Genomic DNA, 288,358 nt, shown 5'->3' with positions numbered 1-288,358 from the left:
CATCCTGGAACTCAGAGAACCTTCCATCTTCTTCAACAACACTTCTGGTGGACCTCAGTGCAGGCAAATGCACGGGACTACGTCAAGGCTTGCACCATCTGCACCAGGGTTTAGACCTCCCATCTCCATACTCCTCTGTCCTCTGCCCACTCCTGGTTGCCCTTGGCATGGACACCATCCTCACCATTGTGGACCAATTCTCCAAGGCAGCACACTTTATGGCTCTGCTCAAGTTGCCATCCGCCCAGGAGACCTCCAACTTCCTAGTCCACCATGTGTTTTGACTGCATGGCATCTCATTGGACACCGTGCCGGACCGAAGACCCCAGTTCACATCTCAAGTCTGGAGGAACTGCTGCTCAACACTCGGGGCCTCAGTCAGTCTCTCACCCGAATTTCATCCCCAGACCAATGGCCCGGCAAAACAGCCTAATCAGGAACTTGAATCCACCCTTTGGTGTGTTATGTCCTCGCACACATCTTCCTGGAGCAATCAGCTGCAATGGGTGGAATACCAGCCCAATCTCGCATTTTTTTTGTGCTCCCGTGACGAAATAAGACAAATTTTCATAACATTTTCATAACCCTACTGCCACCCCCAACCCTAAACTTAACCATAACCTAATCCTACTCCTTCCCCCGACCCTAACCATAACCACCCCAACCCCCCCACTTCACTTTTAATTTTGTGCAGCCATCACAGAATGAATTAGAATGATTTTGTGCTGCCGTAATGAAAATAAGGCACTTTTTGTCACAATATCACAAACCAATAGCTGAATGTATATTTCATGCTGCTGAATCACGACTTGCCGTGAGACTGCATTGGGAATACACAGACAATTTGCAGGGGAGATCAGCAACTGGACTCTCACCATTTGAATGCTCTTTGGGTTATCAACCTGCTCTGTTTCCTGCTCAGGAAGCAGATCTTACAGTGCCTTCTGTACAGGTACACCTACAGCAGTGTTGACAGGTGTGGAGGACCACCCATTCCACTCTGCTCTGTACAAGGGAACGGACAGTTTGCCATGCAGACCGGCCACCAACCCGGTCCCCCAATACTAGCCGGGCCAGGAGGTGTGGCCAGGCTAGTTCCACTCAAGGCTGAAGTAAGGAAATTGGAGCTGAGGTATCTCCAGCCCTTCATGGTTGACCAAATCATCAGCCCATCAGACTCCGTCTGCCTCAGTCGCTATGGATTCATATGGTCTTCCATGTCTCGGCTAAAGCCTGTCCACACCAGTGCTCTGTGTCCTCCGGTTGATCCCCCTCCTCCAGTGGAGTTCATGGATGGTCGTCCGGCTCATGGATGACCATCCAGCGTGGTCTGTGCACCGGATTTTGGACGTGTGGCACCGGGGTCTGGATTTCCAGTATCTGGTGGACTGGGAGGGTTATGCTTCGGGAGGTGTGCTCCTGGATGTTGAGGAGATTCATTCTGGACCCCTCGCTTCTCCAGGACATCTCTCAGGCCCACTCAAGCCGACCTGGTAGGTCACCTGGGGGCTCACATTGAGGGGAGGGGGGTACTGTTGTGCTTTCTTGGTGTCTGCTTTGCTCCCCCTCCCTTTCTGTGTCTCCAGGCACTGCATCATGGAGCTGATTATCTCATCTGATTATCTCTGATTACAATCCACAACACCTGTTATTAACTCTCGTCCTGCCTCTCCATAATCAACAGAAACACAGCTTTACCTACGTGGTACCTGGCCGAAGTCCTTCTTTGTGAATGATGCTTTTGATTATCCCTTTGTGACTCAGTTTTATCTCCGTGTTTTGACTTTCTTGTGCCTCTAGCGTTCCTGCCTCCTGTCACCTCCATCTCAGCCACCTGGTCCTAGACTTATATCCACAAACCATCTGGTGCGGGAAATCGCTCCATCAGTTATTCTGGTCGAGTCACCATCTCCCTGCTCTGGTGTCTCTTTCAACACAGTTGTGCATTATCTCATTATTCTGTTCACACAATTAATTATTTGACTTAATTCTGTCTCTCTGCATTTTGGGTCCTAACCTGCTGCTTTGTTTTAACCACAACACTTTTACAAGTTCATATATTTAATATTTAATGTTCAACATCTCCAAAGTGCCACAATTCTATGAGTGTTTTCACAGATACGTGGTCTATTAGATAATAAACCGACCCTTTTATTTTTTTTTTAACTATATGGATTTGAATGACGTGCGATTCCACCAATCATGCTTGAACCCTCGTGCGCATGCGTGAGTTTTTTCACGCGTCGGTGACGTCATTTCCCTGTGGACAGGCCTTGAGTGAGATGTGGTCCCGCCCTCTCGGCTGAATTCCTTTGTTTCACACGCTGCTCAAGACGGCGCGCGTTGCTTTATCAACATTTTTTCTGGACCTGTGAGGAATATCCAAGTGGACACTATTTGAGAAATTAAGCTGGTTTTCGGTGAAAAGTTTAACGGCTGATGAGAGATTATGGGGTGTTTCTATCGGTGTAAGGACTTCCCACAGAGCAGGACGTCGTGCAGCGGTTCCAGGCGTCGTCGTCGGCCTGTTTCGACCTGAAAACATCCTAATTTAAGGCTTAATTTACCCAGGACATCGTGAGAGAACAGAGAAGATTCAGAAGAGGCCGACATGAGGACTTTATGCGTACATTCCACTGTTTAAGGACATTTTTTAATGAAAGATGTGCGCGCAAATTCGCCGAGTCGTTTCCGTGACGACTTGGCAAATCTGTGTGAGCCGCGACAGGAAAAACACCTCCGTGTTGAAAACCATTTGTAAAATTCAGGCGGCTTTTGATGGCTTTCAACAAGTGAGTAACTGAGAAATTGTTTAACAGCTTGGGCATGTTCCAACTTGCCCGTTAAGGTTTCCAGCGGAGGTGTTTTTCCTGTCGCGACCCCCCGCGGTCGGGTCCAGCCCGACATGTGACTCTGCCCGCACGTTCTTTCATTACAAAATGTCCGTTAACAATGGAATGTCCGAATAAACTCCTCATGCCGACTTCTTCTGAAACTTCTCTGTTCTCTGATGACTTACTGGGTCAACAGAGCCTGAAATGTGGAAGTTTTCAACTTGAAACGGTGAGACGCTGCCGCCTCAAAGCGCAGATCGCCGTCCTTACGGCGACACTACCAGACCAAAATCTCTCATCAGCCGTTAAAATTTTTACCGAAAACCAGCTGAATTTATCGAATGGTGTCCACTCAGTTGTGCCTTACACTTTTGAAAAAATTTTTATCAAACAAAGCAGCAGTCTCTGAGCCATTCCTAAACAATGAAAAAACGATGAGAGGGTGGGCCACTCCTCACTCAAAGACTGCCCACAGGAGAATGACATAACCGACAGGCATGAAAAAACTCTCGCATGCCCACGAGGGTTCAAGCATGTCTGATGTAATCACACGTGATTCAAATCCATATGGTTTTTGAATGGTTTTTGGTTGAATGGTTTTTTATACATTAAAATATTCTATAACTGTTTTTAAAAAAGCAGCATGGTGGCTTAGTGGTTAGCACTGTTGACTCATAGCGAGAAGGTCATGGGACCGATTCCCTCCTGTGGCCATTCCGTGTGGAGTTTGCATGTTCTCTCCTTTTTTGCGTGGATTCCCCCCAGGTGCTTACTCCTACATCCAAAGACATACAGGTTAGGTGGATTGAAAACTTGAAAACTTTAAATTATCCATACGTGTGGGTGTGAATGTGTTTGTTTGTCTATATGTGGCCCTGCGACAGACTGGCGTCCTGTCCAGGGTGTATCCTGCTTCACGCCCTGTGACTGCTGGGATAGTACAGTCTGCAATGAAAAGAAGTCAAAGTAAATGTAAAAATCCCCCAACCCCATTTTCCATACCATCCCAACATTTTCTGATTTGGAGTGGTGTACTTTATGTACAAAAATTGTGATTGTTCTGATTAATAAAACATATCCAGTGCATGCACTCGTGTGAATCTTTTTCACTCTCATCACTTAGTCATGTGAAAGTTTACCTCGACTACCCTCTCACCTTTAGCGTTCTCTAAGGATGCTTCTAAACTGATTAGATTTCCTGTCATGCAGGAAAACAGAGAAATGCAGCAGTGGAAAACTGCAGGTCAAAAGGATAGCGGTATGGAAATCACCAAAGAATGAGTAAAGTAATGAAAGTAGGCGGAGGATGAGGGTGGAGTGGAAGTTTTGGAAAATGAGCGACTGCACACTGTGTAGTACATAGGCCAGCCAGGGCCACAAATCAGCTTTTTTTTTTGCCCTCTTTGCATCTGCTCTGCACACTTTCTGTTGAAGAATTTGGGTCACCAAAACACATTCCACCGAATGAACATTCAAATGAGCTCCAGGAAAGCAAAAGACAGTGAGACGAATGGAAAGTAAAACACTTTAACTGCACACAACCGGTTCAATAATGGATAAAACAACAATGTGAATCATTGACAGAGGTGATTTTAAACTGGCGAAGTGACGCCTGATGCTGTGGTACATCTTGATCCTGAAATCTGGATGTGTGGCATTTTTAAACAGCTCATTCTGGTTCACAGGGTCTTACTTCAGAGTATTCACATGTGAGGGATTGGCCTTCATGATAGACGACATATTCCGTAAAATTATGTTTTTACTCCTTTAGAACAAGATTCAACAACGTGGTGATTTTTTTCCATGTGTGGGTTGCGTGGACGTTCTATACCAGGGGTGGCCAAGTTCGGTCCTCGAGAGCCACCTTCCTGACACTCGTAGTTGTCTCCCTGCTCCAACACAGCTGAATCCAATGAAAGACTCGTTAGCAGACTTTTAATGAGCCTGTTCTATACTAAGGTTGGTCTGTAGAGCAGGGGCTTCATGTACAAACACTTGCATGGATTTCCTACTGAAACATGGCTTATGCTAAAACCTAGAAACTGTTGTACGCATAAAAATATCCAGATGTAGCACATAGTGTGTACGCATGGATCCAAGCACTCTTTGTACACCCCAATCAACGTGGAATTGTGCATACATGCAGACGTACCAAACTCCTCCCTTTCCACACCCTTATTTAAATATGCATATTAATGTAAATAGGCCCTGCGAGCTGGAATTCCCCACTCTATCAGATCAGTCAACATGAACACAGAAAAGAAATTATACCGAGTGTGAGGTACAGATAATGGAAATTAAGTGGAGACACGCAGAGATAGCTTATTTGGTACCCTGTCAAACGGAATAAACATGAAATGTAAAAAAGTTACTGGGAGCGTGTGTGTGTGTGTGTGAGGCCGTAAACACTGTGGGCTCAGAGCAGTGCACACACACTTACAGTAAGTTAAAAAAAGGAGGTGCCCTGCAGCTGATAGTGTGTGAGATCCACAACTTTACACACGTATTTACTGCCAAACACTGAACACAGGGAGACAATCGGGGGCCTGTTAAGAAGCTCTGTAGCTGTAGTTTCACCATCAACAAACAAAACTTTAATAATAATAACAAAAAATGTATTTGAATGTGGGCAGCACGGTGGCTTAGTGGTTAGCACTGTTGCCTCACAGCGAGAAGGTCATGGGTTCATTTCCCGCCTGTGGCCTTTCTGTGTGGAGTTTGCATGTTCTCCCTGTGTTTGCGTGGGTTTCCTCCGGGTGCTCCGGTTTCCTCCCACATCCAAAGACATGCGGGTTAGGTGGATTGGAATATTTAAATTGTCCATAGATGTGCGAGTGGGTGTGAATGTGTTTGTTTGTCTGTTTGTGGCCCTGCAACAGACTGGTGCCCTGTCCTGGGTGTACCCCGCCTCACGCTCTATGACTGCTGGGATAGGCTCCGGCCCCCCACGACCCTTGATTGGACTAGGTGGTTGAAGATGAATGTGTGTGTGTGCGTGTGTGTGTATTTGAATGTGCACGTATCACAAACAATTACACAAATAAACTATTTACTCAGAATGCAGCCACCCATCGTGCACCATGCCAGCCTCTAGCCGGTTCCCAACCCAACCAAATGCATTTACACATCACATATGATTTGAAAATTCATGGAATGAAATTGTTTCCAATTAACAAAAAACAAATCCATCATGTGATGATGCCTTAATAGCAATATGTCAATAGCTCCGATTACATTAGGGAAACCGGCTCTCACTGCAAATTGCACTTTAATTTTGGAATGTGGTATACACTGATGACCTTGGGATGATTGTGTTTCACACAGCTGGCATGGCTCAGCTCAAGGATGACTGGCATGCTCCTGACAGACTGACCAGCTCCCACTGGAATGCCCCTGTTGCTGGGAACCCCACCATGGGCAGCACCTGTGTGGGCACAGACAACCCTTGGCTCTTCACCATATTGCGCTCTAGGCCAGCCGCACTTCTGTGTACAACTCCATCAGCACTGGCCTTGGTAATCACAATCGGCTTATGAGCCAATTATTGTAATTTGCAAGTAAATCCTCACGTTCCCTGAATACAAGCTCACCTCAGATTGCACCACGATCCTCTAACAACACTAACGCAGCCATTGTTAGTGCCATTTTCCTCATCACTTTGTGCATGTTTTTATATCCACCCATATAATTGCAAACATGTGGGTCTTAATTGTTCATTAGTGTGTCTCTGATGTGCACATCACTCTGATGACATCTTATTTTCACACTATTAACAGTTTCCCAGCATCACCTCTACATGTTGAAAGTGGACCAATAGCTGTAGAAACAGGCATACGCCAGCCAGGATTTTGACATAGCATACTTCCACAGTCATTTCACTTTTGATACATCTGAATGTTAACCTTTGGTCCCACCGAATAATAAAGTGATGAATAATGAGCCACATATGGATTTGTCAGGAATTTCAGTGATTATTCGAATAAAGAGCCACGTATGTGAACATTGAGCAAACAATTAAAAAACACTGCGAGTGAGTACGAGTGATTGCTTCAGCGCACAAAGCACAGCTCATCTGATTGATTATGAACGAGATATTAAATCTATCATAAACATACTTTTACAGGTGCTCATAAGAAGGAATGAACATGCAACTGTTTTACCAAGCTATTACAATATAAACATTACAAATAATTACCTTTTAGACTGCTCCAAATACGTTCTCCACCTCATGCAGCGCAGGAAAAAGAGAGAAAGAAACGCAGCAGCTGAAATGGTCCTCTGTGATTCCTGAAGCAATTAGAGGTGTTTTCAACAGCCAATCTCTGACAGAAAATGTTTAATGCACTACGAAATAATTATTTTATATACAGCATCCAGCGCACAAAGCAGGTGGGATTGTCACGATGAACTGCGCGAGAGGGCAGAGCCAAAATAGCCTGTCCAAAATCAGCTACCCTGTCCTCGTAGCCACGAGGTACTCAGATAATGGATTTTTAACAGCTTCGTCCTTACCACTAAGTTTCCTCTAAAATCCTTGTTTGTCCTCGTAGTACCTCATACACAAACTGCCCACGCTGTTGTTGTTTTCTTGAAATTAGCACCACACTCAGAGATGAGCCTCATTAGCCAAATATTCTGCCTCTAAAAGCCACTAAGAGCCACTATTCTTCCACGTTTGTTGAGTAACTGGATTTGTGCCAAAAAACATGCTATGTGGATCTTTATTCATTGTTCATTATTTGGTGGGACCAGTGCTTTAGTGTGGATAAGGCCAAGCCACGTTTTTGTGCATACGCAGCCTTTGTACATGAGGCCCCAGGAGTTGAACTGGATTTGTGCTTGGAAGGACATGTGCCAAATCCCAGTGTCAGTCTGAACTGAATCCACTTACGTATGGCATCAGATATGAAATACCAACTTTTAGAGTGGGTTTTGAGTCCCTGTATAGCATGTGTCCTTGGGCAACTCATATGCATCTTTCCAATTTACCCACCTATAAATGGGTACCAGCCTTGGCTGGGTATAGTGTCCCATCATCCCCATGGGCATCAGGGCCTGTAGTTAAAGTCTTACTTTTGTTGAAGTGGCAGGGAATGGGTCTTACACTCTGATGCAAAGTCAGTGTCATGGACAGAGATTACCCCATCCTGCCATTAGACAAATATTTGAAGTAGAAGTGTGTACTTTTTGAGTTTACTATCAAACACAGTAGAAATTCTGATTTTTACAGTGGTCTGAGTAAGCCAGTGTTGCACATGCTTGAGCACAAACTCGGAACACAGTAATCCTACTATGCCACATGGGATCTGTCAACAACTCTACAGCTGCACACGCACACTCACTCATCTTTTACCACTTATCCAAGGTCAGGTCACAGGGGCTGGAACCTGTATGGAGCGTGTTTGTGTAAACCTTCAATCACAGAGAAACTGGGGAGAGCTGACATTTGCTGTTTGGTATACTTATGTATTTTGGGTCAAGGATGAATGTTGTTAAAATGAAAATTTGACAGGACTAATATTTTTGGAGAAATAAGTTGTCATAATTCTTGTCTCTCAATTAGAAGCAATGCCAGGAGAACAACATCTGCACCTACCCGACAAGATTGAGCTCTAATACCACAGATTCCTGCAGGTGTACCCTCTCTGAGCTGTTTCACTACAATACTGCCCCATTGCAACATGGGTCTTGTTCACAAGTGGGGGAAAGATGGGCCGTGAGATTGACAGATGGATTGGAGCTGCATCTGAGGTCCTGTGGACATTTTATCAGACGCTCTGTGATGAAAGAACTAAACCAGAAGGCGACACTCTCAATTTACCAGTCAATTTATGGCCCTATTCTCACCTGTAGTCATACAGGTACAGATATAGATTCTTTATTGTCATTGTAACAGGTACAACAAAAGATAAGGTACAAGCCTTTCAGTGCAAATATAAACCTGAGTAAACCACACGCAGACTTTGGGTAATGACTGAAGGAACAATGTCATGGATACAAGTGGCATAAATAAGATTCCTCTATGTGGTATTTGGGCTTACACTCCAGGACAAGTTGAGAAGCTCGAATGTGCAGGAAGGAGTCAGAGTAGAGATGCTCCTTCTTTGCATCGAAAGGAGCCAACTGTGGTGGTTTGGGGATTTGTCTCCCTAGGCTGGCCTTCCAGGCATGTCCAACTTGGAGGAAGCCCCAAGGAAGATCCAGGACAAGCTGGAGGGATCGTATTTCCCAGCTGGCTTGGAAAAAACCTCATGATCCCCCAGGAAGTGTTAAGAGGATAGGGCTGAGCTGCTTGGTCTACGACCACCGTGACATGGAAGGAAAATTCTATAAAAGGACATGAAGTGTAACATACATAACTGTAATGGATGTCAGATTCAGGCAGACAACTCCGGTTTTATGGATATTTGTCTATCATGGGCATTGTCAGGCTGCACTGGGAAATGAGCTGCTACCCCCTCCCTCTTCAAAACTCACTGCCCTTTAAGGCCACCTCCACACACAATGATTTATCTGTCAACTCGGCTGTGATCTACAGGTCAGTGTGTTAGTGGGTCAGAGTGCACCAGTGGAGGGATGTTTGGGTGGATGAGTGGGTGCCATGCTGCCAACAAGCTGGTGACATCCTGTCATCAGTCTTTTTAAGACACTTGCAGAGCTTGTTGACAGATCCAACAGGGAGAACTTTGTTTAAGCGTTCTGTGTAACATCCACCCACACTCCCACTCTGATGCACTCTAACTTGCCCAGACTGAACTTTGACCCTGAGGTCATTGACCGTGAGACCCAGACAATCCACAGCAGGAAGGACACGTCTCTCAGTGAAATCAGGCAAAGAGATACTGATTCTGCAGACTCTTTGACGCTTGTGCAGAAGAGCCTCCAAACAAACACAATACTACCAGGATAGCAGCAGTTTGATCTTATTCAGTCTGTGCAACACAGCAGCAAGTTCCACTTTGCTTGTCTGCATTAGGTATGTATTTTTATAATCTAATTTTGCTCTGATAACGTGCTAAATAGTGTAATTAATTTTATGTAATAATGAAAAGAAACAACATTTGTGTGTAACATCCATTTCTGTTTCATGTTTGGCATGAAATGGAAAATTCCACTGCCAGAAGAGCTCAGAATTCCCAGTTGGGCAATTCTATGGCAACAGAATTACAGCAGCAAAATCTGGACATACTGCATCTAACGACTACAGATTAGGTCAGATTGTAATTCCGTTACCATAGAATTGCCCAGTTGTGATGTTTTGTTTATGACTGATGCAATGTATGAACAAATTTTGATGTTTTAAGGGAATGTCTTGTCCAACAAGTCATACTACGCACTACATATGATACAATACAATATGAAAACTTTATTCTCCACAACATGGAAATTTGGCCTTGGCTTCACCATAAAAAATATGTTATAAAATGCCATGCATCATCACAGCAAACAACAATAAAATACATAAAATAGCAGTTCATACATCTATACACTTTCCTAGGAAAAAAATTCAAACTTACAGGGCATAACCATTTGCTATAAACAATTTGGTAACCCCCATCAGATGTGATGGAAAATTAACCTTCAAAAAGAAAAATAAATGGATATCACAACTGGATTGGGTTATATGTATTACGGGACTAATACCCAAAAATCCCAGACTTTAATATTCATTCCAACATTGGTGTAAGTTTCGATGATGCACTACCTGATACCTGATCGCCCCTGAAGTCAATATCATTCAAATTCGTAATGCCAGCAAACAACTCCGGATATATCTCGATAACCCAAGACAGACAAAATCGCAACAACAGATCCCAATGAGCTGGATAAACCCACAACTGTTCCAGTATTCCATGCCGTCACCCAATTTCATTCTCCAACAAATACCCACAATCAGCTTAGCTGAACGATGCACAATTGTCAGACACCATCTATGCCTGCAAGGCACACTGCACACCAATGGTCAGTTGCAGCTCGGTGCCAAGTCCTGAAAACACAATAATGAACAATGGTCCCTTCTCCTGTGGAACATACATGACAAGGAAATCTGGAATGCTATCAACTGGCAAGGAAAGTTAGAAAATATAGGAACGGACTATAACACACCTTCATATAAAGAGTTCTGTCAACATTTCGTGAAGCTCCTAAATTTACAGACAGAGAAACAGATCACAGATTATATTCCGAGACAGTATGTGCATATACCGATCCTAAATGACCCAATAACAGTTGATGAAGTGAAGCATTAGAGAACTCAAGACCAACAAAGCCGCCAGTTTAGCTAGTATATCCCCAGGCATACTTAAACTCTTACCAAACACCTGGATAGATATATTCGTTGCAATCTACAACATGGTGTTTCTTTGATGCTGCTCCCTGAAATGGACTATGGTCAAACTTTTTACATTGATTAAAACGGGACCCAGTATTCATCCCGAAAACCACAGAGGAATAAGTATCATCACCACTCTTCTGAAAGTGTATGACAAAGTACTGAATAACAGATGAAAACAGTGGTACAAACCCTCCTTGAACAAGCTGGAGCCTAAGCAGGACGCAGCTGTGAGGAACAAATTTTAATCCTGAGGCTATTGATTGATGTTGCCAAGAAACCCAAACAAGAATTACACGTTGCCTTCATTGATTATAAAAAAAACTTATTATCATTTGGCCCAAGTAAACCTTCTGCGATACCTCAAAAAGAAAGGATGTGGCTCCATTTTCTTAAGGACATCCTCCATGACAACAACCAGAGTTATCAGGTCATCAGAATTGTCTACAACATCAGGAGTCAAACAAGGGAGAAGTACAAGTTGCACTTTATTTATGGCCTACATTGTTCAAACTATCCACGCAGTAAATAACACCGGTTAGGATGGATAGATCCCAGATATCCACTGCTTAATCTTAATGGCCCCTTCACACATAATGCAAACTTTGGACAGCTTTTGGACGAAAACGGTGAAACAGCGCAAAATAGTTCAAAATTAGCGCAGAAAACATCGTGCACGAATCATCATGCTGCAGGAACAGTGCCATGCGCAGCACATGGCAACGCTTATGTGGAAGAAAAAAATCAGCTGGTACATGTGGAACCACATCGCACAGCTTATGTGGAATAATTAAAAATAAAAAAAAACACCACCCGGGATGCAAATTCGCACCTTTCAAAACCTCTGATTCCCAGTCAGACTTTACCACCAGGCTACGGAGCTGTTCTTTTAAAGCTGCAGGAAGCTGCCATATATCAGAAAGGACATGGAAGCATTACAAAAAAAAAAAAAATTAAAATCCCACGGCATATAAAACATGGCATTTATCAAGCGAGCAATACAAATATGATCCATCTGTTCCTCTGGTGATGACCCATGGTCACAGACATACAGTCATGAAATGACATGAATGAGAAGCAGTGTGCTCTGATGTCCACATCTACTGTCAGTGCATCCAGTCAGCCGCCTGCGTGTTCTGCCCAACATGCATGTCTTATGGACGGTGCGCCACAGCACAGACACCATGTCATGTGGAACAGAGCTCACGTGGGTGACGTGACGGTCAGATCGCCCGCTGCGTATGCTGACCTGACGGACCGTTTCAACCTGGTGGGCTGTCAGTGTCCGGTCCGTGCACGCGCTCGCTTGCTGCAGCTTGTTGCAGCTTATTTATGTCCATGTAAATACAGCAATCAGACACATGCGCCTCATAGTGGACAGTTGTTAGTCCATAACTGTTCAAACACAGCAGATGTTGTGTAGCTGGAATGTCCAGAATGACAGATCACCACAGCTGCTTCTGTTGGAAGCCATGCCTTTTGTGACTGGAGCACACACACCCACGTGTCAGTGTGTGTATTTACACACTTGTGGGGAACTTAGACAAATTTCGCAGCAGTATGACAGTGATTGTCTGCAGTCTTTTGTCATGCGAGAGTGCGACTGGCCACACATTTTCTAAGTGCCACGTGAGCAGTGTTAAGCATGCATGCATGTCAACCGGAATTTGGCCGACACCTGCCGCGAAAGGGTGCGATGAGTTTGCGCAGCACACACTTTTTCTTTCAGGCACCTGTGTGTGCAAATAGTTGTAGCAACAGGTGTACGAGGCGTTAGAGGCAGGTACGACATTACACGGTTTGCACACGATTCCTGCATCATGCACACAAAGTGTGCACTTCGTCTAAACTTTGCACTATGTGTGAAGGGGCTCTTATGGATGATACCATCATCCTGGCTACCAGCTGTGGAAAACTGATTCAGAAATTGCAAGCCCTTAAAGAATGCACAGATAATATACATATGGAGATCCATCCAACAAAATGTAAGTACATCTCAGTAAACAGCAACTTTACAGACCCGCCAGTGGGAACTGTTAATCGGTTCTCCCCCTTGGATTTGCCAGATGTGAATTTTCTGAGCTCACAAGTGACTTCCACTCCTGTCTCCAGGCTGAAACACCAGACTTTAGTGATAGGGGAGTCTATCACCAACAAAGTCAGGTTACACATGCCAGCTGATATTAAATGTATTCCTGGGGCCAGAGCTCCCGACATTGCAACTCATCTTAGGGTGCTGACGCTGCAGAAGGGAAGACAGACGAAGGAACATGACATGAGATATAGTCACATAGTTATTCACTTTGGCACCAATGATATCAGGATGAAGCACTCAGAGGTCACAAAAATGGACATAGAGAGGACTTTTGACCTTGCCAGAAAGATGTGTCGGCATCGATTAATAGTCTCTGGTCCCCTCCCCTCCCGGGGTACTGATGGGCGTTTAGCAGGCTGACATCATTAAATAGGTGGCTGGTGCAGTTTTGTAGACAGCAAGGCTTTAGCTTTATTGATAACTGGCCTTCGTTCTGGGGCCGCCGTGGCTTGCTGATACCAGAGGGCCTCCACCCTACTGGGGAAGGCGCCGCCATTTTGTCTGCAAACATAGATAGAGCTCTACAGGGAGGGTAACATTAGGAAATTATAGCAGGCCATGGAGCAGGTGATTAGAGACCCTGCAAGGCTTATGACAAATGTGGGTGTGGAATCCATTAGCATAGCGGGAAATTTAGTGCAGAAAATCCACTATGGTGATAGTGCAGTTTATTTGCCAGGGAGGGAATTTCAACAAGTTGAGACTGTGGCCTGCTTCCATAGTCGTGTCCATAAAAATCATAGAGGGATATGCTTTCCAAACTTAATACCCATTACTATATTGGATGATGTTGAAATTGAGGATGGCCCAGTGGTTGTTCCAGCAATAGCAAAGATTTCATGTCTCCTACCTACAACGCGCATGGAATGTCTTAAACTCAAACCTATTTCTAGGCATCTTATATATGCTACTCTGGAACCACCCCTAAACCCAAACAGTTCAACTGTCAACCCCACTGAGGTCCTTAGACTGGGTCTCATTAACATAAGATCACTGTCCTCAAAATCATTGTTGAGCAATGATCTAATTATTGATCATCACTTAGATATGATTGGGCTATGTGAAACCTGGCTTAAACCTACAGCTGTCCTCCCCTTAAATGAGGCCTGCCCACCAGCATATACATTTAGTCACATCCCTCGTGATGCGAAGCAAGGCGGGGTTGTTGCTCTTATTTATAAATCTAGGTTTAGCTTATTAGCTGTGGGGGGGTTACAAATATCACTCATTTGAGCATCTGATTCTCCGCTCTGCTCAGGATATTACATATTGCGAAGGTCAGAAGAATAAAAATCAGTCGTATTACTTTGTCACTGTATATAGGCCTCCTGGACCATACTCTGAATTCTTAGATGAATTTGGTGCGTTCATCTCTAACTTGTCAACTAGTGTAGATAACATTCTGATCATTGGTGACTTTAACATTCATATAAATAAGCCTTCTGATCCCCTCTGCAAATCATTTATGGAAATTGTGGATGCATTAGGATTTTGGCAATGCACATTAGTGGAAATACCTTGGTTTTGGTTCTCGCATGTGGTATTGCTGTCACGAATATTGACATCATGCCTCTTACATCAGTGGTGTCTGATCACTCATTTATTAAGTTTACAGTTTCGCTGCCGTATTTAGTGGAACAACAACCTTATATATCTTTACGGTGATGCATCAACTCCTCAACTAAGACTGAACTCGAAGCTAGACTGCCTGATGTCTTAGCTTCACATTTGACAAATACCCAGTCAGTAGACAGACTTGTGGATAGTTTAAACTCAGTGCTCAAAACTACACTCGACATGATTGCACCACCTGTGTTAAAACTTGTATTTTCCAAAATAACTCAAAAAATATCAATATTTAAGCACATAAATGTATTGATGTTAAATATAAACTTGGGTATTGTGGACATTTTGATACCAAAATTAGGTCTCTATCTGTAACGGTTCTTGAGATACAGCCTATATGTAGTTTACATACATTCAAGGATGGCAATTTGGTTTGTGTCCTATTACGTTAAAAATATTGCAGTTAAGGCCCATAAATACATTGAAGTTGAATATAAACTTGTGCATTGTTGACATTTTGGCACCAAAAAAAATAGCTGTAGCTGTTACAGTTTTTGAGATATGGTATAAAAATACATCTACACTCGACAAAAATTGATGAAATTGAGCACTGTTATATTGAAAACTAAGTACCATTTCTGAAATGTTCATCTAAAGAAGGTAATAATAATCTTTTTGAGTCAATATTTCACTGGAATATGAACAGAGAAGTTAGTCATATATTATGTATAATAGAGTGGATGTCAATGCACAACCAGGGCACACTGGTGACACCACTGCTGTGTGGACAACCTGGAGAAAGCCTCAGTTCTCTCAGATACAGGTGCTTTTGTGATAAGGTTGCAACAAAGACAACTCATGTGCAGCCACAGTGTTTGCCACCACTTCGGCAGCTGCCAAGTTTCCTAGTCTGAGAGTTTACTTGCAAGTTCAGGAATGGAAAGGTGAAGATGAAGGTGACAACATGCCATTGCAAGAATGGGGATGGAAAGTTTCTGATCGTCAGGTTGTCCCAATCATGACTGACTTGCAAGCAGCACCAGATTCTCTTCTGCATGCTGTGAGATGTAACTGCAGTACTGACTGTAGTACACTGAGATGTACATGTCGCAAACTTAACTTAGAGTGCTCAGCAGCGTGTGGCAACTGCAGAGGGACAGGGTGTACAAATGCAGGCCAACTCAGTGATAACCAGGATGATGAGACTGAAATTTGAACAAGTAAAATTTCAATTGTCATGATGTACACAATACTGGTTTCACCTGAACTTTTATTATTATCATGCTTCATTGGTTTTACTGTAAAATTAGTGTGTGATTACATCTGTGTCATGAAAAAAGTTAGTGCAGCTGACAAGCACTAAGAATATTATTATTACATTCTTTAAATGAACATTTCAGAACAGTTACTTGGTTTCAGCATAACAATTTCACCATTTTTAGCCAAGTGTAGATGGCTTATGTGCTGTATCTCAAAAACTGTAAGAGCTACAGCCATTCTTTTGGTGCTAAAATGTCCACAATACACAAGTTTATATTCAACTTCAATACACTTCTGGGGCTTAACTGAAATATTTTTAACGTAATAGGACACAAACCAAATTGTCGTCCTTGAGTGTATGTAAAACTACAAATAGACTGTATCTCAAGAACCGTTACAGATAGAGACTTAATTCTGGTGTCAAAATGTCCACAATACCCAAGTTTATATTTAACATCAATACATTTATGTGCTTAAATATTCATATTTCTTGAGTTATTTGGGAAAAAACCAAATTTTTGCATGTTTTCGGGTGGCCATCTTGGATTTGGGAGTGTTCCCGATTTTTTATCTTTCTAGGCGTTTAGTATGTTTTATAAAACAGTTTCATGGTTCAAATGCCACCAAAATAATTTCTGTTGCAATTTGTTCTGGGTCAAACCATAAAATGACTGGACTAAGAGGTCTAGAACGGAAATGGCGTCGTTCAAAATTAGAAGTATTTCACCTTGCATGGCGTGATGCTATCTTAGACTATAAGCATGCATTATTGGCTACAAAGCGGACTTACTACTCTGATTTGATCAACAAAAACAAGCATAACTCAAAGTTCTTGTTCGACATGGTGGCAACACTTTTGCATGGACAACCACCTGTAGTTCGCTCTCCTTTTACAGCACAAGATATCCTGGATTACTTTGGGAAGAAAATAGAAGACATCAGGTTAAACATATCCCGGCATGCCTTAATCCAGCCACTACACCCTGCTATTGATGTGGGCGCCACTACTGAGGTATTACCTAGATTTACAGAATTTGACAGTATCTCACTAGGCATGCTGACAAAACTCGTAATGTCAACAAAAAGCACAACCTGTTTATGTGATCCTATACCAACAAAACTGTTTAAGGACCTGTGGCCCACTCTTGAACCGACTGCGCTGGAAATTATTAATCTTTCTTTAATGTCTGGATCTGTTCCTAAATGTTTCAAATCTGCAGTGATTAAACCATTACTTAAGAAACCTAATCTTGACCATAGTGTATTGACAAACTATCGGCTGATATCAAATCTATCATTTTTCTCTAAAATCCTGGAAAAAGTGGTGTCATGGCAGCTCGTAGACTATCTTACTGAGAATAATCTCTTTGAGCCACTACAGTCTGCTTTTAGAAAATATCATTCCACAGAGACGGCTCTCACTAAAGTGGTGAATGATCTTCTGCTTACAATGGATTCGGACACCACTACAGTTCTGTTGCTGTTAGATCTCAGTGCTGCATTTGATACAGTGGATCATCATATTCTAATTGATAGGCTGGAAAATCATTTTGGGATTACTGGGAGTGCCCTTGCATGGCTGACGTCATACTTGACTGTGTTTTGTACAGTAACACTACCTCTAACCTTAGTGACATGAAATTTGGGGTTCCACAGGGGTCTGTCTTAGGCCTCCTGCTTTTCTCCCTTTATATAGCACCCCTTGGGCACACATTGCGGCGTTTTGGGATTACCTTTACCCTAGTTTACACATAGACGGTTTTGTCGGCGGGCAGTACATAGACTGAAGTTCGCAGTAGTTCCAGCTGTTTTCGCGGTGGAAAGGGGCGGAACATTTCGTAGACTGAAGTTCACGGTAGTTCCGGCTGTTTTCGTGGTGGAAAGGGGCGGACCATTTCCCCGGCGTTTTGTCCGCCGTACTATTTGCAAATATGCGCTTGCGCCGCCGTTTTGTCTGCCTCTGTCGCCAGTTAAAATGCCCTTGAGGACGCCGATGTGGGCTCTATCGCCATTTCTTTCACTGCTATGCAGATGATACTCAGTTATTCATGCCGATAACTGCTGGTAATCTTGTTCACATAAAATCCTTAGAAGATTGCCTTGCAGCAGTGAGAAGTTGGATGTCTAGAAACTTCCTACTTTAAAGTCTGTTAAGACTGAAATGATGGTTCTTGGTCCTGTGAGACATCAGCATCAATTTGACCAGTTAACGCTCAGCCTCGGTTCGTGTGTCATACATCACACTGACAAAGTGAGGAACCTTGGGGTAATTTTTGATCCTTCATTGTCCTTTGGCCTCCACATTAGAAATATTACTAGCACTGCTTTCTTCCACCTGCGAAATATAGCGAAGATTCGTCCCATCCTGTCTATGGCTGATGCTGAGACCCTGATCCATGCATTTATCTCTTCTAGATTGGACTACTGCAATGTTCTATTTTCTGGTTTACTGTAGTCTAGCATTAGGGGTATCCAATTGGTTCAAAATGCTGCAGCCAGACTTTTGACACGAAGCAGAAAGTTTGACCACATTACACCCATTATGGCATCCCTTCACTGCCTTCCTGTCCCAGTGAGATCATATTTTAAGGTTCTGCTACTAACCTATAAAATTGTTCATGGACTGGCACCCTCCTACCTAGCTGACCTAATTAAACCTTACGTACCGGCCCGGGCTTTACGTTCTCAGGGTGCAGGACTACTTTGTGTCCCTAAGGTGAATAAGAGGTCTGCAGGTCACAGAGCTTTCTCTTATCGTGCCCCTGTTCTGTGGAATGATCTCCCTGCGTCAATAAAACAGTCAGATTCTATGGAGACTTTCAAGTCCAGACTTAAGACGCACTTATTTTCCCTTTCATATGGCTAGCATACTGGTACAGTTTTGTTTTACACTTTTTACTCTTTTATTCATTTTATTAGTAATTGGAGCGGGCCGCGGCCTCAACTTTACCTAAATTCTGATTCTTTTAGTGAAGTTTAGGGCTAGTGGCCAGCGATCACCTTAGTATTTCTCTGTTTTTCTTGTTGTTTAATGCTGACAAATTATACAGTATTTCTTGTCTTTCTGATGTCTGATTCTGTTTTTTCTCTCTGTTTAAGGTGCAGCTCCATCCAGAGATGGGAGCTGTATTCGTGTTGGCGATCCTCCTGTCCTGTGCGCCACTAGCATTTCTTGTATATTCGTCCGTGAATTGTTCTGTAATTTATGTCTGTATTATGGCCCAAGCAGAGGGTCACCCCTTTGAGTCTGGTCTGCTTGAGGTTTCTTCCTCAGAGGGAGTTGTTCCTTACCACTGTTGCTCTAGGGGTTGGTAAGGTTAGACCTTACCTGTGTGAAGCGCTTTGAGGCAACTCTGTTGTGATTTGGCGCTATATAAATGAAAATAAATTGAAAATTGAAAAATTGAAAAAACACGTCATATAACAGTACCCTAAAGCAGATGCTCAGAATCTGCGGAACTACGTGCAATGATATTGTGTACCTCAAGACATGAGTGAGTGAACTTTTTTAAACAAACTGATGTCTCACAAAGGAATGGAAAGGATTAAAATGTAATTATTCTTGGAGACCTCAATGCATCTAATCCATAGACCAGAAGCCATATGGGATAAAGAATACATCAGATTATCCAGATGATATCTTTACAATCTACCACCTTTACTGAGAACCTTCGTCAAACCGTGTCCACTTCAAGTAGCAGTACATGAATTACGTGCTAAACAATAAACCCGACCTTAACGCTGAACCCACTCCTCACCACTAGCTATCCTGAGGTACAGGAGCACAACCGTATCACCACCACTTGTCTCCGACTAGGAGCTCACGATCTTCGAATAGAGACGGGACGATGGTCACGCATCCCCCGTGAAAACCGACTATGTCAGTGTGATCAAGCGATCCGGACAGAGCAACATGTCACAGAACCACTCAGGAATATTCACGTCATTATAGGACATGTAAGTCAAAACAACCTTGGGGACTTTTTTAATCAAATTCTTAATTCTTCTTCTTCTTTGTCTTTCGGCTGTTCCCGTTAGGGGTCGCCACAGCAGATCAATCGTTTCCATCTCACCCTGTCCTCTGTATCTTCCTCTGTCACATCACAGATCCTGTCTGATCTCATCTGTCAACATGTCCATCACCACTGCAAACAAGAAAGGACTCAGAGCTGATCCTTGGTGTAATCCCACCTCCACCTTGAATGAGTCTGTCATTCCGACTGCGCATCTCACCGCTGTCACACTATTCTTGTACATGTCCTGCACTACCCTAACATACTTCTCTGCCACTCCAGACTTCCTCATACAATGCCACAACTCTTCTCTTGGCACCCTATCATAAGCTTTTTCTAAGTCCACAAACACACAATGTAACTCTTTCTGTCCTTCTCTGTACTTTTCCAACAGTATTCTCAGAGCAAACATTGCATCTGTAGTGCTCTTTCTCGGCATGAAACCATATTGCTGCTCACAGATCTTCACCTGTTTTCTAAGCCTAGCTTCTACTACTCTTTCCCATAACTTCATGCTGTGACTGATCAGCTTTATGCCTCTGTAGTTACTGCAGCTCTGCACATCACCCTTGTTCTTGAAAATAGGAACCAGCACACTTCGTCTCCACTCCTCAGGCATCCTCTCACTTTCCAAGATTTTATTAAACAATCTCGTTAGAAACTCTACTGCCATCTCTCCTAGACATTTCCATGCCTCCATTGGAATGTCATCTGGACCAACTGCCTTTCCACTCTTCATCCTCTTCATAGCAGCCCTCACTTCTTCCTTGCTAATCTCTTTTACTTCCTGATTTACTCTCACCACATCATCCAGCCTTTTCTCTCGCTCATTTTCTTTATTCATCAACTCTTCAAAATATTCCCTCCACCTTCTCAGCACACACTCCTCACTTGTCAGCACATTACCATGTGCATCTTTTACCACCCTAACCTGCTGCACATCCTTTCCAGCTCTGTCGCTTTGTCTGGCCAATCGGTACAAGTCCTTTTCTCCTTCCTTATTATTCAACTTCTTGTACAGCTCGCAATATGCCTTTTCCTTCGCTTTTGCCACTTCTCTTCTCGCCTTACGCCGCATCTTCTTGTACTCCTGTCTACTTTCTTCGTCTCTCCGACTATCCCAAAACTTTTTCGCCAACCTCTTTCTCCTTATGCTTTCCTGGACCTCTTCATTCCACCACCAAGTCTCCTTGTCTTCCTTCCACTGTCCAGATGTCATACCCAGTACTGCCCTAGCTGTCTCCCTCACCACATCTGCAGTACTTTTCCAGTTGTCCAAAATTGCTTCCCCTCCAACTAGTGCTTCTCTCACCTGCTCGCTAAATTTCACACAACAGTCTTCCTCCTTCAGCTTCCACCATCTGATCCTTTGTTGAGCTCTCACTCTCTTCTTCTTCTTTACCTCTAAAGTCATCCTACAAACAACCATCCTATGCTGTCTAGTGACACTCTCTCCTGCTACCACCTTACAGTCTGTGATTTCTTTTAGCTTGCATCTCCTATAAAGAATGTAGTCCACCTGTGTGCACCTTCCTCCACTCTTATATGTTACCCTGTGCTCTTCCCTTTTCTTAAAGTAGGTATTCACCACAGCCATTTCCATCCTTTTTGCAAAATCAACTACCATCTGTCCTTCCCCATTCCTATCCTTGATACCATATCTACCCATTACTTCCTCATCACCTCTGTTCCCTTCACCAACATGCCCATTGAAGTCTGCTCCTATCACCACTCTTTCATGCTTGGGCACACTCTCCACCACCTCACCTAACACACTCCAGAAATCTTCTTTCTCCTTCATCTCACAACCTACCTGTGGGGCATATGCACTGATGATATTCATCATCACCCCTTCAATTTCCAACTTCACACTCATCACCCTGTCAGACACTCACTTAACCTCCAACACACTTTTAACATACTCTTCCTTTAAAATGACCCCAACACCATTTCTCTTCCTGTCCTCACCATGGTACAACAACTTGTACCCACCGCCAATGCTCCTGCTCTTACTTCCCTTCCACTTGGTCTCTTGCACAAACAATATGTCTACCTTTCTCCTCTCCATCATATCAGCCAACTCTCTCCCTTTACCAGTCATACTACCAACATTCAAAGTCCCCACTCTCATTTCCACCCTTCTAGTTTTCTTCTTCTCCCACTGTTCAACAACAAGTACAAGTACAGTACTTAGGTATCTTCCCTCCTGAGCTAATTCGTTAATGAGGTAGGCACTACAGTAGTTGCTTGTGTTTAATGATCATAGATATTCTGTCCCTAAATAAGTGAACAATGAGAAACTGTGTTTATACTGTACATCTGTGTGCAGAGCAAACAAATGTCAATTTTCATTAAATTGTTTTTCATATAGCTTGAACATTTCACAGATCCCAGTTTCATCACCTTTACCCTTGAAAAGTTAAGAATAAATAGAATTTTCCCTTGAACAACACCACCAGACACATCTTACCCAGACTGACTTTTGACCTACAAGTTCAACATGCTTTCAAAATACAAAGTCATTTCCAGAAAAGGAATTTCACTTCACCACAGAATAAACACACAGTGTCAAAGGCTAACAAACTGATAGATGGGGGCACTGAACTGATCACTGAAGAAAAACCCAAACATCCCTAACAACAGCTTTTAAAGGAGTTTATGAGGATGTGTGTGTGTATGTGTGTGTGTAATTTGATGTACTTAATTCAAGTGGAATGTTAAAGCATTTTGATGTTTGGCAGTTCTTGTAGTGATTGTTCAAGGAGAATTTCAAAGGGTGTGTTGGGTTAAAAGTGCCATTTGTCCGGGGGGTATTTGCTGGGTGGGAACATGATCGTAGGAGCTGGTGAACATCAGGAGCCATTAAAGGGAGGTGAATAAAAACAGAGCACAGCTTCTGGACAGTATCATACCAGTCCAGGGTGGAGGAAGGGGAGCAAGAAAAGGTTGAACTGTAGCGGACTTATCTCACATTTCACATTCAGTTTCAACTTTGGCTACGAGTTAGAAGAGTTAGAAGAATTCAATTATATTTTGAAGACACGCGGATGAGGAACCACCCATCTGGAATTCAAAGTCAAACTCTCCAAGTCAGTGACACAATAAATTTCTCAAAATGTTGTAAAAGGTACAACCCCAATTCCAATGAAGTTGGGATGTTGTGTAAAATAAAATAAAATTAAAACAGAATAAAATGATTTATAAATCCTCTTCAACCTATATTCAATTAAATACACCACAAAGACAAGATATTTAATGTTCAAACTGATAAACTTTATTGTTTTTGTGCAAATATTTGCTCATTTTGAAATGGATGCCTGCAACACGTTTCAAAAAAGCTGGGACAGTGGTATGTTTACCACTGTGTTACATCACCTTTCCTTCTAACAGCATTCAGTAAGTGTGTGGGAACTGAGGACACTTATGATTGGGTATAAAAGGAGCATCCCCAAAAGTCTCAGCCATTCACAAGCAAAGATGGGGCGAGGATTACCACTTTGTGAACAACTTCATGAAAAAATAGTCCAACAGTTTAAGAACAATGTTTCTCAATGTTCAGTTGCAAGGAATTTAGGGATTCCATCATCTACAGTCCATAATAAAATCAGAAGATTCAGAGAATCTGGAGAACTTTCTACATGTAAGTGGCAAGGCTGAAAACTAACATTGAATTGCTGTGACCTTTGATCCCTCAGGCGGCACTGCATTAAAAACCAACATCATTGTGTAAAGGATCTTACCGCGTGGGCTCAGGAACACTTCAGAAAATCATTGTCAGTTAACACAGTTCGTCACTACATCTACAAGTGCAAGTTAAAACTCTACCATGCAAAGCGAAAGCCATACATCAAGAACATCCAGAAACGCCCCCGCCTTATGTTGGCCGAGCTCATTTGAAATGGACAGACGCAAAGTGGAAAAGTGTGCTGTGGTCTGATGAGTCCACATTTCAAATTGTTTTTGGAAATCATGGACGTCATGTCCTCCAGACAAAAGAGGAAAAAGACCATCCAGATTGTTACCAGCACTAAGTTCAAAAGCCAGCATCCATGATGGTATGGGGGTGTGGTAAGTTGTCTGGAATTGGAATTGGGCCTGTATGTCCAATCCATGCCGTTTCAGGAAAATGGGATCCAAAGGCACCTTAAAAAAACAGACTTTCACCAAACCCAAAGGGGCTGCCAACTGTTAGACTGTGAAGTTCAAAGGTCACACTCGAAGTGGTCGCTTCCAGGATGAAGACATCCGAACAGCTGGAGCCACTGACCTCCTCATCGTCCTCCTTCTCCTCTGGAGCTCAACACCACAGCGGTGCTTACACAATCAAAAAGTGACGGAGTGAGAACTGCACTTTGGCAACCACTGCTGACATTGCCACACTCTAATGGAGCGAAGAGGAAAGAATTAATAAAAAGATAATAATAAATAAAAGAATTAAATAAAATTAAATAAAATTTAAGTAATTCCCCCCCCACACACACACAAAATGAAGCATGGGGAAATAAATCACCTTCAGTTAACCATGAACTTTCAGTTATTCAGTCATCTATAATGTGTGTGTGTGTGTGTGTGTGTGTGTGTTTATATATATATATATATATATATATATATATATATATATATATATATATATATATATATATATATATATATATATATATATATAAGGACTTGACAAGCTCAGTAACAGACACCAGCATCATTAGACTTTGCACTTCCTGAAAATTCCACTGTCAGCATTTGAACAGAAACACAGATCACAGATCGTCTCCAGATGTCTAATTGCAAAGAGACATAAGTAGGACAACAAACGATAGACTCACAAAGTCAGGTTGGATCACATGAGATGCTCGTGGCTGTCTGTCTGCAGAGATTAAGAAAGAGATTGTTCACCCCATCATTCATATTAATAAGCACATTTGCAGAACATCTTGCACAATTTGAAATCTAGAGTTTATGCAACGGATGAGGAAGTGTGCTATTACTGGAAATTCTTTATGAAGTAGAAGGCCAGATCTCCACCAAGGGCAATGCACCTCTTTCCTACAATATGAGTTTCCATGCCTGTTCTCATCCACTACATTATGGAACTACCCTGAGACCTGGATGGCAAGGATGGTGATGGTCTAGTGGTTAAGGCGTCGGGATTGAGAACAGAAGATCCTCGGTTCCAATCCCAGCCTGACTAGAAAATCACTAAGGGCCCTTAGGGAAGGTCTTTAATCCCTTATTGCTCCTGGTGTGTAGTAAGTGCCTTGTATGGCAGCACATCGGGGTGAATGTACAGCATTATTTATTAAGCACTTTGAGCGTTTGACGGATGGCAAAGTGCTATATAAATGTGGTCCATTTACCATTTAACCTCCCAGGCAGACGTCCGGTCCATCATCTCCTCTCAGATGTCATCAATGTTGTTGGGTGAAATTTGGGCATCCCCTTGACCTTCTCTCCAAGTGCAGGGGTTGGCACCAGGTTGTCAACCTGTGTGTTGCACCATGGCCGGAGAAATGTGCCAAATGGCGAAAATGTCACAGGTAAAGTTCCATCACAAAGCAAGTGATATGCGTCATCTGAGTCTCCTTCAGTAACATTTGACACAGTCACTCTACTGGTACAAAAAGGATCCTCCAAAGAGACTTAGGACCAAAAACATCCAGCCATAGCCTTAGGTTGCTGGTGAGGGTTCAAGTTTCACAACCATACTGCCAGACGGATAAGGTATCAGTATCACCAAAAACCTCTGTTACGCAAACTCCTGTCTCCATAGATATAAGCACTACCTAGATATTATTAGTATAAATATGCTTGAATTCTTTTTTGTAACATTCCCAGAGAAAATGTCCAGGAAATGCTCCATCTCGCAATTTAAAATGAAGAAAAATTTCCTGCATCTGCTCCCAGATGTAATGTGTTCTTCTTTGGATCATGCTCCATCCTTCTAAGATGTTTTGTAAAAATCTGTCTGGTTGTTTTTGTGTAATCTTGCTGGCAGACAGACAAACAAAACAAACAAAGAAATGGTCATGAAAACATAACCTTTTGGACAGTGATAAGTAAAGTTTTTTTTCACTTCCAATAAAAAAACATGCTACCATAATTGGAGGAAGGGATGTTGCATAGTTCTACATCTGCATGGATGCCAACTTGCACGGGAGCAATTCGGTAACAGCTGCCTTGCAGTCTTATCATCACAGCTGTATGGGCAGGTGCATGTTATGGACAGCAAACGCAAGTGCATTTTATTGATGATATTTTGAATGCACAGAGATATCATGATGAGGTCCTGAAGCACATTGTTGTGCCATTCATCCAGCACATCACCTCATGTTGCAGCATGATCATGCACGGCCCCATGTTGCAAGGATCTGTGCACAATTCCTGGAAGCTGAAAACATCCCATTTCTTGCATGGCTAGCACACTCACCAGACATGTCACCCATTGAGCATGTTTGGAATGATCTGGATCAATGTATATGACAGCGTGTTCCATTTCCTGCCAATATCCAGCAACTTTGCACAGACAGTGAAGAGAAGTGGACCAACATTCCACAGGCCACAATCAACAACCTGATCAATTCTATGCAGTGGAGATGCATTGCACTGTGTGAGGCAAATGTTGGTCACACCAGATACTGACTGGTTTTCTGACCCCTCCAGACAACCCCCCCCCCCCCCCATAAAGTACAACTGCACCTTTCAGAGTGGCCTTTTATTGTGGCCAGCCTAAGGCACACCTGTGCAAAAATCATGATGTCTAATCATCATCTTGATGTGCCACACCTGGGAGGTGGGATGGATTATCTCAGCAAAGGAGAAGTGCTCACTAACACAGATTTAGACAGATTTGTGAACAATACTTGACAAAAATAGGTCTTTTGTGTATATAGAAAATGTTTTAGACCTTTGAGTTCAGCTCCTGAAAAATGGGAGCAAAAACAAAAGTGTTGCTTTTAGATTTTTTGTTCAGTGTCTATTTTTTCATAGATACGTGAAACTATCTTTATTTTTAGGATGACTCTCCTCAATATATGAGTTATTTTTGGCTACAAACTTTTCATTTGGAAAATAAACAAAACATTTATTAGAAATTTGACAGGTAATTAGAATTTAAAGCCTCACTTTGTTTCATTGTACTGCATACATGAGCTATGTGGATCTTTACAAGTGATGAAACGGCTCTTTCAGTCAGCTGAGTTCAGGGCCGAGCCCCCGATCAGTAAATCAACACTGCACGTTATTGCCTGTTTTGAACATGGTCAAAACAGGCGTTAGCTCAGTTGCACTCTGTATTGCACTCTAGGTGGCAGGATACAGGCTCAACACACCTCTGTGTCCAATTTTCGCACTAAGCATGGAAAGAATTAGTGAAAAATATCAAGAGTAAGGGATGCGTCCACCCAGTTTGGCCAGAGTTACATTGGGTTGCGTCACAACTTTCCCTAGCCATCCTGAATAAGCTCAGTTGGGGTTGATATGACTGGAATGCCACGAGATCTGGGAGACAAAAAAAACCCCTACTTTTCCTGACTTGTGCCACTGAATGGTATGCCTGCTCAGGAGGACTCTGCACTGAATGGACCCAATAAAGAGATGCTTGGGGAAATCGTCCGAGGTGCGTTGAGTTCTTGATGTGTTATGTGCCGAACTCAGCTAGGTGTGAGAGCAGCTTGACGCAGATTTAAGAATAAGCTATTCTTGTATTTTAAGGCTTTTTAAAAGCCTCCTCCCAAGGAACACATAACCACTTTTAAAAGAAACCAGTCAGCCAGAGAAAAACACATTGTCCTATGTCTAAAACAGATTAACCCAAGCAGCGCCGGGTACCGCAGCTAGTACTACATAAAGGGCTAATTCCGTCCGTCTGTCTGTCTGTTTGTCTCTAAACTCCCAAACTATAATATGTAGCCCTAAAAACTATATATATTCTGAATCCTCATGACATGGGGAACTAACTGGAACCATTGTTTTAAAAGTTGAACATAACAAAAAAATTAATGCTTTAATCTATTATCTTTATCTATTTATCTTTTATGGAATTACTGGGCAACCGGGTCTGCCCTGGTTGCCCAGGTCTATAGATCTATAGACCTTTAATAATGGAATTAATGGGCAACCAGGGCCATAAAAGATAAATAGACCCCCCCCATCCTGATGATGTCATCAAGAAAGCCTGAGTAAAGCAGTCAGAATTCTAATCCCCCCCAATCCTATTATCTATTTATCTTTTATGGTTACTGGGCAACCAATAATTTAATGCTTTCATGTATTCTCTTTATGAGATACATTTTATTGATCTCACAGTGGAGAAATTATGTTTACACTCCAGTTACCTCAGACAGCAATTAGTCCACAATTATTACTTGTTTACCGTAATAATGGCACACATCAGAATTAAAGACAGCACATACACATTTGACATTGTTTATGTGCACTAAATTTGAAGGTCCGTTATCCAAATTGAGGCAAGTGGGTGAAGGTCACGCAGCAACCCTGAGATGCGCCACCGTCAACTTGAGGGGAGGAACGGGGACCAGCAGCAGCTAAAACCACGCAACCCCCGCAGAAGATGGAAGGAGTGATGTGAGCAGAAGCAGGAGTGGGGGGTGTTTGATGGGGGTAGGAGGGGGCTGGGGGGAGTGAGTGGAGCATGCTTCAGTCCTATGAAAACAGTTTATTGTCTTTGTGAGTTGAGATAAGAAAGAGCCAAATGATCACCAAGGCTTGAAGACATTCCTCTGGAGGAAAACAGTCGGGCAATTTGTCCTTCAGGCTTGATAAGCATGACGTGTTGTGGTTTGAGCAGTGAAAAACAGTTTTAACAGCTTCACAAGAACAACCAAATCCCAATTATGAATTAAAAATATTCCCCGGCCTCCGAAATCTTCAACTTCAACTGCAAGGCATGCATCTGCTCCAAGATGTCATCCCATTTGCGTCAAAAGTCATTGCAGTCTGAGAATGCACTACCTTGCCAACCTCGTTAATCATGACGGACAAGCGAGGGGCCATGGTTCTTGATGCCGCCATCTTGCCAATTTTCCGGTAGATCAGGGCAGCACATAAGCCAGAAAGTACCAGCCCTGCTACCATAAGACCAAAAATGAATAAATCCTCGATGTCCTCAATGGAGAAAGGCACCAAGCATGCAATATGCCAAGACCCCAAGGAGTTGAGAACATAGCCCGTAGGATATGTTCCATTTGGGCAGGTAGGATTCTCCCGGTCATCACCTTCTTGTAGAAAAAATGGTGTCAGTAGCATTCAGAGACCAGCTGATCAGTTCCATGGTAAATCCAATAGTAGTCCAATAGATCCAGTATCCAATATAATTTGAGGAATTCACAATCTGGTGAAGTAGGTATGTGAAGGTTAAAGCAGAGAGCAGCGATAAGGGAGAGTGGAGGAGATGCCCTCGTTGGAGTCCCAAGCTGATTTATCTATTTCATTATGGTGTCACAAAGCCCAGGAGAACAAAGGCTCATTTGTCATAAAGTCATGTGACCGTTAACCCATCACAAAGGACATAAATGCACTTTACAAGTGTTTGTACAGTTGACAGCATCATTGTGACCATAGCAGCGAGCAGACAACAAAAATAATTTTGCACCTACAACAAATATTGAAACAGCATCACTACATATTTAAAACATCTAAGAACAGATACATTGGTCCTGACAAAAAAAATCTTTCCAATTCCCCAGGGACCTGATGCCAAGAAAACGATCATCTCTTGGCCCTACCACACCCGATGCCAAATGGACATGCCGGGAGCGTGATAATGAGACAATAGAATCTGCTGATCGCGGAAGACAGCAGGATCACCGCACTTACTTTGGGGAGTCCACCTCTTATAGTTCTGCTGGACAAACTTTAGCCCATTAAATATTATATAGACATCAGCATTACAAAAACAAATGTTGGGCAATCATTTTGATTAAAATGATTGGCATTTGGCTTATGTCTAAAACAGTTTAATGTGGGCAGCACCGGGTACCCCAGCTAGTAAAAGATAAATAGACTCCCCCCCTCCCCTGTGTCTGTCTCTCTCTCTGTCTGTCTATCTGTCTGTCCGGGATAAACTCCCAAACTATAATATGTAGCCCTAAAAACTATATATATATATATATATATATATATATATATATATATATATATATATATATATTCTGAATCCTCATGACATGAGGAACAAACTGGTACAATTTTTTTAAAGTTGAACGTAACAAAAAATTAATGCTTTAATCTATTCTCTTTATCTATTTATCTTTTATGGAATTACTGGGCAACCGGGTCATGCTGCCCTGGTTGCCCAAGTCTATAGATCTATAGACCTTTAATCATGCAATTACTGGGCAACCAGGGACATAAAAGATAAATAGACCCCCCCCCCCCGCCCATCCTGAGGATGTCATCAAGAAAGCCTGAGTACAAAAAGTATAAAGCGGTTAGAATTCTATTTCCACCCCCCCACCCCCAACCCTGAGGATGTCATCAAGAAAACCTGAGTAGAGTGGTCAGAATATTAATTACACCCCACCCCCCATTCCAGGGATGTCATCAAGAAAGCCTGAATACAAAAAGTATAAACGGTCAGAATTCTAATTTTGATGAAAGTTCCCCATGAGTATTCAAAATATATATAGTTTTTGGGCTACATATTATCGTTTGGGTGGGGTGGAATTATTATTGACCACTTTATACCAACCAATAATTGAATGCCTTAATCTATGCTCTTTATCTATTATCTATTACAGAATTCAGCTTTAATCATTATTGCTAGAAATCTTAGACAAAAAGAACTTTCACTTGAATTCTTTATGGTTACTGGACTAATGCTTTAATCTGTTCTCTTTGATTCTGTTCTCTATGATTCATTGATGTTTACATTTACTGTTACATATCTTTTGTGTGTAATTTTGTTATCAATTTGATTGCAAAACAAAGTCTGCATGAAGGACTTCAAATGTGTTTGTCTTTTAACCAAGTATTTCCACCCGAGTATTTCACACTCCCGGAAGTGCCGGGAGTGTGACAATGAGACAACAGAATCTGCTGATTCCCGAAGATAGCAGGATCGCCGCACTTAGTTTGGGGAGTCCACCTCTTATAGTTCTGCTAGACAAACTTTAGCCCATTAAATATTACATTTGTAAGACATCAGCATTACAAAAACAAATGTTGGGCAATTGTTTTGATTAAAATGACTGGCATTTGGCCTATGTCTAAAACAGGTTAACTCGGGCAGCGTCGGGTACCCCAGCTAGTGTGTGTGTGTGTATATGTATATATATATATATATATATATATATATATATATATATATATATATATGCTCTCAAATTGTTATGGTTGGGCTGATTTTATGTTTGCGGATCTTTTTTTTTTATTATTTTATTTTTGGGAAGTTGTGTGATCCACACAGGTGTATGTAATGTGCGGGTGTATATAATTAAAGCTGCCACCTTCTTGTGGTGGCTTTTTTTTATTGGTCAAAGAAAAACCTTTGGTTCGTTGTTTTTTCTCCTTCATTTTTTCAACCATCGACGCACATGCAGAACTGTATTTAAGGACTGTGTAACACAGGTGACCTGCAGCCTGATGCACGATGTGCACGAATGTGTTTTTTGGACCGCGTTTAAAAAGTTCTTCAACTTCAGAGCACGTCCTGCTGCTGCACTCAGCCCATACAGACGGAACCAAACAGCAGAAAGATCACAGACATCAACGTCTGCAGCAGCAGGCTGATAACAGCGATCCCTCACGTGGCCACTGATAAAATAATTGTATATCTCCATAAATTTGAAATCCTTCACGGTCGTTGTCTCCAAAATTTAATTCCTCACAATATCGCTTTCGATCCTCGGGATTAAGAGTTGATACGTAGTCTGAAGTCATCTTCCCGTGTGTTTTCTCATTGCATCTGCTTGGAGTCTGGAGTTTTATGCCTACCGTCTGTGTGTGCATGTGCAGGAAAGGCGGAAGTAAATAACAACAGCGATCCCTTCTATTTGTCTGTTCAACTACTCTCCAGCAGTCGTGCCCAGTGAGATACTGGTCTAACTGTGCAAAAAGGGGACTATTGAGGGAAGCCACCAAGACACACACAGCAGGTTTGACAGAATTACATTCTTCTCCATTTTGCATTTTGCATCACGTTACACAACATCACGGTTGATTGGAGCAGAGAAGAAAAAAAACCAAAAGCAGAACTGAAAGTTCAGCCACAGTTTGCCGGGAGCCTCAAGCCTAGATCTGAGCTGTTCCCTTTTATGAAAGTTTTTCTCTGTTCCACTCCACCATGATGCAAGTGGTGATGCAATAGGCTGTGTTTCTCCAAAGCACAATCGCTCCAGTCACCCACACAGTCTGTATGCCTGTAATTCCATCAGAGATATCATGTGTGTCTTTGTGGGTTCCCTCACTCTCCTTTTTGCATGGTCACCCACATGTGAGAACTGCCTACTCCACACAGATCTACCATGCAGTACCATACGGTTTGTATTTTTAATGAGTGATGTAAATGAAGGCCCAGACATATTCAGTGACTTGGAAATGTTCATGTATCCTTCCCCTGACTTATTTAAAGAAAACTGGCTGTAAAATTGATGGTTTATGTGTGTTATTCCAAAGAGAGCCATTACATATACAATCCACCATTTTTATTTAATTTATATCAAGTTTTTGAGATTTGCTTTCAGTTTGAGCTTAAGGAGCATAATTTTAGAAATTGTAACAGAGAAGACTTAATTAATGTGTTTGAAATGGCATTAACAAATTAAAATGTGAAAGCTCAACGGTGGGTGAATACTTTTACTAGGCATATGGTTGGAATGTGTCACACACAGGTGCATATTGTTCAAACAATGAGTTAAAAACTGTCAAATGCCACTCATGTGCATGAATTCACACACACTCACATGCCCACACGTGTGTGTGTGTGTGTGTGTGTGTGTGTGTGTGTGTGTGTGTGTGTGTGTGTGTGTGTGTGTGTGTGTGTGTGTGTGTGTGTGTGTGTGTGTGTGTGTGTGTGTGTGTGTGTGTGTGTGTGTGTGTGTGTGTGTGTGTTATGAATAGACCAAAAACCAGAATCCAGACCCAAAATGCAGGGAGTGTGGAATAAGCCAAATAACAGTTAATTGAGGAACAGCAGTTGATAAATGTGCATAAAGTCCGGGAAGGAGACGCCATGGTGGAGAGACACTGACTTGACCAGAATGTTTGCTGATGGTAAGTTCTTGAACCAGGCAGGTGATGAACCAGAATCAGGACCATTCGGACTCCACAGACCTGACAGGTGGTTGGAGAACTGGAGGCACAAGAAACAAGAGGTCAAAAATGTTGGACTGATCACAGAGAACATATGAGGAGATTTCACAGAGTTTAAACACAGAGGTCAGGTCCCACGCAGGCTAAGCTGAGTTTCTGCCAATTGTAGACAGGCAGCACCAGGGATTAAATACAGGTGACAGTGATTACTGGCAGGTATGAGGAATCAGCTCCGTGACGCAGTGCCTGGAAAAACAGGAAGGGAGGGGGAGCACTGCAGAGCAGAAATCCAGGCAGCACAACAGTACCCCTTCCCCCAATGGCAACCCCCAGACGAATTACCAGGCCAGCCCAGGTGGGCACAATAACAGTCTTGAATAAGGGAAGGGTCGAGGCAGAGGCCCCACAACACCCATGAGCAGTCCTCAGGGCCAAAACCCTCCTAGTCCACCAGATGATGGCAACTCTGACCCTGGCATCACATGTCCAGGATTCTGCGCACAGTCTAGGCTGGGTGGCCATCCACAAGCTGGGCGGGTGGAGGAGGATTGGCCGGACGGCACAGAGCACTAATGTGGACTGGCTTCAATTGGTAGACATGAAACACTGGATGAACGTCCACAGGATTAATAAGCCAGTTGATCACAAAGGGTCCAATGTACCAGGGCATCAACGTCCTGGTGTCCCACTTGAGCAGGACATCCTTGGCTGAGAGACATACTTCCTGGCCCGACTGGTACTGGGGGGGCCAAGTTTCAGTACAGGTCTGCATGGCACACTGTCTGGTGCCTCATCCGTAGCAGAGCAGAACAGCCGGCCTTCAACACCCATCGACACCACCATAGCTGAACTTGAACAGATGGCACCAAAAGTTCCGACTCTTGGGTTGGGAACCATGGTGGTTGATAACCCAAAGACCATTGAAATGGTGTAATCCAGTTCCAGAGCTCACCTGCGGGTTATGGGCATACTCCCCCCATGGCGGCTGAGTGCTCCAAGATGGCAAGTGTGAGGACGTGACACACCAGGATTCGAGCTTCTGATTAGCCCGTTCCACCTGGCCATTGGATTGGGGGTGGAATCTGGAGGACAGACTGACCAAGGCCCAAAGCGCCAAACAGAAGGTCCTCCAAACTTGAGTCATAAACTGGTGTCCTTGATCCGATACAATGTCCAGAGAGATGCCATGCAGCCGGAAAATGTGGGGGACTAGGAGGTCAGCAGTCTCCTGGGCTGATGGCAATTTCAGCAGGGCCACAAAGAGAACTGCTTTAGAGAATCTGTTAACTATTGTGAGAATGATAGTGTTACCATTGGAGATTGGGATTCCTGTGACAATTTCCAGAAAGATGGAGCAGGCAACAGATAGAGGAGTCCAGCAGGTTGTTGATGAGACATTTTAACCCTGGTGCAGATGGTGCAGGCCTCGATGTAGTCTTGCACATTTGCCTGGATTGAGGGCCACCAAAAGTGCTGTATGAGATGGATGGTTCTCTGGATCCCAGGATGACCCAGGAGGTTCTCCTATAGGATCAGAGTAACTCTTCTGGGCTTCATACGAGATGACCATGTCCATGTCCCAGGTGAGACCTCCAACAATCATTTGGCTGGGAAGAATGGTGTCTGAATCCGGGAAACTGTCCTGAGCAGCAAACTGGCATGATAGTGCATCTAGTTTGATGTTTTTGGAGCCTGGTCTGTATGTAATTAAGCAATTAAAATGTCCAAAAAAAACAATGCCTGGCCTGTCTGAAATTAAGACGGTTAGCTGTTTGAATGTAAGGCAAATTTTTGTGATTAGTCCACTCAAGAAAAGGAACAGACATACCTTCAAGCCAGTGTCCCACTCCTCCAGTGCCTCCTTCACAGCCAGAAATTCCACATTCCCCACATCATAATTGCACTCAGCCGGAGACAGACACTGGGAGAAAAAGGCACAGGGGTGTAGGAGTTGGTCACCCTCAGTCCACTGGGAGAGGATGGTCCCAATCCTGATGTTGGAGGCATCGACCTCCATGATGAACTGGCAATCGGGATTAGGCTGGATGCTCACGGGTGCTGTGGTGAACCATTGCTTGAGTGATTTTAAGGCCTCATTGGCTTCTGAGGACCAGCAAAAAGATGTGTTAGATGAGGTGAGGCTATGGAGTAGTGCAGCTACCTGATTGAAGTTTCGAATAAACTTAAGGTAGAAGTTGGCAAAAGCCAAAAATTGTTAAAGCTGTTTGACAGTTGTGGGAGTGGACCAGTCTGAAAAAGCACTGATTTTGGATGGATCTGGTTTGATCTGATTACACTGAAAAACAACGAAATGGATCACTGGTGAAAGACACATTTTTGTGCTTTGATGAACAGATGGCTTTCCAATAAGCAACTTAGCACTAACCAGATGTGGTGGACATGTTCTTGGAGATTTCTTGAGAAGATGAGGATATCATCGAAATAACCAATCACAAAGTGGTGGAGAATATCACGGAGGACATCCATAACCAAGGCTTGAAAAATGATGGGAGTATTGATGAGATCGAAGGGCATCACCGGGTATTCAAAGTGCCCCAATGGGGTGTTAAACGTGGTCTTCCACTCATCTCCCTCTGTCACCAAAACCAAATGGTAGGCATTACACAGATCAAGTTTTGTGAATAAGGACACCCTGTGTAGCAAATCGAACACAGAAGCCAGGAGGGAGAGTGGTTATTTATTACGGACTGTAATGCGTTCAATCTGTGGAAATCTATGCAGGGGAGTAACATCCCTTCCTTCTTCCTTACAAAAAAGAAACCTGCACCCAGGGGGTAAGATCATCGATTTCTATTTAATCCACTAGATGGCGGATGCAGCCTGTGAGCTGTTGCCACCAGTGGCCATTTTGCTTAGCGTTATTTTATTTCACGACATCAGGCATTAGATTAAGATTCGCTGACTTAAACTTGGGTTAAAGTGATGTGAAAATGCTGTGTTGTGCAGTGTTTGGGTGCAGCAACAAGCTGACAAAGGATTCTCAACTGGTTAAAAAATAAATAATAAAGTGATCTTTCATAAGTGTGTATTATATGTAATATAAATGATGTGGGGGAAATGACTAAAACTTCTGAATAAATGATTAAGTTTTTGTGTATTCTGTATTCTGTAAAGTAGTGACGTCAGTTTTACTGCCTGAATGCTTTGTCGTGTTAAATATCTTGTTGTGTGGGCCACCCGAAGAGGAGGTACTGCTGGCCAACGCCAGAGGGCGCCCTGCCTGTTGTCGGGTTTCAGGCACTAGAGGGCGCAATGGCCACCCCGGAGCCAGGACTGACAGCTGTCAGTAATTATCATCAGCTTCACTATAAGAGCCTGGAGGAGACACCACATCTCTGCCGAGATATCAGCTTACCTCACAGGTAAACTCTCAGCCGTTATTGTGCCGTTCGCACACTTTTCCTGTTTATAAGTCTGGCAGTTGTAACCTAGTATACTTGCAGCTTGGAGCTGGGTGGTGGAGATTGGAAGGAGTCGGCGTTTCCTACTCCTCCCTTATCATTTAAGTATACTATTGGTGCTGCACATACTTAGTGTTCCTGTTTCCTGGGAGTGGTGGATTATTCCTTCAGGAGGGACTGGTGACTTATTTTTGCTGACTGCTTACAGGGTGTCCACACACCCACCCTTAACCAGTTTTTGTTCCTGCCAGCAGTACCGGATCTGACAGCTGGAAGCAGAGGCCACCTGGGGACTCGGGACTTGGCGGCTTCGGTATACTGCAGGTCTTCGTTGGCGGCAGAACCTTGTGGGCCCCGGCTCTTCTCTGGATAGGCGTCTCCTACCCTCGGGCCTGCCCACACGTCACTTATTGTATCTTGTGATTGACTGTCTAAAAGCAGTATTCAACCTGTTGTGCACATTTGCCGCAATAAATTGTATTTATTGGATTATCTATTGACCGTTCATTTGTGCCCCCTGTTGTGGGTCCGTGCATTACACTTTCACCAACAGGATATTTCGGCCAACATCATGGATCCCGAGGGGCACAACCCACCCGTTGAACAGTAAATTGAGACGCAAGGTGCACAGGCTTCTGCAGGAGGAATAATGAGTGAGTTGCAGCAATTCTTGGCCGCCTTCACTGCTCGGTTGTATTTGGTAACCGAACAGAATGTACTATTCAATCGTAGGTTGGAGGCTCTCACCACACAGGTGGAAGCGCGTGCACAGGGCGCGGCTGCTGCTCCTCCTCCTACCGACCTGTTGCAGAACAGGGACCCTCCAGTGGTTGTTCAATGGAACCCCCCCCCCCCATCCCCTGAAGCATACATAAGTCCCCCGGAGCCATACGGAGGCTGTGTAGAGACGTGCGTGGACTTCTTAATGCAGTGCTCGCTCATCTTCGCTCAGTGTCCAGTAATGTACACGTCAGACTCCAGCAGGGTGGCTTATGTTGTCAATTTGCTTCGAGGTGAGGCACACGCCTGGGCTACAGCACTTTGGGAGCAGAATTCATGGCTCATAACAACATACACTGGGTTCGTACGGGGATTGAGACAAGTGTTTGATCACCCTAATCAAGGCGAATCTGCTTCCACTCTGCTGCTGTCCATTCGACAGGGGCGTCGGAGTGCTGCAGAGTATGCAGTCGACTTCCGTGTCGCGGCCGCGAGGGCCGGCTGGAATACGGTAGCACTCCACGCCGCCTTTGTAAATGGACTGTCTTCGGTCCTGAAGGAGCACCTGGTGGGTAGAGATGAGCCGCGGGATTTAGACGGGCTTATTGATTTAGTCATACGTTTAGACAACCGATTGGAAGAACGTCGACGGGAGTGAGATGAAGGACGTGGCCGGGCACGCGCCGCCCCTCTCCCTTCCCGGTCCAAAGCAGCCCCGCCTTCCCCATGCTCCAGAGCCAGAATGCTCCGTGTGACGACAGCTCCCCCTGCTGACGAAGCTATGGACATGAGCAGGGCCAAAATAAAATTAGAAAACAGACAGAGGAGGCTGGCCCGCGGAGAGTGCTTTTTCTGCGGCTCTAATGAGCATTTGCAGAAACAATGCCCCAAGCGGTTAAACACCAACGCTCACCCTTAGAGATTGGGCTAAGGGTGGGCCATAACACACACGCAGGTAATGCACGAAAATCTGCATGAATCCCAGTTGTGATCCTCTGTGGGGATTTAACCCTTCAAGCCCCAGCACTAATCGACACAGGGTCAGAAGGGAATCTGTTAGATAGCAGATGGGATAAAGAAGTAGGGCTCCCTCTAGTGGCCCTTCCTTCACCAGTGAGGGTACGGGCACTAGATGGCACCCTCCTTCCACTAATAACACACCAGACACAGCCCTTAACACTGGTTGTGTCTGGAAACCACAGGGAGGAGATCGTGTTCTTCGTAACACCTTCTACCTCCAGAGTTATTTTGGGCTATCCATGGATTAGTAAGCACAATCCCCGGATCGATTGGCCGTCTGGGGTTGTGGCTCAATGGAGCGAAACCTGCCACCGGGAGTGTTTAAGATCCTCGGTCCCACCCGGTGTGACTGCTAAAGAGGAGGTTCGAGTCCCTCCCAATCTCACGGCGGTGCCAGCTGAGTACCACGATCTTGCTGACGTTTTCAGCAAAGATCTGGCACTCACGCTTCCCCCGCATCGACCGTATGATTGTGCCACTGATTTGATCCCGGGCGCTGAGTTTCCATCCAGCAAACTGTACAACCTCTCACGCCCCGAGCGTGAATCGATGGAGACCTACATCCGGGACTCTTAAGCTGCCGGGTTGATCCGGAATGCTTCCTCCCCGTTAGGTGCTGGTTTCTTTTTTGTGGGCAAGAAGGATGGCGGACTCTGTCCATGCATTGATTTTAGAGGCCTGAACGAGATCACGGTTCGCAACCGATACCCGTTGCCTCTATTAGATTCAGTGTTCACGCCCCTGCATGGAGCCAAAATATTCACTAAACTGGATCTTAGGAATGCTTATCACCTGGTTCGGATCCGGAAGGGAGATGAATGGAAGACAGCATTTAACACCCTGTTAGGTCACTTTGAGTACCTGGTCATGCCGTTCGGCCTCACTAACACCCCCGCGACGTTCCAAGCATTGGTAAACGACGTCTTGCGGGATTTTCTGCATCGGTTCATCTTCGTATACCTAGACGATATCCTCATCTTCTCCCCAGATCCTGAGACTCATGTGCAGCATGTACGTCAGGTCCTGCAGTGGTTGTTGGAGAACCGGCTGTTTGTGAAGGGTGAGAAGTGCGAGTTCCACCATACTTCTTTGTCCTTCCTGGGGTTCATCATCTCCTCCAACTCCGTCGCCCCCGATCCGGCCAAGGTAGCGGTGGTGAGAGATTGGCCCCAACCGGCGAGCCGTAGGAAGCTGCAACAGTTCCTCGGCTTCGCTAATTTCTATCGGAGGTTTATCAAGGGCTATAGTCAGGTTGTTGGTCCCCTTACAGCCCTGACCTCCCCAAAAGTTCCCTTCACCTGGTCGGATCGGTGCGAAGCCGCGTTTAGGGAGTTGAAATGCTGGTTCTCTACTGCGCCAGTTCTGGTGCAGCCTGATCCTAGCCGCCAGTTTGTTGTGGAAGTAGATGCCTCTGACTCAGGGATAGGAGCCGTGCTGTCCCAGAGCGGGGAGTCCGATAAGGTTCTCCACCCCGTGCCTATTTCTCCCGCAGGTTGACCCCGGCAGAGCGGAATTATGACGTCGGCAATCAGGAGCTCCTGGCAGTGAAGGAGGCCCTGGAGGAGTGGAGACACTTGTTGGAGGGAGCTGTGGTCCCATTCACGGTTTTCACTGACCATCGGAACCTGGAGTATATTCGGACCGCTAAGCGTCTGAACCCCAGGCAAGCCCATTGGTCCCTATTTTTGGATGTTTTGACTTCAGGATCACCTATCGCCCCGGGACCAAGAACCAGCGGTCAGATGCACTGTCCCGGGTGCATGAAGAAGAAGTCAAAACGGAGCTGTCGGATCCACCAGAAAACATCATCCCGGAGTCCACTATCGTCACCACACTGACATGGGACGTGGAGAACATCGTCAGGGAGGCCCTGACACGTCACCCGGACCCCGGCGGTGGACCACCTAACCGTTTGTACGTCCCACCAGACGCTAGGACTGCAGTTTTGGACTTCTGTCATGGTTCTAAGCTCACCTGCCATCCAGGGGTGTGAAGGACCGTGGCAGTGGTCCGGCAGCGGTTCTGGTGGGCGTCTTTGGAAGCCGACGTCCAGGAGTATTTCCGGGCCTGTACCACCTGTGCCAGGGGCAAGGCAGTCCACCAACCAGAGAAGGGACTCCTCCAGCCGCTGCCAGTGCCTTGTCGCCCCTGGTCCCACATCGGCCTGGACTTCTTCACGGGTCTCCCTGTGTCCCAGGGAATGACAACCATCCTGATGATAGTGGACCGGTTCTCCAAGGCAGCCCACTTCATGGCCCTCCCGAAGCTCCCGACGGCCCAGGAGACTGCAGACCTCCTGGTCCACCACGTCATACGTCTGCATGGTATCCCTGCAAACATCATCTCGGATCGTGGTCCCCAGTTCTCCTCGCAAGTCTGGAGGAGTTTCTGTATGGAACTGGGGGCCACCGTGAGCCTTTCATCCGGGTACCACCCACAGACCAACGGACAAGCAGAGCGGGCTAATCAAGAGCTGGAACAGGCCCTACAGTGTATGACCTCCGCACACCCGACGGCCTGGAGTCAACATCTGGCCTGGATCAAGTACGCTCATAGCAGTCAAGTTTCATCAGCAACCAGCCTCTCCCCATTTGAAGCGTGTTTGGGGTACCAGCCCCCATTGTTTCCGGCTGTGGAGGGAGAGGTCTGCGTTCCCTCGGTCCAGGCCCACCTCAGGAGGTGCCGTCGGGTGTGGCGAACAGCCCACTCTGCCCTGCTGAAAGCCCGGACGAGGACAAAGAGCCATGCAGACCGCCGACACGCCCCGGCCCCGGAATATCAGCCCGGGCAGGAGGTCTGGCTGTCAACAAAGAACATTCCTCTCAACACGGAGTCACCCAAACTGATGGACAGGTATATTGGACCATTTAAGATCACCAAAATCATCAGTCCAGCCGCAGTGAAGCTGAAACTCCCAGCTTCACTGCGGCTCCATCCAGTTTTTCATGTCTCCAAAATCAAACCATACCACACCTCGGACCTTTGCACCCCCAGACCAGTGCCGCCTGCTGCCCGCATCATCGACGGCGAGCCTGCGTGGACAGTCCGCAGGCTCCTGGATGTTTGCCGAAGGGGTCGGGGTCTCCAGTATCTGGTGGACTGGGAGGGTTACGGACCTGAAGAACGCTCCTGGGTGAAGAGGAGCTTCATTCTGGATCCGGCCCTCCTGGCCGAGTTCTACCAGCGACACCCTGACAAGCCTGGTCGGGCACCAGGAGGCGCCCGTTGAAGGGGGGGTCCTGTTGTGTGGGCCGCCCAAAGAGGAGGTACTGCTGGCCAACGCCAGAGGGCGCCCTGCCTGTTGTCGGGTTTCAGGCACTAGAGGGTACAGTGGCCACCCAGGAGCCAGAACTGACAGCTGTCAGTAATTATCATCAGCTTCACTTGCAGCTTGGAGCTAGGTGGTGGAGAGTGGAAGGAGTCGACGTTTCCTACTCCTCCCTTATCATTTAAGTATACTATTGGTGCTGCACATACTTAGTGTTCCTGTTTCCTGGGAGTGGTGGATTATTCCTTCAGGAGGGACAGGTGACTTATTTTTGCTGACTGCTTACAGGGTGTCCACACACCCACCCTTAACCTGTTTTTGTTCCTGCCAGCAGTACCGGATCTGACAGCTGGAAGCAGAAGCCACCTGGGGACTCGGGACTTGGCGGCTTCGGTATACTGCAGGTCTTCGTTGGCGGCGGAACCTTGTGGGCCCCGGCTCTTCTCTGGATAAGCGTCTCTTACCCTCGGGCCTGCCCACACGTCACTTATTGTATCTTGTGACTGACTGTCTAAAAGCAGTATTCGACCTGTTGTGCACATTTGCCGTAATAAATTGTATTTATTGGATTATCTATTGACCGTTCATTTGCGCCCCCTGTTGTGGGTTCATGCATTACACCTTCCCCAACATATCTCACCATTCGTTTAGCTATTCAATTAGAAGCCTCACTTTCATAAGTCTCAGTTTATTCCTTTTTAATTAGCCTCTGGTTTTTTTTTCTTCACATCATGTTTTCTATCCTGAAATATTCTGGAAGAGCAAATTCATAGAATGGAAATGCTTTTTCTCTCAATTTCATGGGTCACATGACAGTCACTTTGACATTTACATTCTACTAATATAAGAATATACACAAATGAGATTAATTTTCTCAATGATATACTCCATATTCCAGGGTAGTCTTTTAGATTTCTTTCAGCTTGATCCAGAAATTATTGAATAATCTTACTTTCACCCTGGCTGGTGTGGCTGTTTCATTTTATTTATTTTATTTGATATTTTTGCTGAGAAGCGCTGCGTTAAAGTGGGTTAATATATTTAATATGATGCAAGCATGCGAAGCTCTTACTTTCACATCTGATTATTTCCCATCTTTAACTTCATAATAAAATTAATTAAGGCTCAGAGTAGTATCTCATGTCGTGGCAGACATAGTGTGTTTGACAAACTGATGGTATTATTTTCTGTTTTACTTCAGAACATCTGGACTGGGACTAACAAGTTCATATAAACAGTTTGATCCTCTTCTGTATTTGTTTTGACAAATAGTGGCTGTACAAATGTGGGACTGAGTTTGAATAAATGTAACAGCACAGTAATAGCATGAAAAATGTAGATTTATGGTGAAACTCTTGACAACATTGATCATGTCCACACTGATTTCTATTTATGTCTGATTGTCAGACACTAACCAAGATGGTGGCGCTCTATGAGCAGATAGCCCCAGTTCTCCATCTAGTGATTCAATAGCTATCTATGGGTAAGACGAGGGTCGGATAAGGCTGGCGGCCAGGGAGTCTTGGGTGTACTGCTCCATTGATTCTTGTTTCGACCGTGACAGTATGAAGATGCGACTGGATGGGAGGGATGCCCCAGGAAGCAAATCAATGGAGCAGTCTTAGGGCAGGTGGGGAGGCAGAGAGAGCATGTGGCTTTAGTGAAAACCTCACAGAGGTCACAATATTGTTCGGGAATTAACGAAAGATCAGGAGGAATGATTTTGGACTCTGTGATGCACTGAATTACAGGAGCAGAGGAAGAGAGACACCTGAGATGGCAGGTTTCACTCCACCGGGTGATTGCTCCGGTAGGCCAGTTGATAACTGGGTTGTGCAACGATTACCAGGGGTGGTCCAACACCAGTGATGGGGAGGATGTGAAAACAAAAAACTGGATGGACTCGCAGTGATTACCTGACACCACCAAGGTGACAGGTAACGGTCACGGAGGGATCAGAGGGGAAGATGCATGTTCTGTCCTTTGGCTTTTCTCACGCTGTCTTTCCTCAGTCTATTATCTGTTTTGATGGCTAGTGAAATTAACTGATCTAATGATTCCAGTTCGACCACGATCGCCAGTTCATCCATTGAGAGTTTCTGACAACCCATTAACAAAAATGCTCCACAATGCAGCTGCATTCCAACCAGACTCAGCAGCAAGAACCTGGAAGTTGACTGAATATTCAGTCATACCTCAGGTTTCCTGACGGAGTGATAATAATCTTTCCAAGATTGCCTGCCCCTGCACTGGATGATCGAAGACCATCCTGAACACCTGAATGAATTTGGAATGAGAAGTTAACACCGGGGATTGTTGGCTCTAGAGGGCCGTGTCCCAGGCTAGCCCCTCCCCTCAGAGTAAAATAACAAGGTCGGCTATTTTATGCTGATCTGAGGAATACGAGGTCTAATAGAAAAGTATCTGACCTTATTTTTTTCAAAAACCATATGGGTTTGAATTACGTGTGATTGCGTCAGACAAGCTTGAACCCTCGTGCACATGCGTGAGCTTTTCCACGCCTGTCGGTTGCGTCATTCACCTGTGAGCAGGATTTGAGTGAGGAGTGGTCCACCCCCTCAGTGGATTTTCATTGTCAGGAAATGGCGGAATGATTTGGGCTTTTTTTCCATCAGAATTCAAAAAATTTATCTGGCTTTCAGCGAAAATTTTACGGGCTTCACAGAGAATAAGGACTGTTACTACAGCTTTAAGGACGGCTTTAAGGACACTCGGCGTGCCGCGCTCCATGCCACCATCGAGAGCCACAAACCACCGGATCATTTCTAAATGGATGGCTATCTGGATCCATGACCATTGTGTGCACTTTCTCTGGTTATCACAAGAGCTGGACATCAACCATTTTCTGGCAGATTTCACTTTTAACAAGAGATTTTGTCATGGAAAGCCGAGCAGAGGCTTCGCGCGTCACAATAGATTCGCTACTGGAGCGAGACAAAACCACCTGCGTTTTGGTCTCACAGGACGGCTTTGAGATGGCGTTCAGACAGCTGTCGGTGGTTTTTCCATCGAGTGATTATCCGAGAAATTGTGGATGTGCCTGGACATGCCAGAACATGTCCCATGAAGCTTCATCACGGCATTGGTGTGCGCCATGCAGCACCGCCGCGACGCGCGAAGCCTCCGCTCCTCTTTCCATGACAAAAACTCCTGTAATAGTGGAATGTGCCATTCATTTCCAAACTGGACGCTGTGTTTTATCCGGGACGTCGTCTGACTAGCACAGGAATTGTGAAAAGACGTGGACATCAGCACTTTTTCGGCACATTGAGACAGACGTGCGGAGGAATTCCGCGCGTCGCGGCAGTGCCGCATGGCGCAAAGCAACGCCGTGATGAAGCCTCACGGGACATGTTCTGGCATGTCCAGGCACATCCACAATTTCTCGGATAATCACTCGATGGAAAAACCACCAACAGCTGTCTGAACGCCATCTCAAAACCGTCCTGTGAGACCAAAACAGAGGTGGTTTTGTCTCGCTCCAGTAGCTAATCCATCGTGATGCGCAAAGCCTCCGCTCGGCTTTCCATGACAAAATCTCTTGTTAAAAGTGAAATCTGCCAGAAAATGGTTGATGTCCAGCTCTTGTGATAACCAGAGAAAGTGCACACGACGGTCCCGGCTCCACAGAGCCATCCATTTAGAAATGATCCGGTGGTTTGTGGCTCTCGATGGCGGCACAGAGCGCGGTGCGCCGAGCGTCCTTAAAGCCATCCTTAAAGCTGTAGTAACAGTCCTTATTCTCTGTGAAGCCCGTAAAATTTTCACCGAAAGCCAGATAAATTTTTCTAATGGTTTCCAGCTGCCAGTCTCTAACAGTTTCTGAAAAAATTCTGATGGAAAAAAAAGCCCAAATCATTCCGCTATTTCCTGACAATGAAAATTTGCCAAGGAGGTGGACCACTCCTCACTCAAAGCCTGCTCACAGGCGAATGACGCCACCGACAGGCGCGGAAAAACTCACGCATGCGCACGAGGGTTCGAGCTTGTCTGACACAATCACACGTGATTCAAATCCATATGGTTTTTGAAAAAAATAATAAGGTCGGATACTTTTCTAATAGACCTCGTACATGTGTTTCTTTGAAAACACCAGGGAACACTGTAGTAAAAAGCAGGCGCAGGTTTCAACTGACCCACAATGTGGCTCAGGATGGCAAATAACAGGCTCAGGGAAATGCTGTACATGAGTAGGTGCAAGTATCGGGGCAGTGGATGCAACTGGTGTGGGGGTGAAATGGGTGTGGTCAACTGATCGCTGAGTGTGGAAAACTGAGAACATAGACTGGATGCCTGTGCCGTGAGGGCCTGTTGATCTGTGAGTGTCTGAAGTTGTTGCTGTTGTTGCCATGTGAGCTGAAGTCCATTCTGACTGGGTCTGCTCACGCTGGGCCTATTGTAGCCAGAAACTCCTGTTATGAATAGACCAAAAACCAGAGTTAGGAGCCAAAATGCAGGGAGTGTGGAAAAAGCCAAATAACATTTTATTGAGGAACAGCAATTGGTAAATGTGCATAAAGTCCGGGAAGGAGACGCCATGGTGGACAGACACTGAGTTGACCAGAATGTATGCTGATGGGAAGTTCTTGATCCAGGCGGGTGATGAAGCAGAACCAGGACCACTCGGACTCCACAGAGCTGACAAGTGGTTGAAGAACTGGAGGATCAAGAAACGAGAGGTCAGAAATGTTGGACTGATCGAACACAGGTGATGGTGATTAATGGCAGGTGTGAGGAATCAGCTCCGTGACGAAGTACTTGGAAAAACAGAAACTGAGGGGAAGCAGAGCAGAAATGCAGACAGCACAAAATATTTATTTACCTTTGTCAACATTTTAAAACACTGCAAGATTGAATTAAATTTTTAGCAGCCTCTCCCACAGTCATATATCGCCATTTACTCTCATGAATAAAAACAGGAATATCTCCTTAAAGACACTGTCCACCTCTAGTGTTTGTTAATCTCTGTGATGTAGCTTTGCCACAGTTAACTTTTCAATTAGCAGATTAGTGGTTACTAGTAAACTTTTAGGTTAGTTGTGACACCTACTGATTCTAAGTTAGCTCATTATGGCTATAAATCAGGCCAAGAAATGCAGTGTGATTATCAACATGCCATGTGCAGCATTTTAATAGACCCTAATGTGTCACGAAGAGAGCAACAAACAACCTGCCATCTGAATGTCATCTGGAAAACATTTTGCCCTTAAACTCATGTGGTGAAGAATCTGATTCTGATTTAGGAGACGAGAGAAGGAAAGCAAAGAAATGAAAGAAAGAGGAACTAAATGAGGGATGAAAACATACTGCTTTCAGCAATCACATTATGGATCACATTACCCTGTTTGGAGGAGAAGAAAAGCATTCTTGTAACAACTTTGGCCCCTTAAATAAGAGCATCTTTGGGGTTTTACCAAATAATGGACACCCTTGATAATCCTTAGTTTACTGACACCAGGTACTGATTAAATCAGTAGTGTACAAAGTATTCAAGAAAGGGCCAAGAAGCTGCAGGTTTTCTTTTCAGCCACTGACTTCAGCAGGTGATTTCACTGATTAACATCTGTTTGAGCAGATGGGATGAGTTAATCTGTGCACCCTCTTGGCCCTTTCTGGAATACTTTGGACACCACTGGAATAAACAGTGATTAAATTCAGGGCAGGAGAGTCACAGTCTGATATCCATCCATCCATCCATTTTCTTCCGCTTTATCCGGAGTCGGGTCGCAGGGGCAGCAACTCAAGCAAAGCCGCCCAGACCTCCCGATCCACACACACCTCCCCCAGTTCCTCCGGAGGAACCCCAAGGTGTTCCCAAACCAGCCAAGAGATGTAGTCCCTCCAGCATGTCCTGGGTCTTCCCCGGGGCCTCCTCCCAATGGGACGTGCCCGGAACACCTCTCCAGCGAGGCGTCCAGGAGGCACCCGGAAAAGATGCCTGAGCCACCTCAACTGACTCCTTTCAACATGGAGGAGCAGCGGCTCGACTCCAAGCTCCTCCCGAGTGACCGAGCTCCTCACCCTATCTCTAAAGGAGTGCCCAGCCACCCTGCAGAGGAAACTCATCTCGGCCGCTTGTACTCGCGATCTCGTTCTTTCGGTCATGAGCCAAATCTCATGACCATAGGTGAGGATCGGAACGTAGATCGATCGGTAAATCGAGAGCCTTGCCCCCCTACTCAGCTCTCTCTTCACCACAACGGTCCGATACAGCGACCACATCACTGCAGATGCTGCACCGATCCGTCTATCGATCTCACGCTCCATCCATCCCTCACTCGTGAACAAGACCCCGAGATACTTGAACTCCTCCACTTGAGGCAAGGACACTCCACCGACCTGAAGAGGGCAAAGCACCTTTTTCTGGTCGAGAACCATGGCCTCAGATTTGGAGGTGCTGATCTTCATCCCGGAAGCTTCACACTCAGCTGCAAACCACCCCAGTGCACGCTGAAGGTCCTGATTTGACAAAGCCAACAGAACCACATCGTCCGCAAACAGCAGAGACGAGATTCTGTGGTTCCCAAACCAGACCCCCTCTACACCCTGGCTGTGCCTAGAAATTCTGTCCATAAAAATAATGAACAGAACCGGTGACAAAGGGCAGCCCTGGCAGAGGCCAACGTGCACTGGAAACAGGTTTGACTTACTACCGGAAATGCGAACCAAGCTCCTGCTGCAGTCCTACAGGGACCGGATAGCCCTTAGCAAAGGACCCCAGACACCGTACTCCCGGAGCACCCCCCACAGGGTGCCCCGAGGGACACGGTCGGACGCCTTCTCCAGATCCACAAAACACATGTGGACTGGTTGGGCGAACTCCCATGAACCCTCGAGCACCCGATGGAGCATGTAGAGCTGGTCCAGTGTGCCGCAACCAGGATGAAAACCACACTGCTCCTCCTGAATCCGAGGTTCGACCATCGGTCGAATTCTCCTCTCCAGTACTCTGGAATAGACCTTACCGGGGAGGCTGAGGAGTGTGATCCCCCTATAGTTGGAACACACCCTCTGGTCCCCCTTCTTAAACAGAGGGACCACCACCCCGGTCTGCCAATCCAGAGGCACTGTCCCCGATCACCACGCGATGTTGCAGAGGCATGTCAGCCAAGACAGTCCCACAACATCCAAAGACTTAAGGTACTCAGGACGGATTTCATCCACCCCAGGAGCCTTGCCACCGAGGAGCTTTCTAACCACCTCAGTGACTACGGCCTGGTTAATGGATGAGTCCGCCTCTGAGTCCCCAGTCTCTGCTTCCTCTTCGGAAGACGTGACAATGGGATTGAGGAGATCCTCAAAGTATTCCTTCCACCGCCTGACAACATCTCCAGTCAGGGTCAACAGCTCCCCCCCACACAGTGCTGGTGGAGAGCTGCTCCCACCTCCTGAGGCATCAGACGGTTTGCCAGAATCTCTTCGAGCCTGACCGATAGTCCTCCTCCATGGCCTCCCTGAACTCCTCCCAGACCCGAGTTTTTGCCTCTACGACCACACGGGCTGCAGCACGCTTGGCCTGCCGGTACCTGTCAGCTGCCTCCGGGGTTCCACCTACCAACAAAGATAAGTAGGACTCCTTCTTCAGCTTGATGGCATCCCTTACTTCCGGCGTCCACCACCGGGTTCGGGGATTGCCGCCGCGACAGGCACCAGAGACCTTGTGACCACAACTATGAGCGGCTGCATCAACAATGGAGGTGGAGAACATGGTCCACTCGGACTCCATGTCTCCAACCTCCCCCGGGACCTGGGAGAAGCTATCCCGGGTGTGGGAGTTGAAGACCTCGCTGACAGAGGGTTCTGCCAGTATTTCCCAGCAGACCCTCACGATACGTTTGGGCCTGCCAGATCTGACCGGCTTCCTCCCCTCCCAGCGGATCCAACTCACCACCAGGTGGTGATCGGTCGACAGCTCTGCCCCTCTCTTCACTCGAGTGTCCGAGACACGTGGCTGAAGGTCAGATGATACAACTACAAAGTCGATCATCGACCTCCGGCTAAGGGTGTCCTGGTGCCACATGCACTTATGGACACCCTTGTGCTCGAACATGGTGTTTGTGATGGACAAACTGTGACTAGCACAGAAGTCCAACAACTGAACACCACTCGGGTTCAGATCGGGGACCCTCCAGGTCTCACTGTCGCTGCCCACGTGGGCATTGAAATCCCCCAGGAGAACAATGGAGTCCCCATTCAGAGCACTGTCTAGTACCCCTCCCAGGGACTCCAAGAAGGTCGGGTACTCTGCACTGCCACTCGGCCTGTACTCCGAGACAACGGTGAGAGACCTGTCCCTGACCCGAAGGCGTAGGGACGCGACCCTCTCGTTCACTGGAGTGAACTCCAACACATGGCGACTGAGCTGGGGAGCAATAAGCAATGCGATCCCAGCTCTCCGCCTCTCCCTGTGGGCAATGCCAGAAAAATGAAGCGTCCAGCCCCTCTCCAGGAGTTGGGTACCAGAGCCCAAGCTGTGCGTGGAGGTGAGCCCGACTATCTCTAGTCGGTATCTCTCAACCTCCCGCACAAGCTCAGGCTCCTTCCCCCCCAGCGAGGTGACATTCCACGTCCCATGGACCGGGCCGCCGGGCCACCTGCCCTCGACCGCCACCCAATCCTCTCTGCACCTGACCCCCATGGCCCCCTCTGCAGGTGGTGAACCCACAGGAGACAGTCTGATATCACATTGTAAATTCTGTTCCTTCGTGATCTTGGCCTCAGCAACATTTATATACAGTATGTCTTTTATTTTTAGTAGACCAAGTATCTCAGTGTGAAGCAGATGAGAGTCAACTCCCCTTGGATGGGATACCAATCTGACACAGGTTATTTCCCCTGCCAAGCCCAGTACCAATTTTCAGTTGAGTGGGCTGAGACATTGCCCATGAAGTGACCTGTCCAAGGACCTGTGAGATAAAATCTGTGCTAATTCCTTATTTTATGTTTGTTCAAGGGTTCAACATAAGAGTTAAGTTTCACCTCCATCACACATGTGCAAGTTTCAGATAAAGGGAGGGCTCCTCCTGTCTGTGGGGAACCAGTAAGATTAAAATTAAAACACACCCACTGTAACACCCACATTGTATCATGTAAAAGTGTTGTGCCAGTCATGTTTGTGGTCCTTCACAAGATGGAGTCCATCTGTGGGGACCCGGACCTGGTTTCAACGTGACTTTCAATAAATTCAAACTGAGAAATATAACAATTTTGTTCTTTGTAAGGGGCAGTATATTACATAAAGAACCGAGAGAAATTACAATTGGTGCCGTGACCAGGATGTAAATGTGTTCCTGGCAAATGACAGCGGACCATGCGATGTTTTACAACCAACAGAAAAAGGCGCCTTTATCGGGTAAACAGGAAACCTGTTATAATCGAATTTCTGCAATATTGACTACTGTAAAATTTATGTTGGTTATATGAAAGTAATGGTCTGCTTTTGAAATTTCTGTAGTTAACTTAGAGAGTTGTTGAAAGTCACGGTGGAAAATTGTTTCTTTTTCCTTCTTTTGTGATATTTGCGGTAATTTTATTAGTTGAAGAAAAGTCCTGCTGTGATTCATTGTCCAGCCAATGCTGAGGAGGAGGGCTTGAAGCAGGGGAGAGGAGAGTGCCCCTTGCCATAGTGTTGCTATGATGAGGGCCGAATTATCAAGGAGTGAATCGCCTTGGTAATAAGTCTCGACTATTTGTTATTTTTCATGATGTGGGGTGGCTTATGTTACATAGGGTCCCCTGATTATGTGAATTCTTCTGTTCAGTTCTGTGCAGTTTGGTTGGGACATAGGACAACAAGGTAAGGGTAAAGTTTGGGACAGAGTTTATTTACTAGTATTGTGTGTAGTCGGTTTATGATTGTTGTTCTAAGCGCTTCTTAGTATAATGCATGCAAAATTCCACTTGAGTAATGTTGTCTTGGATCCATGTTTATCTGTTTGTTTAAATGTAATGCTTATTTGTAAATAACCACAGACTTTGACTTTTTTGTTTTTGTTTTAACGTGGATGTTTGGGGGAAAATGGGGTCGTTGGCTTTTAAATGATGGTTGTTTGTTTGATTTAACATGGATCGCTGCTATGCATGGGTTGGTCTTTGTCTTGTCGATGAGGCTGATTTATGATCGGTGAAATGCTAACTGATTTGAAAATGAAAATGTGAATAAATTTGACCATACAAATTGACAAGCAACTATAATTTAGCGGGTAGGACCGTCGAGTCCATTTGTCAATTTTTAAATTTTAAAACTCTTTGAAAACTTAGTTAGCAGGGAACCATGTGGGCTAAGATAACCTAACCTAGCCTTCTTAAATTTTCACCCAAGATCACAGGGTGGCATGACTTGGTGTTTCGCGGACAGTACGCCGTACGGTTCAAAATGGTTAAAAGATGGTTCTTTCAAGTTTTATTATTACAAAACCAGTTCCAGTGAAGTTGGGGCATTGTGTAAAATGTAAATTAAAACAGAATACAATGATTTGCAAATCCTCTTCAACCTATATTCAATTGAATACACCACAAAGACAAGATATTTAATGTTCAAACTGATCAACTTTATTGTTTTTGTGCAAATATTTGCTCATTTTGAAATGGATGTTTCAAAAAAAGCTGGGACAGTGGTATGTTTACCACTGTGTTACATCACCTTTCCTTCTAACAACACTCAATAAGTGTTTGGGAACTGAAGACACTAATTGTTGAAGCTTTGTAGGTGGAATTCTTTCCCATTCTTGCTTGATGTATGACTTTAGTTGTTCAACAGACCGGGGTCTCCATTGTCGTATTTTGCGCTTAATAATGTGCCACATATTTTCAATGGGCGACACGTCTGGACTGCAGGCAGGCCAGTCTAGTACCCGCACTCTTTTACTACAAAGCATGGCACATGTGATGGTGCCATCACAGATGAGTAAGTTGCCCATACCATGAGCACTAACACCCCCCCATACCATCACAGATGCTGGCTTTTGAACTTTGCACTTTGCAGTCACATGATGGTCCCGCATCACCACAGCGTTCACTTTGGAATGATCTGGTCATTTCAGCATGTTGATGGCCGACCGGAGCGTGGCATGCTCTCCACCGTTGTGCGGACGTCTTTAAACTGGTTGTACCACTCCTTAATCCGAAAGCCGTCTGAATAATCCGAATGGTTTCCACCTGGCTGTCGCGCAGTTTCTGGCAAAATTTGATGCGGCGCTGCTCCAGTCGTTCTGTGTTTTTCCTTGAAATGAAAATCCGCCGAGCGCACAACACACATCCCACACAAAGGCTGCTTACCAGGAAATGACGCAATCAACAGGCGTGAAAAAGTTCAAGCATGCGCACGAGGGTTCAAGGTTGGCTCATGCAAGCACATGTGATTCAAATCCATCAGGTTTTTGCAAAAAATAAAAAGGTCCGATTATTTTCTAACAGACCTCATAAAATACATCAGCCAGGATCTTGGAGTATCATTGATACTTTAAAATTAGAATTACCTCCACACTCCTGTGTCCTAATAATAAGACACTTGCACAATGGTAAATTTAGCTGCGTTGGAACATGCTGCAGGCTTTTGTGATCCTCGTTATACCAACACCATTATTGATGTCACTAACCCTGCAGGGGATCATTTTACTGAGTACTTTGTTAATGTGGGTAAATATGAAATGAATTTAATTTTATCCCCTGCAGTGTGTTCCAATTATGATGAAAATACAATAAATGATTTTTGTTTTTGATGGCTATTGAATGAATAATTCATCAAAGTATAAACATACCCACGTGACAGTTTCACATCCTGTTCTAACTAGCTTTACATGGCAACAGTCGAAGAGTCATACGAGAATTCACAGTTCAAAAGTATTCGGACACATAGCTCAAAAGTATTTGGACAAATAATAGATATTGCATAATTAACCTTAGCTATTGATTACATGATTGATAAGCATTGATAAATGTCAATTATTATGTGCATATAGGATATATAGGCTATATATAGGATAGTTGTTGACTTCTGCAGGTCAGCCCCCACCACCCCCTCCCCCCTCTACATCAACGGAGCAGCGGTGGAGATCGTCTCCTCCATCAGGTATCTTGGAGTCCACCTCTCCAACACTCTCACCTGGCACACCACAGCTGTCATCAAGAAAGCCCACCAACGTCTCTATTTTTTGAGGAAATTGGGAAGGGCCGGACTGAACACTGAGGTCTTCAGGGCCTTCGACAGCTGTGCAGTGGAGAGTGTCCTGTCCTGCTGCCTCCCTGTGTGGTATGGTGGCTGCACAGTGGCGGAGAAGAAAGCGCTGCAGCACAGAGGACCATCAGATGCAGCTTAGCACCCATTGGGAACATCTACATCTCCAAATGTAGAGACAAAGCCACCTGCATCCTCCGAGACTCCACCCACCCTGCGCACAGTCTGTTCACACCCCTTCCCTCTGGAAGGAGGCTGTGCAGCATCTGGGCAAAAACATCCAGACTGAAAAACAGCTTCTACCCAAATGCTGTCAGACTGTTGAACAGTTCAACATCCACCACCAAACTGTGAACATTGCACTACCTGCACATTGTCACCTTCTTAATACTCTAACTCTGCTGCTGCTGCCGACCCTGTGCCTTGTATTTATATTCTATGGCCACAGGGGTGCGCATATTGTACATTGCAAAAGTTTATACAACAGGTTAGGTTAAAAAAAATTGTCCCCGATAACTACACCGAGACCTGGAGAAACTGCACTTCGTTCTGCCTGTAAGGGTCAATAAAAGTGGGTCTGAGTCTGATATATATCCTTCACCGGCCAAGGCTTGAGTGAAGAATATAAGACCCAAAACTGTTACAGTCAAACGTGAAGTACCACAAGATGAGAAAGTCAGAGTAAAAGCACTGAGAGAGTTAGGGGACAGGGGGAGAAGAAAAAGATCTAACTGGACGGGATAGAGGATGATATAATAGCAGTTAGTCCCCCTCGTTCTATGTCTATTTCTTGTAGGCTCAAGTGTGTTGGGAGGTCATTTATTTGACTATCCTTAAAAAATGGATTTAAGTTTAAGTACAAACACAATTTTCACTCTACCTGTAGATTTGTTTAACACTTAATTCTGTAAATTTGACATAGATAGCATAAAAATTCTGGAATATGGGGATGTTTTGCAGAAGAGTAGAAATGTGAGAAAACCAGTTTTGAAATTTCATATTTACATTGATTTACATGGTATTTTAATGTGTACTTTATTGGTTCAGGTTTGAATAAGACAGATTTTAGCCTGACACATTGTTTTTTGTTTTTTTTTGGTTCAGGTTTGAATAAGACAGATTTTAGCCTGACACATTCTGTTTTGTTTTTTTATTATTATTATTGGTTCAGGTTTGAATAAGACAGATTTTAGCCTGACACATTCTGTTTTTTATTATTATTATTATTATTATTATTATTATTATTATTATTATTATTATTATTATTATTATTGGTTCAGGTTTGAATAAGACAGATTTTAGCCTGACACATTCTGTTTTGTTTTTTTATTATTATTATTATTTTCAGGTTTGAATAAGACAGATTTTAGCCTGACACATTCTGTTTGTTTGTTTTTTTTGTTTGTTTGTTTGTTTTATTGATTCAGGTTTGAATAAGACAGATTTTAGCCTGACACATTCTGGTTTTTTTTTTGTTTGTTTGTTTGTTTGTTTTATTGGTTCAGGTTTGAATAAGACAGATTTTAGCCTGACACATTCAGTTTTTTTTTTTTGTTTGTTTGTTTGTTTGTTTGTTTGTTTGTTTTATTGGTTCAGGTTTGAATAAGACAGATTTTAGCCTGACACATTCAGTTTTTTTTTTTTGTTTGTTTGTTTGTTTGTTTGTTTGTTTTATTGGTTCAGGTTTGAATAAGACAGATTTTAGCCTGACACATTCTGTTTTTTATTATTATTATTATTATTATTATTATTATTATTATTATTATTATTGGTTCAAGGTTTGAATAAGACAGATTTTAGCCTGACACATTCTGTTTTGTTTTGTTTTGTTTTTTTTATTATTGGTTCAGGTTTGAATAAGACAGATTTTAGCCTGACACATTCTGTTTTTTGTTTTTTGGGGTTTTTTTTATTGGTTCAGGTTTGAATAAGACAGATTTTAGCCTGACACATTGTTTTTTTGTTTTTTTGTTTTTTTGGTTCAGGTTTGAATAAGACAGATTTTAGCCTGACACATTCTGTTTTGTTTTTTTATTATTATTATTGGTTCAGGTTTGAATAAGACAGATTTTAGCCTGACACATTCTGTTTTTTTATTATTATTATTATTATTATTATTATTATTATTGGTTCAGGTTTGAATAAGACAGATTTTAGCCTGACACATTCTGGGTTTTTTTGTTTGTTTGTTTGTTTTATTGGTTCAGGTTTGAATAAGACAGATTTTAGCCTGACACATTCTGTTTTTTTTATTATTATTATTATTATTATTATTGGTTCAGGTTTGAATAAGACAGATTTTAGCCTGACACATTCTGTTTTTTATTATTATTATTATTATTATTATTATTGGTTCAAGGTTTGAATAAGACAGATTTTAGCCTGACACATTCTGTTTTGTTTGTTTTTTTTATTATTGGTTCAGGTTTGAATAAGACAGATTTTAGCCTGACACATTCTGTTTTTTTTTTTTGTTTTTTTTTTTTTTGTTTTTTTTTGTGTGTTTTTTTGGTTCAGGTTTGAATAAGACAGATTTTAGCCTGACACATTCTGTTTTTTTTTTTGTTTTTTTTTTTGTTTTTTTATTGGTTCAGGTTTGAATAAGACAGATTTTAGCCTGACACATTCTGTTTTTTATTGGTTCAGGTTTGTATAAGACAGATTTTAGCCTGACACATTCTGTTTTTTTTTTATTGGTTCAGGTTTGAATAAGACAGATTTTAGCCTGACACATTCTATTTTTGACAGGCATTATTACGGTGGATCACATATTATATTTTTAAAAGAATGGTAGTTTTGGCCCATGTAACACTTTATGGACCCCCTTGTGAAAAGCGTGCCTATTATTCTGATTTGATCAATAAAACTGAAACTGTAGCTTTTCTCATTCATGGATGGCCACCTGTTATTCACTCTCCCTTTTCAGCACAGGACTTTTTGGACTATTTCAGGAAGATAACTGAGGATATTAGGTCACGCATATCTCAGCAGGCCTTGGTCCAACCACTGCATACTGCTATGGAGATGAATGGTCCCATTGAGGTGTTACCCAGATTTACAGATTTTGATGGTATCTCGCTAGGCATGCTGATGAAGCTTGTGACATCTACAAAAAGCACAAACTGCTTATTTGATCCCATACCAACAAAATTGTTTAAGGACCTGTGGCCTATTCTTGGGCCGACTGTGCTGGAAATTATAAATCTCTCATTAACTTCTGGATCTCTTCCTAAATGTTTCAAGTCTGCAGTGATTAAATCATTGCTTAAGAAATCCAATCTCGACCCTAGTGTATTGAAAAATTTTAGACTGATATCAAATCTATCATTTTGTTCTAAAATCCTGGAAAAAGTGGTTTTGCGACATCTTGTGGAGTACCTCATTGAGAATAATCTTTTTGAGCCATTGCAGTCTGCTTTTAGAAAATATCACTCCACAGAGACAGCACTTACTAAAGTTGTGAATGACCTTTTGCGAGCACTGACCTCGGATACCACTACAGTCTTGGTGCTGTTGGATCTTAGTGCTGCGTTTGATACTGTGGACCATCATATTTTACTCGACAGGCTGGAGAATAATTTTGGGATTATGGGAAATGCCCTTACATGGTTGACGTCATACCTGTCCAGTCGTTCTTACTGTGTGTTGTGCAATGGCACTTCTTCTGATCTTAGGGATATGAAGTTTGGGGTTCCGCAGGGATCCGTTTGAGGCCCCCTGCTTTTTTCCCTTTATGTAGCACCCCTTGGGAATATACTGCAGTGTTTTGGGATTGCCTTTCATTGCTATGCTGATGACACCCAATGGTACATGCCGATAACTGCTGGTAATCTCATTCACATAAAATCTTTGGAAGATTGCCTTGCATCAGTGAGAAGTTGAATGTCTAGTAACTTCCTACTTTTAAATTCTGATAAGACTGAAGTGATGGTTCTTGGTCCAGCGAGGTATTGGCATCAATTTAATCAGCTAGCGCTTAGCTTAGGTTCATGTGTTATACATCATACGGATAAAGTGAGGAATCTTGGGGTAATTTTTTATCCTATGTTGTCTTTTGACTTCCACATTAGAGATATTATGAGGACTGCTTTCTTCCTTTTGCGAAATATAGTGAAGATCTGTCCCATCAGTGGCGGTGCCAGGAAATTTTTGTTGGGGGGGCTGAGGGGGAGCTGGGGTAAAAGTTGGAGGAGCTCCACAAAATGTCATCGAAATAAACAATATATAGTAAATTGCTTTATAAATACCAAGGTATATGTTTTAGTCACCTGTGCTCCTCTAAACTGTGGTATCAATGCACACACATATCACTTAGAATGATTGTAAGTTCAGTAAACCTGCATAGGTATACAAACTGAATTCATTGAAATGGTGCTCAAGACAATGCATGGAATCAACTTTACACAAATTGTCTATATCAAAGATTAATTGCCAATTTAACACCGAGGTCATAACCATTCAATAAAAGTAAGTAAAAGATATAGCCTGAGAAACTTAGTTGTAAACAATATACAAAAAAGTGATTCTTTATGAAGTTTGTATACAATCTAGCCCAAGTTACGTGTAAGGCAAACAGCCAAAGAACATGTTACTTCAAAACTATGTGCCTGTTCTGGTGGTTGGCAGCAAATTTATCAGTGACAGCATCAACGTCCAGCTGATTTGCCCTCCTCGAGTTAACTGAAATGACATCAAGGTTGCTGGTAAGGTTGTTTCCACTGCTGTTCCTCAAGTATGTCTTGAGAAGCTTCAGACATGAGAAGCTCCTCTCACAAGCTGCTGAGGTGACGGGCAGGGCAACAGCAATGCAAACATTCTCAGTGCAAAACTGCAGTGGAGATCCACAAATATTTCATTCGCTGTTCACATTATTGGCAGAATTATTGGGGTGGCTGAGGGGGGCTTGGCTCATTATTGGGGGCACTGCCACTGCGTCCCATCCTGTCTCTATGGCTGATGTTGAGAAGTTGATTCATGCATTTGTCTCTAGATTGGACTATTGTAAGTAAGTCCCTTCAGCTGCTCCCTTGTTTGCACTCGGGGCCACCACAGCAAATCCAAGGTGGATCTGCATGTTGAATTGGCACAGGCTGGATGTCCTTCCTGACGCAACTCCACATTACATGGAGAAATGTGGCAGGGGTTGGATTTGAATCCGGAGCCTTCTGAACTGAAACCAAGCACATTAACCACTTGGCCCCTTTTGGTTTACTGCAGTCCAGGATTAGGGGTCTTCAGCTGATTCAAAATGCTGCTGCCAGACTTTTGACACAACGCAGAAAATTCGACCACATTATGCCCGTTTTGGCGTCCCTGCACTGGGTTCCAGTCACTGCAAAATTGGATTTTAAGGTACTGTTATTAGTTTATAAGATTGTTCATGGACTTGCACCTCCCTATCTGGCTGACCTGGTAATGTACCAGCTCGGGCCCTGCGTTCTCAGGGTGCAGTACTTTTATGTGTTCCCAGGGTGAATAAAAAGTCTGCCGGTCACAGAGGTTTCTCCTGCCATGCCCCAGCTCTGTGAAACGATTTCCCGGCACACATACGGCAGTCGGATACTGTGGAGACTTTTAAATCACATTTAAAGACTCATTTGTTTTCTTTGCTTTATCATTAGTGTCATGATGTGTTTTTGTTCTTGTATTCTTTTACGGTTTTGTCTTTTTATTGTGTTTTTAAATTTTTAATTCAGTTTTTCTGTTTTTATTATTTTGTGTGAAGCGCCTTGAGACGATCTCATCACGAATTGGCACTATATAAATTAATAAATTTGAATTTGAATTTGTGAAATGTAACCATTAAATATTTTGCTTTTATGATGCTTTTCTCCTGTTTTTTTGGGGGGGTTTTTTCATTTGTAGTTCTAGTAGTCACGGTCGGTGTGTTCGTTTTTCCATTAAGAGGATGTCCTCTTGTAGTTTTTCTTTGGTGGTTTCTTCATCATATGTTTTCAGCTGCTGATTATGCAATTATGGGAAGTGCTACCTTATGGATTGTTCATATAGGGGAGTTCAGGTTTTTCAGGGTTTGCTTACATCCGGATTTGACGCTGTGGATGGTTCCCGTTGTTTTGGGTGGTTTGCATGTTTTGGATAAGGTATGATGAGAGTTGTGGACATCTTTTATTCTAAATTCTTTTGGGGGGTGACCACCAGAAGGCACCTGGGTTTGCTGTACCTGGTTTATTATTGAATCTGTGACTTTGTATTTTCACCAGTAAGTTGTTGTTCTTGACTACAGATCTACCGTGCAAACTCAAACTTTTATTTTAAACTGTTACATTTATGCTTGCTTTGGTGCACGGCATTAGACATGGAGGTGCACGTGTGGATGGCATGGATTTGTGTCAAACACTCCTTTATGATGCCGTGGGTGTTAGCTCCTGTGTGTTGCTTGGCACTGGTGTGGATGGGCCCCTGGTAAGTGGTTGGCGTAGTTAGCCCCACGGTATCTGTGTGGCTACAAGGGGGGAGTGTTGAATGATTATTTACACTAATTTAATTTCATTGTTTAATTGTTGCTAACCGGCTCCATAAAAAGATAGACATGTCAAATATTATTTTAGGTACCCACGTCAGATAAAGGAATAATCCACATAATATTTTCGGTGGCTACAATATGCAGACTACAATCCTACAATGTGATTTCCTGGATTTTTTTCTCATTTTGCCTCTCATAGTTGAAGTGTACCTATGATGAAAATTACAGACCTCTCTCATCTTTCTAAGTAGGAAAACTTGCACAATAAGGGGCTGACTAAATACTTTTTGCCCCATGGTATCTTGGTACAGCAAAATAATGGATGGAACTGCATGGGGATATACCACCAAGTTAGTGAAGTTTTGTGCTGATTCATATTGGTATTGAGGGGGACATATATTAAAACATGCTCTTCCAGAAGATTGGAATGGAATATCCACCAATGTTTCCTTAATGCTCCATTAACTACTCTTAATATGATGGGAAGGGACTTAATTCAGTGTTCTAGGTATTATAGAGTAAAATGGAGGCCTGCTAGAATAATTCTCAGCCATTGCATTGATGGCCAACATATTAATTTTAATAAAAAAGAAAGAAATATTCCACATATTTGGTTAAGAATGTTGTAATTGTTTTCTAAACAATATTGAATTTGGTGGCCCTGTAACCAGAGCCCTGACTGGACTAAAGACATGCTGAGGGTGTTGTGTGTGGGCCGCTGAAGAGGAGGTACTGCTGGCCCATCACCACCAGAGGGCGCCCTGCCTGGAGTGCGGGCTCCAGGCACCAGAGGGCGCCGCCGCCTGATGAGAGCAGCCAGGGTGACAGCTGTCACCCATTACTGGACACAGCTGACTTCACTCAGTACGGAGGTATATCAGCAGGACAGCGTCTCCACCTCAGTGCCGAGAAATCACCTTGAGTTTCAGGTAATCACCTCTGCAACATATATCTGTGTTCAGATAAGTACTCACCTTTCCTGCTTCAGTGTGACAAGAGGTGGAGGCGGCTTTGCCCCTCTCATCTACCGGGTGCGGTCGCATCCCACCCTGTGTGTTTGTGTTCTTTCCCGCCAGCAGTACCGGATCCGACGAGCGGAGGCAGTGGCCACCTGGGAATTCGGGACTTGGCGGTTCCAGTACTTCTGGGTTTCGGTGGCAGAGGAGATCTGGGTGGTTCCGGTTCAACTAGGACGGACGTCTCCTACCTTCGGGCCTGCCCACAAGACACCAGCAGATTTCGGCTTACATCTCCAAATTGCTAATTGTTGTATCAGTTGTGCTATTTTCACAACAGTAAAACTTGTTCTTACTTTTCTCCATTGTCCGTTCATTGCGCCCCCTGTTGTGGGTCCGTGTACCTACACTTTCACAACAGGATTTCTCGGCCAGCGTCATGGATCCCGAGGGGCGTCAACCGGCTGTTGAACGGCCACTGGAAGACCAAGACGTGGCGGAGGCTTCGGGAGGGGTAATCGGTGAGTTGCAGCGGATCCTCACCGCTTTCACCTCTCGGATCGATTTAATGACCGAGCAACACGTTCTCCTAAACCGCAGGGTGGAGGCTCTCGCCGCACAAGTGGAGGCACGCCCTTCGGGCGCCGCTGCGGCTCTCCCTCCCGAGGACCCTGCGCACGAAAGTAACGTTCCACTGGTCGTTCAACGGTCCCTCCCTCCGTCCCCAGAAGCATACATAAGCCCTCCAGAACCGTACGGAGGCTGTGTGGAGACGTGCGCGGACTTTCTTATGCAGTGTTCGCTCGTCTTCGCTCAGCGTCCCGTGATGTACGCGACGGATGCTAGCAAAGTAGCTTATGTGATAAACCTGCTTCGCGGGGAGGCACGCGCTTGGGCTACAGCGCTCTGGGAGCAGAACTCTCGGCTCCTTCATACTTACGATGGGTTTGTACGGGAACTCAGAACGGTGTTCGATCATCCCAACAGAGGAGAGTCCGCTTCAACCGCACTACTGTCCATGCGACAGGGACGTCGGAGCGCAGCTGCCTATGCAGTCGCCTTTCGCATCGCGGCGGCGAGATCCGGCTGGAATAGCACTGCCCTCCGCGCTGCCTTTGTAAACGGACTGTCTCTGGTCCTAAAAGAGCACCTGGTGGCTAAGGACGAACCGCGAGATTTAGATGGGCTCATTGATCTAGTCATACGACTCGACAACCGGTTAGAAGAACGCCGTCGGGAACGAGGCGAAGGGCATGGCCAGGCACGCGTCGTCCCTCTCCCTTCCGGGTCCGATCGAGCTCCACCCTCCCCACGCTCCTCTGTTCCTGCGCTCCGTGCGCTTACGGCTCCCCCTGCTGACGAAGCTATGGACACGAGCAGGGCAACATTTAGGGCACCTGGAGCACAAAGGAGGCGGGCCCACGGAGCTTGTTATGTTTGTGGCTCGAGTGAGCATATGGCAAACGACTGCCCCGAGCGGTTAAACTCCAACGCCCGCCCTTAGAGACTGGGCCAGGGGTGGGCCAAAACATTCACGTGGGACACACCCACATTGCTACACGACTCCCAGTCACAATCCTGTATGAGGATTCAACCCTGAAGGCCCCAGCACTGGTGGACACGGGCTCTGAGGGGAATCTGCTTGACAGCAGATGGGCCAGGGAGATAGGGCTCCCTCTGGTGGCTCTTACCTCGCCTGTGCAGGTTCGAGCACTAGATGGCTCCCTACTCCCACCAATCACGCATAAGACACCTCCAGTAACTCTGGTGGTGTCAGGTAACCACCGGGAGGTGATCGAGTTCTTCGTGACTCAGGCCACCTCCCGTGTGGTTTTAGGGTTTCCATGGATGCTTAAGCACAATCCCCGGATTGATTGGCCGTCTGGGGTAGTGGTGCAGTGGAGCGAAACCTGCCATCGGGAGTGTCTCGGTTCCTCGGTTCCTCCCGGCTCCCAAGCTAAGGAGGAGGTCCGAGTCCCGCCCAATCTGAAGGCGGTGCCAGCGGAGTACCATGACCTCGCTGACGTGTTCAGCAAGGATCTGGCTCTCACGCTTCCTCCCCACCGCCCGTACGATTGTGCCATTGATTTGGTTCCAGGCAGTGAGTTCCCGTCCAGTAGGCTGTACAACCTCTCACGGCCGGAACGCGAATCAATGGAGACCTACATCCGGGACTCATTAGCCGCCGGGTTGATCCGGAATTCCACCTCACCGATGGGCGCAGGTTTCTTTTTTGTGGGTAAAAAAGATGGCGGACTTCGTCCATGCATTGATTACAGGGGGTTGAACGAGATCACGGTCCGCAACCGATACCCGTTGCCCTTGTTGGATTCAGTGTTCACCCCCTTGCATGGAGCCAAGATTTTCACCAAGCTGGATCTTAGGAATGCGTATCATTTGGTTCGGATTCGGAAGGGAGACGAATGGAAGACGGCATTTAACACCCCCTTAGGTCATTTTGAGTACCTGGTCATGCCGTTCGGTCTCACTAATGCTCCCCGCGACCTTCCAAGCGTTGGTAAACGATGTCTTGCGGGACTTCCTGCACCGGTTCGTCTTCGTATATCTAGACGATATACTCATCTTTTCCCCGGATCCTGAGACTCATGTCCGGCATGTCCGTCAGGTCCTGCAGCGGTTGTTGGAGAACCGTCTGTTTGTGAAGGGCGAGAAGTGTGAGTTCCACCGCACTTCTTTGTCCTTCCTGGGGTTTATCATCTCCTCTAACTCCGTCGCCCCGGATCCGGCCAAGGTTGCGGCGGTGAGAGATTGGCCCCAACCCACAAGCCGTAGGAAGCTGCAACAGTTCCTCGGCTTTGCTAATTTCTATAGGAGGTTCATTAAGGGCTACAGTCAGGTAGTTAGCCCCCTGACAGCCCTGACCTCTCCAAAAGTTCCCTTCACCTGGTCGGACCGGTGCGAGGCCGCGTTCAAGGAGTTGAAACGGCGCTTCTCGTCTGCACCAGTTCTGGTGCAGCCCGATCCTAGCCGCCAGTTAGTGGTCGAAGTGGATGCCTCGGACTCAGGGATAGGAGCGGTGCTCTCCCAGAGCGGGAAGACCGATAAGGTCCTTCACCCGTGTGCCTATTTCTCTCGCAGGTTGACCCCCGCTGAACGGAATTATGACGTCGGCAATCGGGAACTCCTTGCTGTGAAAGAGGCCCTCGAAGAGTGGAGACATCTGTTGGAGGGAACAGCCGTGCCATTCACGGTTTTCACTGACCATCGGAACCTGGAGTACATCAGGACCGCTAAGCGTCTGAACCCCAGGCAAGCCCGCTGGTCACTGTTCTTTGGCCGTTTTGACTTCCGGATTACCTACCGCCCCGGGACCAAGAATCAAAGATCGGACGCATTGTCCCGGGTGCACGAGGATGAAGTCAAAACGGAACCGTCGGATCCCCCGGATCCCATCATCCCGGAGTCCGCTATCGTGGCCGCCCTCACCTGGGACGTGGAGAAGACCGTCCGGGAGGCCCTGACCCGTGTCCCGGACCCTGGAAACGGACCAAAGGACAAACTATACGTCCCACCAGAGGCTAGGGCTGCAGTCCTGGACTTCTGTCACGGTTCTAAGCTCTCCTGTCACCCAGGGGTGCGAAGGACCGTGACAGTCGTCCGGCAACGCTTCTGGTGGGCATCCCTGGAGGCCGACGTCCGGGACTACATCCAGGCCTGTACCACCTGTGCCAGGGGCAAGGCTGACCACAAGAAGACCTCAGGGCAGCTACAGCCACTGCCCGTGCCTCATCGCCCCTGGTCCCATATCGGCCTGGACTTCGTCACGGGTCTCCCGCCGTCCCAGGGAAACACCGTCGTCTTCACGATAGTGGACCGTTTCTCCAAGGCGGCCCACTTCGTGGCCCTCCCGAAGCTTCCAACGGCCCAGGAGACAGCGGACCTCCTGGTCCACCACGTCGTCCGTCTGCATGGCATCCCATCAGACATCGTCTCCGATCGCGGTCCCCAGTTCACCTCACACGTCTGGAGGAGTTTCTGCCGGGAACTGGGGGCCACGGTCAGCCTCTCGTCTGGGTATCACCCCCAGACCAACGGGCAAGCAGAGCGGGCGAATCAGGAATTGGAGCAGACACTACGCTGTGTGACAGCCGCGCACCCGACGGCCTGGAGTACCCACCTGGCCTGGATCGAGTACGCTCACAACAGCCAAGTGTCATCTGCCACCGGCCTCTCCCCGTTTGAGGTGTGCTGGGGTATCAGCCCCCCTTGTTTCCGGTGGTCGAGGGAGAGGTCGGTGTGCCCTCGGTCCAGGCCCACCTACGGAGGTGCCGTCGGGTGTGGCGTGCCGCCCGCTCTGCCTTGTTGAAGGCCCGGACGAGGGCGAAGACACATGCAGACCGGCGGCGGGCCCCGGCTCCCACGTATCGTCCTGGGCAGGAAGTGTGGTTGTCCACCAAGGACATTCCCCTTCAAGTGGACTCCCCCAAGCTCCAAGAACGATACATCGGTCCCTTTAAAATCCGCAAAATCATCAATCCCGCCGCAGTGAGGCTTCAGCTGCCGGCCTCGCTGCGGATTCACCCAGTGTTCCATGTCTCCCGGATAAAGCCCCATCACACCTCACCCCTCTGCACCCCGGGTCCGGCACCACCTCCTGCCCAGATCATCGACGGGGAACCGGCTTGGACCGTGCGTCGGCTCCTCGATGTCCGTCGAATGGGCCGGGGTCTTCAGTACCTGGTGGACTGGGAGGGGTACGGCCCCGAGGAACGCTCCTGGGTGAAGAGGAGCTTCATCCTGGACCCGGCCCTCCTGGCCGACTTTTACCGTCGCCATCCGGAGAAGCCCGGTCGTGCGCCAGGAGGCGCCCGTTGAGGGGGGGGTCCTGTTGTGTGTGGGCCGCTGAAGAGGAGGTACTGCTGGCCCATCACCACCAGAGGGCGCCCTGCCTGGAGTGCGGGCTCCAGGCACCAGAGGGCGCCGCCGCCTGATGAGAGCAGCCAGGGTGACAGCTGTCACCCATTACTGGACACAGCTGACTTCACTCAGTACGGAGGTATATCAGCAGGACAGCGTCTCCACCTCAGTGCCGAGAAATTACCTTGAGTTTCAGGTAATCACCTCTGCAACATATATCTGTGTTCAGATAAGTACTCACCTTTCCTGCTTCAGTGTGACAAGAGGTGGAGGCGGCTTTGCCCCTCTCATCTACCGGGTGCGGTCGCATCCCACCCTGTGTGTTTGTGTTCTTTCCCGCCAGCAGTACCGGATCCGACGAGCGGAGGCAGTGGCCACCTGGGAATTCGGGACTTGGCGGTTCCAGTACTTCTGGGTTTCGGTGGCAGAGGAGATCTGGGTGGTTCCGGTTCAACTAGGACGGACGTCTCCTACCTTCGGGCCTGCCCACAAGACACCAGCAGATTTCGGCTTACATCTCCAAATTGCTAATTGTTGTATCAGTTGTGCTATTTTCACAACAGTAAAACTTGTTCTTACTTTTCTCCATTGTCCGTTCATTGCGCCCCCTGTTGTGGGTCCGTGTACCTACACTTTCACAACAGAGGGATTGGCTATGAATTTGGTATCAATAACCTAATAGTTGAAAGAGTTGGTGGAATATTTTAGCAAGTGGCTGGGTGGTACCTTGATTTTATTTCATTAAATTGACTTGACTTTAGCAGTACCTGTACTGGTCCTGTGTATAAGACATTTGTCTTTTAAATGCATCACCACTGCCTTAGATGCCAAATTAGGGGTACTGTCCCCTATCAAATGTTACAGCACTCCTAACAAAATGATACCCATAATCTCCCTTCCTGAGGCAACCGATCTACAACCTCAATTCCAATGAAGATGGGACATTGTGTAAATGTAAATAAAAACAGAATACAGTGATTTGCAAATCCTATTCAACCTATATTGAATTGAATACACCACAAAGACAAGATATTTAATGTTAAAACGGATAATCTTTATTGTTTTTGTGCACATATTTGCTCATTTTGAAATGGATGCCTACAACACATTTCAAAAAAGTTGGGACAGTGGTATGTTTACCACTGTGTTGGGAACTGAGGACACTCATGATTGGGTATAAAAGGAGCATCCCCAAAAGTCTCAGCCGTTCACAAGCAAAGATGGGGCGAGGATCACCACTTTGTGAACAATGTTTCTCAATGTTCAATTGCAAGGAATTTAGGAATTCGATCATCTACAGTCCATAATATAATCAGAAGATTCAGAGAATCTGGAGAACTTTCTACACGTAAGAGGCAAGGCCAAAAATCAACAATGAATGCCCGTGACCTTCGATCCCTCAGGTGGCACTGCATTAAAAACCAACATCATTGTGTAAAGGATCTTACCACGTGGGCTCAGGAACACTTCAGAAACCCGCTGTCAGTTAAAGCCTGGGTCCCACCGAATAATGAAGGATGAAGAAGGAGCCACGCATGGGTGTGTCAGCGATTATTCAAAGAATGACCCACATTTCCATCTATCACGTATCCGCTATGAAGGTGCCTCTATGTGCCTCTCTGTACCCCGCATGTGCCATGTAGCAGCCTCTAGTGAGCCATGACCGACCAGTCATTAGAGCCTTGAATGGCTCGCATCAGCCACACTAAGCCACGTAGTGCCGTGATAGCGCCATGATAATGCCATGTTGGCGCACATTTAGGCATGAGTTTGGTCCAAACCTCCAGCCCTCCAACACCTGGTCCCTTTAAAGTGTGGGTTTTCAATTCACAGATTCACAGCAGTATTTAAAGATGTCCCATTTTTTAAACGCAGTCCAAAAATAGACACTCCAGCACAGTTCCACAGTTGTGCGCTGTGCGCCAGGCTGCTGTCCAACTGTAATGCACCAGACCAGCTAGAACTGAACCACGGGTTGCTGGACAGCTGCCTCTGTGTTGCTCGCTGGCTCTGCGGCTCGCTGGCTTTTCTTCTGTGGCTTTAAACACACAAAACTTTATGTTTGTCCATTTATTTCTGCAAAACTGCTCTTTTGCGTGCATGCTGCTGTTGTCCTTTCTGTGCTCTTTCTAAGTGGCTTCCTTTCCATCCATGGCTTGCTGGTTTTATTTTTTCACTCACTTTAAACAGTCATTTTTACAACGTGATTGCACTTTTAACTTTGTGTTCGTCCGTTTATTTCTGCAAAAGCGCTCTTGTGAGCGTGGTGCCATTCTGCATACACAATGAGGTGGCCACTTTAATTATATACACCTGTGGATCATTTTATATATATATATATATATATATATATATATATCTTCCGCAGCTTACAAGCCACCGTGATACAACTTGAAACTTTGTGTTATGTCTTCAAAATCGGTCTTTTGCACGTTCTCCTTCTGTGATGCTGCATAGCTTCTGCTCCGCTTTTAGCGGCTTCACTGGAGTTATTTCTTCTGTGGCTACACATCCACTTTCACGCAATCACCCAACTTTTAACTTTGTGTTCGTCCAGTATTGACTGAAAAATCACTCTTTTGTGACCTGCCGTTCTGCCTAAATCCTCATTTAAAGCATCATGATGAGTCACTGCCTCAGTGCGCGCACACAGCGGAGCTCATGTGATCCATTAACAAGATATTAAATCAACATACTTTTACAGACATCAACATACAACAGACATACGTTTACAGCTAGGAACTGTTTTATCAAGCTATAAAAAACATTAAAAATACTTACCTTAAGCTGTTCCATATGGAGCAGGAAAGAGGGGAAAAAAAAGCATCCAGATGGAACAGTCCCCTGTGATTCCAGAAGTGATTAGAGGTGTTTTCAGCATCCAAGGTTTGGCAGAAAATGAATAATCCGCTACAAAATAGAGTCCAGCGCACAGAGCAGGTGGAATTGTGTGCACAAGAGGGCAGCCACTTGGTGCCAGGCGCACAGATAATGGGCTTTTAGCAGACTTGTAAGCACCACGCAAATGCCTCTAAGCTGTCGCAGTAACTCGAACACAAACTGCACCACGCTGTTGTTGCTAAATTTTGAACTTGAAATTAGCACCACGCTCAGCGGGGAGCCTCGTTAACTGAAGATAATGTCTCTAAGAGCCACTTAGAGCCATGAAACTCCCACGATAGTTGAAGAAACCCTCTTGTAGCAAAGAAAACATGCTGGGTGGCTCATTATTCATCCTTCATTATTCGGTGGGACCCAGGCTTAACACAGTTCGTCGCCACATCAACAAGTGCAAGTTAAAACTTTACCATGCAAAGCAAAAGACATACATCAACAACATCCAGAAATGCCGCCGCCTTCTCTGAGCCCAAGCTCATTTGAAATGGACAGACGCAAAGTGGAAAAGTGTGTTGTGGTCTGATGAGTCCACATTTCAAATTGTTTTTGGAAATCATGGACATCGTGTCCTCTGGACAAAAGAGGAAAAAGACCATCCAGATTGTTACCAGCGCAAAGTTCAAACGCCAGCATCTGTGATGGTATGGGGGTGTGTTTGTGCTCATGGTATGGACAACTTACACATCTGTGATGGCACCATCAACGCTGAAAAATACATCCAGGTTTTGGAGCAACACATGCTGCCATCCAAGCAACCTCTTTTTCAGGGACGTCCCTGCTTATTTCAGCAAGACAATGCCAAGCCACATTCTGCACATGTTACAACAGCGTGGCTTCATAGTAAAAGAGTGCAGGTACTAGACTGGCCTACCTGCAGTCCAGACATGTCACCCATTGAACATGTCACCCATTGGTGCATTATGAAGTGCAAATCCCCGGACTGTTGAACAACTGAAGTTGTACATCAAGCAAGAATAGGAAAGAATTCCACCTACAAAGCTTCATCAATTAGTGTCCTCAGTTCCCAAACGCTTATTGAGTGTTGTTACAAGGAAAGGTGATGTAACACAGTGGTAAACATACCACTGTCCCAGCTTTTTTGAAACATGTTGCAGGCGTCCATTTCAAAATGAGCAAATATTTGTACAAAAACAATAAAGTTTATCAGTTTGAACATTAAATATCTTGTCTTTGTGGTGTATTCAACTGAATATAGGTTGAAGGGGATTTACAAATCATTGTATTCTGTTTTTATTTACATTTTACACAACGTCCCAACTTCATTGGAATTGGGGTTGTAGAAGGAGACCCTGGACATGGACGAGAAAGAAGACTGATGTGTTCTTGTTGCCTAATTCAAATGTTGCGCTGCTAAGTGTTAACACTTACAGGCCATGGATCTTTTTTGGAGATGAATTCTCTGTTTTTGTTTTTTTTTTTCTTTCATCTTTTTTTTTGGGGGGGGGGGGGGTTGATCACTGATATGCTGTCTAGATTTTTTTTATACATTGGGCAATGATGAATCCTTGCTGCTCTTAATCTGGCAATGAAGTCCTGCATACATCATTTTTGCTATTGATATAGGTATTGCAGTGAAGTAACTGTTTATACACCATTGGGTGTGTAAGAATATGGGGATTTATAATTTTGATGTCAGAGACTCTGAAATCACACACTTGCATTAATCTCTTGATATATTTTGACATGTTGCAACTGACAAAAGAAGATGTTAAGAGTGACTGACGACCACTCCATCAGCGCAGATAACCTGTATAATTTTATAGATGTTTGTGTTTTATTATGGTTGTTTGGACAATTTCATGATGAACACTAAGAGATTCCCACTTTTCCTTATTTCATTTGATGCTGGAATGTAAAAATCATTTGTTGTTGGTTGAGTTGAATTGTTCAGGTTTATCCAACAGATTAATCTTTGGGGAAACTGATGGGGAGATAATGCAATTCACATTCAGTGATCATATGAATTTAAAAATCAGTGACATTTTGGATGTGACACCTTGAATGGTAGTTCCCTGTCACACCTTGGCGCCCCTGCCTTGTTGGCATGTTGTGTCAGGTGAGTATATAAGGTTGGATAGCGTTTGACGAGTAAGATCCCACCTCATAACTCAGGACAACGTAAGAGGTACAGCCACGATTACTTTGAAGCAGGGTCGGACTGGGAACAAATTTCTGCCCTGGCATTTTTCCCCTGGACCAGCCCACTATTGGCCCGACGAATCCACCCCCAAACACGTACAACCACCCGTCCATACCGAACCCCCAATGAACAAATACTATACACCTAAACACCATGAACACACACCTAAACACACACTTTCACTGTCATTTCATCTTGATCATAGTACAAAACGCAGACCCGGCGCCACGAGGGGGCGTCCTGATAACATTAAAGGCAATTACAAATTTTGACGAAATTACAAGTTTAAATGACTATATATATATACATATATATATATATATATATATATATATATATATATATATATATATATATATATATATATATATATATATATATATATATATACGAGGTCTCTTAGATAATAAACCGACCCTTTTATTTTTTTTTTTAACTATATGGATTTGAATGACATGCGATTACACCAATCATGCTTGAACCCTCGTGCGCATGCGTGAGTTTTTTCACGCGTGTCGGTGACGTCATTTCCCTGTGGGCAGGCCTTGAGTGAGATGTGGTCCCGCCCTCTCGGCTGAATTCCTTTGTTTCACACGCTGCTCGAGACGGCGCGCGTTGCTTTATCAAAATTTTTTCTGGACCTGTGAGGAATATCCGAGTGGACACTATTCGAGAAATTAAGCTGGTTTTCTGTGAAAAGTTTAACGGCTGATGAGAGATTATGGGGTGTTTCTGTCGGTGTAAGGACTTCCCACGGAGCGGGACGTCGCGCAGCGCTTCCAGGCGCTGTCGTCGGCCTGTTTCGAGCTGATAACATCCTAATTTAAGGCTTAATTCACCCAGGACATCGTGAGAAAACAGAGAAGATTCAGAAGAGGCCGGCATGAGGAATTTATGCGGACATTCCACTGTTTAAGGACATTTTTTTAATGAAAGACGTACGCGCAAATTCGCCGAGTTGTTTCCATGACGACTCGGCAAATCTGTGTGCGCCGCGACAGGAAAAACACCTCCGTGTTGAAAACCATTTGTAGAATTCAGGCGGCTTTTAATGGCTTTCAACAAGTGAGTAACTGAGAAATTGTTTAACAGTTTGGGCATGTTCCAACTTGCCCGTTAAGATTTCCAACGGAGGTGTTTTTCCTGCCGGGGTCCAGCACGACATGCGACTCTGCCCGCACGTTCTTTCATTACAAAATGACCGTTAACAATGGAATGTCCGAATAAACTCCTCATGCCGACTTCTTCTGAAAGTTCTCTGTTCTCTGACGACTTACTGCATCAACAGAGCCTGAAATGTGGAAGTTTTCAACTTGAAACGGCGAGACGCTGCCGCCTCGAAGCGCAGATCGCCGTCAGGCGCCGTGGACCGTCCTTAAAGCGACACTACCAGACCAAAATCTCTCATCAGCCGTTAAAATTTTTACCGAAAACCAGCTGAATTTATTGAATGGTGTCCACTCAGTTGTGCCTTACAGTTTTGAAAAAATTTTTATCAAACAAAGCAACAGTCTCTGAGCCATTCCTAAACAATGAAAAAAATCGACGAGCGGGTGGGCGACTCCTCACTCAAAGACTGCCCACAGGCGAATGACGTAACCGACAGGCGTGAACAAACTCTCGCATGCCCACGAGGGTTCAAGCATGTCTGATGTAATCACACGTGATTCAAATCCATATGGTTTTTGAAAAAATAATAAGGTCGGATACTTTTCTAATAGACCTCGTATATATATATATATATATATATATATATATATATATATATATATATATATATATAAAACATCATGAGGTTTATGTCACAGAAATCCTACTTTACAATCACACTGCAGTCATTGTTAAATTATTTCCTTTTGCATTTATAATAAACATTTGTATTTATTTATTGTTTGTTTTTCTGGTTGAAATAAGATATAAATAATCTACCAAACTTCAAAAATATACAAGTTTCCATGTTATTTTATTTGTCTAAAAATAAATGTCTGCGGTTCCTTATGTTAAACAAGAAATTATCTAATCTGAAATAACAGGTGGTTTTAATACAGATGAAAAGTTTCTAAAGAACCATTTATTGATTATTTACCTGTTTTAATTACAAGTGTTCTAAACTTTTTTTAACAGTAAGCAGAAATTTTGAGGTAACAACAACAAAAAAACATTTCCAATGACTTTTCTTCAGAAAACTGTTCTATAAATGAGCAGTCCTGTCACACGTTAATGTTTTGTACAGATCAGTGGTTTCTGCACCAATCGGATTGGTCCAATCCATTTTGTAGAGATCAGTGGTTTCTGCCACGAGTCTTCCGTGTTTTGGCCTGACGCGTCGTTCCTATTGGACAATGCGAAGGTACGTCACAGCTCAGTGTCGAAAGTTGGCGCACCTCATCTCGACAGAACACCGGCTCTGTGTGATATGCAGGAGATCACTTGACCGAGCGTCTATACGTTCAAATACACTCAACAAAAATATAAACGCAACACTTTTGGTTTTGCTCCCATTTTGTATGAGATGAACTCAAAGATCTAAAACTTTTTCCACATACACAATATCACCATTTCCCTCAAATATTGTTCACAAACCAGTCTAAATCTGTGATAGTGAGCACTTCTCCTTTGCTGAGATAATCCATCCCATCTCACAGGTGTGCCATATCAAGATGCTGATTAGACACCATGATTACTGCACAGGTGTGCCTTAGACTGCCCACAATAAAAGGCCACTCTGAAAGGTGCAGTTTTGTTTTATTGGGGGGGGGGATACCAGTCAGTATCTGGTGTGACCACCATTTGCCTCATGCAGTGCAACACATCTCCTTCACATAGAGTTGATCAGGTTGTCAATTGTGGCCTGTGGAATGTTGGTCCACTCCTCTTCAATGGCTGTGCAAAGTTGCTGGATATTGGCAGGAACTGGTACACGCTGTCGTATACGCCGGTCCAGAGCATCCCAAACATACTCAGTGGGTGACATGTCCGGTGAGTATGCCGGCCATGCAAGAACTGGGACATTTTCAGCTTCCAAGAATTGTGTACAGATCCTTGCAACATGGGGCTGTGCATTATCCTGCTGAAACATGAGGTGATGTTCTTGGATGTATGGCACAACAATGGGCCTCAGGATCTCATCACGGTATCTCTGTGCATTCAAAATGCCATCAATAAAATGCACCTGTGTTCTTCGTCCATAACAGACGCCTGCCCATACCATAACCCCACCGCCACCATGGGCCACTCGATCCACAACACTGACATCAGAAAACCGCTCACCCACACGACGCCACACACGCTGTCTGCCATCTGCCTGGGGCAACTGTTTGTTGTGATTTGGCGCTATATAAATAAAATTTATTGATTGATTGACAGTGTGAACTGGAATTCATCCGTGAAGAGAACACCTCTCCAACGTGCCAAACGCCAGCGAATGTGAGCATTTGCCCACTCAAGTCGGTTACGACGACGAACTGGATTCAGGTCGAGACCCCGATGAGGACGACGAGCATGCAGATGAGCTTCCCTGAGACGGTTTCTGACAGTTTGTGCAGAAATTCTTTGGTTATGCAAACCGATTGTTTCAGCAGCTGTCCGAGTGGCTGGTCTCAGACGATCTTGGAGGTGAACATGCTGGATGTGGAGGTCCTGGGCTGGTGTGGTTACACGTGGTCTGCGGTTGTGAGGCTGGTTGGATGTACTGCCAAATTCTCTGAAACGCCTTTGGAGATGGCTTATGGTAGAGAAATTAACATTCAATACATGAGCAACAGCTCTGGTTGACATTCCTGCTGTCAGCATGCCAATTGCACGCTCCCTCAAATCTTGCGACATCTGTGGCATTGTGCTGTGTGATAAAACTGCACCTTTCAGAGTGGCCTTTTATTGTGGGCAGTCTAAGGCACACCTGTGCACTAATCATGGTGTCTAATCAGCATCTTGATATGGCACACCGGTGAGGTGGAATGGATTATCTCAGCAAAGGAGAAGTGCTCACTATCACAGATTTAGACTGGTTTGTGAACAATATTTGAGGGAAATGGTGATATTGTGTATGTGGAAAAAGTTTTAGATCTTTGAGTCATACAAAATGGGAGCAAAACCAAAAGTGTTGCGTTTATATTTTTGTTGAGTGTAATAATTAAAAAAATACTGTCATCACTCTTCACTCTGCTCTTACAACGGTGCAGCTTAAATACACGAGCTTTCCAGGAGCGCACGTCTCCTCCGGTGCGCACTTTTTTGGGGGGGGGAGGGGCGACCCCGCCCCCTGTGATATATATATATATATATATATATATATATATATATATATATATATATATATATTTTTTTTTTTTTTTTTTTTTTTTTTTTTTTTTTTTTTTCTGGCACCGGGTCTGACAAAACGGAAGCAAAAGCACACAAGCGGAAAAAAGTTTTTGTGTCTCCAAAGTGTGTGTGTGAGTGAGAGAGAGAGAGAGAGAGAGAGAGAGAGAGAGAGAGAGAGAGAGAGAGAGAGAGAGAGGTAATGTGTAACCACTGCTAGGATTCACACAGCAGCAAATTAAGGAGCTGAAGTCCGTAGCTGTTGCATTTAAAGATTAACAAAAGTAAGGCACAGTTAATTAAGATAAAAGGAACGATTCCAACCTTGTATCAGTACAAGAGCGGAGAGAAGTCCAGGCGCAGAGGACTCAATCCATTCACAGGGGCGGGAGCGGCCGCCTGCTCTTCCTGCAATCTGATTGGCCACCCTGTATGCTTCTCCATTGTCATTGGCTGTTGGTCATGTCAATCATTGTGCTCGATGTAAATCTCCGTTGTGTGATCAAACGGAAACAAAACTGAAACCTAGAATAAGACTGCGCCGTGTATGAAACACTATAGAACTTTCATTTTGACACAAATTCAGGAAGTGGCTCTACAGCTGCGCCGATTAAATGCTGTAGCTTCACCGATCACGGATTTTCCTTGTGTTGACAGCAGCGCGCGGTTCGAGAACACTGTATATTTCCATAATCGCTATAAATATGGGACGGACGGCCCACGCATGTCTAAACGTGCAGCGGCACACCGGGCAAATGCCCAAAATCACAGATTACCAGTCCGAGCCTGCTTTGAAGTCTCAGTGAGGCCCTGACTCACTATGTGGGCACCATATGGGGTAATTTGAGGGTTGCCTATGTGCCTAAACATTTGGCAAAAAATTGATTTGATTGGAATACTGGATCATACATGAGAATTGAATTATGCCAAAATGATTTTCATTGTTGACATGATAGAGTCATGTCAAGAGGGGGAGTTGTTAGATAATATCTGTGCAAATTCCTTATTTTATGTTGGTTCAAGGGTTCAACAGTTAAGTTTCACCTCCATCACACATGCACAGCTTTCAGATAAAGGGAGGGCTCCCCCTGTCTGTGGGGAACCAGTGGGATTAAGATTGTGAGACTAAAACACACCCACTGTAACGCCCACATTGTATTGTATAAAAGTGTTGTGCCAGCCATGTTTGTGGTCCTTCACAAGATGGAGTCTGTCTGTGGGGACCCAGGCCTGGTTTCAGTGTGACTTTCAATAAATTCAAACTGAGGAATATAACTATTTTGTTCTTTGTATGGGGCAGTATATTACATAAAGAACAGGGAGAAATTACAGACCCAATCAGGTAACCTGACCGAAAATTTAACCCAGGTCTACATATTGGTAAACCAAGTCCTACTCGTACTTCCACTGAGCTACCTGCTCTAATTTCTAATTTGTAAACCTGGGTTCAATTCCTGGTCATGTTACCTGTCTGCATCCTTGTACAAAATTCTTCATCTGCATTTTCCAGTCCAGAATTGCCACCAAATTGTGCACTAGTGGTAGAAAGGGCATAGATCAAGGATAAACACTGGTAGCAATGAGCCTCAGGGCCAATATTGGATTTATGTAATTCTTGATGTTAGGACAGAGCAGCTGGCTCTGTGGCATAGGAATTGGACTACCAATATATTGACCTCAGTTTGATTCTCAGTCAACCTAGGTGTAAAATGGGTTCAGTGTTGAATGGGAAAGTAGCCTGTGATGGGTTGGTGTCCCATCCAGGTAATGTCGCAAACTCTCATCAGCTTCACACTATGGTATGTTGGGATAAGCACCAGCCCAATCTGCATCAGGCCTGAATAGGACTTATTCCAGTGAGGATATTTCTTTCGATGGTTGGAAAAAGAGGGAGATAAGATTGTCCCAAATCAGAAGAGTAGCATGTGGGTTCAACAACTGGAAGCCACAGTCATGCTGAGCAGCCATAGTAATCCCCAACTTGTGACCAGGGGCATTGACCTGATGAAGCAAGACCCTTTTTTCAGCTTTCCAGGTGATTGGTCTTGATGGCCTCATTTAGCTGCCTCAGCAAACTAGCACATTTTGTCAACAGTTTTGCGTTTTGTTTGCTAGTCATGACCATAATTTCCATTCCACTTCAGAAAAATTAATGAAACAACCAAGATTTTCTTTAGAGTGGATGAAGATGCGTGACTGTATTCAACTGCTCCTTTGACTCCGACTCAAAGTGATGGAACCATCACACATGATGGATTAGGAATTTAGGGAAATTATGTAGATCTGCTTGAAAGTTATCCCTCTTCACCCTGGACATAACACGCCTGGTTTGATCACAGATCAGAAACCATGGCAGCTACCAAGCAAAATCCTTTGACAATTCAAGGTCTGTATAAGCTATCAGTGAGTCAATCAGAGGCAGTATTGCCCATCACTGTATGATGAATGTATCAGCTGTTTCCTATCAGATGCCACTTGCTAAAATCCGAACTAGCTTTACACATTTAACTTAATGCCTGCAGCAACAGAGAGAGCAACTGTTGGCTCAGTGGAAGCCAACTGTATTTTCAGGTAATATTCCAAAATTTTGTACTTGAAACATTCAGTCTGCTAGCATTTGACTTCATACTGCACCGCTTTCACTATCCTCACAAACGCTAAAGCTTTGTTGATTCTGTGACTCTCCTCGTGGACCAGACACAGTTCAAACACAATGAGGGTGTATTGACAATGACTCGCCGTGCTGCATGTGTGAAACAGGAAGCTAGTCCTTTCACCCGGGGAGAAGAGCAGTGTGTGCAGTATGTTTTCATATGAAGGTATGACCGCAGAACAATCTCCCTGGCTGCAGCAGAAGGGCCCCCTCCCTTGCAAGCTTTCCGCTTCCTGTCCCACACCCTCCGGACCTCCACCCAGGTCTCGTTGCTTTTGTTGCCCTGGGATGGCCAGTGCTTCCAGTGCAGTGCTGCCTGATTGCTCCCTGATGATATGTCGTCATGGTTCTTCCTCTAAAGAATGCCTCACCAAAGCAAGCATCTGTAGCAGGCGCGGCTGCGTTAACTCCCAGCATTGACTACTGAGTGACACAAAGTGTTTGTCACAAAGTGTTCATATTAACCTTGACCCTTGCTCTAGTTCACTTTCAGATACTAATCTGCAGCAGCCGTTTTTGTCAAAGAAAGTGGATATGGATAAAACTTCCTGGCATTTCATGATTTCTACATGAGTAAGTCTTGAAATAATAGACTCACCTCATTTAACTCTAAAAATACACCCAGACCATTTTCTTTTGAAACTTTACATTAGGACATCATGTAATAGTAGAATGTAGGTTCCACAGTTGAGTGGAGAAATCACCTTTTTTCTTTTTCCTTGCTAGTGGCACTGGACCACCAAACTGTGCATGTTTAAAAAAAGGTAGATGCAGAATTTCTCCAATCACTCTCTTTTTGAGTTGCAGTGGGTGTTGGTGGCTTCCTTCACCATCTTGGACCATGCTCTATTTCCTATTATATAACAGCTGAGTGGATCCTTGTCATTTGATTGGTGCTTTGTATGTCACATGACATAGATTATTCATCCCTTTTGTGTTGCATTGTATTTAGAGTGCAGTTTGGTTCCATTTAGTGTGCAAATTTGGTTCTATATGTTTGGTACCATTGCACTCTGCACACGTGCGCACACACACACATGCACACGTGCTCGCACACGCACATGCACGCACATGCGCATGCACATGGACGTGCTCATGCACCCACATGCACGCGCGCGCACACATGCATAATATATTTTGAAGTTTAAAAACAGTTATAAAGTCATTCATTCGTTCTTTCAGTCATCTTCAACCACTTATCCGCTTGATAACCACTGGATAAGGGAAGCGGCACAGTGAGGATTCTCTTCCTGGACTTCTCAAGTACCTTCAACACCATTCAGCCCCTTGTGCTCCAGGACAAACTGAACAGGATGTGAGTGGACCCCTGCCTAGTCAACTGGATCTCCAGCTACCTCAACAACAGGCCGCAGTATGTCAAGTTGAGGGACAACACATCTGACATTGCAAGCAGCACCGGAGCACCCCAGAGCACAATACTGGCCCCTCTTCTCTTCACCTTGTACACTGCTGACTTCTACTACAACTCTGAGCTCTGTCACATCCAGAAGTTTGCAGATGACACAGCCATTGTTGGATGCATCAGGGATGACAGAGAGGAGGCGTACAGGAGCCTAGTGAAAGACTTTGCTGCCTGGTGCCACACAAACCATCTACAGCTCAATACCTTGAAGGCAAAGGATGTGATCATTGACTTTGGAAAGTCCAGACCAACACAGCAACCAGTTCTGATCGAGGGAGTTGAAGTGGAGGCTGTGGAATCCTACAAATACCTCAGGCTGTGGCAGACAGCAAACTGGACAACCCACACCAACCACATGTACAGAAAGGGACAGAACAGGCTGTACTTCCTAAGGAGGCTGTGGTCATTTAACATCTGCAAGAAACTTCTGTGTCTGTTCTACCAGTGCGTGGTTGCCAGTGTCCTCCTTTATACTGTGGTGTGCTGGAGGAGCAGCACATCCAAGAAGGACATATCCAGGCTGGACAAACTGATCAGGTGGCCAGGCTCCATGAGTGACATGAAGCTGGACTCTCTGGTGATGCTGGCAGAGAAGAGAACACTGGACAAACAGCTAGACATTATGGATGATGCCAGTCACCCTCTGCACACAGTCATCAGCAACCAGAGGAGCCTCTTCAGCCACAGACTGCTCCTTCCCAAGTGCAGGACCAACAGACTGAAAAACTCCTTTGTCCTTCAGGCCATCAGACTGTACAACTCCTCACTCAGGGGGAGGAGGGAAAACAGGAAGACAGAGGACGGGAAGGAGAGGAACAGTAGTAGCCAGTAAACCAGTATTGATCAGCCTGTCTGGTATTTATATTTGTGTATTTATATTTATATTTGTAAACTGTTTTTACTTTCACTTTTGATACTCTCTGTGCTTCTTACCTGCGTGCTGCTATACAGTGCTGCTGAAAACCACAATTTCCCTGAGGGAGTCTACCCAAGAGATCAGTAAAGTTCTATTTAATCTAATTTAACCTAATCTGGGATCGGGTCATGGGGCAACAGCTCCAGTAGGTGACGTGTGAAATTTCCCTTTAACAGGCTGGAATCCTCCACAGTTTGCTTAAATGATTTGCTAAGGGGATCAGAGGGCTTATTTATACGAATGTTAAAGTCACCAATAATCAAAATATTATCTGCACTAGTTGACAAACTGGAGATGAACGCACCAAATTCATCTAAGAAATCAGGCTCCATGGACAACAGCATTAAACTCTAGTGCCTAAAACTCTTGTGAATATATTCTCTGGGTTTATAGACGTTGTTATTGTGTTTGCGTTTATTAAATTCCACGCATCTTAAATGTAGCAGAAACGGATTATCTGGAATTTTGTTTTGGCAAGTTTTTACAGTCTCTACTGCCATCTACTGGCCAGTAGTGTTCATGGCAGTATTGGCCCTGAAGCTGGGCTGATATTTTCAATCACTGAACTTTTACACCGTGCAGTTCTGTGATACAGTTTGATCTGGAACTGAGTACAGAGTACCCGATTTATGTTCTCACACACATTGTACATTCAAAAACCACACATTGGACTCATGTTTCCAGAAGCAAAATGTAAACAGAAGCTTTTTTTTTTTTTTCAAATTTAATTTACATTTCTTATTTTTTTACAAAAACACTCGATGGGAGGCATCAAAGTTAAAAAAAAAAAAACACTACAAGACAGGTCTGCAGTGTTTGCACATGCACAGTGTGAGAGTTTGGATGCTTGTAGCACTTCAGCAGTGAGATACCCTCACAACGGCCGACCAGAATATCAAACAGGTTTGATTTTCATCTGACCATACGATCGCTGATCAGGAGGTGGTCGTGAGATGTTAAATGCAGCTCCTTATTCCATGTATACTAAACGATGCAGGACGCGTGATTAACCTGAAACACGATGTGATCCAAAAAATTCTCACATGAATGAAAAATCATCTGAAAAAGGGCCAAAACTCGCACAGTGTAAACCCAGCTTAAGTACTGAACGTCTTGGCACCAGTAGATCGTGACAGTGTTTAATTTATTTTTGACACAGGTTATATCAGACTGTTATCTAATTACAACTTGGCTTTTTTTTTCTTTTTGAAATGCCTGTTTTTACAAATAAAAAAAATGGAATATTTTACAAAAGCACATTTATCTGTAAACACCAGCACGACTCACGTCACATTAACATGTTGGTTTACATAATGAATGACTCAACCAATCAGTGTTTTACCCAGAATCCTTTGCAATCTGTCTGTGTTTGTTACAAAACTTCAGAATTAGTGCATTATTCAACATTAAAATATATATGTTATATTTTAACTTTGTCCAAATGACAGAATTGACATTAATGGAGTTATTCTATCAGTATTAATTTTATTTATACACCAAACCATAACTCAGCAAGACCTCCGCCTGACGGCAGCGTTGTGATTGAGTAGAGAGTTGAGCTTCATGGCACCCCTCAGCTTGCTTCTGTGCTGGAAGCCATGTAGTAAACAGGAGCTTACAGCAGGGGGCAAGATGTTCGAAGACAGAAGTGCTGACTCGTTTGGGTCTGTCGTCGCTTTTGATGCTACCAGAAGCGATCGTGGTGTTAAAACTCAAAATCAGCTTGTTAGTAGTTGCAAGTGGACCGGAGACAATACTGGAATTTATCAGTTATCGGTTATCTCTAACTTCCAATACATTTTTGGGTGGTTTATCATTTTATCTTTATCAAAGATAACTTTTCAGTTATCTGATTATCTGTTATTGAAGTAAATTTTTTGGTTATCTGTGCCCACCACTGATCATGGGCATAACAGAGAGTCAGATGCTCAAAAGAATTATATTTGTGACCCCCAACACCTAATAAAGAAAACCTAGATTTATAAAGAAAAGCAACACCCCCGCCTCATTCAGAGGAAGGAGAGTTGTGGGTTTGAGCCACGTTTCACATGAGCCCATCATATCTAAATGATGATCCACAATTAGATCATTAATCAACAAAGATTTCGAGGACAATGATCTGATGTTCAGGAGACCCACGGTGAGGACCTCAGTGGGGATGACAGTCTGACTGTTTGGAACCTGGCGGCTGGCGCGCTGGAAAATCTGCCGAAGACGTGGACACCCAGGCCGACAGTCCTCAGAGCCGACCGGCAGCACCACGCAGGCTTTAACCGGATCCACAAGGCACTAGGGCAGGACAAATCCCACCAGAATTCTGTGCACTGTAAAGCAGCATATACGTATGAGTCATTCATTGGCATGTGTTGAAAATTTTCAGCATGCCCAAAATTTTACAAGGTGCTCATCGTATTACGATGTATATCAGCGTGGTTCAACGTGCTCTTAACTAACACAAAACTTACCCACAACATATTAGATGTAGGCTAGTGTATGCCAGCGCTTTTTAATATGCTGGCACCAAGGTGTGACAGGGCCTTTAAAGTCTAATACTGCATCCCTTGAGGGTTTTGAGAGGGAGCTGCATTATTTTTATTAAATTATGTACAGATAATTTCCTTGTGGTTAATGCTAAGAAAACAAAGGAGATGACTAAAGATTTTAATAAAAAGGGAATTATAGTTCCAACCTCAAATATAAATGATGTAGTGGTAGAGCAGGTCAAAACAAACACATATTTGAGTGTTGAAATAGCTAACAGACATTTAATAAATATGCACAAAATAAGTCCAAAAAGTTGCAGAAGAGGATGTTTTTTTCCAAGGAAACTCAGTCATTTTAGAATAGACAGCTGTATTCTTCAAAAGTTTTACAAAGCTCTCTTGCAGAGTGTTCTAGCACGTGGCCTTATTTGTGCATTTGGTAACATATACATTAAGGACCAGAAGAAATTGCAGTGAATAGTTAGAACAGCCAGTAAGATCACTGGATTTGATCAGGTATCTAGAGCTCAATTGCCGTGACGTCAGTCTAAAAAGACAGAACAAATTCTAAATGATTCAACCCACCCTCTTCATCAAACTTTCTTAAGAAACAACAAGTCAAGTTGCAGATTCCTGCAAAGGAAAATTAAGACCACAAGGTACAGCAAGTCTTTTGTGCCTACAGTATTTAGATTGTACAATAGACTTAAAAAATCTAAGGCATTTTAATTAGCACACTGTATATTTTAGCACGCAACCATTTTATTTATTCACACATTCTTGTGATTTTTTTTTTAGGCAAAGGTTATACGCCCAACCGTTGGGTAGATAAGCCATACATTGAACATTACACGCCCAACCGTTGGGCAGATAAATATAATGTCTTATCTTATTCGCCCAACCGTGATCGTGTATTTGACGTTTTGTGCATCTAAACTATGGTTTTTACACCATGTTTTAAGGCTCTATTGTGGTGTATGTTTGACACATTTAACGGCGGCATCTTTAATTACTGCGAAAACACTGCAATGGATCAAAACAGACGAACTTCATAAGCATTTTGAACGGAAGCCTGTTAATGACGACGAAACAGTTTTTGAACAAGATGCTGCTTGTTGGCTGTAAAATGGTGTTAGTTTGCCACTGTTCCCTGGGTGTGATGACCCAAACAGAACCGCTTTAGATCACAGCCCCTCCACGGGGTGCGAACCCTCCTGCAGCCGGCGAAAAAATATCCGCCTTTTTTCCTTCCCGCGTTGAAGCCGGAAGTGAGCTTACAAGCGCGCTCATTGGTCGGTTGTGGTTGGGCGTATATGCTCGCGTATTTACTTTATTGAACCAACGGTTGGGCGTATAGCCACTCCGTTTTTTTAAATATTTTTATTGTTTTGTCTGTCTTGTCGTTTTCTTTTAATGTCTTGTATTTATGTTCTAACCCTCCTGCCATGTTCACCCCCCCCCCCCCCCCCAGTGTTCCCAGTCAATTGAGACCCATCTGATTTAACTGCTCTTAAGTTACCACAACCATTAATCACCACCAATTTTTATTTAAGTTGTGTGTGTTTGTTTGTGTGTGTGTGTGTGTGGGGGGGGGGGGGGGGGGGGGGGCATTTGAGAGTTTTTTGACTCATTGTTTGAGCGATATATTTGAGCTTCTGATTCTGAGGTTACAGAGACACAGACAGTGCCCTTGGACTTCGTGGAAACCGTTCCGGTAGCACAGACTGTGAGAAGACAAAAAAGGACAATAAAACCTTCGGTCAGACTGAACCAGTATACTGCACCAAGTGTAAGGCAAAAATGGATGCAGTAAAAGGTTTCAGGGGAGGCCTGTGGTGTCTGTAGGAGACCAGCAAGGGGCATTCGCCTCTAGTATAAAAGAGGCTGGTTTTGCCACATTGCAGTTGTTGGGGATTGAGAGGGCGAGCAAACAGGAGAAACTGTACCGGTGTTCTATACAGCATATTGGCATGTAATAAAGTTGCCGTTCTTCCTAAAACGAAGTCTTTCGTTCAGAAGACTCACACACTTCTTCATTTCTGGACACAGCAGTCTCAAAGTATATGCCTCCCCCCAAGGTTTGTCATCTCCAGTATCATTCCCTCAATGGACTTTGGTAAAAATAAAAAAAAGAGTTGGAAGCTGGACTTGATATCATCCACACGAGATGTTGCATACTGTGTTGGCCCTGGCGTCATCTTTATGATGTTTTCATAAACCATCATCAATTTCCACATGCATTTCATGTGGTTTGGATAATAAAGTTTACCATGACCTTGACCTAACACCATCAACCTACCGGTAGCTCCTAAAAGTACAACCCCAATTCCAATGAAGGTGGGACATTGTGTAAAATGTAAATAAAAACAGAATACAATGATTTGCAAATCTTCTTCAACCTATATTCAATTGAATACACCACAAAGACAAGATATTTAATGTTCAAACTGATAAACTTTATTGTTTTTGTGTGAATATATGAGAAGTTTCAGTCTGGCTTCAGATCAAGACACAGCACTGAGTCTGCACTTTTAAAAGTACACAATGACATTGCTCTCTCCATTGATGCCAAGTGCTCTGTTATTTTAGTAATGTTGGATTTGACAGCGGCATTCGATAAGGTCGACCATTCTATTCTTTTATCATGACTTTAACCAGTGTGTTGGTATTCGTGGTACAGCACTGAAATGGTTTAAATCATACCTAGCCAACCAAACTTTTTCTGTAATGATCGGTGACTTATCTTCCTCTGTTGCACCTTTGTTTTGTGGTGTGCCTCAAGGCTCGATTCTTGGCCCTTTATTATTTTCATTGTACATGTTGCAACTGGGATCTATTGTAGCCAGGCACAATCTTGCTTTTCACTGTTATGCAGACGATCTACAGATTTATTTGCCTGTGATCCCGAACACAGCAGGGGCTCTTCAAGCCCTCATCAACTGTATTGCAGACATAAAGTTATGGCTAGGTCAAAATTTTCTCCATTTAAATGAGGAGAAGACAGAATGTATTTTATTTGGCGATTGCGCCACTGATTTTAACCACCTGCCTGCTAAACTGAAAGCCACTGTAAAAAACCTCAGGGTCACCTTTGACAGTGGCTTCAGATTTGATAAGCAGATTGATAGTGGGTCAGGACCAGTTTTTATCAGTTGCGTCTCTTGACAAAGGTTAAACCTTTTCTAAACCGTGCAGACGTGGAGAAAACCATTCACGCTTTTATCAGCTCGAGGATTGATTATTGCAATGCACTTTATGTTGGGATTTCCCAGTTGTCTCTCAAATGACTTCAATTGGTTCACGTTTTTTAACAAACACTCCAAGTCGCAAACATATCACTCCAGTCCTTTATTCTCGTCATTGGCTCTCCGTTTCTTTTAGAATTGATTTTAAAATTTTGCTCTTTGTTTTTAAGCTCTTAATGGTCTTGCCCCTTCTTACCTCTCCGAACTGTTGTGTATTCGTAATACAACCAGGGCCTTAAGGTCTACAGACCAGCTTTTATTGGAAGTCCCAAGAACCAGGTATAAGCACTGGGGTGATCAAGCTTTTTCTGATGCTGGGCCCAGACTCTGGAACAAACTTCCCCCTGACATGAGAACCATGACAGACTTTGATCTTTTTAAAGCTCGGCTCAAAACTCATTTGTTCAGACTGGCTTTTGACATTTACGTATTAAGCAGTGATGGTGTATTTTTTGCACTGTATTTTTGAATGTTAACTGTTTATGTACCCTGTCTTTTCTTTGATTTTAATGCAAAGCACTTTGTGCACCTTGTGTGTTGTAAAAGGGCTCTATAAATAAAATTTGACTGATTGATTGATTGATTGATTGATTGATTGATTGATTGATTGATTGATTGATTGATTGATTGATTGATTGATTGATTGATTGATTGATTGATTGAATATTTGCATCATTGTATTCTGTTTTTATTTACATTTCACACAACATCCCAACTTCATTGGAATTGGGATTGTATGAACACCATTACCATGCAAGACGGACGGACACAAAGTCTTCGCAATACCCGATGGCCATAATTTGGTGTTGGGTAATAACATGAAAATTACACTCAAAGGAAATACTGCAGTACAGACTTTTTTGATGCTCGATTATGAATATTAACCACACACCAAGCCATATTATTACAGATATTTGTAATAAAATACTCAGAAAGGACAGACATGATCATCTGTGGAGCAGACATTCAGTAACCCTATGGTCACATTATCTATGAGCGATAGAGGCAAAGTGATGACCTGCCATTCATTCTCAATCAGAGCGGGCGTTTTGCAACGACAAGAGGCAACGGTCACTTTGCCACCAGCTAGGCAATGCCAAAATAGATGACAAGTCTATTTTATAGAAATACTCAGTGATGTGACACAGTGTCTGCCAATCCAGTAAAAAAGCAACATGATGTCATTTGGTTGTTTGCTCAAACAAAATGATCCAAGACAGTGGAATATGCTCCAAAATAAAAGTATTTCTGTATAGATTCAATATGTTTGCCATTTTTTCCTCATATCTTGTCAAGGTTTGAAAGGAATAAACACTTCTAAATCTAAACACACTGTTTTCTTAATCAGATAATACCTTTGAAGTGATTTATACAACATCTTGCAGAGATTTTAGCATGCTAACTAGCAACACAGGAACGTCACTGTGAAAGATGTTGGACTGAAACAAATCAAACAAACTTTGGTTCCGTTGAGAAGTCAAGAATGGAGGAAAAACTCAGAGTGATAGTCTTGGGATTCTGCACATTAATGACAAGTAACCAGGAGCTGGCTATGCCCCGGGAATTCAAATCAAGTGACAAATCCCAACTGCTTGTCATCCTCATTTGTAGCTAATGTGACCGTAGGGTAAGGGGGCACAGGAGTTTTCACGGGTGGGCACATTTTACCTATTATGAATGGAGTGGGGGGAGCGGGGGTTATTTAAAATTTCCTCAAGCTATAGCTTTACTTTTGCATATGGGAGTGAAGTGGGATCAGAACCGATTACACTGTGGATTATTTTCTTTTTGGAGCAGTGTGAACATTGACCAAAGGGGGAGTGATTCATCTACAGCTGTGTGAACTCACTTGTTCTCTGTCATACAAATAAGATAAACATTTATGGCACATTTAATATTTAACCAAGTAGTGATCTTACTTTATGTAATACAGTTTCATCATTCTGCTTTGTGTGGAATTGTCCATATCAACAAAAGTCCAATGTATTTTCACTTCACTTCAGACATGAGAGAAAGCCTCTTGTGTCATATTTGTCCTCAGTTCCTTTTTAATCCTGGTCCAGGATGTAATTTAATATAATGGTTTGCAGATTCTGGGACGGGGGAAGCACAAAAACTTACTTGGACAGGTGATGACTCTTATGTGCACCCCATAGAGCTGGCACCAGTACTCTGCAACAACTTTCATCCACAGCTAGCAGCTTCTGTGCGGCTCATGGCACACACTAGCTGTCACTCAAAATAACCACGCCCCTTATTATTTATAAGTTTAAGCTTCTTAAACTAAGGGGTTCTAAATAAAAAAATCATCATGTACAGTTGTCATGGAGATGAACACTAGTTGTAGAAACCAAAACAGGTTCTTTTGTTCCGCCCTCATCTACAATTGGGTATTTTAACATGAGCTTCTATGAGAATCTGCTCACTTTTGGTGCCAGCCTCAAGTGGCCATTTAAGGAAGTGCAACTTTATCTTCTTCCAGGTATGCCTTATTTTTCACAACCAGAGATTAGGACTTGTGTAGGCCTCACATGTACTACTTTAGACTGAATGACTGATTATTTTGCAGAATGCCTGTTCCTGCATTTGCCATTTCGTTCCAATGGAGCAACTGTCTGAAAGGCAGTTTAAGCAGAGATTGTAGACACCTGCAGACTGATTTATGGTTGAAAACCGCTATGTATTTTAAAAAGCTCCGATGGGAATAAAGGCAGCACGAGACCTTCCTGTCCGCTCTCTCACATCACAGGTGCCACCTTAAAGGAACTTGTGCGGGATTTTTTTTTTTTTCTTTTTTTCCCCGTGCATGCATATATTTATGTGTGCGAGTGTGGAGCTTTATCCACTTAACATTCCACCTCTCACACCCATGGAAGCAAGGACATGTATTTTTGTCTCTTGAACCACAATCATGGACCACTTCAACATAAAGCAACATAATGTTTCATAACCTGACGATATGTGCAGAATGTGTTGTACCATATTCATCGTTGAGCTGCAGGCGTCATTCGATCACTTCTCTTTTAACCTGTGGATGCATTGAGTCAGGAAAGCAAAAAACAACATCGATCCCCTTCATCCTTCCTTGTATCTGCCCCACAGTGTGCTGATGTCTGTTTGTAAAGACAGGCTAAGGTCAGGGGTCAGACACACATCTATGCCCAAATGCACTGATCATCCATAAGAAGAACAGAGGGTAAAACAAGCTACGACACCCGCTGACTTATCTGTTTCTGCAGCGGTATGACTTTTCACGTCTGGTCCGGGAATGTGTTTTGCAGACTTCCTGTGGTGCAGCTGCAGACTGTTTGTCCTGCAGATCCGACCCCAGTACTCAGGGTAAAAAATAATATTATCAGATAGAAAACTGATGCATGATAGATGTTTCAGGTGTTCTCAACTAAGATGCACAAAAGCATTGTTGTATTTTTTTGTGTGTGTTCTTATTTTTGAACAATCTGTGTGTTTGAATGTGTTCAATAAAACATACATTTAGAACAAGCACTGTCTTTGGCAAAAAATATATATGTACGAGTATATTGGCACAACAGAGCATTCTTCCAGTGTCTTAATTCCTTATGAGTGACTTTGTGGGTTTCTGCATGCAGAGCATCATGGGTCGGGGTCAGAGTTTACACTGTATAAACAAACCGATGTGGCCGTCAGATTTGATATGATATTTTTGCAACTTACATCAGAGAATTTTGCTGAGAAAATGTTGAATGAGGTGAAATATTGGAGTGTTATTGCACTGAAAGACTGTTTGGTGGGAGATGAGGAAAGACCGCGTTGTCTTAACCAGAAAGCATCATAGCACCATAGCAAAGGAGCTGTGCAGCAGTAGACATGGTCTCTGTCATACTAGATGATGCAAGTGCTGCAAAAGTTAAAACTAATTTTTTTAAAAAATCACGAAAAATAATCATAAAAATCTGCACAAAGTGTTTTATTCATTTTTGTTTTGTCTGTTAAAATGTTTTATATATTATGCTCCTGAGTAAGTGTTCTGATCAATTTGAATTTATTATTTTTTATTGATTTTAACTCAGCCACATGGGGTGTGTAGCCAGTACATTCTGAGTGCCGATCCCAAGCCCGGATAAATGAGGAGGGTTGCGTCAGGAAGGGCATACGGCGTAAAACAAGCCAACACAACTATGCAGACTAAAAATTTCCACACTGGATTGGTCGAGGCCTGGGTTAACAACGTCCGCCACCGGTGCTGTTGCCCAACAGGGTGCCGGTGGAAATTGGGCTCCTGCTGGGTGAAGACGATGAAGAAGAGGAGGAGAACGTTTCCACCAACAGCAGGAGAAGAAGAAAACTAGAAGGGTGGAAATGAGAGTGGGGACTTTGAATGTTGGTAGTATGACTGGTAAAGGGAGAGAGCTGGCTGATATAATGGAGAGGAGAAAGGTAGACATATTGTGTGTACAAGAGACCAAGTGGAAGGGGAGTAAGAGCAGGAGCATCGGCGGTGGGTACAAGTTGTTGTACCATGGTGAGGACAGGAAGAGAAATGGTGTTGGGTTCATTTTAAAGGATGTTAAAAGTTATGTTAAAAGTGTGTTGGAGGTTAAGCGAGTGTCTGACAGGGTGATGAGTGTGAAGTTGGAAACTGAAGAGGTGATGATGAATATCATCAGTGCATATGCCCCACAGGTAGGTTGTGAGATGAAGGAGAAAGAGATTTCTGGAGTGTGTTAGATGAGGTGGAGGAGAGTGTGCCCAAGCATGAAAGAGTGGTGATAGGAGCAGACTTCAATGGCATGTTGGTGAATGGAACAGAGGTGATGAGGAAGTAATGGGTAGATATGGTATCAAGGATAGGAATGGGGAAGGACAGATGGTAGTTGATTTTGCAAAAAGGATGGAAATGGCTGTGGTGAATACCTACTTTAAGAAAAGGGAGGAGCACAGGGTAACATATAAGAGTGGAGGAAGGTGCACACAGGTGGACTACATTCTTTATAGGAGATGCAAGCTAAAAGAAATCAGAGACTATAAGTTGGTGGCAGGAGAGAGTGTCGTTAGACAGCATAGGATGGTTGTTTTTAGGATGAATTTAGAGATACAGAAGAAGAAGAGAGTGAGAACTCAACAAAGGATCAGATGGTGGAAGCTAAGGAGGAAGACTGCTGTGTGAAATTTAGCGAGCAGGTGAGAAAAGCACTGGTTGGAGGGGAAGCAATTTTGGACAACTGGAAAAGTACTGCAGATGTGGTGAGGGAGACAGCTAGGACAGTACTGGGTGTGACATCTGGACAGTGGAAGGAAGACAAGGAGACTTGGTGGTGGAATGAAGAGGTCCAGGAAAGCATAAGGAGAAAGTGGTTGGCGAAAAAGTTTTGGGATAGTCAAAGAGATGAATAAAATAGACAGGAGTACAAGGAGATGAGGCATAAGGCAAAAAGAGAAGTGGCAAAAGCGAAGGAAAAGGCATAGTGCAAGCTGTGCAAGAAAAGGACTTGTACCGATTGGCCAGACAAAGGGACAGAGCTGGAAAGGATGTGCAGCAGGTTAGGGTGGTAAAAGATGCACATGGTAATGTGCTGACAAGTGAGGAGTGTGTGCTGAGAAGGTGAAGGGAATATTTTGAAGAGCTGATGAATTAAGAAAATGAGCAAGAGAAAAGGCTGGATGATGTGGTGAGAGTAAATCAGGAAGTACAAGAAATTAGTAAGGAAGAAGTGGCTGCTATGAAGAGGATGAAGAGTGGAAAGGCAGTTGGTCCAGATGACATTCCAGTAGAGGCATGGAAATGTCTCGCAGAGATGGCAGTAGAGTTTCTAACCAGATTGTTTAATAAAATCTTGGAAAGTGAGAGGATGCCTGAGGAGTGGAGACGAAGTGTGCTGGTTCCTATTTTCAAGAACAAGGGTGATGTGCAGAGCTGCAGTAACTACAGAGGCATAAAGTTGATCAGCCACAGTATGAAGTTATGGGAAAGAGTAGTAGAAGCTAGACTTACAAAACAGGTGAAGATCTGTGAGCAGCAATATGGTTTTATGCTGAGAGAGAGCACTACAGATGCAATGTTTGCTCTGAGAATACTGTTGGAGAAGTACAGAGAAGGCCAGAAAGAGTTACATTGTGTGTTTGTGGACTTAGAAAAAGCTTATGATAGGGTGCCAAGAGAAGAGCTGTGGTATTGTATGAGGAAGTCTGGAGTGGCAGAGAAGTATGTTAGGGTAGTGCAGGACATGTACAAGAATAGTGTGACAGTGGTGAGATGCGCAGTCGGAATCACAGACTCATTCAAGGTGGAGGTGGGATTACACCAAGGATCAGCTCTGAGTCCTTTCTTGTTTGCAGTGGTGATGGACAGGTTGAGGGATGAGATCAGACAGGAGTCCCCATAGACTATGATGTTTGCAGATGACATTGTGGTCTGTAGTGAGAGTAGAGAGCAAGTTGAGTCTAGTCTGGAGAGGTGGAGATATGCTTTGGAGAGAAGGGGAATGAAAGTCAGTAGAACCAAGACTGAGTACATGTGTGTGAATGGGAGGGAGCCCAGTGGAATAGTGCAGTTACAAGGAGTAAAAGTGGTGAAAGTAGATGAGTTTAAATATTTGGGGTCAACTGTTCAAAGTGATGGAGAGTGTGGTAGAGAGGTGAAGAAGAGAGTGCAGGCAGGGTGGAGTGGGTGGAGAAAGGTGGCAGGAGTGATTTGTGAACGAAGAATATCAGCAAGAGTGAAGGGGAAAGTTTACAAGACAGTAGTGAGACCAGCTATGTTGTACGGCTTAGTGACAGTGGCACTAACAAAAAGACAGGAGGCGGAGCTGGAGGTGGCAGAGCTGAAGATGTTGAGATTCTCTTTGGGAGTGATGAGAATGGACAGGATTAGGAATGAACATATCAGAGGGACAGCTCAGGTGGGACGGTTTGGAGTCAAAGTCAGAGAGGCGAGATTGAGATGGTTTGGACATGTGGTGAGGTGGGACCCAGGGTATATGGGGAGAAGGATGCTGAGGATGGAGCCACCAGGCAGGAGGAAAAGAGGGAGGCCAAAGAGGAGGTTTATGGGTGTGCTGAGGGAGGACATGCAGGTGGTTGGTGTGACAGAGGAAGATACAGAGGACAGGGTGAGATGGAAACGATTGATCTGCTGTGGCGACCCTTAACGGGAACAGCCGAAAGACAAAGAAGATTATTTATTGATTTTATTTAATTTTGTTGTTCAGTATCAAATGGCAGTCAGTCAAAAAATGTTTATATGAATTTAAGGATTAATTTTTTTTATTTCAAGCAAAGTGATTTTTTCTGTTACAGATTAAAAAACAATGTTAATAAAGTTATTATTTGCTGTAAGTTGTAAGTTCTTTCTTTTTTGTTTTCTTTAATGTTAATAAGGATACAATGTTAGTCACGGTGGCGAGTGGGGCGGGAGACACAAAATGTTATGTTCTTCCTCGGGGGGTGTAACACAAAATAATTGAGAAGCACTGCTCTAGGGGTTGATATGGTCAGATTTTACTTGTGTGAAGCACGTTGAAACAGCTTTGTTGTGATTTGGCGCTATATAAATGAAATTGAATTGAATTGAATTGAATTGAATTGAATTGAATTGAAGTGGCAGATGGGAACAGATCAATTTTCTGCCTGGATGATTGCCATCCAGGACTCCCAGTGGTTCCACAGTGTGGTGGATGTGGTGACACGTGGCCCCAGCAGATGCTCCGGGATGAGAGATCTGAGATCAAATCTCTTCTTGAACTATGCTGTCAACTAAAATGATACAAGTGAAAGGGATGCACACCTGGCAACCCAGGTAATGGCAACACTTTCTCTTTTTGTTGTAGAAGGTCAAAGTTAAAGTCTAATACACAAAAGTGCACCTAAAACTTGGGGTTTCTGCTGGAAGACTTCTGTGCAAAAGAAGCTAAACTAACAGCCAAAGAACACAGGAGACTGTGTGGGTTGCGCAGACCAGTGTGTGTCCCTGATCATACAAGCATTGTGTGCACCTGTATGACTGTATGCTTGTCTTTGTTGCGTAGCAGAGTGCAACAGGTCATGAGAGCGTGTGTGGGCTTGGACTGTGGACAGTCAGTGGGTTGATGCGGTGAAGCCTGTCAAGAGAAGGTTGTAGGTTCGCCTTGACACTGCCTCACCTCCCTTCTTTATCCTCTCCTCTTTCTGTTTTTCCTCAAAGTTCCTCGCATCTTTAAAGCTTTACACTATCATCTTTACACTTTTATCACTTCTTCCTGGCTGATTCTCTCTGACCTTAAGGCTTTTCATTCAACAAATGTTAATTAAAAGACACCAAAGATCAAAACGAGCCAGCCCTCTGCCACAATCTTCTTCCACTATCCTCTTTTCTCCTCTGCATGCCTTTAATCTCTCTGCACCACTTCCTGCTCACAGCTGTCTCCCTCAGTGACCTTGACTTTCTGCCTGTATCGGTATGTCTGAGTCAGCCTCTCGCTCGCACGCTCCAACGCGGTCTGATGTGTCTGCACAGTGGCAAATGCCAAACTCTCCATGCATGTGTGACGTGCACACCTGATGGTCGGGCTTCCAGCAAGTACGTATTTTGTGTTGTGCAAAAAGGAGACAGGAAAACCAAGTCTCATTTCCGTGAAGATGTCAAAAGCCCTTTTTTCTCACGGCGGTCTGAGCTCGGCCTGAGGCTGAGTGGACTGGCACAGGAAATGCCAGCCCATGAGGGCTTACAACCAGCTCCGTTTTCCCACCAGTCATCCACCCCAGAAAATGAAGCTATGGGAGCCACAAGATGACACAACTTACCAAGTGCACATCTAAAATACTATTAAAATACTATAATTTACTTGCTGTTGAATTAACCTGCTATGTTACTGAAATGTAAACACAGGCACGAGTGCTGGACACTCCCTTAAAGTCAATTCAGTCTGAGGGCATTTTTAAAACAAATACTGCAGATGGCACAAATCCATTTGTATGTGTGTGTGTGTGGGGGGGGGCACCAGCATGCTTCACTATTTAAGCTGTGAAATATCAACTTAGGTGCTTTTGTTGGCAAGGAAAGGTTTACTGACCTTGACTTTGCAGCCCGTGTGTTGTGGTCTTACCCTGTTAGTACTTGTCTTTGCCTTTTGTCAGTGCGTTTAGTCCTCTTCATCTGTCAGGTCTGATGGTTATGCCTGCTGTGTTGTCTGTGTCTGAGGTCTGCTAGTGTTCTTCCCTGCTTTTCGTACAGGACCCCCCGATGTGTCCCGGCATTATGTGTTCTTCGGTTTATTCGTAGTTCCTCGTCAGTTCTTTGTAGTCTGGGCTTTTGGTTGAAGTATTTTCATTTAGATGTATGTTTTGTGAGGTTCATTTTCAAGGTGTTCTCATCCATGGTTGTCTTTTATTGTCCATGTGGATTTTGTTTTCATCTGCATTTCGGATTGTTTATTATCAGTCTTGGTTTGGTGTTTTATGTCTTGATCTTCTTTTATTTGTCTATTTGGTTGTTCCCCTCCGAGCGTTTCTGTTATTTCACGTGCACCTGTTATTTCCTCCTTGTGTTTTTCTCCTGCACACCTGTGAGTCATTTATTAGTTTGTTTATTTAAACCACCCCCCGTTTGTCTTTGCTTTGTGGGTCAATTGTTTGTTTGACTGTTTGATGGTTAGTGAGTTTGAACGAAGGTTGACAGTATCTGAACAAATCCATGAGTAAAGTTTCGACAAGCTGAATGAAACATCCTTGTCTCGCTAATGAATCGTCCATGTTTGGGACAAAAAGCAATGTCTTCATACAGAAACAATAGCGTTAGGGCCCCTTCACACATAGTGCGAAGTTTGGAAGAAGTGCACACTTAGTGCGCATGACACAGGAATCGTGTGCAAACCGTGTAATGTCGTCCCAGCCTCCAACGCCTCGTACACCTGTTGCTACAACTATTTGCACAAACCCATCGCACCCTCTCACGGCAGGTGCCAGCCAAATTCCAGGTGACACACATGAACATCTAACACTGCTCGCATGGTACTTAGAAAATGTGTGGCCAGTCGCACTCTACGCACGATAACAGACTGCAGACAATCACTTTCATACTAGCAGAGAAATTTGTCTAAGTCCCACATGAGTGTGGCTTTGGTGTGTGTGCTGAGATGACAGGAGGTGTGTCCTCCCACTGAAGCAGCTGTGGACATCTGTGGATCTGGACATTCCAGCTGGACACCATCTACTGTGTTTGGACGGACATGGACAAACAACTGCCCACTGTGACGTGCATGTGTCTGTTTGCTGTTATCAAGTGGACATAAATAAAAACATATATCACTGTGGTGACGTGCTGCAGTGAGCGAGCGTGCACACGGCGTGCACATGTACAGGCTGCTCCCAGGTTGAAACGGACCTTCAGATCAGAACACGCAGCAGGTGATCTCACTGTCACGTCACCCACGTGAGCTGTGTTCCACATGACACAGTGTCCTGCGGCACGTCATCCACAAGACACACGCGCAGCCAGTTGGAGACGTGCCAGCAGATGTGGACATGAATGAGATGAGTGAACTGCTTCTCATTCATGTCATTTCATGACTGTATGTCTGTGACCCTTTGTCATCACCAGAGGAACAGACGGATCATATTTGTATTGGTAAATTGTAAATGGACTGCATTTATATAGCGCTTTCCCAGCTGCATCATACGCTCAAAGTGCTTTACAAATAATGCCTCACATTCACCCCAATATCAGGTGTGCCATACAAGGCGCTCACTACACACCAGAAGCAATAGGGGATTAAAGACCTTGCCCAAGGGCCCTTAGTGATTTTCCAGTCAGGCTGGTATTTGAACCGAGGATCTTCTGGTCTCAAGCCCAAGGCCTTAACCACTAGATCATCACCTCCCCATTGCTTGCTTGATAAATGTGGTGTTTTTATATGGTGTGTAATTTCATTTTTTTATTTATTTATGTATTTATTTTTTTGTAATACTTCTGTCTCCTTCCTGATATGAGGCAGATTCCCGCAGCTTTCAAAGAACAGCTCTGTAGCTCAGTGGTAAAGTCTCTGACTGGTAATCAGAGCTTTTGGACAGTGCGGGTTCGCGTCCAGTGGGTCATATTTTTTTTTGTAGTTTTTTCCATATAAGCAGCGCAATGTGGTCCCACAGGTACCAGCTGGTTTCTTTTTTTTTTTTATATATATATATATTCCACATAAGCAGCATGATGTGCCACAGCTGGCACTGTGTGTTCCTGCCCGAAAGACACTGGCGCATGCATGAACTCTCACACCGGGTTCATGCACACCTGCCTATCGGCGCGATGTTTCATGGTGCGCTAATTTCAAACTGTTTCACACTGTTTCGCCATTTTCACCCAAACGGCATCCAAACTTTGCACTATGTGTGAAAGGGCCATTAGGAACATTTTATCAACTACTTTAACTAGTTACACACATTTCAAGCATTTGTGGCTGGCCTGTGTATGCCTGCATGTGTGTGTCTTCAGGAGTAACCTTCATCTGACATGGACAGTTCCCCATGGCTGATGCCAAGACAAAGTAAAGTGTACAGATAAGGTGTACAAGGTACAGACACACCATGAGAACTCAGAATGTGAAGACAAACAAAGCTTTTTGTTGTGAAGACAAACAAAATCTCTCACCTGTTGTCACTACAAACAAAATCAAGTACTTTGTTTAAAGCATCAAGGTCGACATTCGCTTCTTTTTTCTTTTGTTAATTTTGGTTTTGTTTCTCTCCTTTTTTGCTTGTGATTCACAGGTTTTTCGGTGATGGGAAAAGTGCAGGATCTTTCATTGACCTTTTCTCGACCATTTGTGACTTTTTGGTTTTCTATCCTTCGTCCAGCTTTGTGCCATGTGATCAGACCCTTACAGTATGGTTGTGAGACTTGGACGCTAACCAGTGACCTAAGGCAATGACTGGATGTGTTTGGTAATTTACGTAACTAATTTTGTTTATGCAGGACCAAATGACAAAATAAATCACCCCAAGGCACTTCACAAAGGTAAGGTCTAATTTACCCCCACCGCCCCCAGTCTATTTGGAGGATCTTTTGGTACCACCCCTTACCAAAAAGTAGTACATGCAATATGTTTCAAGTATACTTCCAGTTTACTTTTTATATACTTATCAGTACTATTTTTTGGTAAGGGACTAGAATGACTTTTTGTCAAAAGAGCAGTTACTTAGGGCAGTGTTTCCCAATCCTGATCCTCGGGACCCAAACACATTTTCCATTTTTTTCTCTCATTGCACATAAGGAGCCAAATTAGGTATGCTACTTTGTTGAGTCAGCTCTCAATTGCCTGAACACACCTGTCTGAAGTGATCTGGTCTGAGTAGATCAGAAGCTAATGGAAAACTAACTTAGATGTGGGTGATTAAGATGAGAAGTTTCACTAGCACTGGGAAGGAGTGTCAGCTTCAAAATTTTGGCCATATGGCACATTTTTCTAGGCATGATCCATCACATATACCACTCATATTTATTAAAGGAGCAGGTACGTTTTTGTACTGTTGACAAGATTATCAGTAGTATGCCAAATCAGTGCAAGGAGTGTACAGTTGTGTTAATAAGTTTGCATAACCTGGTAGCATTTTATTTATTTATTTTATTTTTTTTTTTTTGGGGGGGGGGGGGGGGGGGGCATTTTTCATATAATATGGCCAAAAAAAATAAAGCAAAAACTTTTTTCACTCATGGTTAGTGGTTGGGTGAAGCCATTTATTGTCAAACTTTTTATTGTTATATACATCTTACTCTTTTTAAATCATAATGACAACAGAAACTAACCAAATGACCCTGATCAAAAGTTTACATTCCCTGGTAATTTTGGCCTGATAACATGCACACAAGATGAGACAAACAGGTTTGAATCGCTACTAAAGGTAACCATTCTCACCTGTGAACTGTTTGCTTGTAATCAGTGTGTGCATAAAAGGTCAGTGAGTTTCTTGGCTCCTGACAGACCCTTGCATCTTTCATCCAGTGCTGCACTGACATTTCTGGTTTCTGTGTCATGGGCAGGGTTGGGTAGGATTACTTTAAAATGTAATCCAAAAGTAATCAGATTACAAGTAATCCAAATGTATGTACATACATACATGTAATTCACATGTATTCTTTCAAAGTAATCCTACCCAACCCTGGTCATGGGGAAAGAAAAAGAACTGTCAGACAATCTAGGGGGAAAGGTAATTGAACTATATAAAACAGGAAAGGAATATAAAGAGATATCCAAGGGACTGAGAATGCCAATCAACAGTGTTCAAACTCTTATTAGGAAGTGGAAAATGAGAGATTCTGTTAGACCAACAAAACTTTCAACTACAACAACAATACAGGACTCTGAAAAAAAGTGGTGTGGCTGTGTCAAGATGCACAATAATGAGGCACTTAAAGAAGACCATGTAGCCCCATGGTCGGGTTGCCAGAAGAAAGCCATTACTACGCAAATGCTGCACAGTATCACACAGTATCACAGTATCACTTACAAAAGACTAAACAGCACAGATAACAAAGTAATTTGGAGTGATGAGACCAAAGTTGAATGTTTTGGTCACAACCATAAATGTTACATTCCTACTGTGAAACATGGGGGTGGATCACTGATGTTTTGGGGATGTGTGAGCTACAAAGGCACAGGGAACTTGGTCAAAATTGATGGCAGGATGAATGCAGCATATTATCAGAAAATAATGGAGGAAAATGTGCACTTATCCACCTGGAAGCTGCGCATCGGATGTACTTGGACATTCCAACATGATAACATCACTGGCTACAGCAGAATAAAGTAAAGGTTCTAGAGTGGCCATCTCAGTCCCCTGACTTCAATATCTTTGGGCCACTCTGGGGAGATTTCCAACGTGCAGTTCATACAAGACAGCCCAGGAATTTATAGGAACTGGAAGCATTTTGCAGAGAAGAATGGGCAGCTTTACTATCATTGATTACCATACCATTATTGATTTGTGTTTAAATTTGGTTTAATAAATGGTTTCAAGTCTGAAAATTTCCCCATAACAAAAGAGCTCTTTGTTATGTGGAAATTTTCAGACTTGATTGATTTATTTTGTGGATTTTAATCATGAGAAAAACTGCCAAACCACTCAAGAATACTCAAGCATTAAAACAAATTTATACACAATTATGTCCATTCATTTACATTTATGTAACACAACCTAAAATCTTTACAGGTTCCTTTAATAAATTTGAATATTGCAGTAGCCTGATTGTTGAGGATAGATGGTTATTTGAGAGATGTGGGGATTAACCAGTTGTCTGCCTGGGTGGTTGCAAATCAGGACCCAAGCATCTCTGTGGTGTTGTAGATGCAATGAAGCACGGCACCAATGCATGCTCCCAAACTTCAAAAACCCTGAAATATCAGCACCAAAACCGGGTACTGATGGCTTTACCCTATTCATTATTCATGGGTGATTTGTAGTCCCAAAATTATGTTATCCAATCAGAGTGGAACATATTCTTCCCTTTAAACCAGACTGGACAAGCCATACATGTATCGCTGTAGTATCAGTTAAAGCCCCGTTTACACATAGACGGTAAGAGCTCCTGGAAGCGTCCCGGAAGAGTTTTTGGCTGTCTTAAGGATCAAATGCCTTTGTCGACGCCAGCACTAGGGGGTGTGGCTTAGTTCCGGCTTTACCGGGAATTGTAGAAAAAATTATTCAACATGTCGAATAATTCCGGGAGCGCTCCCGGAGAATTCGCGTGACGACGGAGACAACGCGAACAACAGCGTTTGATACTTTTTAATCACCGTTTCATCCTGCCCCTTCCTGTAGTGCCGCAGTTTACACCGCCGTAATTGGCGGCTGGCGATGTATCCCTAACCAACGGCGTGTAAAACGGTGATAGAGCCCACATCGGTGTCCTCAAGGGCGTTTTAACCGGCGACAGAGGCAGACAAAACGGCGGCGCTAGCGGACAGTACGTCGTTCTAAATGCCACCTCCCGGTTAACGGCGTTCCAAACGGCCGATAGGCGGCGGTCAATATAAAAACACTAGCGCGCTGCATGCAGGCCTCTCACTCATGGCCAGCTCCAGATATTTTTGCAGAGAAGCTCCAGTATGCCTCCTAAAAGAAAATTGGCAGCGGCAAGGACTTACCAAGAGGTGTGGTTCAGAAGGAGAGGAGAGCCCTGTAGTGGAGACGAGCAACACGTTGAGGATGGGAAAAGGAAAGGAGAATAAAAGGCTGAGAGATGAGCTTCCTCCCCCTGCAGTGACAGCTGCTTCAGCCTATTATACTCTGGGGGTGGTGCCTATATGCAAAAGTCCCTGGAGTAACGCAGGATTTGCCTGGATAAATCCAGCGGTACACAGGGCATTATCGGCGGCAGCGGAACACCGCCGTTCTCACGCGCATCTTAACCTGCGATTTTAAAGGATAGAACTGGGTATTAGCCCCCGTTGCCTGACATGTGCCGGATGCTACGGCGTCAAAACGCCGCTTTATTCTGCAGATTTAGCGGCATTTTATCTGCGCATTTGCGGCTAGTACGGCGCTCAAAACACTGGCAAAATGCTCCGCCCCTTTCCACCGCGAAAACAGCCAGAACTACCGCGAACTTCGGTCTACGTACTGCCCGCCGACAAAACCGTCTATGTGTAACCTGGGCTTAAGAAATGAAACAGAAATGAAAGGTTTCCTGGAAAGGTAATGGATTTGCACCAAGATGTGAGAGGCACAGAGGACAGTGGCCACCAAGGCTGCCAAAGGTGAAGCCTACAGCAAGATGAGTATTTAGTTATGTATTTAGTGTTTGTTATAAGCATTTATTCGTATTTTGTTTAATTTCTTATTTTTATGATGGTTGCCACCAATTCACTTACAGAATGAGAGAGAGAGAGATAGATTGAATTTGAGTGTCTGTCTGTCTGTTGCTATAAACAGTGGTGGGCACAGTTCCAATAATCCGATAACCGATAATTATCGAAGATAATGTTTTCATTATCAGATTATCTTTTTAGATAACTTTAAAAACCATTATCAGACTAAGGAAAAATTATCTTGTGATAAATTTTTGTCCGATAATTTTTAGACCAATAACGTGGTAAATAAAGCTGAACAGCTACAAACTGCTCTATCCTCTGCAGGCAAAGGAGAACTGATCCAAAAAAAAACAAAAAACAAACAACTCATTTCTTTTAACCCCATACTATAATACCAGGGCAATATCACCCAAGTCATTGAGAGGCATACATTTTTAACTTATGGTTCAACTTTTAAACAAACTAATTTCGGACAAGTTATTTAAATTAATGTCATGTCTGAAGTTTTATAAAGTGAAAATATCATATATATGTTTTAGTTTTAAAGTAATGCGCTAATTTTTAAGGTTTTAGTGTGGATATATGCTGTGCCCAGCAGTGCATTATGGGTAGGATAGGGTAATCTCAGTACATTCATGACATGAGAAATGCATTTGAAACACTCTGATCAGGCTCTACTGTTGTGTGGGCCGCTGAAGAGGAGATACTGCTGGCCCACCACCAGAGGGCACCCTGCCTGAAGTGCGGGCTTCAGGCACGAGAGGGCGCAGCCGCTTCACGGGAGCAGCCAGGAATGACAGCTGTCTCTCATCACCACCTAACAGCTGTCACTCATCACCACCTCATCACCATCTCCATAAAAGTCGGGCAGCAACTCCACCTCCCTGCCGAGATATCATTCTACCTCTCAGGCAAACTGCTCAGCCGTATTCCTGAATTATTCAGTGACAGTTTTTTGCATCGGTACTTTGCAGTTGGTGAGTGCTTGCAACTGGAGGCTGGGTTTGTGGTACGTGGAGGGCTGACGGCTCCACTCCCCACGCCAAACTTTGATAAGTACTCACAGATTTCTGCACGTGCCTAGTTTCTGGGTTTGAGGTGGAGGTGTTTGTCCCACCAGAAGAGGAACTGTGTTTGCTGACTGTTTGCTGGGTGTGCACACACCCACCATTAAACTGTTTCTGCTTCCTGCCAGCAGTACCAGATCTGACAGCTGGAGATGGTGGCCACCTGGGGACTCAGGACTTGGCGGCTCCAGTGTGCTCCGGATCCGTGGGCAGTGGAAATCGTGTGGGACCCGGCTCTTCTCTGGACAGACGTCTTCTATCCTTGATCCTGCCCACACGTCACCTTTGTATATTTGACTTGATTCTAAATCTGCTATTGTCTGTATTCCGTTGTGCACATTCACAACATTAAATTGTTGTCTTTTGGCTCATCTGTTGTCCGTTCATTTACGCCCCCTGTTGTGGGTCCATGTTAGTACACCTTCACAACAGGATATCTCGGCCAATCTCATGGACTCCGAGGGGCGTCAACCAATGTTTGAAAAACCAATGGAAGAGCAGGGTGCACAGGCGCCAGCAGGAGGCGTGTTAGGTGAGTGGCAGCAAATCTTAACCGCCTTCACTGCTCGGTTGGACTTAGTGACCGAGCAGAGCGCAATACTCGATCGCAGTATGGAGGCTCTCACCGCACAGGTGGAAGTGCCCACACGGGGCGCGGCTGCAGTTCCTTCTCCTGCTGTCCTGGTGCCGAATACAGAGATTCCAGCGGTCGTTCAGCGAACCCCCCACCATCCCCTGAAGCATACATAAGTCCCCCGGAACCGTACGGAGGTTGTGTAGACATGCACAGACTTCTTAATGCAGTGTTCGCTCGTCTTTGCACAGCGTCCCGTTATGTACACGTCAGACTTTAGCCGGGTGGCTTATGTTATTAATTTGCTTCGAGGTGAGGCACGCTCCTGGGCTACGGCACTCTGGGAGCAGAATTCATGGCTTCTATCAATATATACTGAGTTTGTGAGGGAGTTCAGACTGGTGTTCGATCACCCAAATAGAGGCGAAACCACTTCAACAGTGCTACTGTCGATGAGACAGGGGCGTCGGAGTGCAGCTGAGTATGCAGTCGACTTCCGCATCGCGGCTGCGAGGTCCAGCTGCAATACTGCTGCACTCCGCGCAGCCTTTGTAAATGGACTGTCTTTGGTCCTAAAGGAGCATCTGGTGGCTAAGGATGAGCCGCGGGATTTAGACGGGCTTATCGACCTGGTCATACGATTAGACAATCGATTAGAAGAACGTCATCGGGGCCGAGACAAAGGACGTGGCCGGGCACGAGCCGTCCCTCTCCCTTCCGGGTCCAAAAAGGCGCCGCCGTCCCCACGCTCCACAGCCTCAGCACTCCGTGTGGTAACAGCTCCACCTGCTGACATTGCTAGAGAAACGAGCAGGGCCAAAATAAGATCAGATGACAGATTGAGGAGGCTGGCCCGCGGGGAGTGTTTTCTCTGCAGCTCAAAAGAGCACATACAGAAAAACTGCCCCAAACGGCCAAAACGACAACACTCGCCTTTGGAGACTGGGCTAAGGGTGGGTCATAACATTCATGTGGGACACGCATATCTGCACGCCTCCCAGTTAAGATCCTGAGTGGGGATCTAACCCTTCAAGCCCCAGCACTGGTGGACACGGGGTCAGAAGGGAATCTGCTGGACAGCAGATGGGCAAGGGAAGTAGGGCTCCCTCTAGTGGCGCTCCCTTCACCATTGAAGGTGCGGGCGCTAGATGGCACCCTTCTTCCATTAATTACACACAAGACACAACCAATAACTCTGGTGGTGTCTGGGAATCATCGGGAGGAGATTGAGTTTTATGTAACTCCTTCTACCTCCCGCGTAATTTTGGGCTTCCCATGGATGATTAAACACAATCCCCGGATTGATTGGCCGTCTGGGGTTGTGGCTCAGTGGAGTGAAACCTGCCACCGGGAGTGTTTAGGATGCTCGGTTCCCCCCCGGTTTGACTGCTAATGAGGAGGTAAAAGTCCCCCCAATCTGACGGCGGTGCCTGAGGAGTACCACGATCTTGCTGACGTCTTCAGCAAAGATCTGGCACTCACTCTTCCCCCGCACCGGCCGTACGATTGCGCCATTGATCTGATCCCGGGTGTTGAGTACCCGTCCAGTAGACTGTACAACCTCTCACGTCCAGAGCACGAATCAATGGAGACCTACATCCGGGACTCGTTAGCTGCCGGGTTGATCCGGAACTCCACCTCCCCGATGGGTGCTGGTTTCTTTTTTTGTGGGCAAGAAAGATAGCGGACTCCATCCATGCATTGATTACAGAGGGCTGAACGAGATTACGGTTCGCAATCGATACCCGTTGCCCCTGTTAGATTCAGTGTTCACGCCCCTGCATGGAGCCAAAATTTTCACTAAACTGGATCTTAGGAATGCGTACCACCTGGTTCGGATCCGGAAGGGAGACGAGTGGAAGACGGCATTTAACACCCCATTAGGTCACTTTGAGTACCTGGTCATGCCGTTCGGCCTCACCAACGTCCCCGCGACGTTCCAAGCCTTGGTAAACTACATTTTGCGGGACTTCCTGCACCATTTCGTCTTCGTATACCTAGACAATATACTCGTCTTTTCCCCGGATCCTGAGACTCATGTTAAGCATGTACGTCAGGTCCTGCAGCGGTTGTTGGAGAACCGGCTGTTTGTGAAGGGCGAGAAGTGCGAGTTCCACCGCACTTCTTTGTCCTTCCTGGGGTTCATCATCTCCTCCAACTCCATCACCCCTGATCCGGCTAAGGTTGCGGCGGTGAGAGATTGGCCCCAACCGACAAGCCGTAGGAAGCTGCAACAGTTCCTCGGCTTTGCAAATTTCTACAGGAGGTTCATTAAGGGCTACCGTCAGGTGGTTAGTCCCCTGACAGCCCTGACCTCCCCAAAAGTCCCCTTCACCTGGTCGGATCGGTGCGAAGCCGCGTTTAGGGAGTTGAAACGCCGGTTCTCGACTGCACCAGTTCTGGTGCAGCCCGATCCTAGCCGCCAGTTCGTCGTTGAAGTGGATGCCTCTGACTCAGGGATAGGAGCCGTGCTGTCCCAGAGCAGGGAGTCCGATAAGGTCCTCCACCCTTGTGCCTATTTTTCCCGCAGGTTGACCCCGGCAGAACGGAACTATGATGTGGGCAATCGGGAACTCCTTGCGGTGAAGGAGGCTCTTGAGGAGTGGAGACACCTGTTGGAGGGAGCTGCGGTGCCATTCACGGTTTTCATGGACCATCGGAACCTGGAGTACATCCAGACCGCCAAGTGTCTGAACCCCAGGCAAGCCCGCTGGTCACTGTTCTTCGGGCGTTTTGACTTCCAGATCACCTACCGCCCCGGGACCAAGAACCAGAGATACGACGCCTTGTCCCGGGTACATGAAGAGGAGGTCAAAACGGAGCTGTCAGATCCTCTGGAACCAATCATCCCCGAGTCCACTATCGTGGCCACCCTCACCTGGGACGTGGAGAAGACCATCCGGGAGGCCCTGGCATGGAGCCCGGACCCGGGGACCGGCCCGAAGAACCGACTGTACGTCCCACCAGAGGCCAGAGCTGCAGTCCTGGACTTCTGTCATGGTTCCAAGCTCTCCTGTCACCCAGGGGTGTGAAGAACCGTGGCAGTGGTCCGGCAGCACTTCTGGTGGGCGTCCATGGAGGCCGACGTCCGGGAATACGTCCAGGCCTGTACCACCTGTGCCAGGGGCAAGGCAGACCACAAGAAGACTCAAGAACTCCTCCAGCCGCTTCCGGTGCCTCATCGCCCCTGGTCGCACATCGGCCTGGACTTTGTCACGGGCCTCCCGCCATCCCAGGGCATGATGACCATCCTCACGGTAGTGGACCGATTCTCCAAGGCGGCCCACTTCGTGGCCCTCCCGAAGCTCCCAACAGCCCAGGACCTCCTGGTCCACCACGTTGTACGTCTGCATGGGATACCAACTGACATTGTCTCGGATTGTGGACCTCAGTTCTCCTCTCAAGTCTGGAGGAGTTTCTGTAGGGAACTGGGGGCCACCGTGAGCCTCTCGTCCGGGTATCATCCACAGACGAATGGACAGGCATAGCGGGCGAACCAGGAACTTGAACAGGCCCTCCGCTGCATGACCTCCGCTCACCCGGCGGCCTGGAGTGACCATCTGGCCTGGATTGAGTACGCTCATAACAGTCAAGTGTCCTCTGCCATCGGCCTCTCCCCATTTGAGGTGTGTTTGGGGTACCAGCCCCCATTGTTTCTAGTGGTGGAGGTTCATGTTTCACGTATCAAGCCACGCCGCACCTCACCCCTCTGCACCCCCGGACCGGCGCCGCCTCCTGCCTGGATCATTGATGGGGAGCCTGCTTGGACGGTTCGCAGGCTCCTGGACGTCCGTCGAAAGGGCAGCGGGTTCCAGTATTTGGTGGACTGGGAGGGGTATGGACCCAAAGAACGCTCAGGGGTGAAGAGGAGCTTCATCCTGGACCCGGCCCTCCTGGCCAACGTCTACACCCGTCACCCGGACAAGCCTGGTCGGGCGCCAGGAGGTGCCCGTTGAGGGGGGGTCTTGTTGTGTGGGTTGCTAAAGAGGAGGTACTGCTGGCCCACCACCAGAGGGCGCCCTGCCTGAAGTGCGGGCTTCAGGCACGAGAGGGCGCAGCCGCCTCACGGGAGCAGCCGGGAATGACAGCTGTCTCTCATCACCACCTAACAGCTGTCACTCATCACCACCTCATCACCATCTCCATAAAAGTCGGGAAGCAACTCCACCTCCCTGCCGAGATATCGTTCTACCTCTCAGGTAAACCGCTCAGCCGTATTCCTGAATTATTCAGTGACAGTTTTTTGCATCGGTACTTTGCAGTTGGTGAGTGCTTGCAGCTGGAGGCTGGGTTTGTGGTACGTGGAGGGCTGATGGCTCCGCTCCCCACGCCAAACTTTGATAAGTACTCACAGATTTCTGCATGTGCCTAGTTTCTGGGTTTGAGGTGGAGGTGTTTGTCCCACCAGAAGAGGAACTGTGTTTGCTGACTGTTTGCTGGGTGTGCACACACCCACCATTAAACTGTTTCTGCTTCCTGCCAGCAGTACCAGATCTGACAGCTGGAGACAGTGGCCACCTGGGGACTCAGGACTTGGCAGCTCCAGTGTGCTCCGGATCCGTGGGCAGTGGAAATTGTGTGGGACCCGGCTCTTCTCTGGACAGACGTCTTCTATCCTCGAGCCTGCCCACACATCACCTTTGTATATTTGACTTGATTCTAAATCTGCTATTGTCTGTATTCCGTTGTGCACATTCACAACATTAAATTGTTGTCTTTTGGCTCATCTATTGTCCGTTCATGTACGCCCCCTGTGGTGGGTCCGTGTTATTACACCTTCACAACATCTACGGACAACAGCATTAAACTCTAGTGCCTACAACTCTCATAAATATAATCTCTAGGTTTATGGGACGTTGTTATTGTGTCTGCATTGATTAAATTCCACGCATCTTAAATGTAGCAGACACGGATTATCTGGAATTTTGTTTTGGCAGGTTTTCAAGGTCTCTACTGCCATCTACTGGCCAGTAGTGTTCATGGCAGTATTGGCCCTGAAGCTGGCCTGATATATTTTCAATCACTGTACTCGGCTACAGCTCAAAATGTACCACAGAACCGCACGGTGTAAAAGTTCAGAGCGCACGATTTATGTTGTCACACACATTGTACATTCAAAAACCACACGTCGGACTTGTGTTTCCAGAAGCAAAATGTAAAGAGAAGCTTTTTTTCAAACTTAATTTAGCTATCTGATTATCTGTTATTGAAGTAAATTTTTTGGTTATCTGTGCCCATCACTGGCTATAAATAGAATGCAACATTCACAACACACAAAGGTTGTGCCAAGAGGTCCTGAGGAGCAAATGTCCTGCTTGGCAACTGGCAACTCAAGCAAATGCTTGGGGCTCTAGGCAAGTAGGGAGCCCCTAAGGGTTGACAAAGTTTAAACTACAGTTTTGTCAAACCTCTTGCATGCACATGTTATATTCTTATGACACAATTTAAAAATGAACAAATAAATAAAGATCCTGGCTTCAGCCCATTTTCCAGGTCAAAATTTTATTTTATTTGTTCTCATTGCCACACTCAACATAATTCATACAAGTTAGTTTACTATTTTTTTCCTGCTGTAAAAAGCAACAGATAGTGCAGATCATGTCAAATTAGTAATGATGATTACAAAACAGTGTGGAATTCTCCTCACAGCACAGACAGAGTAATCAGGGTGTCATATTGTAAAGGGGGGTGAAATCTCCATCAGATAATGTTCCACCACAAGAGCACATCGGTGATAGCCCGGGGCGTCTTTGGATTTTTTCTTGGGAGGAGTGGTGTTTGTTTCCGACAGATTTAAGATGGATTTTTGTGGTGTGTTTTCCACTATCTCCTGATGCTGTCTGGGTCTTTGTCTCCTAGGATCAGGTTTTTGGGAGTGGGCCAGGTGCAGACCAGTATTAGCCTTTGTGGGTTGCGCTCAGTCATTTTCTCACACGGCATTCCAGTCAGATCCCCTTACAGTTTTTTTTTTTTTCCTTTTTCTGCCCTCAACCTTTTTTCACTCCTTTCTTTTAGCTTCTGGTGTCTCAGGGCTTCAGATCACAAAATCACACTAACACAAGTACACAAAGTCATTTGTTTCAGTCAACAAATTAGGAATATTAAAGGACAGGTTAACTATGCTTCAAGTTTGGTCACGTGAAAACATTTCCAGGAATTAAGTCTCAAATTATTACTTCATTTACACAAATTGCTAAAGAGGAAGTACCTGTCTGTCAACGGGGCACCTTCTAAATGAACTCAAAATCACATTTTTCCAAATGCTGCAATTGCATAGTAGTTATTCAATAATATTTATGGATACATCTGTGAGAAGACAAGCTGACTGGGATTATCTTCTAAGGCTGGCACATAGTAAATTTGAAAAAAAAAATACTTATTGTTATTATTATTATTATGTCCGCCAAGGATGCAATAAAATCATCGCCATTTGTTTATTTATTTGTTTGTCTGTATGTTAGCAGGATTATGTTAAAACTACTGCACGGATTTTGACAAAATTTTCACCACAGATAGATATTAGGCCATGAAAGAACCCATTAAATTTTGGATGTGATCCTGATTCTGGATAGAGTTTCACTTTATACAGGCCTTGAAGGAATATGTCAAAACTACTTCATGGATTCTCACCAAATTTTCACCACAGATACATATTAGGGCATGGACATCTCCACTGAGGTTTGGAGGTGATCTGGATCCAGATCCTGGATCAAGATTCACTTTATATAGGCCTTGAAGGATTATGTCAAAACTACTTCACGGATTCTCACTAAATTTGCACCACAGGCAGATATTAGGGCATGGAAGACTCCATTGAATTTTGGAGGTGATCTTGATCCTGATTGGTGGACATCAGAAATCTCGGATTGCTCTTGTTATAAAATGCAGTAAGTCCTTAATAACTTTAATGAATGTGAAAATGTGTTTTAAAATCATTTATAGCAACAACAAAGGTGCCCCATTTATACATATGTACGAGGGCTGTCCATAATGTATAGGGCCTTTACATTTTTTTCAAAAACTATATGGATTTCATTCATATGTTTTTACGTCAGACATGCTTGAACCCTCGTGCGCATGCGTGAGTTTTTCCACGCCTGTCGGTGACGTCATTCGCCTGTGAGCACTCCTTGTGGGAGGAGTCGTCCAGCCCCTCGTCGGAATTCATTTGTCTGAGAAGTTGCTGAGAGACTGGCGCTTTGTTTGATCAAAATTTTTTCTAAACCTGTGAGGCACATCGAAGTGGACATGGTTCGAAAAATTAAGCTGGTTTACTGTGAAAATTTTAACGGCTGATGAGAGATTTTGAGTTGATACTGTCGCTTTAAGGCTCCCAGGCGCCGTCGTCAGCCTGTTTCAAGCTGAAAACCTCCACATTTCAGGCTCTATTGATCCAGGACGTCGTGAGAGAACAGAGAAGTTTCAGAAGAAGTCTGTTTCAGCATTTTATCCGGATATTCCACTGTTAAAGGAGATTTTTTTAATGAAAGACGTGCGGGCGGATTGCAGCGTCGGCTCGCAGCCGCCACGATGCTCCGCCACAGGAAAAACACCTCTGCTGGAAGCCTTAAGGACAAGTTGGAACATCTCCAGCTGTTAAACAATTTCTCATATACTCACTCCACTGAAAGCCATCAAAAGCCGCCTGGATTTTACAAATGGTTATCAACACGGAGGTGTTTTTCCTGTGCCGCCGCACCGTGCCGTCTGCGTCCCGACGCGCGGACCCATCCGCACGTCTTTCATTAAAAAAATTTCCTTTAACAGTGGAATATCCGGATAAAATGCTGAAACCGACTTCTTCTGAAACTTCTCTGTTCTCTCACGACGTCCTGGATCAATAGAGCCTGAAATGTGGAGGTTTTCAGCTTGAAACAGGCTGACGACGGCGCCTGGGACCGCAGCACGACGTCTCGCTCTGTGGGAAGTCCTTAAAGCGACAGTATCACCTCAAAATCTCTCATCAGCCGTTAAAATTTTCACCGAAAACCAGCTTAATTTTTCAAACTGTGTCCACTTCGATGTGTCTCACAGGTTTAGAAAAAATTTTGATCAAACAAAGCGCCAGTCTCTCAGCAACTTCTCAGACAAAGGAATTCCGACGAGGGGCTGGACGACTCCTCCCACAAGGAGTGCTCACAGGCGAATGACGTCACCGACAGGCGTGGAAAAACTCACGTATGCGCACGAGGGTTCAAGCATGTCTGACATAAAAACATATGAATGAAATCCATATAGTTTTTGAAAAAAATAAAAAGGACCTATACTTTATGGACAGCCCTCGTATACAACACATAATAATTTATTTACTTGAGGCATGGTCTGAAGATCCACCAGACCAAAATGAAATGCTTGATGGGGAAGCAGGTGGAGCAACGCACAAGTCTAACACCTGGTGAGACGCAGGTGGAGCCCGGCCCGGAGTCACCCCACAGTGCCCAGTCCCTCCATGATCTACAAGCCCCACCCCAGGTCAAGCATTCAGAACACCGCCGGGAGAAGTGGCCTGCTGCCAATAAGGAGAGACAGTGGCTCCAGTTTGATGAAGATCTGGACCAAATTCTTGAGGCCATGGCAAGGGGGGATGCAGACCAGAAGTTGCGGAGCATGTCTGCGATGATTATCAGCATTGGTGCTGAAAGGTTTGGCATAAAGGGACAGCAGCCGACCAGAGGTCTAGCAGAACCAAACAGATGGGAGGTGAAGATCAGCCAGCTACGGCGAGAACTTAGACTGCTCAGGCGGCAGTTTAAGCAGGCAAGGGGGGAGGAAAAAGCTGGGCTGGCAGAGCTCCGCAACATCCTGAGGAAAAAACTTACCACCCTCTGTCAGGCTGAGTGGCATAGGAGGAGAAGGCGGGAGCAAGCTAGGAATCGCACGGCCTTCATCGCTAATCCTGCTGGATTTACAAAGAAGATCCTCGGGCAGGTAAGGAGTGGCCACCTTGCTTGTACTGAAGAAGAGGTTAACAAATACCTCAGCACCACCTACAGTGACAGTGCACGAGGAAAAGACCTTGGGCCATGCAGGACATTGATAATTCCACCAGAACCCACCTTGCCATTTAACATCAAGGAGCCAACTTTGAAAGAAGTTGAGGAAGTTGTCAAACCTGCTAAAACTAGCGCAGCATCAGGCCCCAGTGGAGTGCCATATGTTGTCTACAAGAGGTGCCCCAGACTCTTGAAATGACTATGGAAAACTTTTAAGGTCATCTGGAGGAGGGGGAAGGTGGCGCAGCAGTGGCAACATGCAGAGGGTGTCTGGATTCCAAAGGAGGAGAACTCAAGTACCATTGAGCAGTTAAGGGTCATCTCACTCCTCAGTGTGGAGGGCACGATATTCTTTAGTATTGTTGCCCGAGTTTCTTCTGAGGAACGCTTACATCGACACCTCTGTGCAGAAGGGAGGAGTCCCGAAGGTGCCAGGATGCATCGAGCATACAGGGGTTGTCACACAGCTGGTCCGGGAGGCACGTGAAGTCAAAGGATACCTTGCAGTTCTCTGGCTTGATCTTGCCAATGCCTATGGTCTATCCCGCACAAGCTAGTGGAGACCTCACTTGACAGATACCATGTTCCAGGCAAGATCAAAGGCCTCATACTGGACTATTACAACTGCTTCAGTTTGAGAGTCACCTCTGGAACAGTAATATCTGCATTTCATCAGCTTCAGAGGGGCATTATCACTGGATGTACCATTTCTGTGATATTGTTTGCCTTAGCTATGAATATGCTGGTGAAGTCAGCAGAGGTGGAGTGCAGAGGCCCACTTTCCAAATCAGGTATGCGGCAGCCTCCCATCAGAGCATTTATGAATGATCTGACAGTAACCACAACATCGGTTCCGGGCTGTAGATGGATCCTCCAAGGGATTGAGCATCTCATCAACTGGGCCCAGATGAACTTTAAGCCAGCCAAGTCCAGGTCCCTGGTTGTGAAGAAGGGGAAGGTGACAGACCAGTTTCGCTTCTCACTAGGAGGCATCCAAATTCCATCTGTTGGAGAGAAGCATGTTAAGAGCTTCGGCAAAATCTACGACTGCACCTTGAGGGACACTGCAGCATGTCAAGCAACCGTTAACCAGTTGGGAACTTGGCTGACAGCAGTGGACAAGTCTGGGCTACCAGGCAAGTTCAGAGCCTGGATCTATCAACATGACATCATGCCACGACTTCTCTGGCCACTGCTGGTCTATGAGGTGCCAATGTCCACCGTTGAGTGCTTCGAGAGGAAGGTCAGCTATTTCCTGCAGAAGTGGTTGGGCCTACCGCGAAGCCTAAGTAGCATCGCCTTGTACGGGAGGAAGAACAAGCTGAAACTACCTCTTAGTAGTTTAACGGAGGAGTTTATGGTTATAGTCTTGGTGTCAGAAACAACAAGGCAAGTGGTCCTGCTGGAGTTGACTGTTGAAGACCGGATGGAGGAGGCCTTTGAGAGGAAGAAGGCCAAGTACGAGGATTTGGCAAGCGAATGCAGAAGCAGGGGATGGAGGACTCAATGCAACCCCATTGAGGTCAGCTGCAGAGGATTCGTTGGCCAGTCACTCATCAGCGCACTCAAGATGTTGGGAGTGAAGGGACTGCATTGCAGAAGAGCCATTAAAAACATCACTGACGTGGCAGAAAAGGCATCAAGATGGCTGTGGATCAAACGAGGTGATCCATGGACCGTTAAGCTACTCAGACACAAGCCAGGGCCTGATCACCCCCGGCTGGGTTGCCTGGGCGAGGGTGTATGATGTTGAGAGATCCGAAACACCCAATGACCCCAGGGGACATCACTGAAGATGTGTCTGAGTTGCACCAAAAGTGTTTGTGAAAACTTGCATAACACTTTTAAACAATAAATGCAAAGTCCTTTACAAAAATAAAAAAACACAAGAAAATGGAACACTAAACAATCCTGGTAAATAATTTAGATAATCCATAAAAGAGAGACAAACGAAAATAAGTGTTTCTCAACATCAGTGGTTATAGGCAAGCAAGAGCAGAAAAGTCGTTAGAACATTCAGAGACAAGCAGCCAAGCTGGTTGTTTGGCTGTGAGAATCTTGTTTTTCGATTTCTCCAGTGCCTTTAACAGCATTCAGTCCCCACTGTTGAGAGGTAAGCTACTGCGGATGAGGGTAGACCCACACCTAGTCTCCTGGATAATGGACTATCTCACCATGAGACCACAGTTTGTGAGGCTGAAGGACTGTGTCTCTGGGACTGTGATCAGTAGTATAGGCGCCCCACAAGGAACTGTCCTCTCTCCTGTTCTGTTCACCCTCTATACATCAGATTTCAGTTACAACACTGAACTATGCCACATGCAGAAGTTTTCTGATGATACAGCTATTGTGGCATGTATTAGGGATGGACAGGAAGGGGAGTATAGGATTCTGGTGAAGGATTTTGTTGAGTGGTGCAGGGCAAACCATCTGCAATTGAACACTTTTAAGACCAAGGAGATGGTGGTGGATTATAGGAGGTCTAGATCCCCTTCACTCCCAGTCTCCATTGAGGGGGTCAATGTACAAGTTGTTCAGACCTATAAGTACTTGGAGCTGTACCTGGCCAATAAACTGGACTGGACAGCTAACACAGATGCACTCTACAAAAAAGGGCAGAGTCGTCTTTATTTTCTGAGAAGGCTGGGGTCCTTTAGCATCTGCAGTAAACTCCTACTGATGTTTTATCAGTCTGTTATCGCCAGCATTCTCTTCTATGCTGTGGTATGCTGGGGCGGCAGTGCCAAGAGGAGGGACACTGGACGTATTAACAGACTGGTGAGAAAAGCTGGCTCTGTGGTTGGCACTAAGCTGGAGTCCTCAGCATTGGTAGCTGAGAAAAGGACTCTCAGCAAACTCCTGTCAATCATGGATAATAAGCGCCACCCCTTAAACAGCACACTAAACAGGCAGAAAAGCCTGTTCAGTGGCAGACTGCTCTCTCTGTCTTGTTCAACAGACAGGCTGAGGAAATCCTTTGTTCCCCGGGCCATTCAGCTTTTTAACTTTTCCCTGAAGCACCGGGGAAATATGGATTAATATGGATTATTGGGTTTGAATTCCTGATTTTTAAATATATATATATTTATTTATTTATTAGAATTTTTAATGCATTGGATAGGGTTTTTAAGATTCATAGGAGGTAAGATTCATAGTATGGTCACATTGACCCACTCTTTGCACTGCTCCCCTATTGATGCACTTGCACTTAGTGACTGAACGTGGAATGTACCCTCACCATGAATGTCCACTCTATTGGTGTTTTTTTATTTTTTTATTTTTTTTTATCCTTGTGTGTGTTGAATGTACTGGATAAGTATAAGGATGTGTTTTAAGCTATGGGGTAATTAAATTTTCTTTTGGATCATTAAAGTATCTATCTATCTATCTACAAAGACTTGTAATTGATTATTGAGGCATTGGTAGTAGATGTTTGATTTAAGGGAAAACCATTGTATACATGTTTTTTAGACTTTACAAAGGTGTTTGAATACATAAATTGGTATGCTCTATATTATAACCTGATTAAAAGGGGCATTAATGGTAAACTACTCGTGAAGCCAGTACCAATCTGGGACTCAAAAGCCACCCTTAAAAAAGCAATTTGCAACATTTTAGAGCAGTAATAAAGGTTACTGTGTACATGGAGATTGTTAACTTCCATGGGAATTTAAATGTTATTCATACATAGGTAAAAGGAATTACACTTCCTATCAGCTTCTGTTGGCTCCCACCAGCTCCCGCCAGCTCCTGTTAGCTCCTGTTGGCTCCTGTCAGATTTGGTTACACCCGCTGCAGACTCACTATGCGTTCTCAAATGAGAGAAGGTACAGGGTTTTCCTGTTACACCTTTTTAATACATTCCAGAACTGATTGTTTCTTATAGTATGTTCTGTAATTGCCACTATTCTGTTTGAATTGGAGCATGTGCTGGTGTTGTGCATCACCGTATCCACCGCACCATGGAACCATGTTGGTTCTTGGATGGCAGCAACCCAGGCAGACAAGTAAGGAACCACCTATCTCTTGTAGCCAGGTGAAATGTGAACTTTCCTTTGTCCTCCTGCACATGCTCACAGAGCAGAGAACTGATGCGCTGGATAGAGCATGCATAGAGAAATGCACCACATGACAAAAATGTTGCAGCTGATGTTCCCTCACAATGCAAGTGGTTCTCTTCATCTCACTCCGCCTCAGCAACAGTTCATTTGGCACAAAGGCATTACAATTGCACCCAAGGATCTGTCGAAGAGACCTTGTACCAGAGACCTCCAGTCATTGCCTTGAAGGAGACCTGCATTGAAAAAAATGCAGTCAGATTTTTTTAACAAAAAATTACTTACATTTACACATGAGATCCTTCTGAATTTACAACCCCTGGCAATAATTATGGAATCACCGGCCTCGAAGGATGTTCATTCAGTTGTTTAATTTTGTAGAAAAAAAAGCAGATCACAGACATGACACAAAACTAAAGTCATTTCAAATGGCAACTTTCTGGCTTTAAGAAACACTATAAGAAATCAGGAAAAAAAAAATTTGGCAGTCAGTAACGGTTACTTTTTTAGACCAAGCAGAGGGAAAAAATATGGAATCACTCAATTCTGAGGAAAAAATTATGGAATCTTGAAAAACAAAAGAACGCTCCAACACGTCACTAGTATTTTGTTGCACCACCTCTAGCTTTTATAACAGCTTGCAGTCTCTGAGGCATGGACTTAATGAGTGACAAACAGTACTCTTCATCAATCTGGCTCCAACTTTCTCTGATTGCTGTTGCCAGATCAGCTTTGCAGGTTGGAGCCTTGTCATGGACCATTTTCTTCAACTTCCACCAAAGATTTTCAATTGGTTCAAGATCCGGACTACAAAATTAAACAACTGAATGAACATCCTCCGAGGCCTGTGATTCCATAATTATTGCCAAGGGTTGTAGTAAAGTAAATCTGCAAGCCCAGATCTCTCATTCAACGGAGAAATCTTCATTTGAAAATGACAAATTTACAGCTAACATTTAGCCCTCCACAAATTGTCCCTCTCATCATGGACGCTGCCGAGACGTCACGGACAAGACCCTCTCCCAGCATGCATTGCGCCAATTGTAATTTGTGGATTTACGTCAGTTTGCATCTGCACCTTTTTCTTGTCTTATACGGAAGGATCTACTTTTTTTAAAACTTCATATTGTCTTGCGCCACGTTTGGTGAGTACACATTTCTTTTATTTGTGCTTGAAATTGGACTTTTTCATACACCCGTTTGATTGAGTGGTGTCGCAATGAAAATCTACTGTCTTTCGCCTCCGGTACCATCACGGGAAATGGAGGCGAGACCCGCAAAGAATTCCAGTCATTAAAAATATATAAACCTCTCTCAGCGTCCACGGAGCTCTGGGGCTTCGATTGCCGAGATGTGGGGTGCTGTGGATTTTGCCGCAAGAAGTCTGTCCTTGCAGCAACAGGTGTACCGGCCGCTTCGCATTAAAACAGCGAGCGTAATCTCAAGACTTGTGCCAAGTGTGCTGCAGCTCCATTCAGTAGACAGAGAGGTGATGCCGGTGTTGTGCGCTGAATCTGGCACAACACCGGCTACAAAGCAGACACGGGCGGTGTGAGTGGCCCGCGTCGGCGGTTAACGAGCTCATTAACGAGCCCGCAGACTTAATGGAGGCAGAGAGCGGGAGAGGAAGAACGGCGCCCGCTGTTGATGTCGTTGCTGATCTGAGCACACAGATCTGTATCTCACATTCATTGCAGCTTACTTTTGGATGTTGAAACCAGGACGTGTATAAGTAACATTACTAACAGATAAAATCAGTTTCAATGCGGGATCGGACTGAAGGCGAAATCATGGAAATGATACGGCTGTACAAACTGTTTTCACAGAGGGCTAAATTTTAGCTGCAAATTTGTCATTTTTAAACGAAGATTTCTCCTCTGAATTACAAATTTGGGCTTACAGATTTACTTTACTGCATTCATAAGGGTCTTATAAATACATATCAGCTATTTCTTTCTGAAATCTGACAACATTTATTTCAGTGCAGGTCTACTTTAAGTTACTGGTTAGCATCAAAGTTTCACAACTTTACAGTAAGACAAGAAGCACCAGGACCATAAAGACTTGGACTGTAATTTTTATGTAAAAGTATTGGCATCACCAAATATCTTTGGCCTCTGACTGTATAAGGTCTTCCCAGGTATCCCTTAGTCTCAAAGGCCAAGAACCCAGAGACAGGTTACAGAACGTTTTTTGTGGTATGTAATTTTTAAGGGCCAAAAACTAACTGGACAATAAGCAAGTTTGTGATCTCAGGGTGCGCAAAGGGTGCTGGGGTTTACCTGAGGTTGTTACAGGTACGATTTGACCCAGAGGTGCGAGCCTGCAGTGTTGTTAAGTGAGTAGCTTGGGGAGCCAGGAGAAACAATTACACATTTGTGTTCTTTGGTGAAATTTAAAGGATGAGCCACAAATTATAGTGGACTATTTTAGAAGGTGGACAGTGGCAAATTTAAATGAATCTAATGGGGGGTATGAAGAAACATGGATGGAACTGATGGAGCAGTAAGGAGGACTTTGTCTCATGAGCTTTCGGGGCAAAGAAGATGGATGTTGCTGTGCAACCAAATACTACCCAGTGACCAAAGACTGGTGGAGTACAAAATGATTTTCTGGACTGAAGATGAAGAACAACTCTCTGATCCCGCAAAGGTTGATTGAAACAAACGGACAGGTAAGAAAGCTGTCAACTCAACACCTACTACAACATCAGTGACTACTTACTCCAACACACTGACTGCAAGGACCATCAGGATTCTGATATACAATGCAGAGAAAGATTTATTTACAGTTGAAGCAGAAAACAGGTACACCTGGAGGAGACCCAAAGGGATACCACCTGCAAACATACCCACAGAGCCTTCTGGCTTCCACATCCAGAGAGCAGTGTTAAGGCCCTGTTAACCCCCAAAATGTGAATCAGCTGCAAATCGTGAATTATCCGCAAACCGTTACTTGCAAAACGTGAATACTGAAAAAACATGAATGCAGGTCTCACAAAACGTGAACCCGTGTCTCACAAAACATGAATATAATTCATGATATATATTTTTTCAGTTTAAGTAGTTCATGGATTTCAGTTTACGGATCAATTACTGCAGGAAATCTTGATCGCAAACCCTATTACCGCAAAAATGATTTTATTTATTTATTTTTGGGGGGGGGGGGGGTGGTCACTACAGCCAGTGAGGTGGGGAGATGATCCAAGCAGCTCTCACTTCTGGTGTGACATGCCCGGTCCCGCTGGGTATGTCCCGCTGGGTATGTCCCGCTCCGAGGACAGTGTCAGCTGAGGAGTTTGACTGGGACGGTCCATCTGTCAAATAGGAACGAAGGCGTCAAAATCACAGAGGACAGAAACCTCTCCCTCTGGTAAACAGCTGGATAATCTTAAGAGAAACATTGTAGAAAAACAAACAACACTAGTTTCTAACCTTAGGAAGGTAGACAACAAACTACAACCTTATTTTTATCCATAGGAACTGTCCTCTGAGCTGGAAAAATAATATTGATCTGAACGGGCAGGCGGCTGAGAAACGGAAGTGTAGGGACCGTCTACAAAGTGCAAAAACAAGACACTAGAAAAATATTTAATAAATTCAGGTGTTGTGTCGCCAAATTCACTGCACACATCAGTGGAGTCCTGCTGGTTATACTACAGCACTCAGTTTGGAAACCTAAATAAAATGATCAGAGATCTGTCTGGCCCCCATGGACGACGATAGTGGGCACATGTCTGTTTAAGACAACATTCTCCTGGAGGCCAGCAGTTCTCTGTTCTAAACCAACTCGAACCAGGCAAACGTAGGACTCGAGTTATGTTATTAAATTTAATTAAAACAATTAAACATACTCATAAGCTACAGTTATGATGAATGATTGTTACTGTAAAGGTCTCCAACCTATAGTTAAAGATTTAGGAAAAGCGGGTATCTATCTTCCTCTACAGGTATCTGGCAGACTTCAGAGGCCTTTAGATGGACCTATTCATTGATGTTTTTATTATGTGCTAATCAAGTCTCTCGACAAAGTATCTTTGTCTCCCAGGTGAAAGAAAAAGGTCCACCAGGTTCCAGGTGACAAGGAGGTTGCAAAGGTGATCAGAAAGGCAGAATTGCACAAAAGATGCCATCATCACCTCAGGTTGGCTCAAAAGCTGGCTCAGGAAAAGAGGGATCCCAGAGAGTAATGGAGGCTGGTGGTCCTCAACTTGCTGCTGCGGTGATCAAATGAGATTCAGGGTGATCCGAACACCTTGGTGGAGAACAAGCAAGTTGAGGAATATGTCAACGCTGGCAGGTGCTCTGACCTGTGACTCAGAGTGAATGAACACTCAACAAATGGACCCTGATAGAGGAGCAGTGAGCACATCAGTGCTTAGCAGCGAAGTCAGCATACACATTATGAAAACACAAGACGAGAGTCAACGCTTTGTCCCAGTTGGGATGAGGATGAAGAGAACTCTGACAAGTGGATGATGCATTGTGGTTCGATGTCCTATTGACAGATGTACCCTTACTGATTGTTATATTGCTGATCCAAAGGTTAAGGTTGAAGATAAATGGTGGTGGGCAACATACAAAAATGGCTCTTACAAGGTGTCACCACTCTCTTCTGATATGTTACTCAAGATAACAACTGATTGTGATTTAATCACTATGAATCATTAATCCTTAATGTGAATCATAAATTAGAATCACAATAGCTTTTATTCATCAAGTATCCACAGAATACAAGGAATTTGACTTTGGTTTGGTTGGAGCTGCGCTCTCTCTGTACGGTATGTATAAATACACACTAAACACTGCATAATTCACAGTAATAAAATGTGCAAATGAAACCTGCAAGTAAAATAAAATGCACAATAAGAGAAAAGAAAAAAGAAAAGGATATGTGAAATAGACAACAGATTGAAGTTAAGTTGTACATGAGGTATATGAACGGCAGGTTAAATTGTTCATCGGTATGATGGCCTGTGGAAAGAAACTGTTCCTGTGTCTTGATTTGATGTACAGAGCTTTGTAACGTTAACTAGAGGGGAGGAGTTTGAACAGCGAGTGTCAGGATGCAAGGGGTCTAGGGATGCATTTTGTCACTTTTGATCCCGATACCTGAATTTGGGTATCTGTCTGCCTGTCTCTCTCTCTCTCTCTCTCTCTCTCTCTCTCTCTCTCTCTCTCTCTCTCTCTCTCTCCATGTCTGCCTCTCTCTCTCTCCTTTTCAATTTACATCAAGGGCAATGGGAGGAAGATGGGAACTACATCTGTCTGGTTCCTCAACTCCGCTCTCCCATTGAAAACAATCTTCTGCAGCTCCAGCTCGCCTCCAGTACCTGTTGACCCGTCACACTTGCCGCCCCATTTAACGGTAAGAACTATTCTTTAAATCCTTTATATTTTAATGATGACCAGAATTACCAGAAACTACCAGTTAAAACCAGTTTTGGTGGTCCACACCATACTTGCTCTTTTTGAGGGGTTCCTTGTCCTGATTGCGAGGCAGACGAGGGTGAGTGTTATCGATGATGGTGGAAATTATTTTGATACTGATCAATGTATTTTGTGTATTACCAAGGAAGTACAACAGAGGAGGAGATGACTGGCAGGGGTGTGGTCGGGGGATCAAGGGAAGAGGAGAGAATGGACGGGAGCAGACATTGACTACAGAAGTATCAGATATGGATATTTGTACAATAAACTGCAGGAGAGGATATGACGAAGGACCCAGACTGGATTGACATCATCCTCTAGCATGACTCTCAATCAAAATAGTCATGCACAGGCATCACACAAACTTTATGTGTTATTCAGCTTAATCACATTAAAGATATATTCAGTCATGTTCATTTCATATGAACTGAACTTTGGACTTTGGATCACTAAAGATTGCACCTACATCTTTACATTACATCATTACAACACATTAAAACATATAATAGGTAGTAATAATTTTAATGATTATCGCCTATCACTTGCATTAGGGCCATCACTTTTCGATACCTATTGTCATACGTGGGATGTGCACATGTCCAATAAAGCCCCCATCAATCATTCAATCACTCCAGGACAGTATCAATGGTGTGGTGCCATCTGCTGGAGGCTTAGCATGTGCATATATATGAGCGTCGGACAACAGCATTTCCCGGTCTGCCACACTATGGTATATGACTGTTATACTGGAAAGAACCGTGGCCTATGTCATGATCCCATCAAGTGGTATCCACTCTCAAGTTTGTATTGTCTCTAATAGGTATCCACATTTAGACAGACTGTCTGCATTAACTGACTGTGATTCTGCTTTCATTGTGCCCATGCTACACATATCAAAATCTACATGTGCACTCTAAAACAAATCAATCATTACACCCTTTCTGCTCTTAGTACATAATACACCTGATGACATGTTAACTATTGCCAATGGAGGGTCATGTGGCACTTGTAAGTCATGTGGGTCCAATGCAGTTGCATGAAATTAGATAGTAAAGACAATCACCAGATCAATACTGCATAGTAATGGTAAATACCACCACCAGGACAACTTCAGTCTGTACACTGCATTGTGGAATGGCATCACCAGGCTACAGCACTGTCAAATGGTACTCGTTGTGATATACACAATAATAGTCATAACCAGTGAATCCACCTGTACAGTATGTGGAACACTGCTTTAATCCCACCTCAGTCTATTCACGTCTACAATATGTATCACGTCATGCCTGAGTGGTGTATCTATTAGGGTGTGGCAACTACAGGAGATCTGATCAGAATCGAATTTATTGCCATGTAAGTTCTCGCAGACAAGGAATTGTAATTACCTGAAGGACGTGTCTGTAGGAAGGATTTCACCATAAGGTCAAGTGCAAGGGAGTGGTGTTGGCTCCATAAATACGTGAAGGACACTACACCAATAGAGGGGATTTGGTACTGCAATTACGGACCCATGCAGAAGGTGGCAGCAATGCAACAATGAGGATGCCGGTTGCCAAAATATCAAGGGCAGCCACGTCTGTTGTGGCTGGCCATTGTGGTATGTCACCCAGTATGTCACCTGGTTCTGTGCAGATTGTTTCAGATGCTGTCAGGGTGCCGCTTCAACTGCTGCAGCTGCGGTCAGACAGCACCTCGACTGCCATGCAGGCATTCACCACTTCGACCACACCTCAACAGTAGTGAACTTGTGCTCTACATTTGGGCCGGTCGCGCAGTTGTGTCCGACTATTGTGGGTGTACTACAACTGCTGTCAGAAGAGTTTGGAGTGCGCCTTGATGTTGGCAGAGTGTTGGCTGAATAGCCATTCGTATGGCGTTTTCCCTCATTCGCCCTCTAGTGTGAAGGGGAAGTGTGCTTAGACACAGTCGGGACATGTGGCCAGGATTTGATGCAGCCGAGCATTTCATACAGCCCCTTGAACGCAGTCTGACTGCTTCGACTTGCGTACGAATTGCGGTACAAATATTATGACTGCTGTCAGATTGCAGTGCGACTGTAATACGGCCACAGTTCGATTGTTTTCCACCACATATGCAACACGAAAGAAGAGTGCATGTGCACAACTGTGCCGACTGCTGTTGGACTGCTGTACGAGGCGTTCAGGTGCAGCTTGACTTTTCATAGCTGTCATTCGACTACTCATTCGTACAGCATTCTGCCTCATTCGGACTCTAGTGTGAAGGCCCCTTTAAGGAGGTAAGGGCTGGAGTCTTGGGTCAGAGTGATCTTAAATTTCTCAGATTAAGAAAACAGGTGTTTGGCAATTAAGTTCTGTATTCAGGCCAATCACTGATGGCATCATGGCAGAGGTAATGGACGATTATCGCGGCGGGGAGACATCCTTTCCAGGAGATGTTCGTTGGCTGTACCCTGGATCCTTAATTGTACCAAGGAACTACTGATGATTTTAATCCTGTGATCAAATTGTCTATCTGATTTATATATATATATATATATATATAAAAAGAGACACTGGGGAGCTGAAGACTAGATTTATGAGTATCATGTTGTGTGGGCCGCTGAAGAGGAGGTACTGCTGGCCCACCATCACCAGAGGGCGCCCTGCCTGGAGTGCGGGCTCCAGGCACCAGAGGGCGCCGCCGCCTCACGGGAGCAGCCTCGGTGACAGCTGTCACCCATCACCTGAGACAGCTGACGGCAATCATCAGTGGGGTATATCAGCAGGACGGCATCTCCACCTCATTGCCGAGATATCGTTTCTACCAGAGAGGTAACATATCAAAGCCTACTGAGTACACAGTTTTGACTGAGCTAGTTATTGGTTTACTGTTCCAACGAGAGGTGGAGGTACCTTTCCTGCCGTTCGGAGTTCTGGGTGCAAACGCGCCCCCATCTAACTGTTCTTTTTCCCTCGCCAGCAGTACCAGGTCCGACACGCGGAGGCAGTGGCCACCTGGGAGTTCGGGACTTGGCGGCTCCAGTATTCCCGGGGTCCTGTGGCGGAGGAAGCCGTGTGGTTCCGGTCTTACCTTGGAGAGGCATCTCCTATCTTCGAGCCTGCCCACACGACACCTTTGTGTATTGACTTTTGTCCATTTCTGTAATTGGTTGTATTCGTTGTGCACATTCACAACAGTAAAGCGTTGTTATTTTGACTTACTCCATTGTCCGTTCATTTGCGCCCCCTGTTGTGGGTCCGTGTTCCTACACTTTCCCAACAGGATATCTCGGCCAGCGTCATGGATCCCGAGGGGCGTCAACCGGCTGTTGAACGGCCAATGGAAGAACAAGGCGCACAGGCGTCCACAGGAGGGGTAATCGGTGAGTTGCAGCGGATCCTCACCGCTTTCACGACTCGGTTAGACTTGATGGCCGAGCAGAACGCCCTCCTGAACCGCAGGGTGGAGGCTCTCGCCGCACAGGTGGAAGCGCGCCCTCCGGGCGCCGCTGCGGCTCTCCCTCCCGTAGACCCTGTGCGTGACAGCGACGTTCCACTGGTTGTCCAACGACCCCCCCCACCATCCCCTGAAGCATACATAAGCCCCCCGGAGCCGTACGGAGGCTGTGTGGAGATGTGCGCGGATTTCCTTATGCAGTGTTCGCTCGTCTTCGCACAGCGTCCCGTCATGTACGCGACCGACGCTAGCAAAGTAGCTTATGTGATAAATCTGCTTCGTGGTGAGGCACGCGCTTGGGCTACAGCGCTCTGGGAGCAAAGTTCACGGCTCCTTCTGACATATGATGGGTTTGTGAGGGAGCTCAGAACAGTGTTCGATCACCCTAATAGAGGAGAGACCGCTTCAGCCGTGCTGCTGTCAATGAGACAGGGGCGCCGGAGCGCAGCTGCCTATGCAGTCGACTTCCGCATCGCGGCTGCGAGGTCCGGCTGGAATAACACTGCCCTCCGCGCCGCCTTCGTAAACGGACTGTCATTGGTCCTGAAGGAGCACCTGGTGGCTAAGGACGAACCGCGGGATTTGGATGGGCTTATCGATCTTGTCATACGATTAGACAATCGGTTAAATGAGCGCCGTCGGGAACGAGACGAAGGGCGTGGCCAGGCACACGTCGTCCCTCTCCCTTCTGGTTCCAACCGCGTTCCGCCCTCCCCACGCTCCACGGCCCCTGCGCTCCGTGCGATCACAGCTCCCCCTGCTGACGAAGCTATGGACACGAGTAGGGCAACATTTAGGGCACCGGCCACACAGAGGAGGCTGGCCCGCGGAGCGTGTTTTGTTTGTGGCTCGATTGAGCATCAGGTACGAGACTGCCCCGAGCGGTTAAACACCAACGCCCGCCCCTAGACACTGGGCTGGGGGGGGCCGAGACGTGCACGTGGGACACACCCACATCGCCACACGACTCCCAGTTACAATCCTTTATGAGGATTTAACCCTGAAGGCCCCAGCACTGGTGGACACGGGCTCAGAAGGGAATTTGCTTGATAGCAAATGGGCCAGGGAGATAGGGTTCCCTCTGGTGGCACTTACCTCGCCTGTGCAGGTACGGGCACTAGATGGCTCCCTACTCCCTCCAATCACTCACAAGACACCACCAGTAACTCTGGTGGTGTCGGGGAATCACCGGGAGGAGATCGAGTTTTTTGTGACTCCGGCCACCTCCCGTGTGATTTTAGGTTTTCCCTGGATGTTGAAACACAATCCCCGGATCGATTGGCCGTCCGGGGTAGTGGTCCAGTGGAGCGAGACCTGCCATCGGGTATGTTTAGGTTCCTCGGTTCCTCCCGGTTCCCAGGCCAGGGAGGAGGTCAGAGCCCCGCCCAATCTAGGGACGGTGCCGGTGCAGTACCATGACCTTGCGGAGGTGTTCAGCAAGGATCTGGCACTCACCCTTCCCCCGCACCGCCCGTATGATTGTGCCATTGATTTGGTTCCAGGCGTTGAGTTCCCGTCCAGCAGGCTTTACAACCTCTCACGACCTGAACGCGAATCAATGGAGACCTACATCCGGGACTCTTTGGCTGCCGGGTTGATCCGGAATTCCACCTCCCCGATGGGTGCGGGTTTCTTTTTTGTGGGGAAAAAGGATGGCGGATTACGTCCATGCATTGATTACAGGGGGCTGAACGAAGTCACGGTTCGTAACCGATACCCCTTACCCTTGTTGGATTCGGTGTTCACGCCCCTGCATGGAGCCAAGATATTCACCAAGCTTGATCTTAGGAATGCGTATCACCTGGTTCGGATCCGGAAGGGAGACGAGTGGAAGACGGCATTTAACACCCCGTTGGGTCATTTTGAGTACCTGGTCATGCCGTTCGGTCTTACAAATGCTCCCGCGACGTTCCAAGCATTGGTTAATGATGTCTTGCGGGACTTCCTGCACCGATTCGTCTTCGTATATCTAGACGACATACTCATCTTTTCTCCGGATCCTGAGACTCATGTCCGACATGTACGTCAGGTCCTGCAGCGGTTATTGGAGAACCGGCTGTTTGTTAAGGGCAAGAAGTGTGGGTTTCACCGCACCTCTTTGTCCTTCCTGGGGTTCATCATCTCCCCCAACTCCGTCGCTCCTGATCCGGCCAAGGTTGCAGCGGTGAGAGACTGGCCCCAACCCACAAGCCGTAGGAAGCTGCAACAGTTCCTCGGCTTTGCAAATTTCTACAGGAGGTTCATTAAGGGCTACAGCCAGGTTGTTAGCCCCCTGACAGCCCTGACCTCACCAAAAGTCCCCTTCACCTGGTCGGATCGTTGCGATGCCGCGTTCAAGGAGTTGAAACGGCGCTTCTCGTCTGCACCCGTTCTGGTGCAGCCCGATCCTAGTCGCCAGTTAGTGGTTGAGGTGGACGCCTCGGACTCAGGGATAGGAGCTGTGCTGTCCCAGAGTGGGAAGACCGATAAGGTCCTTCATCCGTGTGCCTATTTTTCCCGCAGGTTGACCCCGGCTGAACGGAACTATGACGTCGGCAACCGAGAACTCCTTGCGGTGAAAGAGGCTCTTGAAGAGTGGAGACACCTGTTGGAGGGAACGTCCGTGCCATTCACGGTTTTCACTGACCACCGGAACCTGGAATATATCAGGACCGCCAAGCGGCTGAATCCCAGGCAAGCCCGCTGGTCACTGTTCTTCGGCCGTTTTGACTTCCGCATCACCTACCGGCCCGGGACCAAGAACCAGAAGTCGGATGCCTTGTCCCGGGTACACGAAGACGAGGTCAAGGCGGAGTTGTCGGATCCACCGGAACCCATCATCCCGGAGTCCACTATCGTGGCCACCCTCACCTGGGACGTAGAGAGAACCGTCCGGGAGGCCCTGGCACGAAGCCCAGACCCCGGGGCTGGACCAAAGAACAGACTTTACGTCCCACCAGAGGCAAGGGCTGCAGTCCTGGACTTCTGTCACGGCTCTAAGCTCTCCTGTCATCCAGGGGTGCGAAGAACCGTGGCAGTTGTCCGGCAGCGCTTCTGGTGGGCGTCCCTGGAGGCCGACGTCCGGGATTATATCCAGGCCTGCACCACCTGTGCCAGGGGCAAGGCCGACCATCGCAAGGCTCCGGGACTGCTACAGCCGCTGCCCGTGCCTCATCGCCCCTGGTCCCACATCGGCCTGGATTTTGTCACGGGCCTCCCGCCGTCCCAGGGAAACACCGTGATCCTCACGATAGTGGACCGATTCTCCAAGGCGGCCCACTTCGTGGCCCTCCTGAAGCTCCCAACGGCCCAGGAGACAGCGGACCTCCTGGTCCACCACGTCGTCCGCCTGCATGGGATACCATCAGACATCGTCTCCGATCGCGGTCCCCAGTTCTCCTCGCATGTCTGGAGGAGCTTTTGCCGGGAACTGGGGGCCACGGTCAGTCTCTCGTCCGGGTATCACCCCCAGACCAACGGGCAAGCAGAGCGGGCCAATCAAGAAATGGAGCAAACACTGCGTTGTGTGACAGCCGCGCACCCGGCGGCCTGGAGTACTCATCTGGCCTGGATCGAGTACGCCCACAACAGTCAAGTGTCATCAGCCACCGGCCTCTCCCCCTTTGAGGTGTGTTTGGGGTATCAGCCCCCGTTGTTCCCGGTGGTTGAGGGAGAGGTCGGTGTGCCCTCGGTCCAGGCCCACCTGCGGAAGTGCCGTCGGGTGTGGCGTGCCGCCCGTTCTGCTTTGCTGAAGGCCCGGATGAGGGCGAAGACCCATGCAGACCGGCGGCGGACCCCGGCCCCTACGTATCGTCCCGGGCAGGAAGTGTGGTTGTCCACCAAGGACATTCCACTGCAAGTGGCCTCCCCAAAACTCCAAGACAGGTACATAGGTCCGTTTAAAATTCTCAAGGTCATCAATCCCGCCGCAGTGAGGCTTCGGCTTCCAGCCTCACTGCGGATCCATCCAGTATTTCATGTGTCAAAAATCAAGCCCCATCACACCTCGCCCCTCTGTACACCCGGTCCGGCACCACCTCCTGCCCGGATCATCGATGGCGAGCCGGCTTGGACAGTGCGCCGGTTGTTGGACGTCCGACGGATGGGCCGGGGCTTTCAATATCTGGTGGACTGGGAGGGGTACGGTCCCGAAGAACGCTCCTGGGTGAAGAAGAGCTTCATCCTGGACCCGGCCCTCCTGGCCGACTTCTACTGTCGCCACCCGGACAAGCCCGGTCGAGGGGGGGGTCCTGTTGTGTGGGCCGCTGAAGAGGAGGTACTGCTGGCCCACCATCACCAGAGGGCGCCCTGCCTGGAGTGCGGGCTCCAGGCACCAGAGGGCGCCGCCGCCTCACGGGAGCAGCCTCGGTGACAGCTGTCACCCATCACCTGAGACAGCTGACGGCAATCATCAGTGGGGTATATCAGCAGGACGGCATCTCCACCTCATTGCCGAGATATCGTTTCTACCAGAGAGGTAACATATCAAAGCCTACTGAGTACACAGTTTTGACTGAGCTAGTTATTGGTTTACTGTTCCAACGAGAGGTGGAGGTACCTTTCCTGCCGTTCGGAGTTCTGGGTGCAAACGCGCCCCCATCTAACTGTTCTTTTTCCCTCGCCAGCAGTACCAGGTCCGACACGCGGAGGCAGTGGCCACCTGGGAGTTCGGGACTTGGCGGCTCCAGTATTCCCGGGGTCCTGTGGCGGAGGAAGCCGTGTGGTTCCGGTCTTACCTTGGAGAGGCGTCTCCTATCTTCGAGCCTGCCCACACGACACCTTTGTGTATTGACTTTTGTCCATTTCTGTAATTGGTTGTATTCGTTGTGCACATTCACAACAGTAAAGCGTTGTTATTTTGACTTACTCCATTGTCCGTTCATTTGCGCCCCCTGTTGTGGGTCCGTGTTCCTACACTTTCCCAACATATCAGTGGAGACGTGCATGAGCCCAGCTGAAAACAGGCACATTTGGGTAATAAAATGTATTGATGTTATAAACATTTCACGAGTCAGTTCCTCAGTGTACTGTTAATAAATACCTAAAAATACCTATGTCGTATAATATTACTGATTTCAGACTCTCAAAACCCATGTTAATACAAATCCAATTCCAATTAAGTTGGGACATTTCGTAAAATGTAAATAAAAACAGAATACAATGATTTGCAAATCCTCTTCAACCTATATTCAACTGAATACACCACAAAGACAAGATATTTAATGTTCAAACTGATAAACTTTATTGTTTTTGTGCAAACATTTCCTCATTTTGAAATGGATACCTGCAACATGTTTCAAAAAAGCCGGGACAGGGGTAATAAAATGCTCAAAGAACACCTGTTTGGAACATTCCACAGGTGAACAGGTTAATTGGAAACAGGTGAGTGTCATGATTGGGTATAAAAGGAGCATCCCCAAAAGGCTCAGCCGTTCACAAGCAAAGACGGGGCGAGGATCACCACTTTGTGAACAACTGCGTGAACAAAGTAGTCCAACATCGACAGTCCATAATGTAATCAGAAGATTCAGATAATTTGGAGAACTTTCTACACCTAAGCGGCAAGGCCGAAAACCAACATTGAATGCCTGTGACATTTGATGCCTCAAGTGGCACTGCATTAAAAACCAACATCATTGTGTAAAGATCTTACCGCGTCGCGTGGGCTCTGGAACACTTCAGAAAACCATTGTCAGTTAACGCAGTTCGTTGCTACATCTACAAGTGCAAGTTAAAACTCTACCATGCAAAGCGAAAGCCATACATCAGGGGTGGCCAAGTTCGGTCCTCAAGAGCCACATTCCTGACACTCTTAGTTGTCTCCCTGCTCCAACACACCTGAATCCAATGAAAGACTCATTAGCAGACTTTTAATGAGCCTTTCATTGGATTCAGGTGTGTTGAAGCAGGGAGACAACTAAGAGTGTCAGGAATGTGGCTCTCGAGGATCAAACTTGGCCACCCCTGCCATACATCAACAACATCCAGAAACACCACCATCTTCTCTGGGCCTGAGCTCATTTGAAATGGACAGACGCAAAGTGGAAAAATGTGCTGTGGTCTGATGAGTCCACATTTCAAATTGTTTTTGGAAATCATGGACGTCATGTCCTCTGTACAAAAGAGGAAAAAGACCATTCAGATTGTTACCAGTGCAAAGTTCAAAAACCAGCATCTGTGATGGTATGGGGTGTGTTAGTGCCTATGGCATGGGCAACTTGCACATCTGTGATGGCACCATCAATACTGAAAGGTATATCCAGGTTTTGGAGCAACATATGCTGCCATCCAAGCAACATCTTTTTCAGGGACGTCCCTGATTATTTCAGCAAGACAATGCCAAGCCACATTCTGCACGTGTTACAACAGCGTGGCTTCATAGTAAAACAGTATGGGTACTAGACTGGCCTGCCTGCAGTCCAGACGTGTCGCCCATTGAAAATGTGTGGGGCATTATGAAGCATAAAATACGACAACGGAGACCCCGGACTGTTGAACAACTGAAGTCATACAACAAGCAAGAATGGGAAAGAATTCCACCTACAAAGCTTCAACAATTAGTGTCCTCAGTTCCCAAATGCTTATTGAGTGTTGTTTGAAGGAAAGGTGATGTAACACAGTGGTAAACATACCACTGTCCCAGCTTTTGTCAAACATGTTATTGCAGGCATCCATTACAAAAAAGAGAAAATTGATTTACAGAAAGCATTTGATACCATAGATCATACTTTATTATTGGACAAATTATAGAAATACAGCATTAGAGGATTAGCCCTGGATTGGTTAGCTAGTTATTTATCTAATAGGTATCAGTGTGTCCATTTTGGAGGGACAAATTCAGAATTATTGAGGATTACATGTGGGGTGCCCCAAGGGTCAGTCCTTGAGCCATTGCTGTTTTTGTTGTATGTTAATGACATAAGTTTGGTGTGAAAGTTTGTGTGTTGTATTTTGTTTGCCGATGACACAACTGTGTTCGGTAGTGGGGACAATTTAGGACAACTTTTGGAAATGATGGAGAGGGAATTACTACATTTTAAATATTCATTTGATTCTAATAAATTGTCACTTCATTTTGGTAAGACAAAGTGAATTATATTTGGAAATAAGCTCAGGAATTTAAGTAGAAACTTATCATTGAACAATGATGAAATTGAAATTGAAATTGTATCTGAAACTAAATTTCTTGGCATTTTTATTGATGATAAATTAATTTGGAAAACTCACATAAATTATGTTAAATCTAAAATTTCAAAAGTTATTTCAATTTTGTATAAAGCACTACTAGCATTACTTGTCCCATACGACCTATTGTATTGAGGTTTGGGGAAACACATATAAAACAAAAACAAATTCAGCTTTTCTGTTACAAAAGAAAGCTATAAGAGTTATAAGTAATATATATATATATATATATATATATATATATATATATATATATTATGAACTAACAAACCAATTGTTCGCTTGTCTGTGTATTTTGAAATTTCAAGATTTGGCGGATTATTTTACGATAGAAGTTAAAAAAACTTTTGCCTCTACACTTTCAGGAGTTGTTTAAAATGAGGGAGTCCAGTTATTATTTGCAAGGAACACTGATATTTGAGAGAAAAAAGATTCGAACTAATGTTAAAAGTTATTGTGTTTCTGTAAAAGGTGCTAGAATCTGGAATAATTGTTGTGATAGTATTAAATCATCTGGCACATTGGTAGGTGTTAAAAGATTTTATAAAAATAATGTAATTTCTTACTATAGTATGCTATATTAGGCTAACTTTTTTGTTTATATGCACATCACATTACTGATTGTTCTGTTCTGTTCAGTTACGTTATTTTTCTGATTGTTACCCTGTTTTGAGTGTATTTAAATCTGTATTGTAACTGGGTTAGGGGGTGGACGTTTATAAGCTTTTTGTTGTGAAAGTGTAGGAACACGGACCCACAACAGGGGGCGCAAATGAACGGACAATGGAGGAATCAAATAACACTGTTTTTACTGTTGTGAAAAAGGCACAACAAATACAACCGATTACAATATGGAGATTGAGTCTTATTACAACGGTGTCGTGTGGGCAGGCTCGACGATAGGAGACGTCTGTCCAAGTCGAACCGGAACCAACCGGATTTCCTCTGCCACCGAACCCCGGGAATACTGGAGCCGCCAAGTCCCGAATTCCCAGGTGGCCACTGCCTCCGCTCGTCGGATCCGGTACTGCTGGCAGGAAACAGAAACAGTCAGGTGTGGATGCGGCTGCACCCAGTAACACGGAGAGTGGAGAGTCCACCTCCAGCTCTCGTCAACAACAATCAAGAAATGTAGGAAGGTGAGTACTTATCCTACTTCGTCCAATACGGTCTTCAGCTGACCTAAGCACAAGCAACACAGTATTAATTCTCAGAATAATACAACTGGCTGAGTTCGTTACCTCTTTGGTAAGGCGATATCTCGGCAAATGAGGTGGAGATGCAGTCCTGCTGATATACCTCCTTATTGATTGGGATCAGCTGTCTCCAGTGATGGGTGACAGCTGTCATCCTGGCTGCTCCCTAAGGCGGCAGCGCCCTCCGGTGCCTGGAGCCCGCACTCCAGGCAGGGCGCCCTCTAGTGGTGGTGGGCCAGCAGTACCTCCTCTTCAGCGGCCCACACAACACTTTTGCTTCAGCCCATGCTCTTTCGGCCACACCTAACTGGGAAATTGTCAGAGTTGTTCGGAGTTGGACCTGAAAAGAACAACCCAGTTTACAGAAAATGATCACGCTGGAGACACTGAATTTCTTTTCCTGATCAGGAGAAAACAAACGAGGAGCTCCTTCATCAAGAACTGTCATCTGCTCTGAAGGCCCCGCCCATTTGCTTCTCCTTTTTATTGAATATAGTTACATACAGCATATAGGAGTGACAATATTACAAAACAATGGAAAGACACAAAGTCTGGTCTCACATTGATATGAAAACTGTTATGGTTTTGAACCCTCAGTCTCCTAAGCTTACCATAATAATGTCCAGCCCTGAACTGGTGTTCCGGTTACAATGCTCCTTCCTCAAGGCTGAACCATTAATTAAAGGTGCACATCTGCGCGTAGCAAAAACATGACCCTGGCAAAACAGTCTGCACATGACTAAGCCAAAGATCATCTGTTCACTTTCTCGTGTGGCAGTTTTAATGATCACTTGAACAGTGATTGCTTTGACAATGAGTAATTATTTAAAGGAATAATGGTACATGAACTCTCACACATGCATACATGTATATATGAAAAATAGAGAACAGAATCAAAGACACAATCACAGAGAGTACATCAAAGTAAAGACATTAATACTGAAGTGAACTGAAGTGAAGTGAAAACTGTTTATTCCGAACATTTGACACAACAACAAATACAAGATAGATCAGTGAAAACAACAACAAAAAAAGTTCCTAATGTGTACCCAACATGTCCGAAAATTTGATGTTCGAATATTTGATAATATATATTGACAATATAGAGAAAACCAAGTCAGAAATCATTTGTTATTGTTGTATATTCGTCTGTTTTTTGATTTGTTTTCTTAGTAGGAAATTTTTATGTTAGTATTTTGTTCATGTGCGTGCGGAATAAAACTTATTCATTCATATTCATTCAAAATCAGCAAATATTTGCACAAAAACAATAAAGTTTATCCATTTGAACATTAAATACCTTGTATTTGTGGTGTATTCAGTTGAATATAGGTTGAAGAGGATTTGCAAATCATTGTGTTCTGTTTTTAATTTACATTTCACACAATGTCCCAACCTCATTGGAATTGGGGTTGTACATTGTAGCATGTCTGTTGGGTGCTATGTGAGGTTAAGAGCGATGACTGTCTGCAGGTCTGCACTGGGTCAATATGTTCTTGATATCTGCACAGTAAGTTACTGTACTTTTGTTAAGATATTTGTCTGCACCAAAAGTATATCTTGTAAAAAGCGTAAACAGAAACAGCAGGCAGCGGTTCTACAAACACAAGGCCCTACTTTTCACGTCTTTCAAGATTGACCTCGTTTGCCACATGACCAAAATATGACATGGCATTTTTGATCACGTAAGCATGTGCACTTCTTTATCAATGATTTCGATAGATGTCTATAAAACCTTACCGTAAACTGTGTTTGGGGTCTCATTCCTGAACGAGTTCCTGCGTGACCTTGGGACAGTGAGAACACCCAAAGAACTCAGGGTCTAAGCGTACGCACGTGATAATACAGTTGTTTACATGACAAATCATCAGAAGGTTGAACAGTGTTGGTGAATGGTGACATTCAGGATACCTTGTGGTGTTAACTAATGAATTGTGGGGTAAAATCATCACATCAGGTTGTGTGAAACGTGAAGTTGTTTGGCAGTTTTTGTATGTGATTGACTTTTGGGATATAATTGAGATGTCTAATCCCAAATCCAAAGGCCTGGACACAGGAGGGGAGTTGAAATCTAAGGTATCAATATTCACATTTCAAGCCACCCCGGATAAGAAAAAAGCAAAAAGGAGAGAAAATTATATGTTGGAGTGAATGAAAAAGTGGCAGGAAAGTGGTTTATTGGGAGGAGACAGGGAACAGAAACAATGTCAGACAGTCAGGGTAAAGTGGAATATAGACGGAGCACAATCACAGGGACAATTGTGTAAGGACAAAGAGGCTGCAGACACGTCTGTGACATGACACAGACATACTGACAGCAATGAGGATGGTAGCTGCAGTGGCCCCACCTCCAGTACAGGCTGAATTATCTGATACACAGGATGTACCTGACAAGAATGAGAAAAATGTGCTCATCCCTAAAACAATGCCACGCCTATACTCGCACTGATAATCTGTGATTTTGGGCATTTGCCCGGTGGGCCGCTGCACGTTTTCACGTGCGTGGGCCGGCCCTCCCATATTTATAGAGATTATGGAAATACAGTGTTCTTGAACCGCGCGCTGCTGTCAACACGAGGAAAGTCCGTGATCGGTGAAGCTACAGCATTTAATCGGCGCAGCTGCAGAACCACGTCCTGAATTTGTGTCAAAATAAAAGTTCTGTAGTGTTTCATACACGGCGCAGTCTTATTCTAGGTTTCAGTTTTGTTTCCGTTTAATCACACAACGGTGACTTACATCGAGCACAATGATTGACATGACCAACAGCCAATGACAATTGGAGAAGTATACAGGGTGGCCAATCAGATTGCAGGAAGAGCAGGGGGCCGCTCCCGCCCCTGCAGTGTTGCCAGATGTACGATAATTATCGTATTTGTACGATAGTTTTACCCTCTGTACGATGTACGATCAATAATGGGAAGAAAATCCAAAATGTACGATAATTTCAGTTGGTTGCCCAAACACGCATCTCTCTTTGACACCCAAGAATCATTTTGCAGGTGTTGCACTCAGGCGGCATCAAAGACACACCACACACAGGGCTGCTGCTGGCTTTGGCCGCCGGGGACAACGTCATTTGAAAGCCCGCCCCCTCCATACAAAGTAATGAGTTCCCATCCAATCTGTGCCGTGACAGAAAGATTCCCCAACCAACACCTTTTTTTTTCGAAACTTTATTTCAACAAATGCAATAACAAACGAACAAAACACAAGAGCAAAGAGATAGACAAGAAAAAATAAAAAAAGTTCAAGTTCCTTATGGAGGTGTCAACATTTTTTCTGTGTTGAACAAAATCTGCACAAGTAGCCACGGCATCGGATGACGACAGCGACCTCGAGGTTGAATTCGACTCTTTCTAGTCTGGTAATTAACACGTTTGTGTCCCTTCACAGAAAAAAAAAATCTTTGTAGTAGTGCGTTCTAGTTTACCCATTACTATAATTACTGTTTAAAAATGTGACATAAAATTCTTTGGAAATTAAAAAAAAAAAACGCTAAAATAGCTACGTTGTATGCGTTTTGTTTGTGTACGATCATTTCTCCCAAAATACGATAATTTTGAGGTTTTGGTACGATAGTTTCATATTTCATATCTGGCAACACTGCGCCCCTGTGAATGGACTGAGGCCTCGGCGCCTGGACTTCTCTGCGCTTCGCGCTCTCCCTGCTGCTCGGATTTATTCCCGAATGTTGCTCCTGGTGTGGAAACGAGGGTGAAAATTTAAGATAAAACGAATGAGTGATGTTTTTTTTTTTTTTAGGGGTCAAAGCTGTGATCTTTATTGGGACAGCAGACCAGTTATAATGGTAATAGGGGAGGCCGGGGCTGTTTGTAACAGTGTTCAAAGCTGCAGCCATGCTGGCATTTTGATTTCACTTTACACGTTATGAGGATCAGTTCACAGAAGTGAAATATTCTTTGGAGTATTCCACATTCTAAAACAAATTATTTGCTCAGTTTCAAAACAAAACCCTAAAATATCAATTTGCATGTTTTTTTTAAAGAAATTCTAACTCAGCCACTGAGTACACACAAGACACTTATAGTCAGACAAACCCAAGTTTAGCAACGCATTTAATTAAGTGGTTTTGTATACTTAATTTGCTTTGTCCTCTACACTGTTAATTAATTTTAACCAATTTAATTTAAAGGTTTTGGTGTTATTAGTTAGTCAAATTATTCAATTTAAGTTTTTCAAGCTTCTTTTTTGCCTCTATTCCACTCAGTAATGTTCATGCAAAATATTACCTTCATTTTCTCTGTCTCATTCACTCAACTCACTCACACACACACACACACACACACACACACACACTTTCGAGACACTTAAAGTGTGTGTTTAGCTGTGTGTTCATGGTGTTTAGGTGTATAGTATTTGTTCATTAGGGGTTTGGTATGGACGGGTGGGTATGCGTGTTTGGGGGTGGATTCGTCAGGCCAATAGTGGGCTGGTCCAGAGGAAAAATGCCAGGGCCAAAATTTGTTCCCAGTCCAACCCTGGCCACGCCTCAATAACTACGCCAACTAACAGACTCCACCCTTCCCTGACGGAGGCACTTCCCCTGTATGTACATTCCCCACATAATTATTTGATTCAAACTCCTGCAGTGGAACTGACAGGAGGATTTGTGTTAACCTGTCCCTCCTTGACAGCGTCCTCAGCCACATTTGCAGCCAGAACAGCCGTGAATACACAGGCTGAGGTGGGAAAAAAACAACATATCAGGCCCAGAAAATTAACAAATACAAGCTGCTCGTGCAGCTTTGTTGCGTGCAGACACACACATCTGCACCCATTGCCCAATGATACTGGGAGTGGCACCTCTTCAACATGAACCCTCCCTTGTCCCATTTATGTCACTCCTCCTTGGGCAGCTCCTCTTCCTGTTTCAAAAAGAAAAAATAATACAGCACCTTCAACTGCACCACAGACTAAAACAGTTAAATGTGGTCTATTAAACATTAGGTCTCTCTCTTCTAAGTCCCTGTTGGTAAATGATATAATAATTGATAAACATATTGATTTATTCTGCCTTACAGAAACCTGGTTACAGCAGGATGAATATGTTAGTTTAAATGAGTCAACACCCCCGAGTCACACTAACTGTCAGAAAGCTCGAAGCACGGGCCGAGGAGGAGGATTAGCAGCAATCTTCCACTCCAGCTTATTAATTAATCAAAAACCCAGACAGAGCTTTAATTCATTTGAAAGCTTGACTCTTAGTCTTGTCCATCCAAATTGGAAGTCTCAAAAAACTGTTTTATTTGTTATTATCTATCGTCCACCTGGTCGTTACTGGGAGTTTCTTTGTGATTTTTCAAACCTTTTGTCTGACTTAGTGCTTAGCTCAGATAAGATAATTATAGTGGGCGATTTTAACATCCACATAGATGCTGAGAATGACAGCCTCAACACTGCATTTAATCTATTATTAGACTCAGTTGGCTTCGCTCAAAATATAAATGAGCCCACCCACCACTTTAACCACACTTTAGATCTTGTTCTGACTTATGGCATAGAAATTGAAGACGTAACAGTATTCCCTGAAAACCCCTTTTTGTCTGATCATTTCTTAATAACATTTACATTTACTCTGATGGACTACCCAGCAGTGGGGAATAAGTTTCATTACAGTAGAAGTCTTTCTGAAAGCGCTGTAACTAGGTTTAAGGATATGATTCCTTCTTTATGTTCTTCAATGCCATATACCAACACAGTGCAGAGTAGCTACCTAAACTCTGTGAGTGAGATAGATTATCTCGTCAATAGCTTTACATCCTCATTGAGCACAACTTTGGATGCTGTAGCTCCTCTGAAAAAGAGAGCCTTAAATCAGAAGTGCCTGACTCCATGGTATAACCCACAAACTTGCAGCTTAAAGCAGATAATCCATAAGCTGGAGAGTAAATGGCGTCTCACTAATTTAGAAGATCTTCATTTAGCCTGGAAAAAGAGTGTTGCTCTATAAAAAAAGCCCTCCGTAAAGCTAGGATATCTTACTATTCATCACTAATTGAAGAAAATAAGAACAACCCCAGGTTTCTTTTCAGCACTGTAGCCAGGCTGACAAAGAGTCAGAGCTCTGTTGAGCCGAGTATTCCTTTAACTTTAACTAGTAATAACTTCATGACTTTCTTTGCAAATAAAATTTTAACTATTAGAGAAAAAAAATATTCATAACCATCCCAAAGACATATCTTTATGTTCGGCTGCTTTCAGTAATGCTGGTATGTGGTTAGACTCTTTCTCTCAGATTGTTCTGTCTGAGTTATTTTCATTAGTCACTTCCTCCAAACCATCAACATGTCTATTAGACCCCATTCCTACCAGGCTGCTCAAGGAAGCCCTACCATTAATTAATGCTTCGATCTTAAATATGATCAATCTATCATTTTTAGTTGGCTATGTACCACAGGCTTTTAAGGTGGCAGTAATTAAACCATTACTTAAAAAGCCATCACTTGACCCAGCTATCTTAGCTAATTATAGGCCATTCTCCAACCTTAATTTTCTCTCAAAAATTCTTGAAAGGGTAGTTGTAAAACAGCTAAATGATCATCTGCAGAGGAATGGACTATTTGAAGAGTTTCAGTCAGGTTTCAGAATTCATCATAGTACAGAAACAGCATTAGTGAAGGTTACAAATGATCATCTTATGGCCTCAGACAGTGGACTCATCTCTGTGCTCGTCCTGTTAGACCTCAGTGCAGAGATTAGAGCATGCCATAGATATTAAAGGCACTGTGCTGCAGTGGTTTGAATCATATTTATCTAATAGATTACAATTTGTTCATGTATATGGGGAGTCTTCTTCACAGACTAAGGTTAATTATGGAGTTCCACAAGGTTCTGTGCTAGGACCGATTTGATTCACTTTATACATGCTTCCCTTAGGCAGTATTATTAGAAAGCATTGCTTAAATTTTCATTGTTACGCAGATGATACCCAGCTTTATCTATTCATGAAGCCAGAGGACACACACCAATTAGTTAAACTGCAGGAATGTCTTTCAGACATAAAGACATGGATGACCTCTAATGTCCTGCTTTTAAATTCAGATAAAACTGAAGTTATTGTACTTGGCCCCACAAATCTTAGAAACATGGTGTCTAACCAGAGTCTTACTCTGGATGGCATTACCCTGACCTCCAGTAATACTGTAAGAAATCTTGGAGTCATTTTTTATCAGGATATGTCCTTCAAAGCGCATATTAAACAAATATGTAGGACTGCTTTTTTGCATTTGCGCAGTATCTCTAAAATTAGAAAGGTGTTGTCTCAGAGTGATGCTGAAAAGCTAATTCATGCATTTATTTCTTCTAGGCTGGACTATTGTAATTCATTATTATCAGGTTGTCCTAAAAGTTCCCTGAAAAGCCTTCAATTAATTCAAAATGCTGCAGCTAGAGTACTGACAGGGACTAGAAGGAGAGAGCATATTTCACCCATATTGGCTTCTCTTCATTGGCTCCCTGTTAATTCCAGAATAGAATTTAAAATTCTTCTTCTTACTTATAAGGTTTTGAATAATCAGGTCCCATCTTATCTTAGGGACCTCATAGTACCATATCACCCCAATAGAGCGCTTCGCTCTCAGACTGCAGGCTTACTTGTAGTTCCTAGGGTTTGTAAGAGTAGAATGGGAGGCAGAGCCTTCAGCTTTCAGGCTCTTCTCCTGTGGAACCAGTTCCCAGTTTGGATTAGGGAGACAGACACCCTCTCTACTTTTAAGATTAATCTTAAAACTGAATGATATGCTACAATATTTCTAGCCCCAGAGGACAGACCGTTCAAAAATCACAGACACAGAGTATTGGAGTCGCTGCATTGTAAATATGTGAGGATGGTCACGATTATCTGGTTAGAGCCCAGACGGCTTGACAAAATAGCTGGGGTCATAAGTTTGATTCCTCTGAAACTGTCACCACAGTTTGGCATCATTAAGCGACTGAAGGTCTTCCCCAACCAGTATGCAGTAAGCTCGCCAACATGGTAGGGCTCGATCTATTCAAGTAATATTTGCACCAAGTCTGATTTATCTGGACATTTTAGTTAAGATATATAAAAAGGTTTTTCAGACCATGCTTTCCTTGACCTTGACCTTTGACCAAAGCACGCCAAAATCTAATTACCTCTAGGCATCTCTCCACCTAAAGGTGCCTCCACACATAATACGAACGAGGCCGAATGAGGTCGAATCAGGCTGAAAGATTTTCGAATGAAAATCACAAAAGTCAAGCCACTGTCAGGAGAGACAGTCATTCGGCCAGGGGGGAACGAACATATTCTAAATGCCGCCCGAATACCCAGAATCTAAAGGTGATAGCTAAAGGTGATATAATTTTGCAGTAGTTTAGTCAAAGGTCAAATGTCACAGTCAAGAAAAAAAATTGCTCAAAAACACCTTTTTGTATATCTCAACAACCAAGAAGCCTAAATTGATGATCTAAAGCATATATTGATCAGTAAGTAAGTAAGTAAGTAATGTTTATTTATATAACACCTTTCACAGACAAGGAAAGTTACAAGGTGCTTCACAAAAGACACACACAGATAAAAATTCTGAGAATAAAAGACAATGTACATCACAATAAAATAACACTAAGACACACAGTGGTCATAAAACAGCCCCCTCACTACTTTGGTTTGAATGCCTGGAGAAACAGAAGGGTTTTAAGTTTGCTCTTAAAAACATCGACAGAGTCCAGCGAACGAACAGACAAAGGGAGATCATTCCAGAGCCTCGGCGCAATGGCCTGGAAAGAGCGATCTCCTCGGGTCTTAAAGTGGGTACGAGGGACCCTCAGAAGGTTCTGATCCACTGACCTCAGGCTCCGAGTGGGAGCGTAGGGACATAACAGGTCTCTAATGTAGGAGGGAGCCTGGTCATGCAAAGCTCTAAATGTCAACATTAGGATCTTAAAATGGAAATGAAATGATACTGGGAGCCAATGAAGAGACTTTAAAATAGGAGAGATATGAGTCCTTCTGCTTGAGTGAGACAGCAGCCTTGCTGCAGAATTTTGGACCTGCTGCAGACGGGACAGCTCCTTTTTGTTCAGACAGGAAAACAAACTGTTGCAGTAGTCCAATCGAGAAGATACAAAGTCATGAATAATCAACTCAAGATCATCTTTTGAAACAACTGATCTGAGTTTGGAAATCTTCCTCAACTGGTAGAAACAGTTTTTGGTTAGCTGCTTGGAATGATGCTCAAATTACATTTCTTTATCAAAGATAGCACCTAGGTTTCTCAGGCTAGATTTTGCAGATGAGCTCAAAAGACATAAATACTGTTTAATCCCCGGAATGACATCATCGGGGGCAACCACCAGCACCTCAGTTTTATCCAAATTTAACTGCAGCAAATTTGCACTGAGCCATTGTTTTATTTTCTCAAGGCAGTTCAGTAGAGAATCCCATTTCTGGATCTCAGGGGCTTTAAATGAGCAATAAATTTGGATGTCATCAGCAAATAAATGATAAGAAACATCAACGAACTCCTGGATAATCTTTCCCAAGGGGAAAACATAGAGCAAAAAATTGGCCCCAAAACAGAACTCTGGGGTACACCACACGTCAAACTGGCAGAGTCAGAAATTATCTGATTTGCAGTGACACTAAAGCTATGACCTGACAAACATGAACCACGCTAGAACAGTCCCTGACAAACTGACCGAATTGAGTAGTCTTATTTGCAGGATTTTATGATTGACATTGTCAAATGCGGAGGAGAGGTCTAATAGGACTAGAATGGTGCATTTTCCACAATCTGCAGATATCAAAATATCACTAGATACATTGAGTAGGGCGGTTTCCGTAGAGTGATGCCTGCGGAAACCAGACTGATAGGTGTCAAACATGTTGGAAATCACTAAGAAGGAAATTAGCTGATCATAAACCATCTTCTCCAAGACTTTGGACAGGAATGGAAGTTTGGAGATAGGTCGGAGGTTTTTCAGATCAGAAGAGTCCAGATTAGACTTTTTGAGAAGTGGTTCCACAAATGCATGTTTAAAAGAGTTGGGGAATACACCAGAAGACAGGGAGACATTTATCAACTTGGTAACCCAGGGGCCAATGACATCAAACACATTAACAAGGAGTCTACACGGAATCTACAGGATTAAAAAAGGACCATGTACAAGGAGCAGGCTCAACAACATCAGGTTTATATTTGAGATTGATTGGTATGAATGACTTCATAAAGAACTCATGCAGAAATCATATATTGTCAGAAACACCTGTATGTAGTGTGTTTGGTGTATACGTTGTTTTATAGTCCTTGATGAACACCCTTTATATGCATATATAGGTAATATTCTCTATCTCAGATATTTCTTGGTCTTACATACACATTCTCAGACGTTCATCCCACGCTGAGTCATGGTTTGGCCACATTAGCTTTCACCCACCATCGCTTCCTCTTGGAATGTCATTGCCCTGAAAGACACAATAGCCGCCTGCTGTGCTTTGACATGTTGCTTTAATCCAAAGTGATCTTTATGGTCAGTATATATGTTAGGGTAAGTAATTATTTCATTCATGCTGTAACGTTAAATCTCTCCACCAGTAATGAGAAAATTCCAGTCCGGCTGACTTCTTCTGTTTTTTTGTAATAAACAGTTCTGTTTTCTGAAAGGAACGCTTGCACTCACCACAAAATAAATCTTTTACCCCAGTGAACCCTCCCTTTGTTGTTATAAAACCTTCAGATGTTAATCCAAATTGAGCCCAGTGATGTTCCAGACCCCTAGAATAATTTTTCACCACAACCTTGACATTCTAACGTTTTCCATTAAAGATCTGGCCTTTTACTTTTCCTGAATTTAAGGGCCTCTTTCCGATCTAAGCCCGTAATAGGCGCCTGAATTGCATTCCTCAACATTAGCACGTCATAAAAATGAAAACTGCTTTCCTCGTGGATCTGTGGTTCCTGGTACTCTGTGTTAGAATCAGTCTACACATAAAGGCTTCATGTCCAAATTAAGCTTCTCATTACAATAATTGTGACTGGAGGATAACATGATTGTAACGCTGAACGTTTTGTTCTTATCGTCATCACTTTGTAATCATAAACCAGTACAAATTTGATCTACTGTTTTTAAAATGGAATGTGACTAGATTACATATGATCAATGTTAATTTTGTCAGCATTTTTAGTCATAGTCCTGACTGGAATGTCATTTCATTTTAGTCATAATTTAGTCATCTGAATTGTTTTAGTCTAGTTTTTGTTGACTGTCATACAATTTTAGTAAATATCCTGTAGATTTACGTGGGCTGTCCGTAAAGTATCGGTCCTTTTTATTTTTTTAAAAAACTATATGGATTTCGTTCATATGTTTTTACGTCAGGCAAGTTTGAACCCTCGTGCGCATGCGTGAGTTTTTCCACGCCTGTCGGTGACATCATTCGCCTGTGAGCACACCTTGGGAAGGAGTGGTCCCGCCTCCTCGTCGGAATTTCATTGTCTGGAAATGGTGGAATGAAAAGGACTTTTTTTCCATCAGATTTTTTTCAGAAGCTGTTAGAAACTGGCACCTGGAAACCATTCGAAAAATTTATCTGGCTTTCAGTGAAAATTTTGTGGGCTTCACAGAGAATAAGGACTGTTAACTGTCGCTTTAAGGACCCCTTTAAGGACGCTTGGTGCACCGCGCTCTGAGCTGCAACAACGCGGCACAAAACACCGTTAGTTAGAAACGGCAATCACTTCTGTCAGAAACATTTTTCTCATCATGGATGCTGATTTCACATTAATGTTGTCTTTCTAGAACCTTAGTGCAGCATTTGGCACTGATGATCAATCTACAGTTGTACATTGCTTGAAATGCTTGAAAACTATTCCAGTATTTCTAGTTTGTATAGTATTGTGTAGTATAGTATAGTATAGCATAGCATAATATAGCATAGTATTCAGTTTATTTACATAGCGCCAGATCACAACAAAGTCAACTGAAGACACTTCACATGGGTAAGGTAACTGTTAGAAGGGCCTAAGCAGTGGGCTACCACTCAGTCTGCTCTGTTTGAGGTTTCTTCCTCAACATTATCCAAGGGAGTTTTCCCTTACCACTGTCACCTGTGTGCCTGCTCTAGAGGTTGGCAAGGTTAGACCTTACTTGTACAAACTGCCTTGAGGCAGCTTTGTTGTGATGTGGCACTGCATAAATAAAATAAATTGAACAGAATTAAGGTTGAACTTTACCAACTGCCCTGAGCAATCACAGGTGATAATGGTAAGGAAAAGCTCCCTCTGGAGAGTTGTTTTTTTTTTTTTTTTTTTTTTTTTTGTGGAAGAACCTCATGCAGACTATACTCAGACGGGTGACCCACCACTTAGACCATTCTAACAGTAACAGAGTGCATGAAAAATGAAGAGTGCAGCCAACATAGTCAGGATGCATGCAGTATACATAAATGGCAGAGCTATATGCACCCTGCAAATGTCATTCTAGAGTCGCCTTGTGTAATTGCATTTGTGAATGTTGGAGCTTTGTTGTCCTTCAGACTGTCATTAGGTTTCAGAGTTCAGCCAGGACCAAATTAGTCTACCAAAGGGTGTTAAAAATTAAATCCAAAAAAAAAAGGAGCAAAGGTCAGTTATTTCACTGAATTTTGTAAATCATGTAAGATAGACCACTGTATCATATATAAAGCATGTATAACTGTGTGTGTGCATGCGTGCGTGTGTGCGTGCATCTCAGAATATGCAAAGCGACTTCACCTCTCTGAGCACCTGCAGCATGAAGTCATTAGTATCTACACTCAACAAAAATATAAACGCAACACTTTTGGTTTTGCTCCCATTTTGTATGAGATGAACTCAAAGATCTAAAACTTTTTCCACATACACAATATCACCATTTCCCTCAAATACTGTTCACAAACCAGTCTAAATCTGTGATAGTGAGCACTTCTCCTTTGCTGAGATAATCCATCCCACCTCACAGGTGTGCCATATCAAGATGCTGATTAGACACCATGATTAGTGCACAGGTGTACCTTAGACTGCCCACAATAAAAGGCCACTCTGAAAGGTGCAGTTTTGTTTTATTGGGGGGGGATACCAGTCGGTATCTGGTGTGACCACCATTTGCCTCATGCAGTGCAACACATCTCCTTCACATAGAGTTGATCAGGTTGGCAATTGTGTCTTCAATGGCTGTGCGAAGTTGCTGGATATTGGCATGAACTGGTACACGCTGTCGTATACGCCGGTCCAGAGCATCCCAAACATGCTCAATGGGTGACATGTCCGGTGAGTATGCCGGCCATGCAAGAACTGGGACATTTTCAGCTTCCAAGAATTGTGTACAGATCCTTGCAACATGGGGCCGTGCATTATCCTGCTGCAACATGAGGTGATGTTCTTGGATGTATGGCACAACAATGGGCCTCAGGATCTCGTCACGGTATCTCTGTGCATTCAAAATGCCATCAATAAAATGCACCTGTGTTCTTCGTCCATAACAGATGCCTGCCCATACCATAACCCCACTGCCACCATGGGCCACTCGATCCACAACATTGACGTCAGAAAACCGCTCACCCACACGACGCCACACACGCTGTCTGCCATCTGCCCTGGACAGTGTGTACCGGGATTCATCCGTGAAGAGAACACCTCTCCAACGTGCCAAACGCCAGCGAATGTGAGCATTTGCCCACTCAAGTCGGTTACGACGACGAACTGGAGTCAGGTCGAGACCCCGATGAGGACGACGAGCATGCAGATGAGCTTCCCTGAGACGGTTTCTGACAGTTTGTGCAGAAATTCTTTGGTTATGCAAACCGATTGTTTCAGCAGCTGTCCGAGTGGCTGGTCTCAGATGATCTTGGAGGTGATGAACATGCTGGATGTGGAGGTCCTGGGCTGGTGTGGTTACACGTGGTCTGCGGTTGTGAGGCTGGTTGGATGTACTGCCAAATTCTCTGAAACGCCTTTGGAGACGGCTTATGGTAGAGAAATGAACATTCAATACACGAGCAACAGCTCTGGTTGACATTCCTGCTGTCAGCATGCCAATTGCACGCTCCCTCAAATCTTGCGACATCTGTGGCATTGTGCTGTGTGATAAAACTGCACCTTTCAGAGTGGCCTTTTATTGTGGGCAGTCTAAGGCACACCTGTGTACTAATCATGGTGTCTAATCAGCATCTTGATATGGCACACCTGTGAGGTGGGATGGATTATCTCAGCAAAGGAGAAGTGCTCACTATCACAGATTTAGACTGGTTTGTGAACAATATTTGAGGGAAATGGTGATATTGTGTATGTGGAAAAAGTTTTAGATCTTTGAGTTCATCTCATACAAAATGGGAGCAAAACCAAAAGTGTTGCGTTTATATTTTTGTTGAGTGTATATGCACCCTGCAAATGTCATTCTAGAATCGCCTTGTGTAATTGCATTTGTGAATGTTGGAGCTTTGTTGTCCTTCAGACTGTCATTAGGTTTCAGAGTTCAGCCAGGACCAAATTAGTCTACCAAAGGGTGTTAAAAATTAAATCCAAAAAAAAAAGGAGCAAAGGTCAGTTATTTCACTGAATTTTGTAAATCATGTAAGATAGACCACTGTATCATATATAAAGCATGTATAACTGTGTGTGTGCGTGTGTGCGTGCATCTCAGAATATGCAAAGCGACTTCACCTCTCTGAGCACCTGCAGCATGAAGTCATTAGTATATATTAATAGCCAAGTGGCCTTTGTACGTGACATGGAAAGACAATCATGCCAATCGCCCTACTAACAATTTTTGGTTCCTAGAACATTCCTGGAACACGAGCCCTTGGTTCCGGTTCGGTTCTTGCTACGTTCCCTGAAAGTAATTTTTGGTTCTGTTTTGGTTCTCACGAAAGTTTAATTTTGGTTCTCAGAACATTACACATGTGGTTCCCATTTGGTTCCCTCACCGTTCTCACACCGTCCCTTTATTCTTGTTCATGTCATGTTTGTTCCCTCAATGTTCCCATATGGTTCTCATAACCTTGTTTGTTACATATTTGGTTCCCTAGACGTGCTCCTGATGTTCCCCCAACCTTGTTTATTATGTGTTGGCTCCCACAAGGTTCCCCTACTACATTCTAGTAACCTTGTTGGTTACATATTTGGTTCCCAATGTTCTTTACCATAATGTTGTCATATTTCTGTAGTTTGTAATTCATTGTAAAAGTTTTGCATGCATGGCAACTATTTACTTCAGAGCATAAGCAGTGATGAATGACCAGGCAAATGTTGCAGGAAGAGAATGTTTAATAGAAAAATATCAGGAATACAACATGGGTAAGAGGGTAACAGTGCAACATTATACTATTTCGTAATAAAATGCAATCAAGGCAAAAAAATATATATATATAAATAAAATACAAAAAATAAGAATAAAAATGGCAAAAGCGGGTGCATATAATTTGGGGTGTGTTTTCAGTCTTGAGGATGAGAGAATGTTTAATAGAAAAATATCCGGAATACAACATGGGTAAGAACAGTGCAACATTATAATACTATTTTGTAATAAAATGCAATCAAGGCAAAAAAAAAAAATACAATATAAATAAAATACAAAAAATAAGAATAAAAATGGCAAAAACGGGTGCGGGTGCAAATTTTGGTGTGCATTTTCAGTCTTGAGGACCAGCTGACCTAAAAAGAATAAGAAACAAAAAGTTTAAACCAACTTAGTGCCAACGTTTCATTTAATTATTGTGACTATTCAGCGATTGATAAAAGACAGACTGAAGTTTAATTTGCCGTCTGTGTGGTGCAAACTTCAGTGCATGCCCAGTGCACTCCTCAATATCCGCTACCTTCATGGCAGGGAAGTTCTGCATGCAGGCCTCTACAAATGGAAGTTAAAAAAATGTTACACATTTAAATCTCAATCAAACATGGCATAACATTGATTTGGAAAATATACCCGTTAAACTTACCCGTTATAACTTTGCAAAGGGCCAGGTTCTGGAATGCCTTTTTTGCTCTCCTCCCCCTCAGGCTGTACTGCCCCAGGACGTGGTTGGTTGCCACCTGGCGTAGAATACGGTGAACGGCGGCCCCCGGATTCGCCCCTCCCATGCTTTCAAGGAAATGTTTCTACAAAAAACAAAAAACAAAACAAACGATGAAATGAAATGAAAACGAATGTGGAGAGCTTATGTGGTCTACTTTCATTAGTCAAATCAAATACATTACATGCAATACATACATTTTCATATATAATTATGACCAATTAATTACCATTTGGTTCCTTCTGTCTGGTTGAGCCAGACTCCTGTCTAGCTCCTCCAGCTCCTCCACTGTGCTGCAGTGACCCAACACCACCTCTTCTGCAGAGGAGGCTGAGGCTGAGGCGGGTTTGAGACCACAGCAGCCTCCAACGTCTCGGACTTCTTCTCCATAGCCTCCATCCTCCTTTCAGTAGCCTCCATCCTCCTTGTCATACGCCTCATGTGCTCTTCCATTGCTAGGTGAATTTGTGATAGAATTCATATTAGTTTTTGAACTTAATATACTTGTGATATGTGAAAATGTGTGTATATAGTACTTACTTCTTTTTTAATCATCTGTTGTTCTCAATAGGAGCCTCTTCGTTTCCTCCATGAATAAAGGTAGAATTGAGATGAAATTCATTGTAGTTTTATACCCAATACACTTTTCCTGTGTGAGCATCAAGTGTGTACGAAGTACTTACGCTTTATTAGGACAGCCATGCCTGAAGCCCCCTCCTCTTCGCCATGGGTCATTCCTGAAGTTTTTGAAAAGAAAATTTAGTGTTTGCTTTCTTGGTTAGGAACTTGTAATCAGATAGTAAATATAAAATTCAAAGCAAATATACCCTCAGCTGCCTGGGATGATGTTTGTTCCTCAATATATGAGTCAATTCATGTTAAACTGAATGTTACACAGTAAGCTTAAAATTATGAATTGCAGTGAATGGGTGTTTTATCTGAGCAAAGTTTGTTTTGAGGCTGTTTTGATCAAAGCTAGTAATAAAGACATTTGGAAGAATGCTCCAGTTGTCTTTCCACTTCCCCAGAACATCAAGCACCCAAAACATGGCTAAAGGATTAGTGCTGCCCAATCACAAATGTTACCTTTTTCACAAATACTTGCCACCACCATCAAATTCTGACTGGGAAAACTGCACTTTTCATACATGAAAAGGTGGATCTTCTCCATGGCCGCCATTTTGAATTTCCAGAAATAGACATTTTTAGCTCCAATACTTACTGTACTTTGGTCATACTAGCAAATATTAGTTTATTATTTAGTAAATGTTCATGAAAAGATCAAATTTGGCAATAGGCAGCACAGTTTCAATGAGCATAGTATGCCATAGTATACCTACTCTGGCCACCATCCTACACACTGCACCTTTAACTAGTCAACAAAAATGAATGTTACCTTTTCAATAGTGAATCCCAGGTCCTGTCGTCAAGGCAGGCAATTGATTGAATTGATAGAAGGCATTGCGATCAGCCCAATTATCCATGTCTTCACAGCCACACCCCCCACCACGTCAGGCAACCTGGTGGCCAGTCAGCCGGCAAGGCAATCTATTGGACTTGCAAAGTGTTGCTGTAGGTGCTTTGTCTGTTACAAAAACAAAAACTGGTCAAACCAGTTCCCAAAAGCCAGAATGCATACATAATTGGCCTTAATAGCCCAGCTATTTACCTCTGAATGGCAGGTATGCATTAGCATAATGGCTCATGGTCTAGTTATTTTTGTGTGAATTTAAAACTCAGTTTGGAATAGGCTACTTATTGAGACATCCACATTTTACTTTTTATTGCAGTCTACTTTACTTCATACAACTTTCGACATGTATACTTATTTTATTGTAGCGTACATTACTCTTTCTATTTCAGCTTTGGTTCAATTAATGTGATATAAAAACAATGAATGGAGAAACAATGAATGAAGGCTGCACTAATACAGTGGTATGCTCAGTTTTTCATAGCCAAGAGAAAAAGGAGAATGCATACCAAATCATCAGGGGAAAATACTGTTGCAAGGGGTCCACCAAATCCAGCACCAATAACGTTGTCTTTAAACATGTTTGCAGAAGATAAAATGCAGTGGCCACCTAATCGGCCATTTAATATGTGGAATCTTAATAGCAGCCAAACTTGCATTATCAGGCACTCCTGCCTACCACACACACACACACACACACACACACAATAAATGGGCCTATTTGGAATGAAACAACATAATTAACTTTGTATGGCATTGCATTCTTTGTAGACCCATGTTTGTGTAGCTTAATTGTCTCCATTTCACTGAATTTAAAACAAATATACATTTTGTATTTTACTCTTTGCACTTTGGTGCAATAATAATGAGCAATTAATGAATAATAAGAAATTAATGAAAAATGTCACACTAGGCTGGCCTAGTGTAAAAATCAAGGAAACAAAAACTGTCAGCACTGGTTCTCAAAACCGAAAAACAACTAGCATAACATTGTGGGGTGGTAGCAGTGTAACTACTGGCTAACGTTTCATATGGGTGGTTCCCTAAAAGTTCAAGGAACGTTAGCCTTTGTTTGTTTTTTTCTCTAACCAAAGGGAACATTTTTAAGTGGTAGCTTTTGGTTTGGTTATAACCTAACCTTGTGAGAACCAAAGTCTAACGTTCCCTTTCCGTTCTCTGTTACTATGTCTGAAAGCTGAAATGCTTTTGACAAAACTACAGATTTTGTTTATTCCTATTTATGTCCAGAGATCAAGGATCTGCCATGTAGAGTTTATTATGTCCAAAGTTTAAGGATCCAGTGACCAATTTCATATTTATTTACTTTAAGACTCAATAAAATGTTCAATTTCAATTCAATTTCAATTTAATCGGCTTATAAAGTGCCAAATCACAACAAAATCTAAATATACTAAAACAAATACATCACAGGTGTACACATCATGATATGTGTACACCTGTGATGTATTTGTTTTAGTATATTTAGTCATGGACATGATGAATATTGTTACCTGCTGGACTATTTCTAATTTTGATTGGTATCAATGGAAAATGTCTTCTGTGAACTCCCTGTATCTCAATATATTATTATTATTAAGAATATATGCAGTCATATATGCAGTGATTTTATTGATTTTATCAATTGAAAAAAATATATCAGGTATAACTGAAAGATTTTGGCAATAAATTTGATCCTGTTTACAGTCAATTTTTGTTATAGTGTTTTGTTTAGGACATCATATTTATACAAATAAGAAGTGTTCACTATGGTCCATGAAGTATAATAAATATATTAAAAGAAGTGTGACAGTGTATGTTGCACACAAATAAAAGAATGAAGATGATTGAATAACAAGATGCGTACGATTTTTATTTTATCATTGGCCAAAAATGCATCTGTCAGATTTTCACTCTGGATCCAGCCCTGCTGACCAACGTTGACAGTTACATTCTGGAGTCACACACCATATCAACAGGCGGTGGAAACTCATATATATATATATATATATATATATATATATATATATATATATATATATATATATATATATATATATATATATATATATATATATATATATATATATATATATATATATATATATATATATATATATATATATATATATATATATATATATATTATGTGTGTGTGTGTGTGTTCGATCATGGAGAAACTGGAGAGCTGACATTTGCCATTTGTTATGCTTTTGTATTTTGAGTTAAGGCCCCTTCACGCATAACACGAATGAGGCCGAATGGTGCATGGAGGAGGATTCAAATGACACTCGTGAAAAATCTAAGCCGCACCCGAACGCTCGTACAGCACAACCATTTGGCCACACCACACCACATGCGCTCCACATTTGCATTGCGCTTGTGCTGGAAACTCAATCGAATGGCGGTTAAGATGTGGTCGCACTGCTATCTGACCATGGTCGCAACATTCGTACAGTATGTCGACACAGGTCAGACCATTTGGACCGCGCTTGAGGAGGTGCACAAAATAATTGGCCATGTCGAACCCTGGTCGAATGTTGCGATTGAGCCAGCCTACACATCAGTGGACGAATGAGGGCGAATGGCAGGCGAATGCCCATTCGACCCACACTCAGCCAGAGTCGAGGTGCCACCCACGAACTTCCAACAGCAGTTACGTGGCACGTGTTCCCCCGAGCACCATGAATGGTGTGCTAGTGTGTCATGTCCTCCCTACCCCCCGAGCACCACGAATAACATGAGTGTGTCTTGTGCCCCCTCCACCCATCCAACATTGTCGAGGTGTGGCCGAGGTGGAGAAACCTCGAACGGCGGCCAGCGTGCAGTTCGATCACTGGCCAGCGCAGCGTGCACACCTGGACAGGCTGCCATGTCCATGATGGACGTGATTTGACACATACATTGTCATTCTGTCCCATGGGTTACACAAAGTATATGGGACATCATGATCATCACAGATGTAATATGAAACGTGCAACACAGATCCTTTCCCAGCGTCAAGTCATCAAGCATCAATTAAACATCATTACCAGTAACATGATTGTCTTACATTTAAACAGTACATTCATTGTTCTTATAATGTTCTATAGTCTCATTATTGTGTCCTTACATATTTTTCTTTTATTTATGAACATTTGTACAACATTTAATGAGCTGTCTCAGTGGATATCATGCAGAAAAGGAGAGGTTGGCTGGATGACCATCACCAATTTCCACGAAACTTTCCAGAAGTGAAGAACAATCATTAAAAACTTGAACCTGTAACATTTTTTCACTCCATAAAATGTTCTGAACAACTTTAGACAATTTTTAAAATTATCCACTTTTGGCCATGCTTGCAATCTCTACATTGAAATATAGAGTAAAAAAGGCGATTTTGAAAGTGAATGTTCTCAATTCTCGACGCCTGTATTACTATTCCCTGTGTACCAGAATTTAGGAAATACTCATCACTCATCTTCAACCACTTTTCCGGGCCAAATCTGGGTGAGCGGGAAATTTTAAATTTCTCCTAAATCAGTCCATTTTCTGCTTATTTCAGCAAATAAGATGTGCTTTGCTTTCCTATGTTTTCCAGTACTCAGAATCGATATATACAGTTACAGTGAGGAAAATAAGTATTTGAACACCCTGCGGTTTTACAAGTTCTCCCACTTAGAAATCATGGAGGGATCTGAAATTTTCATCTTAGGTACATGTTCACTGTGAGAGTCATAACCTAAAAAAAAAAAAAAAATCCGGAAATCACAATGTATGATTTCTTAATAATATGTTTGTATGTTACTACTGCAAATAAGTATTTGAACATCTACCAACCAACAAGAATTCTGGCTCACACAGACCTGTTAATTTTTCTTTAAGAAGCCCTCTTATTCTGCACTCTTTACCTGTATTAATTGCACCTCTTTGAACTTGTTACCTGTATAAAAGACACACACTCAATCAATCACACTCCAACCTGTCCACCATAGCCAAGACCAAAGAGCTGTCTAAGGACATCAGGGACAAAACTGTAGACCTGCACAAGGCTGGGATGGACTACAGGACAACAGGCAAGCAGCTTGGTAGAAGACAACAACTGTTATGATTATTTATTAGAAAGTGGAAGAAACACAAGATGACTGTCAATCTCCCTCGGTCTGGGATTCCATGTGGGGTAAGGATGATTCTGAGAAAGCTCAGAACTACACAGGAGGACCTGGTCAATGACCTGAAGAGAGCTGGGACCACAGTCACAAAGATTACATTAGTAACACATGATGCTGTCATGGTTTAAAATCCTGCAGGGCAGCAAGGTCCCCCTGCTCAAGCCAGCACATGTCCAGGCCTGTTTGAAGTTCACCAGTGACCATCTGGATGATCCAGAGGAGGCATGGGAGAAGGTCATGTGGTCAAATGAGACCAGAATAGAGTTTTTTGGAATCAACGCCACTTACCATGTTTAGAGGATGAGAAAAACCCCAAGAAAACCATCCCAACCGTGAAGCATGGGGGTGGAAACATCATACTCTGGGGGTGCTCTTCTGCAAAGGGAACAGGACGACTGTATTGAAGGGAGGATGGATGGGGTCATGTATTGTGAGATTTTGGCACACAACCTCCTTCCTTCAGTAAGAGCATTGAAGATGAGTCATGGCTGGGTCTTCCAGCATGACAATGACCCCAAACACTCAGCCAGGGCAACTAAGGAGGGGCTCCATAAGAAGCATTTCAAGGTCCTGGAGTGGCCTGGCCAGTCTCCAGACCTGAGCTCAATAGAAAATCTTTGGAGGGAGCTGAAACTCCAAACCTGAAAGATTTGGAGAAGATCTGTATAGAGGAGTGGACCAAAACCCCTGCTGCAGTCTGTGCAAACCTGGTGAAAAACTACAGGAAACATTTGACCTCTGTAATTGCAAACAAAGGCTACTGTACCAAATATTAACATTGATTTTCACAGGTGTTCAAATACTTATTTGCAGCAGTAACATGCAAATAAATTATTAAAAATCATACATTGCGATTTCCAGAATTTTTTTTTTATATATATTATGTCTCTCACAGTAGACGTGCACCCAAGATAAAAATTTCAGACCATTGCATGATTTCTAAGTGGGAGAACTTGCAAAATCACAGGGTGTTCAAATACTTATTTTCCTCACTGTATGTTGGTGATTAGAGATCATGGTCATTGATAAAGGTCAAGGTCATAATCAAATTTTACATTTTTTTCACATATCGTTTGTGCTTAACGGGACATTTTAACACCTGAAATGATCAAATTTAGTTTGTGACTACATCAATTGATAGAACATATTGTTAGCATAAAGTTAATTGTTAACATGCACAGTTTTAAGTATCTTCATATGAAGTTATCAATTCAAGCATTCTAAACGCAGAAGTTGATGAAAAACTTGTGTTAATTTTATTTTATACCAGTATACATTTACCATAAGATATGTCACGTGTAATCAGAATATTGCAGTGTTACCCGAGGCCACGACCTTGTATCTGGGGGTTTGTCTGAATTTGTGCTTTGTGCAATTTCTAATTTTGAAATGTCAGGGCCATTTAATTTACAGTGAGAATTCTTGAGATATACAGCTTGGTAAAGATTGAAGAAATCATTATTCATGAGCTGACTTAGTTCAAGAGGTTGACAAAATTTTGGGCTGACAGGTCACATTGTTCTTATTCATACATATCTGTGTGTGGCTTAGACAACCATTTCTTTATACAGAGCACCAATCAAAAACAGAAAGGGAGATATATCAGTACAAATACAAGCCTAGATTTGATGTTTTGGTGAAAGAAACTTTTGTATTTCTTCATATAAGTCCAAGACATATTTAGTGACTTGGAAATGTTCATGTTTCCACCCCAGACTTGTCTGAAGAAAACTGGCAATAAATCTGATTATTATTTACAGGTTTTATCAAGTTTTAGAGATTTGATTTCAGTTCAGGTTTGAAGAAGATAATTTTAGAAATTTTTATTCTTTGTATTTCTTGTATTTGAAATGGCATAAATAAATTATAATGTGTGAAATGCCAAGTGTTCCAATACTTTTGTAGGGCACTGTATCCTAACGTTATGATGAGTGCAAAATGAGTGTCGTATTATTACTGTTTTGTTTAAGAATGTTTCATTTTCATTGTTGCTGCACTTTGTGTCAAATCATAGTCATATCGATATCATTATCATATGATAATTTGGTTATATTGTACAGCCCTACTGTCAAGTAGCTGAAAACTTTGAATATTAATTTACATCTACATTCAAAAAAATGTTTAAAGTGGCAGGGGGTTAAGAGGTCTGTAATTAGGAGGGTCTGGGGGCTCCATCCCCCAGAAGCTGAAAGGCAAAAAAAGAAAAAATGCTTAAATAGGTGGGGGTCTGGGGAGCTGAAAGGTTTTTCCATGCTAATGCTCCCTTGAAGCATTTGCAGAGCCACTTAGGTGCCTGGTCTTGAGAACCAGGGATGGTCGGTTGAAAAGCTTTTTCAATCCCATGGGAACTCTCCCTACCTACCCAAGCGGCTCAACATATACATATCAATGCAACATATACATATTAATAATATATACACACTAATTATTATTATTATTAATAATAATAATAATGATAATAAGGTGTATGTGATAACAAGAACCTAAACAATTTATAAATACATTAAGACAGTAAATTAACATTTAAAAATTATGTAATTAACAGGAAATAAAAGGGTTGAGTTCTTCCTCTAAAAACTGTTGAGGTCTAAGGTTCTAAAAACATTCTGGACTCACACACCATTCCAAGTAATTATAGAAACTTTACACAATTTATTACCACCCTTGAAAAATGTCAGCTACCTATTTTATAAACACAACCCAATCTAAAGCATCCCCATGGGCAGCGCACTGGTTACAGCATTATTTCCTGTACTTCTTGCCAACATGAACACAGATGTTTCCAAACCCTTTCTTCTAATTCACCCATCGCGCTGAGACAGCTACTTTGTTTCCTTTTAGTTATCAAAATCCTGTTGCGGCCAACCCATGTCTTTTGATGAGCTGTTGGCAGAGCGATTAAACATGATCACTAATGCAAGCCGGAATAATCTTCACATTCCAGTTTTCTCCCATAGTCATGAGCATTTTAGTTCCATGAAATGTCATTGTATTATGAACCACAGCTGTGTACAAATGAACTGATATGAAAGAAAAAGGCCAAATGAAATGAAAAGTTCTGAAAAAACATCAATTAAATTATTGATCAAAGTTATCTTCCTATTGTAGAATACAAGAAACAATTTACTGTATAAACAAAGTTACTTTTTATTATGGCACGTGTAACACTGTGTTAAGATTGTGGGCTTGACAATATACATACCAGAGATCAGACATGAATCAGATCTGAATCCAATCTTGGATCATATGCACAAATGAGATGAGATATACTTTATTGATCTCACAGTGGAGAAATTATGTTTACACTCCAGTTACCTCAGACAGCAATTAGTCCACAATTATTACTTGTTTACCGTAATAATGGCACACATCAGAATTAAAGACAGCACATACACATTTGACATTGTTTATGTGCACTAAGTTTGAAGAAGTCCGTTATTCAAATTGAGGCAAGTGGGTGAAGGTCGCGCAGCAACCCTGAGTTGCGCCACCATCAGCTTGGGGGGGGGGAACGGGGACCAGCAGCAGCTAAAACCACACCGCCCCCGCAGAAGGGAAGAGGTGTGACGTGAGCAGAAGCCGGAGTGGGGGGTGTGTGATGGGGGGTAGGAGGGGTGGGGAGAGGGAGTGGAGCATGCTTCAGTCCTATGAAAAACGGTTTATTGTCTTTGTGGGTGGAGATAAGGAGCCAAATAATCACCAAGGCCTGAACACATTCCTCTGGAGGAAAACAGTCGGGCAATTTGTCCTTCAGGCTTGATAAGCCTGACGTGTTGTGGTTTGAGGAGTGAAAAACACTTTTTACAGGTCCACTTGAACAACCAAATCCCAATTATGAATTAAGAATATTCCCCGACCTCCAAAACCTTCAACTTCATCTGCAAGGCACGCATCTGCTCTAAGATGTCATCCAACTTGCATCTGAGTTCAAGAGTCATCGCAGTCTGAGAATGCAATGCCTTGCCAACCTCGTTAATCATGATGGACAAGCGATGGGGCGTGGTTCTTGATGCCGCCGTCTTGCCAATTTTCTGATAGATCAGGGCAGCACATAAGTCAGAGAGTACCAGCCCTGCTACCATAAGACCAAATATGAATAAATCCTCGACGTCCTCAACGGAGAAAGGCGCCAAGCATGCAATACACAAAGACCCCCAGGAGTCGAGAACATAGCCCGCAGGATGCGTTCCATCTGGGCAGGTAGGATCCCCCAGTCCTGACCTTCTTGTAGAAAAGATGGTGTCAATAGCATTCAGAGACCAGCTGATTAATTCCATGGCTAATCCAATAATAGTCCAATAGAACCAGTACCCAATATAATTTGAGGAATTCACAGTCTGGTGAAGTAGGCTGAAGGTTAAAGCAGAGAGCAGAGATAAGGGAGAGTGGAGGAGATGCGACCACCCTCGTCGGAGTCCCAAGCTTTTTTTTTTTTTTTTTTTTTTTTTTTTTTTTGGCCCGAAATTGCCCGAGCCAAGAAAAAAATTACAGTTTTGCCATGTTAACATGGGTTGTAAAAGATATGATTGCTCTGACTTATGACAGCAGTCAAATTGCCAGAGTTTAAATACAAGTCTGATGTGAGTCTGATCTTGGACCACACACACACACACACACACACACACACACACACACATACAAATGGCCCAAGTCAGAAAAAAATAAGAATTTTGCCAAATCAACATGGCAAAATTTTTATTACCCAAGGCCATCAAATATGGCCATCGGGTATTGTGAAGGCTTTGCTTCCATCTGTCCGTCTGTGCTCTGCATAAAGGGCCTTTCACACCGCACATGTTCCATGCATCAGACAGTGCTTCCCAACACATCATGATGTCAGACGCTTCACTTCAGAAACGGCGGGGGGGAGATCGCTACGTCACACTCTGGCTGTTTCCACGACCTGAAAAAAAGTTGAACGATTCTCCCATCACCCTGCTGGGAGAAACTTTTTTTCAGCTACTTTTCGGAGTGATGCCAACCAAGGGAGGACTGACGACTTGGTGGGACATCGATTGAACCGTGACAGCGGGCCGACCCGCATGGAGAAGTCCGGGTTCAGGCATCATCCCTGGGCACAGCGAGACAGGCAGCTGGGATGATGGAGCAAACCCACCCAGTCCAAAATCTCCCACATTTTGGATATATGCGAACTCCCAGTTTGACCAATGGAGCTTAGTTCTGCAGCTTTATCGATATGAGAATAATATAAAAATAAAACATGACGTTTACTGCACTGCTGTGAAGGTTTAATAATCGGCTAACGTTAGCTTAGCCTTTTAGCACAGTTGATCAGAGTGAACGCTTTAATTTGTAAATGGGTCAGTCTTTTTTTTATTTTTACCAAATAAAGCCACAGCTTTTTTCAGAGACCACAAAAGCTCAACTTTAAATAACTTTTTTTTTCAGGCATTTTTTTCTGTCGTGTTTTCCTTTTTTTTTCTTTTTTATATATAAACTGCTTAGTAGATTTTTTTTTTATTTGTCCCAATCAGGAACACTTGCTGTGCAGCCAACCTAAATACAGATGCACTTCAAAAACTTCCATTGATGAGCTGAACACCATGAAGTAAATATCTCTGCTCTTCAAAATAGGAGAAAAGTATCAACAACAACACCAGAGGTCAAAGCTGCAGAAGAGACCTTCATCTTGTCCCGAGAATCCGGCATAACACCACCTGCTTCTAAATAAAAGTCTCTTTAAACAGCAACTATTTTATTATTTTTTAAAAAGCCGTTTCATTTTATATTTTAACAATAAGTGAATGGATCATTAAAAATGTACATGAAATCAAAGTCAAAAGACATTTGCACAGATAGAAGCTCTCCACTTATTGTGGATAATTTTAAAGCACTCACAATCACTAGTCAAGTTCATATTTTAGAAATGACTGTCCTGATCACAACATTAAATCACAATCACATATTTTGATGTAATTACAAATTGAAATGTCTCAATTAAAACAAAATTCATCATGAGGTTTATGTCACAGAAATCCTACTTTACAATCACACTGCAGTCATTCTTAAATTATCTCCTGTTGCATTTATAATAAACATTTGTATTTATTTACAGTGTCTGTTTTTCTGGTTGAAATGAGCCATGAATAATCTACCAGACTTTTAAAAAATGTACAAATTTCCATGTTATTTTATTTGTCTAAAAATAAATGTCCGAGGTCCCTTATGTTAAACAAGAAATTATCTAATCTGAAATAACTGGTGGTTTTAATTTACAGATGAAGAAAGGTTTCTAAAGAACCATTTATTTATTTATTTAGCTATTTTAATTATAAGTGTTCTAAACTTTTTTTTAACAGTAATCAGAAATTTTGAGGTTAAAAAACATTTGTAAGGATTTTTCTTCAGAAAACTGCTCTATAAATGAGCAGTCCTGTGATACGTTTCTGTTTTGTATAGATCAGTGGTTTCTGCACTGATCTGTTTTGTAGAGATCAGTGGATTATGCCACTAGTCTTCTGTGATTTGGCCCGGTGCGTTGTTCCTATTGGACAGTGCGAAGCTACGTCACAGCTCAGAGCGCCAAAAGTTGGATTGGGTTGAACTTTGACCGCGTCAGCCTGTCGACAACCGTCAATGCGCGCTCCCATCAAAGCATCGATTTAGCTCGGCTTTTGACACGACGCTTCTGATGCCTCTAAAAAGCAACGGGTCTCATTGAAAATAATGCTTTGTAGACTGATTTGTGACGCCTCTGACGCTTCCAGTGCATCCGGTGTGAAAGGCCCATGAGGCCAGTCCTATTACTGCCACAGTCTTGAAATTTACAGGGAACATTCTTGAGACACAGACCTTGGAAAAGGTCAAATATGTGTTAGGGATATGTGCAATATGCATGAATCATCTGTGTGAGACTGCTGTGCCATAGGGTTATGTGCAATTTAGATATGTGTATTAGGGATATGTGAATATGCATGAACCATCTGTGCAAGACTGTTGTGCAAAAGGGGTCTGTGCAATATGTGTGTGTGTGTGTGTGTGTGTGTGTGTGTGTGTGTGTGTGTGTGTGTGTGTGTGTGTGTGTGTGTGTGTGTGTGTGTGTGTGTGTGTGTGTGTGTGTGTGTGTGTGTTACGTTATGTGGAATATGCATGAGTTATGTAACTATGCCATGGCAGTTTTATTTGTGCAGGTCTTTTAGTCCAAGACAAATTTCCCGGAGGGGACAATAAAGTGTATTGTATCTTACTTTTCACATCTGCTTCCAACATTAGTGGATCAATTTGTTACAAAGAAGATTCTGCTCTGCCCCCAATATCTGAATCTCTTAAAAATAGTCATCACTTAATGTGTGTTACAGACAACAAAAGAGCACTGTATAAAAGAAAATGAAGGATGGAAATGAGACATTTTAAGTTCTTTATTTTATTTATTTATTTATTTATTATAAGGAAAACTGTGTTTTCAATACATTTTCAATATATGCCCCCCCTCCAAAAAAAAAAAATCTGTGTTCTGTATGTGTTACTACATTTTCCACCATAAGCGTAAAAACAAACTTGATTATTCCAGAGGGGTAAACAATCACTAAATACTTAACTGTGTTATTTGCATAATAGTGACTGTATGACTCACTTCATGAAACCAGTTTTTTTGCTTTTTGTAAAATGGTCTCTGTGCAATCAATTACACAGTTTGTGTTAGCAAAGCTTTTGGCAATGTTACTTTGATTGTTTCACGAGGCAACCAGAGTGAGATCCTTCGTGTGTTCACACATAATGTCTACTCACTGGCAGTAGTGTGCACAGTGAACCAAAACGTTAGCTTTGATAACAGCTAATCAGCTAACTGAAAAGTTATCTTTTATGAAGCTAAACCGATAAAACACCCAAAAAAAATCATCTCAAGCTACAGCTAACCGATAGCTTTCAGTATTGTCTCCGGTACACTTGCAACTACTAACAAACTGATTTTGAGTTTTAACACCACAATCGCTTCTGGTAGTGTCAAAGGCGACCACAGACCCAAACAATGAGTCAGCACTTCTGTCTTTGTGCGCCCTACCGCTGGAAGCTCCTGTTTACTACATATTTTGCAGCAATGAAGCAGGTGAGAGGAGCTAAGTGCAACTCTATACACACACACACACGCACGCACACACACAAAAAACATTCTTTAAAGTAGACCTGCATTGAAATAAATGTGGTCAGATTTCAGAAAGAAATAGCTGATATGTATTTATAAGACCCTTATGAATGCAGTAAAGTAAATCTGTAAGCCCAAATTTGTAATTCTTCATTTAAAAATGACACATTTGCTGCTAAAATTTAGCCCTCTGTGAAAACAGTTTGTACAGCCGTATCATTTCCATGACGTCAGGGACAAGACGACGCGCTCCCGCCTTCAGTCCGATCCCGCATTGAAACTGATTTTATCTGTTAGTAATGTTACTTATACACGTCCTGGTTTCAACATCCAAAAGTAAGCTGCAATGAATGTGAGATACAGATCTGTGTGCTCAGATCAGCAACGACATCGACAGCGGGTGCCGTTCTTCCTCTCCCGCTCTCTGCCTCCGCTGCGCTTATTAAGTCTGCGGGCTCGTTAACGAGCTTGTTAACCACCGACACGGGCCACTCACACCGCCCGTGTCTGCTTTGCAGCCGGTGTTGTGCCAGATTCAGAGCACAACACCGGCATCACCTCTCTGTCTACTGAATGGAGCTGCAGCACACTTGGCACAAGTCCTGAGATTACGCTCGCTGTTTTAATGCGAAGCGGCCGGTACACCTGTTGCTGCAAGGACAGACTTCTTGCGGCAAAATCCACAGCACCGCACGTCTCAGCAATCGAAGCCCCAGAGCTCCATGGATGCTGAGAGAGGTTTATATATTTTTAATGACTGGGATTCTTTGCGGGTCTCGCCTCCATTTCCCGTGATGGTACCGGAGGCGAAAGACAGTAGATTTTCATTGCGACACCACTCAATCAAACGGGCGTATGAAAAAGTCCCCCAAAATAATTTTCAAGCACAAATAAAAGAAATGTGTACTCACCAAACGTGCCGCAAGACAATATGAAGTTTTAAAAAAAGTACATCCTTCCATATAAGACAAGAAAAAGGTGCAGATGCAAACTGACGTAAATCCACAAATTACATTTGGCGCGCAATGCATGCTGGGAGAGAGGGTCTTCTCCGTGACGTCTCGGCAGCGTCCATGATGAGAGGGACAGTTTTGCGGAGGGCTAAATGTTAGCTGTAAATTTGTCATTTTTAAATGAAGATTTCTCCGTTGAATGACAGATCTGGACTTCCAGATTTACTTTACTACATTCAGAAGGATCTTAATGTGTAAATGTAAGTCATTTTTTGGTCCAAAGATCTGACTGCATTTATTTCAATGCAGGTCTACTTTAAGGAAGCGATTGCAGCTCACAATGATTCCAACTGAAAATAACGGAGAAACAACCTGAGCTTCTTCTGGCATTTTTACATAAAACAAACACAAGTTGTCTGTGTGGAGCCTGATCAAAGCGTTTCAAATGCATTTCTCCTGTCATGAATGTACTGAGATTACCCATAATGCACTGGAGACAGCATGTCCACACTAAAACCTTCAAAATTAGTGCATTACTTTAAAACTAAAACATACGAGGGCTGTCAATAAAGTATAGGTCCTTTTTATTTTTTTCAAAAACTATATGGATTTCATTCAAATGTTTTTACGTCAGACATGCTTGAACCCTCGTGCGCATGCCTGAGTTTTTCCACGCCTGTCTGTGACGTCATTCGCCTGTGAGCACTCCTTGTAGGAGGAGTCGTCCAGCCCCTCGTCAGAATTCCTTTGTCTGAGAAGTTGCTGAGAGACTGGCGCTTTGTTTGATCAAAATTTTTTCTAAACCTGTGAGGCACATCGAAGTGGACACGGTTTGAAAAATTAAGCTGGTTTTCGGTGAAAATTTTAACGGCTGATGAGAGATTTTGAGGTGATACTGTCGCTTTAAGGACTTCCCACAGAGCGGGACGTCGCGCAGCGGTCCCAGGCGCCGTCGTCAGCCTGTTTCAAGCTGAAAACCTCCACATTTCAGGCTCTATTGATCCAGGACGTCGTGAGAGAACAGAGAAGTTTCAGAAGAAGTCGGTTTCAGCATTTTATCCGGATATTCCACTGTTAAAGGAGATTTTTTTTAATGAAAGACGTGCGGGCGGATTGCAGCGTCGGCTCGCAGCCGCCGCGACGCTCCGCCACAGGAAAAACACCTCTGTTGGAAGCCTTAAGGACAAGTTGGAACATGTATAGCTGTTAAACAATTTCTCATATACTCACTCCACTGAAAGCCATCAAAAGCCGCCTGGATTTTACAAATGGTTATCAACACGGAGGTGTTTTTCCTGTGCCGCCGCAGGCGTGGAAAAACTCACGCATGCGCACGAGGGTTCAAGCATGTCTGACGTAAAAACCATATGAATGAAATCCATATAGTTTTTGAAAAAAATAAAAAGGACCTATACTTTATTGACAGATCTCGTATATCTGATATTTTCACTTTATAAAACTTCAGACATGACGTTAATTTAAATAACTTGTCCGAAATTAGTTTGGTTAAAATTTTAACTATAATTTAAAACTGTATGCCTCTGGCTGACTTGGGTGATATTGCCAGCATATCAGTATGGGGTCAAAATAAATGATCTTTTTTTTTTCCTTTTGTTTTCTTTCTTTTCCATGACCAGTTCTCCTTTGTCTGCAGAGGATAGAGTGGTTTCTTCTTGAACTAGATCTTCTCTGTTTGCAGAGGATAGAACTGTACATCTCCTATAAAACATTTAACAGGTAGAAACTCAAATCTTTGATATTAGACTTATGTTTCCAACTGTTAAGCTTTGTTCATCACGCCCGCAAAAATATGTTAGCAGTCTAAAAATTATTGAACCAAAATTTATCAGAAGATAATTAGTCTGCTGATGGTTTTCAAAGTCATCTGAAAAGCTAATCCGATAATGAAAGCATTAACTTCAATAATTAGAGGTTAGCGGATTAGCAGAATTGTGCCCACCACTGCTACCCACATACCCACTGTCCTGCTGACCTGAGCTTGTGATATTTTAAATTGGTGTGCCAATTCAGCCATGACAAAGTTTGTCTTAGTTTCATCAAAGCCATTAGAATTTGTGCCACAACTGGCATTGATGGTGAAGTGTTTGAAATTCTGTGAGTGGAATCTCTGCATACAGACAGGCGTCTGCATCACTCTGTAAGATGCAGTCAGCTACAGGGTGTGGCACTCCTGGTGGTGGTGGATGCATTTCACATGTGATGGTGGGCCCTTATGAACAGGTGTGATCCTCCATCGCTGGGCATCACATGATGACTTTTTCAACCTGATCATTCTCATCTTGTCCATCTGAGGGCAGGAATACAGGACATGATGATCAAGAAGTGATGCATTGTGTGTGGGGTTACTTCCTGTGCCTCCGTTGGGGGGGTGCGTTCCGGCGCCGTCGGGCCGCTCCCTTGTTGGTCCGTCATGCTGCCCCAGTGGCTCTGGTGGCTGCCCTTCCTGGCCCCTCTGCCCTTCCACTTCCCTTTTTCGCCTGGTTCCTCCTGGGGCCCTGTGTCCTGGGCCCTTTTCCGTTGTTGCTTGCGGTCGGCCGTATGGCTTCTGACACACCGGAGTGGTCCATGTCTTATGGTAGGGTTCTGTATTTTTATCTTGGCCCAACACACCAGCCACAGTAGTGATCGGATATTTAGCTGTATCAACCTGTGTGTGGCTGGTTATGTGTTCGTGGTCGACATCACAATTCGGTTTTGGGTGCTCTCAAGGGGATCAAGACTCTGGTGTCCTAGATTAGGGAATGAATGCTTACTAACTAGACAACAGACTGTCGCTGTCACTGCTTGTTCATGTGTGGTGGTTTGTTCCGGCATGTTTTATGTTGGGGTCCCATCTCCTTGGTGTCTCACTTCACAGTTATTGCTTTCACCACTTGTCTTTCGTTCTTGTCTGTCTTTGTGTTGTTTTGGTGGTCGGTCCCTCCTGATAGAAGTTGTCATTCGGCTTTGAGTAGGATGTTGTAGGCTGATCGGGAAGGGCGGATGGGGGTCACACACACACACACACACACCACATTCACTTACGCACTACATACCTTCTGTCCTGCAAGAATAAATTGCATATATGTGTATTAATGTTCATAAATGGTTCTGCCAGTGTGGCATTTACCATTATTATATATGCAGACAGGGGAAAAGGAAAAAAAAAAAAAAGAAGTGATGCATTTGGGTTTTCATGACAAGACTTTAATTACACATTAGCCTTCCATCAACTCCAGAACTTCCCACCCATAACAGCATCATCTCTGTGCTCCAGAAACCAAGAGAAAACTTGGTACATAATAACAGCAACAGTATTAAATTCAGATTAAGATTAAAATACTACATTGTTGAATGTTTTGTTGTCTGTATGAAAATTATGGCATTTTTAGGTTCATACTGACCAGCAATACAAATGCATTTTACATTTTAACTCGTAATACATGTTGCTAATGAGCTAATCAGTGACTTGTCCTCCACAAACATGAAATCATACCTGTTATACTGGTGACACTCCTGTCAATCTTCTTTATCTTCTCCTTGTGGTCTGTTACATCCCAGCCACAAAGTGAGACGTTCCTCTGTGGGCTTTTTGTCAACGAAGTGAAAAGAGCACACGTATAACGTTGGTGGTCTTTTCAAGTTGAGCTTTTTCAGCCACACCCTTCTGTGTTCCTCATCTCTCAGTTGGCGGTGGAAACTCTTAAGCCGCGTTCACACTGGGAGCGATGCAACGGACGCGCCACCATCGCCCGGTGTGTTGCTCTGCTTTTGCTGCGAAAATTCGCCTCAGTGCGTCATCAAATAGGAGGAGCTTCCATTCTGCTCGCTGGCTCCGGTTGTCAGTCAAGTTAACATGGCGGACCTTGATCACACGGAGCAAGTTGCTGTGCTCTTAATTGTTGTGGAAAGCTGACAAACATTGCCACCGGCGCCGTCCCTGGGTTCACAACATCCTCACGGGGAGTTTCATTATTTGCTGCAGGAGCTGCGTCTGGATGACGGCTGCTTTCAGTGGTCCTTCCACCTCTGCAGGACCCAGTTTGAGGACCTCCTCTCCCGTTTACGCGTGCACTTGTAAACAATTTTTTTTTAAAAACTCTCCACTGCCGCTGCTGCGGGGCTGCTGCTCGCTCTTCCCCCAAACTCTGTTATAATTGTGTTTATAAACCAGTCACCATTTATTTTATTATACATCTGTGTAGTTAATAAATAAAATAATCTTCACGGATGATTCGCTCGCGCATGTACATGAAAAAAAAAAAAAAACTGTCCGCTGCCACTGCTGTGGGGCTGCTACTCGCTCTTCCCCCAAAAACTCTTGTCATAACTGTGAAATAAAGGACAAAAGGGACATGAGTCCTGTTCACAAGCTGGCTACCAGAGACAGGACATGTTCACATCCAACTCAGTCAAACTCCAGACATCTCCACGTCACTACATATCCAGTCCCTGATTGGTCATCGCAGCGCGACAAGATGAAAAAGTTCACATTTTTCAACTTGGGGAGGAGGGCAACGCGATGCGACGAGACTCGATATTGCGCCAATCACTCAAAATCACTTATTTACGTCACTTCATTCGCGTCCATCGCGTTGCATTGCGTGGCTTGGCGCCACAACACGTCCTTCCATAGGGATTACATGGCAACCTGTCGCTCGCTTCGTGCCCAGTGTGAATGCGGCATTAGTCCAGCTGCATGTTAAAAACATTGCTGTTGTAGCCACAGATTTAACTTCGTCTGGGTGTTAGCGCAATATGTTCTCGAGGTACGCAAGAACATTTTTAAATGCTACGGCAGCTGATCATCATTTAGAAGAGAAAACAATAAATTTTAAAATATACTGGTCTGGGAAACAAAAACCACCAGTAAACAATGGCTCACTGCTACTTCTGGTATCTAACAGGAAGTCGCACCCATAATCGCTTCTACAGCAGCGCCCTCATGAATAAGGTGGATAAAGAGGTGGAGCATAAACACCTGGCGGGACAAATGGAGCCCGAACATGCACACCAGTCTCCAAGCAACTAGCAAAGCCTAAAAGGCAAGATCACTTGAATTTGGATAATTGATTAATGCATATTTTGTGCATGCTGGGTGGTGGTTCTTATAATGAGCAAGTAGAGGCCTGATTTATTCAGTGTGCTTTTTACTCCCTGGTTACTCCTGGTTGATACAGTGGATCCAATACAGTTTCTGATTTGGCACATTTTACCTGTCCATATTTTCTGGTGTTCCCAAGAAATAATCATACAGCTAGGAACTAATCATAACCTACTCTACTTCACCTCTGACAAATTCTCTGCAAATTAATTAATTGCTGCTGTTGAGATTAAACATGTTTTATTTTGAAATTTTATTTTAAATTAAGAAATTAAGAGACGGGTGTGGTATCTGTTCCAGAAACTGCCCTGTCCTGTGTACCTGTATTTCCTGTATATTTGTTTTGTGAATGGTTCTGTAAATTTTTTGTAAGAAAGAGAATTGTTGTGCAATTATTACTCCCCATTCTTGATTATAGTGATATAGTTTATCAAAATACTTCATCTTCTCATCTTAAACAACTTAATGTATTTTACAACAGTTTTTGTAGGTTTATTCTCCGCTGCCCCTTTATGACTCACCATTGTGACTTTTATAACCAGTTGTCCTGGTTTACTCCATTTTCCAGATGATAATTTCACTGGTTGATATTTATTTTGCATTAATGCATTAATCTTAGTTATCCAGAATATTTAAAACAATATTTGACTCCTTTTGGTTTTTGGTTTTTCAATCTTTTTTTGTTGTGCCACAAATTAATAAGGAAATTGGAAAATTTTCATTTAAACATAAAGTGCCCTATGATTGGAACAACCTTCCTTCCTCAATCCACTCTACAACCTCTTTGGTCTGTATTCAAAAGTGCCTTTGTACAACACCTTAAAAATATATGTAACAGTTTTTGATTCTGCTTGTCCATAACAATTTTATTCATTTTGTATGGTAGTACTAATGGGCGAGTGTTAGAGAGTTTTGTGTGTTTGTGTGTGTGGTGTGATTGGTTGTGGGTGTGTGCGTGTAGACATGTTTGAGTGTAATTAATTGTTTGTAGCTGTATTGTTGCCTCTGTTTGTATATTTTGTTATGTGTGTACTGTTGCATGTCTTGCCCATTGGATGTTTTTGTTGATATTATTGAGGACCCCCTTGAAAACAAGATTATTAATCTCAAGGGGTTAATCCTTTCAAGTTAAATAAATAAATATTCTAATTATATGACCAGCACCTGTATATATTAAAAACATGCTTGTGTGCCTGTGTGATTTTATTCGCCAAGTTCAATGTAAGTACATAATATAATTGTAAATACGTTAAAAATACATGGATGACATGAGAAAGTGAAAACACTTATTTCCATTGTGGTTCATTTAAAAATCAGATGACAAAAGAGAAGTAATAATAACATAAAATAATAATAATAATGAGTGTGTATATGATAACAAGAAGAACCAAAACAATTTACAAATACATTAAAACAGTAAATTAACATTAAAAAATGTAATTATGTAATTAACAGTAAATAAAAGGGTTGAGTTCTTTTAAAAACTGTTGGGGTCACATGCCATTCCAACTCATTACAGAAACTTTGCATAATTTATTACCACCCTTGAAAAATGTCAGCAACCTATTTTATAAACACAACGAAATCCAGAGCCCGTAGATCCCCACGGGCAACGCGCTAGTATGGATATACATTTTATTTTGTAAACAATGAGCCTCTGGTTTCTGGATCACTGGCCAACAGGCATCTGTGTTGTTTAACTTGCTAGAAATGCTCTGACAGCCTGGTTTATCACCAGCCAAGCGTACATGGAGGGAGGGGAGGGGCTGGGTCACACTTTTCTGTAACATGATCTGGAAGTTTCTCAGGCAACACACAAAGTAAGGTCACTGGGAATGGGGCAAGTGATGCCCTCCACGTTGTTTTTGATTATGCCTTATGATGATTGTACTCGATCCAAAAATTTGATTAAATTAGATCAGATAGTATACAAATAATGAATGTTTTTTAATTCTTTCAATGGTAAAAATATTTCATGAGGTGAAAGATGGAATGTTACGAAGCAGAGTTGAATGGTACAATCCAGATTTCACCAAATTAAATATTTGTTTCATTTAGGGCTGAAACGATTAGTTGAATAACTCGAATAATTACTACTTGGTGAACTTGTTTTGTATCTTACGCGGTGTTTTTGACAAGACAGAGCTGAAAACAGCTCCTGTCGCGTCGGTCACTACCTCCACTATGGTCGGGTTTATTTATTTATTTATTTAACCGTTTGCTTGCTCTTCGTTTGGTTTGGTGATATAAAGTCAGTTGTAAAACTTTGCTCCTACTGAACGCGGTGCTTTTGAGAAGAATACAGTGAACAAGGCTGACATATTATTTCCCTGTTTGCCATCACTGGATGTTTGCATGAATCACCAAGTTCACACAGACCATTAAAAAATAAACAGTCTTACAGACCACTTACACACATACACACGTAGCTGAACACACAAAGTAGCCCATATTAATATTTTATTGAATGTGGCTGCATGCAGTAGCTGACACTTTATCACAGCAGTTCATAAAAATAAATTGGTCAGTCGAACAACCTCACAATATTCTCCTCTGGTTGGGACCAGTGAGACCGCACCACATTTTCCTTTAATCACCAGCAGCTGGCAAATTTCTCAAGAAGTGTTAAGTGTTATGAACATTCATTGCCAGCAAATGCTAGAAGAACCATGATGCCCAATATGTCTCCACATACAGGACGAAATATACCATAGACCATAGAACAGTAAAGCATGCCTGTAATAAGGCGGAACAAGATGATGAGGATAATAAAGTGTTTAATCTGTTTAATGAACACAAATTATATGGCAAACTCAAAACACTGACACATTCATGTTTCAAACATTGTTCCGCAGTCCAAAATTTCATTCTTGTCCTGCACTTGTTTCATAGACCTTTGGATAAATAACCAAAGTTGATCAAGGCATCAATTTATTGCCATAAAAAGTCCAGGAAAGATTCAGCAACAAAGGTTGCAATGAAAATAAAACTACCACAAACCTCGGGGTGGGGGGTGGGGGGATAGTGTGAGCATGGGGCCTAGGATTTACTTCTTAAATGATTCATATTTCGCACGTCATGCTTCTTTCTCAGGTAGACGAGGAACGGGGTTACGCCACAGGAATGTTGACCCATTTAAGATGTGGGAAGTGGAGTGTACGAGTATGAGTTGGAGATCTGACATGAACCACATCAAAAACACCTGCTTTCCAAGCGCTCAAGTACTTCAGAACACCACCTTCATCATTCTTGTCGTAGGTTATAGAGGTTAAAGTGGCAGCTTTGAGACCAAAGGATCTTTGGATCAAGTCCACCAGACCAGAATATCACTAAGGTCCCTTGTCCAAGTTCTTTAATCCCCAGATTGTGACAGAAAGGCAGTTAATTTACCACTTATAGTATGTTTGACCTGTAGGTTGTTTTCAGAATTTGTTTTTTAAACAAAAACTGAATTTAAGCTGATTAAAAGACGGTTTTGTTGCCTTAGCATCAATTAGCTGGGTAATATCACAGAAAAAAAACACTTTTTTGCAAAATGAGTGGAAAATGACAAAATTAAATCTATGTATAGAGTACATCAGTTCTAATCTGCTCTGCTATGTGTCCTTGAGCCAGAGGGTGAATTCCAGCCAACCCACGCTTAACTGAACAATACCATATTGTAACATAACCATTTGTCCTAATGCTGTGTTCCTGTCTGATGTGTGAAGTAAGAATTGCTTATGTATTTTGGTTAAGGATGATGCTGCAAAAACATAAAGTTGATAGGACTAATATTTTATGAAAAATGAGCGATATTAGCTAACAGTGTCAATGGACATTGTTCTGCAATGTACCATGGTAGTTCATGTTTTTGGATTTTTAAATGTTACTGTGGTTCATGTTAGTTTATCAGTATTGGTGTTATTGGTTTATTGTGTTTTTGTAGTACAATTACTTTAATCAATTTAGATAAGCGTCATGTTGCCATTACCATGAGTGAGTCAAGTCATTTTCACATTTTAGAGTGGCCTTTTATTATGGCCAGCCAAAGGCACACCTGTGCAATAATAATGCTGTCCAATCAGCATCTTGATATACCACACCTGTTAGATGGGATGGATTATCTTGGCAAAGAAGTGCACACTAACATTTGTGAACACTATTTCAGAGAAATAGGTCTTGTGTATATCGAAAGTGTTTTAGATCTTTGAGTTCAACTCATGAAAAATGGCAGCAAAAACAAAAGTGTTGCGTTTATATTATTGTTACATTAAAATACATGGATGACACAAGAAAGTGAAAACACTTATTTCCATTCTGGTCCATTTAAAAATCAAATGACAAAATAGAAGTAATAATAAAATAAAATAGTGTGTATATGACAACAACCTAACCAATTTATAATAAATACATTAAGACTGTAAATCAACATAAAAAATTATGCAATTAAGATGGGTTGAGTTCTTCTAAAAACCTGTGAGGTCTAAAGTTCTAAAAACACTGGACTCACACCATTCCAACTCAGAAACTTTGCCTAATTTTATATAAAACTGAAATTTCAGTTCTTTCAACATCTCCGCAACAGTTGGTGAATCATCTTAATATTTGTTTTTATTTCTGTTGAGTTAGGGACAACTATTGGTCTTGGTAAAGAGGTTCATGTCTCCTGGTACTCTGCATTTGCAGGGCAATGAAACACCAAGTGTTATGGTCTCTGTGCTTCCTGTCTTACTGAATGGTTCTAAGACTTGGATGCTGTGGCACATTTCTCTAGACATAATCCAGTATGCAGGTGCATCAGTGTCAAGAACCTCAGTGAATGGCAAAGGGGAGAGGACGCTCATGGCTTACCTGGCTGTAGCAATGTATTGTTACTTTCAAGAGGTGTGGAGGGATCAGTTGTCTACTTGGGTGGTTGTCATCCTGAGCCCAGAGGGGATCTGTGGTGTGCTGGATCTGGGACCAGTGCATGGGCCCAAACCTGAACTGGACCTGAAATTTTAACACTGCAGTTTTTGCATTTCCTTGACCTTGTCCAATTGCTCAAGTCCTCTACACTCCAGTATCTGACAGCACCCCACATGGCCATTGTGTCATCATTGACATTCCTTCACAATAGTATGCCTCATCTGACTGTTCCTCAGCAACCACTTTCTCAGCGATACCCAAAAATCTTCTGGAAAGAATGAATACCACAAACATCTAAATACTGTCTGATTGTCTCAGGAGTAACTCATCTTCTGTTGAATGAATGTTATGAGAATTACTATAATAATTAGTAATCACATCCAGTAGCAAATGTTTTATCACACAGCCAGTAGCAAATGTTTTATTGCACAACCAACAACAAGTCAACTCAAGTCAGGTCTGGGAGCCTGCACTGGTGCTATGCTTTACCACATCCACAATCCCAGTCTCTTCCAATATCTGTAAACTAACCAACTATCTACCCCAGCCAAGTGACATTTGGGCATAATCTTGTCCTTCAACAATCAGTGGGGTCCTCAATCTCACCTATGTGTTGAATCATGCATAGAAAAATGCAGCACATGGGCAAAATGTGGAAGCTGATGTGTCCATGCAATGCAACTGATAGTCCTCATCTTAGCCTTTAAGTTAATGCAGCAATACCCAAGGATCCTCTGAAGAGACCTGGTACCAAAGTCATCCAGCCATTCCCTTTGGTCACTGATTACTGTCCAACCATACAGTAAGACAGGTTGCATCAGGACCCTAAAAAACTTGGACCATTATTCTCCTGTAAACATAGACATTGACACCTCGGTCCAGCAACCTCATAACTCCCTAAGCTCCTTCCAGGCATCTGTCAATGTCAAAGGCCAAGGATACAGAAATATGATTGTCACGACCAAGATTAAGTGAATGTTTATTACCAGAGGTGGGACAAAGTCACTGCCAAGTCATTCTCAAGTCATCAATCTGCAAGTCCCTAGTCAAGTCTCAAGTCATAATGGCACCAATTGTTTTCAAGCTGACTTGAGACTTGCACATTCATGACTTGCGAGTGATTTGATGGTGATGTCGTCCCCAGGGTTGGGTAAGATTACTTTGAAATGTAATCCAAAAGTAATCAGATTACAAGTAATCCAAATGTATTTGTACACATACATGTAATCCACATGTATTCTTTCAAAGTAATCTTACCCAACCTTGGTCGTCCCACCACTGTCTCTTACAAGTTCAACACATACAGATACAGTTCTAATGAAATGAGTCTTGACCGATTAAGGTGGTTGCCACTCACTGCACTCCCCATCTGACCTTATATATATATATATATATATATATATATATATATATATATATATATATATATATATATATATATATATATATATATCCTTATCCTTGCACATGCTATTTGATGCACATTTTCCTCTACTCGCACCCATCTTGGGTGTGTGTGTGTGTTTTTTTTTTTTTTTTTTTTTTTTTAAGAGCTGAACACGTGAATTTCTCCACTGTGAGATCAATAAAGTCTTATCTCTTAAAGGGGCACTAACAGGGGCATACCACAACAATCAAGAACTGGCGTGAGATCGGGTCGGGATTTATTGCAGAGTATACTGATTCAAGTCATTCATGTGTTTTGTCATAAAATTTTTGGCTTCCCAAAGGCTTTAAATATATCTGCCTGGGCAAAGGGGATGCAATCTTAGCTACACTATTATGTGCTATAACTATTAGTAGTATTAACGTTTGAATTTTAACAGTCCTGGGAGGTCTGTTCTAATCCAATTACATTTGTTCTGCAAATCTGATTGGTTAATCGTGTGAGATTTCAGACTATAAAACATCGTGTTGACAGTGGCAAAATAGTCGACTGTTTCACATTTGATGTGTTAGTCCGCGCCCTGACCGCGCGCGCTGCTAATTTGTCAAGACATAACAATGGTAGCTGTATTTCATGTTACGGCAAAGCAGGCAAAACAGAATCTTCAACTGTATACAAGTGAAGATTGTATACAGAGAGGTCTATAGAGAGGCCTTAGATGACATACAGCCACAAACCTTTCCACCCCTGCCTAGTTATTGACTTCCTCCCACCTCACTGTCTCTTGTTATTATATCATTCAACTGCTTGATTGAACTAATGAGGTACACTAAATCATGTCATCCACTTATGCAGACTTACAAACTTCAACTTTGAAGAGAAACATTGTGGTTTCCTAACAGCACATCTGTGCAAAGTCTCCTAGTGCTTTAAATCTGATGGCATAACAGAGTTTATGGAGAATGTGTAAGGCTTGCATAAGTGCAGAAGTACATGAATTAAATAACAAAGCTGCTGATCTTCAGTACTTTACTTGACAACATGACGTGACAACTTCAAACACCAGTGGAACGTGTTAATTCATGAATCTGATTATAAAGTTTTCCACATTTGTTTGTGATTAATGCATTTAAAAATTTATTCTTGTAGCTCTGGAGGGTATTACTCATTTCTAAATGAAGGCTTTGCAGCAGAGTGTGAACAGTATACGTATACGAACACCTACCAACCAGCAAGAATTCTGGCTCACATAGACCTGTTAATTTTTCTTTTAAGAAGCCCTCTTATTCTGCACTCTTTTTACCTGTATTAATTGCACCTGTTTCAACTTGTTACCTGTATAAAATACACCTGTTCACATACTCAATCACACTCCAACCTGTCCACCATAGCCAAGACCAAAGAGCTGGCTAAGGACACCAGGGACAAAACTGTAGACCTGCACAAGGCTGGGATGGACTACAGGACAACAAGCAAGCAGCTTGGTAGAAGACAACAACTGTTATGATTATTTGTTAGAAAGTGGAAGAAACAAAAGATGACTGTCAGTCTCCCTCGGTCTAGGATTCTATGCAAGATCTCACTTTGTGGGGTAAGGATGATTCTGAGAAAGCTCAGAACTACACAGGAGGACCTGATCAATGACCTGAAGAGAGCTGGGACCACAGTCACAAAGATTACATTAGTAACACATGATGCTGTCATGGTTTAAAATCCTGCAGGGCAGCAAGGTTCCCCTGCTCAAGCCAGCACATGTCCAGGCCCATTTGAAGTTCACCATGGACCATGTGAATGATCCAGAGGAGGCATGGGAGAAGGTCATGTGGTCAGATGAAACCAGAATAGAGCTTTTTTGAATCAACTCCACTTACCATGTTTAGAGGATGAGAACAACCCCAAGAAAACCATCCCAACAGTGAAGCATGCGGGTGGAAACATCATACTCTGGGGGTGCTCTTCTGCAAAGGGGACAGGATGACTGCACTGTATTGAAGGGAGGATGGATGGGGTCATGCATTGCGAGATTTCGGCAAACAACCTCCTTCCCTCAGTAAGAGCATTGAAGATGGGTCATGACTGGGTCTTCCAGCATGACAAAGTCTCCAAACACACAGCCAGGGCAACTAAGGAGGGGCTCCGTAAGAAGCATTTCAAGGTTCTGGAGTGGTCTGGCCAGTCTCCAGACCTAAACTCAATAGAAAATCTTTGGAGGGGGCTGAAACTCCAAACCTGAAAGATTTGGAGAAGATCTGTATGGAGGAATGGGCCAAAATCCCTGCTGCAGTGTGTGCAAACCTGGTGAAAAACTACAGGAAACGTTTGACCTCTGTATTTGCAAACAAAGGCTACTGTACCAAATATTAACATTGATTTTCACAAGTGTTCAAATACTTATTTGCAGCAGTAACATACAAATAAATTATTAAAAAATCATACATTGTGATTTCTGGATTTTTTTTTTTTTTTAGATCATGTCACTCACAGTGGACATGCACCTAAGATGAAAATTTCAGACCCCTCCATGATTTCTAAGTGGGAGAACTTGCAAAATCGCAGGGTGTTCAAATACTTATTTTCCTCACTGTATATATATATATATGTGTGTGTGTAGCGGGATGAAAGTCCCGGGTCCCAATTGAAAAGACGTTCCCGCTAGCTTGGCTAACGGGGAGTTCCCCTTTGGCTGACCTGGTAGAGGAACGGTCTTTTGGTACGAGCCGCGTGGGTTCGATCTCCCACCGTCGTCCCGGCCACAAAGGTCCTGCTGCTTCAATCTGGCGTCACGAACAGGATGTGGGTCACAGAGTATGTTAACATGCACCTGTGACTTCGGGATGAAGTCAGAAATGGTGGGGAGATGTGTAGCGGGATGAAAGTCCCGGGTCCCAATTGAAAAGACGTTCCCGCTAGCTTGGCTAACGGGGAGTTCCCCTTTGGCTGACCTGGTAGAGGAACGGTCTTTTGGTACGAGCCGCGTGGGTTCGATCCCCCACCGTCGTCCCGGCCACAAAGGTCCTGCTGCTTCAATCTGGCGTCACGAACAGGATGTGGGTCACAGAGTATGTTAACATGCACCTGTGACTTCGGGATGAAGTCAGAAATGGTGGGGAGATGTGTAGCGGGATGAAAGTCCCGGGTCCCAATTGAAAAGACGTTCCCGCTAGCTTGGCTAACGGGGAGTTCCCCTTTGGCTGACCTGGTAGAGGAACGGTCTTTTGGTGCGAGCCGTGTGGGTTCGATCCCCCACCGTTGTCCCTGCCACAACGCTGCTTCATATATATATACGAGGGCTGTCAAAGTATAGGTCCTTTTTATTTTTTTCAAAAACTATATGGATTTCATTCATATGTTTTTACGTCAGACATGCTTGAACCCTCGTGCGCATGCGTGAGTTTTTCCACGCCTGTCGGTGACGTCATTCGCCTGTGAGCACTCCTTGTGGGAGGAGTCGTCCAGCCCCTCGTCGGAATTCCTTTGTCTGAGAAGTTGCTGAGAGACTGGCACTTTGTTTGATCAAAATTTTTTCTAAACCTGTGAGACACATCGAAGTGGACACGGTTCGAAAAATTAAGCTGGTTTTCCGTGAAAATTTTAACGGCTGATGAGAGATTTTGAGGTGATACCGTCGCTTTAAGGACTTCCCGCGGAGCGAGACGTTGTGCAGCGTTCCCAGGCGCCGTCGTCAGCCTGTTTCAAGCTGAAAACCTCCACATTTCAGGCTCTATTGATCCAGGACGTCGTGAGAGAACAGAGAAGTTTCAGAAGAAGTCGGTTTCAGCATTTTATCCAGATATTCCACTGTTAAAGGAGATTTTTTAATCTTTTTTTAATGAATGAATTTTTTTTAATGAATAATGAATATATGAATATATGAATATATATATATATATATATATATATATATTCCGGTCTGAGATTTTACCATCTCAGATCATTACCATGACAATTGGTCTGGATCACGCATTACATTTTGATTTTGTTTACAATTTTCACAATGCGAAATTTGACATTTTCCCTCATTAAACAAGAATTTTAAAAGCAAAATAAACCAAAAACGAACAAAGATATTATGAGTGATGAAGAGGACCATTCTCCAAGCAAATTACACTGACGAGTTTGAATTAGAGGAATTAACGCCAAATGAGCTCAAAGTGGACATGCAAAATGAAGACCACCACGTTGAAAACACAGCTCCTGACAATCAAGAAGAGATTGAACACTTCATTCCAAACCAGAAAACTAAAAATATATTTAGAAAAACCAAGTTGGACATGAGCATACTCCATAAATATTTATTACATTTTGTCAACGTATCTAAAAAAACAGCCATATAATAAAAGATTTATTAATCTCGCTTGCTTGGTCTGTACAATATCAGACCTCGCTATTTTTTTGTCAAGACCTCAGTTTGATATTTTTCCATACCTCGTGCTCAGTTAATAATACTTAAGTATATAGATTAGGGTTCAACATTTTCCTCTTTACCCCTTAGTCATAGATTTCAATGTCCCCAATTTAGAAATGTTTGATTCCAGAAGATAATAACAATTGTGAACTTTGAGGTGATTTGGTTATTGTTTAGGGAGCCCACAGTGAGATTATAATTCTCCGCAAATTTAAGTTTGCAATTTTCCAGATTGATAATAGACTCGTGGCCTATATTGAAACATCGGGGGGATCAGGCAGTTTTACTTCCAAGAAACTTTCACTCAGTTTCACTTTGAGTTTCATTCCTCATGTCATTTTGTTTATTACAGAAACTATTATGTTAAGAGACAATATAAACAATAAACAAAGTGTATGTAGACAGTTGTTTTTAATTATAACTATAGATTTTTTTTAATGGTTTTTAATTTCAAAGCCTTGGTGGCCCCCTTAAGTATATTTTAATTTTGCTGAAATTTGTGCTGTAGTAATTTCTTGGGCAGTGCAACAAAATAAGCAAGGTGATTTTCAAAACTTTGAAAGAAAGGGGGGAAATAATGTATCCTTATATATATATATATATATAATATATATATATAAAATTAAAATTTGTGTGTGTGTGTGGTAATGTTACAGTATCCAGTTCAGGTACTTTGTATTAATAACACTACAATACCCAGAATTCCTTGTGTCTAGCGGAGTCTGTGGACTTAACTGTACGCACATGCGGCCGCTCTGAATTTGGAACCAACCAATTAAACACCCGCATGGGAGTGGTGGTGCTGTAAAAGCACCGAAGGAAACGTGGAGGTAGGCAATATAATGTCCTGTTTCTCTGTTATTATTCTTTGAGTGTTATGGCTCGAGCGGGTGGTTGGTGTAGTTTGACAAATTTTGGAAATTAAATTCCGACCTGATTTATTGATCATTCATAACGCGCAGCGAGACGGTGTTGTCGGCTGCTCCTATAACAGACAATTTGGTAACGCAGGTAACGTGCACATTAGTCACATTAGTTTATATCAGTGTATGGAGCTCAACAGTGACCGCCCACTCTGGTTCCGGAAGTAAATTTTCCATTCATTTTTGCTATGGGGATTACAAAAAAACCTCAGTAACTGCTAAATTACGCCATCTTGATTTGTAACATGATTTTAACATGTATATACGACAAAAGTATGTAGGATCTCAAACTCGTTTAGAAGAAAATACGTTTTCATCGCCAGCGTACTACATTACCCAACAGCCTCCGCTGTCACGTGATCCCACAGCGTCGCGTCTTATTGGTGAAGCGTGGCCAGCATTCCTCCCCCGTGAAATGTGTGTTTTTGGGTTTTAATATTTTAGCAGTCATTTGCATAAAACGACAGCATGGCATCTCTCTCAGAATTTGTTTTTTTTTTCAAAGATGACAGTAAAAGTGTGAAAAGGGGTGAGAATCATTACAAATCTGGACATGTGTTGGAGTGCAACTACTCAGATGGTCAGATTTGGGGGTCTGTAAAAGCTAGCATGAAGGACAAGGCTTATAAAGTTATGGTGAGTTTGCAGGGAATGTTACTATTGCTGAGTATTAAATTCAAGTATTAAGTATTTTGAGTTTTGGAATTTGACATGTGATTTTATATGACAGAGTAGGAGAGACCCTGGTTTGACCGTGAAGAATAGATATTTGGATGTATTTTAATATGCTAATTTAATGTTTGTAAAATGTGCCTAGGGACTGCAGATGAAAATAATCTTTAGCTAAATTTGGTGCAAAGCATTTAATCTTTTTTGATTAATGTGTTTACACATGATCCCTGTTTAAATAAACAAATACATTAAATTAAACTGGACTATTTCATTTATATATTTCATTGATTTATAGTGATAGTGTTATGCATATTTTATACTGCAGATCCTCATGGAAGACCAGGGAAAGATCAGGGAAGCCACCTGTGAATGTCCCAGGGGAATCAAATGTAGCCATGCGGCAGCCCTGCTGGTGTGGGCAATACATAATGTGAGTTCCACAGATGTTGCCTGCAAGTGGAAAAAGCCCAGCAGCACTGGCACCATTGTGAAACCTGTAGAGGAACTTTTTCCAGCTAAGGTGCCCCAGTTACTCACCAGCACACCGAGCCAAGATGACCACCAGTGGCTCTTGAATCAGTTTCAGGGTCGGTTTACTGGGATTTCCTGGCTGCTAGCCCCTGAACCTCAAGTCGAGCATCATCCGCTGCTTGAGCTGTCAGTTGAGTGCATTGTTAACACCAACAAGCACCTGGGCAGTGATGCTGTCCTTTCTGCGCTGCAGTTGTTGCCACAGCAAATAAAAGAAATGCAGGAAGCGACTGTAGGCCAAAAAGAGAATAAATTGTGGCATGAATTGTGGAAGGGTCGCTTGACTGCGAGTAATTTCGGATTGATTTTAAATTCCAAAAGAGTCACCCCATCTCTAATCAAGTTGACAACTATGCAGAACCTTTAAGGGGTGCATGCCATCGAATGGGGAAATGCCCATGAACAAAATGGCATAAAAGCTTTTGAGGAGGGAGTGGGAAGACATGTGTCCATCTGGTTTGTGGCTGTCTAGGTCTGGTATCCTCGGTGCTTCACCTGATGGCTTAATTGGAGAGACTGACCTTTTAGAAAGTGCCCCTACAAGTGGAGGGACAATACAATGGAGGAGGCAGTAAGGGACAATTCTTTTTATTTGTACCAGGATGAAGCAGGTGCATTTCATTTAAAAAAAAGAGCACCCATACTGGCATCAGGTTCAAGGTCAACTGCACATCACTGGAAGGAACACTTGCTTCTTCAGTGTGTGGACCACAAAGGAGTGTCTTATCATTCAAATCCCTCGTGATGAAGCTTGGCAGGAAAATGTGCCTGTCCTAGAAGCCTTCTTCCATACCCATATTTTGCCCCTGCTTTTATGAATTACTATTAATAACTGTTGATATCTTGTGTTATCTACCAGTTTTATGTTTTTATGTTCAGTAGTAGTGGATGAAATACTCAACTTTGTTAAGTAAGTAAAGGCACAGATACAGGTGAAGAAAGTCAAGGGCAAGTTTAAAGGAAATTGTTAAAAATGTACTTAAATACAAGAGTCAAAGTATTGTACACTTTAAATTGTGCTGTTTTGGGTGATGAAATTGATTGCCTATTTTTGTAATAAATGAGTAGGTATTTGTTTGATCAAAATTTAATATGTTGAAAATGACTTTCAGACATTTATCTGGTCCCAAACTGTAAAACAATACTTTTCAGTGTCATTTAAAAAGGTAATTGAGTAGAAAAAACAGATACTGCTCTCAAGTGTAGTGAAGAAAAAGTAAAACATATCCACTGTAAAGTGCACATATGTAAATAGATAAATATTTAAGTACAGCGCTTTTACTTTTGTACTTATTTACTTTCCCCAACTGTTGTTTAAATATTCCAACATTTTAAGACATGCATCTGAAAGCAATAAAACAATTTTAATGTGTTTCTCCATCAAACTGAAATTGGTCATATTCATAACTGATAAACATTGAGAGATTACACAACGTGAGGTTAGCCCCAAAAATCAAATCAGTCTAATCACTGACATTTACACCGACTTCCCTAATGAGTGGGTTCTGGAGATTAACTAAGGCACAGCAAAGTTGCACTACTACATTTGCATGACTCCGCAAGGTGTGAGGTATGCTGTTTAGGATTTTAAACTCCTTTAGATGAGCATTGGCCGTTCATCTTGCACGTGCAATTGCCTTTGTCAGTTGGACCTCAGCTTCTGTCAGCTTTCCATGATGTAAAAATGGGGGGATGTTTAATGTCACACCTTGAGGCAAAATGTCAGATATCAAAAATCCTTTATCTGCAAGGATTGTGTCACCAGACTTGAAAACTTTGAGAATGCCACAGTCAGACGCAGTGCTTTTGTCAGAGGTAGAACCCGGATACAACTTGCTGCAAAACGTTATTACAGCATTTGTAGCCACACCGATTAAAACTTTGAAACTGTGCATTCCCCTGTATGCAGAGTAAGTCTGCTTTTGGAAGTCCATTGAGGATGGAGCATCAGTTTTAATGTCTGTGCAATCAATGATCATTCTGCAGTTTGGAAAATGACGAAATGAGGATGGAAGGCTTTGTTGGTTTTTTTCACAACTGGGCACACTTGACATTATATCCTTGAACCACAGCTGATGAGCAACATAAATAAAAGTCAGGACAACATTACTTACACATGTAGCACTGCAATGAAGAAGTTGGGCAAGATGCAGGTTAGTGTAGTTATGTCGGATTTTCATTAACATCATTACAATTTGGTCTTCAAAAGGTAAACGCACGATATTCCATTTATAAAAGTAAATAATAGATGATCTAAATCTATGGATGTAATTAACAAAGATATTAAAATTTGTCTGTCAGGCAAACCAGTTTCCATCCTCAAGACCTTTTCATCAAGAGCGGCTGCCGAGAACCTGGCACATGAACAAGAATGGACAGGCAGGCTCTCCTCTATGGTCTGCTCCTCTGTCTCTGTTCTGGTATGCTCCTCTGGCTCTGCTCTGGCTGCTCCTCTGGCTCTGCTCTGGTATGCTCCTCTGGCTCTGCTCTGGTATGCTCCTCTGGCTCTGCTCTGGTATGCTCCACTGGCTCTGCTCTGGCTGCTCCTCTGGCTCTGCTCTGGTATGCTTCTCTGGCTCTGTTCTGGCTTCTCCTCTGCCTCTGCTCTGGTCTGGCAGTCAGGAGCATAACACTGCACCATATTCCTATTTAAATATCTAAAAAAAATAATAATAATTAACATATATCACATTACAATCTTAGAAACAGGTTAATTATGATCTTATGATCGGTAGATAACGCGAAACCACGTCTTTCTAAAGAAAATATATATTAAGCGAGTCATATCCAATTAATTTCACATATTTTGCTAAGTATTTAATAGTAAATAGTTGCACTCTTTGCCCGCAACAACGCACTCCCGCACTTTACGCTGCAATGGCTTCTGGGATGCGTAGTTTTTGAAACCAGGAAGTGAAATATGTACACAGTGTTGTACCTTGGCCTTTTTTTAATGTTTCAAACTTATTTTAAATTTAAATGATAGCCGTTTTGGTCACGAGTACCCACGTAGCTGATTAGCCCTTCACGTATCTGTATATGCTTAATATTAGCATTTTTCGGAACGCCTATGGCCAAAATGAATGGAGAAATTTACTTCCGGCACCAGTCGGCTCTTCAAGGTGGGCGGTCACTTTTGAGCTCCATTGCGGTCACATAGAAAAAAGTGAGTATTAGGACTGAACAGGTATCTGGGAGTGAGGTCATTTTGTGTTATGCTATTAAAATGAAGAACTTCCTCACAAATGAAACAATGAACCTTTCATTTCACAGCAGACTCTACAACCTAAATTCCTCAGTTAATGTGCTACATGAAATTCTGTGAACCACTGCAATAGGAATTTTAGGTATTTTTGCTAAATATGAATGTTTATTGTTGTCAGATCTTGTATGTTTATATTATTTTGTTTTATTGTGTGTAGGCAGTGACTCAGCATTTCATGATTGGTATCAAGGGAAATTAAAGACACTTTCTATGATTTGCTGAGGTTTACACCACATTTCATTAAGGCTACAGTAGACGGAGGTTGTGGTCATGACTAATACAGAGTTGATGAGGTGCGACGATTTACCCAAACTGACTCCAACAATTTACCCAAAGTGACTCCAAATTACGGCTGAAATGATTCGTCGAGTAACTCAAATAATTTGATTACAAAAAATGTTTGAGGCAAATTCTGTGCCTCAAAGCTCCGTTAACATTGTAGTACATATGCCAGGCCTGTGTGTGGCGCTGTAATGTCCCCAGAAAAAAAAAACAGAAGAAGACCAGAGCATGCACATAAGCCATGTAAGAGCTAATCAATGTACTACCAAAAGCTACCGCCTTCCAACATGACACACAGAGTGAGCAGGGATGGTGGGCAAGTGGTTAGTGCACTTGGTTTCAGTGCGTAAGGCTCCCGGTTCAAATCCCACCCCTGCCACATTCCTTCACGTAATGTGGAGTTGTGTAAAACTTGTGCCAATTCAACATCCACCTTGAATATGCTGTGGCGACCCTGAGTGCAAACAAGGGAGCAGCCGAAGGTACTTACTAAGAGAAAGATGGTCCACGCTGATCTTACTGTGCATTTAAAGCAAAGCAGTGTGTTTGCCTATTTTTAAAAAACGTGCAGTTTGGTCCACTGCCTGCTCTCCGCTCTACGTGGGGAGTGACTATTGACCTGGTGGCCGGGTACCCACAGTCAAAGTTTGCTATTTGGTGTGCTGCTGTCTTTCTCCTCCCAGCCACACTGACAAACAGTCTCTGAAAGAAGATTCTCTCAGCAGAAGTCCACGCTTTCTTCTGTGTTTTGCTCAGACTCGCACTGAGTGTTTCGCTTTTTAATTTTTGCTTTTTTGGGGGCAACACACAACGCTTCACAAACACGGTAACTTAAATGAATAAATAAATAAAAAACAGTGACTGCAAGGCTTGCATGTTCAGCCTCCAGCTAAAGTGAATTGCAGAGAAAGAGGGGGGAAAAAAAAATCACCCAGGGACCCAGTCCACCAACCTTTAAAAACAAGCAAAAAACTTAAATATGGTTAAATCTTACAAGTTTTGGGGAAAAAAATCAAAACAGAAAGCCACATCCCATGGTCATTTCAGCAAAATGTCAAGACTTTGCCTCAACCATGGTTGGGTGAATAGACTGTTTGTGCCTTATTCAGCGGACGATTGAGCGACTAGACATTCTGACACAGCTTTGTATCCCCGCCGGATGAATAGACTCGATGCAACAGTCTCTAAACTCACGCTGGGTCAGCCGCTGGAGTCGGATGTCCAGGGAGCAGACATTGGACTGCTGGCTGCTGAGGACCAGGTTTTAACCCCACACAAACACCTGCCGTCTTGCCATGTTTTCGCTTTCTCACACATCGCTTACGATGTCCCGTCCTCTGGCCAGCAGCATCAAACGATGCCATGTTATATAGGTTCGGTCTCCGCAGCAACCCAAGATTGTGTAGCACTTCTCACAGTCCATTGTATATGTTATTTACTGTTTTCCTACACAGTTGGAGACCTGTCGATCAGTGATATACATGTGCACCAGATGCTTTGATGCTCATGTGTAAGCTGTGTAATGCTGTGTGTTAATGCATCACCATCTTATTCTAAGATTGTTTCATACTTGCACTGTGTAGGCTATGCAACTTTGTTTCTATATTGAAATACTGAACTTCGCTGTAGCAACATGACTTGCTATAATCATTTTTAATTGCTCAGTCAAGATTTGTATTTTTCTGTTAGTGCAACTGAATATTGAAGAATCTTAAGTACAACTCAGATACTTTTACTGCTTTGCACATACTATGCCTACTGTTGGGGACAGATGTATATTATTTACTGGCTTGGCATGACTTGTAACTTTGGTAATAAATACTCGGACTGCTGTATTTCACAGCATTTTCCCAAGTCTTGTCATGAAAGTCTCTGTGACGTGTCTTCAATTTGTTATTCTAAAATACAGGAGAGAATGTATTTCAGAACATCAAGAACAGCCTCAGGGTTTTCTTTTCCTCCGATTTCTCTTACCAAATCCAATCCCTGTGTATGGTTTCGCATTTTTCTTCACCAGGCTGAAATAAACTGTTTTCTTTGTATGTGAGAGAGAAAAGCTGCACAAACTGAAAATTTTACGAATGCAGCTGTTGAGTGTACTGCAGAGTGCAGATAAGAGACGCACACACCCGCGTAAGTCCGTCCTTTACTCCCACAACACAGATAACTCAGGGTTATTAAGTCTCAGCGGCAAAGATAGGTTGACCTTATTTGGGTTTACGAGGGTAGGCTGAAAAGTTCTAAGGCTCTCCATGAAGGGGTGATGCATTAACTGCATTATAGTGAGCCTTAGAACTTTTCAGCCTACACTCGTATTTTACTGGCTGTCAGCATGTGTGTGAGGAAGGTACTGTTTAGTAATAATTTTCTCTTCACATTTGATTTTTATTCATTGTCATCACTGCATGCTGTATTCCTACTCCCCTATGTTTGTTCCCATCTTCATTTTGCTCTCTTTTTTGGCCTCAGTGGTGTATGCGTGTCTCAACCACAACCTATGATGGCTGAAGAACAGCCTCTACAACAGTGGGACCTCCTGCTGACAAATTCACACCAAGAGAAGCTCCCAAACAGTGTAGAAGCCACCAAAGAGGGTCTGCATGCCAGGGGCCAGTGGGCGAGTAAAACTGAGTTCCTCCTGGCTGTGGCGGGGCAGATCATTGGCCTGGGCAATGTCTGGAGGTTCCCTTACCTCTGCTACAAGAATGGAGGAGGTACAGCAGGCAGGAAATCACAAATGGCAAAAAAGTTGTAGCTAAACAGATTGAACTGCCTTATTAAAACTGACAGATGAGGGAAACTTTGCAGTATATACTGACCTACACTTCCCTAGATCTTGGTTAGTTTAGTTGGACGTCATGTTCAGTTACAGAGAATGGGATGAAGGTAATCTTCTATCGTTTGTCCAGGTGTGTTCTTTGTGCCGTACTTGTTGTTCCTGGTGTTGTGTGGCATCCCCCTGTTCCTCTTGGAGACCTCACTTGGACAGTACACCAGCCTGGGGGGAGTCAGTGCCTGGAGGAACATCTGCCCATTATTTGGTGGTATGTAATTTTTTGTGGCGGGGGGGTTTGGGGTTGGGCCAGTAGGTCAGTTGAAGCTGTAATTTTTGCTGCTGTTGCTATGCTGCACAGTTATTTCTACTCATATTGTATCTTTGTGTAGGCAGAGTGGCCAGCACTCTGGTCACACCCTTGCTACTGCTTTGCGTTGTGTTATGTTAAGGGATGAGGACACTGGAGCTGCGGTTCAGCCAAACTGGTAGCGTATTTATTCTGCACAGAATGGTATGAAAAGCATGTAAAACCCACAGCAGACATCAGCTCATCTGCAGCATAGTGCAGACTGAGTGATACAATATGTAAAAATATCTATATTCAAAATACTTTCCGAAATACTCTATTCCAGGAGTATTCTTTAACAGAGCAATGTCTACAACCAATTCAGAATGATGCACCTCTGGTTAAACCAACTTATATTTTGCAAAACAAACAAGGCAAGTAACAGCACAACAACAAAAAAATAAATAAGCATACAAATGATAAAAACAAGATCAGACAGATATTTCTGATGTCCGCCGATCCGATTCCAGATCACCTCCAAAATTTAGTGGAGGCTTCCGTGCCCCAATATCTATCTATGGTGTAAATTTGGTGAGAATCTGTGGAGTAGTTTTGACGTAATCCTTCAAAGCCTATACAAAGTGTAATCTTGATGTAGAATCTGGACGTGCACCTCTAAAATGTAATGGAGTATTCCATGGCCTAATATGTATCTGTGTTGAACATTTTGTCAAAATCTGTGCAATGGTTTTAACGTAATTCTGCTAACAGTAATGCTTTAAAGCCTATATAAAGTGTAACCTGATCCAGAAGCCGGTGTCACAGTGTTGCGTTTATATTTTTGTTGAGTATATACACTCAACAAAAATATAAACGCAACACTTCTGGTTTTGCTCCCATTTTGTATGAGATGAACTCAAAGATCTAAAACTTTTTCCACATACACAATATCACCATTTCCCTCAAATATTGTTCACAAACCAGTCTAAATCTGTGATAGTGAACACTTCTCCTTTGCTGAGATAATCCATCCCACCTCACAGGTGTGCCATATCAAGATGCTGATTAGACACCATGATTAGTGCACAGGTGTGCTTTAGACTGTCCACAATAAAAGGCCACTCTGAAAGGTGCAGTTTTATCACACAGCACAATGCCACAGATGTCGCAAGATTTGAGGGAGTGTGCAATTGGCATGCTGACAGCAGGAATGTCAACCAGAGCTGTTGCTCGTGTATTGAATGTTCATTTCTCTACCATAAGCCGTCTCCAAAGGCGTTTCAGAGAATTTGGCAGTACATCCAACCAGCTTCACAACCGCAGACCACGTGTAACCACACCAGCCCAGGACCTCCACATCCAGCATGTTCACCTCCAAGATCATCTGAGACCAGCCACTCGGACAGCTGCTGAAACAATTGGTTTGCATAACCAAAGAATTTCTGCACAAACTGTCAGAAACCGTCTCAGAGAAGCTCATCTGCATGCTCGTCGTCCTCATCGGGGTCTCGACCTGACTCCAGTTCATCGTCGTAACCAACTTGAGTGGGCAAATGCTCACATTCGCTGGCGTTTGGCATGTTGGAGAGGTGTTCTCTTCATGGATGAATCCCGGTTCACACTGTTCAGGGCAGATGGCAGACAGCGTGTGTGGCGTCGTGTGGGTGAGCGGTTTTCTGATGTCAATATTGTGGATCGAGTGGCCCATGGTGGCGGTGGGGTTATGGTATGGGCAGGCGTCTGTTATGGACGAAGAAGACAGGTGCATTTTATTGATGGCATTTTGAATGCACAGAGATACCGTGACGAGATCCTGAGGCCCATTGTTATGCCATACATCCAAGAACATCACCTCATGTTGCAGCAGGATAATGCATAGCCCCATGTTGCAAGGATCTGTACACAATTCTTGGAAGCTGAATATGTCCCAGTTCTTGCATGGCCGGCATACTCACCGGACATGTCACCCATTGAGCATGTTTGGGATGCTCTGGACCGGCGTATACGACAGCGTGTACCAGTTCCTGCCAATATCCAGCAACTTCGCACAGCCATTGAAGAGGAGTGAACCAACATTCCACAGGCCACAATTGACAACCTGATCAACTCTATGCGAAAGAGATGTGTTGCACTGCATGAGGCAAATGGTGGCCACACCAGATACTGACTGGTATCACCCCCCAATAAAACAAACTGCACCTTTCAGAGTGGCCTTTTATTGTGGACAGTCTAAGGCACACCTGTTCACTAATCATGGTGTCTAATCAGCATCTTGATATGGCACACCTGTGAGGTGGGATGGATTATCTCAGCAAAGGAGAAGTGCTCACTATCACAGATTTAGACTGGTTTGTGAACAATATTTGAGGGAAATGGTGATATTGTGTATGTGGAAAAAGTTTTAGATCTTTGAGTTCATCTCATACAAAATGGGAGCAAAACCAAAAGTGTTGCGTTTATATTTTTGTTGGGTGTATATATATATATATATATATATATATATATATATATATATATATATATGAGGTCTATTAGAAAAGTATCAGACCTTATTATATTTTTCAAAAACCATATGGATTTGAATCACGTGTGATTACATCAGACATGCTTGAACCCTCGTGGGCATGCAAGAGTTTTTTTCACGCCTGTCGGTTACGTCATTCGCCTGTGGGCAGTCTTTGAGTGAGGAGTCGCCCACCCTCTCGTCATTTTTTTCATTGTTTAGGAATGGCTCAGAGACTGCTGCTTTGTTTGACCAAAATTTTTTCAAAACTGTAAGGCACAACTGAGTGGACACCATTCGATAAATTCAGCTGGTTTTCGGTAAAAATTTTAACGGCTGATGAGAGATTTTGGTCTGGTAGTGTCGCTTTAAGGACGGTCCACGGCGCCTGACGGCGATCTGCGCTTCGAGGCGGCAGCGTCTCACCGTTTCAAGTTGAAAACTTCCACATTTCAGGCTCTGTTGATCCAGGAAGTCATCAGAGAACAGAGAAGTTTCAGAAGAAGTCGGCATGAGGAGTTTATTCGGACATTTCATTGTTAACGGACGTTTTGTAATGAAAGAACGTGCGGGCAGAGTCGCATGTCGGGCCGTACCCGACCGCGGGGGGTCGCAACAGGAAAAACACCTCCGTTGGAAACCTTAACGGGCAAGTTGGAACATGCCCAAGCTGTTAAACAATTTCTCAGTTACTCACTTGTTGAAAGCCATCAAAAGCTGCCTGAATTTTACAAATGGTTTTCAACACGGAGGTGTTTTTCCTGTCGTGGCGCACACAGATTCGCCGAGTCGTCACGGAAACGACTCGGCGAATTTACGCGCACGTCTTTCAGTAAAAAATGTCCTTAAACTGGAATGTCCGCATAAAGTCCTCATGCCAGCCTCTTCTGAATCTTCTCTGTTCTCTCATGAATTAAGCCTTAAATTAGGATGTTTTCAGCTTGAAACAGGCCGACGACGGCGCTTGGAAGCGCTGCAGGACGTCCCGCTCTGTGGGAAGTCCTTACACCGACAGAAACACCCAATAATCTCTCATCAGCCGTTTATTTCTCGAATAGTATCCACTCGGATATTCCTCACAGGTCCAGAAAAAATTTTGATAAAGCAACGCGCGCCGTCTGGAGCAGCGTGTGAAACAAAAGAATTCAGCCGAGAGGGCGGGACCACATCTCACTCAAGGCCTGCCTACAGGGAAATGACATCACCGACACGCGTGAAAAAACTCACGCATGTGCACGAGGGTTCAAGCATGATTGGTGGAATCGCACGTCATTCAAATCCGTATAGTTAAAAAAATAAATAAAAGGGTCGGTTTATTGTCTATTAGACCTCGTATATACAGAGAGGAAAATAAGTATTTGAACACCCTGTGGTTTTGCAAGTTCTCCCACTTAGAAATCATGGAGGGGTCTGAAATTTTCATCTTAGGTGCATGTCCACTGTGAGAGACATAATCTAAAAAAAAAAATCCCGAAATCACAATGTATGATTTTTTAAAATAATTTATTTGTATGTTACTGCTGCAAATAAGTATTTGAACACCTGTGAAAATCAATGTTAATATTTGGTACAGTAGCCTTTGTTTGCAATTACAGAGGTCAAATGTTTCCTGTAGTTTTTCACGAGGTTTTCACACACTGCAGCAGGGATTTTGGTCCACTCCTCCATACAGATCTTCTCTAGATCAGCCAGGTTTGGAGTTTCAGCTCCCTCCAAAGATTTTCTATTGAGTTCAGGTCTGGAGACTGGCCAGGCCACTCCAGGACCTTGAAATGCTTCTTACAGAGCCCCTTCTTAGTTGCCCTGGCTGTGTGTTTGGGATCATTGTCATGCTGGAAGACCCAGCCATGACCCATCTTCAATGCTCTTACTGAGGGAAGGAGGTTGTTTGCCAGAATCTCATAATACATGACCCCATCCATCCTCCCTTCAATACGGTGCAGTAGCCCTGTCCCCTTTGCAGAAGAGCACCCCCAGAGTATGATGTTTCCACCAACATGCTTCACGGTTGGGATGGTTTTCTTGGGGTTGTTCTCATCCACTAAACATGATAAGTGGAGTTGATTCCAAAAAGCTCTATTCTGGTCTCATCTGACCACATGACATTCTCCCATGCCTCCTCTGGATTATCCAGATGGTCACTGGTGAACTTCAAACAGGCCTGGACATGTGCTGGCTTGAGCAGGGGGAAAAATCAAAATCACAGGGTGTTCAAATACTTATTTTCCTCACACTATATATATATATATATATATATATATATATATATGATTGGAATTGAAGTGGAATTTAGATGTGATAAGGTGACATTAGTGCTGGGATTTGTAAACAAGTTGTTATTGCATGTGATTTGTGGACATATTGCATGTGGTTACTTCACAGTGTTATTGTACAGTCTGACAGCAGTGTGGAGGAACGACATGCGGTATCATTCCTTCTTGCACTGAGGGTGCCTCAGTCTGTCACTGACTTTATGATATTCTGCGCACGTTTTATGATATTGTGCACACGTTTTAAGCATCGTTTGAGTAAAACAAGGGCACGATCTAAACCAGGAGACAGCGTAATACATTTCCCCATTATAAATGGATCTGGTCAGGGTATATCGTGGTTTGGGCGCACAAGGGCATATATAGAACAAGCTGCCCAGCATGGCATCATCTGGTGTTTAAGCACATTAAAAAGGATGCTTAGGGCAAAGCGTTTCCCTGACATGAGTATGACAGTTTAGGTCATATTATGGAGTTCATTTTGAATGAAAGGAAAACCTGCGCTCATTTTCTTAATTCGAGGGCTGAATTATAGGAAAATGTGCGCACGTTTTATTAATTCGAGGCCTGAATTATAGGAAAATGTGCGCACGTTTTATTAATTTGAGGGCCCAATTAAAGGAAAACGTGCGCACGAATGATCACAACTAGGAAAACGTGCACACTTTTTATTAATTTGAGGGCACATTTGGGCAAAATTGGAGTTTTGGGTTTTTTGTTGTTTTTTTTTTTTCTTAGAGGAGCAATGTGGAATAAAATGGATTATATTTTAACAACAAAGTCATTAATACTTGTGGTAGGATATTGATTTAAAACATTGTTTATCAGTTAACAAAAAGATGAGGCTGTGTGTCAAGTTACAAAAATTTGAAGGAGTCGAGTTACAGGCAGAGAAATTTGGAGGTCTGTCCAATGGGAAAAGCGAGTTTATTTGAACTGTTATAACAGTTATCATTCTGGTCAGATCACAGTGAAAATCCTTATACCAAGTTGTGACATTTTGATACAAACACCTCATTTTGACTGAGTGTCAGTCCATGAAGAGTTGGGAACCCCGTTTGCATCACTGTGTGACGTGGGGAAAGGCTAACCCTAACTTCAAAAAGTACTTGGCTGCTGAACACTGATCTGGCAACTTTCTCCCAGACGGACTGCTGGCTTGAATGACGCTGTTCTAATTAATACAAGGTTGTAGTCATTTCTCTGATTTCTATATAACACTTCTTTTAGTTCTTAAGTGAAAGTGCTGTGAATTTTAGCTAATTATTTGTCTCCTGTGTGAGTCTTAGGAGTGGTTTGCGCATCCTTTAGCAGTTAGCTTGCACTGGCTTTGGCTACATGCTTGAATTTTCTGGTGCACAAACTACATTACTCTGTACATAAATCTTGCGCAATGCTGACAGATACGGTAGCTCTTTTAGAGAGCCGTGTCCGTAAGCTAAAGCAGCTTCTCAGCTTAATGGAGTTTGATATTTTGGGAACTTCAGATAAGGTTATTGTTGGGCCGGCTAGCACATCTGTGAGCATTAGCTTAGCAGCACCGGCAAAAGATGATGGCTTTCGGACCATTGTTAGGAATTCACGTAGGGCTTGGTGCCCAGTTGAAGCAGTCGCCACTGCGAACTGTGAAGCATTTTTCAGCCTTGGACATGCCTGTTGTTAACTTCTCCAGTCCATGGGTGACTTCTGCCCCTATCTCCAAGCCAAAACACCTGGTGTTGGTGATAGAGGATATTGTCACCCACAAGGTTAGATTACAGATGTCAGCTGACGTTAAATGTATTCATGGGGCCAGGGCACCCAACACTGCCTCTCACCTTAAGCCCCTTTCACACCGGGTGTGCTCCCGGTTGCTCCCAGTTGCAACGTGTGTCATTATGACGACGCCACGTGGAAGCAACTCGGTGCCAAGACGATGCAGCTCGTCGCTACAACAGCGTGAGGGGCGCAAAGGAGGAAGCAAGTCGGGCGCTGAAAAATTAAACCTGTTTAATTTTTTTGGCGTCCTGTGCTCGACGCAGAAAGGAAGTGGTTCCAGCGCAAGTCGGGGCAAAGAGGCGATACCTGGCGTGACTCAGAAGCCAATTTATGATTCCTGCTGTGTTCTATTGTTCCCGCAGTATAAATCATGCAGGATTGTTTTAATACCATGTACTTAATGCAGTAAAAACTACACACTGAAAAAAAAAAGACCACAGGAAAACAATGCTGATTGCAGCTCAGCTCCTTCTCTGTGTGGAGCTGTCTGGTGAAGAAACGCACTGTGAGGCAGCAGCAGCTTCTTCTCTCACACATGGGTTTAAATAAAATCCATAAAAGTCCTGCTCACAGAATGATTGCCAGAAATATCCAGTAAAAAGTCCGGACATCTCTAGTCCACTCATGGACGTTCATTCACGCACGCACATGTGAACAATTAAAAGAAAAAAAAAGTCTGGCTGCAGGCATTAGTTCCTTGTTCTCTGCTCAAACTCTCACATCACAGTTTAAAAAAATGACTAAAAAGGACATAAGTCCTGAGACAGGCAATGTCAACATCAAGTAGAACTCCAGACATCTCCACATTTGCTTACGGACGCGCGCATCTCACGGTCAAAGGAGGAAAGATAAACTATAGAACTCAGACCGCAGCTCTGCACAAGAACAAATATAAAGTAAAAGAGAAGTCAGAGTGCACAGTCTGTTTGCAGCCAAACTGTGCACTCTGACTTCTCTGTGCAGAGAACCTGTGCGTTCTCACCTCCTCTCTGCCCCCTGCTGTGCACACCTGACGCAAATATTCCTGCATCGTCATGACACCACAGGAAGCAAATGGGAGCAGCCCTGGTGTGAAAGAGGCTTTAGGGTGCTAATGGTGCTTAAGGGCAGACAGCTAAAGGAACATGACACTAGATATAGCCACATAGTTATTCATGTCGGTGCATATTAACCCTTTGGGGTCCGAGGGCAATTTTTGGACAGTTCACTCGCTTGGCGGAAATGTTTTATTATTGCTGTTAACAGCACTCCCTGCATCCCACAATCAAGTTTTATGTCTCTTTTTTTCAGGACAACCTGTGCTTTCAGAATATATATGCTTTTGTTGTGTTTTATAAGTGTAATAAAGGTTTACAATCAGAAATAACAAAGGAAAAAGTAAAGCGGAAAATCATTTTCCACACACATTTATTCAAAACACACAGCAAACTATGATAATCAACTATTTTGACACTTTATAAAGGTAATTTGAGGTCTTGTGTGAAAGACTGTACAACAAAAGTTCAAACAGTAAACACAAATGCACATTTTGAACAATTATACAAAATGGTCTATGCGTTTTTGCCTTCAACTCAAAACAATTTCTGTCTGCTATTACACAAAGGTCACATCACAAATTTCTATTTCTAAGGTGTTTTGGAGTCTTCTGTCTGACTCTGCAAGCAGCTTTCATTTCACACTTTGGTTCCTTAAAGTCTGAGGAACGGCCCCTCTCCCTCACCTCATTGATATGGTAAACAATGTTTTACGCCAGAGGGAGAGCACCACATAGTCACATAGCACTACTACTATTCTGAACACTACTGTATACTAAAATTTCTAAAAGTGTGCCCTTTAAACTCACAGCGAAAAGTAATCTGTACATCATGAAATAAAAGAAATAAAAATCTAAGACACTCATACAACATCTTCATGATGTGTAACTGCTGATGCAAAAAAAGAACACTTGGACGTTCAACTACAATTTGCCAAAAGGCACACTGGAGATTCGAGCATAGATTTGATCTGTTTTGTTGAAAGAAAATTCTCCTCTGTATCTTCACTATTAAGGCATGAGTGGTGATGCAAAATGCAAAACTTGCACTTCCACATGTATGTATAATTTTAATTTAATGTTCCTTTTTTTAACAATTAAGCTCATTACTTTGAATGTGCCAAATAGCCATGCAGATCTGGTTGTATCCGCTGTGGTGACCCCGAACAGAATGGGAGCAGCCGAATGGACAACAACAACAAGTTCATTCCTTTTAAATTTACACCCTTAGATTCAAATTCTGACCTTGTGGTTTAAAAAACAAACAAAAGCATTTTGCACACAACATATGTTTTTGCATACAGTGTTTGAATATGTAAGGTGTGTTGTTCCAAATGCTATTATTTTCTAAATGCCATTACCCAGTCCGTGCAAAAGAAGTATACTTTATCCTTCTAAACACCTGTTAAATGTCTCCCATTTGCACATCATCATAACATGTTTGTTATTAGCACATCACTTGTTTGTTAAAAATTACACTGCAAGGTGATGGTCTGGTGGTGGGCTTGAGACCAAAGCATCCTCAGTTCAAACCCCCACCAGACTTTGTCAAAGGGCACTTTGATAAGGTCCTTAATTCCCAAGTTTCTCCCGGTGTGTAGTGAGCACCTTGCATGGCAGCACCCTGACATCTGTGTGTGAGTGTGTTTGGGTGAATGTGAGGGATAATTGTAAAGCACTTTGAGCATCTGATGCAGATGGAAAAGTGCTATATAAATGCAGTCCATTTTAAGTTCTAAACTTACAACGAAACCATGAATGAAATCTGAGTCCTACAAATGATTAATTCATTGTAAAATATAGTCTGTGTTTGTGTATAATTCTTTCAAATCATGGGTTGGACTGCCAGTATTGTGAAGGGGCATGAACAGGTACTTCAGTCTACAATATTTATTCACAGGGGCAGCAGAATGAAAAGTCGGTGAGTGTGGGAGGAAAAAAAAGGAAGGCTGAGTTTAATCATTAGTCACACTGAACCATTGTGGAGTAACAGTGAAAGTACAGTAACTCCACATCTGTTAATGGTTAACATTAAGAGTAGCTATCCAGTTAATCCATATCTCAGGAAGCACACGTCCTAATTTGGGTGTCAAATTATCTTCAAGACAAGACACACAGATCTGGCAACTTGCTTCCGATGGATTGTTTGCTGTTGTGACGCTCTTCTGATTTTTACACTTTTTTTGGTTTTGAGTGTACTGTAATTGTTGTCTGTCTGATGCCTGAGTGACTGTGCAAGAAGTAGAAGAGTGAGGAAAGCCACCAAGACACCCAGACAACCCAGAAGAAGTTATAGGCTTACGTGGCTGTGATTGGAGAAATTATGCACAGTGCAAGCTTTGCATTTTGTATCATCAGTTATCCATGTTCATGGTGAAGTGGTATAGAGGAGGATTTTCTTTAAAAGAAGCCCTGAAAGTTTAGCTACAAATTGCCAGAAGGTACATCTGAGATGCAAGCCTGGATTTGATCTGTTTTGGTAAAAGAAAATCCTTCTCTGCTCTACTCCACTATGAAGCTAAGAGTAGTGATGCAAAATGCAAAGCTTGCACTGTGCACAATTTCTCCAATCATAGCCACATAAGCCCATAACTTCTCCTGGGTTGTCTGGGTGTCTTGGTGGCTTTCCTCACTCTACTCCTTCTTGCATAGTCACTCAGGTTTTGAGAACTGTCAACTCCATGCAGACTTACCATAAAGTACCATACTGTTTGTATTTCTTTGTAATTAATGTAAATAAAGTCCAAGACATATTCAGTGGCAGCTTTAGAGCCTCGTCCAAAACTACCACAAAAGACTCCAAGCTGTCATTGATGTTAAAGAGGGCAACACACGGTATTAAGAACAAGGGTATGTAAACTTTGGATCAGGGTCATTTGGGTAGTTCTCTTGTCATTTTGATTTAAAAAGAGGAAACACAGGTGTTTGTCAATAAATAGCTTCACCCAACCACTAACCATGAGTGCAACAAAAATCTTTGTGCTGTCATTCACATTCCCTTAAAAATGGCCAAAAAAGCTTACGTGTAGAAAGTTCTCCAGATTCTCTGAATCTTCTGATTATACTATGGACTGTTGATGATGAAATCCCTAAATTCCTTGCAATTGAACATTGAGAAAGATTGTTCTTAAACTGTTGGACGATTTTTTCATGCAGTTGTTGACAAAGTGGTGATCCTCACCCCATCTTTGCTTGTGAATGGCTGAGCCTTTTGGGGATGCTCCTTTTATGCCCATTGATGACACTCACCTGTTTCCAATTAGGTGTTCTTTGAACTTCAACTTTCCCACTCTTTTGTTACCCCATCCCAACTTTTCTGAAACATGTTGCAGGCATCCATTTCAAAAAGAGTAATTATTTGCACAAAAACAATAAAGTTTATCAGTTTTAACATTAAATATCTTGTTTTTGTGGTGTATTCAGTTGAATATAGGTTGAAGAGGATTTGCAAATCATTGTATTCTGTTTTTATTTACATTTTACACGACGTCCCAACTTCATTGGAATTGGGGTTGTACATACAATGATATATGTATATCATACACACCAGCTATTTACTGCACAGACTAATAAAGCCTTAACACGAGTATACTTATTTACATATGAAGAGTACTGGAGGGACATAGCCATAGCACTACAACAGAATGAAAGTCACAGACCCATATTGACAAGGCCATTTCTCATTTCTACTATTGTGAAAGACTTTAGTGTAGCTATGACATGATAATCAAAAGCCCTTCTGAACTAGGCTATTTCTTAGCTGCTCAGTGAAAGCAGTTACCACACATTACCATGTACATTTTAGAAAATGTTCAGAGCAGTTGATCCCTCATGGTATGCCTACAGTAGCAGTAGAGTCCATGGGGATTTTCTAGAAGTAAAACTGGGTCACAAATGGGAAGGTCACTATTGACCTTATGGTGCACAGGGAGGTAAATGTCTGTGATTATTTTGCAGCTTACTACAAAGTCCCTACATTGATAAACAAACAAATATTACAATATAGGACAGGACAAAAAAGTTTTAATATTCTGTTTATCAGTTTGATGTTCCAAAGCAGTGCAGTCACGAAAGGTCATTAACCTAAAGCTCATGTGCAGAATTACATTTCAGTGATTGGTTTGTGAAATACCTAAGTATATAAATAAAATTCTAGAAAAGTCCATTGCACAAGGATTCAGATTGAAACACGTTGAAAACATGGTCAAGTCTGGATTAACAGTCATACCTGCAGGACTAATTTTATAATCATTCAAGGTCACAATAGGTCAGGTAAGGTATTTTTCATAGACATGATATTTAAAACAAGATATGATCTAAACTTGAGACACATTTTGAAAAAGGATTAGGATCTCAAAGTTCAACAGATCAATCTGAAAGGTCAGTGACCTCTCAAGGTCACCAGAGGTGAAGCGCATCCTGGAAAGTTGGTGATTAGAATTCACAATATTCAAATCTAGAAAACTGGGCAATTATGTAAGCATTTTGTGGATTTTGAATGAGCTCAGATTGATAATTCATGATCAAAGTGGGATTATTAGTTGGGTCAACAGGTACAAAGTTCAGTGGCCTCTCAAGGTCGCCAGAGAACAGATACAATTTGGCAAATGGCAAATTTGGAATCAGCACACCCAAATTGACAAAGTAAGACCATTTGCCATTTTTTTTTTCCACATTTGCTTGTTATTCTTTAAATACAGCCCTTTCCTCATTTTGGCACCAGTCTGTCATATCTACATGAGAGCTGGTCCCCTCATGGAGGCCACCATATTGATACAATAGCCCAGGAATATATTTGCTCTGTCTTTTTCATTTTCTAGGGCAACTGTCAACTGGTTGCTAGTGCTACAACCTTCATTTTTGTGGAATAAAAAGTTCAATTTATTTTCTTATATATAAAAATACTAAATTATTTTTATTTTATTTTATTTTATATAGCGCCAAATCACAACAAAGTCTCCTCAAGGCGCTTCACACAAACGTCACCAAAAAACCCAGAATCCAGATAAAGTTGAAGCCATAGCACACGGCCGTTTCCTAATAAAATGAATTAAAAGATTAAGAAGCATTAAAGATTAAAAAAATTTTTACAAGATTAAAAAGCATAGTAACACACTATGCTAGTATGCTAGCCATATTAAAGGGAAAATAAATGCGTCTTAAGTCTGGACTTGAAAGTCTCTACAGATTCCGACTGTTTTATTGACGCAGGGATATCATTCGACAGAACCTGGGCACAGTAAGAGAAGGCTCTGTGACCCACAGACTTTTTATTCCCCCTAGGGACACAAAAAAGTCCTGCACCCTGAAAATGCAGAGCTTGGCAGGTACGTAGGGTTTAATTAGGTCAGCTAAGTAGGGAGGTGCCAGTCCATGAGCAATTTTATAGGTTAGTAGCAGAACCTTAAAATCTGATCTCACAGGGATAGGAAGGCAGTGAAGAGATGCCAAAATGGGTGCAGTGTGGTCAAACCTTCTGCTCCGTGTCAAAAGTCTGGCAGCAGCATTTTGAACCAGTTGGAGACCCCTAATGCTGGACTGTGGTAAACCAGAAAATAGAACATTGCAGTAGTCCAGTCTAGAAGAGACAAACGCATGAATCAAGGTCTCAGCATCAGTCATAGACAGGATGGGACAAATCTTCACTATATTTTGCAGGTGGAAGAAAGCAGTCCTCTAATATCTCTAATGTGAAGATCAAATGACAATGTAGGATCAAAAATTACCCCAAGGTTCCTCACTTTGTCAGTGTGATATATGACACACAAGCCTTGGCTAAGTGTTAGCTGGTCAAATTGATGCCAGTGTCTCGCTGGACCAAGAACCATCATTTCAGTCTTATCTGCGTTTAAATGTAGGAAGTTACTTGACATCCAGCTTCTCACTGATGCAAGGCAATCTTCTAAGGATTTTATATGGATGAGATTACCAGCACTTATTGGCGTGTATAACTGAGTATCATCAGTTATACACTGGCATGTATAACTGATGATATAGCAGTGAAAGGTAATCCCAAGTTGCTGCAATATGTGCCCAAGGGGTGCTATGTAAAGGGAGAAAAGCAGGGGGCCTAAGACGGACCCCTGTAGAACCCCCAGTTTCATGTCACTAAGGTTAGAGGTAGTGTTACTGTACAAAACACAGTGAGAACGACTGGTCAGGTATGACGTCAACCATGCAAAGTCACTCCTACTAATCCCAAAATGATTCTCCAGCCTATCGAGTAGAATATGATGATCCATAGTATCAAATGCAGCACTGCGATCTAACAGCACCAGAACTGTGGTGGTGTCTGAATCACAACAATGCTGCCTCAAGCCACTTCACATGTGTAAGGTCTAACCTTACCAACCCCTCGAGCAAGCACACAGATGACAGTGGTAAGGAAAAACTCCCTCTGATGATAATGAGAAAGAAAGCCCAACCAGACCAGACTCAGAGGGGTGACCCACTGCTGAGGCCATTCTAACAGTTACAAAGTTTTTACTGATTGTACAAGAATTTCTTAAACAACAAATGGAAAACAGAAATGGGAAAAAAGCAGAAGAGCAACTAAAACAGAGTCCTGAAGTAAAACTAAAAATCAGTCCATCTTGGGTCCTTAATCCATAGGTGTCCATGTCCAGCACTGGTAGGTTCCCAGATGGACAGCTTCCAGTAATTGATGCAACAGGCCTCCTGACGTTAGTCCGGCACCCTGGGGTGCAGGGCCAATATCTGTCATTGGTGTTGTCAGTGCCTCAGACAGAGAGCAAAAGAGCAGAATCAGTCAGTCGGAAATACCTGCACCTGAGGCATTAATTCACCAGCAGTAAATCAACAGGGACACAGAGAAATTACTAAGGTGGTTGCTGACAGTGAGACCCGTGCTTCACTAACAGACCCCAAATTTAGATGTAGTGAGGCCAAGACCTGTTCCGTTGCTAGTAATATGAAATATAAGGAGAGGAAGCATAGTTCCATGGTACACGTTTGCCATACAAGAGGGATAATACAGTTGTATGCAAAAGTTTGGGCACCCCTGATAATTTTCATTATTTTCCTTTTATAAATCATTGGTTGTCCAGATCGGAAATTTCAGTTAAATACTGTATATCATATAGCAAACACAGTGATATTTGAGAAGTGAAATGAAGTTTATAGGATTTACAGAAATTGTGCAATAATTCTTTAAACAAAATTAGGCAGGTGCATAAATTTGGGCACCCCAACAGAAAAAAAATACATCAATATTTAGTAGATCCTCCTTTTGCAGAAATAAATGCCTCTAAATGCTTCCTATAACTTCCAGTGAGATTTTGGATTCTGATTGAAGGTCGTTTGGACCATTCTTCTTTACAACACATCTCAGGTTTGTTGGTTTCCGAGCATGGACAGCCCACTTAAAATCACACCACTGATTTTCAATAATATTCAGGTCTGGGGACTGAGATGGCCATTCCAGAACGTTGTACAACCCCAGTTCCAGTGAAGTTGGGACGTTCTGTAAAATGTAAATAAAAAACAGAATACAATGATTTGAAAATCCTCTTCAACCTATATTCAATTGAATACACCACAAAGGCAAGATATTTAATGTTCAAAATGATAAACTTTGTTTTTGTGCAAATATTTGCTCATTTTGATGGATACCTGCAACACGTTTCAAAAAAATGTGACAGTGGTATGTTTACCACTGTGTTACATCACCTTTCCTTCTAACAACACTCAGTAAGCATTTGGGAACTGAGAACACTAATTGTGAGTGTCATGATTGGGTATAAAAGTAAAGATGGGGCGAGGATCACAACTTTGTGAACAACTGCATGATAAAGTAGTCCAACAGTTTAAGAACAATGTTTCTCAATGTTCAATTGCAAGGAATCTAGGGATTCCATTATCTACAGTCCATAATATAATCAGAAAATTCAGAGAACCTCGAAAACGTTCTACATGTAAGCGGCAAGGCAAAAAAACAACATTTAATGCCCGTGACCTTTGATCCCTCAGACACCACTGAAACTCTACCATGCAAAGCGAAAGCCATAGATCAACAACATTCAGAAACAATGCCACCTTCTCTGGGCCTGAGCACAAATGGACAGACGCAAATGGAAAAGTGTGCTGTGGTTTGATGAGTCCACATTTCAAATTGTTTTTGGAAATCATGGACATTGTGTCCTCCGGACAAAAGAGGAAAAAGCCCATCCAGATTGTTACCAGCGCTAAGTTCAAAAGCCAGCATCTGTGATGGTATGGGGGTGTGTTAGTGCCCATGACATGGGCAACTTACACATCTGTGATGGCACCATCAGTGCTGAAAGGTACATCCACATTTTGGAGCAACACATTCTGCCATCCAAGCAACGTCTTTTTCAGGGACGTCCCTGCTTATTTCAGCAAGACAATGCCAAGCCACATTCTGTACATCTTACCTGTATGGGGCCCTGCTGTGGGGCCACACAGCCCCACAGCATGAGGGAACCACCTCCAAATTTTACTGTAGGTAGCAAGTGTTTTTTTGGGATACTGTGTTCTTTTTCAGGCATGCATACCGCCCCTTGTTATGTCCATATAACTCAATTTTAGTTTCATCAGTCCACAGTACCTTATTCCAAAATGAAGCTGGCTTATCCAAATGTACTTTAACATACTGCAAGCGACTCTGTGGCGTGAACGCAGAAAAGCCTTCCTCTGCATTACACTATCTGCAGCAAGATCATGTAGGTCTTTGGAGCAGGTCTGTGAATTGACTATGACTGTTCTCACCATCCTTTGCTTCAGCTTATCTGAGATTTTTTTTGGCCTGTGCCTGTGGTCTTCCATTTCCTCACTATGTTCCTCACAGTGGAAACTGACAGTTGAAATCTCTCAACGAATTGTGACTTTTTTACTTTTATCCCTTCGTTCAGGAATCGTCGTATGCCGTGTGACGGGGCCATTTGCACAACAGTCGTGTCCTGGAGCACAGCACCATGTGATACTTTGTTAGAACATCTGTGTCTGCAGACACTTGAGAGCCCCTAAAAAAACAATCACAAAAATCTGCTGCTTACACACACGCAGATAAATGCTTCTCCACAGTATCTCGAAATGAATGTTGAAATCCTATTGCAAAAACCCACAAGACTTTAGTTTGATGATATTAACAGCCACTTGTCAAGGCAAATGGCTTTCAGAGTCACTGAAGGCATCGCCTTCATAAGAGCCAATTCATCTCTAATGAAGATAAACTGTACGTGGGCTGCAAAGTCACGCACTCCAATAAATAGATACTTTCATGAGACAGTTGAATGGGAATGCAAACAAAAGTATGTTATATATCTAATGAGAGAATGGGAATACACATGTATTTATCTGCCATGCAGTTATTGAAAGCTATAATGATAAAACAGAACGTGCTGTTCCATCAACAAGGTGTTGAGATTGGGCCATCTCATACTGTGTTTGTCTCTGCAGGTCTGGGCTATGCCAGTCAGGTGATCATCCTGCACGGGTGCGTGTATTACATCGTGGTCCTGGCATGGGCTGTCTTCTACCTGTCCTACAGCTTCCAGGCTGAGCTGCCCTGGTCTCACTGCAACAACACGTGGAACACTGGTCAGTAACTAAATACGTACATACATGAAAAACTTGAGACTCAAGCCCCATGCTCACTTTCATTGATACAAATTCCAGGAAGGTCACTGTGGAACCAGAACAATGACAGCTAACTTTGATACTGAAATTACATTTTGGTATTGAAAGACAAAAACTTTGACTAAAAAAGAAAATATTGGTATTGAAACATGTTGAAAAATGTATTTGCACCGGAAAACCCTGTTCGGATCACTGAAAATAATGTCAGGGCTGTATGTGGGCTGCAAAGTTGTGCACTCCAATAGATAGGTGCTCACATGAGCATGTGCGGTTGTAGCACATTAATGGCAAAAAGTGGCCATTTTTATACTTAAAAACTAATTGCAAAAAAACTGTTCTCTTTTTTCTGTAATTTTGCATGAAGAATCTTGGGGGGCTGCCGACAGATATCATTGTCTTTAAATAGTTCTGAGCCCCCAAAATCTAATTACATGCCAATCTGTCTCTGCAGACCCTCCCATCAAGCCCCTCCCTTAATGCCAAAACATTGCCACACGAGGTAAAACTGGAGAAGACCGAAAGAAGGGAAAAACAACATGAATCATCTATTTAGAAAAATGTAAAGTTTGCGATTGGAAAACTCAGCCATATTCAAAAATATACAGTTAAACTCGTATACAATGGATTCAGGTGAACCAGCTGATTTTCTCCGTTATAATCTAAATCTGTTACATGTATATAAAATGGACAAAATCTGTTGTACATATAAAACAATCATCAACCTCCACCAATGATAGAGCACATACAATTTCCTGCATGAGTTGCAGATCATTTGAGCTTCTTTTTCTGACTCCTTGTTGTGAAGTTGGACATTTGTGGGCTTTTCTGCCAAACGTATTGTAATCAGCATGCACAATGCAAAAACTTTTAACATATGACGGGAGAGGAAGGAGTGAAAACGTAAATGTGACAAATCCCTTGGCGGTCTCTAATTTAGCAGGTGCCTAGGTTCGCAGCCCTGCTGAGGGCTATGATCTAAAGCAGGTTGGTTCGTCACATCCAGATATATGTGTAAAACTTAACACCATATTACAGTGTAGGCAGCAAGCAGTATTTTGTTAGTAATCACCAGCCTTGCATTACGCCCTGCCTCGTTTGGGTTCCATGTCTGAGCACGGTTTGAAAAAATAAACGCCCGGTGTTTTAATCAAGGATATATGGTACCCGCTTTCCTCGAATCAGCGAGTGTCAGTGCTGAGCTTAATTTCGTACCTCTGTTATGGGGCACGTCCAGACTGCTCTGTTCTGTATATACAAGGGTTTTTTTTAATGGAAATGCATTGCAATGGGACAGGACGTTTTGTCTGTTATACAGAATCTGTTATATACAGTGTTTATTCCATGGAAACCATACAAAAGCACTGGGACTTTTGCTTTTGTCCAGTGAGCACAAATGTTCGATACATACGATGATGGTTTAGGTGAGTTTTACTGTCCACATCAGTATGTAACATTTTTTGAAGATTGTGATTGTAAGTCATATCCCCTAACATTGTGTACATGCTTTGAGTGTTTTGGTAATGCCAAGGTTGTGTGAAAGTTATACTACTCCGGTGATGCAGTTGTTTGTGCACGTCACATGAGACAAGTCTGGTGCATTATGCATTCAAATCATATACGAGATAACGATCTTGGACAACCATGATCTTCACATGCCAGTTTGTCAAAGTTACAGACTGTAACCTTCCAGGATAGACATCCATAAAAGTGAGAATGGGGCTTCACTGTACCGCTTTTATAGTATAGAGAAGTCAATCAATTTGTAAAGATGCTTCGTGTATCAGCAGGAAATTCAGCAAGTTAAGTTCATGTGAAACACTGCTATTTTTTTAATCCTGCATTCTCATAAAACATTTGTTGGACTCTATTACAATTATTAAATAGTAGTGGTGGATGTTGTGACTTAATGTGCTACAACCACAGACAAATCCAGAGGAGACGAGGTTTTTGATATGTGAACAAATTGCGCACCTTGTTTCCGATTGCATATGGTGTCATAATTTCATAATGAGTAAGCAGATTTGAATACAAACATCCACACCATGCCCGACTCAGAGTTTGTGTCTGTGCACCGCGGGTGTTATATTCTGTACTCTGGCCACATGGCCTCATTGTGACAGCTGCTGTGAACAAACAGGAAACCACCAGTCTACAGTTGACACCTCTGTGACATTTTCTTTTCATTTTAAAGGGGCTTCCCTTATAGATTTTTTTTTTGTTTTTTTTTTGTTTTTTTTTTTCAGAATGTCTCTTGTTCCTAATTGGTTATCTTTGATCTGTTAGTTTGTTTGTCGTCTGACTGGATACCAGGTGTCTCCTTACCACCAAGGCCACTGTTTAGAACAGAAATCAGAGTGCACACCTGCAGCGCAGCACAGGAAAAACGATAAACCAGAAGAGGAATCATATAAGAGAAATCAGTATTAAAGTCCATTAACGACTGGAAATAATGTATTCTGACTTTTTCTAATGTATCAACTCCATCTGCATGTTCAGGCCATCCTGTGGAGCCATGACCCCCCCCCCCCCCCCCCCCCCCCCCGCTGCGCACAACTGACATTCCTAAGTTATAGATACACACCATATGCAACTTTACGCAGGCCTGGTGTGAAAGGGGTTTAAGCCAGAAGTCTCAAACTAGTTCCAGAAAAGGCCAAGAGGATGCAGGGTTTTTTTTTTGTAACCACCCACCCACTCCACCAGGTGATTTCACTGATTAAGTGATTCGATCTGCTCAAAGTGATATTAATCAGTGAAATCACCTAATGGAGTGGGGTGGGTGGTTACAAAAAAAAACCTGCACCCTCTTGGCCCTTTCTGGAATCAGTTTGTCATCCAGTGGCAACTGGCCCATAGGGGGCGCTCAGGTTGTTAAAATGTGTAATATATACATTATCCGCACGCACACACACACACACACACACATATATGTGCTCTCAAATTGTTATAGGTGGGCTGATTTTTGCGTTTGTGGATCTTGTGGGTTTTTTTAATTTTATTTTGGGAAGTTGTGTGATGCACACAAGTGTAGTGTATGTAATCAACGTGCAGGGTGCATATAATAAGGCGCCCCCCCGCCTTATTGTGGTGGCTTTTTTTTGGGGGGGGGGGGTCAAGAGAAAGCTTGACTGTTGTTTTTCCTCCATCATTTTTTCAACCTGGCACACACACGCAGAACTGCTGCATTTAAGTACTGACCTGCAGCCTGGCGCACGATGCGCACACTAATCACTCAGTCCCCCAGACCCCACTCATTTTAGAACCCCCCCAACTCATTCATTCACACACAAAATCAAACATACACTCTCACTTTCTCATTCTCTCTCTCTCTCTCTCTCTCTCGGAAGGCGATGTGAACATTGTCGTATGTACATAATGTTCTTTTGTCAATTGAGGAATATTTTTTTTCCCATATTTTGGAAGAGTCTAAATTTGGTGATATTTTCTATTCTGTTGAGGTCGGTGTCACTGTGAAACCTGTGATCTGTTTGGCTGAAGATAATGGCAGTGCAGTACAATTTGGTGTTCTGTGTGTGGGATTGGTGTCATATGGTGAAATGTTCCTTGCTCAAGAACTTGTTGTATTTGATACTGTTCCTTTCCAAAGTATAAATGAGGCCTAATATAGCTGTAAATGGTTAACTTCATCTGTGAAACTGCTGATTTTGAGGAGGACATTAAATGATTATTGTGTAATTGTAGTCATTTTCCAACTGTTCATTTGAATGCCTGTGCTGGACTAGGCAAGGTAATCTATTGGCACACCTGCCCCACCAAGATTTTTTTTCACCAGCCGCCACTGTTGTCACCTCTGCTCTAAGCATTTCTTCTATTTACAAGGAAGTGACTAATTTGGAGCTATGTTTCAAAATATAGTCATGTTTCTCATTAATACAAAACAACAACATTCTTTTGTTGCTATGATATAAAACACACCTGTGGTCTCTTCCTTGAATCCTTTGTGGTTGTCTTCCTCCTGAATTCTCTCTGCTTGCACCGATGGATGTAAGATGGTGTGAAGTGTTAAAATTTCTGCTCTGTAAGACTGCACACAGAAATTTAGTACTGTCTGCTACTGATAAGCCAGTTTCGAGTTTAAGCACCACTGAGAATTTTTGAGTTAAAATTAAAAGCGATCATAAACCCAAAAACGAACAACGAGCCAGAGCTTCTGTCTTACGTACTCAGACGGCTGTGAGCTCAGACCTCCTTTAGCAGAATTGAGTGGAGCGGGCCGGCTGCTGTTGCCCAAAGGAAAAAAAAAAAGTAATTTACTTTCAACATGCAAAAACGCAGACAGTGAGAGGGGACATGAAGCACAACCACAATTTTCACTTATGGTTTTACTCATAAAGAACTAATTCCGGACAGTTTGTTGATATTAATGGTAATTGTCATTTTTACGGAGAGAAGATATCACACATATGACATATCTTTTAAAGGAATGTGCTAAATTGTTAATATTTGAGCTTTAACAGACACACTTGCCAAAAGGCATTATGGGAAAAATGAGTCTCCTTCACTGGTTGGTTTATTCATTTGTAAAAACCAACACATATGTTACTGGTAGCGTGTGTGTTGCTTTTTACAAATAAATGTATATTTGTTAACACGGGCCACTATTCGCACTCCCATCCAGTAGATGGCGGTGTTTGATGCATTCTGACGGGGGGGGGGGGGGGTGTGATCGAAAGAGACATTTGAATTTCCCATAATGCCTTTCGACACGTTTCTGTTAAAAGCTCAACCTTCAGAATTTAGCACATTCCTTTAAAGATATGTCATGTGTGATATTTTCTCTCTGTAAAAATGACAGTTACCGTTAATATCAACCAACTGTCCGGAATTAGTTGTTTAAGTAGTTGTTTGAGTAAACCATAAGTGAATTGTGGTGCGCTTCATGTCTCCTCCACACTGTCTGTGTTCTTGCATGTTGAAGATAAATGACTTTTTTTCTCCTCTTGGGCAACAACAAGCCGTTCTGCTCCGCTCTCTTCTGCTGAGGGAGGACTGAGCTCACAGCCGTCTGACTATTGTAAAACACACAACAGGTAGTACTAAAATGTATGTTAAAGAACCTGCAAATGCGTACTGTTGCTAATGTCATCAGACGAGAGGAGACAAATATATTGTCAACCACCTTTATTTTCATGTCACGCAACTAGTCAAAAAAAAATAAATGAATATAAATCATCTGATGGGAATGACAAACCTTTAATGAAAAGAGTTAGTGTTAAAAGTGTCTGACCAGCTCTATGAGGCTCAGATTAAAGTTACTGTATGTTAGTTTACATTTACACTGTCTCACGGGTGTTAAGTGTCTGACCAGCTCTATGAGGCTCAGATTAAAGTTACTGTATGTTAGTTACATTACACTGTCTCACGGTGTTAAAGTGTCTGACCAGCTCTATGAGGCTCAGAGTAAAGTTACTGTATGTTAGTTTACATTTACACTGTCTCACGGTGTTTAAAGTGTCCTGACCAGCTCTATGAGGCTCAGATTAAAGTTACTGTATGTTAGTTTACATTTACACTCTGTCTCACGGCGTTAAAGGTGTCTGGTCAGCTCTCTGAGGCTCAGATTAAAGTTACTGTGTTTAGTTTACATTTACACACTGTCTCAACGGGGTTAAAGTGTCTAATCAGCTCTCTGAGGCTCAGATTAAAGTTACTGTATGTTACTTTACATTTACACTCTGTCTCACGGTGTTATAGTGATCAACTCTCTGAGTCTCACATTGTATCCATCCCATATCAACTTGTTTTTAACATGATTTATGACTAATAAACAAATAAAATATAAATATAACAAAATTTGAAATATGAAGTGTGCATCATATTTAAATAAAATTGGCTCAAGTTATGGTTTCCACAATAGATAAAAAACATTACAAACTTTGAATTATTTATTTTATTCTGTTTTGCTTTTAACAAAATTCAGCCAGTTCTGAACATGCAAATAGAATAATTAGATCCAACAAATTTTTCATTTCAAAAGACTTGTGCCCCTACAATGCTGTGTATTTACAACACAACTGAATGTCTAATTGTATCTGACGGGAAGCATTGCGGATTTAAAATATCACCGAAAACACTGCAAACATTCATTCAACAAGTGTATTTGTCAGGTCATGATAGCATTCAGCATTTCAGATGTGTGAAACACTATATTGACTGACATGGTAATCAGAAATAATATAATGGTAATTTTATCAAAAAGATTACAACCCCAATTCCATTGAAGTTGGGACGCTGTGTAAAATGTAAATTTAAACAGAATACAATGATTTGGCAAATCCTCTTCAACCTATATTCAATTGAATATACCACAAAGACAAGATATTTAATGTTCAAACTGATAAACTTTATTGTTTTTGTGCAATATTTGCTCACACCCCCAATACCATCACTGATGCTTGGCTTTTGAAACTTTGCGCTGGTAACAATCTGGATGGTCTTTTTCCTCTTTTGTCCAGAGGACACGACATCCATGATTTCCAAAAACAATTTGAAATGTGGGCTCATCAGACCACAGCACACTTTTCCACTTGCGTCTGTACATTTCAAATGAGCTTGGGCCCAGAGAAGGCGGCAGTGTTTCTGGATGTTGTTTGATATATGGTTTTCGCTTTGCATGATAGAGTTTTAACTTGCACTTGTAGATGTAGCGACGAACTGTGTTAACTGACAATGGTTTTCCCGAAGTGTTCCTGAGCCCACGCAGTAAGATCCTAGACAGACACCCAAGTGTCTGCATGTAGACAGACACACAAGTGTCTGTCTACATGCGGTTGTCAATATGATTGCTACATTTATGGCCCCATATCTGTGTGACTTAATTTTGAAGTTATTTATACCAATCAGTCACAAATATTTTCATGATCCATATTTTTTACTTCCTTCCTTCCTTCCATCTGGGCACCTGGACTGTTGAGATGCACACAAAAAATATGTTTTTGGACCATGTTTTTCTTGTCCTTGACCTTTTAACCAAACAACTCCAAAATCTAACCACCTCCAAACAGCTATCAAAGCAATATTCCCAAAAGGTTTGATCCATGTAGGCTTTGTGTTGCTGAGTTATACCTGAAAAAGGATGTTTTTGGACCATGTTTTCCTTTGACCTTTTCACATAACTACTTACCTCTTAATATCTGTGCAGGTAACATTCTCACCAACTTTGAAGGAAATCCTTCCTGCTATTTTGATTTATCTTGTCCACACACACACACACACACACTGCAGTGAAAACATATGGAACTAAATCCAGGCCAAAAGTTTTGTAATCTGAAAATAAAAAAAGATTGAAAAATAAATTTTGAAACTGAAAATTCAATGTTTGTTCTTGAATTTTATAATCATTTAAAAATATCAAAAATAAAAATAAGTGTAAGATATATATTTTTCAGTTAAAATAAATTTTTGATTCAACTCTGTAATTTTTTTGATCATATAATTTATTTTCATTCATATTTCTTTTTTTCACCTTCAGATCTTTTTTGTTCACTTTCAGATCTTATTTTGATCATGATGTTGCTTTCAGGAAATGTGGGTACTTTGATAGATAATGACTCTGCTCCCGTCTCCATCGTGGATTACTACGCAGCTGCCGCATGAAAGAAAATAGAGAGAATGAAAGCTTATTATGAGGTTTTAAACCCTCAAGATAAAGCTGTTCATTGTGATCGAAGTATAGCAGTTGGTTCAGTGGATCCGTATGTTGTAACGGATAGTGAATTTAATTACGATGTAACAAAGTGGCCGGCAGTTTCACAGTGTGAACTTAATATGACCAGAACTAAGCAGACCGCCCATAAATCCAAAGCCGCCCGGAAGAACGCTCCGGCTACCGCCGGTGTGAAGAAGCCTCACCGTTACAGGGCCGGCACTGAGGCGCTGAGAGAGATCCACCGCTACCAGAAGTCCACTGAGTTGCTGATCCACAAGCTGCCGACCAGGTTAGCCTCGCTGGCCTCCTGCAGCGCATCACAGCGGAGCTCTGAAAGCGGAGGTCACTCTTGAAGTCCTGAGCGATTTCTCTCACCAGGTGCTGAAAGGGCAGCTTGCGGATCAGCAGCTCGGTGGATTTCTGGTAGCAGCGGATCTCTCTTAGCGCCTCAGTGCCGGGCCTGTCACAGTGAGGCTTCTTCACACCGCCGGTAGCCGGCGTGCTCTTCCGGGCGGCTTTGGATTTGGATTTACAGGCGGTCTGCTTGGTTCTGGTCATATTAGAGCTTCCTTCAGATCTGCTGAGCCAGGTCTCTCTGTGTGTCTCTTAGAAAGCTCGTAACACTCCACCCCTTGATGTACAATAACTGCTGGCAACCTGTAAAAATGAGCGACCTGCCTCATTTTCATGCGGCGATGCTGCGCTGCGTTCACAGTCTTGTGTGAATTTGGAACACATAGGTTTTTTTTAAGTGTAGGTGTTAAACTTTACAGTCTTGCATATTTTCCAGTTTTTAAACATCAAAAATGAACAAGGGTGGTCTAGAATTACTTGTAATATTATCTTTGTCATCATACATCTTTGTCGTTAACATCACTTCATTTACAGGTATCAAGACAATACAGTGGAGAGAAAGTGTTGTCATTATCTGTCAAAGTACCCACGTTTCCTGAAAGCAACATCATGTGAGGACTGATTGCTCTCCTGTCACTCACAATTCCACGCCCCTCTCAATCAAAGCCACACCCTCCCACGCCAGAACGGGGCCAAAGTTTGAAACTGAAAAAATAAGATCTGAAAGTGAAAAAAAGATGTGAAGGTGAAAAAAGAAATATGAATGAAAATAAATTATTTGATCAAAATAATTACAGAGCTGAATCAAAAATTTATTTAAACTGAAAAATATATATCTTACACTTATTTTTATTTTGATAATACCTCTTAAATGATTATAAAATTCAAGAACAATATTGAATTTTCAGTTTCTAAATTTATTTTTTCAATCTTTTTTTATTTTCAGATTGCAAAACTTTTGGCCTGGATTTAGCTCCATGAAAACAGTATTATGCTTGCCGTTTCACTGACGCATGTGGTAATCAGTTCATGTCCTTTTGAAACATTCTGCTGGCAATCTGACAATCAGCAGTGAAAACATGACCTCTTTGGTGAAGGTAATGAACCACACTTTAACGAGAAGGACAAGGCAAAGATTAACATTTACAGTACAACAAAACAACTTGCTCATAACTCATCTGTTTGAGTCTGTGTTTTAGTAACTTCCCATTCTGAAATGTGTGTCGACTGGGAAGTGGTTTTTTTTTAATAAGCCTCAAAAACAGACATAGTGTGGACAAAACAGAAAACCAGAAAGTGATAAAATTGTGCCTTTTCAAATTTAATTGTCTTAGGGCCCTGTCCCACTGGCGTTTAGGAGGATTTACGTATGGATTGCGCACAAAATTGGCTCATATTCGCTTAACATCCCCAATATGCATGAAACATGCTTGTATGAGTCGGCCGACACCCGCGCACATCCGCAATTATATGCAGAGGCACGTTTTTCTGTTGCCAGGATTTTTGAGCTGCACAAAATTTTGGCTGCGGATGACATCTGCCTTACATACTCCATACATACTCAGTACATACACAAACATATTCAATCTATGCGCTGTATATTCGCCGTCATCTGCTGATATCCGCAACTGACAGGGATTTGCAGCTTGGCAGCGGACTGGGACAGTGTGTAAAACAGATATTTTGCGTGCCCATAATGTCCACATCACAAACTAAAATAAGTTGTAGCGACTGCATACAGACTGGCCACGAATAAAGCGTTTTTATTACGTCTGCTTTGCTTCTGATTTGCAGCGGATGCAAAGCAGATGCACTGTGTTCACAGCTGGACGCCGCGCTCTGAGCTGGATGCTGCGTATATAATAATTTTTTTGTGGTGGATTAATCATTTAATTCTGCAAATTGGCTGTTGAAATCGGCTATAATCACCTCCTGAATCACAGAAGAAGCTGCAACTGGAGCCGTTCGTGCGCGCGTGCATGCACGCACGAATGGCCTAACAAGCTGCAGAAAGCATTTTGAGCCATCTAAAAAGGTAATTATTTGACTTGTTTACATTGTCAGGGCTTGATAAAACAGTTGCGTGTTTTTTCCTTCTTGTGTGCAGCTGTTAAAACATTTTTTATGTTTATAACTTGTTATAATCCTTCAGATGAGCTGCGCTCTAATGCGATCTGCTGACGTCACCACTCGCTTTGTTCACTGCTTGTTTACTCCACTTGAGCTGCATGTCGCGTTTGAGATTAGATGACGCCACATAACACGACATTTGTGCGTGAAAGATTTTTTTGAACATTTCAAAATTCTCTGTGTGTAATAGCACGCACCAGCGCCCCTCTGGCATCCTGTCTGCACCTGTTAAAGACCAATTTACTCTCCAGCACACATCACGACCTGTGTCGTGAGGAAAAGGCAGTCTTGTGTCAATGCACTTTAACAATCAACTTGTCCAAGTCCAGCAAATGCTCCAGAAGTTGTATTGTTGGTGTGAATAGCGATGCCGACGGCCCGAGTGCGCTTTTTTTTATGACCGCAATGCAGATGCCGTGCACACGCAACATGTGCGCGATGCATTCATAATACACCAGTAATACGGCCATGATAATCGCAGTGCGTCGGATCCGTTTCCTCACTACATGCGTTATACAACTGTGATTGTTCATCATATATTTGCTATACATATTATATATCCGTAATTCATACTGGGACATTTGTCGTTTTTGGCCATTTTTGTTGCGGACGACAACGAATGCCCGTAATTTGTGTACTCAATTCATGCGCAATTAATCCTCTCCCCAGTGGGACCGGGCCCTTAGTTTGGATTTAATGTTGGCACATGAGTTAACAAAATGTTGGTCACTATTTAAAAAACTGAAAGCACTGTGTGTGTGTTTTTTTTTTTTATGCCTGTTCTCCTGTAGAAGCTTGTTACCTGTTTGATCACCACAACTACACAGCCAATGGGAGCAGCCTGTCTGAAAACGCTACTTCCCCTGTCATGGAGTTTTGGGAGTGAGTGTGAATTTCCACATTTAGTTGGCCGGTTTTACGAATGTTTGTGCAAACGTATTGATCATGCAGGTATAACCCAGTGAGGGTGAACAACATTAACAACTGTGTATCCTAGGCGGGAAGTTCTCCGTCTGTCCCTCACTTTAGATGAGCTCGGACCAATCAGCTGGAAACTGGCCTGTGCCTAGTGTTGTCTGGATCATCGTTACTTCTGTGTCTGGAAGGGGGTGAAATCTACCGGAAAGGTGAGCAGAAACTAACCAGTATCATCACACAGCATGAGATAGAAACCTTTTACTTAATAGGGCAAAGAAAAATATATAGAAGTTCAACTTCTTGTGTTTGAAACTATTATTTTGTTTAGACAGAAACTGATCCTGTACCTGTGTCAGCATACGATTACTTAATATACATACAAGATAGGTAGATAGAGTTCTTTATTATCATTATGACAACACATAACAAAATTCCTTTTGGAAACTACCGGCAGTCAATGTCATAATAAAAAAGTAAATATGTACAAAGGATGTAGTATGTATAGAATGTAAACAAAAGTACAAATACAACAAAACATACCTTCACCAACACCGCCTTTAATTTAAGACCCATCCAGTCCTTATTCCACTTTAGTGGCACACACTTAATCTTTAATGCATTTTTTTTTTTTTTTTTTTTGTAACCACTTGTGGATTATTATCTTGATCTGAACTAAAGTACATTTTGATAAACAATCATGAGACCCTCAACATTCACCTTTGTCTTTGACAGTGACTGTAATCCTGACTGCACAGTTTTGTTTCTGACTGCTGACCTGTGGTCCTGATCCTGGTGTTTGTTCCTGATACTTCTTGTTTGATTGTCTTCCTAACCTTTGATCCTGATAATTGAACTTGGATCCTGCCTGGAGACCATTGACCACTGAATGTGAATGCTGATCTTAGACTTACACTAGGCACCTTTGTTAGCAAGGACAGGTTTAATGACCTTGATTTTGTGGCTGATTCCATGGTATTTGTGAAATCAATGGATGCCCTGATTGCAGCACTTGAAAAGCTGAGAGAGGAGTCAGCGTGTCTGGGTTTGTGATTGTCCTGGAAAAAGAATAAGGTCCAGGCTTTCAAGGACCTCTTGGAATCGGCCATCAGAGGGGTATCTCTTCTTGTCCCACACTATGGTTGTGAGACTTGGATGCTAACCAGGGACATAAGGATGTCTTTGGAACTTGGTCTCTTCAGAGGATCCTTAGTTAGTGCCAGAATGACTTGTATCAAACAAAGGGAAGAAACAGTTGCATCCTGTCATTGACTTAGTGAGGGAATGTCAGTTATGACAATTTGGCCACGATCCAGCATGCAGGTGACTCAGTGATGAAGACCCCAGCAACTGGAGATGCCTGCCTTACTGCCTGCATAGTTGCTTTCCAGGTCCAGAAGTGATTTTGTAGTGTGGTGGATGCAGTGGCACACAGCAGCATGCTCCCTCTGCATGCCATCATCAGCAACCAGAGGAGCCTCTTCAGCCACAGACTGCTCCTTCCCAACTGCAGGACCATCAGACTGAAAAACTCCTTTGTCCCTCAGGCCATCAGACTGTACAACTCCTCACTCGGGGAGGAGCAATAAAAGGAAGACAAATGTCGGGAATGAGAGGAACAGTAGTAGCCAGTAAACCAGTATTGATCAGTACGTGGTATTTATATTGTGTACTATTTGCAAACTGTTTTTCTTTTTTACTTTCACTTTTCACACTCTCTGTGCTTCTTACCCTGTGTGCTGCTATACAGTGCTGCTGGAACCTCAGTTTCCCTGAGGGAGTCTTCACAAGGGATCAGTAAAGTTCTGTCTAATCTAATCTTATCCCAGACCAAAACCACAGCAGGTGTTATTTTATTTATTTATTTTTTTAGATAAGAAATATCATCAACAGCAAATTGTGACGTGTTGAAACCTTATCTAAATCTTGTAGTGGAGCACGTGGTTAGTGCACTTGTTTCCAAAACACAAGGTTTCCATTTCATGACCACCTGTGCCCATTCTCAATATAATGTGGAGTTCAGTAAGAAATGCTATTGAATGGCAAATGTGTGCCAAAGAAATGTGCAGCTGTTGTTTTGGCACACATATGATTGTCTTTGGTATTAGGTCTCACTGAAGTTATACTTGTGCACCACTGGAATAATTTTATGTCAAACAAATGGTTACTTAAGGAGACACCATTCAGGAGTATCTCTTGCATTGTGAGGGAACATCAACTATGACATACTGGTCATGCAGCATGCTGCTCTCAGCACGGTCCAGCAAGGAGTGTAGTGACTTAGTGTTGATGACCCCATCAGTTTAAAAAAGAGCAAAGGGGCACCCACATATTTAGTGACTGGGTCAGATAGGCAGCTGTTTTAAGGAGGTGGAAATGGACCAGCTATCTGTTTGTGTGGTTTGGTATGATGTTGATGCAGTGAAACATGGCACCAATACATATCATCAAGTCAACAGGTTTTAAAATCACAGCATTCCATTTTTGCCTTTTAGAATTTTCACCTTATTTGAACACATTGTATTGATGTTGATGCCCTCCTCACCTTATTCTTGAATACTGTGTCTCTCTAGGTGGTGTACCTGACTGCTACTTTCCCATATGTTATGCTATTTGTGCTACTCGTGCGTGGCGCTACATTGCCTGGAGCGATGCAGGGTATCACCTACTACCTCAAACCCAACCACACCCGTCTGGCTGACCCACAGGTATAAAACAGATGTTGCAGAGATATTGGCTCTATTTAGGTCATAGAACAGTGACATTCTGTGTTGCAGTTATACGGAATCTCCTGTAGGTAGAGGGGTTCATCCTGTCAGGTACGTTTGCACCTACTGGGTGTATTGTGGGATCTGCTGCAGGTAGGGTTGTTTGTTGTGCATAAAAAAGGGCAGAGGTTTTGGTCTACAAAGCTTAAAGCTGTGCTTGGTGCTTGTAGTGTTTCCTCATGCAGGGAAAAAGTTCAAGGATATCTGTTATCAAAAACATTGTCCGTGCTGAGGTTTTGGCCTACAGAGGTAAAAGTTAATGCCTGACTGGGTTAAGTTCATGCCTGACTGGGTTAAGTTCAAGGATATCTATTTCCTAAAAGACTACAAGTTTTTTGTTTGTATTATTTTTAAGACAACTCAAAACATCCTAACTTTTGTGATGGTTTATGGGGCATGTAGTAGCTACAAAGGAAAACTCTAGTGCCAGGACTGTAAGAAGATACTAAGTGGTACTGCATTTGGATAAAGTAGATTTGTCTCAATGATGTTTCATTTGTGTATTGTATATTTTCTGTGTTCATGACTTAAAGCAGGAGTATTCAACTCATTCCAGAAAAGGTCATGTTTTCTTTGCAACCACCCACTCCACCAGGTGATTTCACTGATGAACTGATTCCATCTGCTCAAAGTGATGTTAATCAGTGAAATCACCTGGTGGAGTGGGTGGTTGCAAAGAAAACATGCACCCTCTCTGCCCTTTGTGGAACAAGTTGAATATCCTTGACCTAAAGAGCAGCAAAGCATGCTGAAATCTGCCACTGATTCAACATCGAAAATAAAAATTTGAGCAACATAGATGTTCACCAAAGTATTCAACAGAACATTCGATGTATTATGATAAATGCAAAAGTCAACAAGCAACACATCTGCTGCTTTGGGTGAATAAATAAATAAATGCGTTTTCAAAGGAGTTTCTGACAAAATTACAAATATACTCAACAAAAATATAAACGCAACAGTTTTGGTTTTGCTCCCATTTTGTATGAGATGAACTCAAAGATCTAAAACTTTTTCCACATACACAATATCACCATTTCCCTCAAATATTGTTCACAAACCAGTCGAAATCTGTGATAGTGAGCACTTCTCCTTTGCTGAGATAATCCATCCCACCTCACAGGTGTGCCATACCAAGATGCTGATTAGACACCATGATTAGTGCACAGGTGTGCCTTAGACTGCCCACAATAAAAGGCCACTCTGAAAGGTGCAGTTTTGTTTTATTGGGGGGGGATACCAGTCAGTATCTGGTGTGACCACCATTTGCCTCATGCAGTGCAACACATCTCCTTCGCATCATCCGTGAAGAGAACCTCTCCAACGTGCCAAACGCCAGTGAATGTGAGCATTTGCCCACTCAAGTCGGTTTATTATTTTATTTTATTTTATTTTATATAGCGCCAAATCACAACAAAGTCTCCTCAAGGCGCTTCACACAAACGTCACCAAAAAACCCAGAATCCAGATAAAGTTGAAGCCATAGCACACGGCCGTTTCCTAATAAAATGAATTAAAAGATTAAGAAGCATTAAAAGATTAAAAAAAATTTTTACAAGATTAAAAAGCATAGTAACACACTATGCTAGTATGCTAGCCATATTAAAGGGAAAATAAATGCGTCTTAAGTCTGGACTTGAAAGTCTCTACAGATTCCGACTGTTTTATTGACGCAGGGATATCATTCGACAGAACCTGGGCACAGTAAGAGAAGGCTCTGTGACCCACAGACTTTTTATTCCCCCTAGGGACACAAAAAAGTCCTGCACCCTGAAAATGCAGAGCTTGGCAGGTACGTAGGGTTTAATTAGGTCAGCTAAGTAGGGAGGTGCCAGTCCATGAGCAATTTTATAGGTTAGTAGCAGAACCTTAAAATCTGATCTCACAGGGATAGGAAGGCAGTGAAGAGATGCCAAAATGGGTGCAGTGTGGTCAAACCTTCTGCTCCGTGTCAAAAGTCTGGCAGCAGCATTTTGAACCAGTTGGAGACCCCTAATGCTGGACTGTGGTAAACCAGAAAATAGAACATTGCAGTAGTCCAGTCTAGAAGAGACAAACGCATGAATCAAGGTCTCAGCATCAGTCATAGACAGGATGGGACAAATCTTCACTATATTTTGCAGGTGGAAGAAAGCAGTCCTCTTAATATCTCTAATGTGAAGATCAAATGACAATGTAGGATCAAAAATTACCCCAAGGTTCCTCACTTTGTCAGTGTGATATATGACACACAAGCCTTGGCTAAGTGTTAGCTGGTCAAATTGATGCCAGTGTCTCGCTGGACCAAGAACCATCATTTCAGTCTTATCTGCGTTTAAATGTAGGAAGTTACTTGACATCCAGCTTCTCACTGATGCAAGGCAATCTTCTAAGGATTTTATATGGATGAGATTACCAGCACTTATTGGCGTGTATAACTGAGTATCATCAGTTATACACTGGCATGTATAACTGATGATATAGCAGTGAAAGGTAATCCCAAGTTGCTGCAATATGTGCCCAAGGGGTGCTATGTAAAGGGAGAAAAGCAGGGGGCCTAAGACGGACCCCTGTAGAACCCCCAGTTTCATGTCACTAAGGTTAGAGGTAGTGTTACTGTACAAAACACAGTGAGAACGACTGGTCAGGTATGACGTCAACCATGCAAAGTCACTCCTACTAATCCCAAAATGATTCTCCAGCCTATCGAGTAGAATATGATGATAGTATCAAATGCAGCACTGCGATCTAACAGCACCAGAACTGTGGTGGTGTCTGAATCACAACAATGCTGCCTCAAGCCACTTCACATGTGTAAGGTCTAACCTTACCAACCCCTCGAGCAAGCACACAGATGACAGTGGTAAGGAAAAACTCCCTCTGATGATAATGAGAAAGAAAGCCCAACCAGACCAGACTCAGAGGGGTGACCCACTGCTGAGGCCATTCTAACAGTTACAAAGTTTTTACTGATTGTACAAGAATTTCTTAAACAACAAATGGAAAACAGAAATGGGAAAAAAGCAGAAGAGCAACTAAAACAGAGTCCTGAAGTAAAACTAAAAATCAGTCCATCTTGGGTCCTTAATCCATAGGTGTCCATGTCCAGCACTGGTAGGTTCCCAGATGGACAGCTTCCAGTAATTGATGCAACAGGCCTCCTGACGTTAGTCCGGCACCCTGGGGTGCAGGGCCAATATCTGTCATTGGTGTTGTCAGTGCCTCAGACAGAGAGCAAAAGAGCAGAATCAGTCAGTCGGAAATACCTGCACCTGAGGCATTAATTCACCAGCAGTAAATCAACAGGGACACAGAAATTACTAAGGTGGTTGCTGACAGTGAGACCCGTGCTTCACTAACAGACCCCAAATTTAGATGTAGTGAGGCCAAGACCTGTTCCGTTGCTAGTAATATGAATATAAGGAGAGGAAGCATAGTTCCATGGTACACGTTTGCCATACAAGAGGGATAATACAGTTGTATGCAAAAGTTTGGGCACCCCTGATAATTTTCATTATTTTCCTTTTATAAATCATTGGTTGTCCAGATCGGAAATTTCAGTTAAATACTGTATATCATATAGCAAACACAGTGATATTTGAGAAGTGAAATGAAGTTTATAGGATTTACAGAAATTGTGCAATAATTCTTTAAACAAAATTAGGCAGGTGCATAAATTTGGGCACCCCAACAGAAAAAAATACATCAATATTTAGTAGATCCTCCTTTTGCAGAAATAAATGCCTCTAAATGCTTCCTATAACTTCCAGTGAGATTTTGGATTCTGATTGAAGGTCGTTTGGACCATTCTTCTTTACAACACATCTCAGGTTTGTTGGTTTCCGAGCATGGACAGCCCACTTAAAATCACACCACTGATTTTCAATAATATTCAGGTCTGGGGACTGAGATGGCCATTCCAGAACGTTGTACAACCCCAGTTCCAGTGAAGTTGGGACGTTCTGTAAAATGTAATAAAAACAGAATACAATGATTTGAAAATCCTCTTCAACCTATATTCAATTGAATACACCACAAAGGCAAGATATTTAATGTTCAAAATGATAAACTTTGTTTTTGTGCAAATATTTGCTCATTTTGATGGATACCTGCAACACGTTTCAAAAAAATGTGACAGTGGTATGTTTACCACTGTGTTACATCACCTTTCCTTCTAACAACACTCAGTAAGCATTTGGGAACTGAGAACACTAATTGTGAGTGTCATGATTGGGTATAAAAGTAAAGATGGGGCGAGGATCACAACTTTGTGAACAACTGCATGATAAAGTAGTCCAACAGTTTAAGAACAATTTTCTCAATGTTCAATTGCAAGGAATCTAGGGATTCCATTATCTACAGTCCATAATATAATCAGAAAATTCAGAGAACCTCGAAAACGTTCTACATGTAAGCGGCAAGGCAAAAAAACAACATTTAATGCCCGTGACCTTTGATCCCTCAGACACCACTGAAACTCTACCATGCAAAGCGAAAGCCATAGATCAACAACATTCAGAAACAATGCCACCTTCTCTGGGCCTGAGCACAAATGGACAGACGCAAATGGAAAAGTGTGCTGTGGTTTGATGAGTCCACATTTCAAATTGTTTTTGGAAATCATGGACATTGTGTCCTCCGGACAAAAGAGGAAAAAGCCCATCCAGATTGTTACCAGCGCTAAGTTCAAAAGCCAGCATCTGTGATGGTATGGGGGTGTGTTAGTGCCCATGACATGGGCAACTTACACATCTGTGATGGCACCATCAGTGCTGAAAGGTACATCCACATTTTGGAGCAACACATTCTGCCATCCAAGCAACGTCTTTTTCAGGGACGTCCCTGCTTATTTCAGCAAGACAATGCCAAGCCACATTCTGTACATCTTACCTGTATGGGGCCCTGCTGTGGGGCCACACAGCCCCACAGCATGAGGGAACCACCTCCAAATTTTACTGTAGGTAGCAAGTGTTTTTTTGGGATACTGTGTTCTTTTTCAGGCATGCATACCGCCCCTTGTTATGTCCATATAACTCAATTTTAGTTTCATCAGTCCACAGTACCTTATTCCAAAATGAAGCTGGCTTATCCAAATGTACTTTAACATACTGCAAGCGACTCTGTGGCGTGAACGCAGAAAAGCCTTCCTCTGCATTACACTATCTGCAGCAAGATCATGTAGGTCTTTGGAGCAGGTCTGTGAATTGACTATGACTGTTCTCACCATCCTTTGCTTCAGCTTATCTGAGATTTTTTTTGGCCTGTGCCTGTGGTCTTCCATTCCTCACTATGTTCCTCACAGTGGAACTGACAGTTGAAATCTCTCACGAATTGTGACTTTTTTACTTTTATCCTTCGTTCAGGAATCGTCGTATGCCGTGTGACGGGGCCATTTGCACAACAGTCGTGTCCTGGAGCACAGCACCATGTGATACTTTGTTAGAACATCTGTGTCTGCAGACACTTGAGAGCCCCTAAAAAAACAATCACAAAAATCTGCTGCTTACACACACGCAGATAAATGCTTCTCCACAGTATCTCGAAATGAATGTTGAAATCCTATGCAAAAACCCACAAGACTTTAGTTTGATGATATTAACAGCCACTTGTCAAGGCAAATGGCTTTCAGAGTCACTGAAGGCATCGCCTTCATAAGAGCCATTCATCTCTAATGAAGATAACTGTACGTGGGCTGCAAAGTCACGCACTCCAATAAATAGATACTTTCATGAGACAGTTGAATGGGAATGCAAACAAAAGTATGTTATATATCTAATGAGAGAATGGGAATACACATGTATTTATCTGCCATGCAGTTTATTGAAAGCTATAATGATAAAACAGAACGTGCTGTTCCATCAACAAGGTGTTGAGATTGGGCCATCTCATACTGTGTTTGTCTCTGCAGGTCTGGGCTATGCCAGTCAGGTGATCATCCTGCACGGGTGCGTGTATTACATCGTGGTCCTGGCATGGGCTGTCTTCTACCTGTCCTACAGCTTCCAGGCTGAGCTGCCCTGGTCTCACTGCAACAACACGTGGAACACTGGTCAGTAACTAAATACGTACATACATGAAAAACTTGAGACTCAAGCCCCATGCTCACTTTCATTGATACAAATTCCAGGAAGGTCACTGTGGAACCAGAACAATGACAGCTAACTTTGATACTGAAATTACATTTTGGTATTGAAAGACAAAAACTTTGACTAAAAAAGAAAATATTGGTATTGAAACATGTTGAAAAATGTATTTGCACCGGAAAACCCTGTTCGGATCACTGAAAATAATGTCAGGGCTGTATGTGGGCTGCAAAGTTGTGCACTCCAATAGATAGGTGCTCACATGAGCATGTGCGGTTGTAGCACATTAATGGCAAAAAGTGGCCATTTTTATACTTAAAAACTAATTGCAAAAAAACTGTTCTCTTTTTCTGTAATTTTGCATGAAGAATCTTGGGGGGCTGCCGACAGATATCATTGTCTTTAAATAGTTCTGAGCCCCCAAAATCTAATTACATGCCAATCTGTCTCTGCAGACCCTCCCATCAAGGCCCCTCCCTTAATGCCAAAACATTGCCACACGAGGTAAAACTGGAGAAGGACCGAAAGAAGGGAAAAACAACATGAATCATCTATTTAGAAAAATGTAAAGTTTGCGATTGGAAAACTCAGCCATATTCAAAAATATACAGTTAAACTCGTATACAATGGATTCAGGTGAACCAGCTGATTTCTCCGTTATAATCTAAATCTGTTACATGTATATAAATGGACAAAATCTGTTGTACATATAAAACAATCATCAACCTCCACCAATGATAGAGCACATACAATTTCCTGCATGAGTGCAGATCATTTGAGCTTCTTTTTCTGACTCCTTGTTGTGAAGTTGGACATATTGTGGGCTTTTCTGCCAAACGTATTGTAATCAGCATGCACAATGCAAAAACTTTTAACATATGACGGGAGAGGAAGGAGTGAAAACGTAAATGTGACAAATCCCTTGGCGGTCTCTAATTTAGCAGGTGCCTAGGTTCGCAGCCCTGCTGAGGGCTATGATCTAAAGCAGGTTGGTTCGTCACATCCAGATATATGTGTAAAACTTAACACCATATTACAGTGTAGGCAGCAAGCAGTATTTTGTTAGTAATCACCAGCCTTGCATTACGCCCTGCCTCGTTTGGGTTCCATGTCTGAGCACGGTTTGAAAAAATAAACGCCCGGTGTTTTAATCAAGGATATATGGTACCCGCTTTCCTCGAATCAGCGAGTGTCAGTGCTGAGCTTAATTTCGTACCTCTGTTATGGGCACGTCCAGACTGCTCTGTTCTGTATATACAAGGGTTTTTTTTTAATGGAAATGCATTGCAATGGGACAGGACGTTTTGTCTGTTATACAGAATCTGTTATATACAGTGTTTATTCCATGGAAACCATACAAAAGCACTGGGACTTTTGCTTTTGTCCAGTGAGCACAAATGTTCGATACATACGATGATGGTTTAGGTGAGTTTTACTGTCCACATCAGTATGTAACATTTTTTGAAGATTGTGATTGTAAGTCATATCCCCTAACATTGTGTACATGCTTTGAGTGTTTTGGTAATGCCAAGGTTGTGTGAAAGTTATACTACTCCGGTGATGCAGTTGTTTGTGCACGTCACATGAGACAAGTCTGGTGCATTATGCATTCAAATCATATACGAGATAACGATCTTGGACAACCATGATCTTCACATGCCAGTTTGTCAAAGTTACAGACTGTAACCTTCCAGGATAGACATCCATAAAAGTGAGAATGGGGCTTCACTGTACCGCTTTTATAGTATAGAGAAGTCAATCAATTTGTAAAGATGCTTCGTGTATCAGCAGGAAATTCAGCAAGTTAAGTTCATGTGAAACACTGCTATTTTTTTAATCCTGCATTCTCATAAAACATTTGTTGGACTCTATTACAATTATTAAATAGTAGTGGTGGATGTTGTGACTTAATGTGCTACAACCCAGACAAATCCAGAGGAGACGAGGTTTTTGATATGTGAACAAATTGCGCACCTTGTTTCCGATTGCATATGGGGTCATATTTCATAATGAGTAGCAGATTTGAATACAAACATCCACACCATGCAGACTCAGAGTTTGTGTCTGTGCACCGCGGGTGTTATATTCTGTACTCTCTGGCCACATGGCCTCATTGTGACAGCTGCTGTGAACAAACAGGAAACCACCAGTCTACAGTTGAACACCTCTGTTGACATTTTCTTTCATTTTAAAGGGCTTCCCTTATAGATTTTTTTTTGTTTTTTTTTTGTTTTTTTTTTCAGAATGTCTCTTGTTCCTAATGGTTATCTTTGATCTGTTAGTTTGGTTTGTCGTCGACTGGATACCAGGTGTCTCCTTACCACCAAGGCCACTGTTTAGAACAGAAATCAGAGTGCACTACCTGCAGCGCAGCACAGGAAAAACGATAAACCAGAAGAGGAATCATATAAGAGAAATCATATTAAGTCCATTAACGACTGGAAATAAGGTATTCTGACTTTTTCTAATGTATCAACTCCATCTGCATGTTCAGGCCATCCTGTGGAGCCATGACCCCCCCCCCCCCCCCCGCTGCGCACAACTGGACATTCCTAAGTTATAGATACACACCATATGCAACTTTACGCAGCCTGGTGTGAAAGGGGTTTAAGCCAGAAGTCTCAAACTAGTTCCAGAAAAGGGCCAAGAGGATGCAGGGTTTTTTTTTTGTAACCACCCACCCACTCCACCAGGTGATTTCACTGATTAAGTGATTCGATCTGCTCAAAGTGATATTAATCAGTGAAATCACCTAATGGAGTGGGTGGGTGGTTACAAAAAAAAACCTGCACCCTCTTGGCCCTTTCTGGAATCAGTTTGTCATCCAGTGGCAACTGGCCCATAGGGGGCGCTCAGGTTGTTAAAATGTGTAATATATACATTATCCGCACGCACACACACACACACACACACATATATGTGCTCTCAAATTGTTATAGGTGGGCTGATTTTGCGTTTGTGGATCTTGTGGGGTTTTTTAATTTTATTTTTGGGAAGTTGTGTGATGCACACAAGTGTAGTGTATGTAATCAACGTGCAGGTGCATATAATTAAGGCGCCCGCCTTATTGTGGTGGCTTTTTTTTGGGGGGGGGGGGTCAAAGAGAAAGCTTTGACTTGTTGTTTTTCCTCCCATCATTTTTTCAACCTGGCACACACACGCAGAACTGCTGCATTTAAGTACTGACCTGCAGCCTGGCGCACGATGCGCACACTAATCACTCAGTCCCCCAGACCCCACTCATTTTAGAACCCCCCCAACTCATTCATTCACACACAAAATCAAACATACACTCTCACTTTCTCATTCTCTCTCTCTCTCTCTCTCTCTCGGAAGGCGATGTGAACATTGTCGTATGTACATAATGTTCTTTTGTCAATTGAGGAATATTTTTTTTCCCATATTTTGGAAGAGTCTAAATTTGGTGATATTTTCTATTCTGTTGAGGTCGGTGTCACTGTGAAACCTGTGATCTGTTTGGCTGAAGATAATGGCAGTGCAGTACAATTTGGTGTTCTGTGTGTGGGATTGGTGTCATATGGTGAAATGTTCCTTGCTCAAGAACTTGTTGTATTTGATACTGTTCCTTTCCAAAGTATAAATGAGGCCTAATATAGCTGTAAATGGTTAACTTCATCTGTGAAACTGCTGATTTTGAGGAGGACATTAAATGATTATTGTGTAATTGTAGTCATTTTCCAACTGTTCATTTGAATGCCTGTGCTGGACTAGGCAAGGTAATCTATTGGCACAACCTGCCCCACCAGATTTTTTTCACCAGCCGCCACTGTTGTCACCTCTGCTCTAAGCATTTCTTCTATTTACAAGGAAGTGACTAATTTGGAGCTATGTTTCAAAATATAGTCATGTTTCTCATTAATACAAAACAACAACATTCTTTTGTTGCTATGATATAAAACACACCTGTGGTCTCTTCCTTGAATCCTTTGTGGTTGTCTTCCTCCTGAATTCTCTCTGCTTGCACCGATGGATGTAAGATGGTGTGAAGTGTTAAAATTTCTGCTCTGTAAGACTGCACACAGAAATTTAGTACTGTCTGCTACTGATAAGCCAGTTTCGAGTTTAAGCACCACTGAGAATTTTGAGTAAAATTAAAAGCGATCATAAACCCAAAAACGAACAACGAGCCAGAGCTTCTGTCTTACGTACTCAGACGGCTGTGAGCTCAGACCTCCTTTAGCAGAATTGAGTGGAGCGGGCCGGCTGCTGTTGCCCAAAAGGAAAAAAAAAAGTAATTTACTTTCAACATGCAAAAACGCAGACAGTGAGAGGGGACATGAAGCACAACACAATTTTCACTTATGGTTTTACTCATAAAGAACTAATTCCGGACAGTTTGTTGATATTAATGGTAATTGTCATTTTTACGGAGAGAAGATATCACACATATGACATATCTTTTAAAGGAATGTGCTAAATTGTTAATATTTGAGCTTTAACAGACACACTTGCCAAAAGGCATTATGGGAAAAATGAGTCTCCTTCACTGGTTGGTTTATTCATTTGTAAAAACCAACACATATGTTACTGTAGCGTGTGTGTTGCTTTTTACAAATAAATGTATATTTGTTAACACGGGCCACTATTCGCACTCCCATCCAGTAGATGGCGGTGTTTGATGCATTCTGACGGGGGGGGGGGGGGGGTGTGATCGAAAGAGACATTTGAATTTCCCATAATGCCTTTCGACACGTTTCTGTTAAAAGCTCAAACCTTCAGAATTTAGCACATTCCTTTAAAAGATATGTCATGTGTGATATTTTCTCTCTGTAAAAATGACAGTTACCGTTAATATCAACAAACTGTCCGGAATTAGTTGTTTAAGTAGTTGTTTGAGTAAAACCATAAGTGAATTGTGGTGCGCTTCATGTCTCCTCCACACTGTCTGTGTTCTTGCATGTTGAAGATAAATGACTTTTTTTCTCCTCTTGGGCAACAACAGCCGTTCTGCTCCGCTCTCTTCTGCTGAGGGAGGACTGAGCTCACAGCCGTCTGACTATTGTAAAACACACAACAGGTAAGTACTAAAATGTATGTTAAAGAACCTGCAAATGCGTACTGTTGCTAATGTCATCAGACGAGAGGAGACAAAATATATTTGTCAACCACCTTTATTTTTCATGTCACGCAACTAGTCAAAAAAAATAAATGAATAATAAATTCATCTGATGGGAATGACAAACCTTTAATGAAAAGAGTTAGTGTTAAAAGTGTCTGACCAGCTCTATGAGGCTCAGATTAAAGTTACTGTATGTTAGTTTACATTTACACTGTCTCACGGTGTTAAAGTGTCTGACCAGCTCTATGAGGCTCAGATTAAAGTTACTGTATGTTAGTTTACATTTACACTGTCTCACGGTGTTAAAGTGTCTGACCAGCTCTATGAGGCTCAGATTAAAGTTACTGTATGTTAGTTTACATTTACACTGTCTCACGGTGTTAAAGTGTCTGACCAGCTCTATGAGGCTCAGATTAAAGTTACTGTATGTTAGTTTACATTTACACTCTGTCTCACGGCGTTAAAGTGTCTGGTCAGCTCTCTGAGGCTCAGATTAAAGTTACTGTGTGTTAGTTTACATTTACACACTGTCTCACGGGGTTAAAGTGTCTAATCAGCTCTCTGAGGCTCAGATTAAAGTTACTGTATGTTACTTTACATTTACACTCTGTCTCACGGTGTTATAGTGATCAACTCTCTGAGTCTCACATTGTATCCATCCCATATCAACTTGTTTTTAACATGATTTATGACTAATAAACAAATAAAATATAAATATAACAAAATTTGAAATATGAAGTGTGCATCATATTTAAATAAAATTGGCTCAAGTTATGGTTTCCACAATAGATAAAAAACATTACAAACTTTGAATTATTTATTTTATTCTGTTTTGCTTTAACAAAATTCCAGCCAGTTCTGAACATGCAAATAGAATAATTAGATCCAACAAATTTTTCATTTCAAAAGACTTGTGCCCCTACAATGCTGTGTATTTACAACACAACTGAATGTCTAATTGTATCTGACGGGAAGCATTGCGGATTTAAAATATCACCGAAAAACACTGCAAACATTCATTCAACAAGTGTATTTTGTCAGGTCATGATAGCATTCAGCATTTCAGATGTGTGAAACACTATATTGACTGACATGGTAATCAGAAATAATATAATGGGTAATTTTATCAAAAAGATTACAACCCCAATTCCATTGAAGTTGGGACGCTGTGTAAAATGTAAATTTAAACAGAATACAATGATTTGCAAATCCTCTTCAACCTATATTCAATTGAATATACCACAAAGACAAGATATTTAATGTTCAAACTGATAAACTTTATTGTTTTTGTGCAAATATTTGCTCACACCCCCAATACCATCACTGATGCTTGGCTTTTGAACTTTGCGCTGGTAACAATCTGGATGGTCTTTTTCCTCTTTTGTCCGGAGGACACGACATCCATGATTTCCAAAAACAATTTGAAATGTGGGCTCATCAGACCACAGCACACTTTTCCACTTTGCGTCTGTACATTTCAAATGAGCTTGGGCCCAGAGAAGGCGGCAGTGTTTCTGGATGTTGTTGATATATGGTTTTCGCTTTGCATGATAGAGTTTTAACTTGCACTTGTAGATGTAGCGACGAACTGTGTTAACTGACAATGGTTTTCCGAAGTGTTCCTGAGCCCACGCAGTAAGATCCTAGACAGACACCCAAGTGTCTGCATGTAGACAGACACACAAGTGTCTGTCTACATGCGGTTGTCAATATGATTGCTACATTTATGGCCCCATATCTGTGTGACTTAATTTTGAAGTTATTTATACCAATCAGTCACAAATATTTTCATGATCCATATTTTTTACTTCCTTCCTTCCTTCCATCTGGGCACCTGGACTGTTGAGATGCACACAAAAAATATGTTTTGGACCATGTTTTTCTTGTCCTTGACCTTTAAACCAAACAACTCCAAAATCTAACCACCTCCAACAGCTATCAAAGCAATATTCCCAAAAGGTTTGATCCATGTAGGCTTTGTGTTGCTGAGTTATACCTGAAAAAGGATGTTTTTGGACCATGTTTTCCTTTGACCTTTTCACATAACTACTTACCTCTTAATATCTGTGCAGGTAACATTCTCACCAACTTTGAAGGAAATCCTTCCTGCTATTTTGATTTATCTTGTCCACACACACACACACACACACTGCAGTGAAAACATATGGAACTAAATCCAGGCCAAAAGTTTTGTAATCTGAAAATAAAAAAAGATTGAAAAAATAAATTTTGAAACTGAAAATTCAATGTTTGTTCTTGAATTTTATAATCATTTAAAAATATCAAAATAAAAATAAGTGTAAGATATATATTTTTCAGTTAAAATAAATTTTTGATTCAACTCTGTAATTTTTTTGATCATATAATTTATTTTCATTCATATTTCTTTTTTTCACCTTCAGATCTTTTTTTGTTCACTTTCAGATCTTATTTTGATCATGATGTTGCTTTCAGGAAATGTGGGTACTTTGATAGATAATGACTCTGCTCCCGTCTCCATCGTGGATTACTACGCAGCTGCCGCATGAAAGAAAATAGAGAGAATGAAAGCTTATTATGAGGTTTTAAACCCTCAAGATAAAGCTGTTCATTGTGATCGAAGTATAGCAGTTGGTTCAGTGGATCCGTATGTTGTAACGGATAGTGAATTTAATTACGATGTAACAAAGTGGCCGGCAGTTTCACAGTGTGAACTTAATATGACCAGAACTAAGCAGACCGCCCATAAATCCAAAGCCGCCCGGAAGAACGCTCCGGCTACCGCCGGTGTGAAGAAGCCTCACCGTTACAGGGCCGGCACTGAGGCGCTGAGAGAGATCCACCGCTACCAGAAGTCCACTGAGTTGCTGATCCACAAGCTGCCGACCAGGTTAGCCTCGCTGGCCTCCTGCAGCGCATCACAGCGGAGCTCTGAAAGCGGAGGTCACTCTTGAAGTCCTGAGCGATTTCTCTCACCAGGTGCTGAAAGGGCAGCTTGCGGATCAGCAGCTCGGTGGATTTCTGGTAGCAGCGGATCTCTCTTAGCGCCTCAGTGCCGGGCCTGTCACAGTGAGGCTTCTTCACACCGCCGGTAGCCGGCGTGCTCTTCCGGGCGGCTTTGGATTTGGATTTACAGGCGGTCTGCTTGGTTCTGGTCATATTAGAGCTTCCTTCAGATCTGCTGAGCCAGGTCTCTCTGTGTGTCTCTTAGAAAGCTCGTAACACTCCACCCCTTGATGTACAATAACTGCTGGCAACCTGTAAAATGAGCGACCTGCCTCATTTTCATGCGGCGATGCTGCGCTGCGTTCACAGTCTTGTGTGAATTTGGAACACATAGGTTTTTTTTAAGTGTAGGTGTTAAACTTTACAATCTTGCATATTTTCCAGTTTTTAAACATCAAAAATGAACAAGGGTGGTCTAGAATTACTTGTAATATTATCTTTGTCATCATACATCTTTGTCGTTAACATCACTTCATTTACAGGTATCAAGACAATACAGTGGAGAGAAAGTGTTGTCATTATCTGTCAAAGTACCCACGTTTCCTGAAAGCAACATCATGTGAGGACTGATTCCTCTCCTGTCACTCACAATTCCACGCCCCTCTCAATCAAAGCCACACCCTCCCACGCCAGAACGGGGCCAAAAGTTTGAAACTGAAAAAATAAGATCTGAAAGTGAAAAAAAGATGTGAAGGTGAAAAAAGAAATATGAATGAAAATAAATTATTTGATCAAAATAATTACAGAGCTGAATCAAAAATTTATTTAAACTGAAAAATATATATCTTACACTTATTTTTATTTTGATAATACCTCTTAAATGATTATAAAATTCAAGAACAAATATTGAATTTTCAGTTTCTAAATTTATTTTTTCAATCTTTTTTTATTTTCAGATTGCAAAACTTTTGGCCTGGATTTAGCTCCATGAAAACAGTATTATGCTTGCCGTTTCACTGACGCATGTGGTAATCAGTTCATGTCCTTTTGAAACATTCTGCTGGCAATCTGACAATCAGCAGTGAAAACATGACCTCTTTGGTGAAGGTAATGAACCACACTTTAACGAGAAGGACAAGGCAAAGATTAACATTTACAGTACAACAAAACAACTTGCTCATAACTCATCTGTTTGAGTCTGTGTTTTAGTAACTTCCCATTCTGAAATGTGTGTCGACTGGGAAGTGTTTTTTTTTAATAAAGCCTCAAAAACAGACATAGTGTGGACAAAACAGAAAACCAGAAAGTGATAAAATTGTGCCTTTTCAAATTTAATTGTCTTAGGGCCCTGTCCCACTGGCGTTTAGGAGGATTTACGTATGGATTGCGCACAAAATTGGCTCATATTCGCTTAACATCCCCAATATGCATGAAACATGCTTGTATGAGTCGGCCGACACCCGCGCACATCCGCAATTATATGCAGAGGCACGTTTTTCTGTTGCCAGGATTTTTGAGCTGCACAAAATTTTGGCTGCGGATGACATCTGCCTTACATACTCCATACATACTCAGTACATACACAAACATATTCAATCTATGCGCTGTATATTCGCCGTCATCTGCTGATATCCGCAACTGACAGGGATTTGCAGCTTGGCAGCGGACTGGGACAGTGTGTAAAACAGATATTTTGCGTGCCCATAATGTCCACATCACAAACTAAAATAAGTTGTAGCGACTGCATACAGACTGGCCACGAATAAAGCGTTTTTATTACGTCTGCTTTGCTTCTGATTTGCAGCGGATGCAAAGCAGATGCACTGTGTTCACAGCTGGACGCCGCGCTCTGAGCTGGATGCTGCGTATATAAAATAATTATTTTTGTGGTGGATTAATCATTTAATTCTGCAAATTGGCTGTTGAAATCGGCTATAATCACCTCCTGAATCACAGAAGAAGCTGCAACTGGAGCCGTTCGTGCGCGCGTGCATGCACGCACGAATGGCCTAACAAGCTGCAGAAAGCATTTTGAGCCATCTAAAAAGGTAATTATTTGACTTGTTTACATTGTCAGGGCTTGATAAAACAGTTGCGTGTTTTTTCCTTCTTGTGTGCAGCTGTTAAAACATTTATTTTTATGTTTATAACTTGTTATAATCCTTCAGATGAGCTGCGCTCTAATGCGATCTGCTGACGTCACCACTCGCTTTGTTCACTGCTTGTTTACTCCACTTGAGCTGCATGTCGCGTTTGAGATTAGATGACGCCACATAACACGACATTTGTGCGTGAAAGATTTTTTTGAACATTTCAAAATTCTCTGTGTGTAATAGCACGCACCAGCGCCCCTCTGGCATCCTGTCTGCACCTGTTAAAGACCAATTTACTCTCCAGCACGACACATCACGACCTGTGTCGTGAGGAAAAGGCAGTCTTGTGTCAATGCACTTTAACAATCAACTTGTCCAAGTCCAGCAAATGCTCCAGAAGTTGTATTGTTGGTGTGAATAGCGATGCCGACGGCCCGAGTGCGCTTTTTTTTATGACCGCAATGCAGATGCCGTGCACACGCAACATGTGCGCGATGCATTCATAATACACCAGTAATACGGCCATGATAATCGCAGTGCGTCGGATCCGTTTCCTCACTACATGCGTTATACAACTGTGATTGTTCATCATATATTTGCTATACATTATTAATATATCCGTAATTCATACTGGGACATTTGTCGTTTTTGGCCATTTTTGTTGCGGACGACAACGAATGCCCGTAATTTGTGTACTCAATTCATGCGCAATTAATCCTCTCCCCAGTGGGACCGGGCCCTTAGTTTGGATTTAATGTTGGCACATGAGTTAACAAAATGTTGGTCACTATTTAAAAAACTGAAAGCACTGTGTGTGTGTTTTTTTTTTTTTTATGCCTGTTCTCCTGTAGAAGCTTGTTACCTGTTTGATCACCACAACTACACAGCCAATGGGAGCAGCCTGTCTGAAAACGCTACTTCCCCTGTCATGGAGTTTTGGGAGTGAGTGTGAATTTCCACATTTAGTTGGCCGGTTTTACGAATGTTTGTGCAAACGTATTGATCATGCAGGTATAACCCAGTGAGGGTGAACAACATTAACAACTGTGTGTATCCTAGGCGGGAAGTTCTCCGTCTGTCCCTCACTTTAGATGAGCTCGGACCAATCAGCTGGAAACTGGCCCTGTGCCTAGCTGTTGTCTGGATCATCTGTTACTTCTGTGTCTGGAAGGGGGTGAAATCTACCGGAAAGGTGAGCAGAAACTAACCAGTATCATCACACAGCATGAGATAGAAACCTTTTTACTTAATAGGGCAAAGAAAAATATATAGAAGTTCAACTTCTTGTGTTTGAAACTATTATTTTGTTTAGACAGAAACTGATCCTGTACCTGTGTCAGCATACGATTACTTAATATACATACAAGATAGGTAGATAGAGTTCTTTATTATCATTATGACAACACATAACAAAATTCCTTTTGGAAACTACCGGCAGTCAATGTCATAATAAAAAAGTAAATATGTACAAAGGATGTAGTATGTATAGAATGTAAACAAAAGTACAAATACAACAAAACATACCTTCACCAACACCGCCTTTAATTTAAGACCCATCCAGTCCTTATTCCACTTTAGTGGCACACACACTTAATCTTTAATGCATTTTTTTTTTTTTTTTTTTTGTAACCACTTGTGGATTATTATCTTGATCTGAACTAAAGTACATTTTGATAAACAATCATGAGACCCTCAACATTCACCTTTGTCTTTGACAGTGACTGTAATCCTGACTGCACAGTTTTGTTTCTGACTGCTGACCTGTGGTCCTGATCCTGGTGTTTGTTCCTGATACTTCTTGTTTGATTGTCTTCCTAACCTTTGATCCTGATAATTGAACTTGGATCCTGCCTGGAGACCATTGACCACTGAATGTGAATGCTGATCTTTAGACTTACACTAGGCACCTTTGTTAGCAAGGACAGGTTTAATGACCTTGATTTTGTGGCTGATTCCATGGTATTTGTGAAATCAATGGATGCCCTGATTGCAGCACTTGAAAAGCTGAGAGAGGAGTCAGCGTGTCTGGGTTTGTGATTGTCCTGGAAAAAGAATAAGGTCCAGGCTTTCAAGGACCTCTTGGAATCGGCCATCAGAGGGGTATCTCTTCTTGTCCCACACTATGGTTGTGAGACTTGGATGCTAACCAGGGACATAAGGATGTCTTTGGAACTTGGTCTCTTCAGAGGATCCTTAGTTAGTGCCAGAATGACTTTGTATCAAACAAAGGGAAGAAACAGTTGCATCCTGTCATTGACTTAGTGAGGGAATGTCAGTTATGACAATTTGGCCACGATCCAGCATGCAGGTGACTCAGTGATGAAGACCCCAGCAACTGGAGATGCCTGCCTTACTGCCTGCATAGTTGCTTTCCAGGTCCAGAAGTGATTTTGTAGTGTGGTGGATGCAGTGGCACACAGCAGCATGCTCCCTCTGCATGCCATCATCAGCAACCAGAGGAGCCTCTTCAGCCACAGACTGCTCCTTCCCAACTGCAGGACCATCAGACTGAAAAACTCCTTTGTCCCTCAGGCCATCAGACTGTACAACTCCTCACTCGGGGGAGGAGCAATAAAAGGAAGACAAATGTCGGGAATGAGAGGAACAGTAGTAGCCAGTAAACCAGTATTGATCAGTACGTCTGGTATTTATATTGTGTACTATTTGCAAACTGTTTTTCTTTTTTACTTTCACTTTTCACACTCTCTGTGCTTCTTACCCTGTGTGCTGCTATACAGTGCTGCTGGAACCTCAGTTTCCCTGAGGGAGTCTTCACAAGGGATCAGTAAAGTTCTGTCTAATCTAATCTTATCCCAGACCAAAACCACAGCAGGTGTTATTTTATTTATTTATTTTTTTTAGATAAGAAATATCATCAACAGCAAATTGTGACGTGTTGAAACCTTATCTAAATCTTGTAGTGGAGCACGTGGTTAGTGCACTTGTTTCCAAAACACAAGGTTTCCATTTCATGACCACCTGTGCCCATTCTCAATATAATGTGGAGTTCAGTAAGAAATGCTATTGAATGGCAAATGTGTGCCAAAGAAATGTGCAGCTGTTGTTTTTGGCACACATATGATTGTCTTTGGTATTAGGTCTCACTGAAGTTATACTTGTGCACCACTGGAATAATTTTATGTCAAACAAATGGTTACTTAAGGAGACACCATTCAGGAGTATCTCTTGCATTGTGAGGGAACATCAACTATGACATACTGGTCATGCAGCATGCTGCTCTCAGCACGGTCCAGCAAGGAGTGTAGTGACTTAGTGTTGATGACCCCATCAGTTTAAAAAAGAGCAAAGGGGCACCCACATATTTAGTGACTGGGTCAGATAGGCAGCTGTTTTAAGGAGGTGGAAATGGACCAGCTATCTGTTTGTGTGGTTTGGTATGATGTTGATGCAGTGAAACATGGCACCAATACATATCATCAAGTCAACAGGTTTTAAAATCACAGCATTCCATAGTTTTGCCTTTTAGAATTTTCACCTTATTTGAACACATTGTATTGATGTTGATGCCCTCCTCACCTTATTCTTGAATACTGTGTCTCTCTAGGTGGTGTACCTGACTGCTACTTTCCCATATGTTATGCTATTTGTGCTACTCGTGCGTGGCGCTACATTGCCTGGAGCGATGCAGGGTATCACCTACTACCTCAAACCCAACCACACCCGTCTGGCTGACCCACAGGTATAAAACAGATGTTGCAGAGATATTGGCTCTATTTAGGTCATAGAACAGTGACATTCTGTGTTGCAGTTATACGGAATCTCCTGTAGGTAGAGGGGTTCATCCTGTCAGGTACGTTTGCACCTACTGGGTGTATTGTGGGATCTGCTGCAGGTAGGGTTGTTTGTTGTGCATAAAAAAGGGCAGAGGTTTTGGTCTACAAAGCTTAAAGCTGTGCTTGGTGCTTGTAGTGTTTCCTCATGCAGGGAAAAAGTTCAAGGATATCTGTTATCAAAAACATTGTCCGTGCTGAGGTTTTGGCCTACAGAGGTAAAAGTTAATGCCTGACTGGGTTAAGTTCATGCCTGACTGGGTTAAGTTCAAGGATATCTATTTCCTAAAAGACTACAAGTTTTTTGTTTGTATTATTTTTAAGACAACTCAAAACATCCTAACTTTTGTGATGGTTTATGGGGCATGTAGTAGCTACAAAGGAAAACTCTAGTGCCAGGACTGTAAGAAGATACTAAGTGGTACTGCATTTGGATAAAGTAGATTTTGTCTCAATGATGTTTCATTTGTGTATTGTATATTTTCTGTGTTCATGACTTAAAGCAGGAGTATTCAACTCATTCCAGAAAAGGTCATGTTTTCTTTGCAACCACCCACTCCACCAGGTGATTTCACTGATGAACTGATTCCATCTGCTCAAAGTGATGTTAATCAGTGAAATCACCTGGTGGAGTGGGTGGTTGCAAAGAAAACATGCACCCTCTCTGCCCTTTGTGGAACAAGTTGAATATCCTTGACCTAAAGAGCAGCAAAGCATGCTGAAATCTGCCACTGATTCAACATCGAAAATAAAAATTTGAGCAACATAGATGTTCACCAAAGTATTCAACAGAACATTCGATGTATTATGATAAATGCAAAAGTCAACAAGCAACACATCTGCTGCTTTGGGTGAATAAATAAATAAATGCGTTTTCAAAGGAGTTTCTGACAAAATTACAAATATACTCAACAAAAATATAAACGCAACAGTTTTGGTTTTGCTCCCATTTTGTATGAGATGAACTCAAAGATCTAAAACTTTTTCCACATACACAATATCACCATTTCCCTCAAATATTGTTCACAAACCAGTCGAAATCTGTGATAGTGAGCACTTCTCCTTTGCTGAGATAATCCATCCCACCTCACAGGTGTGCCATACCAAGATGCTGATTAGACACCATGATTAGTGCACAGGTGTGCCTTAGACTGCCCACAATAAAAGGCCACTCTGAAAGGTGCAGTTTTGTTTTATTGGGGGGGATACCAGTCAGTATCTGGTGTGACCACCATTTGCCTCATGCAGTGCAACACATCTCCTTCGCATCATCCGTGAAGAGAACACCTCTCCAACGTGCCAAACGCCAGTGAATGTGAGCATTTGCCCACTCAAGTCGGTTACGACGACGAACTGGAGCCAGGTCGAGACCCCGATGAGGACGACGAGCATGCAGATGAGCTTCCCTGAGACGGTTTCTGACAGTTTGTGCAGAAATTCTTTGGTTATGCAAACCGATTGTTTCAGCAGCTGTCCGAGTGGCTGGTCTCAGGCGATCTTGGAGGTGAACATGCTGGATGTGGAGGTCCTGGGCTGGTGTGGTTACATGTGGTCTGCGGTTGTGAGGCTAGTTGGATGTACTGCCAAATTCTCTGAAACGCCTTTGGAGACGGCTTATGGTAGAGACATGAACATTCAATACATGAGCAACAGCTCTGGTTGACATTCCTGCTGTCAGCATGCCAATTGCACGCTCCCTCAAATCTTGCGACATCTGTGGCATTGTGCTGTGTGATAAAACTGCACCTTTCAGAGTGGCCTTTTATTGTGGGCAGTCTAAGGCACACCTGTGCACTAATCATGGTGTCTAATCAGCATCTTGATATGGCACACCTGTGAGGTGGGATGGATTATCTCAGCAAAGGAGAAGTGCTCACTATCACAGATTTCGACTGGTTTGTGAACAATATTTGAGGGAAATGGTGATATTGTGTATGTGGAAAAAGTTTTAGATCTTTGAGTTCATCTCATACAAAATGGGAGCAAAACCAAAAGTGTTGTGTTTATATTTTTGTTGAGTGTAGATCAAAACACATGTAAGGAACCTGTTCACATTTTGAGATGATATCAGTGTCATATTCTGATGTTGCTGAAACATCAGGAGATTAACGTTGGAGGGACGTCAATGTCTTGTTGATTGACTCATAATTTAACAAAAAATCGGGGTTGATACTAGGGTTGAGCCGGATACTCATTTCAGACAAGTATCCAGTACGGATAAAGCATTTTTGACGAGCATGAGCGTGATACGAGTAACACTCATCAATATCTGTGCTCATGCTGAAGGAAAATTTTCATGGGGTAACTGACTGTCTTCACGCTCTGTGATTGGCCAGTCGCACACAGCGCCCGTCCCTCCCTACACAGACACGTCTCTCTGCAGCCTTTCGCACACAGACAGGATCTCTCTGTGCTTGGCTTGATTCTACCTCATGATGCTCTCTCAGTACTCCTTAAGTTTTCTTCAGCTCGCCTCTTTTTTGGGTTGTATGATATTTAAAGTTACTTGATGAACTTGTTTCGTATAAGACAGAGCTGAAAACAGCTCATGTTGCGTTGGTCACTGCCTCCACTCTGGTCGGGTTTTTATTTATTTATTTTTTTAACCATTTGTTTGCTCTTTGTTTTGTTGGTAATACAAAGTCAGTTGGAAAACTTTGCTCTTACTGAAGGCGGTGCTTTTGAGAAGAATACAGTGAACAAGGCTGACATATTATTTCCCTGTGTGCCATCACTGGATGTTTGCATGAATCACGAAGTTCACATAGATCATTAAAAAATAGTCTTACAGACCACTTACTCACATACACACATATAGCTGAACACACAAAGTAGCCTATATTAATATTTTTATTGAATATGGTACATGCAGTATCTGACAATTTCCCGCTGCAGTTCATAAAAATAAATTGGTCAGTCAAACAACCTCTCTCTCCCTCGCACACAGTCACTCAGTCACACATACATGCACACACAGAGACACACACACACACACATACACGCACACACCTTAATCAATATTGTTTAACTTTATGTGGGGGAAAAAATGCCAAGAATTTTAGGTAGTAAAAATAAATAAATAATTGAAAAAAAAATCACAGTTTGATCATAAACTTAAAAAAGAAAGTTGTGTTGAGTATGAAAACTCTTGTCCAAAAGATGTCAGCTAAGGGTACCATTCCCTTAGCTAAATTCGGAATAGATACCCATGAAGCATGGGTGATATTCAGTTCAATTACAGACCCCCCTGTGGCCAGTACTATTTGTTCACACTGTATGCTTGCTGCTGGCTGGGTGTGACATACGGTAATGTTCCATGATGCTTTGGCCGGTTTATATTCTTGCTGCTTTTGCATACACTGTATGTGGTGTTTTGACTGGGTCATCCCTACCTGCCAATTGCTTATGTATTGTGCTACTAAGCCTTTAGCTATACAAAATGGGTGTATCATCCCTTTCTCTATTTTAATCATAGGTGGGAGGGTTCCTTCTGTACTTAGAGACACTGGACAAAATTTACTGTCGGCAGCATATTTTTCATCACCTACTGCCATTTTCATAACACATTGTGGATAGCACTCTGCTTGGTCTGAGTTATGTTGGGGACTCCTATAACAGTTGTTGATATCAGGTAGGGGTTTAGCCTGAGGTATCACATTTTTCCGGTGACAGGCTATGCAAGGCTTTTCACTGATCTGTCTAGCGGAAAATTTTAACCATTGGTAAAATAAATTGGTCTTCAACCCTTGTGTGCGGGCTAGGTCTGTACTGGGATCCCATCTCCCTAAGTGATTGCTTGTTTCTAGGCTTCTAATTGTCCTCTTTTTCCTTGGTTTGATTTTTACCCATTTTGTGGCTTCATGTACTGTAACAGTTACGTCTTGCTTGGTTTCCCTGCATCCTTTTTTATCACAAATTACCTGTGTTGATTGTTCCCTCCTCTTCACATTTGATGCTAATGGCTTCGCATAATATGTGATCCCCTAGCTTTCCCTGTAGTCCTATGTTCTTATAGGCTTTTGATTTAATGTATGCCAAATTATATGTTTTTCCTGTGTTTAGAATGCCTTGTTTAGTTGCTATTGCGGCCATAGCCACGGCACAGTCCGTTGGCATCGGCCGACCTGTGAGAGCTTCAAATGGTGTCAGATGGGTTAGTCGGTTAGTTTGTGAGTGCATTGACAATAGAGCAAGCGGCAACGCATCCAGCCAGGTTAGTTTGCCATTGCTCTCTGCTATGATCTTTGCTAGTTTGCTCTTTAAAATGCCATTAGCCCGTTCCACCGCCCCATTTGATTGGGGGTGATAAACACACCCAAATTTCTGTTTGATACCCAATTGTTTGAATGTTTCTTGTGTAACCTTGGCTACAAAAGCCCTACCGTTGTCAGATGAGATAGTATCTGGAATGCGAAATCTTGGAAAAACGTCTCGGCACAAGAACTTGGCTACCGTTTTATGGTCTTGATTTGGAGAGGCTACTGCCTCAATCCATCGGCTGAACCTGCATATCACTACCAAAACATATCTCATTCGTTTAACTCGGTTTTCAGCTCCCATGTCTATGAAATCCATCATAAGATGTCTAAATGGTCCATCAGGGACCGGAATGTGGGCTAAAGGGGCTGTGAATGATTTCCGGACATTGTACTGCGCACATACCTCACACTCATTCAACAAACGGTCCACCGTAGCCGCCATATATGGTGACCACCAGACAGCTTTTAGTTTGTTCATAATGTGGACTCGCGAACAATGATCGGGTCCGTGGGCCCAAATGATTGCATGTCGTAATAAATTGGTGGGTAACACAAAATGTTCATGACTGCTGCGCCACAGTTTGTCCGCTGGCCCCTGACTACGTGGCTCAATAGCGCCTCGTTTAGCCCACATTCGTTTTTCTTCTCCACTGGCCCTACTTTGAGCCACTATCAGTGCCTCAAGTGAAACCAGTGGGGCACAATCTTGGATGGTTAACAGGGGAAACGTGTTTTCCCCTTGTGCTCCTTTGCGAGCTGCGTCATCTGCTAGGTTGTTACCTTGAGCTATGATGTTATTATTCTTTTGATGACCTGCACATTTAATGATGGCTACCTCAGACGGTAATTGGAGAGCTTGTAACAGTTGGGAAATCGCTTCTCCATGAGTGACAGGGGTGCCATCTGCTCTCAGGAATCCCCTCTGTTTCCAAATGTTTGCATGTACATGACATACGCCATAAGCGTAGGCTGAATCTGTGTAGATGTTAACACGTTGATCTTTAGCTATCTGGCAAGCCATAGTTAAGGCTTTGATTTCTGCCAGTTGGGCTGAACAAGGCTGATCAATTCCTTGGGACTCCAGTAATTCAAAGGTCTCGCCATTGGTGTTTAGTTTAACAATCCCCATACCTGCATGCAATCCCGCGGCATCCCGAAAGCATGAGCCATCCACGAACAAGGTTAGATCTGCATCTATGGCGTGATTATACAAATGTTCTCTGGCTCTCAAGAATTTCTCTGTCTCTACCACACAGTTATGTGGAGTGCCATCTAACGGTGTGGTCAATTTGGTGGCGGGGTTCACCGTGTGACAGCGTTGTATTGTTATTTCTGGAGCGGACAACACAACTTCATATCCAGTGTGTCTAGCTTGTGTTAGGACAAAACGTTGAGTGGTTAGCAGGGCATGTAATTGATGCGATGTGTACAACGTTACTGCATGTCCCATGATTATGGATGCTTTTTGAAATGCAAAGGTAGCTGCTGCTAGACCCTGATAGCATGGTGGCAATCCTGTTTCAATGTTGTCAAGCTTTGTACTATAATAGGCCAATGGTTGTTTTCCTTCGTTTGTTTCCTGCATTAGCACAGCACAAGCATAACCAGCTTTTTCAGTAACATACAAATGGAAAGGTTTCCTATAATCTGGGTTGTCTAATGCTGGAGCAGTTTGCATCTCTGTTTTTAGGGCCTCAAAAGCTCCCATTGCCTCATCTATCCAGATGAGGAGCGCTGCATTGTTTGTTTGCCCCGCAGCTCTGATCATGGCACGCAAAGGTGCAATTTTTATAGCATAATCACAAATCCACGGCCGACTGTATCCTGCCATCCCAAGGAATGAAAGCATTTGTCCCACTGTTTGGAGTTTGGGAGCCTTGATTATAGCCTCCACTTGGCTTGGGGCTATACATCGCGTGGTCCCACACAACTGTCTTCACAAGTATTCTACTTGTGGTTTGCAGAACTGCAATTTGTCCTTGCTTACTTTATGACCTCCATCTGACAATGCATGCAATACAATTAATGAATCTTTTTCACACTGTTCTTGAGTCTCTGATGCAATAAGGAGGTCATCCATATATTGCACCAATGTACTGGGTATGTCAAGGTGTTGTAAATCTTCAGCCAGGACTTTGTTAAAGATGGCTGGGGACAGGTTCAGTCCCTGAGGTCGCCGTGTATACGTTAGCTGTTGTCCCAGAAATGTGAACGCAAACAAATGTTGTGAATCTGGGTGCACAGGCACACTGAAATAGGCTGAACACAGATCGATTACTGTGTACCATTTTGCTCCAGCAGGGATGCTTGATAGTATAGTATGCGGATCAGGTACTACAGGTGCATCCATTTCTGTTATTGCATTGATAGGACGCAGATCATGTACCAGCCGATACTCTTTGGTATTGTTTTTAGGGGTAGGATACATAGGAGTATTGCATGGGCTTGTAGTTTTTATTAAAACTCCAGCTGCCATTATTCCCTTAATTACCGGTTTTATGCCTTCAATAGCCTGAGGTTTTAATGGATACTGCCTTTGGTGAGGCAGTTTTGCTCCCGGTTTTACTTTTATTTTTACTGGTAAGGCTTGTACTAGTCCTACATCTGTTTTGCTTTTGGACCACACCACCGGTGGTATTTGCTCTAACAATTTCTCTTGTTGGGCCGATAACACCATCTGTCCCTCTGGTCTAGGATTGAGCTCCACTTTTTGGGCTATAGCTTCATCATTTACTTTTAAGTTAATTCGTATAAACTGCTGGTCTTTCGACAGATGTACTTGTGGATTTTCCATGTTTTGCCATTCTTCAACTTCTGAGGCTGTCTTTACCATTGGACCTAGGTCATGGGATTCGTACTTTTCTGAGACTAAAAGGGTCACATGAGGCGTGGCATTCGGCACTTGATACCATTGTTGTTCAGCTGAAGTTAGCTTAACAGAAGCTGCGGCCCCTTGGGGGCCTAAATAAATTTCTGTGGTGGTTATGTGAAACAGCCGCTGATTCATCAATGCATCCCAGCAGCATGCATAGTCAGTTTGTTCTTGTTTGGTATCGAACATCAGGGTGACATGTAAAGGTAAACTAGGTGTATATACTGCTGCAGAGTGTTGTTCTGCCCAGGGCTTCCATTTTTCCCATTCCAGTTGAAGATTTGAATTTTCTGGTTGTAACTTCAGCCAGTATACCATGGGTTGCACAGTTCGGACCTTGTCTTCCATGTCCATAAGCACCATAATGTTGGTGAGTGCTTCGTCAGGAAAGTGTATTTGCAGTCCTTGATGGGTACACACTATCTGGGTTTGTAGTTTGCATAAAATGTCTCTTCCCAGCAAATTCACAGGTGTATTTTGTGAGTATAACAGGGGTGTTTCAATTGTTTTTCCTGCAATCGTTACAGGAAGTGGGCGTGTAAAAGGTATTATTTAAGTTTTCCCAGAGAAGCCGATGGTCTTAATTACAGACCCAGAGAGGGGGGGAGGTGAGCGCCCATTTTCCCTATGCAAGAGTATGTTGCCCCTGTATCCACCATAAAAGGGAAATCTCTGTTTTGTATATTAATGGTGACGGTTGGCTCTTCCTTAGGTATCATAGAAATAGCCAATGCCACCGTTTCCCCCTCTGGCTTCTCTAGGCCCCCCTATTGCCAATAGGCAGAGGGTCCAACCCAAGGTCGGGCTGGACAATTTCTCATTCGATGTCCAGGTTGTCCACAGCTCCAACACTCATTAGAAGGTTGATCCGCTGTTGGGGGTGTTGGTCCCGTAGGCGGTCCCGCTTGACTGTTCCTGGGAGCCGAGTTTTGGAATCTGCTTCCAAATGAAGTTTGGCGAGATCCTCTTTGCCACCCTCCTCTGGGACCCTGAAAGTTCCGTGGCTTTTTAATGAAAGACGTGCGGACGGATTGCAGCGTCGGCTCGCAGCCGCCGCGACGCTCCGCCACAGGCAAAACACCTCCGTTGGAAGCCTTAAGGACAAGTTGGAACATGTCCAGCTGTTAAACAATTTCTCATATACTCACTCCACTGAAAGCCATCAAAAGCCGCCTGGATTTTACAAATGGTTATCAACACGGAGGTGTTTTTCCTGTGCCGCCGCACCGCGCCGTCTGCGTCCCGACGCGCGGACCCGTCCGCACGTCTTTCATTAAAAAAATCTCCTTTAACAGTGGAATATCCTGATAAAATGCTGAAACCGACTTCTTCTGAAACTTCTCTGTTCTCTCACGACGTCCTGGATCAACAGAGCCTGAAATGTGGAGGTTTTCAGCTTGAAACAGGCTGACGACGGCGTCTGAGAGCGCTGCACGACGTCTCGCACCGTGGGAAGTCCTTAAAGCGACAGTATCACCTCAAAATCTCTCATCAGCCGTTAAAATTTTCACTGAAAACCAGCTTAATTTTTCGAACCGTGTCCACTTCGCTGTGTCTCACAGGTTTAGAAAAAAGTTTGATCAAACAAAGCGCCAGTCTCTCAGCAACTTCTCAGACAAAGGAATTCCGATGACGGGCTGGACGACTCCTCCCACAAGGAGTGCTCACAGGCGGATGACGTCACCGACAGGCGTGGAAAAACTCACGCATGCGCACGAGGGTTCAAGCATGTCTGACGTAAAAACATATGAATGAAATCCATATAGTTTTTGAAAAAAATAAAAAGGACCTATACTTTATTGACAGCCCTCGTATCTACCTTCTCTGTATTTACATAGCAGTCTCTTCTCCTGTCTTTTTTTTCTCCACTGTCTCTGTTTCTCACTTTCCTCTTTGCCTGTCATGCACATCCCAAGTCCTTCTGTTGGGTCTAAACTTCTCCTCCTCCTCGTACTCTTCACATTAATCTTGTATGTCAGCCAGCCTGCAAGATCTCACAGCTTGCCTGCAACTCCCCACTTACTCTCTGCTCTCCCACACAACAATCTTCAAAAGCTTTATACACAAAAGTTATTAAAACAGATTTCTATATATCTCTATCTAGACTTCTGCCACTCTTCACTCCGTGGCTTTAAACAACTTTTTTAATCACTTAACACCAATGTGTTCTGTTTGAGTATGTATCTCTTCTTCACGTTAGACAGCTCTCCGGCGCTGCCGGCAACTAATATACTATTTTTAACAAGCTCCTCTCTGAGCGTACAATATTTCATTTACTTCTACACCTTACCGCGCCTCGCGTGCGTATACTGTGCTTTCCTGCACTTTCTTCTCACTTGTATATGTTTCCTCCGCTCTCCAAGCGTACATTATGTCTACTTTTCTTCTCACTTACTGAGCTCCTCGTGAGCTTAATGTGCCTTTGCACTGAAAGTACTCTTATTTCTTTTTTTCAACTCTTTTCTTATAAAAACTCATATTACTGTGCACTTAATTACTTATTCTTCAGTATGCACTAATCTTCACTTCCATATTTCTCCCACACCCCACAAGCGTGTATTTGGTGCCTTACTGCACTATTTTCTGCTTCATTACTTCTCACGTATTCTGCACTAACTCTCCGTTTTTATAGTTTTTCTCTTTTCTTAAAAAATGACGTCCTTTATTGAGCTCATCTTACTTACTGTCAGCTGTGCTTCTCTGCACTTTATGTATTCTCCTTATCACGTGCGGTATTTCTATTGCGCCCCCTCAAGCGCTTATCTTGTGCTTCTCTGCACTATTCTCTTTTAATCTCTTTTTTCTCACTTATCCTACTTCTTTAAATAAGCTTGTATTACCTTGTACCTATTTGTCAGTATACTTCCCTAAATTAACCCCTACAGCGCATGCTATCAGCCGGCATGTTAGTAACGAATTTTAACACCAGTTATTCCCCAAGCATCCAGGTTAGTTCTCCATGCACTCTTTTCCGTACCAGAGTTCATGAACATTCCTGACCTTTCACTCACACAGACACTCTCTTTCCCGGGAACACACTCACTCTCTGGGCATTCTGTCTACAAGGCCTGAAAATTTTCAATCTTATCTTTTTTGGTCTCATGTCAATTTTCTTCATCCAGGTTCTTTTGGGTAAGAGGCAATTAAAAATATCACCTGTCAACTTGGGCGGAAATCCAGACTCACTCCTCCAGATCGTGCAGAAGTTATAAAAGGTTTCTGCTTACCTTTTAGTCGTGATCACTGTTATTTACGGTCTGGAGGGATGAGCTGGACCGTCCCAGGCTGCCAGAATGCCCCTGGACCCTCCTGAAGCTGGCTCGCCAAGTTCTGTCGTGGTCCTTCTTTTTGGTCGTCTCAGGATGTCTTCTTTAGATAACACAAAACTAATTGCAGGTGGTTTGCAAGAAAAGGACACAACACTTTAGAATAATTCAGCCTTAAGCAAGACAAAATGCACAGAGTTTTTTAGTTTATTTAAGCATCCGAAACAGAGCTTATACAAACTGAGCCCTCTAGAGAGACTGAATATGCGCCAACCGCGCTCATCTATATATTGGAGACCCGCGGGCATCGCTCCTCCTTCGACTTTTTTATTTATTTTATTCCCAAGACATGGTTTTCTATTGGAAGCATCCTCTAGTGAACCCTAAGCAGGTGTTAGGTCATTATTTCAATGTGACAAACGCTCCCATTAAAACTTGCCTGGCCTGCAGGCTCATTACTGCTGGGGTATCAGCCAACTCTGCTGCCAACTTGGAAAGTACCTGACAGGCCGAGTGACTAATAGAGCCCTTTTTGGGTTGAACACCTGTTAGTTCAACCAGAGGACATATAGTTCAGATCAGGACACTTGATAGTTCATCAGAGAATACACAGTTCAAATAAGGACCTAAAAATGCTTCTACATGAGTTTTAATGAAAGCCTTAGATACATATTCCCTCAGATTGGCCTGTGATATTTCTTTATTAGTACTACATGGGGCACTTTGCAGTGTCACAGCAGCAGTGACAAGAGAACTGTGCAACAGTCGGGCAAGTAAACTGTAGAAATAGACGAAATAATACAGTAATATATAAATGATCTGAATGTTATTATTGTCCACACACTTTTGCAATGCATCAACAGATTTTGGGCCACTTATTATTTCAGTTTAGCACCAAAATTGTTACTTCCATAGTTATTTGATTATCAATTAGTCAATTAGATTGAACGGCACTGTTTTATGTAACATGGTTAGAATAATATGATATTCTGTTTTCTGATTAGTTCTCTCTCTCTCTCTCTCTCTCTCTCTCTCTCTCTCTTTGCAGGTATGGATGGATGCAGGAACACAGATATTTTTCTCTTATGGAATCTGTTTGGGGAGTCTCACAGCACTGGGCAGTTACAACAAATACAACAACGATTGCTATAAGTGAGGCACTTTGTCATGCACAGACACACACAGACACACACACACAGTGGTACAGCTATGTGTCATGTGGTTCCACTGCACTGCAGACAGTCGGTATTCTCTGAAATTAAAGGGAGCTCGCCACAGTCAGGTGGCCTGCAGAAGGAATGGTTAGAATGGGGAGAAAAAACATGTGCACAGCTGAAAGGCACAGGAGTGGTGCAGGAGGCCATGAGATCACCAGAGACCTTTCCCCACTGCGTTCTACATTTGAGCTGGTTGCACAAATGCGCCCGAATGTGTGGACTTCACTCAAGAATGCTTTAGGAAGATTTCAAATGCAGCTCGGATTTGCCCGAATGTAGTTCAAATGTCAATTCATGTGGCATTCAGGCTCATTTGTGCTCTTGTGTGACGGGGAGGTCCGTGCAGGCACAGTCGGAACATTCTACCAGGGTTCCATGTGCTCGATCAATTCTAACAGCCCCTTGAATGCTCTCTGAATGCTTCGAATTGACATACAAATTTTGCGACTGCAGTCAGATTGCTGTATGGCTGCACATCAACCCCTATTCAATTGTTTTCCAAGTTGAGCGCAACACAAGTGTAGAGAGCATGTGCTCTGAATGCGCGAATGTGCCGACTGCTGTAAGAATGCTGTACAAAGAGTTCAAATGCAGCTCAAATTTGCCCAAATGTGAGTTGAATCCTCATTCGTACGGCATTTGGGCTTATTCATGCTCTAGTGTGACAGGGTATGAAAAAAAAGTCTTGACTGACTTGTTTCCCACCATCTTGCATACATTCACAGACCAGACCAGATATGGCAACAACAAGAACAAAAACAAAAAGTCATTCCAGTGATACGAAGAATGTGTTTCTTTCGTGCGCTGCTTCAGTTCTGTCCTGTTGTTTTGCACTCGTCTTTTTTTAAATCGGTGTTTCCTTGCAGGGACTCCTTCTTGCTGTGCCTCCTGAACAGCAGCACTAGTTTCGTGGCGGGTTTTGCCATCTTCTCCGTGTTGGGCTTCATGGCCGAGGAACAGGGCGTGGACATCGCCACTGTGGCCCAGTCAGGTGACGCTCAGTTAGCAATACTAACAATGTTGCTCTCAGCAGCAGTGATCAGATTTTGTTTGGGTATAAAAGAAGATGATTTTATTGCTTGGATTGACACTTAAATTAATTATAAATTCTCATATAGTGGTTGGAGCCTTTCTTTTTTTTTTAAGTCAGAGGCAAAGACCTTCATTCTCAGTCTCTATGTAAGATTTCAACATGCTGTTGATGCTGTTTAGTCAACGGCTACCCCCATCCCAACCTGTCATCTTCATAAGGTCAACTACTAACATGAAAGACGTCAAGCCTTGGAGCATGCTACACATTCCTATATCCAGACCATGGAACGGCCCCAGATCCATCATCAAGCATCAAGGTATCCACATATCTGCCATAGCCAGGTAAAACATGGCCATCCCTTTGACCTTTTTCAGTGGCCGGGGTCTTCAGTGCTGAGTCACTTGCATGCTGGATCATGTCCAGAGAGGTTTGCCATATGAACAAAATGTCTAAGCTGACATTCGTTCACTATGCCCGTGATGGGTCTCAGCTGAGTCTCCATAAGTAACCCCTGATTTGATGCAAAGTCATGCCAGCATTATCCAAGGATCCTCCAGAGACCTTGTGCCAAAGACATCCAGGCGTTGCCTTAGGTCACTAGTTAGCTCCGTGAGCAAACACAACACATGCACAACCCAAATACAGTCAGCTGAACTTTTTTCACGTAGCAATGCAAATGACATGATGACATTATGTCATCAGTTTAGAGTCACCAGTTCACCTAACCTCAGTGTCTTTGGAAGTAGGATGAATCTAGAGCAGCCAGAGGGAACCCACGTAAACATGTGGAGAACATGCAAACTCCACACAGAAACAACCAGACGGGCAGTGATCCCAGCACCTTCTTTGCTGCGAGGCAACAGTGCTAACCACTATTCTACCACGCTGGAAATAGAATGGAAATATCTAATTCCAAAATTTATCAGTCATCATCACACAGTTTCTGTTTAAAATAAAATACCTGCTTATGTTTCTGTCTGAGACCATTTCCAAAGGATTAGTTATGACCTAAACACAAAGAACCACAATGACGGGCAACCAAAACAGGTTTATTGTCCTAAAAATGTAACTCAAAAAACAGCTAGCTGACTTAGCAGCAGATAAAAACAGGCTTGATCATAAACAGTCAACAGATCAGGCACATAGGTGATCAATCCGATCGGCAAGTGTTTCTGAGGCAGTTAAAAGAGGGTAATCGAAAAACAGGCACAGTTCACTAACATGAAGTTTTCATACCAAGCAGTGAGTCCAAAACCAATAGACAAAAATCAGCAATCCCACAAGACAGCAAAAATCTGTAATTAGACATCAAAACAGTGGAAGTAATCACTGTAACAAGAACACTAAAGAGCAGGATGCACCAAATACAGTCTGGGGAGGGACCACTTTAACTATCTCTACAGCTTTTTCCTTTTTTCCTCAGGGTTGCTACAGCAGATCTGTGGTGGATCTGCATGTTGATTTGGCACAGGTTTTACACTGGATGCCCTTCCTGACACATGGAGAATAGACAACGGGGAACAATTAGCCACATAGAGAATGACAAACACCCTCGGGCAGAATAGCATAGAGAAAAGCACTGACTGAAAACTCAAACCCACTGACCCTACAGTCAGTGGGTTTGAGTCCCATGTCCATGTTCCATGTGGCACAAGCAGCTCATCATGCAAGGTAAGCGTCATTTGTAGTTTCATCTCAACCTATTTGTGGTTTTCAACCCCAGTGCGAGGGGGTGGGTGAAACAACCTAAAATTAATATTTTCACTTTTGAGACGGTGATGGTATTATATCATGGTATTACCTGTTTTACATTGTATGGCCCCTTCTAGAATTATTTTATTTGAGCAAGAGTTTAACCTGGACATTTTCAAGTCTGCTCCTTTAAAATTTAAATCTGGATGAAAAATGTGCCTCAAAGTGATGCTTGTTTTTCTTTTTAGAGGGTTGTTTCTTATTCAGAACTGGAGCAAAACTCACAATCAGTATCATTCAGAGCGTGAGTGGGACTGAACTCCATCCATCCATCCATTTTCTTCCACTTTATCTGGAGTCAGGTCGCGGGGCAGCAGCTCAAGCAAAGCTGCCCAGACTTCCTGATCCACACACACCTTCCCCAGCTCCTCCGGGGGAACCTCGAGGCGTTCCCAAGCCAGCTGAGAGACGTAGTCCCTCCAGCATGTCCTGGGTCTTCTCCTAGGCCTCCTCCCAATGGGACGTGCCCGGAACACCTCTCCAGCGAGGCGTTTAGGGGGCATCCGGAAAAGAGACCCGAGCCACCTCAGCTGGCTCCTTTCGATGTGGAGGAGCAGCGGCTCAACTACGAGCTCCTCCCGAGTGACCGAGCTCCTCACCCTATCTCTAAAGAAGCACCCAGCCACCCTGTGGAGGAAACTCATCTTGGCTGCTTGTACTCGCGATCTCGTTCTTTCGGTCATGAGCCAAATCTCATGACCATAGGTGAGGGTCGGAACGTAGATCGATTGGTAAATTGAGAGCTTTGCCCCCCTGCTCAGCTCTCTCTTCACCACGACTGTCCGATATAGCGACCGCATCACTACAGACGCTGCACCCATCCGTCTGTCGATCTCACGCTCCATCCGTCCCTCACTCATGAACAAGACCCCGAGATACTTAAACTCCTCCACTTGAGGCAAGGACACTCCACCGACCTGAAGAGGGCAAGGCACCTTTTTCCGGTCAAGAACCATGGCCTTGGATTTGGATGTTCATCCCGGACGCTTCACACTCGGCTGCAAACCGCTCCAGTGCAAGCTGAAGGTCCTGATTTGATAAAGCCAACAGAACCACATCATCCGCAAACAGCAGAGATGAGATTCTGTGGTTCCCAAACCGGACCCCCTTTATACCCTGACTGTGCCTAGAAATTCTGTCCATAAAGGTAATGAACAGAACCGGTGACAAAGGGCAGCCCTGGCGGAGGCCAACATGCACTGGAAACAGGTTTGACTTACTACTGGCAATGCGAACCAAGCTCCTGCTGTGGTCGTACAGGGACTGGATAGCCCTTAGCAAAGGACCCCTGACCCCGTACTCCCGGAGCACCCCCCACAGGGTGCCCCGAGGGACACGGTCGAACGCCTTCTCCAGATCCACAAAGCACATGTGGACTGGTTGGGTGAACTCACATGAACCCTCAAGCACCCAATGGAGGGTGTAGAGCTGGTCCAGTGTGCCACTACCAGGACAAAATCCACACTGCTCCTCTTGAATCCGAGGTTCGACTATCGGTCGAATTCTCCTTTCCAGTACTCTGGAATAGACCTTACCGGGGAGGCTGAGGAGTGTGATCCCCTATAGTTGGAACACACCCTCCAGTCCCCATTCTTAAACAGAGGGACCACCACCCTGGTCTGCCAATCCAGAGGCACTGTCCCCGACCGTCATGCAATGTTGCAAAGTCGTGTCAACCAAGAAAGTCCCACAACATCCAGAGACTTAAGGTACTCAGGAAGGATTTCATCCACCCCAGGAGCCCTGCCACCAATGAGCTTTCTGACCATCTTGGTGACTTCGACCTGGGTGATGGATGAGTCCGCCTCTGAGTCCCCCGTCTCTGCTTCCTCGTTGGGAGACGTGATGATGGGATTGAGGAGATCCTCGAAGTATTCCTTCCACCGCCCGACAACATCCCCAGTCAGGGTCAACAGCTCCCCACCCGCACCGTAGACAGTGCCGGTGGAGAGCTGCTTCCACCTCCTAAGGTGTCGAAAATGTTTGCAAGAATTTCTTCAAGGCCGACCGAGAGTCCGCTTCCATGGCCTCCCCGAACTCCTCCCAGACCCAAGTTTTTGCCTCTGCGACCGCACGGGCTGCAGCACGTTTGGCCTGCCGGTACCTGTCAGCTGCCTCCGGGGTCCCACTTACCAACAAAGTCAACCAGGACTCCTTCTTCAGCTTGACAGAATCCCTTACTTACAGCGTCCACCATCGGGTTCGGGGATTGTCACCGCAACAGGCACCAGAGACCTTGCGACGACAACTACGAGTGGCCACATCGACAATAAAGGTGGAGAACATGGTCCACTTGGACTCCATGTCGCCAATCTCCCCCGGGATCTGGGAGAAGCTCTCCCGGAGGTGGGAGTTGAAGACCTCGCTGCCACAGGGTTCCGCCCTTCATTCCCAGCAGACCCTCACGATAGTTTGGGCCTACCATGTCTGATCAGCTTCCTCCCCTTCCAACGGATCCAACTCACCACCAGGTGGTGATCGGTCGACAGCTCAGCTCCTCTCGTTACTCGAGTGTCCGAGACGTGTGGCCGAAGGTCAGATGATACAACTACAAAGTCGATTATCGACCTCCGGCTCAGGGTGTCCTGGTGCCATGTGCACTTATGGACACCCTTGTGCTCGAACATGGTGTTCGTGATGGACAAACTGTGACTAGCACAGAAGTCCAACAACTGAACACCACTCGGGTTCAGATCGGGGAGGCCATGCTTCCCGATCACCCCCCTCCGGGTCTCACTGTCGCCGCCCATGTGGGCATTGAAATCCCCCAGGAGAACAATGGAGTCCCCAGTCAGAGCACTATCTCATACCCCTCCCAGGGACTCCAAGAAGGTCGGGTACTCTCCACTGTCGCTCTGCCTGAAGGCCGAGACAACAGTGAGAGACCTGTCCCCGACCCGAAGGCGTAGGGACATGACCCTCTCGTTCACCGGGGTGAACTCCAACACATGGCGACTGAGCTGGGGAGCAATAAGCAGTGCTACCCCAGCTCTCCGCCTCTCCCCATGAGCAACACCAGAAAAGTGGAGCGTCCAGCCCCTCTCCAGGAGTTGGGTACCAGAGCCCAAGCTGTGCATGGAGGTGAGCCTGACTATCTCTGGTTGGGCTCACCTCCACTGAACTCTCCACCTGATAATCATTTTGTTGAGGTGGTAACACTTTTCATGGTGTTGTGTTTCCTCACAGGGCCCGGCCTTGCCTTCATTGCCTACCCCAGAGCTGTAGCCATGATGCCTTTACCTCAACTCTGGGCTGTCTGCTTCTTCCTCATGATCATAATGCTGGGCTTGGACACACAAGTAAACCATGTTTGATAAGTTACCTAATTTTTATCTAATGACTCACATATGGACAAATGTGAGCAAGATTCCAGCCCACCTGCACAATCATTATAACGGAGTTGATCCTCTGCTCTCTTCTGCAGTTTGTGAGTCTGGAGGCTCTGATGACGTCTGTGACAGACTTGTACCCACAGCTGATCAGACGAGGTCACCGCAGAGAGCTGCTGCTGCTGTTTATCTGCCTTGTCTGCTTCCTCATAGGCTTGGTCATGGTCACACCAGTATGTCATGTTCGATTTGTGGCTGTGGTTTTAGTTTGTTTGCATATGAAAGTACACATGATCCCTCAACCCTGTTAGGGCTTTGTGATGAAAAATAATGCTATTCTCTCTGTCTTGTGTGCAGGGCGGTCTGTATGTCTTTCAGATCTATGACCATTTCTCCTGCAGTGGAGCCAGCCTGCTGCTGCTCTCTATCTTCCAGTCTCTGGCTATCGGCTGGGTCTATGGTTTGAATCCCATCTCCTCCATTGCTCTCCTCCTCTGTTTTGTTCTTTATGGCCTCGTTCACACAGAGACGCATAGTACAACTCCAATTCCAATGAAGTTGGGATGTTGTGTAAAATGTAAATAAAAACAGAATACAATGATTTGCAAATCCTTTTCAACCTATATTCAATTGAATACGCCACAAAGACAAGATATTTAATGTTCAAACTGATAAACGTTATTGTTTTTGTGCAAATATTTGCTCATTTTGAAATGGATGCCTGCAACACATTTCAAAAAAGCTGGGTCAGTGGTATGTTTTCCACTGTGTTACATCACCTTTCCTTCTAACAACACTCATTAAGAGGGCACTAATTATTAAAGCTTTGTAGGTGGAATTCTTTCCCATTCTTGCTTGATGTACGACTTCAGTTGTTCAACAGTCCGGGGTCTCCATTGTCGTATTTTGCGCTTCATAATGCACCACGCATTTTCAATGGGCAACACGTCTGGACTGCAGGCAGGCCAGTCTAGTACCTGCATTCTTTTACTACGAAGCCATGCTGTTGTAACACGTGCAGAATGTGGCTTGGCATTGTCTTGCTGAAATAAGTAGGGACGTCCCTGAAAAAGATGTTGCTTGGATGGCAGCATGTGTTGCTCCAAAAACCTGGATGTACCTTTCAGCATTGATGGAGTCATCACAGATGTGTAAGTTGCCCATGCCATGGGCACTAACACACCCCCATACCATCACAGATGCTGGCTTTTGAACTTTGTGCTGGTAACAACCTGGATGGTCTTTTTCCTCTTTTGTCCGGAGGACACGACGTCCATGATTTCCAAAAACAATCTGAAATGTGGACTCATCAGACCACAGCACACTTTTCCACTTTGCGTCTGTCCATTTCAAATGAGCTCAGGCCCAGAGAAGGCGGCGGCGTTTCTGGATGTTGTTGATGTATGGCTTTCGCTTTGCATGGTAGAGGTTTAACTTGCATTTGTAGATGTAGCAATGAACTGTGTTAACTGACAGTTTTCTGAATTGTTTCTCAGCCCACGCAGTAAGATCCTTTACACGATGGTGTTGGTTTTTAATGCAGTGCCGCCTGAGGGATCAAAGGTCATGGGCATTCATTGTTGGTTTGCGGTCTTGCCGCTTACGTGTAGAAAGTTCTCCAGATTCTATGAATCTTCTGATTATATTATGGACTGTAGATGATGGAATCCCTAAATTCCTTGCAATTGAATGTTGGGAAACATTGTTGATAAACTCTTGGACTATTTTTTCACACATTTGTTCACAAAGTGGTGATATTCACCCCATCTTTGCTTGCTGAGCCTTTTGGGGATGCTCCTTTTAGACCCAATCATGCCACTCACCTGTTTCCAATTAACCTGTTCACCTGTGGAATGTTCCAAATAGGTGTTGTTTGAGCATTCATCAACTCTCCCAGCCTTTTGTTACTCGTGTCCCAGCTTTTTTGAAATGTGTTGCAGGCATCCATTTCAAAATTAGCAAATATTTGCACAAAACAAAAAAGTCTATCAGTTTGAACATTATCTTGTCTTTATGGTGTATTCAGTTGAATATAGGTTGAAGAGGATTTGCAAATTATTGTATCCTGTTTTTATTTACATTTCACACAACATCCCAACTTTATAGGAATTGTGGTTGTACACATATTATGCACATTATGCACACATATAGGGGAAAATCTTTCTTTGTCTTTTACCTTTATTTAACCAAAGCTCATTGAGATTGAAACCTCTTTTGTTGGGGTGACCTTGCCAAGAAAGGCAGCATCACACATAAGAAACAAGTTAACGTCATCAAGATCACACTCAACAAAAATATAAACGCAACACTTTTGGTTTTGCTCCCATTTTGTATGAGATGAACTCAAAGATCTAAAACTTTTTCCACATACACAATATCACCATTTCCCTCAAATATTGTTCACAAACCAGTCTAAATCTGTGATAGTGAGCACTTCTCCTTTGCTGAGATAATCCATCCCACCTCACAGGTGTGCCATATCAAGATGCTGATTAGACACCATGATTAGTGCACAGGTGTGCCTTAGACTGCCCACAATAAAAGGCCACTCTGAAAGGTGCAGTTTTATCACACAGCACAATGCCACAGATGTCGCAAGATTTGAGGGAGCATGCAACTGGCATGCTGACAGCAAGAATGTCAACCAGAGCTGTTGCTCATGTATTGAATGTTCATTTCTCTACCATAAGTCGTCTCCAAAGGCGTTTCAGAGAATTTGGCAGTACATCCAACCAGCCTCACAACCGCAGACCACGTGTAACCACACCAGCCCAGGACCTCCACATCCAGCATGTTCACCTCCAAGATAGTCAGAGACCAGCCACTCAGACAGCTGCTGAAACAATCGGTTTGCATAACCAAAGAATTTCTGCACAAACTGTCAGAAACCGTCTCAGGGAAGCTCATCTGCTTGCTCGTCGTCCTCATCGGGGTCTCGACCTGACTCCAGTTCGTCGTCGTAACCGACTTGAGTGTGCAAATGTTCACATTCGCTGGCATTTGGCACGTTGGAGAGGTGTTCTCTTCACGGATGAATCCTGGTTCACACTTTTCAGGGCAGATTGTAGACAGCATGTGTGGCGTTGTGTGGGTGAGCGGTTTTCTGATGTCAATGTTGTGGATCGAGTGGCCCATGGTGGCGGTGGGGTTATGGTATGGGCAGGCATCTGTTATGAATGAAGAACACAGGTGCATTTTATTGATGGCATTTTGAATGCACAGAGATACCGTGACGAGATCCTGAGGCCCATTGTTGTGCCATACATCCAAGAACATCACCTCATGTTGCAGCAGGATAATGCACGGCCCCATGTTGCAAGGATCTGTACACAATTCTTGGAAGCTGAAAATGTCCCAGTTCTTGCATGGCCGGCATACTCACCAGACATGTCACCCATTGAGCATGTTTGGGATGCTCTGGGCCGGCGTATACGACAGCGTGTACCAGTTCCTGCCAGTATCCAGCAACTTCGCACAGCCATTGAAGAGGAGTGGACCAACATTCCACAGGCCACAATTGACAACCTGATCAACTCTATGCGAAGGAGATGTGTTGCACTGCATGAGGCAAATGGTGGTCACACCAGATACTGACTGGTATCCCCCCCCAATAAAACAAAACTGCACCTTTCAGAGTGGCCTTTTATTGTGGACAGTCTAAGGCACACCTGTGCACTAATCATGGTGTCTAATCAGCATCTTGATATGGCACACCTGTGAGGTGGGATGGATTATCTCAGCAAAGGAGAAGTGCTCACTATCACAGATTTAGACTGGTTTGTGAACAATATTTGAGGGAAATGGTGATATTGTGTATGTGGAAAAAGTTTTAGATCTTTGAGTTCATCTCATACAAAATGGGAGCAAAACCAAAAGTGTTGCGTTTATATTTTTGTTGAGTGTAAAATACACACAATTTTCAAATAAGACACAATCAGTTTGGTCATAGGAACAATATGTAAGTTAAAACTAAAAAATTTTAAAACACAGGCACTGTTCAAAAGATTTCCATTTGCAGTCTCAGAGAAATCACCCAGAAAGTTTTAATTCAGACTGGAGGGCATATTCCAAGCAGAGGGAACAGAAAATAAAAGCGTTCTTTCCCATTTCAGTGGAAACGGGAAGTACACAAAAGCACAGCATGTCATTCGAGCGTAAAGCATAACAGCTTTCAGATCACCTAAATAAATTGGAACCAACCCACTAAAAGCCTTATACACCAGAGTCATTCACTGTGTGTCTCACCTTACATTCAAAGAAGGCATGCCAGCATTAGCATACAACTCACAGTGGTGGGTGAGGCAGCTGCAACCAGTGATGAATCTCAGAGCACAATGGTACACCGGAGTCGAGGACAGTAGATAACTGGTTGAAGAGCAGACGTAGGGTGGCTTGCAAAAGTATTCGCCCCCTTGGTATTTCACGCATTTTAATTTGTTTATGCCATTTCATATGCAAAAAGTAAATCAGGCTTCTTAATATAAAAATTTCTAAAATTATCTTCATTGAACCCAAACTCAAAGCAAATCTCTAAAACTTGATATACAGTAGTGTTCAGAATAATAGTAGTGCTATGTGACTAAAAAGATTAATCCAGGTTTTGAGTATATTTTTTATTGTTACATGGGAAACAAGGTACCAGTAGATTCAGTAGATTCTCACAAATCCAACAAGACCAAGCGTTCATGATATGCACACTCTTAAGGCTATGAAATTGGACTATTAGTTAAAAAAAAAAAAAAAGTAGAAAGGGGGGTGTTCACAATAATAGTAGTGTGGCATTCAGTCAGTGAGTTTGTCAATTTTGTGGAACAAACAGGTGTAAATCAGGTGTCCCCTATTTAAGGATGAAGCCAGCACCTGTTGAACATGCTTTTCTCTTTGAAAGCCTGAGGAAAATGGGACGTTCAAGACATTGTTCAGAAGAACAGCGTAGTTTGATTAAAAAGTTGATTGGAGAGGGGAAAACTTATACGCAGGTGCAAGAAATTATAGGCTGTTTATCTACAATGATCTCCAATGGTTTAAAATGGACAAAAAGCCAGAGACGTGTGGAAGAAAACGGAAAACAACCATCAAAATGAATAGAAGAATAACCAGAATGGCAAAGGCTCAACCATTGATCAGCTCCAAGATGATCAAAGACAGTCTGGAGTTACCTGTAAGTGCTGTGACCGTTAGAAGACGCCTGTGTGAAGTTCATTTATTTGCAAGAATCCCCCACAAAGTCCCTCTGTTAAATAAAAGACATGTGCAGAAGAGGTTACAATTTGCCAAAGAACACATCAACTGGCTTAAAGAGAAATGGAGGAATATTTTGTGGACTGATGAGAGTAAAATTGTTCTTTTTGGGTCCAAGGGCCACAGACAGTTGTGAGATAACCCCCAAACTCTGAATTCAAGCCACAGTTCACAGTGAAGACAGTGAAGCATGGTGGTGCAAGCATCATGATATGGGCATGTTTCTCCTACTATGGTGTTGGGCCTATATATCGCATACCAGGTATCATGGATCACTTTGGATATGTCAGAATACTTGAAGAGGTCGTGTTGCCTTATGCTGAAGGGGACATGCCCTTGGAATGGGTGTTTCAACAAGACAATGACCCCAAGCATACTTGTAAACGAGCAAAATCTTGGTATCAAACCAACAAAATTAATGCCTCTCAGATGTGAAGAAATCAGGAAAAACTGTGGTTATACAACTAAATACTAGTTTAGTGATTCACAGGATTGCTAAAAAAGCAGTTTGAACATAATAGTTTTGAGTTTGTAGCATCAGCAGCAGACACTACTGTTATTGTGAACACCCCCTTTTCTACTTTTTTTTTACTAATAGCCCAATTTCATAGCCTTAAGAGTGTGTATATCATGAATGCTTGGTCTTGTTGGATTTGTGAGAATCTACTGGTACCTTGTTTCCCATGTTACAATAAGAAATATACTCAAAACCTGGATTAATCTTTTTAGTCACATAGCACTACTATTATTCTGAACACTACTGTAAATTAATTAAAAATATAATAGTATTTTTTTTTTAAAAAGAAGACCTGGAAGTTAACTACAATTCGCCAGAAGGTACATCTGAGATGCAAGCCTAGATTTGATGTTTTGATGAAAGAAAACCCTCCTCCATACCACTTCAGCATGAAGCTGTATAACTGGGGATACAAAATGCAAAACATGCACTATGCACAATTTCTCCAATCACAGCCAGAGAAGCACAGTCAGGTTTTTTTTTTTTTTTTTTGTACTTGACTGGTCCCATAGACAGTACCCCAGAAAGTTTCTGCTGGGTATTGCAAAGAGGAAGATGAGAGCCACCAGACCCAATGATGTAGATGAAGTGAAGGCAGGTGTCCAAACAACCTGTGCTTCTGTAACACCTCAGCAGTATCACAGCCTGATTGCCTTCATGCCACACCACAGTGATAGCAGTTCAGTCATATGAACCCCAACTAAGCATTGACTGCATAAACGAACATTTTTCAGATGTTTGACATTTCTATATTACAAATACTTATTTAACTGATCATAAAAAATTCTATTATTTTGAGATACACATTTTCTATTTTGTTGTTGTTGCTGTAGGCCATAATTATAAATAAAAATGCTTGAAACATGCTGAACTTTCCAAGAGATTCTAATTTTTTGGGATGCACCTGTATTCAAGTTGCACCAGAAGATAAGTTGCACCTATTTTCTGTTATTACCAGGCCTTTAATTTGGGATATATTTCACATCGTTGCAGTGTATTTTTTGGGGGGGGGGGGATTTATTATTATTTCATTGTTTTAGTTTATTTTGTTTATTTTTTATTTATTTATTTCATTTATACAGCACAAAATCACAACAAAGATGCCTCAAAGCGCTTCAGCGCTTCACTCAAGTAAGGTCAAACCTTACCAACCCTTAGAGCAGCACATAGGTGACAGTGGTAAGGAAAAACTCCCTCTGACAGTGCTGAGGAGGAAACCTCAAGCAGACCAAACTCAGAGGGGTGACCCGCTGCTTCGGTCATTTTAACAGTTACAAGGTTTTTACAAAGTTTTTACCAAGCTGAAGAAACGGGAAACAGAAAAACCAGAATTGCATCAAAACAAAGTGCCATATTGACACGAGCACGCAGTCATTGGTGCCATAGGCAGGGGGTCGTCCAGCACCCTGGGGTGCAGGGCCAGCATCGATCCATCACATCATCAGTGGGCCACAGCACAAGCTGTCCTCATGAAAGAGTACATTCAAAAAGCAGACTGCTGTGTGCAGCTTGCCCTGAGCTTCACTAAGAGAGCCAGAATTTAGATGAAGTGAGGCTGAAATCTCAGTTTCTAGTAAGATGAGTTAAAGGCATAGGAAGCATAGTTCCATACTATGCCAGTATGCTAGCCATGCGAGAGGGAGAATAGTCTGGACTTGAATGTATCTGTGGAATCTGACTGTTACAGTGAGGGAAATAAGTATTTGAACACCCTGCAATTTTGCAAGTTCTCCCACTTAGAAATCATGTTGGGGTCTGAAATTTTCATCTTAGGTGCATGTCCACTGTGAGAGACATAATCTAAAAACAAAAAAAATCCGTAAATCACAATGTATGATTTATTTTTTTTTTTAATAATTTATTTGTATGTTACTGCTGCAAATAAGTATTTCAACACCTGTGAAAATCAATGGTAATATTTGGTACAGTAGCCTTTGTTTGCAATTACAGAGGTCAAACATTTCCTGTAGTTTTTCACCAGGTTTGCACACACTGCAGCAGGGATTTTGGCCCATTTCTCCACACAGATCTTCTCTACATCAGCCAGGTTACTGGGCTGTCGCTGAGAAACACGGAGTTTGAGCTCTCTCCAAAGATTTTCTATTGGGTTTAGGTCTGGAGACTGGCTAGGCCACTCCAGAACCTTGATATGCTTCTTACGGAGCCACTCCTTGGTTATCCTGGCTGTGTGCTTTGGGTCATTGTCATGTTGGAAGACCCATCCATGACCCATCTTCAGTGCTCTAGGGAAGGAGGCTGTTCCCCAAAATCTCGCAATACATGGTCCCGGTCATCCTCTCCTTAATACAGTGCAGTCGTCCTGTCCCATGTGCAGAAAAACACCCCCAAAGCATGATGCTTCCACCGCCATGCTTCACAGTAGAGACGGTGTTTTTTGGATGGTACTCAGCATTCTTCTTACTCCAAACACGGCGAGTGGAATTAAGACCAAAAAGTTCTATTTTGGTCTCATCTGACCACATAACTTTCTCCCATGACTCCTCTGGATCATCCAAACGGTCATGGACAAACTTAAGACGGGCCTGGACGTGTGCTGATTTAAGCAGGGGAACCTTCCGTCCCATACATGATTTTAACCCATGACGTCTTAGTGTATTACCCACAGTAACCTTGGAAACAGTGGTGCCAGCTCTCTTCAGGTCATTGACCAGCTCCTCCCGTGCAGTTCTGGGCTGATTCCTCATCTTTCTTAGGATCATTGATATGCCACGAGGTGGGATCTTGCATGGAGCCCCAGTCCGAGGGAGATTGACAGTCATGTTTAGCTTCTTCCATTTTCTAATAATTGCTCCAACAATTGATCTTTTTTCACTAAGCAGCTTGGCAATTGTCCAATAGCCCTTTCCAGCCTTGTGGAGGTCTACAATTTTGTCTCTGCTGTCTTTGGACACCTCTTTGGTCTTAGCCATGTTAGTAGTTGGAGTCTTACTGATTGTGTGGGGTGGACAGGTGTCTTTATGCAGCTAACGACCTCAAATAGGTGCTTCTAATTTGGAATAATAAGTGGAGTGGAGGTGGACTTTTTAGAGGCGGACTAACAGGTCTTTGAGGGCCAGAATCTCTGCTGATTGGCAGGTGTTGAAATACTTATTTGCAGCAGTAACATGCAAATAAATTATTAAAAAATCATACATTTTGATTTCCGAAAATTTTTTTGGATTATGTCTCTCATGGTGGACATGCACCTAAGATGAAAATTTCAGACCCCTCCATGATTTCTAAGTGGGAGAACCTGCAAAATCGCAGGGTGTTTAAATGCTTATTTTCCTCACTGTATATCTCAGAGCTCATTCACAAAACAGGAGCACAATAAGAGAAAGCTCTATGGCCTGCAGACCTTTTATGCATCCTAGGGACACAAAGTAGTCCTGCACCCTGAAAACCCAGAGCCCATGCCGGGTTTATTTTGGTCAGCCAAGTAAGAAGGTGCTAGTCTGTGAATAATTTTATGTGATAGTAACAGAACTTCAAACCTCTGACCTCACAGAGACAGAAAGCCAGTGAACAGATGCCAAAATCAGTGTAATGTGGTCAAACTTTCTGCTTCTCATCAAAACTCTGGAAGCAGCATTTTGAACCAACTGGAGAACCCTAATGCTCGGCGGCAGCAAACCAGAGAACAGAACATTGCAGTAGTCCAGACTAGAAAAGTCAATTGCACACAGTAAATTTTGCAGAGTAAACTATACTTTGCCAGGAGAACATTTGGTCCCAGTCCAAATAGAGTTAAACATACTCTATCACAGTGCTAAATCAATTCTATCATGTTGTGAATGATTCTTATTGGAGCTGAAAAACATGATTTGACAAGACAGTAGAGCTGATTTCACTCTATAATAGTGTATTTAACTCTGTTTGGACTGGGACCAAATGTTATCCTGGCAGAGTATATTTTCCTATGCAAAATTTACTGTGCATGGATCAAAGTCTCTGTGTCAGCCATAGATAGGATGGGATGAATCTTCATTATCGTTTGCAAGTGGAAGAAAGCACTCCTCATAATATCTCTAATGTGTAGGTCAAAGGACAGCATCAGATCAAAAATCACCCCAAGGGTCCTCACTTTGTCACTGTGATGTATGACACGCAAACCTAGGTTAAGCATTAGCTGGTCAAACTGATGTTGATGTGTCACTGGGCCAAGGACCATCATTTCAGTCTTGTCTGAGTTTAAAAGTAAAAATTGCTGGACATCCAGCTTTTCACTGACACAAGGCAATCCCCTAAAGACTTTATATGTATGAGATTACGAGCGGTTAACAGCATGTACAACTGAGTGTCATCAGCACATGCAAAATAATCCCATCAGCACATGCAAAATAATCCCATGACGCTGCAGTATGTGCCCAAGGGGTGCTATATAAAGGAAGAAAAGCAGGAGGCCTAAGACGAACCCCTGTGGAACCCCGTATTTCATGTCAAGAAAGTTAGAGGTAATGTTTTATAGAACACAGTGAGAGCAGCTGGTTAGGTAGCATGTCAACCATGCAAGGATATTCCCAGTAATCCCAAAATGATTCTCCAGCCTATCAAGTAGAATATGATGATCCACTGTATCAAAGTGATAAGATCTGACAGTAACAGAACCGTAGTGGTGTGTGAATCCATAACCACTTTAGTGAGAGCTATCTCAGTGGAATGATGTGTTCTAAATGCAGACTGCAGTGGCTCAGAGATTATTCTCAGTATGGTGGTGAAACCACTTTTTCAAGAATTTTAGAACAAAATGATAGGTTTAATATTGACCCATAATGTTTCAGTAGACTAGGGTCAAGGTAAGGTTTCTTAAGTAATGGCTTAATTACTGCAGATTTGAAACATTTAGGAACAGATCCTGAGGTTAGGGACACATTAATAATTTCCAGCAAAGTAGGCCCAAGAGTAGGCCACAGGTCCTTAAGCAGTTTTGTTGGTATAGGATCAGAAAGGTTGTGCTTTGAGCAGAAGTTACAAGTTTCATCAGCACACTCAAAGAAATAATATCAAATTCAGTAAATCTAGGTTATGTATCAGTGATGGCACTCACATCAATAACAGGGTATAATGGCTGGACTAAGGCATGCTGGGATATATTTTACCTGATGTCATCTATTTTCTTCTTGAAGTAAAGTAAGAAATCTTCGGCTGTAAATGGAGAGCAACTTTCAGTTGGTTGTCTGTGAATACATGTTGCCACCATGTCCAACAGGAACTTTGAATTATTGTTAATGAAATCAGAGTAGTTTGGCCCTTTTGTAGCCAATAGTGCATGCTTATAGCCTAGAATATCATCAAACCACACAAGGTGGAATACTTGTAGTATTGAATGACGCCATTTTCATTCTAGACCTCGAGACTTATGCTTGAGGCCACATAAATAATCACTGTAACAAGGCAGGTGTGTTTTGGCAGGGCATGGTTATTATGTAGGTAGAGCAATCATGTCCAATGTGGTCGTGAGCACTGAGTTTAAGCTGTCCACAAGACTATCTACTGAATTTTCCAAAAGTGTCGCTGAGATATCAGGCAGTCTAGCTCCATGTTCAGTTGTAGTTGAGGAGTTGATGTGTTGCCGTGATGATAAATAAGCTTCTCATTCCACTGAACAAGGTAAAGACACTGTAAACTTAATAAGTGAATGATCTGAAACCACTGACACAAGCAATGCAATGTCAGTATTTGTGACAGTGATGCCACGTACAAGGACCAAATCCAGGGTATTTGCATTCATGTGAGTCAAACCCTGAATGCATTGCTGGAATCCTAATATGTCTATATTGTCCATGAATGATTTGCAGAGGGCATCAGAAGGGTTATTTATATGAATGTTGAAGTCACCAGTAATTAGAATGCTGTAGGCATGGGTTGCCAAATTAGAGATAAACTCACCAAATTCATAGTAATTCAGAATATGGGCCCGGGGGGCTATATATTGTGACAAAATTACATGGTTGATTTTTATTCTTCTGACCATGGCAATACGTAATATCCTGGGCAAAACAAAGAGTTAAATATTGAAAATAATTATTTTTTGAGACCTCTAAGCTAAACCCAGATTTATGAATTAAAGCAACACCTCCACCTTGGTTTGTATCACAAGGGACATGACTAAAAGTGTCCACCGGTGGGCAGACTTCATTTAAAGGGAGGACAGTGGTAGGTTTCAGCCAGGTTTCACATAAACCAATCATATCTAGGCAAGGTTCCATAATTATATCATTTATCAACAGTGAGTTTGAGGACAGTGACCTTATGTTAATGAGACTCAAACTAAGGACTTCATTGGAGTTGGCATTTCAACAATTGGGATTTGGGGGTGGTTCTAGAGCAATATATATATATATAAAGCTGCCTGAAATTAGGTTTGGGCTTGTGAAGTTCCACGCAGGTTGTTATCCAGTGTAGTAATGGGAACTAGATTTGCAAAACATGTCCCTCTACACGCGTTATGGATATGTCTGCAGAAATAGGCCACAGTCTCAACTTGAAAACTTTCCCTAGCTGCCACATAAACTACACTGTCACCAGAGTGGATTTCCTGCACTAATTTCCCTGGTAGGCTAATGGATTCCAAATCCACATTAATAGTAGACCATGCAGGTTCTCTAATCACCTGGTCCATGACCTCCTGTAGAGTCCTAACATTTGCCTCCCTCTAGAACTCTATGTTTGCAGATAAGATGGCACCGCCTTCCCCAGTAGGTTGGAGGCTGCCCGGCATCAGAAAGCCGTGGCAACCCCAGAAAGAGGGCCAGTTATTGATAGGACTAAAGCCTTTCTGTCTACAAAAATGTGCCAGCCACCTATTCAACGACATCAACCTGAAAAACACCTCATTGTTACCCAGAGAGGAGAGGGGATGAGAGACTATTAATTAATTGACACATCTTTCTGGTGAGGTCACAAGTCCTTTCTATGTCCATTTTTGTGACCTCCGATTGTCTAATACTAATATCATTGGCGCCAACATGAATCACTATGTGGCCAAACCTAGTGTCATCTTCCTTTATCTGACTATCCTTGTGCAACATCAGCACCCTAAGGTGAGAGGTAATGCCAGGTGCTCTGGCCCCACGAACACACTTAACATCAGCTGGTATCTGTAATCTAACTTTGCAGGTGATAGAATTTCCTATCACTAGTGCATGCCGTTTTGCCCTGGAGATGGGGCTAGATGTCACCCCTGAGCTTGGAATGCTAATTAACATGCATATCCAAGGTTGAAACGGTTCACAGTCGGCAGCAGCGACTGTGAACTGGGCATCAACACTTACAGGATTTCTTCCGCCTAACAACACTCTGAAAGCCATCGTCTTTAGCCGGCAGAGCTAAGCTAATACTAATAGATGCACTAGCCAGCCCGACACTAAGCTCGTGTAGGTTGCCCGTGATATCTAACTCCACTGAACTAAGAAGCTGCTCTAATTTACGGACACGACTCTCTAAGAGGGCAACCCTTTCTGTCAGCATTGTGCAAGAGTAATGTAAAGTATTGGGCACCAAGAGAACCTAAACATGTAGCAAAAGCTAGCGCAAGGTAAGTGCTAATGAAAAGCTAACCACTCCTAGGATTCACACAGGATTAAAATAATGAGCTAAAAATTCTAGCTGTTGCCCTTTAAACTAACAAAAGTGATAGACTGGTAACAGAAACAAAAGAAATGATTACAATCTTGTAGATTAGTTACAAGAGCGCTGGTCACTCCAGTCTCTGAGGAGACAGTCCCTCCGGGAAAAAACCTTTTATCTCAATGAGGGGTAAGACGTTTAATGCTTTGATATCTGCGTAAGCCCAATATAAATAATAATCATAATTATTATTAATAACAAACACATGATTTATCTGTGTATAACTCGCTCGGAGTATAAGTCGCAGGACCTACCAAACTAGTATTAAAAAAATGTATATGCCAGAAAATAGAGTAAATGTTCTTAAGGCATTTGCTGACCTACATTAGCTTGCTAATACATTACACAATACATAATACACTAATTTAGCAGATAAATCCAACTCCTTTGCACCCAGCTCTCCAAATTGCGCAAAGACAAGGTCTCCTGTAAAAAGCGTAGTGAAGTTGGACATGCCTCACTTGGCTTTGCATTTTAGATTGTATGTCATAGATCATCAAGATACAGCCTAAATTTTACACAATCTCAACTTTTTATTTGTGTGTGAACTGTACAAAACAGTGCCATTTTACAATGTACTGGAACTTAATCCAGTCCACACTATACCAAAGAACAAAGTGTCAAAATGATTCATGTTTATTTTTGTCACTTTATCAAGAAAATAGACTGCACACCAGTTGCTCGTGTAATTTTTGTTACAGTAGTGTGTTAATGTAAGGAGTTCCCAAAGTGGTCCACTGTCTCCCCTTCCTCTACATTCCACTTGGAGTCTGTAGACAGTATATTAACACGGCTGGCGCTGCCCTCTGTTCTATGGTGACTGGCTCTTAGCCAGGCCCCTGTCTGTCTCCTCTGGGCCCCAAATCAGCTCGGGCCCCCGTCGCCTCTCAGTCGCAGTCTAACGGCCTCAGGGAGCTTCTGTGCCAGCCAGATTTTTTTTTTGAAGTGAAGACAATAGAAATTGATGTTTCAAAGTTTTCTTCTGAAACATTGTCCTGATTATCTGTTTCCTTATGAGACAAATGTATGTTGTGCTGAAATTCCTCTCCTCGTGGAGGAGGTAGTTGTGCCTTTATACAGCACTTTTTTTTTAAACAAAGTACTGTTGAGTTTGCTGCAGCCAGTCTGCTCTGTGTCAGCCTGATCCCGTCAGATCTCAGAAGCTAAGCAGTGCAGGATCTGGTTAGTACTTGGATGGGAGACCTCTTTGGAACACCAGCGGCTGTGTGTGTGTCTCCAAGTAACACTGGAGTTGCGTCAGGAAGGGCATCCGGCGTGAAACTTATGCCAAATATCAATGCAGATCTGTCTGTATCCGATGTGACGACCCCAAACAAAAACTGGAGCAGCTGAAAGGACAACACCAACTATTGAGTTTGCTACGAATAGTACCATAGATATTTTTGACCCCCTTCCTCTAGAAGGGGGTCATTAAAATATGTTGTGTCCATCCATGCGTCCATCACACCCCTCGTCACTGTACAACCCAGTCTCATGTCCAAGTCATCGCATTCTGACACACGGCTCATTTTGACTGAATGTCAGTCTGTGATGTGTCAGGTTGCATCACTGTGTGACACACAGGGAAACACTAACCCGAACCATAACCTTGACTGTAACCATCACATTAACCGTAACCACAACATAGACGACTGTTCCCTGATTCCCTGTCAGAGAAAAATGACACAACTGTCAAAACGCTTCTCCCCACTCATCACTAAATGATTTGGGAGTGAGAATATGTAGCGCTGCAATAACTCTTCAATGCACCCAGATATTGCTTTCATACCAGATACACATGCACTCTGGATCCAAATCTTGGATGAGTTTGGGAACTAATATGTAGACCTATGTTTGATTCCCAGTCAAGCTAAGTGTCTGTTTCCTTGGGTAAAACACTTGTTCTGCATCGTCCCAGTCCATCCAGCTGGAAATGGCAAACCTTGGCTGGTGGACTAATCAGGGGTGCACTGGCATAACATCCTGAGGGAGTTGTAGACTCTTTTCCGCTTCACGTTACTGTGCAGTTAAAAGTAAGTTATGGTCAAAAGCTTGTTGCTGCAATAACTCATCAATGCTTCTAGACATCGCTTTTTCATATTGGATGCAGATATGCTCTAACCAAACTCGTGAACAAGTTGCAATGTGAGTCAGGGTTGCCAACTCTCACTCATCTGGCATGACACTCACATTTTCAGCATCAATCTCACACACACGCAAGAAATGTCACGCCAAAATAAAAATTTCTGCCGTTAATTTTCTGTTGATGACTAGATTAGACCAGACCACAGCGCATTGTTTCTTCATGAAAGGAGAGGAGTTTAAGGCGCACACACCCGAAACGGCTGTTAACATCTGCTGACAGCGTTCTCACTGCAGTGTTCTGTGATCGTTGATTCGCTGAAAACCTTGCACGTGATACGTCAGCTGCACGTGAAGAGTTCAGGGAAAATTTGAACATAGCTTCGAGGCTTCTTTGTGAGTGGGAGTGTTGCCAACTTGGTGACTTTCTCGCTAAATCTGGCAACTTTCCAAAACCTCTTCAGGACTTTTTTTCTCAAAAGTGACTAGCAACAAATCTATTTTTCTTGGCATCATTGGAGACTTTTCTGGAGTTTGGTGACTCAAAAGTGAAAGCACCTATTGATCTGTCAGTATCTGTTGTCACTGAGAGGCAGCGGGTCCACACCGCCCCACAGCAGTCACAAGCGGTCAGTCCACAGAGCGCTCCGCCCGCGGCAGCAGCAAAGCACAGAGTGGTGAGAAATGTACACTCCTCTGTGTTCAAAGTGCAAGTGAATCACGCACGCGTGATGCTACTGCAGCTGATCCTGCCCTGTTTTAGAAGGGATCTAAAACAAAAACATTCTTTCTCACCTAAACGCTGCTCCAATGATCTGATCATTGAATCGCAACCCTCACTCAGACTCAGTCATGGCTTTAAGAAGTATTATTTTATTTTGAGAAGTGATGGCCAGTTTTAATGGTAAAGTCAATAAACAAACCAAGATTTAATTGTAGTTCTAAATATTATGATGTTTTACTCACATTTTTGTCTGGAATGGAATGGAACTGACTCTGTACTGTAAGGTGTGTTATGGATGTAACAGCCTGTTCATATCTGCGGTGGTGTGCGCTGTGCGACGCATTGACTTACAGTGGCACACGGTGCTTTCGGTTTGATTGTGCACTGTTTCATCCACTGCACATGATGAATGCGTGCCACATACATGTTAATACATATTAACATATTTGTCCTCGCTGGCCGGGGTCCAGTGGAGGTGGACATACGTGGCACAAACAGGACCTGCTGGCAGGCTTTGCTGTGGCCGATCCATCTCAGAGTTCAATCAACCGCGATCACATCGTTTCAAATGCTGTTATGACGTGGTAGACTATGTAGATTGCGATCACATGGCGCACAAACTACACATAGACCGCGGTCAGATGGGTGTCCCATCTCGACGGCGCCACAAGTGTTTTGAACTGTGCAACACACTCATGACAGCCGAGCAAATGGGACCAACTATATAAACTGCTCTGAGACTGCTGTCCGTCCGTCTATAGACCGCACCTCAACACTTCCCAGCTGTACGTGGATGCATCATTCTGACGCCATTCGGCCTCATTCAGCCTGTGTGTGATGGGGTCTAAATGTATCAACCACCGTTTTGAACAGTACTACAATGATCATACTGCTGTGACACACTATAAACTAAGTTTCTTTTCTGAAGCTGTGATACAGTCGTTCTTTCTGTTACTTTTCCTCTGTTGGTGTGAACCACATAGTTAAGTTGTTCCTGTTGTGCCCACAGGAGCCGAGCGGTTCAGCGCTAACATCAAGGACATGACTGGCTACAGCCCCATGACTGTCTTCACACTGTGCTGGAAATACTTCACCCCGGCTGTGTGCACTGTGAGTGACCCCACCAAACTGCTGCTGCACTGCTTAGTGTCTGTTTGCTGTAAAATAGCACACTGTAGATGTCAGCATTATTTAGGATCTTTACACATGTCCCTCCTACTGCACATCAGCCAGTTTTTGAGAGAGATTTTATTGTGAAAGCTCCTGTTTCTCCATATCTGAAGTCCTGTTTTTTTGTCATGTAGCAGCTGTTTGTACATCTGTGTCCAAATCCTAAAACTGCACTAAAAAGTGCAAAGGTTATGATAATGTCCAGAACTGTCTCTAACACAGAGTTGTAGTACTGTGCAAAAATTTTCAGTGTCATTGGGCCTCATGTAAAACTGGAAACATGACTAAAACCAAACAAAAGTAGAAGCATGCATGTGAATTATTTTATGTATATATACATGGATCTTGTTAATAAATTTCAGGAGTTGTTGAAGTGCATGTACTGTATTTTCCAGAGTATTAGTTACACCAGTGTGTAAGTCAGACTGGAAGCACCTTTTCTGTAGTATCAGTTTATTTTGTTTAGTGCCTTGATTCCTGGGAATGTCCTGTATAAACAGTTATTATAGTTCATTCAGTAATTAATTTTCTATACCTGGCTATACCAATTAAGGGTCATGGGGAGCTGGAGCCTGTCCCAGTAGCCATCGGCTGCCAGTTTGTCATAAGGCCGAAACTCATTCAGACTCGCACTCACACCTACAGTCAATTTAAAGTCACCAGTTCACTTAACCCACATGTCTTTGGAAGTTGGAGGAAGCCGGAGCACCTGGAGGGAACCCACATAACAACAACATGCAAGCTCCACACAGAAAGAACCAGGCTGGAAGTGAATCTGGGATCTTCTCCCTGTGAGGCACTAAACAACCATGATGCCATTATTATATAATTATTATTAATAACAAATGGGTGACGTTATTTTATTTTTGTCAGTATGTCAGTTGGACCAGTGTATGTCACAGGACCTCCCATTCTAATCATAAACAATACAATTTATTCTCCGGAAAATACAGTACGTGATCAAGCCTACTGATGCCCATGCTTCAACTGGCTTTGAAATACACTTGGCCTTTTCCAGCCTCTGGGGTCTTCATCACTCACGCACCTATGTATATGTTGGAGAATGCCCAGAGAAATGTATCACATCGCCAGAATGTTGAAGCTAACACTCCATCACAGTACAAGTCTCATTTGACACAAAGTCTTTCCAGTGGTACCCAAGGATCCTCTGAAGAGGTCGAGTAGCAAAGACATCCAGCTGTCACCTTTGGTCAGTGGTTAGTGTCCAAGTCTCACAACCATTAGACAGGTTGTACTAGGACCCGGAAGACTTTAACTATAGTTGACAATTGTCCAGTTTCATTCAGTACACTAAAAATTGGCATTGGCACACAAAATGCACCGTAACTCCTCCTTTTGATGTAATCAATCTGCTGCTCAAGACAAAATCTTAATGTCTAAATATACATGAGCCTGACTGTATTTTCCCACAGTAATTTTTTCTTCATTTACTTCTTGTTTGTCTCCTTTAGGCTACCTTTGTGTTTTCTTTAGTACGTTGGGCTCCACTGGAACTGGGGAAAGGTCTGGTGTCTCCAGTTTGGGCCACCACCCTGGGCTGGCTCCTTACAATCTCCTCCGTCTCCCTGCTTCCCATCTGGGCCATCTACGCCCTGGCCACCACCCCGGGAACTCTGATCCAGGTTCTATCAGCACAACACTTAGCTTCCTTTAAACAAAGTGATGATGAAATTATCTGTATTAATTCCATCAACTTTAGGAATTTATTATCAAATATTAAGAGCAGGTATGTCCAAATGGCAAACTTTGAGTGCCAGTAACACACATGGTAAAATACAAAGTCAATGAACAAAGAAAATAGATCACACTCTGTTCCAGTTTCTCATTCATTTCACAGGCATTTCAGGTGTTGCCCTACTTCAGCTTGCAAACGAAATTACTACAGTTATGCACAGGCGTGGTAAATAGTGTCAGCAAGAGAACGTGCACAGGATGCACTGCAGTCGCTCATAGCTGTGTCAGTATCATCAAAATGAGCCGTATATAACAAGGATAGTGCCTAAACCATGAAATGTGAACATTTATGCTGATAAACATATACACAAATTCAAACAACATACGAACATATGTTACATATCAACATCGTACATATCAACATCGTCATTCATACTTTTTGGTATCAATGTGTCCAGACAATGAACGTAAAAATGTTTTCTCTGTGGTGAGAGTTTATCATCTGTCTTTAATTCTGCCGGGACTTTGCACTGCCCCAATACCTATAAAACATAGTTCAACAGTTTGATGATTCTGTCCATTAAAGTGTTGAGCTGCTGAAGATTTCTCACATATTCTGATTTTGAGTTGCCTCTTTGATTTACACACATATAAACATTTGCACTGGCATTACAGTACATACACAGTATATGTGGTTTTGGGACCACGCTTAGTTCCTGTATGGCAGGCACCCAGAGAGACAATAAATCAAAAGCAACATCTATCTGCTGCAGCCAGGTAAAGCATGAGCGTCCCCTTGACCTTCTCGAGCAGCTGGGGTCCTCAAAACTGAGACTTCTGTGTGCTGGATTATGCACAGAGAAACAGGCAGCGTGCCAAAATACCATAGCTGACGTTACCTCACAGTGCAAAACTTACTCCTCATCTGAGTCTCCCTATGTAGCCTCTCATTTGACAGAGTCATCCTCCAATGAAACCTGGTACCAAAGACATGCATTTGTCACTGGTTAGCATCTGATGTCTCACAACCACACAGTACAACAGGAAGCACCAGGACCCAAGGAATTTGGATTGATTCTCCAGCAAACATATTGGCATCACGAAATCTCTGTTCAGTGTCCTCATGACTTCAGAAGCTCTTCCCAGACATGTCTCAATCTCAAAGAATCAGGACCCAGAGACATGAATGTCACTGCCAAGATAAGTGAGCGTCTCTACAAGTTCAGCATTTTCACAGCACACAGACATTTCTGATGCCTGAGTCCAGGAAGTCATTAAAAGCCTGGATCTTCATCATGATCCAGGACAATCATAAACCCAGACACAAGGATTCCTCACTCAGCTTCTCTAGTACTGCAATCAGGGCATCTGCAAAATCATCAGATCATCCACAAAGTCAAGGTCAGTAAACCTTTCCTCACCAAAAAGGCACTTAATCCAGTGGTTTCCACAACCCTACCCCACAACTAGTCCAAGCAAGCATTGAACAGTGTGATAGCCATAACACATCCTTGATGAACACCAGTTTTCACTGGGAAGAAGTCAGAGACTCTGCCCCTTGTCTGTACAGCACACACAGTACCTGTGTGCAGGCTGCCTATGATTTCCTGCAAGTTGTTGGGGATCCTGCAAATTGTGTTATGTGCAATAAAAAATGTTTACCAGTTTGACGACCAATATCTACTTTACCCACACATCTATAAAACCGCATAATCTGTTATAACTACTCATAAGTCTTGAAAAATAGTTAAAAACATTACCCAAATTTGAATAAGAACTCATGTCAATGTTTGTGAACCATTTCTGGGATACATATTGACTTTTGATTGTGAGTGGAGATGACTGTGCAGTAGGCAGCTGAGGATGTTTTCAAAGGGTTTGAGAGTATTTTGGGGACGGGGAGACGCATGTGGGCGTGCATGTCAAAAGCTACGGCTGTTAACACTAATTTACCAACCTGATCGACTGCACTATTTACCTTAAATTCTCTTGCTAATACTATTTAAAACATCTGTGAATAATTGTAATGGCGTTGTTTGCATGCTGAAAAAGAGAAATCAAAAAGGAGTACTGATTAAGAATTTAGCAACCAAAATTATTTGTGTAAGTGAGAGGGCCTATAGTGAAATGTTCTGATAATACAAAGTAAATAAATTATGGTTATAACTGGAAGAAGACCTTTGGGAGGACAGACTGTCACAGAACAAGTTGTCATGTCAAAAAACATTTCATAAAAGTTCGATTTTCACAGTCCACCTCAAGATAATATTTTCACTAAGTTGATAGATCATAATATGACAAGCCATTTAGGCTCCTGTTCAGTCTTGATATGTTGTTGTTTTTTTTTTTTGTTTTGTTTTTTTTTTTTTTGCTTTTTTTTGGGGGGGGGGGGGGGGGGGGGGGGGGGATATTGTCTAAATTTTTTAAGTGAAACTTAATGTCATCTGAAAAAGAAACCAGACAAAAGAATTTTGAAACTGAGCACAAAAAATCTGATCATGGAATCAAAGTCCATAAAATGCTTTATAAAGAGAACAGAAGTTATTGCAAGAAAAGTAAGTTGACTAACTGTGACCTTTTGATGTTACAGCGCTTCTGTCATCTGTGTACTCCAAGTGTAAACTCATCACGGGCCCGCTGTCACTTCCCGAGCAACAACTCCGCCATCCTTTACACGCCTGCACTGCCCATGACGGAGAAACTAAAGGAACAATGCTAATCAGGATCACATGACCTAATTATGGTCACTGACCATGCAACGATATATTCTGCCAGCCTAAGGGGAAAAGGGGCGGGGCAAAGTTAGCGTCATAGCTGCTGGGTGCTACTTTAGGTGGTGGATCCTTCAAGCTCCTAATCTTTGGCCAAAGTCAGATTAATTTATATAGCACCTTTAAAAGAACATATTCCACACACAAATCAAAAGTTTGCTAAGCATGAAATGCCAAATATTTTTTAGCTGCAGGAGTTAGATAGATTTTACAACATGTGACCTTTTTAAAACATACCTGTACATATGCTTGGAGAAACACTGCACAAGGACCATTTGAACATGCGGTTATTCATCATACACACGGCAGGTGAATAGCTTAAACCTCAGAGATGTAAACAGGAAGTGCCAACGAATAAACACTCCCATCACCACCAGCCCTCCAAACATGAAATAAATTTATAAAAGCTAGCTGAGTTACCAGTTCTACGTGCGGGTAATAAATTAAGATGAGTTGCTGTTGTATGAAATTAGTTTCTACTCAAACTCAAACTTCTTTTATGTTCTCATATTTCGTTTACTTCACATTTAAAAGTGAATGTTTAAAAATGACCGGACAACTTGCATTTTCTAGCCATTTGTGAATTGGCGTGGCTAGTTCTAGCCATATTTTTCACAAATGAATTTTATCAAGGTTCAATCGCTATCTTCTTAAATTCTGAAACAATATATGTAGAGTATCAAAGTGGAGGCAACTACCATGCTAACTATCCGTGTCATATAATGTATACGTACAAAAATCTTGTTGCAGTGTAAGAATGTTTTTTTAAAAAAAAGGTTGACAGTTTGCTGTTGGTTGGGAGATAAGTTGAAACAGTACAAATAGGCTAGCTAGCATACCCATCTTACTACGATGGCTCACGAAGCTAGGTAGCTTGAATACCTTAATGGTATCATGCTCACAAACATGCATAAATGAACAAATAATGAATTCTGCTTCTCTGTTATCATTGGGAAACACTGAGTTGCCAATTGGTTAGTAATTTTTTAATACAGGGATTAACCTTCAGTTGTGATATATGTTTTGTAGGACTAGATCCACATCGTTATTGCAACAGCAGGAGTTTGACCATCACCATTGACCATTCTGATTAGCCACGTGGGTAAAATTTACATTGACAATCTACAGTGTGACTGCAGCATAGCAGACATTTAGCATTTAGCACTTCACAACACCTCAGGACAGGACAGCTTAAAATGGGTTTTTCAGAGGATCCATGTCCTAAAATGGGGCACAGCTTGCTTCAGCTTTAACACACTCCTTCATCTTAAAGGATAAATTCACATTTTGTTACAACCTCAGTCATATCAAAACAATGTTAGCATTCAAACCCCTGAGTCCTCTACTCACATTTGGCGATTGCTTTGTTTGTGGGCAGTGTTTCTTGAAATTTTAGTTTGTTAAGGAATACATAAGTGTGAACAAGTCAGCTGTCACAACAGTCAAGAATCCACCATATGCTCAGCAGAACAACAAAATAACACTAATAACCTACTTTTTAAACGGGCATGACAAGTTTTGCAAACAACCCACCCAATACCATTTAATAGTGTTTTCAAAAAAGGATATGAGTTGGGCAACCCTTTCAAAGCAACATGTTGACGTAGGCTGCATGTTTCTGTGGGTCCGTGTCCATCTATAGTACTTTTTTCCTGGAAGAAAAGCGCTGAGAAGGTGTCAAAAATTGCTTCATTCCACCACTTCATCTCATTACTTTCTTAACCATAAAAAAAGTTGCTTGAGGGATTTTTTTTTTTCCTGTGACAGTAATATACAACTAATGACTAGTTTGCAAAGCTTATGGTGATAAAAGCACTCACCCTTAACAGTTACACAGTGTCTTTTTACTGTGCAGTCACAGACAAGGTTTTTTGTCTCTATTGTGATATGTTTTGTGTGACATGCTGGCTGATTTAAACAGAGATGGTAAAAAGGCTTCCTTTTCTGTGTTCTTGGTGTAAAGGTGAGATATTTTGCCCCATATGATTGGCTACAAAGTTTTTAGATTTTCAAGTTAAAGCAATCAGAGTGGCAGGACAAAAAAGTGAAGTGCTCTGACTCATGACACTGGGTTACCACATTTCTTCTAGTTTAGAGCAGTTGAAAAATATTGCTGGCACATAGCAAACAAATTCAATGTCGACATGGGCCCTTTCTTTGTACAGTGGAGCCAGTGAGGTTTGTTCAGCTAACAACATGGATTGAGACATTAGTCCTCCATTCCACTTGTTTATAACAAACATTGGACTGGGATTAGTGGCCACCAGTTCATTAACTATGTGCATTATCATTCAATAATTTCAGTTTTGCAGACATCACTGAGCCTCTGTGACAGCATCACTGGCTGTCGTGCTAACCTTGACATTTCATAGTCTGAAAATCTTCATAATCACCATAACAATGTCTCCACTTCCCTCATCAATAGTCCTGATGTTGATCAGCACTCTGGTCTACAGTGTGTTGTGTCTTTGTTTCAGCTTTGCCATATGCACATGAACACACACTTGGAAAGGAGGGATAAGCTTTGGATCATTTGTTTGGCTGCAATTCAAAACAGTATAAATGCTCTTGAAAATGCTGCCATGGTGCTTTAAGTATTGACAAGTCAATGGTACAAAACATCTGAAGAAATATGACTGGCTCCTTTTATCTTTTTCTAATATGCCAGATTATAACAACCCTGCACCAGTCTTTATGGCGATGTAGTTTTAAGTATCATTAAATGGTCCTGATGGAAATTTAATAATATCACATCATATAGCAGGCAGCTCAGTATGATAGTTGGGCTAACAATATGTACAGTGAGGCAAATAAGTATTTGATCCACTGTCGATTTTGCAAGTTTTCACACCTACAAAGAGTGGAGAGGTCTGTCATTTTTATCATAGGTACAGTTCAAGTGTGAGAGACAGTCTAAAAAAATTCAGAAAATTACTGTGATTTTTTTAAATAATTAATTTGCATTTTATTGCATGAAATATTTGATCCAATAGAAAAACAGACCTTAATATTTGGTACGGAAACCTTTGCAATTACAGAGGTCAGATGTTTCCTGTAGTTCTTGACCAAGTTTGCATACTGCAGCAGGGATTTTGGTCCACTCCTCCATAGAGATCTTCTCCAGAACTTTCAGGTTTGGAGTTTCAGCTCCCTCCAGGACCGTGAAATGCTTCTTACAGAGCCCCTCCTTAGTTGTCCTGGCTGTGAGTTTGGGGTCATTGTCATACTGAAACACCCAGCCATGACCCATCTTCAGTGCTCTTACTAAGGAAAGGAGGTTGTTTGCCAAAATGCATCCATGACCCCATCCATCCTTCCTTAAATACAGTGCAGTCATCCTGTCTCCTTTGAAAAAAGCACCCCCAAAAATGATGTTTCCACCCCCATGCTTCACGGTTGGGACGGTGTTCTTGGGGTTGTTCTCATCCTCCAAACACAGTGAGTGGAGTTGATACCAAAAAGCTCTATTTTGGTCTCATCTTACCACATGACCTTCTGCCATACCTCCTCTGGATCATCCAGATAGTCACTAGTGAACTTTAAAAGGGCCTGGACATGTGCTGGCGTGAGCAGGGGGACCTTGTGTGCCCTGCAGGATTTTAAACCATGATGGCATTGTGTTTTACTAATGTAATCATTGTGACTGTGGTCCCAGCTCTCTTCAGGTCATTGACCAGGTCCTCCTGTGTTGTTCTGGACTTTCTCAGAATCATCCTTACCCCACAGGGCGAGATCTTACATGGATCCCAAAACTGGGGAAGACTGGCAGTCATCGTGTATTTCTTCCATTTTCTAAGAACTGCGCCAGCAGTTTGTGTCTTCTCACCAAGCTGCTTGCCTGTGGTCCTGTAGTTCATCCTGGCCTTGTGCAGGTCTACAGTTTTGTCCCTGGTGTCCTTAGACAGCTCTTTGGTCTTGGCTATGGTGGACAGGTTGGAGTGTGATTGACTGAGTGTGTGAACAGGTGTCTTTTATGTAGGTAACAAGTTCAAACAGGTGCAGTTAATACAGGTGAAGAGTGCAGAATAGGAGGACTCCTTAAAGAAAAACTAACAGGCCTGTGAGAGCCAGAATTCTTGCTGGTTGGTAGGTGATCAAATACTTATTTCATGCAATAAAATGCACATGAATTATTTAAAAATCAAACTGTAATTTTTCTGGGGTTTTTTGTTGTTGTTGTTTGTTTTTTGTTTTTTTAGATTCTGTCTCTCACAGTTGAAGTGTACCTACGATAAAAATGACAGACCTCTCCATTCTTTGTAGGCAGGAAAACTTGCAAAATCGACAGTGGATCAAATACTTAATTGCCCCATTGTAGATCTACCTGACTGGGTCTTTGGACAAGACACATCGTCTGCTTTGTCTCAGTCCACCTAGCTGTGGCACCAGCTTTGGCTGGGAAAATATCCTATGATGGGCTGGTGTCCCATCCAGGGGAGTCAGAGACTCTCATCTGCTTCATGCTACGGAATCCAGGTATCAACGGGCATCAGGGCCTGTGTATGATTTCTTACGTCTGTTGTGTTGTAAGAAATCATGAAATGCCAAAACACTTTAATAGTCACACTATGCAGTTCTAAGGTTCAGGAAAATGTGGGTTTGAGTTTATTTTCTGAAAAGAGTAGATTCAACTGGGTTGCTGGCGTTGTGTTCACCGTTTCTCTGGTTTTTCTCCGGTTTTCTCTTTTGTAACTTGGTTTTCAGTGGCTTAAGTGTAATTTTTTTTCTTTGGGTATGTACTTGACGTGGTTCTTGGTACTTCAGTGTGCATTTTTAACCATTTTTGATCATTTAGTGCCTTTTTTGCACTGCATGATGGCACACTTCACTCCCTCGGCTAGCGTGATGCTAAGCTACTCTGTCGCTGAGCTACGGAGCCTGAACAACAATAATGTTCCTTAGGACATTCTCGCTATCAGAGAGCTTGGTTTGCTCCGCCAGCCTCGCTGCGTCCACAGTGGCTCCCGGAAAAAGTTTGTATTCCATTGGACTGGGTCGTCTGTGCCGATTATCTGGTCAGCTGAGCGCATCGCCGCTCAGCACTCACGTCATCAGAGCACTGCAGCTTCTGGGACTTGTAGTCCTGATGTGACGACAGTGGTTTCTGACACTCTGGGCGCTGGGTGGAAAAGGTGGAGTGAATTTTAAGCTACTGGCCTGTTGTTCAGGCCTGTTCATGATGCTACCAGGCCTGTTCAAAGATGTCAGTCTGTCAACCCTATGGAAGTCTTCAGTTTAGGTCTCATTAACATCACATCACTATTCTTGAAATCCCTGTTGATTAACGATCTAATTATGGATCATCACTTGGACATGATTGGGTTATGTGAAACCTGGTTCAAACCCACAGCTGTTCTTCCTTTGAATGAGGCCTGCCCACCAGGGTACACATTTAGTCACGTGTCTCGTGGTGTGAAGCAAGGCGGGGGTGTTGCTTTTATTTAGAAATCTAGGTTTACTTTATTGGCTGTTGGGGTCATAAATCTAATTCGTATGAGCATCTGATTCTCCGCTCTGCCCATGATGCTACGTATTGTCAGGGTCAGAAGAATGGAAATCAGTCATGTTATTTTGTCACTGTTTATATGCCTCCTGGCCCATATTCTGAGTTCTTGGATGAATTTGGTGCATTCATCTCTAGCCTGTCAGTTAGTGTGGACAACATTTTGATTATTGGTGACTTTAACATTCATATAAATAAGCCCACTGATCCCCTTTGCAAATCATTTATGGAACTTATGGATGCATCAGGATTCTAGCAATGCATTCAGGATTCGACGCGCATTAGTGGCAATACCCTGGATTTGGTTCTCGCACGTGGCCTTGCTGTCACGAACATCAACATTTTGCCTCTTGCCTTGGTGGTCTCTGACCACTCATTTATTAGGTTTACATTTACGTTGCCGCATTTAGTAGAGCCTTGTCTTCTACTGCGGCAATGCATTAAACCCTAAACTATGACTGAACTGAAGCTAGACTGCCTGAAATTTTGGCTTCAGGTTTGGAGAATGTTCAGTTAGTGGATAATCTTGCAGATGGTTTGAATTCAGTGCTCAAGGCTACACTGGATAAGGTTGCACCCCCTCTTTTAAGGCCACGCCTTCCCAAGGCACATTTGCTTTGGTTCAGTGGTTGCTTGCATGACCTTGGGTTGAAGGCTAAAGGTTTGGAACGGAAATGTCGTAGTTTCCAAATTAACGTGATGCTATCTTAGATTATACGCATGCACTACTGACTACAAAGCGGCCCTATTACTCTGATTTGATCAATAAAAACAATCGTAACTCAAAAGATTTTGTTTGAAATGGTAGCATTTCTCATTCATGGCCACCTGTTATTCACTCTCCCTTTTCAGCACAGGACTTCTTGGACTATGTCGAGAAGAAAATTGAAGATATTACATTGAGCATATCTCAGCATGCCTTGGTCCAACCACTGCATCCTGCTATGGAGGTGGATACTACCACTGCGATTTTACCCAGATTTACAGATTTTGATGGTATCTCGCTTGGCGCACTGACAAAGCTTGTGACGTCTACAAAAAGCACAACCTGCTTATGTGTTCCCATACCAACAAAACTGTTTAAGGACCTGTGGCCCATTCTTGGGCCGACTGTGCTGTAAATTATAAATCTCTCACTAACTTCCGGATCTGTTCCTAAATTTTTCAAGTCTGCAGTGATTAAACCCTTACTTAAGAAATCCAATCTCGACCCTAGTGTATTGAAAAATTATAGGCCGATATCAGATCTATCATTTTGTTCTAAAATCCTGGAAAAAGTGGTTTCGCGACAGCTCGTGGACCACCTCACTGAGATCTTTTTGAGCCATTGCAGTCTGCTTTATGAAAATATCACTCCACAGAGACAGCACTCATTAAAGTGCTGAATGACCTTTTGCAAGCAATGGACTCAGATTCCACTACAGTCTTGGTGCTGTTGGATCTTAGTGCTGCGTTTGATACCGTGGATCACCATATTTTACTTGATAGGCTGGAGAATCATTTTGGGACTACTGGAACTGCCCTTGCATGATTGACGTCATACCTGTCCAGTCATTCTTACTGTCTTTTATGCAATGACACTTTCTCTGATCTTAGGGACATGAAGTTTGGGGTTCCGCAGGGATCCGTTTTAGGCCCTCTGCTGCTTTTTTCCCTTTATGTAGCACCCCTTGGGAATATACTGCAGCGTTTGGGATTGGCCTTTCATTGCTATGCTGATGACACTCATTGTACATGCCAATAACTGCTGGTAATCTCATTCACATAAATCTTTGGAAGATTGCCTTGCATCAGTGGAGAAGGTTGGATGTCTAGTAACTTCCTACTTTTAAATTCTGATAAGACTTAAGTTATGGTTCTTGGTCCAGCGAGGTATCAGCATCAATTTGATCAGCTAGCGCTTAGCTTAGGTTCATGTGTTATACATCATACGGACAAAGTGAGGAATCTTGGGGTAATTTTTGATCCTACGTTATCTTTTGACCTCCACATTAGAGACATTACAAGGACTGCTTTCTTCCATTTGCGAAATATAGCAAAGATTTGCCCATTTTGGCATCCCTACACTGGCTTCCAGTCACTGCAAGATCAGATTTTAAGGTACTGTTATTAGTTTATAAAATTGTTCATGGACTTGTGCCTCCCTATCTGGCTGACCTGGTAAACCCCTGTGTACCAGCTCGGGCCCTGTGTTTGCAGGGTCCAGGACTTTTATGTGTTCCCTGAGTGAATAAAACCCTGCCGGTCACAGAGCTTTCTCTTACCGTGCCGCAGCTCTGTGGAATGATCTTCTGACACACATACAACAGTCGGATACTGTGTAGACTCATTTGTTTTCCTTGTTTTATCATTAGTTTTATTGTGTTATGTGTTTTTATTCTTGTGTTCTTCTATGGTTTTGTCTTTTTATTGTGTTTTAACATTTTTAATTCAGTTTTCTCTGTTTTTATTATGCTGTGTGACACGCCTTGAGGCGCTCTCATCCTGAATTGACGCTATATAAATTATAAAATTTGAAATTGAATTTAGCGCTGTGTTGATGGTGCCCTGTTGATACCGATGTATTTCCTTTTCAGCAGTTATCAAAGGTGTGCAGAGAACTCAGAAGTTTAATTGCTAACAATACTTTAGTATGAGTAAGGTTGTATTAAGTGAACTTGCTCTTTAACCATCTCTGTTTTATTAATCTGCCCTTTGAATCACTGTATTTGTATATCAAATCATCTAAAGCCATTCAAAGCACAGGACAGCTCACCGTGTGTCAGCCCGGTTTCTCATTTTGTGAGTCGTCACTACAGATTTGTGGCGGTTTTACATCTCTCTGACAAGCTGCCATGTCACGGATTGTGTCAGCGTGTGTGTTGAGTTCTTATTCTCCGTTCTGTAATGTTGCTGTTCGGGTGCAGCCATCTGCTGTAATGACTCTTTGAGTCAGCTGTATGGTTTGTTTTTTGTTGTTGTTTTAATACTATGTGACTCACACTTCATGATGTTTAAATGATTTATAACATGCCTTACGCTCACTGTCCCAAGAACAGTTTTTACTGCCAATACCAACTTAACATGTAAAAATGATGTG

At 43.0% G+C, this 288,358-nt stretch overlaps 1 protein-coding gene and 3 long non-coding RNA genes across 4 annotated transcripts; 1 reads left to right on the top strand and 3 right to left on the bottom strand.

Annotated features, from left to right (window-relative positions):
• Window positions 1–175,806: 175,806 nt before the first annotated feature.
• On the bottom strand, window positions 175,807–195,286 carry LOC117514704. Its single transcript, XR_004561940.1, has 3 exons — window positions 195,146–195,286; window positions 191,894–191,895; window positions 175,807–175,818 (listed from the first exon to the last, which is right to left on the bottom strand). It is a non-coding gene; the product is annotated as an uncharacterized LOC117514704 (long non-coding RNA).
• Window positions 181,338–280,197, top strand: LOC117514692 (sodium- and chloride-dependent GABA transporter 2-like). The gene is made up of 16 exons (XM_034175258.1): window positions 181,338–181,345; window positions 188,658–188,902; window positions 189,098–189,232; window positions 206,253–206,393; window positions 222,293–222,301; window positions 237,283–237,370; window positions 237,488–237,620; window positions 239,994–240,128; window positions 251,665–251,768; window positions 252,700–252,824; window positions 257,805–257,917; window positions 258,043–258,180; window positions 258,305–258,407; window positions 275,150–275,250; window positions 276,783–276,953; window positions 279,596–280,197. The coding sequence occupies exons 2-16, from the start codon at window positions 188,686–188,688 to the stop codon at window positions 279,722–279,724; spliced, it is 1,842 nt and encodes a 613-aa protein (XP_034031149.1). The 5' UTR covers window positions 181,338–181,345; window positions 188,658–188,685; the 3' UTR covers window positions 279,725–280,197.
• On the bottom strand, window positions 210,055–217,769 carry LOC117514711. Its single transcript, XR_004561942.1, has 3 exons — window positions 217,759–217,769; window positions 213,565–213,571; window positions 210,055–210,243 (listed from the first exon to the last, which is right to left on the bottom strand). It is a non-coding gene; the product is annotated as an uncharacterized LOC117514711 (long non-coding RNA).
• On the bottom strand, window positions 254,461–265,192 carry LOC117514715. Its single transcript, XR_004561943.1, has 3 exons — window positions 265,065–265,192; window positions 264,317–264,321; window positions 254,461–254,472 (listed from the first exon to the last, which is right to left on the bottom strand). It is a non-coding gene; the product is annotated as an uncharacterized LOC117514715 (long non-coding RNA).
• Window positions 280,198–288,358: the final 8,161 nt, after the last annotated feature.

This window comes from Thalassophryne amazonica, chromosome 1 (assembly GCF_902500255.1).
Source record: "Thalassophryne amazonica chromosome 1, fThaAma1.1, whole genome shotgun sequence".
NCBI classification, from domain to species: domain Eukaryota; kingdom Metazoa; phylum Chordata; class Actinopteri; order Batrachoidiformes; family Batrachoididae; genus Thalassophryne; species Thalassophryne amazonica.
This window is presented reverse-complemented; position numbering and strand designations above follow the sequence as displayed.

Bases quoted from the DNA above. Each gene is read 5' to 3' on its own strand.
- LOC117514692 (XM_034175258.1), top strand. From the start codon at position 188,686: ATGATGGCTGAAGAACAGCCTCTACAACAGTGGGACCTCCTGCTGACA. The intron at 258,181-258,304 runs GTATGTCATGTT...TCTTGTGTGCAG, and splicing joins GCTTGGTCATGGTCACACCA to GGCGGTCTGTATGTCTTTCA. The intron at 258,408-275,149 runs GTTTGAATCCCA...TTGTGCCCACAG, and splicing joins GGCTATCGGCTGGGTCTATG to GAGCCGAGCGGTTCAGCGCT.